The sequence below is a fragment of the Acomys russatus genome, chromosome 32 (assembly GCF_903995435.1).
Source record: "Acomys russatus chromosome 32, mAcoRus1.1, whole genome shotgun sequence".
NCBI classification, from domain to species: Eukaryota; Metazoa; Chordata; class Mammalia; order Rodentia; family Muridae; genus Acomys; species Acomys russatus.
In genome coordinates, this window is record NC_067168.1 from 8,217,203 (window position 1) to 8,490,367 (window position 273,165).

Below are 273,165 nucleotides of genomic sequence, written 5' to 3' on the forward strand. Positions count from 1 at the left end.
CATGGTATCTCTTCCCAGCAATAGAGCTTTGACTGAGACACCTCACTCAAGGAAAAAGCTGTAGCTCCAGAACCATGTGGAAGGGTGAAGGCATTGGAACAACTACATTTTATTCCAGCAATAAAACAAAAATGTGAATTGTCCTGAGACACGGCATAAGTGTGTTTTCAGTTTTGATTTTCTTTCTATGACACATGAGAGTTTTATGAGTGGGTGCTAACAGGAATATTGGAACAATCGATACAGTGATGGTTTTCTTCATTTGATAGACTGTAAGCTCAGGTCATTTACTTTTAAATTGGAAGCGGAAACAATCCTTTCATTTGTATACAACCCAAATTCTGGCATGGAAGGCCTAACCCTTAAGTCCCATAACTAGAGATCAGAGCCAAGGAGGCAATAGTTAAATGGGGTCATAAATATTGTGCTCTGCTCAGTATTGGTACAGAAGAGGGACACCCTCTAAACACCAGGATACAGAAGAGGGACACCCTCTGCACACCAGGATACAGAAGAGGGACACCCTCTACACACCAGGATGCAGAAGAGGGACACCCTCTGCACACCAGGATACAGAAGAGGGACACCCTCTGCACACCAGGGGAAAAGGTTCCAGGAGGCATGGCATGAGGGCTGCCTCTGAAAGCCAGAGACAGAGCTCCCATTAGGACCCAAATGCAGTACTGTAGGCTCAATTTTCTTAACCTATATATTTTATTAACAACTTCGTGACCAAGCATATGTCACTTATAACCCAACTAACCAGAACAATAGGAAATGAGGATTACTGGACACAATAACAAAACCTTAAGGATATCAGTTCAGAGGAACGATTCTCCTGGCGCAATCTGCAGGATTTCTTCTGCTAGAACCTAGAGTAACCAGAACCCGGAACCTCAGCAGAAGCCCAAGCCCTGAAGCCTTCCCTCGAGCGGCTCTCTGAGCGTCTTGATGCGCATCGATGAACAGCCAAAACTATCCCAAGTCTCCATAAAGCCCCGCCTGCAGTTTCTGGGCTCATTTATATATCTCCTCCCAGAGTCTGTTCACAGGATCTTTTCAGCTGGCAACAATTAAGCTCCTGCACGAGGTGGTTGCTCTTCTAGTGAATTAACCTCATCTGTTCTCTCATGAGACCGTTCCGATCCCGCACTTGGGATCCTAAAAAACAGATTTATCTCTCCTTCAAGATGCTATCTTGATATGGGACTATCTCACCTTTGGAATTGTGAGGAATAATTCCTGACACGTATACCACTCTGTGGATGGTATTCTGTGGCCAGTCTGGGCTTGACTAGCACAGGCTCTAAAGCTAGACAAACGAGTTATCATTAAACACATGTCTGTGATGCTGAAAAGACAGCTGTAGATAATGATGTGAGGTGACGAGCAGAACAATCCTAAAATATTTCTTGTGCTCACAGAAAACTAGAATGCTAGCAGTCTTCTCATTCCCTTAGTGCCCACTAACTCTATGATTGGATGTATCCTAAGCCAATCAGAAAACGTGTTGCTCCAGGCACACTTTACTTCACTACACTTTTTAGAGAACTGGGTATTTTTTACACAAACATAAAGCTTTGTGGCAACCCTGAAACAAGAAAGTCTGTTGTTGGCTCTGCTTCTTAACAATTAAACTTTATTATACAACCCAGCTAGCTTACACAAGAGGGGAAAAAGGTTAAAGGGAAAAAAGAGTGAACTTTCCGGTATCCGTTCCACAGGACCAGGATGGGTCCCTAGGTGTTTCTGGTCTGCGCTCTGGTCTGGCCTGTTCGCTGATCCTTTTCCCGATCCACATGCACTCAGGCCGGGCCTGAACCTGCTGCTCCTCTAGTCCTCTCTGCTTGTCTGTCTGTCAAGTGCAAGGGGCGGTCTCCCTCTCCCATTGAGGGTCAATTAGAAATACAATAGTCCAGGTGGAGTCCCCAGACCCGCTTCCTGAATTCCAGGCCCAGGATGGCTCTACCCAGTCTATCTCAAGGTTAATCTCAGGGAGTATCTGTGTTGTGTCCAAGGGCAAAGCCCGCCAAGACTGATTTTCACCTGTGACAAAGCTTACACTCCTTCCCACAGTCTGTCAGCACTGTGCTCATGTAAAGTATTTGTGGCCTGTTTTGGTAATTCTCACAGCATTTCAAACTTCTTTTTACTTTTAAGTTTGATGTAGTGACCTACGACTAGTGATCTTTTATGTTGCTATAGTAACTTGGGGCGGGGATGACTAATGAACCCAGCCCATCAGCCCATACAATATAGAAAGCTTAACCAGTAACAATGTTAAGTTGTAACTGTGCCACTACATGTCCATTCTACCATCTTTCTCGTTCTCTGGGGCGTCACTATTTTCTATGATCCAAGAATACTGAGATTATATCAGTAAGTAACTCGACCATAGCGTCATACGTATTTGGCAAGAGAAGCAGTCACAAGACTCTCATCTTAAATCAAAAGCTAGAAAGGGTTTGGTTTAGTGAGCAAGGTATGTCAACATTCCAGACAAGCCAACAGCCAGACTCCTTGACCAAGAATGTGGCTGCACTGTGAATACAAAGGAAATCTGAAGTACTATTCCAGTGAGCATATGAATGGTAGAGGCACAGTCTTAGTGCTGACATAAAGCTTCAGTGGCCAGGATGCCCTGCTCCATCACACCATCCTCACCATGATGGCCTGATGGCTGACAGTTCTGTAGAGACAAACAACAAAAACAAACAAAAGAGTTGGAAAGCAGCAGCTTGTCTTAAGAAAGCCACAGCACAGACATGCAAGGTGAGGATGCAAACACTGCTGCGTCATCCAGAGCAATCTGTCTAGATACTGTGGCTAAGGTAACTGAGGGCAGCCACACTGAACAAAAGATTTTCGGATGAAACAGATGCCATCAGGGGCTTCGGCACTAACAAGAAGTCAAGGCCTGGTTCACACATCCCAAGGGCAGGCTGACTTTGCTGGGATTAAAAGTACTTGTCACTGAAGGGCTATGGCAGAGAACTCGGTGGTCTGGGCTTGGGCTTCCTTGAGGGGGCACTTTTTGAGACAAAGTCTTGCTATGTAGGCCAGGTTAGCCTAGAATACACTGTGTAGACTAAGACGGCCGTGACTCTTACAGGTCGGCCTGGTTCTACCTCTGAGTTCTGGATTACAGGCATGCACCCCGACACTTGGATCATTTCTGTTTTCATGCCTGCTAGCACAGCATCCATTTGGCAAACATGTAGACTCAAGTGTTGTTCGGAGCCAGCCCGGGGTCATGCAAGGCTAAAAGAGTCTACTGGCTATGAAAAAATACTGATGCCCAGTTCCAAAGCTAACTTCCTCCTTTCAGCTTCTGCAGATGTTGTTTAGCAGGTTAGCTCGGGACTTCCCGAGAGATAGTTAGCTAAGATAGAAACTGCTCCCCTGACCTGATGGTATTCTCTGGAGACATTCTCCGGCCCCTCCTACTGCTTAGTTCCTGCCTCCACCCCATATAAGCTTTTGCTTTTGATTCAATAAACGGACCTTGATAGGACCGCTACTTGGTCTCGCCTCTTTCTTTCCCGTCTCATCATTTCAGGTATGGCTCCCCTCGCGACCCCGTAATTACTGGTCCTGCTGGACGGGACAAAGTGTTACTTTTACTATAAAGCCATCACTTGAATTTCAGCCCCCAAACCTCTTCTCTTTTCCCCCTCACTCCCAGTTTCCTTAACTCTTCTCACTTTCACGTCTTTAAAATACCAAATTCTGCATGTTAATGACAACATATTTCTTTCTAAATCTGACTTATTTAGCTTAATATGATTACCTTCAGTCCCATCCATTTTCTTGCAAATGACACAACTTTGTTCTTTTTTACTGAATAAAATACAATTATGTAAATACTATATTTCCTTATCCACCCATCTGTCTGTCATTCTAGCCACAGTAAACACAGAGCTTCGGACTAACACAGATCTAAGCATAAAGTCTATCGTAATGCTTCCTCCCTCTATTTCAGCTTCTGTTTTTTGCTAATGGTAGTAACAACTTCATGTGTTAGAGTATCCATGGCCATTTGTTCAGTTACAGAAACACTACTGTCATCAAGTAATATTGCATGATATTAAAAAGCCAGAAAAGATCATTGTAGGTAGGACGGCATGTGGGGGGGCGGGTGGGGAGTGGCCATTTGCTGGTAAGTCACTGGGGTTAGAGATAACAATTCTTTCTCAAACTCCTGTGTTCCAACACCACCTGTCTCTGTAATTCAACCATGAAAAGCAGGCTCCCTTCCCATGGATTCCTTTCTTTTAGCTGTCTTTTCCGCTATCAATTCAAATGTCAGTGTCACCTGTTTAAGAAACCTTTTTATGTTCTCCCTCACTACTTTACTCACCCTATGGACCTTAAGTTCTCACAAGAGGAAGTGATTGTGTTCATGAATCAACTTGCCTATCTCCACTAATTGGATAATAAAGTCCATAAAGCTTAGTGGTCCATTTCTGAGCCTAGAATAGTACCTTCTCAAAAGCAGATTTTCAGTAATCGGGGAGGCAGGAATGACAGATGGAAAAGGTTAAGTAAGGTCCAGGTTGTTAATGAAGACCTGCCTCCTCTGCTCATATCTGGCTATTTTTCACTTCTCAGCTAGCACCTGTTTCCATTACCTTTTGCAAGCTGCTGTAGTAAGCACCTGACGCTGAGCCTTATGGTTTATTTCAACAGCCATATAGGCTCATCTTCCCTAAAGCAGAGAGCCCTGTAATAGCTAGCTCCCTGTAATAGGCTGCAAGGCGCTCCATGGTAGGCATTTTATCTCTGTCACCAACAGCAATACCTATTCAGCTCCCTTTTCTTTGAACAGGGTCAGAAAGATCAGGGCATTTGCTCTGGGTGGTTCCTTTTTTAAAAATGCTTTCTCTTTATACCTGATCGGCTTCTGTGGTCCTTCATTAACCCCACACCAGTTCTTTCCCCTTTTATCTTTCTCCCTCCTAGAATGTCTAACAATTCCACACATTTTTCTTTTCTAAGGCATTCCCGGACACCAGTAAGCTTTTGAAAAGCCAGGAATGTAATCCTTGCATGGATTATCAGCTTTGACGTATGCATACATGTCCTGGTAGAGATTCACAGATCGTACTTTTCACAGCACAGAGAGAGGGATTCCTTAGCTAGATGCCTGCAAAACTGCCAGGAGAGATTCATGAACACTGAACCTACATACAGCAGTCTACCTCTTCCTAGATCCCTTGTTTTGCTAGATCCATTTGCATTCTGTATCCCCTAAGAAGCCCTGTGCCTAAACAAAGGAAACTGATTCTGCAAGTGGCCACTCGAGGTCTTCTGCTCTCAGTACACCAAACCTCAAGCTTGCTTTGGGCACTATGCCTAGCACCATCATTTCAGTTTGTTACTGTGAAAGAAATGAAAGCTCAAGTTTTTGTGGCTGGCTGGGAGCCAGTGTATCCACAGTGTGTTCCTTCGTGCTCCCTTATGGACACTGAAAGAGCCTAAGCTGAAGTGGCCATTTTATAAGGAAAGCAGAGCTGAAATATGAAAAGCTCCTGGTAATATGAAACTGTGCTACCAGTATGGTCCTAGGTGAATGACACGAACAGTGAACATAAAGAAAAAAGCTTAAGGTTCTTGGTTCTCAGAGCGAACAGCAGGGATATGAAATTTACTGTATATTTGGTGTAAGCCAAAAACCTTTCTTGTGCTTTCTATGCCTTAGAGTAAGTACATCCCACTTACACAGATAGCACAGGATACTTAGTAGCTACAGCGAGCCATGACCACCCACAGCTGGAAGCTAGCTGTGTTAATTACAAGGCTATAGCAGGCGCTGTTAACAATTCTAATCCTCAGTGAAAACTTGAAGAAAATGACAATCAGGACTTAATAGCTGAGGTTCCAGCACAATAAGGAAAGCTTTCACATGCCCGTGAGAAAATAACCATTAAGTCTCCTTCGTAAATGCCCTGACATCAGATTTCAAACAGAAGGTAGGAGAGACACAAGGCTGAATGATTAGGCAGATGTTAAACTAGAGATCAAAGTGAACGGAGCAATCTTCCTAGAAGCCTCCCTTGCACAGGGGAAGAAGTCTGTATGACATTGTTGCAAACAGCATAGCACTAGCAATGTAGCACAGTCAATGTATTTACTCAAACAACGACAAAGACAAATTTACTTCTTCAATCAAGGGAGACTGGACTTTATATTGCCATTTATTTCAGCTTTATAGAGTTGCAGGAAACCCAATTTCATCTACAAATCCAATTTAGCAGTAGCTTCACCTTGGGTATTTTTAGTACATTAAGTCTGGCCATGTTTCCAGGCCCGAAGCAGAATATTTTGGCATACCTTTTAAGGAAATTTTAGGTAGAATTGGGCCAAGTGTTTTAAACCTGAGATCCCAGTTACTTGAGAGGTTGAGACAGAAAATTCAGTTCCATGGCAGCCTGGGTAACACAACGAAACTGTCTCAGAGAACTTTTTCTTGTTTAACTGTTACTAGATTAAACCTGAGACTGCAAACCTATGGGGTATCCAGATGAGGGTTATAAAAAGCATCCAACCTGTTGTTCCTTACCTGACTTTCACATCATGTCATAAAAGCACTTTTAAGCTACTGATAAAATTAATACCCCTCCTCCCACTAAATGCAACCATTCTGTTCAAAATATTTTCAGTGGTTACTTTCACCATTGGGCACTTGCTTGGCCCAGATTCCAAACCACTGGGGACCTTTCTCAGCTTTCAGAGACCTCTAATGTTTACTTCCTTCTAAAAGCTAGCAAAATACAGACTTGGTGTGGTATAGCTCATTTGACTGCAAGATATATTTTACAGTCTAATGACCCTTTAAACTTCAGAATCTAAGAATAAAATAAATTGGTAACCCTTTGAGAGAAAAAAGTTATACCACAAACCATCATGTTTTCATAGCAAAGGCTAATTTGGTTATTTCAGATGGCTCAAATTTTCCAAATACATTTGTAAATTTTTTTTTTTTTTTTTTTGGTTTTTCGAGACAGGGTCTCTGTGTAGCCTTGGCCATCCTGGACTTACTTTGTAGACCAGGCTGGCCTCGAACTCAAAGCGATCCACCTGCCTCTTGCCTCCCGAGTGCTGGGATTAAAGGCATGCGGCACCACACCTGGCTCCATTTGTAAATTTTTGTCTAGAAATTGAAGCTTATAAAACTCTTACTCATAAATTTCCCTCAATTCTTATATAGGCAGTCTTAAAGATTACCAAGGCACACTTTTTAGAAGGAAAAAAAAGTTTGACTCCTTATAGTCTCCCATAACTTTTATTAATGTTTTAAGCTTATGCTAAGGATTAGAATAAAATTATTTTTAAAAACATTATGAACATTGAAAAAGTACTCAGTTGTCTTACAGCCTAGTAGACCATAATTCTAAGTCCGAACACAGCTAACATTTCAGCATAGAAAAAGGAGTAAGAGCAAACAGGACCCATCTCCACTTGAGCAGTGGCCAGCACTACACCCTGGAGGTCTTACGGAGGAGAGAGACAGCAAATCAATATCTTTCCAAGGGTCAAGCTCGAATTGCATTGAAGACCATCTACTGAATAATTCTTAGCTGCTAAAAGTAAAGTTTGCTTTATAAAAAAAAAAAGTGACAGTGCTTTAAATTTACAGGCAAAAGGACTTTGAAAACTTTTTATTATCTAAGATTTGCCAAGCGCTGACCCACAACTGTATTACCAGTAATTTATTTTCAAGTGAAAAGGAAGACAAAGCATGGTAAAGACTGCTTTATTGGTGGCAGTTAGTACATGTTAATAAATATTGATCCCCAAAGAAGAGCTCGGTTACTCATTAGATGCCTGGTCCACTGTGTGCTGAATGGAACTGAACCATGTGAAGGCTGGAATGATGACGTCAGTTCTGCTTCTTGGGAAATGCAGCCATAGCTAACTGATAGATGGCATAGACCGTTCCTGAGAGACACACAAAAAACTTATTAGGGACTCTGAAATTTCAGTACAGACACTTAGTTACTACTTCACCTCAAACATCAAAGGTGGAGTCACTCTTAAGACACGCTTAATGGCTGGGAATGCACCTCAAGAGGTAGGGTGCTTGCTTCTAGTGCCTAAGTTCGTGGGTTTGATTTCTAGTGAGAACACACATGCAACCTAAATTAAGCTAATCTAGTCTCATCATTACTTCATTTCTATTTTAAAAAGGTAACTATGGCTCAATAATATTCTTCAACATCATAGCTAATGCAAACTTCTTTTAAAGCCCCTATTACTGATATGTAAATGCTGGGGGGGGGGGTGGTTAAGAACCACTAGTGACACAAGCAGAAAGCTAACTCTGGCAGAAGGTTAACCACAAACCTGCCTGTCTTGGGTGGTATAGTGTAACTGCCCTCTTGACTGCTTATCTGCTGTGCAGTGAGAGGGCATGCAGACAGATTGCAATAAGCACTGCCACAATAAAACCAAGAAAGCTGCCATTGCTGCTCTTGTCCTGTAAACACTCAATGTCTTACCACCGACTGTCAGAGCCATTGTGAGTCTGTAGAGGAGGGCATCAGATGCCCCGCCCTTCAGATGTACTGGGATCCCATTATCCTCCTGTTTAAAACAACAACAACAAAAAAAAAGACATTGTTACATGTAACCTTTTTCCAGTTAAGTCAGAATTAATTACTATTAATTATTCATATAAAGTCAAGCTCCTGACATTCCCAGAATTTAAATTTACAATTTTTATTCTTTCTTAACTACTTTAAACTTACAAACTTGTAAAAGGTACCATCCTTTTCAAGCAAATTTAAGACCCAATGAGGTCTTTTTCAGGACTATGGATACTTAAGAGCAATAAAATATACTCCTTGAATTCAATAATATAAATATAAGATAATGGCCAGTAAATCAATCATTGGGAAAAAATTTTCCCCTTAGAAAAGGGGGCTAGAGGCTTTGATTTGTAACACTAACCCAGCATCTTTTATATCCACTTTAAGAACTGTATTTTTATGTAGCATACATAATACTTTTACTACTTATGAAAAAATTATACATGACCATAAAACAAAAAAATTCACAATCTAATTAGTTATAAAGGTTAACCTCTCTACTCCACTGGGCCGTTCTCCAAGATACCACCCTTTTAACAGCATGGTATACACCTCTATTTTTAATGCTTATATTTACCAACTCTTTTGAGTCATGTGTACTTAACATACAAAATGACATTATGCTATGTAATGATGTTATACACTATTTTGAAAAAATTTTAGTTCATTTAAATCTCTCTTCAGTGGCTACATAATATTCTACAGGTGAAAAACAATGCATTAGCCAATCCTCCAGTAATTTCTTGGTAGGTTCTTTATAATAATCTCTTCTCAATTTCCTTATATTTATCCATATATTCTAGAGAAGTGTCTGAGAGGGGGCTTCTTAAGTGATAGGGAGACTTACAATATTTCAAATACCAGCTAAACATCTACCCCTAATACCCCACTGCTTAGCTCCTAAGAACAACTGGGACTGGTGCTATCTTTCTCCCACACCTGGCAACATAATCCAGCTTAGGTCTCTCTACTTAGATTGCAAGAAGCAGCGTTGCCACTTATATGTCTGCTTTAAAAAGACTCTGTTCCGATAGCTGACAAAGAAGCTATGGTTTTTCAGTTCTAGGAATAGTTAAAGTCAGGGTAGCCTTAAACATATAAAACTGAAAAGACAATGGCAGAGTTCCAACCATTTCTTGGTCAAGCTGGTATATAATAAATCTGTGTCCAGGCAGGGCTGGAAGAAGCAGACTGGCAGCCTTCATGGTCATGAAGGCAGTACCACATGGCAGTGCTTCTGCTATCTGCTTCTGCAGCTAAGGGCCAGCAGGGGTCTTCCATCCAGGCCTCCAGAGAAATCAGGTTCTGGCTCCATGAAAAGGCAGATTCCAAACCTCTGCAGCTTCTCAAGCCACTAGCTGGATTGTGGTTGGGGCAGAGGACGCTGAATAGAAGGCTAACTAAGTCAGCCAGGACTGCAAAGCAGGCACACTCCACAGGGATCGTCACCTCTTGCTCCCCCTCACCCACACAGCTCTGGTGAGCTTAATTTGTATGTCTTACAGATCTGTAATTCTCTGAGTGCCAGTGATACCATCATACTTAAATTGCCCATCTGTTTCTTCTCTTTAGAGTATAAATCGCGTATTTTGTGGTCTTGATTTTTCTCCTCAGGTCTTTGAAGTTCCCTTAAAAACCTTCCCCACCTGAGATTATCCACTGTACTCTGTCTGTCCTGCAGGTGTGTAGATGTAACATCTACTCAATGTCTGCAATATTTATTTTTTGTTTCTAGGCCTCTTATGGTTTATTTTCCTAGTCCAATTATTCCCCCAAAGAACATCAATTTGTCATAAATTCCTCGCTCACACACAAATTCATTGACCTATGCATTTTCTCATCTCCTACAGCACCCTTGGACACTGCAAATACTCAAGAGTCATTTATGCGCAAGCTAATACAAGAAAGCCTCTATGAAGCAGACCTTCTGGATTCCCCCCACCTTCTGAGCTCTATTACAAGGAACGGTCACCTAAAAGACTTTAGTACCTGAAACAACTTCTGTTTCTCCGGAACCTTGTTTTCAAACTGCCTTCGTGAAGTGGTGCTGATGGTCCTCTGGGCAATCTGTCGAAGGGCCTGAAACAGAAAATCCTCAGTAAGACTTAGAGCCTAAAGAAGCCTTCAGAGGAAATTTCCAAATCTTCGCTCTGTGAAAGGAACCTGAGATTTAAACCGCAGCCAACTTGTTAGTAAGGAAGTCCAGAACCGGGACCTAGCCCTGCCAGATGCTGCCGGTCCTGCTCTGTGCTTCTTCATATTACATTCTGAAGTCCCCAGAAGCCATGAGCTACATAACCTGTGCCTGAAATCAACCAGTAGGATTTTACAGTCATTGAACCAAACATACTGCGATACAGAAAAATAGATAAATAAAACAGACCTTATAAGCACTAACATTTTCATTTAATATTTGCCTATGCTAAAAATCTATTACTGGCACGGTGGTGGTGGTGGTGGTGTACAGCTTTAATCCCTGGACAAGGGAGGCAGAGGCCAGCCTGGACAGAGGGTACAGAGCTAGTTGCAGGACAGCCACACTACATAAAGAAACCCTGTCTTGAAAAATAAAATCTACTATTCGTAATGAAAAATCATTTTGCAATGGAGGGCACATGCTACTACTAGCCGTAGAAGAAACTTTTAATGGGGTGTTAAGTCTTGTTTAAAGACTTGCAATACATAATTGAGTCAGATAAATATGCACTCCACTTTGTAAATGGTAATGACACATTATTAAAACTTTGTTTAAAATGTACAAAATAAAATCAAGCCACATCTTTTTTAATTTTGGAAAGATAAATTCACAAAGAGAGAATTTAGAGTCATCATAACATTTCAACCATTAATACCCAATACCAACCAAAATTGTGTAACTTAGTTCTGTAGCTTACTTCTGATGCAGGTGTCAATTAATCAAATGTATATCCTTTCATTATGATACAAAACAAAGTGACAACAAAATGTCACCTTTCCGCCAGGTGTCAAAAGTCCCTCCGCTGGAGCTTACATCAGACCTACAATCTTACCAATAATCACTAGCTAAAATCCAAATTCGGACATGCTCTTCCCTCAACAACTACCCATTAATAGCCAAGGGGGTCCGAAAGGTCAGGAAAAAAAGGACGTGGCCAAGGTGACTCTGCTGTCTTCTGCCCCACTTCCAGCATCGCTTTCTGTCGGGGTCCCTGAGCCTCCGCCCCGACACCTCAGCACCAACCAAACCCCTAAAGTTACTTACAAGCAGATTCCGCAACATCTTGGCTCAGTTGTTGCCCACCAACCGCGACTGGGAAACGCCAAAAAGCCAACACGCCAGGCCGGAAACGGAACTACCTCCGGCGCTGCGCATGCGTCAAAGAAGATCGCTCGTTCCGAGAGGAGGGGCTCACGCTCCCGACCATAGAGAGCGGAAGCGGAGCCAGAGCGACTGCTCGCGGCCGCCTCTCTAGCCTCCAGGCCTCCCGATCCATGCGTGTCACTTGTCTCGCCGCTGCGGGGCCAGCCGACTGGCCTGGAACTAGCTTTGAAACAATACAAATGCCTGCAGCCAGAAAGGCGTGATGTCGGCCGCCTTTCACTCTTCATAAGCTCTGGTGAGCAACCAGACTATCCAGAAATTAGTCTGTCTTTTGAGAAGGCTTTGAGCCATCGTTAAGGCCGAAAGAACAATGGATGTCAAAGCTCCGTCGTGCTAGTTTAAATGTACAAAAACTCCTCCGAACACGGATACAGTCCAGTTTTTGGGTTGGTTTTCCACAGATGAAAAGTGGGGGTAGGGGCCATTAGTCTTTGTGCTGAGAACATACTGGAAAGAACAGTGATGGTATCCCCAGGTATCTAGCACTTTCTCGTGCTAAACTTCCACGTGCTGGAAGCGCTTTCTGTGTCCCCAGACTGGAACTTGCTGGCTTCATTAAAAGTCTGGGAAAACGCTGAAAAGAGGGGAATACGTTTTTAAATTGAGGTTCAACACGAATATCGACTGCTCAGATCAACAGAGCACTACACTCGTTAACTGGAGTTGTCAGTTGCTTATTTTACAGATAGGTAGCGTTTTGCATCAGGCTTGCTCACTACAGCCTTTATACTCTCTGCTCACCCTAATGTATGTACAAAGTAAAAAACAATCTACTCCGCACACAACAAATGGCTTTCTACCCTTGTGCAAACTTTTAGAAACGATCTCATTGACATTTCAAGTAAAAAGCTAATGATACATGGGTTCAACAACGTGAGTGAATTAAAACTGGTAATGTTTAATTCCTTCAGATCCTGGGCTTGTTTTGTTTTGTTGTTTTTTTAGTTTTTTTTTTTTTTTTTTTTTTTTCCCTTCATGACCTACTCTTTATTTGCCCAAGTTACCTAACACAGTTTAAAATTTCTTCCTTGCAAAGTTTATAAATATCCATCAAGACCGACTTATTTTCTACCACCTCTGAATTATTCCATGTAACCAAATCTTGGAGCATAATTGTTTTGTTTTTACGTTTATTGTCTGTAATTGGAATTCGTGAAGTTTGTCTTTTCTCTGCTTCACCACAGGCTATAAATTTCTCCAGAATAAACTGAATACTTAGCATTCCCCTGGCACTATTAAAACTGGATTCACTAACCAACAGTGAATGCATACTGTTTGACAGACCTAGGAATGCTTACTGTCCAAAAAGAACCAAGAGTTCACATTAAAAGAACCTGTTGCCAATACAGATTCTTACAGCCCTGTCACTTAGGACAGTACAATTTTTCTCTTTACTAGATCATTCCATCTACACACACATATTCCATTTTAAAATGGAAAGTATACATACAAAACAATGTTTACTATTCCATTTTCTCGAGAATAAACACAGCCTTCTTTAAATTTCCATGCTCTTTCTTTTGTTTTTTTTTTGTTTGTTTTGTTTTGTTTTGTTTTTTTAAATTCCTTCTTAGGCAAGCTTCTGCATTACCCACAGTTGCTCATCACCTCAGAATACACTTTAATTTGGAAATAAACCACCAAGGATAACAGAGCAACATGAGTGTGAAACACGGGGCTCTTAGTGAGCTTTCCATGCACCTCTCCTAGCAGTCCTGTTTCACACTGGTCCTTTTTAGTTTTTGCTTGGCTCCTTCATCCTTTCAACACCAAAATTTGAAAGTATCCTATCTTTCTCCAAATGTGAACTGACATTTCCCTTGAACCCAAGACATCCTTTAGATGTCTAGGAAGATCCTAAACTAACTTACTCTTTCCTATCATCATCATCATCACCATCATCATCAAACCATCCCTGCAATTTTCCCCAAACTTTAACATTTACTTACCAAGCCTACAATTAAAAAAAAAAAAAAAAAAAAAAAAAAAAAAACCCTCCATTCTATCTGTGTAACTTCATAATCTGACCATTTATGATCTGCAACGCCACTGGCACAGGCCAAGGCAGCAACATTATTCTTGCTTGGGTTTCTGCAAAAGCCTTCATTTCTTTCCATCTTCCTCTTCTAGCACCATTTCCCAGCATTCAGGATGATGGAATGTGAAAAATGCTTATTTGCTTAGCAAACAGTACCCTGTCCACACTCCTAAGTATCCATTCAATATAAAAGCAAAAGAAGAACAACAGAACAAAACACATAACATTTGTTGGTCTTGTTCCACAGCTTTTGTCAGTCCCAGGGTTTTTCCATAGCTCCCCATTCCTGTATTCTTAACTTCCATTATTTGGATAGAAAAATGTGGCTAAGATTTGCCTTGGTCTACCAAACTTAACTGGTTCCTCCCAAATATAGTAAAATTTGCTACCAGGTCTTTGAATGTATCCAATTACCCATAAGTTAATTTTCAAAATGGGCTCCTTTACACAACATCAGTTCGGGGTTGTTCTGTTTGTTGATGTTTTGTTCTTGTCCTTTTATATTACAAGGTGGCTCTTTTGAGAAATGCAGACATGAGATTTAACTGTAAACTTCAAAATTTGAAGTTGCTGGTATTCATTTTATGAGTTCAAGTTTGATGAAGCGGCATGTCTGAGAAACTAGAATGTCTAGTGTCCTTACTTCCAGATTTCTATTTCCCTTTATTATGTATAACAGCTGGATTCATGATAGACCATTTCTTAATTTTTCTCACTCAGCAATCTTTCTGGTTGTGCATTCTCCATGATACTTCATTAGGTGTTACTGTTGAAAACAACATAACAAGAAAACTCTCTGCTGGTAGTATAGCATACACAGGCAGAGAGAAGGGAACAGATCGTGTGGTTTGACAAGCAGACAAAAGGAGGAAGTAGTTCAAAGCAGAAGGCTGGTTGTCATGGCTAAGTAGCATTTTGAAGGTGCCTTAAAGCCATTCAAAGCTTTAAGGAGTGCAGGCTTACAACACACATTCAACTTTAAGGTAATATTAATTGTGATTAAAAGCTGGAAAGAACCCAAGTTACTAGGGCCAGAGTCAGACAGTTTTGTAACCACCCAAGGGAGAAGGAAGGCTGAACTTAAGCAGCAGATGAAGGGATCTATATGAGTGGACACAGACAACAGCACATAAGAACAAGCACTGTGAAAAACCAACAGTTTGTGACTCATTTAAATCAGCTGAAAAGCCTCAGGTTTCTACATTAATGCATAATAGGATTGAGTTTAACAATCCATGCAGAGTAATGTAAGAGAAACTCCTTGGGAAAGGAGTGTGTGTAGGCCAGCAACCATTCCACCTCCAACAACAAAAAAGAAATCCAGGCTTGTACAAAATGATTACTTGCTCTGTTATTAAAATATTAATTCAGTATTAACCACTTGTTTTTCAAGTGAAAAAGTGAATTACCTATAGCTCAGGAAAGATGTCAGTGAATACATGTAAACATTCACTGTAAAAATGGTAGTGAAAATGGTAATTGATTACAAGGCAAGGTATAGTGGTGCACATCTTAATCCCAGCACTCAAGAGGCAGGGGCAGGTCGAGCTTTGAGGGCACAAGGGCACGATGTTGAGTTCAAGGCCATCCAGTGCTACATCGTTAGACAGTGTTTCCAAACAAACAAAGCGCTTCTTTTGTTTCAGAAGTATGTGTGAGAGTCCAGGACATAGATAATATGTACAAAGGAAACTAAGAAAGCTGAGTAGGAAGAAAATCAAGAGTCATTCACAAGCCAGATGCTAAAGATAAAAAGAATCAAGGTAAAGGTAAATTTGTTTGACTTGACAGACATGAATGTGAACAACTCACTGGGTACTTAGTGTCTTAGGGCCTCCATTGCTATGATGAAACACTATAACCACAACCAACGGCAACTTGGAAAGGGAAGGGTTTTGTTTATTCACACTTCCACATCACAGGTCTTCATCGAAGCGAGACAAGCCAGAAACTCAAGGCAGGAACTTGGAGGCAGGGGCTGATACAGAAAGCACAAAGGAGTGCTGCTTACTGCTCAGTTTTCTCTTATATATTACTCCCAGGACCACCTACTCAGGAGTGGCACCACTTGCAACATGTGAGTTAATCTCATACCAATCACTAACTTTAAAAATGTTCTACAAATTTACCCACGGGCCAATCTAATAAGAGCAACTGATGTTCTCTCTTCCCAAATGACTTTAGTGACTGTCACACTGACATAAAACTAGTCAGCACAATTGAGTCCTTGTCAGCTTGACACACAAATGCATCACCATTAGTCCATAACCATCCTTTTCTTGTTCATCTCCAAAATCTCACAGTAATATCAACATCACAATAGAAAACATTCCAATGTTTAAAAAGCCCCACAGTCGAACGCTCAAAAGTCCAAATTCTCTTTAAAATAATCAAAACTTTCTAAAACTCCACAGTCTCCTTAAAGTTCAAAGTCTCAACTGTGGACTCTTGTAAAAATTAAAAATAAAATGCTTTCTTATTCCATGAGGAAATAACCAGGGCATAGTCACAATCAAATCAAATCAAAACCAAAGTTGGACAGTGCAAACGTCAATATCAGAATTCTGGGATTCACTCATGATCTTCTGGCAGTGACATTTCTCTGGCTCTGTCATATATAGCACATAGATTGTCTCCTAGGAGGCTCAACCCGAGCAGCTCCACTTCATGGATGCTGCTGTCCTTGGTGGGCATCCCATCATCACATCTCCAAAATACTGGAGCCTCTACTGCAACTGGGTTTCACCTCTATGACTAGCTTCACCTAAGCTCTTTTCAGGGACTCTGACCTTGCTTCATGGTGCCACACCTAAACTTCTGTCCATGACCCTGTCCTGTCCTGGGGCTTCTATGTCAACTGAGGCTGCACATTCACCAATGGCTTCTCCCAGTGCCAGCCACAGCTGCTCTCCACACTCCCTTCCTGTCTTCATGGCCAGAATCACTTGGGAAACTCTTGCACATTACCAAGCTCAGCTGCCAGAATGAGATGTAGTCTTGGCCAGCTCTGCATCACAGGTCTTGCGCGCTGACCCCAAGAAATGCTGCTGCTGCTCCTTTTCTCTCTCTCTTCTCGTCTCCTTCCCCTCTGCAAGATCTGTGTTGTCCTGGAACTCACTCTGCAGACCAGGCTGGCCTGGAACTCAGAGAGATCCTCCTGCCTCTTCTTCCTTACAGTGGCTGGGTGCCACCAAGCCCAGAGACTGGACTCTTCTTAATCACCACTAATTTTCCAATCCCAGATAACCAGCATCAACTGTCCTAGTAAAGCAACAGTTTTTCTTTAGTGTTGGTCACTTGTTAGTCACAGCCAATTCTTCAGCTCCAGCTGATCCGACTTCACACATGTCTTCAAGAGACTCTCAAACTTCTGAAATTTCACAAGCCAAGCCTCCATTGTCTGCATCACTCTACTTCCAAACTGACACTGGGCAGTCCACTGAGCTCTGAGCACTCAACAGCTTTTCTAGCTCAAAGTTCCAAAGTCCTCGAACAATCCTTCCCCCAAACATGGTCAGGTCTATTATAGGAATGTACCCCTTACCTGGTACCAATTTGTGTCTTAGTTTCTCTATTGTTGTGACAAAACTCCATGACCAAAAGTAGCCTAGAGAGGAAGTTTATTTCAGCCTACATTTCCACATTACAGGCCATCACTGAAGGAGGCCAAGGCAGGAACTCAAACAGGACAGGAACCAGGAGGCAGGAGCCGGTTCAGAGGTCATAAAGGAGTGCTGCTTACTGGCTTGTTCTCATGACTTGTTCAGTTTTTACATACTCCCAAGACCACCTACCCAGGAATGGCACTACCCATATGGGCCTCCCCACATCAATCAGTAATTTTAAAAATGTCCCACAAACTAGTCTGGTAGAGGTATTTTCTCATTTGATGTTCTCTTACCAAATCTCTAGTTTGTGTCAAGTTGACATAAAACTTGGCAGCACACCTAATTTGGCATAATCTTTTCTACATGCTTTCATCTATCACTTCCTTTATTTCTCAAAAGAAAACTGTCAAGTAGGTACTGAAATCCCAATTGTATGAAGAATAGTTATATGGTCTAGGAGATAAAGCAATCTAAAGATGCAACCTATATATGCACAACTGCCTATGAATCCACTTCTACACTTTCTACAGAATCGTTCAGACAAGGGCCAGTGAACAGAATGCACTGCCATTTTGACATGAAAGGCTGAATTTAATTTGAAAATGAAAAAGCAAACTGTTTTACAAGCTTTGAGTGAAAAGGAAACACTCCGCAATTATAAGCACTAATTGGCAAAGTGGAGAGATAGAGAAGCTCAAATATAATTTGACATATATTTGCAAAACTGTACTTCTGCATTTCTGGGGCTTGAGACAAAGTGGCATGTTAGGTTTGGAAAATGTTAGAATGAATTCATTTTCTTCATTTCCACAGACGGCAAAGATGGTGTACCAACCTCAAGAGTGTCTCCCTGTTCCCTCCTACTGCAATAGAACAAGACTAAAGGAAAAGGGTATAAGAAAAACTGATCACCCTAGATCAATCACAAAATATCATAAATAAGATAGTTTCAAAAGATTGCATATGATATGGCACTAGAATGTTGCAGAAGACAAACTATATAGATACAGGACATATCTGTGGTTTGCAGGGGAAAGGATACAATGGAGAAATGGTTCACCAGAGTTTACTGGACATGGTGGACCTGTTTCTTATCCTATCGTGGTGTTAAAGCTCTCACACAGAAGTATACCAAGCAGGAACAAAGTAATGTTTACCATAAAATATTTTAAAAACAAAACCAAAAACATTCAAGCCCCAAATAGATATGACAATAAATTTGTGAAACGAGCCAGATGTACTGTAATTAAAGTGGACAGAGGATGTTGTAACTTAAAGAGGCTGGAGGATGGACTCAGTATGGAGCACGCCTGCTGGTCCTCATGCCCTCAGAAACTAGACGTGGAGCAGCCGTTACAGCAAAAGATAGACTCAGGGATGGGCCTGAAAATGGCAAGTTGAAAATGTACAAAAAAAAAAAAGGCCAGTTCTCCAAGAAGGTATTCTTCTTAGCCAAAATGATACGGTCAAAGCACGGCTGAGCAGTTCACAGACCCCAAAACTGACTTACTATTAGTGTTCTAAGGGACACAGAATCAAACTGTCCATTAAATTCCTGTTTCTATCCAAATATCAGTGTCATTAATCACAGGAGTTTCTTCACACCGTGGGTGGTGAATAACACAGAAACTCACAACTGACAGATGCAGAGAGTAAATGTCAATAGAATGTTCAGGCAAAAACTGGACATATACATTATGTTTGGCGACCATCATAAAAGTCATGGTGGAAATACTGGAAAAGTCAAGAGACTGGGGAAAACAGGAAAAAAAATGCACATGCGTGCACACACACAGGAAGTACTAACACATACACTACTCACTGAAAAACAGGCTGTTCCATCTATGAATATTCTAGAAACAATAAAAATGAAAGAAGTCTTAGAACTTAATTTTTCTAAATGTGTATTATTAGTTCAAGAGGAGAGAAGGAGGAACTGAAAGATGAAGCTGAATTCTGTGAAGGAGAAACAAATGCACCTACACAGTGAATAGACCAAGGACAAGTACGCAGCATCTAAGACAACATCCATCAAAGCAGGAGTGGAAAGAAAATTGCTTTTAACCTGAAATGCTATGTACAGTCAAGCTATTAGTGAAATATGAAGGTTGAAAGAAGATTTATATGTAATTTCTTTTAAATTAAAGAATACATTTATTTATTTTGTGTGTTTATGTGTGAGTCTCTAGAGATGAAAAGAAACTTGTGTTGAGAATTATTCTTTTTCATCATAATGGATTGAGAATGATGATACGACTATGAAGACTATATATATATGCACACATATGATACATATGTGCAAATAAGGTCACCATCGCCTCATTTGGTTTTAGACAACGTATTTATTTTAAAATTTCAAATGACATTAAGTAAAATGTGCTTTTCACATTTACTGACTATGGGCTAACGTGGGCTTCATCAAACTCTACAACAGGCTTTTATACACCAAACTTGTAACAGCAGCATTCTTACCTCCTTCACACTTAAAACCACCAGGTTTACAAAGAACAAAACTTTGCAACTTAAAGAGCATGTGAAATCTCAGGCAGTGTTTCCATAGAGACAGGGAGCAGCAGGCAGAGCGTGTTCCTGAGCCCCACCTCTCACCCACTCCTCCTTTATGTCAGGGTTTGCTTTTAGTGCCTGCTTGGCTTCATTGCTGTCACCGTCCATTCCCCTGGATATAATACCAACCTTAGTCAGTCTGCCTAGAACTGTGAGAGTCTCACCACTTCCTGGTAAAAACAGATGCTCCTAGGTAACATAAATAAGTCCCATGGTCATGTTGTCAGTGATTAATATATAAACATAATAATTTAACAGTTGATGCTATTTTACCGAATGCACATGTGGACAAGTTAAAGCTTGGACTCATTGTCTGCAGTAAAAGTGAATACTAAGCATTAGCAAAAACAAAGGAGCATTGTTATTTTAGTAAGACACTTGAACAGCGCGAGGAATTTTGTTCACTTTTATTAATACAAAACATCCTAGCAGAATATTAACTTTTAATATAAGTAAAGTTACAAATAAACTGTGTCATTATCCAATAAATAGCATTGCCTTGACTCTTAATTGGACTGCTCTCCATTAGAACTGTTAGTCTCTCCAGTTTATTTTAACTGCCTTATGATTTCAATAAAACATCTTAGTTTTGCTTACGGAATAATTTTTTCAGCTGGAAAGTTTCTCATGCCAACATACTTGCAAATTAACACATTTCTCTAAGCCTTCTACTTAGTCGTCTTAATAACATCAAATTTTCTTAAATATGAATGTCCCATTTTCTTCACATGTACAACAGGAGTTGATTTCAAACACCAGGAACCAGGGAAGAACACAGGACATCAGTGCTCTCTTAAAATAGGCCAAGCTTCAATTGTACTTTTAAACATTGTATCTTCTCCAAGATGTGAAAATGTGAGACCTCTTCAGTTTTCCTTCAGCTGCCCCTGTGGTCCCCAGTTAGAGAAAGAGATGCAGGCTAGTTGTCCTCTTTCACTAGCACTTACTCTGGAACAACTGGCAGAAACATCCCATGTCTTAGAGGAATCCCCCAAATTAACTGAACATATGCTTTTCAGAATAACAGCATTCTAAATGACTGACAAAAAAATAGTTTTAGAGAAAGAACTTTCATCCTGAAAATTTTTCATATATCCATAAAGCAAGTAACCTGTGCAAGTAGTATTTTTATAAGTTTATACGTTTATAAGCTCTTTAACAGAATTTCATGTCATACAAATCTTAAGTGTGGCACCTTTCTACTATGAACCATTGAATAATTTTGTTCTTTTAAGCACATATTAATCTAAACTGACACATTACCCAGACCGTTTGATTTAAAATATAACCAAAGGAAAACTTTACAAAGTCTGAAAACACAAGCATTCTTCTACATAAATATGAGTTACTTTAGTGTAAAAACAAGTAATTTCAGTGCAACAAAGTCAACTCTGATTAATACATACATTTTCATGCACGTGGAAAAATAATTTACATTCACTTTAGGAATAAGTTTCATAGCAAACAAATTACAGCACTTATTCAGTAAATGAATATTAAAATAATTCTAGTTAGAAAATAAAGTAACTTCAACCAGATATATTATAATCTTTTTTAATCATGTACATACTCCAAATGCCCCAGAATTTAAGTAGGAAATGTATAGAACATCTTTTTAAGGTATATCTTAGGAAAACTAGACAAAATATTACCTTCATTAAAGAGAATGTGTATACATATCCACATTTGACCTGTATGCAAAAATTTAATACAGAAAAAATTAAGACTTCAAATTTTTCTGGGATATAATATTAGTATTAAGCCAAAACACTTACCTGCTAAAAAGAACAGCTTGAGGTATTCCCAAGGCAGAAGCAATCATCTTAACCCTACACATCACAATAATGAAAGCAGTCTGCTTTGAACATTTACATCTGGGTTACAGCTGAGGCAGAGGATAAGGACTGACCAAGCAACTGCTCCACTTCACCTATAGTCTCTCTTCCCTTAGGAAGTGTAAGCTTCCAGGAAAATGATCACATACAAACATTTCAAGTAGTTTGGGACTCCAGAACGCAGTATTTTTGCCAAATGAAAAGGTTTATAATTCTATCCAAGACCTAACCAACCTCTTTAGTTATTAATTTCTATGATGGACAAGCTAAGATCTGAAATAGTCATTATCAAAGAATTGCAATAGAGAAACTGAACACACGAACCACCTCAACAAGGAGGGACTTTAAGCCTTTACACATGACACATGAAAATGATCAAGTGTTTTATTTATATTTAGTCTTTCTTCGATCTGAACTGTAACCAATTTTTGAAAGGTTAGCAAGCCATTTCACTCGTACATCTCATAATCTCTTTCTTCACACAGTAGGCACACACAAACAGCATCATGTCACTGTAACGTTATCAACACAGCATGAACAGTTTAAGCAGTAGACACGTTCACATGAAAGAGGCTCTCTGCATCACATGGCCTGTCCCAATAAAAAGCAGACGTTAGAATGCCATTTTAGCAGTTACAATATTGATATGATCAATAAAGCTAATTTGCATACCCATCATATATTTTCGTAAGTCATCCATATGTAAGAAGCAAGGAACAAAGAGTGTTTTTTTTTTTCTTTTTTAGGTTATGTGCCAACTTCAAAATGACATACTAACCAGACATTAGCATTCAAAACCTAGGTTGAACAGGACTGGCCTTGATGCACATGCAGTAGATTTGTTTTCAGAATATAAAATTAAATGGTGATGTCAGCAGTATTACTACTGTTTCTATATTTATGATTAATTACTAGCAGTACAACTCCCAGAAGGAAGGAGATGGATCCAATAGTGATGTAAGCAATTCCCAAAAATGGATTTTTTCCTCCCATCCATGAAATAGTGCTCAAGATCATCCGTTTTCTTCCATCGAAAGAAGATACAGGGTAATCTGACAAGGGTATAGGAATCCTTTTTGTTTGTGGTTACTTGATGTTTAATACACAAGTTTTAAAGTTAACATTTAATTTAATTACTTATAATTTATATAATTCTCATACATGGGTACCATGCTTGTATATTCTGAACCATAATAGGCAGGTAGATAGATAGATAGATAGATAGATAGATAGATCGATAGATCGATAGATAGATAGATACATACATACATACATACATACATACATACACAGAAAGATGAATAAATAAATATAGCTATGTTTTATTGTTTTTGAGACAGGGTCTCACTATGTAGTTCTAGATGTCCGGGGACTAACTATATAGACAAGGCTGGTCTTGAAGTCACAAAAGAACAGCCTGTTTCTGCCTCTCCAGTGTACTTCAAATAAAACTATCTTTAAAAACTAGTTTAGAAATTTTCTTTATGTAGTACTATACATTGAACCCAGGGCAAGGCATTCTATCCCTGATAAATATTTCCAGACCTGATCTAGTGAAATAATGTTACTAGTAAAAGCCAAAGTCCTACCAAAACACTAAAATTTAGTTGTACATAGTATCTTGGGTAGCTTTACTGTTGTTACCTAAGAAGGACTACAGCCCTCAAAGTAATGGAAATGGAAAATAAGTAGGATGGGCAGCAATGGTGGCCAACAGGATGTTGACAGACAAGAAACAGCAGAAGATAATCAGAAGTCTTAAGTTCAATGAGCATGAATAAGCATGTAGCTATGTTGGGATCAAACAAATGAGACTTACCCTAAATACTACCATTTTGCTCCATTTTAATCATAAGGTGAAAAGTTTATGGGAATCCTAAGTTCCCGGGCTCTAGGGGAGCTTTCCGGGTGGCTACCCAATTTCCTCCTTATTCTTCGTTTGTTCCCCAAAACATAATGATTGTTCCTAACCATGAAAGAACAAATGATTCTGACTGATGAAAAATTGTAACTCTAACTTGGCATAGGTGTTTGTGGTTTGGGAGTTTAAAAACTGCACCATTCTGGCTCAGGGTCACAGCTCAGCCCGAGGCTGTTCTTCAGCCCCTGATCAATCGGTAGCAGTCCAAGTACAATAAACATTTGTAATCTGCTTACACACTTAATAAGATGAACATTCAAAGATGCAGCCGCTCCTCAGTCTGTGCTGTTGTCCCTGACTGGTCAGTTTTTGCTGTCTTAATTAAGATCCTGCTTTGCAGGACTCTTATGACTACTTGGACTGTTTTGGATTTTTGGACCCCAACAGCTACAGGGACAGAGAGTACACTAGGTAGAGGGTCGCAGAGTATGAGGCCCAAGTTTAACTGGCTCATTTGGAGCAATCATGAAAGTCATGCTCTCAAAGAATTGATAGCAAAATTCAAAACTGCCTGGTAAGGAGATACAAGAGAGGAGGCAGCAGTGTTAGATGTTCTATTACATAGCCCACTCTAGGGTGCTGGCAAGAGTAGGAAAGGCAAAGCCTAAACTAAATTCTGAACTGAAACTCTTCAAAAGGGCCACAGTCTGGAGGTGTGGCAGGCTCTGCTCTAATTACTGAAATTATCTTAACCTGAGGAATCAGGGCTGCTTAATCCACCTCTCCAAGGAGCAGACACAGTATCAAACCAACTATGCTCCTCCTTTCTCCTCATCATGTACACACATAAAGCCACCATTCACCTCTGCTCCTCAGTTCCTTCTCATCCTGCATGTTCACAGCTAACGCCTGATTTATTTATTTATTTATTTATTTATTTATTTTGCAAGCCCCCAGGTTTCTGTACCGTTGCACTGTCAGTTTTTCAGATATCCTGAATTCTTCCTGAAAGTCCTTGGGACGCTGCTGCAGACTCCCTGCACCAGAACTGTCTGCCACCTACGAAGTCTCCACTGCTCCAGTTTCCTCTCCCACGCTCTACAGTAGGCTGCACACGGGCATGTACCACTACACTTTACTGGATCTCTTTGGATGCTAACTATGAACGCTGTTTTATGTTCTGGCTACCCTCTCAAAATAATGGGTCTTTACAGCAGCACCTAACGTAGGTCTACGTATCCAACTAAATGGGCATAGTTTCAAAGCTATTACTGCTTTCCGTCAGTCACTATTAGGCTACATTCAGTTGTATAACCAAAAGTCTGAGAACCAAAGGTAATCTTTATTTTGAAGATTAGGGGCTGAAGAGATGGCTCAGTGGTTAAGGGCGCCACTTGCTCTTCCAGAGGTCCTGAGTTCAATTCCCAGCAACCACATGGTGACTCACAACCATCTATAATGACATCTGGTGCCCACTTCTGCAGATAAAGCACATATATGCAATAAAAATAAATAAATAAAAAGATTTTTAACTATTTACTAATTTATTATACAACTCAAACTAGAAAAAAACAAACAACAACAAAAAACTTGGGCTAGGCAGGGTGATGCATACCTTTAAACCTAGCAGTGCTGAGGCAGCGACAGGAGAATCTCTGAGTCTGAGGCTAGCCTATTCAACAAAGATGTAGAGAGCTCCAGGCCATCCAGGGATACATAATGATACCTGGTCTCACACAAACAAACAAACAAACAAAACAATGTACTATAGCTTATTTAGATAATAAAAAGTGCAAAGATGCAACACACATTAAAGTGCTAATATTTGGGAATCTTTATGTTCACGGTGTATATATAAATGATGGGCAAAGCACTTAATAACATTGAACTTTGTGAAGGGATAAACGGAATTGCCTTGCATTTCCTTCTTGTAAAAGAGTGCTGCTAGGCCAGAGAGACGGCCTAGCAGGTAAAGGCACTTCCTGTGCAAGCCTAATGACCTGAGTGCAACTCTAGGAATCCATATAAAAAGGTGACAGGAGAAAAATCAACTTCACTACGTTGTCCTCTTACCACTATACATGTACCTTGGCACATGTGCATACATCATACACGAATATATAATAACAATAAAGATCTTTGAAATAAAACAAAGTAAGGCTTAATGTCTATGCAGAAATGGAAGTGTGAGACCCTGCATTCAATTCCCAGTACCACAAAATATATAGGTGACTCAAGAGCACAAAGTAACATGTTACATAACTGACAAAGGCAACGAAACTCTTTCCACACTCTATGTGTACACATAACCAAAACCAAAAGGATACTGTATGTGATGTTCAAATAGTACTGTCCAGCTGGTAATGTCGGGTGCAAAGCATCGCTCTGTTTTATGAGGCGATACAACTTACGAAAAGTAGGTAATGCTGCAGTACGCATCCAAACAATAAAGTCCTCGTTTATGAATCCATTATTATTTTCATCATCAGAGTCTAACAGATACACTGGTTTATGCCAGTTTACTGGCTTTGTTGTATCTTAATGATAAGTTGGGGAAGGAAAGAGATGAGAAAACAAAAATAATTCAATTTTATAAAGTTTCAATGAAAATTCACAGTACTAAAAAGAAATGAAAAAGCATAAAACACAATTTATATGTTTTCTTATTTTCAAAGGTATAAATATATCCACATCCTAAAGATATCTTTAAAATCTGAAGAGAAATCAATTCCATCCATAACAAAAACTAAAAAAAAAAAAAAAAAGATAATTGATGTCTCAAGAGAATACAGAAAGGATACTAAGAATAAAGGGTAGATTACTTAATGCAAAAATGAAGCATTAAACAATATATGAGCCAGTAAGATGGCTCAGCAGGTAATGGCACCAGAATTCAATCTCCAGGACCCACATGATAAAAGAAAAGAACAAATTCCCACAAGCTGTTCTCTGATTTCCACACATACACTATGGCACAATGCATATATACACACATATATTTGTACACATACATACAAAATAAACAAATATGCAAGTGCATAAAATATATAAAAAATAAAATTTAAGAAGAAATTCTGCACTATGAAACTAAGGCAATACAGAAACAAAAATATATGTGGATTATAAGCAAGTGCTTGTTAAAAGAAATTGTTGCAGTTTTTAAGGATTACAGCTAAAAACAGTAGAGAAATTCAAATCACAAAAATTTCTGTGATAATCTTCATACATCTGAATATTTATATAACTTCGTATAATGTTGAGAAAGAAAATGCTATTCTCAAAAAAAAAAAAAAAAAAAAAAATTAACACCCTAAAGACAAAATTTAATTACCTTACTAAAACTACCAGCTTTTAGATCAAGAGAATGTTGGTTACATTTTACCTTTAAATTTTTCTGCAAGGCTTTCTTTCCCAGGTGGATTTCTGAATTTCACATTTTTGTCTGTCCACCAAGCAATCCCTTTTTTTGTCAAAGCAATTCGTGTAGGTGTGGGGTCAGATTCATTGGCCACCAGGAACAATTCTAATGTATCTAAGCACAAGAAAAGGAGGCTATCACCAACAGCCACACATGATCCACAGCATCTGACTATGAGAAATGAGAACCTGGGATTTGCTCCAAAAGGAGCTGACAGAGAAGGCATAGGGTTGACAGGCACCCTTTACTCAGATGTGAATTAACTTTTGCAACTTTGGAATTCTAGATGGATAGATGTTGTCTTTATTTCCTGCACATCGAGGGGACTTTCCTGAATGACTAGCCAACATGTGAGAAGACCAAGAATCTCACTCTTAGTCCACATAAAACTGCAATGGCACCCTTCTTCCCGGTTTTCTTTGGCCTCTGCTGCATTCCTAACAGCTCCTGCCTTATCCATCTTTCCGCATTTGGTAATCACACATGGCATTCAGCTCTTGACACACAGCTGGTAGAATGAACAAGTCCTGTTGAATGTGTAATACACATCAGAAATCAGGGACTTAGTGTAAAAACACAGAAACTATTTCAGTAGTGCTTATAGGCTTAAATGATACTGTTTGGGCAGACTGGATTAAATAAATTACTCAAGCTAATTTTACTTGTTTCCTTTGAGGGCTTTTGATATAAGTACTAGAAAATTTGAGATAGTCTGTATTTATGGTTCAGTCTGCATTTCTATCAGACAGTGCATACCTAAGAAACCAGCTGTAACCCCCTTTAATGGTACACATCAGTGAAAAGTGGCTCTGTGATGTTTACTGTCTTCTAAGAAACTGGACCGTTATACTTCTTCTTAGAGATAGAACATGCAAAGGGAAGCCACAGACTACCAAGACCCCATTCATTATCTGAGTACTTATCTTGAAGGATAATTTCATAATTCCACTCATATTACTAGACCATTGCACAGTTTCCTAAGGATCCATCGTTGTGGATGTTTATAGCTAGCATACCATTAAACATGCTGTTGGCAATAGCTCCACATGGGGCAATTGGTTTGTCTTCATTTCTTCGATAAGGTTCACATTCCTTACTTGGATTCTAGTTTTCAGAAGGAAAAAAGAGAAATTATCATCTATCTGGACAAATGCTGAGCTACTCTTAATTACTAATTAAAAATTCCGGACTTGTATCTTCCCCACTCATAAAGCATATAAATCTGTAATGAAATGAAGCTCTAGACTAACACCACATTTAAATGCTCCAAATATTCCTTAATATTACAGTACTTTTTAAATAAAGCGTTTGTTCACCTGTACATAGCTATATATGACTTATCAAATTAATATTTTGATTTTCCATAACATAGAAATCACAACAACAAAGATTTCTGACTGATAAAAATTAAATAAGCTGTTATCAGTCCAGCTGTGATACACAATAAAGAGCATAGTGACTTGGGGATAGAGGCAGTCCAGCTTCTTAGACAACAGCCCCTTGACAAACTTGTCCTCACTTATAAAACGAATACATCTAACATTCCAAATTTTGTGATCTGGGGTTAAATCTCATGTTTAAAAAGGAGAGAGAGAGAGAGAGAGAGAGAGAGAGAGAGAGAGAGAGAGAGAGAGAGAGGAAGAAAAAGAAGAGGGAGGAGGAGGAGGAGGAGGGAGGAATAATCAACAGCAGACTATACAGACTATACCAGTCTTTAAATTGTACAGAATGCTGGCAAAGCAGAGCATGTGCCTGCCCTTCGGGATTGGTCTTGACTCATTACTTACTAAGGATCTCAAGGGTGGGGAACAGTTGAAGGATATATCTGAAATATATGCCTTAGAACTTCTAGAACATTCAAACAGACCACAATAATCTTTTTTTTTTTTAACATTTAACAAATCGAGGTAATCTCAATTTGAAACTTACTTTATATATATATAATATACATACACACCACGCACTGCAAAACACACACACACACACACACACACACACACACACACCCTAGTTAACCTCTTGGGCTGTTCTACTGACTTTGACTTGTATTTGTTTATACTGAGAGACTATGTGCTTCTCTCACAGAAAACAGGGGAAAAAACATGGTAGGAGTCTCATAATATCTCTTCAGTATTCTGAGTATTTTGAAGAAAACTGACTTCAGCAAAACGGTTGGGCATATCAGTCTGGGAATCACATCAGTGCCTCAACTCAACCATCATCAGAGAAGCTTCCTCCTAAAGTACATGGGAACTAACATAAAAATCCACAATGTGCTGAGAGTGAGAGAACTTGGAACTCCTTGTCTCCATGCTAGGGCTCAGGGAACTATGCTGAAGAGGAGATAAACCTAAGAGCCAGTGGTGATGGACGACACCAAAGAAACGGTGCCTTCAAGGCATACAGGACTGACAGACATATGAGCTCAGAGACTGAGGCAGTATATGCAGAGAGCATGCACAGGTCCAAGCCAGGTGGGGTCCCAGTGCTGAGAAGGGAAGTGGACCCAGCCCTATCCCTCACCCAGAAACTATCTCCAATTGTCAACTGCTCCCAAAGGAAAATTTAGTTTTCTCCAATGGAGCCTCACTGGGCATATAACCCACACTTAAGGGCAATCTCCATGCCGTACAATAGATAGTCACATAAAACAAACTCAGTGGTATTTGTGGAGATGTTTTTGTCCAATAATGGTTTGTTTGGGCATTTTTTAAAACCTTACTGATATTTTACTTGCAAATTATGGCTTCCATATTTGTGGTTTTGTGGTGTGTGTGCATGTTTATCTAAGTGTACATGTGTTTTTCACGCTTTTGTTTTGTTTTATTCTGGCTTGTTTTTTAGTTGTCTGCTTTTTCTGTTTTTTGTTTTTTAAAGACTTATTTACACAGTATTCTGCCTGCATGAGAACCAGCAGGCCAGAAGGGGGCACCAAATCTCATGTGGTTGCTAGGAATTGAACTAAGGACCTCTGGGAAAATAGCCGGTGCTCTTAACCTCTGAGCCATCTCTCCAGCTCCCCTGTTGGTTTTCTAAAGAGAGAGAAACTGGGAGGAGTGGAGTTGGCTGGGTAGGAAGGTATGGAGGACCCAGGAGGAGAGGAAAATATAATCAGAATACATTGTATGGCACTCTTTCACTCTAAGAGCCAGAGGGGATGGAGGAAACCAAAAAACAAGGCCTTCCAAATCAGCATGATCAAAGCTCATATGAACTTATAGAATCTTAGCACACATAGGTCTGCACCAGGTCTGTGCATATATTATAGCTTCCAGCTTAGCGTTTTTATTGGATTCCTGCGTGTGTAAATGAGTTGGTCTCTGATTCTTGTGCCTTCTTTTGTGCTTTTTTCCTTTTTTTTTTTTTTTACCAATTCCAATGTGTTAATTTTTTAGCTTTTTTTGTCCCATAGAAACCTATTTGTCTTCTTCTTCTCTCCCCCCCCTCCTTTTTTGTTGTTGTTGTTTTGTTTTGTTTGAAACAAGGTTTCTCTGTGTAGTCCTGGCTGTCCTGAAACAATGGGTAGACCAGGCTGGCCTCAAATTCAGAGATCCACCCACCTCTGCCTCTTGAGTGCTGAGATGAAAAGTATGCACTACCACTGCTGTTGGGTTGCTTGTTTGTCTTCTAATGAGAGACAGAGAGAGAGTGGATCTGGATGGGAGAGGTGGGGGAGGAACTGGGAGTAGAGGGAGGGGAAACCATAACCAAAACATATTATGAGAAAAAAATCTATTTTCAATAAAAGGAGGGAAAAAGAAAATAGCTCAGTCTTGAGCAGTGCCAAAAGAGAGGGGGGAGAATATATTGTATAGAAAAAAAATTGTTTTCAATAAAAACCATAAAACAGCTAATACTGTAAAGTCCTGTCATATTCTAACCATTGGCACCTTGGCTTAGTTACAGTTGGAGCAATCTTTTCTTTTTATGAAGCAAAAATCATCTTTCAATATACTACATCTTAAATTTAATGCAGTGTGATACCTGACAATTATGTACCAAAACTCTTCTAAGTGTTTCAAATAAATAAAAGCATTTATACCTCAAAAAAGATATATTAAATATAAAGAAACTCACACTCTAGCTCCTACATTCCTAGGTAAATTTTGAAAAAAAAAACATGAATCAGGTATTGCACTAAGCAGGCCTAGGTACACTGTACTAACTGGTTTAGGAAAGCTAAATACTTACCAAGTATTTAATATGCACTACAAACCATTCAAAGTGCCAGAATCAAACAATATAGAAGTTGATGGGGAGGGCATAATCCCAGTGTGTCCTTGGAAGATCATGTAAGTTAATTCCTAAAACAAGAGTAGTTACCAGTGGCCAGGCAGTGGCGGCACACACCTGTAATCCCAGCACTTGAAAAGCAGAGGCAGGCGGATCTCTGTGAATTTGAGGCCAGCCTGGTATACAGAGCTAGTTCCAGAATAGTCAGGGATACACAAGAAAAAAAAAACAAAAAACAAAAAAAAACAAAAAAAAAACAAAAACAAAAACAAAAAAAAAAAAAACCCTGTCTCAAAAACAAAACAAACAAAAACTAAAACTAAAACAAAACAAGAGCAGGTACCAGCGATGTGAAATGCAGGCAAAAAAGAGACAGCTCTCCTCACCTCTAGCTGCCTCTTCAGAAATGTGAAGTTCTTTCCAAACGGCTCTATGCTAAAATTCTTTTCTACACCCCCTGGCCTCTACCCCCAAGAGCTGTGATTACAGGCATGCAACACTCTTGTCTGGCTCTCTACAGTGTGTTGTAAGAGACTCCCAAGTTCTAAGAAATGTGAAACTACTGCAGTCTTCAAATGTTTGACTCAATGGCAAAATGACACAACACTTACGCACTAAGCACTGCTATAGAACACTAAACAGGAAGTTAAGATACCATCCATAGATTCCCAAATAAAGAAAGCCAAGCATTAGAAAAAGAGCTTATTACAAATAGCCTACAGTTCTTTCTAGCAAACACATACAACAGACTTACAAATTCTGGAAGCTTTGAATTTTTGCTGCTTAGTCTTCCCACAAGTTTAAAAATGAACAGTTATTCAATTTCAGAGCACAATCCCAGAAATTAAAAACAGTTCATCTGCATATCCCTGCCTAGCAAGAATAGTGAAGATTGGATAAATGGATTGAGCTAGAAATGATCATAATGAGTGAGTTAACCCAGAAGCAGAAAGAATCAAATGGTATATACTCACTTATATCTGCATACTAGCCCAAGGGGCATGTCCCACGAAAGCCTTCACTTACCAGGAAACTGGGACAGAGGGGAAGGCATCCTATTGGGACTCTAAATTGAGAGACGCATGGGAGAATAGCAAAATAAAAGGATACAGAGGGTCCTAGAAATCTACAAGTAGAACAATATGATAGGCAGATTTGGGCCCAGGGGTCCTGCTCAAACTAAGGCACCAGCCAAGGACAATACAGGAGGTAAACTTTAAACCCCTTCCCAGATCTAGCCAATGGTCAGAATATTCTCCACAGTTGAGTGGAGAGTGTGATATGACTTTCTCACGTACTATGGTGCCTCACATTTGACCATGTCCCCTGGAGGGGGAGACCTGGTGGCACTCAGAGGAAGGACAGCAGGTAGCCAAGAAGAGACTTGATACCCTATGAGAATATATAGGGGGACGTAATCCCCCTCAGGAACAGTCATAGGGGAGGGGAATAATGGGAAAATGGGGGGGGGGGGAGGAATGGGAGGATACAAGGGATGGGATAAACATTGAGATGTAACAAGAATAAATTAATAAAAAAAAATGGTAATGGCAATGAGAAAAATTAACCTACCAGTTCCAGTATATCAATAATATAATTGCTATGATAAAGAGTTGATTTGATTAAAAAAAAAAAAGAATAGTGAAGAGATCCAAAAAGAGCACACTTACACATCCAGAATGCTAGCCTCATCAAAAGTCCATCACATACAGAGAGATGAAGCCAAAACTCCCAATGACTACAAGGAACAAGCAGGAAGTAGCAGGACTGAGAAGTTATTTTGTGGGCATTCCAGGAAAAGCATTTTAACTAAAAACTTCCATTAAAATTAGAAATAACGAGAAATACTTTCATTTCCCATGAGATTATGAAGTACTTCAACATTTCTAAATGAGTATTTACTTATTTCACAGACGCCACATGTTACTTACAAGCAAAGCACTAGGGTCTCCATTTAACTGGCTATCATCTCGAGATTTCACATAACGACGATGGTTTTGATAGAAATTAGACAGTCCATAATACATAAACACATTGCCCTAGAGAGAACAGAAAAGGCAAACAACATAAAACTAATATTTATGTTTCAAATGTATATAAAATGTAAGCAATTTGCACCTTACTGGCTTACAATGTGTGGTAAACAGGTAGTGAAGTAGCAGCTAAAATTGTATAATTAAATATAAATACACTCATAGGTAGCAAGTACACTCCAGCTCCTCAATTCTTAGGTAAGCTTTCAAAGAAGGGGAAATATTACCACATACGAATCAGGTACTGAACTAAGCAGTCCTGTCTACACTGTGTTTGCTGGCTTAGCAAAGCTATTTACCAAGTACTTAAAAAGCATTGGCACTACAGCACAGGGATAGTGTTAACCTGGCATGGGCATGTATGAAGCCCTGAATTCAGTCCCAAACACACACACACACACACACACACACACACACACACACACACACACACAAAGCAAAGAAACAAAAACAAGTCATGCAATTGTAAATAAAAAACAATTTTTTTTTAAGCCACACAAGCAAACTTTTAAACTATCCTTCAAGTATTATGTGCAGTCTGGAGAGATAGCTCACTGGGTAAGTGAGCACCTACATCAAAGTCAGGCAAGAATCATCTATAACCCCAGAGATGGACGCTGGCGGGAGGAGACTGGCAGATCCCAGGAGCCTGCTGGCTAGTTGGGCCAGCCTAAATGACAAGCTCCAGGGTTAGGGAGAGACCAGTCTCATGAAATAAGGTGACAAAGGAAGACATGCATATCTCATACAGCACATCACATACATACATGTGCGTACAGACACAAAATATTATTCTCATTAAAAAATAATATTGAAAGAATATTAGTATGCTCTGAGCTACTTTTTAAAATATATTTTATTAATTTATTCTTATTACATCTCAATGGTTATCTCATCCCTTGTATCCTCCCATTCCTCCCTCCCTCCCATTTTCCCCTTACTGCCCTCCCCTATGACTGTGACTGAGAGGGACTTCCTCTCCCTGTATATTCTCATAGGGTATCAAGTCTCTTCTTGGTAGTCTGCTATCCTTCCTCTCTGAGCTACTTTTAATATAAAATGTTCTCTAATTCAGGTTGGTTTTTATCCAATTAGCATCTACCTTTCAGAAGAGTGATCAAACTTTTGATTTATTATCCAAATAAACTGTAAATGGAATGAGAATATACAATTTCAACAAGATGTTTTATATATACTATTTGTTCCTATTTATTAAAATTAGGTTAGTGTACCAAATATTTTTACACATATATGTCATTTTACTTTGCTCATATTCCTTCTCTTTATACTCCCTCCCACCTTGCACTGGTCCCCTTCTGCCTTCCAAATAGTCCCCCATGATGCTATAGACTGATAGCAATCAGTACATTAGTAGTTGCTAAGTATATGCAATTAGAATACTTTAAAATAATAAGAGTGTTATTCTAATGGGGGCAACTTCAAAATACCTTAGGGAAAAAAGAGTAATATACATATATTGAATAAACTACAAGGTGCTAAGAAAACATCAGACTAAAACTATTGCCAATTTAAAAAGTTATTATTTTCTGCTATTTGATTACAGACTCTATTTTTATTCATGTCTTCAGTTGAAAGGAATTCTGAGCTTAGAAGTGATTTATTTGACTTGCTACTTTCATAGCATATCATTTGAAGACTGAAGGCTGATGGGGTTTTGTGGCAGAAGCTTGTAATCGCAGCACTCAGGAGGCAGATAGCGGATCATTAATTCCAAGCCAGCCTGAGCTACACAGCACGCTTAAGGCCAACCTAGAATACATAAGATTGTGCATCAAAAAGTAAATAAATGGAAACATTGACTGTTAAATAGCTAATCATAAACTCTCCCACTATATATAAAAGATATTTAAGTGGAAATCTTTGAGAGAATGGTATCAAATTGTATGACAAAAACATAAAAACTATGTTTAGGAAAAAAAGAAAAGCATCTCAATTAAGAACCAATAATGGTAAATTTGACTTGTAAACTGAAAAGAGAGATCCTTTCAATCAATTCTGATATAAAATAAACTAACTTTTAAATTCCCTGAAATGGTTTGCATGCAAATTCTGTGAAGAAACAAACCTACAAAGAATAAACGGTCACTTTAAAAAGGAGTTTAAAAGTAAATGGGTTTTTTGTTTGAAGACAGAGTTTCTCTGTATAACAACCCTAGCTGTCCTGGAACTTGCTTTGTAGACAAGGTTAGCCCCAAACTCAGAGAGAACTACCTGCCTCTGTCTTACAAGTTCAAACAAATGTTTCTGAGTAAGGAGGAGAAAACGGGACTTCTAACTTGTTCAACTTTCATTTCTTCAATTCTACACAGACCCAAAACTTACTGCATATTAATAGTTTGCCCACCACACTGAAAACTGCATCAGTCTTCTCCCAATTCAGTTTTCACACCTTTGTCTCAAAGGCACTTTTACCTTGGTGTAAGAGCATCTATAACCACTTCCATCCACCAGAAACTACTAACGGTATCACTAGTAGGAGATCTGAATAAAGAAACTCAAACCTTGGCATGTATTGTGACAGCTTTGCTTCCTGAAGAATGTTGTTGGGTTTTTTGTTTGTTTGTCTTTGTTTTTTTTCCAACACAGGGTTTCACTGTATAACCTTGGCTGTCCTGGAACTCGCTCTATACCCACAGAGATCTACCTGCCTCTGCCTCCTGGAATTAAGGGTGAGCACCACTACCACCCAGCTCCTGAAGAATGTTTTAAAACTCAATCTTCAGGTAGAGGGCAGAACAAACTGGTCTCCATCCAGGCCAGTTCTGAGATTTTATGTCCTTTCCCATATGCTCAGTTACCAAAAATAGAGACCAGTATAAATACATCAGGAGCACAAGCGCAAGCCCGCGCACGCACGCGCACACACACACACACATACACACACACGTGCATGTAAGGGGGGGGTCCACGTATCAAACAATAAAATATCAATAAAGTTTTAAGTGTTTGATTTTGGGGGGTACTGTTTCACACGTCACAACACAAAATAATTCAATTAAGTAATGGGATTAAGCATCTGCAGTAAGACTTGTTTTATAATTAAAGTTATTTTTTAAATTGAAAATAATTTTAAAAGGCTAAGTGTTTATACCATCTAAAAAGAAATCAAAGTATCAAGAAAAAACTTTTAAAATATAAACACAAGAACTTATAAACTTGACAAAAATTGATTTCTGCCACTAAACATGGGGCTAATGAATTACAAAATGATGTCTTAAGTGTTGTCTATAAAATACTAAAAGGCAAAGAATTCAAATAAGCACATTTAATTAATTTAATTATGTAATAATCAAATATATAGAACATCTTCAAATGTCTATTGGTTCCAATAAACTAAGTTAATTTTTCAATATAAATTATCAGAAAAACCCGGAATTACTATTTTTTAAAGCATGCCTTTTCTAAGACATTAATTTGAAACACAGACCTCAAAGGACTGTTCCAGTGTGAAGTTAATGATACAAAAACACGGTGTGATAGTGGTATTCATGCATTTATTGCAGGGGCTGGAGGGTTCCATTCCAGTGTAATCAATCTGCAAGAGAAAAAAGATTAAAGCAAGCAGTTCCTTGGAGAAAAGAGAAACCCAAAACTTATATAACCTGCTATTTAAAAAAAAAAAAAATGAGTCCAACAAAGCAATCTGGGCAAAAACTGTTGTGTTCTTCAACAACATTAAATAGTAAAGAAGCTTCTCTTTGTTCAATATTCTTCAAAGTCCTCCTTTTCGTCCAAAGAAATATACCACTGAAATGTAATGCAAAATACTTTAACTGACCTTAAAAATCCTGCCTTTCTTTTGTTGGTTCATCTGCATATAAAATCATAGTAAGTACTGATCTTTTTATACTGTCCTTGTGGTTTTGTCTTTTCCAAATTTGGAGTCAAAATATAGGTACCCTTTCCACACTGACTTCTTTCACTTGATAACCTGCACTTGAAGTTTCCTCTACATCTCTTCAGAGTTTGATGTACAATAGTTCTGGTTTGGTTTTTTTGTTTTGTTTTGTTTTTGTTTTTTAATTTTATTTTTTACATATATATTTATATTATTACACATATATACAATAGATTACCTATAGCAAGAAGAACCATGACACAATCAGGAATTATATAAATGTTACATTCTTAGTACCATAGTTTATTTATTCACCTACTAGAAGACAGGGCCAAACTGGTCTTGAACTCACAAAGATCCTCTTGTCTCTGCTTCCACAGTGCTTGATTAAAGGCATGTGCTGCCATGCCCAGACACTGTCTGTCACTTATGTCACCAGGTCTACAGTGCTTGGTTCCAGTAGCCCCACAGTTGCTTACAGCCCTTTACATCTTCTCTGAGGAGATGTCTCATCAGGGCTTGTGCTTCCTTTTGCCAACCTGTTTCATTTTCATATTTTAACTCTTCTTTTAGCTAACAATTACCAGATACTTTTAAAAATTATTTTCTACCAGTCTATGAGTTATCTTCTAAATGTCTTGATAAATAAGAGTTTTATGATGAAGTCTGTCTTAGTTAGGGTTCTATTGCTGTGAAGAGACAGCATACCCACAGCAACTCTTTTTTTTTTGTTGTTTTGTTTTGTTTTGTTTTGTTTTGTTTTGTTTTTCGAGACAGGGTTTCTCTGTGTATCCTTGGCCATCCTGGACTCACTTTGTAGACCAGGCTGGCCTCGAACTCACAGCGATCCGCCTGCCTCTGCCTCCCGAGTGCTGGGATTAAAGGTGTGCGCCACCACACCCGGCTGACAGCAACTCTTATAAAGGACAACATTTAATTGGGGCTGCTTACTTTCATGGCGAGAAGCATGGTGGTGTGAAGGCAGACAAGATGCTGGAGAAGGAGCTGAGAGTTCTACATCTTGATCTGCAGGCGGCAGGGGAAAGAAAGTGCCACACTGGACATAGCTTGCTCATATAAGACCTCAAAACCCGCCTCCTCAGTGACATACTGCCTCCAACAGGCCACACCTACTCCAACAAGGCCATACTTCCTAATAGTGCCACTCCCTATGGCCAAGCATTCTATGGGGGCCGTTCCTTTTTAAAATTAAAATCTATACCTAGAAAATAGAGCCACCATCTAATTATAACAGGGAGATAATTTTTTTAAAAGTCATAATGGCTTAAGAAAACTTAGTTCTGTCAAGTTGTTACATAATGTTCTGTACAATTGTTTTTCATGGAAGCGTATTTGTTAACTAGCATAACGTTGGTTAATATTTTTAACTGCAAATATGACCAATAAGCAAGGAATGAACTAAAACAAGAAAACTAAATGAAGACAGGAAAGCACACATTAACTTCATTAGACCTATGTGCTACAACTCTGTACCAAAGCCTGTTTGTACACATCATCCCACTTACATACCAAATTCATCTCAGAATAAACCACAATGGAAACTGAATTTTTAATTTGATATTTTCCTCCTTTTAAGACTGATCTAAGAAATAAAAATAGAAGCCTCTCAAATCACCCTCTTTCATTTGATCACTTGTTATTAAACAAAGAGACAGAAGTTACTTAAAAATAATTTGATAGAACTGGAAATCAAATATACTTCATTATAATAAAATTCAGTGTTTTATTAGAATTACTAAATATCAAATATTACTTAAAATAGACATCTGAAACATATTCATCATGAACTACTGATTATAACTTTTAAAATGCATTAAAAGTTACAACTTTTAATTGAACTGGAAATCAAATATACTTCATTATAATAAAATTTAGTGTTTTATTAGAATTACTAAATATCAAATAATACTTAAAATAAACATCTGAAATATATTCATCATGAACTACTGATTATAACTTTTAAATTGCATTAAAAGTTACAACTTTTAATTAATTAATGGTGCATCCATGTTTTGAATATATGAATGTCTGTTGAGTGTGTCAGACCCCCTGGAGCTGGAGTTATAGACAGTTGTGAGCTGACATGTGGGTACTAGGAACTGAACTTGGTTGCTTTGGAAGAGCAGTCAGGCCTCGTAACTACTTAGCCTTCTCTCCAGCCCCAAAAGTTACATCTTTTAACTTCAGGAAACACAGAAAAATTTTGTTAAAAGTTATTATAATTAACTTTTAAACAAGGCACAGTTCAAAGTACAAGAGCCTGACAAAGTAATGATACAGTGTATCATCAATAGCTGACAGCTTTCCTTTATATACACATTTCATCTGATCATCACCAAAACCCTACTGCTTTCACTTCTATGACATACAAAGAATGTACTTAGAAACTTTCCTTAGTGCTAGTCTAGAATCCAAGGTCTCTAACTAAACCCAACACTCCTTCTACAAAACTACCTTTACCCAGAAACCTATCAGTCTACTCAACCATAGGGCAGACTTCATTATCAAAGGCAAAAATACAAAGAAAGATGTCAAACTGGATAGCAGAAAGACAACCATTATCAAAGAACCAGCACTTTCTAAAAGAAGTAAGAATCTGAACAAATCCAGAAAAAGAAGATAGAAAAAGAGGAACATTGGAAAAGAGACATTCAAAGACAATGAGAATAAACACTTTATATTATAAAGAATGTTTCATGATGAAAAGAAATAGGAAAAGCTAAGACGGTGAGTCCTAACAACACCATATTTTACTGACTGCTGTTCTGTCAGACATATATGCACTGATTTGTATAATCATCAAAAGAAGAGGGGTTGAAAAGATAGATGGCTCAGCAGTAAAGAGCTCTGGCAGAGGACTCAGCTTCAACTCCAGGCATCTCACAAGCACTTATAACTCCAGATCCAGGGATCCAAGGCTCACTTATGACCTTTATGGGCACTAGTCATGCATATGGTAAACAGAAATGCATGCAGGCAAAACACTCATACACATAATAATAATAAAAATAATCTTTTTAGAAATACAGCGGCCCTACAGTTTGTTATTATCTCCTTATTTTAAATTAGGACAGCACTTGGCTAAATCCCTAGTACAAAAAAACCCTAAGCACCAAACTGAACAAACACGAAACTAGCCTTTAATCAGCTGGATCTGATGCTATTTTGGACAGACAAGGTCTGATTTGACTTAAAGTATAAAGTGTGTACAGAAGCATATAGAGTAAGAACTGCTGAAGAATAGAAGGAGGTCCTCAGATATATAGTGTGAGAAATGCTTTCTCCCAATCACAAACACCCTACTACCACTCGTATGCCCCAGGCAATAATCTCCATGTTATACCAAGCTCAAGTCACTTTTAACAGTAAGCACTATTATGTCACTTTATAATAATGATCCCTGTTAAATGCCAAACCTTCCAGGTGCTGCTGCCAAAGAGCCTCACAGTCCTGTGCCCTCCACCCCAGTGTCTCTCTCCCTCACAGCTGCTGCAAAGCTGAAAGGCCTCACAGGTCTCACTAAAAAGAGTCCTTCACCCTCACAATCCCACAGTGTGGAGCTCAAGGTAGCTGGATCACAAGCATACGCTAACTCCTCACCTCCCCTTCTACAGACCCTTTAACATGCCACTCCTTGTCCAATTTGCTGTGAGACTGATAAATCTCTTACCTGAAGAACCACTGATACTCTAGACTCTCTCCAAATCCTACATGTAAGCTCTAAGGAGAAGGGAGTTATCAGACTATCACCTTGTTTCACTGGCAATATCAGTTTGAGAGCTGAAGCTGCTCCCAAAGAGTGTTCTTTTGTTGTAAGATGCAAAAGGCTTCCATCTATACCCATAAAAGAAATGGACCCAGGGACAAAGAATTCTGCCAAAAATAGAAGGGGTGGGGATTTTACATCCCACAAAAATAAAGATTCTTCTTCAAAAAATAGGAGATCATTAAGACTCCATTTTCCTCTATCCAGGACTTAACTAACTGTTTCTGTAGCTGAGAATCAATGGGAGCAATCTGATGCCTAGACTCTCTCATCCCTATTAAAAGACCTGTAAACTTATCTCACACCTCATTCGCACGTTCTAGGCTGTCAGTGGTTTTCTATGAACTGTAAGATAGCATAGTGGGGAGGTGTCAGATTTTTACTCCTCTCTCACTTAATCACACTTTAAACAACTTATGTTCCTTCATTGATTTCAGTTCATTGATATTTTTTACAGCGTCAGGTTTTTAGACCTATGTGCCGAACAATGACTTAGCTATGCCACGCTGTCTAATGGCTTCCCATTACAATGTCTGTGGTCCTAATACTGGCCCATGTACTGTGCACCCTAACACTGTACCACTTTAATCTGATCTGTAGTCTTCCCTTCTTCTCACTCTACCACTGTCACACTGGCTTCTTTTTTGTTCCTTTCTACTAAACACGCCCCTCCTTTTCTCTTCCTACTTCTGTATGGAATTGTCTTCCCTCCCATATCAACACAATACATTACTTAGGGCTCCCCAACACCTGCTATTTTGTGGCAAAGCATTACAATAAAAATCTCTCTTACATTCTAAGAGACTGAAACTCTAGTGGAACCTCACAACCAGAGTTAATAAATACGTAAGGTCACTCAGGACATCTCTCCTACTGTGTACTCAGCCTGTTTGTTTAACCTGATTTTAAGAGAACAAAGTATAGCAATCAACGTTACTTGCCTGAGATTTCCCATGTAATCAACTTTTACAGTCTAAGCTAATGGATAGCTGTAATCTCAAGGTATGCACTTTTCCATGGCCATGGCCTAGAACAATTCAAGTGTATAATTTACTGAAAGCAACAAACATAGAGGTTGAAAGCAATCTTCTAAAATGAGTATCTACTGTAAATACTAAACACATTTGGATATTGCTTGATAAACAATGCTATTTGTAGTACTATTTGTTGTCTGGGTTACTTGGGGTCTGTTGAAATCAGTGACTTAATTCTTTTGTATAATTCTTAGGAGATTTTTGTAATGTATCCCTCATTCCATCCCCATGTGAGACGGTTGGTGCTTTTCAAAAAAAAAAAAAATGTTAGGTATACACAAACTGACACACACACAGTCATACAACAGACAGACACACAGGGACAAACACAGAAACCAGCACAGGAATAGATTCACAGGGCAGCCTTCAGGTGGACACAGATTCAAAGGCATGCAACAGGAAAAGAGCAAAAGACACCACAACATAAACTCAAATCTGGACTTGCTCTTGTTTAACAAACTCAAAGAGAAGTTCTTTTATTTCTTTCCTTAATATGACACCAGTGCATTATTGGGGACTCAGGGTTCATCACTAGCGTGTTTTGCCCAAGCACTATTTAAAACTATAAGCCATCCTTCAACCCTTTCGTCTTCTTCTAAGCACTTTCTACCATCGGACACACTTCAGAAGCAGCAAGTTAACAGTTGATAGGAATGAACATGGGGAGATGGCTCAATGCTTAAGAGTACTTGCTCTTACAGTGGACCCTGACTTGATTCTCAGCACCCACATGGGTGTTCACAACCATCTGTAACTCCAATCCCAGGGGAATCCAATACCTCTTCTGCCATTAGACATCAGGCATGTAGGTAATGCAGACATATATAACATAGGGGCAAAACACCCATACATATTAAAATAACAAAACATCTAAAAAATGTTTAAAAGAATGGATGAGATTATCAACTAGTATATAAACCACTTCTTTGTAAATAAACTGAAAACAAATACAGACTACATCTAAAACTTAATTGCTCACATGAAAATAGTAAAATCACATAAAATTTACTAATTTTAGTATTAGTTTTGTTAGTAAACAGAATTAATGTTTTAAGAGAGAATGAAACAAATTTATATGCTGAACAGAGATTATTTTTTAAAAAGTATATTCAATATTCCTCCTATCCCTTCTAGGTTTTTTGAGTTTTGGGAGTTTTTGTTTTTGGTTTCGGTTTTGGTTTTGGTTTTTTACCATACATGTATCCTAACTTATTGGCAAAGCCACATACCTAATTTGCTCTTTATGTAAAAATTAACACAATCTCTTTTATGTTCAATTCAATACTAAAATTAATAAAACTGCAATTGCTATTTACTCAGTAGCTAAGCCACTGGACTATCACATCTATACCTAATCTCACTTAGTTAATGTACCATTTTACTAGGCAGTAAATACTCCTAAAACCCTACAATGCACAGATTGACTACTAACAAGCTCTCACCCCAATTTTTGTGTTACTTTTCCTATTAATAAAACTAAAATTTCCATCCTGCCTTGGAGCTAGTATGAATGACTATGCTACCAAGAGTAGCAGCTTCTAAGAGCCTTCCTTAAAAGGCTATTAGCCCTTTGCTCATCCTTCACTCTACACTGCTCGTGCCCAGAAGAGGTAGCCAGAAGTCTGGCCTCCAACCTGAACCTTCAGCTTGAGAACCTGTTACTAAGAATGTCAAGGCAGTAAGCTTCAACAGAGGATTCTGTAAAACAGAAACCCTTGTTATGTTCCTAAGGCATCTGATACGCAATCAAAGTCTTGACTTCCCACTGTTGGACCAAATGCTAACATATATGTCATTCATGCCCGCTGTTGAATGCTGGAAGCAGAACTTAATGAGTTGTTCTTGTGCATGCTTAGAAGGTAAGAATGCTGAGACAAACAGGACAATGGAGGCCCACACACAAGGTTTCAGAGGGACTCCATGAGGAACTGAGACAGGGGCTACAGGTGTGATACCTGGAGCAAGAATTTTCTTCTTTTTTTCCCCCTGCCCAGAGAAAGGTTTTCTACCTGAGAACCTAAACAAAGTTTAATTTAAAGATAATGAACTGATTTGTTTGGCAGAGGAAATTTCAACACAGGATGGCATTCAGACTGGTACTGGAGATACATCTGTGATATATACGGAGAAAGGCTGTAGAAAAGCCTCCTGTGCAGCACTGATACAGCTGTGGTCCAAGGACACTTGGGTGTATCTGAGGCTGGCAGGAAAAATCTGGCAATGTAAAAAGCATCTTCCATTTGATAATGGTTTTGAAGACATAAGAAAATTGATGCTATCATGAGGAGAAACTGAGACAGACAACGTATGTCAGAATCAGAGCCCCTTCAAAGAAACCCTGAGAAGCTACCACATCCAGCAAAAGCTTGTCTTTCTTTAACTACTAAGGCACATTCACCTAGCAATGTTTAACTTTCCTGCCTGTGATGTTTCTTTGCTTTGCTTTCCCTACCCTCAGTTTTATGCTTTGTTTTGCTTGGGTTGTTTGCTTGTTTTGGGGGGTGTTGGCTTGTATACAGGCCAGGTTGGGCTCAAATCTCTATGTGGCTAAGACTGGCCTTGAAATCCAGATCTCCCTGCCATCCACCTCTTTAGTGATAGGCCATAATACACCACCATGCCCAGCACATGGGTTTTTGTCTTCCACAGCTGAGGACTGAACTCGGGGCCTGAGACAGGTAGGGCAGTTCTCAGTCACTGAGTGACATCTGCATCTCCTCCTATGGTAAGTCACCTTATCTTCCCCCAGAGGAATGCCCCCTGTTGAGAAAAGGGAAAAAGGTCCTGTCCTCAAACTTTTTCAATAACTCCCTATGCCCCTTTGTATACAGAAAATGTCCAACATTGATTAAAAATCCTTGATAACTGGAACTCAATGTACGAGTTGTCACCATCAAATACCCACTACATCCTTTGTCCCCTGAAACTCCAGGGGAGCTTGACCTAATGTATCGGCCACCGGTAAGTAACATCCACTGCTTTCAAAAGACAAAGTTTACTCAGGAACAGTAACTCTAAACATCAAAGGAAAAGAGGCTGCCTCTTAGAAGAGGGAACACAAGTCCCCTATTTTGAAAATTAACATTTTTTAATGTCAAAAGTTTATCAGGCATAGTTCAGAATACAGCATAAAACCTTCCAACTACTTAAATCCTAATGACAAAGCACCACAGGTAGTGCAGGACAGATGTGGATAATGAGATTAGTTGAAATGTTATGGCATTTCTCATCTATGTTCCCAGACAACTTTGAATGTTCCCCTAAGTCAAGGTAACATTTCTTCCTAGTAATTCCAAAACCATAGCCTATTCCTCAGAAACAGACTGAGTTTAATCTGGTGAGAAGGAGGAATTTGAAGGACATGCATTTTGCACTGTATACAAATAGAGCTGGAAAACTTCCACTTTCTGAATGTAGATTTATCCAAAAGGAAATCAATATAAGACCTAAATAGGTCATATAACAAAATGCTGACTAATAAGATAAGTCACTTTAAGTACTAATCAGATTAAGTTAAAGGGAACATTTTAAGTACTTAAAGAATTTTCTGAAGCCCTTAGAATGAGTAATTCAACACAATTATTTGGTAGCAAATGCTAATTTTGCCTGTATATTTCTTTAAAACTTTAAATTGGGTAAGGGTGTTACTTCTATAAAAGGCTAGAAAATAAAAATTTTAGGCTGCACAGAGCAGGGAGGACGTTCTTGACTTTTTATCTTTTGAAACAAGTAAGGTTTGGACATTTCTTGGCAGATGAAATTCAATATATAATCACAATAGTTATACACAATTTCTTGATAGCAACACAATTCCACTTATGAAAAGAACTGAATTCTTTGAGGGAAACATCCCATACAATTGGTATTCAAGTAAGTGTTTCCTTTAACCAAATTGATTGCAAATATTCATCTGGAAAAACCAGTCTCCTGGCCCTCAAATTAAGAAAACACTCAGGGGGCACTTATAGGAAACAAAAGCCCTGTAATACCACACAGAGCTCTGAATTGCTGAACCTGCCCTGTTTAGTTACTACATTTGAGTATTAAAATCTTTAATGTTCTTAGCATAAAATGCCTAATCTTCAACAATCAAAAAAAACAAAAAACAAAAAACCTTATCCTTCCTTGATTCTACTTAAAGTTTAAGTAAAATCAGAGATTACTAAATACCGATAAAGATTTAATGTCCTTCAAGAACCTTACAATTTAAGGATTCAAATTAGAAAGGAGGAAAAATATAGACAGCAAATTTTCATCAGAAATGGAAACAGGAAGTAATCAGGACAAAATAACTAAGAGTAGAAAATTAAATAAAGTTTAAAAAAAAAAAAAAAAAAAAAAAAAAGAGGAAAGCTGGGAACTTAACAAAGTAGGCAAGAAGTCCACTAAGATTTCACCATTTTTAGCAATATTAATTTCACATATATGTCTAGGCTCTAGGTATCACTGTATTTACCTCAGTTAGACATTGCTTTAACTAACTTACCCATTTGACTCTAACCATTATAATTGGTTTTTGTGTTACTGTTTTTGGACACTAGGTCTGTAGCACCCAAGCTGGCACTGAATTACTGGATTCAAGCAATCTTCCTACCTCAAGCCTCCCCAGAATATGTGGGGCCATAGGGCAAGACACCTGACCCAGATCTCCAAGCATTAATTTACAATTATATCACTTCACACTGATAAATGCTCTCACAGAAGCTAGAGATATGGTGCTTTCAAGTTAGCTGTGTGTCTTGGCCAGATCAAAAGCTTTAGAGGAGCCATTCATTGCCTTGTGGGAGGAACATGCTTGACTCATAATGCAGCCAAACAAATACTCAGTCTTTGCTGCAAATAATAAAGATATTAAGCAAGTGTTCAATAAATATATTCATAATCAAAATATTTTATTGGTTAATAAAATTATCAATGGTACTTTTCTAAAAACCTCATTTTACTTAAGAATTCTAGAAACCAACTAAATAAGGTTCATAAACTTAACAAGAGAAGGTACTATGATACTAAATATGAGCATTGAAATATAAAAGCACCTTTTCTAAAAATTATTTTTTTCAGAGGAGTCCAGGGCATTATAAGAGTGATAATATTTTAGTGTAGTATTTCTGAGAGAATGTGAAAGGTCCATTAGCTTTACTTTAAATTTTTCAAGTTCTGAACAAAGCCAAGCATTGTGATTTGTAAGTTTCCTTTGCCCTAGTTAGTAACTTGAACTATGCTGCAAACTGAGTTTTCAAAAAAGAAAGTTAAAAGATATAAAAAGGAGAAGAGGAATCAGTTTGGAAAAGAACTGCCCACTTCCCATTCCCCGTTATATTATTACTATTATTATTATTACTATTATTGTTGTTTTGTTGTTATTATTATTATTATTATTTTGATACAGTCTCTCTCTATAGTCTTGTCTATCCTGGCAGTCACTATGTAGACCAGGCTCAGAGATCTACTCTGCTTCCCCTGTGTTGGGATTAAAGGCCTATACCACACCTGACTTTTTAAAACCATTGTATTACTTTATTTTTACATGGATGGGTCTTTTGCCTGCATGTCTTTGGACCATGTGGGTGTCTAATGCCTGCTGAGGCTGGAAGCGGACACAGGATCACCAGAAATTGTAGTTAAAGACAGTGTGAGCCACTACATGGGTGCTAGAAATCAAACCTGGCTACTCTGGCAAGAGGAATCAGTATTCTTGACTGCTGAGCCAGCTCTCCAGCTCCTGCTATTGACTTTGGATAAACCTCAGAGGCTTTTAGTCTAAGCTAGTAGCTAACAAAAGATAGAGGAGTCAGCAAGGTAGCTTAGTGGTACTGCACTTTCATGTGGCCCCGAGTTTAATGGCCAGCACACACGCAGAGCAGAGAATCAACACACCAACAAGTATGCCCCTTTTGGAAACGCTCTCCAGGTTTTTCTAATAACTTCAGACCCAATTTGAAATAATTTCACTACATATCCAACACAAATATTTTAATCATTCTATCTGCATATGTTGGTGTTAAAACAAAATTTTGAGTAACTTCTAATTTTCATTTCCTGTAATGTCAAATGTAGCATTTTGGACACAGTATTGTTTTACATCAAAATTAAGCTGTAAGTCACAGAATTTCAGAAGTGAATGGCATCTTAAGATCATCCAATCTAAATCTTTCCATGTGTCAAGTGCTGCCCACAAAAACTCAGATCCTATCACCAACCAGAGTGAGAGCTGGAACTCTGGCTCTACACTAACTCTTAACTCCACTGCCCTTCTGAATAAACTGCAATACCAGGGTCACGGTAAGCACTAGAAATCTCCATTCCACTAAGAACTAAGTGCACACAGAACCTAACTTTATTTCAGAACCCAAAGGTTTTAAAGAAAATTAAAGGCATTTTCATACTGTAGTAAACAGTACCAGAAGTTTTCTACCAATTTAGTAAATATTCATATACAATTCTAAATCATCATTGCTTTCATTTTAATGTCTTAAAGTTTAAAGAAGATGACTCAAATTTCTAATGTTTAGTTTGGAGGAATTCCGTTATATTTACTACCATCCCAGTAAGGATCTTAGTGTAGCGTGAAAGCTCAAAACTTGGATTCAGCATGATAATACTCTCAAGTAGTCCACTGTCACACCTCCACTGTCACACCTCCACTGTCACACTTCAAATTGGTCCTTAGCGCTCATCTCCTACTGAAGGGTCATAACCCACATCTATTCTGCTTCTACTTGTGAAATCTTAGGGGGAAAAAAAAGTCACTAATCTGTTTACTTTAGAGGTGAAGACACTGCAATGAAATTTAAGTAAATTACCTCCAAATCTGAGCTACTGTAAAAGTGGCAGAGCTCAGGGTTTGGGTATGACAGGACACAGATGGGAACAGAAGTGTTTCACATTTAAGAATTCTTTAAAAAACAAACAAACATTCTGTAATATCTGTATAATCTTCTCCACGTGTACATACCTAATCTGGAAGGCTGCAATCCAAAACACTCTAAAGTCAAAACTTTTCTAGTGCCCAGCCTGACCAGCCCAGAGCTTTACATTTTGGAGCATTTTGGGCTACATTTGATTACTATGACAAGGATAAAAACAGGAGATAAAAATATATACCTACAACATATGCTGTGAACTTGCTGTAGTCAACAGACTGAAAATAATTATTAAAAGATTTAAAAAGTCCACTCTAGAGGCTGTTCTTAGTGTTACAGGCACTGAAGCACTATGCAGCTTTAAAAAAAAAAAAAAAAGTGACCACCTTGTTTTAGCGCTAATATTGTAACTCAAACTGGAAAAAGGCACCAAAACTCCATAGCTAGAATGGCTGGGGAAGTCCAATTAAATCGCATACATGTAACATTTATTTTTAAAATGTATACCCAAAAATTTATGTACACGACAGAACAGAAGAAATCGAGGTTACTCAACTCTTGACAGTTACTCAACTCTTGACAGTTCAAACAGATCAAAATACCGTAATTTATGAAGGAGAAGTTGTAGATGTCTAATACGGTATGCCACACGGTACTTACACTCTGCTGTCAGTCTTCATCACTGCAGGATGGAAAAAGATGCAGTGATTGTTGCACTGGCAGAAATAAAATGTTTCCTCCAGTTGAGTGACTGTACTGTGTCTAAGTAAAATACTCCATAAAATCGATGCCAGGGAAATGTTTTTCCAGCTAGATCCCAACTTATTTCGTGTGGACTCACTGATGTGCACAGTTAAAAAAAAAAAAAAAATCTAGCACGGAGAACTGCGGCCGCTGTAGGGCATAATTAGAAATGAATACAGCCTAAAAGCAAACAAGAACTGAAGTTTCATGTTTTTAACTATATTAGAGCCAACAACTAAAAATAATCTAATCAGCTCAAAACTAAATTTACTATGTGTGCCCTGTAAAATATCATTTAATTTCTTCGCAGAAGAATCAATACCTCTATGACTCCAGGTCTTTCACCCAACAATGACCAATGTGTTCATCTAGAGGTCCCGGAATAATCCCCACGCAAGTAACAACAGTCTGACCCTGTGAGTTGCCTCAATCTAACTTTTTCTCCTTTTCTCTCCTCCTAGAAAAAAATATATACTCCTAGCCCTCGGAGAACCGCGCAAAACGCCCAGTAGATTAGTCTCGTCCACCTGACATTCTTGCTTTAGTCATTCCGTTCCCAGCCACGTAAATCGAGAGCAAAAGTAAGTTAGACTCAGAAAAGCCGCAAAAGAAGAAACGGAGAAGGCAGCACCGGAGGGCGGGGCCCGCCTGTCACCTTCTGGGAGCCGGGGGATCGCCGCCACGCCCCTCCCTCACCTCGATCTCACGGACGTTGTTAGAGGTGACGAAGATGCCGATGCCAATGGGGATGAAGATGAGGCCGATGATGAAGAAGGTAGGCAGCACCGTGCCGGCCGTGAGGATGGGCTGCCAGGCGGGCAGCCGTTGCTGTTTGAAGGCCGTGTTATCCGGCCTCCGGGTCTTGGCGGGGCCCCCAGGAGGGCACGGGGGCCCGCCGTCCACCTCATCCTTCGCGTTATAGTTCATCGCCATCGGCCCCCGGGCTTCGGCTCCGCCACGTCCAGCTGGGCCGCCCAGGGGACTTGCCTGCGGACCCTGACAGGAGACGCGCAGGCGCCGCTGCCGCTGCCGCTTACCGCCTCCGCCACCCGCGCCGCCACCGGGGAGGCGGAAGAGGCGGGACACGCTTCTGCAGACGGCCGCTGACCGGAAGCGGGAGTCTTTAGGAGACGCCCCAGGGAGGGAGGGAGAGAAGAAAGAGGGAGAAGACTGAGGGACGAGGGGTGGGGAGGGGGAGGAGGATGGAAGGGGGAGGGAAAAGGCGGACGCACCCTAATCATCTGCCCTGTGACGACAAAGTGAGGGGGTTTAGGCCGGGCCCGCAGCTATGTGAGCGCATGCGCGGCCCTGGGTGACGTCACGGCAACCGCGCGCAGGGAAGGTAGCGTCTTCGCTTCCCTAAAGGATGCTTCTGTTTGCGCACACTTCCTGTTGTGGTTATCATGGAGATTGCGGGTCGAGGAGTCAGGTCGGACTCGGTGACTTGGGCTACATGTAATTTTGGCACTGGGTTGACTTTTATTTTTTTACACCTCCTCTGAAGGGAATTGTAGCGTTCCAAAGTCAACACGTTTAAAAGGATGCGGATACAACTCCCCACGCAAGGTGCGACTGTGAAATTAAGTGAAGTGACATGTGACCCATTTGACCTAACAAAACAAAACAATAACGTGACCTAGTTTAGCCCAAATCCCTCGCTTTTGAGCTATTCCCACTTATTTTTCCTCTATCAATGATGTTCGTTCCCTGAACATTGATTGAGAAAGTTTATTGTAAAACATGGTAGCGATATTTTTAAACTTGATAACCAGAAACGACGTAATACCACTTGTTAAAAATGAGATATTACATACTTTTAATCTGCCAGGGACATACAAAAGTGTGATCCCAGCATTAGAAAGGTAATCGAAACTACAAGGCCGGCCTAAGCTCCACAGTGAGAGGCCGGTGGGAAATCCGTAAGGGAGATCTGTCTCAATAACTAATACTAGTAAGTAACGCAAACACAGCATAGCAGTACAGAGACCACAAAAGTGTAGAACCCAGCTACAGATCGTAAAATGCTAACTTCCACTGGTTGACTGAAGGCTGGGTTTTTGGTTTCTTTTTGCTTTTCCATGTTTTACAAATTCTCGCTTATAAGCATGAACATTTACTATTTGTAAATTTACAAAATCAATTATGTAGTATCTACGTTGTTAGATTGTGTTTGAAATGCAGACTGACAACAAGCACCTACTTGACTGCTGGGCTATAGTTTTGACACTTGGGTATGCTCTTCTGTGATCTCATAAATTCTATCTGTCTTTCCCCTTCTTTTCTCCTTTTTTGTTTGTTTGTTTTGTTTTGGTAGGTTGTTTGTTTATTTGTTTGTTTTTTCTAGACAGGATTTCTCTTTATAGCCCTGGCTAACCTGGAGCTTTCTGTGCAAACCAGCCTGGCCTCAAACTTGTATTACGCTTCCTGTCTCTGCCTCCAGAGTGCTGGGATTTAAAGGCATGTGCCTCATAGCCCGGGTGATCGCTCAAATTCTTAGGGCCACTAGAATACTTAGGTGTGTAACTTGCTTTGGCATCTTAAGTTTACCTTCAACATGGCTCAAATGGAAAACAGTCTGCCGTAGTTAGTAGAGAGGCATATGCTTTTATTTTAGTAAATTCTGTTGGTTAGTAAAACGTTCATCCCAGTATTGGGGGATAATCCTGAAGTCTTTTTCTCCCCTCCCGCTCTTGTTTAGAGCATCACACAGTTAAATGTGTCAGTTCCTTTAACTAGTTTTGCTACTCTCGCACCTTGTTTAAATAGCGCTCCAAGTGAACCTTCAACCTACAACTGGAAATATTCAGGGGAAAAAAGAAAAGTGCTTCTTTGCTAATAAACATGGCCACAGTCCCCCGTCATCATCCTTTAAAAGATTATCGACACTGGATTGGGTAGTGTAAACAGCGTCATCACGAGATGGCTTAAAGCATGCGGAAGGTGTACACAGGCCGTTTACAGGAGCTACAGTGTGTATTAAGAGATTTGAGCATCTGAGAATTCTATACACAAACTCCTGCCACCTCCCTCGATGCTGTGGGACATTTTATGTTGCTATAAAACGGCTGCTTTTGTTGTTATGGGAGTAGTGATCTGCTTGTTCCTGGTGCTTACCCGCTTCCTCTGTTCTTTGGTTTGCTCATAGGAGAGATTAACTCTTTGTCTCTCTCTTTTTTTTTTTTTTTTTTTTTTTAATTAAAAATTTCCCTGGAGGCTGGGATGGTTGCACACACCTTTAATCCCATCTCTTGGGAGGCAGAGGCAGGCAGATCTCTTTTTGAGTTCGAGGCCAGCCTGGTCTACATAGTGAATTCCAGGATAGCCAGAGCTATATAATGAGACCTTGTCACATTAAAAACAAAAACAAAAAGTGGGATTTGCGTGACATTTCTTAATGCTGCCAGATCAGCATAGTAAGTACAATGCATGTATGAGGACAAGTGTAAAAATAATTCTGAAATGACAAACTATATGAAAACCCAAGGAAAGGTGAAGATGGGTGACAGTTCTTATATCAGAGAAAGTTTTCAAACCCCCCCCTTCACCACCATCCCCCCGCCTCCACGCCCCACACACATAGTTTTTCTGTGTAGCTCTGGCTGTCCTGGAAATCCCTCTGTAGACCAGGCTCACCTCAAACTCAAGAGATCCACCTGCCTCTGCCACCAGAGTGCTAGGATTAAAAGTCGAGCACCACTATTAAGGGGCTCAGAGACAGTCCTTAATGACTAAGAAATAGTCTGAATGCTTTTCAGTATCTTTTTATTCCACTTCCATTCAGTTAACCATAGCTGCTTACGGACTTTAGTAGGAATCATTCATTTTTTAAGTATCCTTGATGATTTTTAGGAGGGTGATGTAGACTTTGTGTGGTACATTTAGTCTCCTTCCTGCATTTATTTTACTAGAGATTCATCCAACCTGAGTCATTAAAAGTTATTCTCTTCTTAGTCAGGCAGTGGTGACACATGCCTTTAATCCAAGTGTTTGGGAGGCAAAGGCAGGCAGCTCTCTTAATTCAAGGGCAGCCTGATCTACAGAATGAGTTTCAGGGCATCCTGAGCTACACAGAGAAACCTGGGGGGGGGGGTACTGGGGGTACACCTTTCTGTAGTTGGTTATGATTCACAGGCAATATCTCAGCACTTAGAGGTAGGGACAGGAAAATCCAGGCCAACCCTGACTATATAAGATCCTGTCTCAAAAATAAAAGCAACAACAACAAACTTTTTCTGATTTTTATGTCTTCTATTGACCTCTTAGAATTGGATGTTTAAGGAGGAACCTTTTGTTCGCAGACTGAGAGGTTGTCTGATTGGCCCGAAGTCACTGCTGTTGCAGGCTCTTGTGTAACCAGATAGCAATCAGAAATACTAGTCAAACAAGACACTTTGATCATGAGTCATTTAAAGAAGGGACAATGGCACCAAATATCAGAAATCTGAGTAGAAAACTAAGCCTACAAAGTTAGTTTTAAGCATAAGGTTTCCTTTCTCACTCTAAGTGTAAGCATATACCTCCAGTGAGGCCTCAGAATTCACCATTTCCATTGCTTAGGATCTCAGTTGACTACATCCCCAGCAGGTATCATCAATTATAGACAAAAGCTTATCTTTAAATATAGTGCCATCTCTGGGTTGACAGCCATCTGACATCTGTTACAGGTATAACAAATTAATTATTTAAAGGGGAGTGGGATGGAAAAGGAAAAAGACTTAGCTTATTCCACAAAAATAAAAGAAGTAGAAAAAAATACCTTTTAACAATGTTCTCTCATATGGGCAGACCATTTTTAGACTTAAACTTGCTTCCCCCCACATACCCGTATTGACAAGTTTTAAAATGTCAGCAGTCCCATCATTGGGAGGTACATTTCTTTCATTTGTTTCAAAGCATTGAGTTAGTGCTACCTATGAAGTTATTTACTGCTTTAAAATAACTCAAATTTGTCTGAACTCAGGGGGACTTCCATCTGCCTCCACCCCAGCATTTATCATCTAATACTGAAAGGCATCCTCTTATATCTGTCTTCCTAGATATTAGCTCAAGGCTGAGACTTTAGATTCCTTTCTCAGGGTCAAGTACTTGGCAAAAGGCCTAGGACATAAACCATAATAAATCTAGAGCTTACCTGGAAACTCAGTGAATTCACATTTCAGTGGAAGAGATCATTTGCCAACAAACAATAGAAACAGTGAGCTCTTTGCTCTATGAGTCTACAGGGGATTGTAGGAGCTCCTTTTATGATGTCAAACACTAAGCTGTAGGGAAGGGAGTCCCATTCAATAGAAATAGACTATTAACCAAAGAAGCCTTGTGCCTTATGCTTTGATAATACTCTATTACCCTGTCTGATCAAGTTGTTCTAAGCAAGGGTTTAGCAGGTTGCATCACCATGGGAACAGATATTTCCAGTGCTCTGAATTTGGAAGGAGATATCTGTTTTTGTTAAGGTGGTGGTTTGAGTGATAAGGACCTCCCAAGGGCTCATATATCCAAATGTTTGGTCATCAGGGAGTGGAACTGTTGAAAAATATTAGGAGGTGCATGCTGGCTACTCATGCCCACTCAAGCACAGGAAAAAGGTTTCCCTGCTGTGGACTCCCTTTGTAAATTTTTAAAACTTTATCAACTTTGTAAACCCTCAAAGCAGGAAAGTGGCCAAGCCCCTGCCTGAAGATCTCCAGCAGCCAGGCCCCTCCCCCAGGCCTCTCTGTCACAGAGGCATTTCCAGCCTCTAACTGTCACAAAGCCCCTCAGTAGGACCCTTCCCAGATTATGCTAATTTTAGGTGAAAAGTCTGAATAAAAAGCTACCAATCCCTGAACAAGAAAATCCACCAATCCCTGAGCTCTCCCAAGCTCAGGACTTGAAATTCTACCAATCCTGACCCTGGAAATCTCTGCCCAAGAAAACTCCACATCCTAAGAAATCCTATATGAAGGCTGTGTCTATTCAATTCCCTACTGTCCACTACTTGGACAGGGCCAGCCAACCCTGCATTCATCCCTCCACACCCTAAACCCTCCCAATAAATATCTTTTATGAGATTTACGGCCTGCTGTGACTCTCTCATTGGAAGAAGCAAGAAGCAGTGAAGAGAAGAAGAGGAGCAAGGCTGAGGCTCCTGAGCTCCTGAGCTCAGCTGGGCCTACCCTTCCCTGGGAGCTGAATGCTTCTGCCGAGGAGGCTTCCTCTCAGAGCTATGTGGTTCCTGGGCTCCCATGTCTCATGCTGCCCTTCCATTGGGATACCTTCTCCCTTCAGATCTGTGTGCTTCCTGGGGCTCCAGAGTCCCAGGCCACTCTTCCATCCAAGCAGGAAGGCCAGCAGTGTGGCCTTTTTCGAATAGCTGAGGGATTGTTAGCAGAGGTCTGTCACTGGGAGAGAGCTTTGTGGTTTCAAAAGCCCACAGCTTTTGTCCTTCTTATGGATCAGGGTGTAACTGTTAGCGACTTCTCCAGCACCATGCCCACCTTCATGCCACCATACAAATGTTTTCTTTTAGAAGAGTTGCCTTGGTCATGGTGTCTCTTCACAGCACTAGAACAGTAACTAAGCCATTAACTTACACAGTTCACTTGTCCCACTTGTCTCTGCTGGGACCAGTGTTCCATGTGGAAGCCAGTGTCTGGCCCCTTTGAAAAGTGAAGTGAACACCAATGAGCGTATGTGCCTTGCTAACGCAGTGTAGACTGTCTGGTAGCCTTCTGCGGGCCCCTGGTCCTTCCAGAGATCATATCTTCACTTAGAATCAGTGGTCTGGATCTAAAACTTTCTGTGGGCACAGAAGTTTCTAGGAAGTACTGGCCACCTGAATTCCTTGAAACAGAAGACACAGAACACATTGTCTACAGCACTGATCCTCAGAGAGCCATTTTGAGGGTCTGAAGCATGTCATTGGATGCCTACAAAGTATCTGAAACTTGAACTGACATAGCTCCCTGCAAAAGACATTAAAGCACTATGCATAAAGAGAGAAAAGGGGGAAGGGAAGTAAGCAAGATAGAGGAGGGAAAGAAAGAGAGTTAATGTGGCTATGGTCAGAGGAAAAGATCTGGAAGTTGGAGGGAAAATCAGGAACTTGAGAGAAGAGCATCAAGGCTTCATTCTAGCAGGGGCTGCTATTTCAAAACATCCAAAGAGTGGGGTGTAGCTCCCGGGTAGAACACATGTTAAATATGTGTGAGATCCAGGTTCAGTCTCTTACACACACACACACACACACACACACACAATGTACTCACTATCTCATACGAGCACCAGATGCTAACCAATGGGGCTGCTGGAGCTCTGTGCGAGCTTCTTGAATTAACTGTGGGAAGTATGCAAGCTTTTTACGAAGTGTATAAACTGGACACAGATTTGTACCGCAATTACCAGTTGCTATCACTTCAATCAGTAACGTCCCCCAAAGCCCAGCGTAATGAAGGCTAGACCCCACTGCATGGCGTTAGTGGGATGGGGATAGTAAAACCATAAAAGATGGAGTCTAAAGAGCAAGTTACAGCAATGGGGGTATCTTCGTAGTTCTAATGCTGTGATAAAACACCATGGCCAAGGTTGCATACAAATGGAAGAATTTAGTTGGGGGGTTGCTTACATTTTCAGAGGGTAACTCCATGATCATCAGATAGGCAGGGCCATGGCTCTGGAGCTATAGCTGAGAGCTTAGACCCGACCTGCAAGTTGCAAGTAGAGCAAGAGACTGGGCCTGGCATAGTCTTTGGTGACCTCAAAGCCCAGCACCAGTGACACACCTCCTCCAGGAAGGCCACGCCTCTTAATCTTTCCTAATAGTCCACCAACTGGAAACCAAGCATTCAAATATTTGAGCCTATGGGGCCATTCTTACTCCAACTATGTCAGGGGGGCATGTGCTTGAAGGGGTTACTGAGACTCTGTTTCCTTCCAGTCTTTCTTTCTGCTTCCTGGTTACCTTGAAGTGAAGAAGCCTCCTGTGCCACAGACTCCCACCATGACATGACATGCTGTGTGCAACAGAGCCAAGCACCAGGAACTGACTTCCAAAACTGTGAGCCAGTATAAACTTGATTTCTTGGGCATGTTATTACTGAAGCAAGGAACTGGTACACCCACGAACATAAGGGAGATTTTTAAAAATTGGGCCCTGAGGAGAAGGAAAAAAGGGTTTTATTCTCCTTAGAGACTATGATTCTCTCTGAAAGAAATGCTGCAACTATCCCAGGAAACCAAGGAATACCTGATTGTCTTTAAAAAGAAAGGGGGAAGGGGGGGAGGGCGAGGGGAAGGGAGGTCCGTGAGATTCCATTTTAGATTCTAGTACTTTCCCTGTGCATCAGGTTACTGTACCTGGAACCTAGAAGTTGCCCTGAGTAGTCTGCTTAGGGAGGATGACTCAGAATTTGTCATCTTTCATAGGTACCTTGACTAAGTTTTCAACTCAGAAGTAGACAATGCACTTTGTTGCCAAGCAGCCTGGGATGGAGAGATTGTTCTGGTTCCCTCCCCAAGGTCACTAGTCCAGAACTCCAAGGTTAACAAATTCATTTCAATGTAGTTTAGGCCCTGACACATTTTCTCTTGTAAAATTCAAATTAATAATGAATTTATCAGCCAGTGTTCTTAAACCATGGCACATCCAGCCTTTCTCTCTTTTATTCGTTTGGTTGCCAAAGTTCGCCCCTGCTAGTGCAGACACACTAGCACCTGCAACTTGTCTACAGGAAGTATTTTGGCTTAAAATACCCTTCCTGACTGCTTTTTTCGAAGGTTCTTTGTACATTTATTTAGTCTGTGTGTGTGTGTGTGTGTGTGTGTGTGTGTGTGTGTGTGTGTGTATTTGGAGATCAGTGAACAAATTCAAATTTGTGGGCTTCGGGGACTGAACTCAGGCTGTCAGTCTTGGTAGCAATAGCCTTTTCGAACTTTCTGGCCCTTTGCTTTTTTGATAGGTACATCTCTAACTAATAAACAAGAAAAGCTTACTCCTTATTCCAAGTAAAGCAAAGGTAAGTTAGGACGAGGCACCATTTCTGGGACAGAGCTGATAAAAATAAGAGGTTAAGCATAATTCACTTCACCTCCATCTCTCTTTACAGAAACCATTTCCAAATTGCCATCACCCCAGCGTGCCTGCGGGCAGAGCCTTGGGTATGTCTGTTCTACTGAAGATCTGCCTATGATTAGCAATAGACAGCAGTAGGATAGAACGTGAATACTGATACTGCTTGCGGTGGGGAAGGGGCAAGAGGGCCTTCCTAGCCAGTTAGCTCTTAGAAAGCTTACAGTTTTTAATTTTACTAAAAAATCAAGCTACAGTGTAACTGAGAAGAACAGCCTTAATTTTGACAGTCCTACTCTGCCACATCTACACAGCCATAAGAAAGACACGAAGAAAGTATGAAACGTACAGCTAAACAACTCTTTTAAGGATATAACTTTGAATAAAGGGAAGCTGTGGAGATGGAGTAACAGCTCAGTGGTTAAAAAGTGTACTTGCTGCTCTTGCAGAGGATCCAGGTTTGCTGCCTAGCATCCATGTCAGGTGGTTTAAAACTACCTGTAACTTCAATTCCAGGGGACCCAATGCCCTCCATGGCCTCCTGGAGTACCTGCACCTGCGCGCACACATACACTCACACACACACTCATTCACACACACATGCAAACACACACACACACACACACACACACACAATCACAGGCACATATACATTCACATATAAAATAATAAATTGTTTTAAAAAAAAGAAAAGTTGTAAATTTATTTTAAATTGTTTTAATTTTATGAATATGTGTTCTGATCTAAAAAGAAGATTAAACGATGCTTTTATATTTCATTGTCATTTTTTCATACTCCGGTGAGATTTCCATAAACTTTTTTGATTTTAAAAGTAACACATAAATGTTTGAGTTGTAATTTCAGTCACCTACGAAGAGCTGAAAACAGGGTATTACATTCATAAAATTACAAGTTCATAAAATCCCGTCACTTCTTCAGTGTAAAATTTATGTACTTAATATAGCTTCTGGAGACAAATTAAGAATGATAGGAAATAGAATGTATTTCTAAAAGTTTTTAAAAATAGACTCTTGCTTTTGAAAACTGTTAAAACTTGTTAAATCTTGAATTCTAAGATTGACTGATCACATTATATATTTACTATATTGGATAAATGAATACCTTATTTTCTTTTGTTTAAAAAAATAGATTAAAAATTCAAATTTGTACTGATAAGTAACAAAATCTGTTGAACGACGAAGTGAAATACCCCCAAATAACGTGAGCCACAGGAAAAAAATAAAAAGGCAGAAATGCCTCATTACACCATGGTATCCATAAACATACCTGTTCAAAATTTGTGAAATTATTGAACTTTCCATAAAGAACACAGTTATAGTTATGTAGTTATAACAAATACTGAAAATTTAAGGAACAAATACTAATGGCCATAAAACTTCTAATTTTTATAAGCCTCTGTCAGCTTTTAAAATTCTTTTCCTCTTTGCCTTCTAATTGGTCTTTTTAGGTTTGGCTTAGTAGTGGAGGTAAGAGGGCATGGGCCTCAGGTACCAACGATGAGTTTTAGGTTTCATTTTGCATTTCTGCTACTCTTAGATGTGTTGCTCAAACATACACTAACACACTCAACTTCTGCCATGCTTTTTCTGAATTTCCAGAAAAGTTGAGTTGTGGCATTGGATAAAAACATCACATGCCTAATAAACCACTTATTCCCACTTTGCCTCAGACTTTTTCAAGCTGCACTGTAGTGTCTGTATTGCTGTTAGTGCTTGAACCAGAAATTCCACAGCAAGGCCTCTTAGCAGTTGTCTTAAGACTCAATGAATTCATATTTTATGTACATTCTGGGCACTAGCATCCTGTACACTAGCCACTATTTTCACCAATCTCAGTACTTTATGAACACTTGAAGAAATACAGAAGATATCATGAAAACCAAAATCAAATAAGCCAAGACAGTTATAAAGGTTTAGTCAGCATTGTGACTCATGCTTACAGTCCTAACACTCAGGTGGCTGAGGCAGGAAGATCGTGAGTTCAAACCTATCCTTAGAGTGTGTCTGAGAACAGCCTGGGCCAAATAATGACACCCTGTCTCAGAAAGCAAGTGAAGGGCTGGAGAATTTCATTGCACACCTTTATTTCCAGCACAGGATCTCCGTGAGTTCCAAGGCTATAGAAAGAGACCCTGTCTTCAAAACAAAACAACAACAAATCAAGCACAGAACAATGGGTTAATTCAATCGTGCCTTGAACTAGAAATACTGGTTACACTTCAGAAAACATGTAAATCATTCCATCCAAAAGTTAGCCTCATTCATATTGATGGAGACGGATTTACAGTAAAAGTAATTGAAGTTTTGTGATGTAATCCAGGCTGGTGCCAGAATTGCTTGTGAAGGCAACTTTTACAATTAGACAACGTTGCTAAAATGTGATTGTTGTTTTGTTAATATTCTCTTCTCTTGATTCAAATTTAGCGTGTGCATTTTACTTATCTGTCACTCATGTTGAAGCAAATCCGTGGTGAGGTAGGCAAGAAAATCTCAGCATATACCCAGATGACTTAATTTAGAGCAAATTAAGCTTCAGTAACTGTTCCGCCTCAAAATTTTACTTCACTGTCAATATAAAAATACTAAATAAAACAAAAATTGTGACTGACAATGCCATTACATTTTAACATTTTTTAAAAAACAAAGCTTAACCACACTTTAAACATTTTCACACACACACACACACACACACACACACACACACACACACACACACAGTCTAGGCTTCTGTGTCAGTAGTAGAAACCACAGTAGTCAAAGCCACAATCATTCAAATTTGGGCAAGCCTAACATAATATTTTACTTTTTAAAACTGCAATAATATTTTTTAGAAAATGTAGTTATTTAATTTATAGTATATACTGAATATAATTTGTCAGTTGCACAGAATACTTTAAAACCTTCTAGGTTACATGAGGGAGAAAATTTAGCATTGTGTTTCCTATCCAGAGACACTTCCCTCTGTGGCTGGTGTGGGTACAGCTTGGGGACTACAGAGGTGAGCCTACAGTACATTACTTGGCTGATTTTACTTACCTCATGACACTCAGAAGGTGCATTGGCTCTTTAATCACACTGGCGTACATGATTAAAAAAAAAAAAAAAAAACTCTGTATTTAGAAACTGAAGTGTGAACTCTTCAAAGTTATGTTAATGATCTTATTAGAAATATACCCCCACCAGCAGGATTTTTTTGAATTTTACTAGAGTTTCAAGCATACCTCACATTTTCACACAAACCTAAATGCAACAGCACCTCTGACAGTGAGACTTGAGTAATAAATGGTAGGCTTTTAATTCTTTTAAAAATATATTCCTAGCTGGGTGTGATGCCTATGGTCCCAGCACTGGTGAGAGGCACAGACAGGCAGTTCAAGGTCTGTGAGTTCAAGGCCAGCCTAGTCTACACAGCCAGTTTTAGGCCAGCTCATGATACATAGGAAGAACCTGTGCAAAGAAGAGTACTAGGAGGAGTTGTTTTCCTACCTACAAATAGTTCTGAAAGTCTATAAAGTCAGAGGGAAATGACTATCTACCTTTGGGTCTCCTTATTTTTTGAAAAAAAAGAAAAAAAAGTTGACGTTATCTAGGTCAGTTTTTCTCTACAAGCTTTCCTGGGACAGGGGGTACTATGTAGGAGATAACTTGGCATCATAGTCCCCATTATGTTTTGTGCAGAGAATTAAATAATGTAGATACAGATAAAATTGAACAGCCAGCCGAAGCTGTTTGTTTCCCATATAGAACACCAGACAGAGACACTTACAAACTGTGTTAAGTACTTAAACTCCTAAGTCAGAACACAGTTTTTAGTACTGACCCACAGGCAGAACCAGAGCATCGCATGAGCAATAAAGCTCCTGGAATCCACTGTTTCTAGGCTTTACCTCCTAAAGTTGTCCAGGGAGATAGAGCACTACGCTATCGTTTCCTTAAAAATAACAAATTAATAAAAGGAAAATGATAGGTTAAGCTTTTTGAACACACAATATCAATACTTTGAAGACCTGACAGTGCAGTCTACAGACTATGAGAAAAGAAACACCCTAGGGGGAAAAAAAAATCACATTACAAAATGTATTATAAAAATAAATTATACAGCATGTGCCACAGACCTGAAAGCTTTGCAAAGAGAAGAAAACTTTCTTTGGGCACAAGGATTCAGTTGCTTTTTGCCACATATGTTCATATCATCCACAATATGGTTTTTTAGCTGTTAAGTTGTATCCTCCAAAAAAAAAAAAAAAAAAAGTTAATGCAAGTCCTAGGGCGTTTGCAGTCAACATCAGTAGCATGGTGGGCCTTAGTGACGACTGAGGGCTGCGCTTGGGGATCTCATCTGGAGCTCATTCGCAACTGGTGAATAATGATGCTTTCTATAAAGAGAAGAAAGAAACGCATTTTCAATTAAACTCAAGTCAGCAGTTTATGTGAAAATCAGCACCACACCATTTCAATCAAACACCGTAAGTGTTAAAAACAAAACAAAAGCAGGTACGCAAGGCCAGTAACGACAGCTCGGCACACTTCGCTGTTTGGGGTGACTTCTTTTTATTTGCACGTGTGTTTTATTTCCAAAATAATTAAAGCCCTTTAGAAACTATGGCCAATATTTTGATTAATATTAGGTTGATCTTACTCAATGAAAGAACTGAACACAAATACAGCAATTACTACACGTAAGTCGTATAACGAGAAAATACTTCCTTGCACACGCCCTCTGTTCTGAGCATTGTCCACACACTTGAACTGTTTTAACTTTGGCGCACGTAGATTGGACTGTTAATAAGGACATAGTCTCTTTTTGTTCCAAAGAAGTCAAGAAAGAATTTGCTTCTTGCATAACTAGTTCATAGTTTTATGTTTATTCTTTTTGGTTAATTACATGTATCTACTTGAATGGGTGTTTATTGGGTGTGCGTGCATGCACTGCGGCACACCTGTGGGCTTGGCCACCTCCCTTCACCATGTAAGTCCTGGGAACTAAATCCATGATGTCAGGCCTGGCAGCAGACCGCCCTCCTCGCTGAGCCACCTCGCTGCGCCCATAAATTCATTCATGGGTTTTTTTGTTTGTTTGTTTGGCTGGTTGTTGTTGTTGTTTGGTTTTTTTTCGAGACAGGGTTTCTCGGTGAAACAGCTCTGGCTGTCCTGGACTTGCTTTGTAGACCAGGGTGGCCTTGAACTCACATCAATCCGCCTACCTCTGCCTCCCAAGTTCTGTGATTAAGGCATGCACCACCATGCCCAGCTGTGGTTAAAAAAAACAAAAACAAAAACAAAACATTCTTTTGTACATTCATTTATTTCATATTTGTAAGTGGGCATACATGTGGCGGTCAGAGGACAACTTGTGGCACTGGTTCCCTCCTTACACTATGTGAGTCCCAGGGATGGGACTCAGGCTTGGCAACACACACTCTTCCCCACTCTGCCATCCCACCTGCCCCTAATTCACTCTTTAATAAATTTCAAAGCTGACTCGGTAGTTAAAGCAGTCCAGCCACAGTACAAATATTTAGCAGTATATTGTTTGATTGGGTTTCCTTTTATGTTAGTCTTTAGGCCCTCATAAACTTGTATCATCTTCACATTTTCCACCCAGTCATTTAGAAGCTACGTACTGAGGTGGTACACTGTAGTGGGCATGGAGCTAGCTTGGTGAGAAGACACAGTTCTGTAGTCACTGAGAAGATGCAAAGCAGCAGAAGGAAACATGTCAGGATTTGTAAGGATTTGCAAAAACGCAAAGAGCAGCTGTGGGGTAGCTCGGTCGCAACACGCTTGCATAGCACGTGAAAGGCTCTGAGCTCCTTCCTCAACACCCCCACCACCACCAAAAAGATAAGGTGTAGCATTTCTACATATTTTCACTTTAATTACAAATGCATACTACCTTAACTTTGTTTTACCTGGGTAGTTACTATTTAAGCAAACATTAACTAAATCTCCTCACACCACAGGCCTCTAGGTTTGCGCTAACTGCACGGTGGTTGAAGCTCTACAGAAAATGCTGAGTTTTGGTTTCACCTCCTGGAAACCACTAGGTGGAGATATTTTCATACCCTTTCCCAGCTTTTTGACTTGAGTATGGCTTTAAACAAAATAAACTTCAGATCAACAAAAATATCCTATGCTTAAGACTTTAACAATGAAGGCATTGTGGAGCTTAAATATTATACATATTACACACACACACACACACACACACACACACACACACACACACACACACACAATTTTCTGTAGACCGGAAACACTTCTTTCAAAATCTCAAAATGGATTCATTTTCAAGCAAGAAAAGTAAAAGTGCTTACTAGGTTATTATGTAAAAGTCATCATCTAAGATAAAACTGGTATTTCCTACTCACCTATTTTTTTTTTTTAATTAACAGTATATACCAAGGAATCTTCAAATGACCTACATAGCAAATCCTCCTTAAAGAACAAGCATCCCCCGTATCCTCCATTAAGGAATCATAGGAACAAATGTTAGAGAGGAATGCAGAGTCATTCTTAGCGTGCCATAACTCGTAATGCTTGTTCTTATCCTGGGTAAACAGTAAAGGTAGCAGAAGTTGCTCTAAGATCCCCGACAGGGCTAAAATTTTTGGCTTTTACAACACCTTTCCTGAGTGTGCAACCCTCGTCATTCCTGGAGTCACTTTCTTTTAATTCTAGTGTACAACCCACACAGCAGTAATCACATTAGAACTCATATTTGGTGAAGTGTGGGCAGAGTGTTTTCACAGAAGAAACAATATCATGGTCTTGCTATCTGGCTTCATTAGTATATTTAAATCAACAAAGTGGCAACCGATGTATAAATATGCATATCTATAACAGGCTGTCAGAAATACTTGGTACTTCCAAACATCGGGTTGCTGTATATAAATTTTACCTTCATAATAAAAGATGGCTAATATCTGTAACTGCTTATGATGTTTTCCCCAAATCTCAAATGAACTCAGGTATGATTCACTCATTGCTTACCAGAAATTGTGAGAAATAAATACTGTCCAGCATAAGGTTTTGAAATTGTTCATTAGTTTAAAAGAAATATTGAGAGGACAGAAATATTGCTCAGTGAGATGAATTGAGCTTATTGGCTTGAGTTTCATCCCCAAGATGCACATGGGAGAGAGAGAGTGGACTCTTATAAGTTGTCCTCTGACCAGCTTATGTGTTCTAAGGCACACGGACATATACACATGTGCACAGCCTTGCGTACACACATGCACACACAGAGGTGGGAGAGAAATAAATACAGAAATAATGTAATTTTAAAAACTTGTTTAAATTTTGTTGTTGTCGATGGTAACAAACTTAGCAAATATTTCCCCTCTCTCACTTGACTTTCCTTTTGTCCCAGAAAAGGACCCAAATATTGGTCACTTGGAGTCGCTAAGGAGAAGATATTAGAACCAGGTACAGTTCTGTAACACATTTCTCTTTCTATAAATACATCTTTGTGTCATTTGTAATTTGTCAAGTATTTAATAGACAATAAACACCAATAATCATGGTTAATTCCCACCTATCAGCAAACTCAAAATAGCAAAAACACTTAAAATTGGGACCTTCTGATACCCAGGCTCTATCAACATAATTTTCTGTTTTTTCTAATTGAAAGAAAAAAATTCTTTAAAATTTGAATATCATATACATATGGAAGACACTGGACTTTTCTATACTTTTAATAACAGTTTACCAAAATATAAATATTTTCTTTTTCTCTGATTTGTTATCTTTCTGTTTTCTTTCTTTAAAAAAAAAAAGATTTAAGCCGGGCGTGGTGGCGCATGCCTTTAATCCCAGCACTCGGAAGGCAGAGGCAGGCAGATCGCTGTGAGTTCGAGGCCAGCCTGGTCTACAAAGTGAGTCCAGGATGGCCAAGGCTACACAGAGAAACCCTGTCGTGAAAAACCAAAAAAAAAAAAAAAAAAAAAAAAATAAAAATAAAATAAAAAAAAAGATTTATTATTTATACAGTATTCTGTCAACATGTGTGTACTATTCCAGAAGATGGCACCAAATCTCATTATATATGGTTGTGAGACACCATGTGGTTGCTGGGAATTGAACTCAGGACCTTTGCAAGAATAGACAGTACTCTTAACTTCTGAGCCATCTCTCCAGCCCTAAAACACTTCTGGGGGGCTGGGGTTGTTTGAGACAGGGTTTCCCTGTGTAGCGTTGGCTGTCCTGGACTCACTTTGTAGACCAGGCTGGCCTCGAATTCACAGTGATCTGCCTGCCTCCCAGAGCACTGGGAATACAGGCATGGGCCACTGGACCAGGCTCTGTTTCCTTCTTAAGAAATTTTGGGCAACATAGTAAACACATTATTTGCTATTCTGACATTGTTCTAAGAAGGCACTAATTCATTCTTTTTTACACTAGCAGTTGGGTAAGTTCCATGCAAAGGAAATGAAACCTATCAGTTTGTAATTACACTTGATTTCTGACCTAACTAGACACCCATCCCCTTGTGAATGGCGTCACAAAAATTCTTGATAACCATGTGACGTGGGTTCAAAGCCATGTGAATGGCATAGAATTTGGGAAGAAATTAAGGGGAGCACCCTCTTCAGTGCTGGAGCGGAACAACCTAACAGCATATTGGAAGTCTGCTCCCTCCCCAGAGAGTACTTTGGCTACAAAGTGGGAACAATGTTCTCCCGCAAAAGGCATTAGCTCCTTCCCATGCAATGTGCGGAAATTTACTCTGCCAAACTATCTGCAAGGAACTCTTCTTCTTCTTCTTCTTCTTCTTCTTCTTCTTCTTCTTCTTCTTCTTCTTCTTCTTCTTCTCTTAAATTTTATTATCATTATTTTTTCTCAAGACAGGAGTTCTCTGTTTTAGCCATGACTGTCCTAGACTTGCTTTGTAAACCAGGTTGGTGTCAACATCACAGAGATCCATCTGCCTCTGCCTCCCAAGTGCTAGGATTTTAAAAGTCCACTCTAGCTAATCCCTCCAAAGCCATTCGATAGCTAACCACTACGTTCACACAGTGAAGACCAAGCACGGGTGGCACCTCACCCGCAGTAGTGTTTTGCATCTAGTCAGGAGGATGGCTTTGCTCATACAAATTTTACCTCAACTTAAAGAGACCATTTCTTTGTGGCCATTGCCCCACCTTGCTGCCCTCCAGCCTGCTCCTCCCCCCACCCCTTTCATGTCCTCCTCCCCTCTGGGGACCTTGTGAGGGACCCACACTAGCTTAGCTCCTCCCCTTCAGAAGCATCCAGACCTCGGTTTTGAGTTTGCTGCACGTGCAGAAATGCCCTACAAATACTGATGCCCTTTAGAAGGGAGAATGCCTAGCTATAGTTTGTTGGTTTTGTTTTGGTATTTCCAAGTTCCATAAACTACTCGGGCACACAATCCTATTATCACATTCAGAAATCCTGATAGAACATCTGTTTTAAATAGGAAGTTCAATAAACTTCCTCTGTTGGCTTGGACTTGTACTCTTTTTGGACTCAGCTCAGCTAATTAAAAATACTTCCGATAATCAGTTTTGTCATTTGTTCCAGAAAACTTTTGAACCAGATGATATAATCTCTCTTGGGATTTCATAACCACCGAACCCTTTATTTCCTTCCAAAACAGTTCTTCCTCCACTATCAGCCCAAATCAGCCCATCATCTCTCCAGGTTATAGGAGTCACCAATAATTAATATTAATAACTTACTCTTCAGACAAACCAACCCAAGAGTAAGCAAATTTGAGCTACTTCTCTCAAATATAACATTATCTATAATATAATCTAAATGATGGGAAAGTATGTAAATTTTGAGCTCATGATGCCCAGGTTCTAGTCTTTTAGACCCATAGGCTAAATGTTTAAACCAATCTTTAAATTTAGAGCTGTTGGGGTTAGGGGTGCTGGAGAGATGGCTCAGCTGTTAAGGGTACTTTCTGCTCTTATAGAAGACTTGAGTTTAATTCCCAGCACCCACACAGTGGCTCTTAACCACCTGTTGTTACTCTTGTTCTAGGGTAGTGGTTCTCAACCTGTGAGATAAGACCCCTTGGGGCATTGAATGACCCTGTCACAGGAGTTGGCTATCAGATATCCTGCACATCAGATATTTATATTACAACTAATAACAGTAGCAAAATTATGGTTATGAAGTAGCAGCAAAAATTATGTTGTGTTTGGGGATCACCACAACATTAGGAGCTGTATTAAGGGGTCACAGCATTAGAGAGGCTGAGAACCACTTCTAGGGAATCTGTGGTTCTAGGGAACCACTTCTTCTGACCTCTGCAGGTGCCTCCATGCACACAGTACACATCAATACAATCCCAAAATAAAGTTAGGACTTGGGGCTGGGGAGACAGCTCAGTCCATGAAGTGCTTGCTAGACAAGCCTGAGGACCTGAGTTTGTCCGTGCCAATGTCAGGTGCGATGATATGCTTGGAGTGCCAGCACTAGAGAGGTAGAGATGGGTAGCTTGATCTTAGATGTTCAGTGGCTAGCCATTCTAGCCTCATCAGGGAGCACCAGGTTCCACTGAGCTAACCTGTCTCAAAAAAAAAAACAATGTGCAGGCCTGGCTATGGTTCTGTAGCACTGGCTGCTCTTCCAGAGGGCCTGAGTTCATTTCCTAGCAACCACATGGTGGCTCTTAATCACAGGTAACTTCAGTTCCATGGGAATCCGATGCCCTCTTTGGCCTCCGTGGGCTCTAGGTATTAGGGCGCACAGCCACACATGCAGACAAAACACTCATACACACACACACACACAAAAATACATGTCAAAATTATTTTAGAGACAATTGTCATCTTTATCTGACTCTGCCCTTACTACTGCTGTGACTCTGCAGCTCTGCCCTTCATATATTCAGAATGCAACAAAGTAAACAGAGTCCAAGTAAGTAAATAGTCACTCATTTTCAGGGGGTAGAGCGGGTCCCTGTAAGCAGCTTGTTACGTACAATGAAGTAGGTCATATTACTGCTGCTACACAAGGGTTCCAGAATCATGTAGCTAGCCACTAAACTGCAAGCTGTGCTAAGGTGAGTTGCCAAAGGACACACAGCCTTTGCAGCCTCCTCGGCGTCCTGTCCACTGTTCCTCAGCCTTCCCTTTCCACAGAGTTTCATTAATATCTATCCTAAATCTGAACCCTGGTTTTGGTTTATAAACTAAGGAGTGTCCTTCATGAGTCTGAAGAGCATGCCTACCCTCTGAAGCTTCCCCTGGGGGAGAGGAAAAGGAAAAGGCATTTGTAAATCCTGAAAATATCCTTTTGCTTCCCATACAGGCACCTGCATTTCCTCCAAGTCCACCAACTCCACCCCATGTTCTCACTTGTGACTTGTTAACTTCTCCAGAAATGTTCTCATGGGTTTGCAACATGAACCAAGGAAAGAATGGTGAATACCTTATTAGGCCCACTTCCTGTCAGTTCAGGGCCTCAGTTCACTTCTTTACCCACAGTGCCAAGCTTTTACAGTGATGGGCAAGCCTTTCAAAGCCTTAGCTAGACCCTAAGATTATACCTCATCTTCCTAGAGACCATGTTTGTGTAAGAAACTTAGAACATGGAAGGACACGACTGCCAAAAAAAAGTAGAGGCGAGGGCAATACAGGAAGGAGAAGCAAGTTGGGCAATTCCATGAGCCCAGATCGTAACATGGCTCCAAATAAGGGAAAGGCGCTCAGGTCAGACATCTCCAGAGTCCGGCCGCAGAAATGCCACGGTATCCCGTTGGTGCTGAGAAAAAGCTTTAGGAGGTATAATTAGAGGAAGGTTATGAGCATACACATCCCAAGGCACAGCATAAATGAATAGGAGTATGAGAGGTGATGAGCTTGAGAGCAATGCTAATGAGAAGTAACCAAAGTCTCAGTTTAGGCATTGATGATGAAAATGGAAATGGGGGAATAGGATGCTACAGAAGTGAGGACGTTACCCTCACTACATACCCTCACTACACAGGTGACCAAGTTCCTGGCTCTGGTGACTGGAAGGCTCATTTAAACACTGCTGAGCTAGAAAATAATGGAAAAGTCTTGGAAGAAAGTCGGAGAGATGAGGAGAATGGGTTTGAGACAAGTAGACTTTGTAGAGAAACAGTATAAAGCTGGATACACTGTTGGAATAGAGGTTTGGGAGTCATCAACTTGTGGGTGGCAACTGAAGCCAAGAAAGTGTCTAAGGCAGCCAGAGCAAGCCTGGGGGATGGCACAGGAGCTCTGAATGGATGAGTGTGACAAATGTCAATGTTAACAAGCATGTGTCTAAAATAGGGAGCAAGGCAGTCTGATATTTTGATGATGGGGGAAGAACAATATAGTCTAAAACTATTATCATCAAAAGCCAAGAGTTTATCTTCAGGGGGTAAACGGTGATGTAAGACTTCCTGGTCGGAGGTACAACGATGGACAGCACAGTGTGAATGAGGTCATGGAAAGTTCGCACATGGGAACAGTGAGGTGCAAAGCTGTCTCCCTGATTAAGATCTAGAAGCATGAAACAGGGTTCAGAGAGGTCAGGACAGGTGTTCTTTCTATAGAAACTCTGGGAAAGTGCATTTTTGAAACACAGAGCATGGGTTTATTGATACACAGTCATGAAAGATACAAAATAAAGAAAAATGGGGTCCAGGGACTGGGCAATAAGAGCAAGTAAAAACACTTGAAGCACAGCCTGATGACCAGAGTTAGCCCCCTGGAACCACGGTAGAAAGAGAGAACCAACTCCTGAAAGTTGTATGCTGACATCTTCGGGTGGGGGAAGAGGGGAGGGGAAGGGTGAGAAGGGGAGGGGAAGGGAGGAAAAGGGAAGAAAGGCAAGGCTGAATTCAGTTCAGGCAAAAGGACAACAGCTGGGCAGCAGTCTTGGAGGACAACCAGTCCAGCTTGAGGGGAGCAGAGGGCTGCACTAGGAAAGCCTCGGGGAGGAAATAGAAAACTGCTGTGTTTAAGTGTCGGAAATATTACTGATCGGTGTTTGGCAGATCAAATGAGTAATTGAGGAAACTAAAATAGATACATAGAAACCCAAGCAGATGAAAGATTAAAGCAATTATTCCTTGGAAGAAACACCGAGAGGAAGAGAAGACACTCCTAGGGTACAATTTGGTTCATCAGGAAACCATATTCAAATATGTACACATATTATAAACACTTATACATATAACTGCTATATTTAAAAAAAATGTGATGTGCTCATGTTGAGAGGATGGCTACAAGGGAAAAGTTAGGAGCCTAAACATAATAGAAGGAAGACATAATATATCTGAAATCTAGAGATAAGAGGCTCAAGTACAAGGACATTGTATGGAGACAAATGCTTGAAGAAACAGGTATGAGCTGGAAAGGGTGTCCCCACAAAAAAACCTTGGGTCAGGGGAAAGAAGTAAAGAATGACTATTTTTATTACTTTCTACCATGGACCGATATTTTAACAACAATCACAATATGCTTGAATTATTTTTTTAAAAAAGAAAATGCTGAGGCTGGAGGGATGGCTTAGCAGTTAAGAGCATGCACTGCGCTTGCAGAGCACTTGGAGGTCAGTACACAGCATACAAGCTGGAAGCTCCCAACGGCTGTCAACTTCATCTGGGAGAGATCCAACACCCCTGGCCTATGAAGGGCACCTGCACTCAAGTGCACTTACCCACGCACATGCACATGATTAATAACTATGTCTTAAAAATAAAAATAAAGTATTAAGAAGAAATGCACAGTGTGAGAGCAGAGGTAGGAGATGTTGACTGTCCCGTCAATTGCTTAGGTGGGCATGGATGGCAGCGACAGTAGGAGCTGCAAACGCCTGTATAGATGAAGGGAAAGGTTTCCCCGACTGAAAGATGCTGGGGTGTATTTATAGCCTGTGTAGAAATGACAGGTAAAAGGGAGAACCTGGGGCTGGGGGTGTAGCAGAGTAGAAAACACTTATGAAAAGGGGAGGGGAGAGAGAGAGGGAGATAACAGAAAACGGGGTCGGGAGGGTTGGACATGAGGAGGAGAGCTGAGAGAGAAGAAGATGGAGAGAAAGAGAGAACAGAGTTGAAGAGCTAGCCAATGGTGAGACCCTGGAAGATGTGGAGGGGAATACTACATTAGGGGAGACTTTTAAATCTCTCCTATGCCCATCTTTGTTACAGTCATATCCTCCTATTCTCCTCCTCCTCCTCATGCTCTCCTCCTCCTCCTTCTTCTTCTCTCTCTCTCTCTCCCTCCCTCCCTCTCTCTCTCTCCCTCCCTCTCTCCCTCCCTCCCTCTCTCTCTCTCTTTCTCTCCCCTTCTCTTTTCTTCAGCCTCTGACACAAATCTCTGCCTCTTTTTTTTATTGCTTCGTATCAAAACCAGGGCGTTACAATGTTAGACAACTGCCCACCACAGAATCACCTCAGCAGCCCCGCATGTGCTCTCCTCAACTATATTCCTATGGTTTTGCTCATCATGGAAGTCTCACTCTTCCCTCAGTATTCTGAACTTAGAAGGAAATGAGAAATCCACATCTTCATTACATCTTGCCCTCCTGGGCATGTCGCATCACGGAAGCAATGCTCTCCTTAAGCTACACCTCAATGCGGGGTCTTGCTTTCATACTTGAAAAGAATCAAGTAAGGGATCTGCCAGCACCCTTGATGAATATACTAACGTCACAAGCGAGACCCCAGTGCTACCCAGTAACCTGTCCTCCTGAAAATACGATCAAAGCTGGTGACTCCCGCTTAAGCAAGTGACCTAGATATGAAGCTCACCGCTTTGATGTGATACATATGCTGCTGCAGCAGCCCATATCATGGCATGCATGGGACCACGTGCGGCAGGTAGTTGCCATCATGGTGTTCTGAAACAGTCAATATATTCAGCTGATTCACAGGTGTGGAAGACCGGGCTCTCCTCTACAGCTGTATGGATTGTAGGGGCACATCCCTAGAGAGCGTTTTTGGAGTGAGCTCTGCGGAAGTGACACATCTATCAATACCTCTTTAGAGTTTCTCACTGCAGGATCCAAACAGCAGTTATGCACGTCAGCCATTGTGAGACTGCTTTTATTTTAGCATATACAATAGGAATAACAGCAGAGAAAAGAGTCAACTTTTTTTTTTTTTAGCCCATTCACTCCTACAAAAGCACATTAATTAGCATCTTAAAAACATTTATCAATGGGATGGTAGAGTCAGGCTGTATTTAATCCACCACTTCCTATCCCTTGTGTATTCCCGTTCTAATGTGTACTTAGAAACGAAGCTATCCGACAAATGTACAGTTGCTTCTAAAATTACAAAGAAAAACGTCCCTGGTGGTTACTTTTTTTTTTGGCCATTTCTGAAGTGGCTATGGATCATTCGGCCAGCTTCTCTTCACAGTTGTACTTTGTCCATGGCTCTATGCCAGATCTGCACACATAAACATCCTGTCCACTCACTGTTAAACCCTTCTGAGTGCTCTCCCAGGGGTGATATGAACTTCCAGGAGGAAGTGTTGTAGCCGTGGTGTGGAAAGGAGCAGCGCACTTGGCACTGCCATTGCTCCAACTGTTGTGGAACAGTAACACTGAACACCTACCTGACAAACACAAGCCAGGCACGAGGGAAACAGTGAGCGCCCTTGGCTTTGAAAGGGTCGCGTGTCCATTGATCAACGTGGACCAAAATCCCTTAAGAAGCACATCAGTGTTCTAACCGGCAGCGTGTCTTATTTAAAATTGTCCAGAGATCATACATACATACATCTTCTCTGACCTCTATTTCTTCTTTACCTCCCAGACCCAACGTTCTGGATTGTTGTTAACATGGTCGCTAAATATATTTTAATTTAAATGCTGAGAACCAATGAGCAGCAGGTGACAGATCTGCCTAAAGTGGGTGTGGATAATGAGAGGCAGTGACACTGCCATCGCACATACAATCCAATCCATGTTTGCAGGGTAGAAGGCGTCTGGTACAGACAGGAATGCAGAGAGCTGCTGCTTCGCCCCTGGGCCACAGTCTGAAAACTAAGCCCCCATCTTTTTCCAATTGGCCTTTCTCAAACACCAAAGGTGTGTGCTATCCCACGTGATTTTTGGAAATTTAAGAATTCAGAAATGGAGCCAGGCATGGTGGCACACCCCTTTAATTCCAGCACTCAGGAGGCTGAGGCAGGTGGATCTCTGTGAATTCGAGACCAGCCTGGTCTACAAAGCAAGTCCAGGACAGCCAAGACTACAATAGAAACCCTGTCTCAGAAAAAAAAACAAAAACAAAAACAAAAACAAAAAAAACAAAACAAACAAAACAAAACAAAACAAAAAACAAAAATAATTCAGAAACAGAAATGTACAAATCTGTAACACTGTAGTTACTTGTAATTTTATAAAGTTCACCTATGCAACTCAGAAACTTTGGCAAAGATACGGCCTGCATGAGATGGTGGTATGCTAAGCTGTCTGTTACTGTCCTTGAACTCAGTTTAGGTTATATGGCCATGAAACCCAAAATCCACTTTTTCAAGGTTAGTCTCACAGACACGTGGCGTTCTGCATTTACACTCTGTTCCATGCTTAGCTTATTAGAACATGCATAAAAATTAATGAAAATTATTCAAACATGAGTAAAACTGACAGTAATAATAAAGTACTTCCCCACACATAATGACAAGCACACACACGCACCCCAAATTATGATCTGTTCTACATCTGCAAATAGAATCCACACTTAACTAAGGAAAATATTCAATTCAATTACATTACAGATGATGTCACTTTTTCCTTGGCATTAACGTGTCTAAATTTGCTTTCTGCTGTTTTTTATTCATCACTATTCCTGTTGAGCTTTTAAACGGCCATTTGGCAGCTCTATTCTACTGATCTACAATTTCAACTAGATGCATACTTGAGGAGAAATAGTGATTTAAAAAAAAAAAAAACCCTCAGGTCCTAATAGTTCAAAGTCACTGTCTACGAAATACTGGGAGTGGTTTGAGGTGGCCATAACTTCTAGAATACACACAGACACACACACACAAATAAATCAAACTCTCTTTTTTTAGATTCCACAGTTCATTTCCATTTTATTTCATGTTCAAAATGTTTCCTGACATCATATTAGGGGCTTTTGTTTTTCCAAAATGTTAGAGGCCCTGTGATAGCTGTGAAAAATTTTTACTACCATCACGTATATCAAACTCAAGACTCGATGGTGCATAATGACAATTGTTAAATTCTGTCTTGTTTGAAAATAGTTTGTTTTTTTAAAACTAAGTCTATTAAACTTGGCTTACAACTAGAAAAATTGGGAGCCAGTCTTTGGGAGCATGTAATGTGGTCCCCAAATCTCACTAGTGAGGATACTGAGGACTTCTTCATTTGATGAGCTAACCGGGATGGGGCCACATGGTAGAAGTGAAACTGAACTGGAGGCCAGACCCTCTCTCAGGACCAGCATCTTTGACAAAACATTCAGCAAATGGGCAACTTTGCTAATCAGTTCTATGCCTCTGCATTGAAACAAATGCACAGAATAGGAAAAACGCATGGCTCTTAGATGGTTATTTTATAAACAAGATATTTAAAACTTAAATTAGTAGTACATGGAAAGGGTTGGCACAAACAGAGGAAAGTTTGTTTCCACAGCAGCAGTAGCATCCTTACAACATACCCCCTTAGCCACTGCCCTCAGCCCTTCCCCCCTCCAAGAGAGGTAGTGCTGCTGGCCGCAGATTTCTTCAGCTCTATTTTCATAGACTGAGTCTCAGCTCGAGGCTGGAATTTGGTCAGATTTCCTGCTCCAGGGGCTGCAACTACTGGCTTTCCAGCTTTCATACCTTTAGACATAGGAATGCGGGTGGGTGTAGGCCGCTGAGATGACCCATCTTGTGCTGACTGGAAGAGAAAACACAGACAAAAGGGATATGGCGGTGAGTTTCCCCAGTTTTGCCTTCAGTCTGGGCATTAGCATACTTCCTGGCACAAAGTAGTCCCCACAACAACCCATCCCAGGGAAAAGGACGAAGAAAGCTGGAGTTGGCATCTAACGCGCTCTTTCTCCCTTTCCTTTCTTGAACCGTCTGTGTTGAACTTCCCTCTAAAGCCTTGGGTCACCTTCTCTAGCTACAGATGATGCCCTCAGTGCCTAGGCATGCCACTGTCCTTCCTTTCTGCCATTTCAGAGGAAGTGGCTCTTTTCACCTATTAATGACCTCAGACGTTTCTATTTGAATTGGCGCTGACCACGCCCATCTTATGATGTTCCTCACAGTGCATTGCTTTGGTGTCTATGAGTTTCACCAATGCTTCCACGCTCTAGTGACCACTTTCTGCTCTTGATGGCTCATTGCCTGCCTCCTACATGTGTCACCATGCCCTGGTCTCAGCCCTTTTATTTAAGTTTCCATTTTTACCCTTGAGTACCCTTTTTACCCTAGAGTCTCTAGCTGCCAGTCCCTTCTGAAGTGCAGATCTGATCTCCAGCCACTCACTGGACATAGAGAGCACGTTGCAGGCATCTCAAAAGTGCCGCACTGCTCACTGCCATGCCAAGCAAATCATCATCTTCTTGACAGAAATCGTTTATTTGGTCTGTTGTTGGAGTCCTATCTGGGTGAAATACACGTGTGTTCAGGTCTCCCCAGAAAAAGTGTATACAACCATTGTTCATCACTATTCACATGTGTGTGTGTATGTTATGATCCTTCGTGTTCTAGGACTACAGGATTAGCCTGGGCTACATCATGACACCATGATTCGTATATGTTATGATCTTTTGTGTTCTAGGACTACAGGACTAGCCTGGGCTACATCATGACACCATGATTCTAAACCAAAAGGATACCCCTTATTAATACACTGGAAGTCCGTGAGGCAGCACGGATGGCGTCATGCTATATGTGGATTTCTGAGGCAAATTGTAGAAATAAACGGGAGTATTGTGTATTCTTGTCTCTGTAAATACTTGTTCTGGTAGCAGAAGATAAATGAAACTGACAAGCACGGAGAGGAAGCTGGGAACAAATGGTAGGCCAGGTCCAAAGAAAGCCTCTGTGTCCCACATCCAAGTTGGGTGGGTCTTCAGCCTTTTTTTTTTTTTTTATCAGTGTTGGGCATGAAGTTTAGGGCCTCGTCCAGCAAATCTTCGCACATTCTCACCCTAGTTACACAGCAAAGACAGGAAACCCTGAGCCACCGTCTGCATGAACTCTGTGGTGAACTTCTTAAAAACTCTTTTTCCCCCTCTTCCTATTGAGACATATTCTTACGGTGCAGTCCCTGCAGCCCTCTTGCCTGTTTCCGGAGTGCCAGAAACCCTAGTATACACTGCCATACCTGGTGCTCACTCCTAGGTTCACTACGTGCCTGGTTACATTGCCACTACCACAGTTTAACCCCTTACCATCTCTACCCTAGGGAAATGGAACGGCACTTATCTTTAGCCTGTGTTCCCTCCTTTGTCCTTTCAGATGTTTTCTAGAAATAGCTTTCAAAAACAATGTAAAACCTTTGCAGGATCACGTGTTACTCTGTCCTTGGTTCTGTTCATCTATTCAGAGAAATGTAATGCCAGTGGCGTAACCCAGTGCCCAGGCCTTGTGTGTGCCTGTATTTTCTCCCCACGCCCAGCACCACCGCACACAGCAGGCCCCTTCCTGTGGTCACGCCTTCACACATTCTGCTTGTCTCTACACCCCTTCCCATGCCTTCTGACCTATGACCCCTCCTCTGGTAGTTCCTTTGTGCGTACCTTTATCGCAGCATGATTACATCCTCCCTGTCCTGCCTCACTGGCCTGGGCACCTCCACAGATCTCTGCATTCTCAACACTATGGTGGAAGTGCGGCTGATGCTCAGTGAAAGGGGAATGAGTACATACCCACATGAACTAGCTTCACCGCTCTCAGTCTAGGAGGGGTCTCTTAGACCTTTGGTTCTCCTAAATTTTATTTTTTTGAGTTTACCAAAATACATAGGCCATCATCAGTGGGGCCTGAGAACGCATACATAATTGTTTTTAAATCTTATTTGTGTACATGGCATAAGTGGTAGCCAGAGGGTAAGACTAGCAATCTGAACTTGGAAATGGGGAGAAGATGCAGCAGCAGCAGAATCTGCTGAGATACAATGATTTACACACACACACACACACACACACACACACACACTACACATGCACACACAATGCATACATACACACTACGCATACACACAAACACACACACTATGCATACACACATACACACCACACACCACACACACACTACGCGTGCGCGCGCGCGCGCACACACACACACTATCTGTTTACAAAATGTGGCGATGCAAGACTTTACTCAACGGAGCCAGTGCTCTGTCTTGTGGAGAAGCAGTTCAGCATCTTTTGAGAAGGCTAACGACGCTGAATGCTGTTTGGCTCCAGTGGAGCCAGTAACTCAAGGCTTTACAGCCAAAACAGCGGGGGATACACACTTTAAAGCCTGAGCATATGGGAAGACAACCATAGCTTAGGTAATTAAGTAATGAGCTTGCTTGTAAGAGATTCCAGCGTAAGCTATAGACTGTGTTCTGTAGCTAAGAACCACAGTGTCTAATGGGTTAGTTTGAGTTAATATTTGAGAGGTACGTGTTGTTGTCTAAGAAATGTGTCCCCAGTAAATAAAGACAGTTGTTGGAAGTATTTGAAAAATACAATTTCCACTTCAGCTGTGCCTCAGATATTTTAAAACGTATCATCCCTTCTGGTCATCAAATAAATATTTATGAAAAATTCATGCTTTTTGCAAGATGTTCCTAAATGAAATACAGATTTCAGGCATATAGAGTCACTTCTTTTTCATTTAAAAGATTTTAATAGAAAATATTTCAGTCTTAATTTTGGAATAAATTACACCTGTGGCCATACATAATCACCCACTGAACATCCACACCATAGAAACAAACCTAGGAACACACTTAACTCTTCTTGTATATGGATTGCTTGCTTTTAAAAGTATTTTGAATAAAAAAAAAAAAACCCACACATTTTAAACTTTAGGGTTATTCTATAGCACCATTTCAAAGCGATTGTCTTTGCAAGTATGTTTACGGAGTCTCCATAAATTTATATGAATAAATCAAATGTTCTCCTTAAAACTTGCTCAATTTACCAAAATGTGAATTTTCACTTCTAGGTGAGATCTCTTTTATTTCTGTATAGGCCGCCTTCTGGGGAGCATCTGGATGCAGGCAGAGGTAGGGGGTTCCTTCCTAGCCCCCCTCCCTGCTTGCGGCTGTGCTCTGCCACCTCTTCTACTCACCACCGATTGGGTTCCTCGTGTGGATGACGTTGTGGCCGGGGTTATGGTTATGGTGCTGGTCACTTTGCTAGCACAGGGTCGTGAAGAGAGGTGGTTCCTGGGAGAGCGGAGGACCGTGCCTGTAGAAACTTCCTTCTCCGCTGTCACGTTGACAGGCCTGACGGTGATGACTGGACTCACGCCTTCAGCTGCAGGCCCAGGGGTTCGTTTAAATTGAGAACCCAGGTGAATGTGAATTTTGTTGTCTTCCGTGGTGATGATGTTGGCGTTGGAGTTGTACTTCCGCACGGGGGTTGGAACAGTTTGTTTTTCCGGGGTGACTTTGAGAATAGTCCTTCCCATAGGCACTTCCTGGGATTCAGGAGAGACAGCGATTTCAGGAGGCGCTGCAGACGTTGACACCGTCATGATCTGGATGGGGGACGCGGGCCTGTCTGCAAACGCGCCCCTTCCAACTTCTGGGCTCTTCTCTCTGGAAATAGTAGTAATCGTGACGGGGGACATGGCTCGCTCTGGGCCGAGAGTAGGCTCTGCACTTTTGGGCTTTTGCGACATGACATTGGGTGATGGAATAATGGTTATCCTTGGTTTCTGGTTGCCTAAGGTAGGAATGACGGTGGTACTAGAGAAAAACTCTTCGGATGTGGGGCTTGTGATCTCAAGGGTGGCAGTGCTGTTCTCGTGGTCGGGCGTCACTCGGATGTGCAGGGGCTGGCCCTGCTTCGGTGCTAGGACCAGCTCCCCAGGGTGCCCTGTTCCTGGGTTTGGCCTGGGCCCTTTGTCCTGCGGAGTGGAGGGGCCGTTTTCTCTTTTTCTCATCCAAGGAATCCAAGACTTCCTCATGGCGAGCTCATTCGCTGCTGGGGGATACCTGTCGAGGACCGAGGATCGTTCAATGGGCTTCTTCAGGCCCACCTGACGAAGATTACTCATGATGTGATTTTCCTCCTGGAAGGATTTGCGAATGAATACAGCAGGGGTCTCCTCCTCTGCAGCGTCCCCACACACCGCCTCAGTCTGTACCCCCGTGGAGGCCACCGGCACGTCCACCATCCTCCTGCCGTTCCCACTGGGCCTGAGAGCTCGGCTGTAGCGCTTGGAAAGCTCCAGCTCTTTGGTCAGGTTGAGAACCTCCTGCCCCATGCTTTTGTTCTTGTTTTCTTCTTCCATAAATCTCTGCTGAAGGACAGAATAGTCGACTTGGAGCTGAGCCAGCTGATCCTCTTTGTTCATCAGCTCATGGATCTTCTCCTTGAGAGCCTGCACCTCGGCCTGCAGGTCGCGGCTTTTCGCCTCCTCCAGCCGAACCCTGTGCCGCAGCTCGGCTTCCTGGCTCACAGCCTCCCCTTTCTCTATGGCTTTGTTCTTGGCCATTTGGTGTTTGATTTCCTCCAGCTGCCGAGAGAGGAAGTTCGCCTTATCCTGCTCCGTCCTGAACTTCTGCTCTAACTGGTCGTACTCGTCCTCGGTCTTCATCAAGTCCCCCTCCACCACCTCCAACTGCTGAAGGCGCTTCTTCAGCCTCTCGATTTCCAGCGTCAGTTCCCGGATCTTGTTGTCTTCTGGGCAGGTGAACTCGGCGGGCCCCTTGCACGATCTACCTCGGCTCATTTCCCGTCCCACCTCCTCTATGCCGTCAAGTCTCTTCTTTAGTAAGTCCACGCTGCAGCTTAACTCACAGGACCTCTCTTCTTCGGTCCTCAGTCGACCCATCAACTCATCCCTCTCCTTTGTCAAGCTGTACACCTTCTCCTCCATTTCAGACTTGAGTTTCAAAAGCTTCTTGCTTTCCTCGATGAGCTTTTCCGTTACATCCATAACCTTTCCCTGTTCCACCTTAAAGTTTTTATTCAACCCATCCACCTTTCTCTCTTCTTGCTTTATTTTTTCCATCATACTCTTCCTCTCGTCCACCAGCATCACGGTGAAGGACTTCAGCTTCGTCAGGTCATCTTTGAGGCTTAACTCAGCCTTCTCCAGTCTACTTTCCGAGCATTCGAGGTCTTTCACTCGGCCCTTGACCACCTCCAGCTCGTTGAGCAGGTCTTTGGTTACGTTCTTCTCTTTCTCCAGGTTCAAATGGAGCTGGGTGCATTCCGACTTACTCCGGCTGAAGGCTTCCTCCAGCCTCTCCAGTTCAGACATGCGCTTCTGCAGCTTCTCCACCTCTAACCTAAGCTCCTTACTGTGGTGCTCTTCTTCTTGGAGCTTCTTCTTCAGCTCCCGGCACTGGGCCTCAGTCTTGCTGATCTCTTCGTCCTTGCCCTCCATCTCAAGCACGCGCTTGCGCAGACTTTCCACTTCCGCCATGAGGCTAGAGTTGCCACATTCCCCTTTGGCGATTTTACCCCTCAGCTCCTGAAGCTCTTCCTCCGCCTTCTGAAGATTTTTATTGGTCTCTTCCAGCTCCTCAATCCTCTGAGACAAGCCGACCAGTTTGAGTCGAAGTTGTCTGTTGTGAGACTCTTGGTTTGCCAGTTTGGCGTTCATCTCTTCGTGCTCCTGGGAAAACCTCGAGGCCTTGTGTTCAAAGTCCACTTCCAGCTTGAGCAGTTTCTGGCGGTCTTCTTTGGATTTGCAAGTGACGGCTTTGAGCTTTTCTTCCTCCTCCCTCAGTTTCTGAGTGAGGTCCTGGACTTTCTGACTCTGCAGGCCCAGCTGCTCGATGTGCATCTGCCTCTCGTCCACCAGCATGAGAGCAAAGGACTTAAGTTTCACAAGCTCGCCCCGAAGCTTAGTGAGCCGCTTAGCATTTTCTTTTTCTTTGCGGGCTTGGTAAGCCTTTTCTTGTTCAAGGAGCTTTTTCAACCTAAACAAAACAAACAAACAAAAATAAATATAAGCTCTGTGTTAAGATAGCCAGCAAGTAAAGTCTTACGTAGAAACACAAAATGCTGCATCTGATCCCATTTTATTTCAGAATAGTATGGCTTGCCAATGGCTATCAGCAAAACTAATGACAAGTCAGGACAGCAGTTCCCCTTGAAGAGGGGCAGTGACTACTAAGGGACATTGAAAGGACCTAGAGACCCTAGATCCTGTTTTATGATTTGCTTGCTGGATTGTCTAATTTATGGTATTCATCAGATGAGCATGTGACATGACTACCTTAAGTTGTACACCAATAATCACAGTGTATAGTTCTTTCTGTATTCCAGGAGCTAGTATATATTTTATCCTAACAGCAAGCCTACAAGTATAGGCTACATCACCGCCATGTGGTGGGTGGGATGTGAGAGCACATGTGACCAGCCACATACATGCAAAGTGCCTGGGTTCAACTCAGCCAGCAGACCTCCAGAATCCTCACTGATCACGTCCACACCATCCAACTTCAAGGAAGAAATCCAGTTAAATAAAGGAGAGACCAGAACATGAACAGAAATTGTAGGTCTTCTTCTTTTAAACCTTTGAAAGAAACTATGCAAGTCAGGTGTGGTGGCACACATCTTTAATTCCAGCCCTTGGGAGGTAGAGGCAGGCGGCCAGCTTAGTGGACAGGGTAAGTTTCAGGACAACTAGAGCTACACAGAAAAACAAAGAAACTACACAACTATCACCTAATAGAGAAAAGGCAAAGTATGCTTTCAGATGCACAAGCTGCTTTACTCAAGCATTTCCATTGACACCAGAATTGGCAAAGATTTGATCAGTTTTGTGATTTAAGCATTTCTTTTAACTGATGATTAAGTAGAGAAAAAATCTAAATGATGACCAAAGCAAAAGATGTGGCAGCCACAGGAATAATATTTTGTAGGTGTGAAATATGCTTTCTCCATGCTGTTTGTATATGACTTTAAAAAGCAAGAGATATTTATCATTCTTATGTTGGTTAACATAGCAATTCTTAAAGATGTATGTGCCTGCATGTGTGTGTGCCTGCATGCCTGTGTGCATGCATGTATAAACAGTTCACAGCGGCATCAGACTCCTTGGAGCTGTAGTTACAGACATTCGTTAGGCACACAGCTTGTTGTATGGGTGCTGGGATCTGAACATCCATCCTCATGGCTGCACAAAAAGTGCTGTAAACCACTGAACCATCATCTCTCCGGGCCTTCACATATTATTAATGGTTATCTCTGATTACCCATAAAAAGAGCTAACATTTCCAAGTGTGGCTGGGGAGCGGTGCTGACAAGAACACTTCTTCTAGGAAGTAAGGTTTGAGGTTCTAGACAACTTCTAAGTCTCAACACACTTCATGAAGTCGACTATTGCCCATGGCAACCTTTACCTTTGCCAGTAGTTAATTAACTCAATATAGAAAGACGATGGATGAATGCATGGGTGGATAGATGATGGCTAGAAGATAGATGATAGACAGACAGACAGTTCATCTGGTAAAAGTGCTTGCTGCCAATCCTGATTATCTTTCAATCTCCAGAATGTACAAGGTAGAAGAAACCAAAATCAAAACAACAACAAAAATCTCCTAACCGTTGTCCTTTGATTTCTACATGCATGCTGCAGCACACAAGCATGTTTGAGCACATATACATACACATAAAGAGTGCAATAAGAATGTGAAAGATAGAAGATATATAGTTAAATGTTACAGAGTATGGATAGAGCACAGAAAGAGGTTTCTTACGCAATGCTTTATTATTTCATTCGAGTTTCATTTTCAACATGACCATACCATTTGTATAAATGAAAGACATTATTGAACTTAAATTAAAGGCATAATCAGGAAGGACAGGATGAGATTTGAACCAGATTTGTTTGAGCAAACATTGCATTTTAATAGCAATACTGTTCCTTAAATAGGTACTGCCTGGGCAGATCAAATTTTCAACACTTTGTTTAGATTAATTTTACCTGAATGGTTCAGTCTATCCTGTCATTGTCAAGAACCCTTTTGGATTGTTTTCTTCACCCAGTACTTCAGCTTATGCTTTGCATTGTGTCAATGAAAAAGAAAAATGACCCCAATCATTAATAGAAAGTCAGGTCAATGCACATGGCTTGCCGAATGCTCTCAGGACCTCCCTCCTGCTGCCGCCCACTCATTCACTAGCATGGACACTCTCATTCAGTCAGCTGCTGTATCCACTGAACTGTTCACTCTTTGTCTCCTCGGAGCTCACAATCTTCCTCTATAAAATATTCCTCATGTCAGTCTCTTCATATATTTGGCCCCAAGTTTAAAGGCAGCTTTTTTATTCTTCTCTTTGCCTTATATCCCCCACATTTGTTTTCTTGGTAAGTCTTATCTTCTCCATCTTCAAAATATGCCCCAAAGCCAACTACTTCCTATCTCTGCCTTTCCTTTCCCCCTCAGCCAAGCCATCATTAGCTCTTTGATGGATTGTTGCAAAGCCCACTGGTCAGACTCAGAGCTCCCACTCTTGCCTACCCTCGGTCTCTTCTATTTCCAGAAACCTGGGTGATGTAAAGGGAAGGAGAGAGAGAGAGAGAGAGAGAGAGAGAGAGAGAGAGAGACAGACAGACAGACAGACAGACAGACAGACAGAGACAGACAGACAGACAGAGAATCAGTTTTTTAATGTTTGACATAGATATAGATGATATTAGATATAGGAGATACAGATCTGTACATATTTGTGTGTGAGAGAGCACTTAAGTCTCCTTATTTAAAGTTTTTGTTTTCCTTCATAGCAATAGTCTATTTGATAAAAGAATCAATGATAGTATGCCAATAAATAGTTACATGACACACATTTTAAATTCTCCTTTGGGTTTTTAACTACTCCCTGTTTCCTCAAGTCTCTGCTCCATTCATCTCTGGTATTTTAACCGTCCTTATTGCATCACGGTATTCCGTTGTCTGTGGTTATGACGCTCCCATTCTTCCCCATGTTTACAAAACAAAATTTGTTACCTATTTTTTAAATTGTTATTTGATAGTCTCTATCTTGTGCTTCTTTAAAGAATATTTTTTCTGTTTTCATCCACATGTATTTTGTGAATTTATTTTTCTTTTCACAAAGGACATACTCTCACAAAGAATAATGGAGAGCTGAGGGCCAAGTTTTGGCAAACACCAGTTTTCAAGCCGTGTCGAGTCTGTGTTGCTTCTCATGTAGGGGCCTGTACACAGTCTCCCTTTTCCTTGAAAACATGTGATGTAAGATTTCATGGGTCTTTCCCCTCAACTTTTTAGGTACTTTCATTTTGCAGCCATTTTCCCTAGCAGCAATTGTCTCCTTGCATTGGGTGACTGTTCAGGCAGTAAACTGGCTCAGCCATTTCTTCATTTTGGAAGCTGCTAACCTGCACTCCCGGTTCCCTCAGGCATTTCAGTTTTATTCCTTCTCAAGTCTCTGATGGGGTTGAAGACCAGATAGTTTAGTCTGACAATTAAGCTTAGTTGGTTAGGGGTTAAGATGTTTTTAGATCAAGATAGACGTTTCAAGTTAATAGAGATGAGATGTGATAGATATTGATTTTCATTCAGAAATTTAGACCCAGCAAGATAGGAAAGATGTTTACTTCAAATTTGCCAAATACAAATAGCCAAATCACTATGAGTGGAACATTTATATAATTCCTGATTGTCTTGTGGTTTTTCCTACTGTATGTAGCTTACTTTATGCATGTATAATACTATAAATGTATACCTTAAAAAAAGAAACATAATTTTTTAAAATCTGAAAAAAAAAAAAAAAAAAAAGATGCTGTCTCTCACCAGCATGCCCACTGGGAACTGCTGATGTCACCCTGAGCTTGTTCCTGGCCACAGCCTGCTGATTCCTGCTCTTCTCGGTGCACTATTTTTTGCTCCCTCTCCCTCCCCCCTCTTATGTCTGTCTCTTCTAGAGAGAGGGCAGGTTCAAACTAGCAAGGGCATGATAGTGATTAAAGATGAGTGAACCTCAAAAGAGTCAAGCTTGCGTGCAATTTGAAGTCTTTAATCACAGCATTCCCCCCCCCCCCCCAACTACAGAATAGTCCAGAGCTAAGCAGCTTGTTCACATGATAGGGCATGCCTTTCTCAGATGACTGAGGAAGAAGAGCCTTCTTTTAATAAATCACCCTAGTGCTTCAAGTCAGTGACGATTATAACTCTCCAGAAATAACCTAGGAACCTCAGAGCAGAGGCCCAGGAGTGGACGAGGCATGCCTACTCAGAGTCGAATTCCAACTTCATTTGCAACGTTAAAATTTTCTTCATAGTAGATTTGTGTTACTAAAATATAGTATATCTTGATGATAGATGTTCTGGCCACCTCTTAAATTTTACACTAATGCGAGACTCTCGTCTGCCTCACCCTAGACCCTAGATCTGACAGCTGGGAGCTAGAGAGCCATTTTGAATATATAAAGAAATGGTGGCTTAGATCAAAAACTCACGCGACACCACGTGCTGGCGAGGATGTGGGGAGAGAGGAGTGCTCCTCCATTGCTGGTGGAGAGAGGAACACTCCTCCATTGCTGGTGGGAGTGCAGTCTAGTGCAGCCACTTTGGAAAGCTATCTGGCGCTACCTCAGAAAAAATAGGAGCCGGGCGTGGTGGCGCACACCTTTAATCCCAGCACTCGGGAGGCAGAGGCAGGCGGATCGCTGTGAGTTCAAGGCCAGCCTGGTCTACAAAGTGAGTCCAGGATGGCCAAGGCTACACAGAGAAACCCTGTCTCGAAAAACCAAAAAAAAAAAAAAAGAAAGAAAGAAAAAATGGGAATAGGGCTTCCTCAAGACCCAGCTATTCTACTCCTTGGAATAAACCCAGAAGATGCTGCAGCATACAACAGGGACATATGCTCAACCGTGTTCATAGCAGCCATATTCATAATAGCCAGAACATGGAAACAGCCTAAGTGTCCCTCAGTAAAAGAATGGATAGAGAAACTGTGGTACATTTACACTATGGAATACTACTCAGCTATTAAAAACAAGGAATTCCCGAAATTTGTGGACAAATGGATTGAACTAGAAATGATCATAATGAGTGAGTTAACCCAGAAGCAGAAAGACTCAAATAATATATATTCATTTATATCTGGACACTAGGCCAAGGGGCATGTCTCATGAAAGTCTTCACTTACCAGGAAAATGGGATAGTGGTGAGGACATCCTAGGGTGGGAGAAATACAGGAGATAGGGAAATAGATGGATCTACAGGGTCCTAGAAACCTACAAGAAGAACACTATGATGGGCAGATCTGGGCCCAGGGGTTCTGCTCGATCTATGGCACCAACTAAAGACAATATGTGCAGTCATCATCAAACCCCTACCCAGACCTAGCCAAGGGACAGAATATTCTCTACACTTAAGTAGAGACTAGGGACTGACTTTCACACGAACTCTGGTGCCCCTTATTTGGCTATGTCCCCTTGATGGGGAGGCCCGATGGCACTCAGAGGAAGGATAGCAGACTACCAAGAAGAAACTTGATACCCCAGCATCATATTCAAGGGAGGAGGTCCCCATCAGTCACAGTCATAGGGAAGGGGAATGGGGTGAAAGTGGGAGGGAGGGAGGAATGGGAGGATGCACAGGATGGGATAGCAATTGAGATGTAATATGAATGATTTTATTTTTCAATAAAAAAAAAAAAAAGAAATGGTGGGTCTTTCAGAATAGGACACAAGCTTTGGATCTTTATGAGTCTATTAAAATTATTTTTTCATTTATTGTCTATGTATGTGTATGTGGGAGGTATGGTACACATATGGCATGAAATGGAGGTCAGAAGACAAGATGGGGGGTGGTTCTCTTTTGCCACCATGCAGGTCACAAGGATTGAACTCAAGTCATCAGACTTGGCAGCAGGTGCCCTCACCAGCCGATCCAGTCACACCAGCACTTTCCCTTTGTCTTTTTTTTTTTTTTTTTTTTTGTCTTTCCTTAGTGGTGAGGATATATTTATAACACCACTATGTACTCTTCCTTCTTCCCTTCTTGTGACAACCACTACAATTTTAAACCATTGTCTCTAAATCTTTCATCCTAGCCCATTATAAAGAGCCAGAGAATTTAGTCAAATTGAGGTCAACTTGTTGCTAGCAGCTTTCTTGAGTTCCTCTCACTTCATTATGGACAACCTGTCAGCACAGCCATGGTTTTTTTTTTTACTGTAATTTACAGGCTCTAAACTGGAAAATATGAGCAATGTTATTACATATAGTTTGGTGGCATAACCCAACTAATTTAAATAACACAGATCACAGGCAGAGCACCTTGAAATTCTACTCCGTAAGATTTTGAGGAGTTATGTGTAATTCTGCTCTAAAATAGACATATAAACAATGTATCATAAGGTCTAGTTAATGAAAATAAAAAAAGAACGATGCAATTGTCTTGATTGCCAACTTGCCTACATCTGGAATTACCTAAAACCCAAAAGTGGAGGAACATACCAGTCAGGGACTTATGCTTAATTTGAAATGGAAAGATCCACTTCTAATCCAGATTTTGAGCAGGAAGACATAACTTTAATCCAGATCATTTGAACCAGGAAAACCAACCTCTAATCTGGGTCACACCTTCTGCGGGAAGTCTACATAAGGACACAGAAAAAGGAAGCGTTTGCTCTTAGCCTGAGTGTTCTTGCCTTGCTAGAAAGTGCATTCCTTGACTGGTATCGGAGCCTACTTCTTCAGAAATCCAGAATGTACTGAAGACCAGCTGAGACATCCAGCCTCATGAGCAAGCACTGGATTCTTGGACTTGCCAATGGCCAGCCATTGTTGGATTAGCTGGACCACAGCCTGAAGGACATTCTAATAAATCTTTCTATACACACACACACACACACACACACACACACGCATGTATACACACAAACTCACACACACACTCCTACACATTTAGTAAATTATCCTCATGAAGTGTATAGGGTTTCTTACTTGCTTAAAGAACATTGTGTGTATTTATACACTGTGGGGCGCTGCTGGAGAGGTTGAGTCTGGCCTATCTGGAAAGCCAACCAAGCTTGGTCTATTACAACAGGCTCCCTTTCTCAGCTGGACTCTCTTCCCCTCATCTGGGGGCCCCTAGATCTTCTAAGGAGCATCCACATAGGCCTCAGGGAGATTACAGACCAACCCATTACTGGTAAAACCTGTTCAGCAAGCACCTGGGAATTCCTATAAATACCCAACCCTATGCTAAGGAGATCCTAGCTTTCAGCAAATGACCTTTAATTGTACCTGGAAGTTCTTCCCCACCCATAGGGTAATTAAGTGCTGTGTTTTCTTTCTTGCATGTAAATGAGGTACTGTGCATTTAGATTACGTATCCTGGCACCCCAGCCCCAACAAATCAGACACATTCACCCTCAAACTCCTGCACACTGTCCAAGGCTTATAAACAAAGGTTGGCTGGCTTGCTCTCGTGCTTACGCCATTCCTCCACCATGACCATCCTAGACTCTATTTATTCTGAGGAAGAATTGCCACTGTACCCCTGGGGCTCGACTGCCAGTCAAGGCAGTCAAGGCAGTGATGGCAAAGCTGCCTTAGCAGCCGTTAAATTCCACTTTATTGCCGTGGCTAGCCCGGTGCTGACAGCTGGCGAATCACCCGCTTGGCCTGCCTTCTGGCAGGGTTTCTGGTGTCCTCCTGCATCCTCTGCCTGAAGAGTCCAGCCTGATGTAAGGATGGCCAGCTTGTGTTTAAATTTGCACTACCTCAGGAATGTGCTTACCCCTCCTAGTTGAGAAAGTCCCCAACTATTGTTAGCTCACTCAGAAAACCGCGCCTTTTCCTCCCGCCTATGCCCTTTCTCCCGCCTGCGCCATTACTTAGCCAATCGTTTTAAAGGTCAACTAACCAATCGTGTTTGTACTAGTCATCCCCTGCTAGTCCTGCTTCTGTGAGGGTATAAAAAGCCCTTGCTTCGGCTCTTTCGGGTCTTCCAACTCTTTTGAGCTTAGTGGACCCCGGCGTGTTGGCTCAATAAAATTCCTTTGCTTTCGCCGGGCGTGGTGGCACACGCCTTTAATCCCAGCACTTGGGAGGCAGAGGCAGGCGGATCGCTGTGAGTTCGAGGCCAGCCTGGTCTACAAAGCGAGTCCAGGGCAGCCAAGGCTACACAGAGAGACCCTGTCTCAAACCCCCCCCCCAAAAAAAAATCCTTTGATTTTTGCATCAACTCTGACTTCCAGGAATAGACTCAGGCGATGGGAGTCACAGAACACTTAAGCGGTTTCCTTAGAGATGCCAGCAATAGAAAAAACCATGCAGATGCATGTAGTTGTCTAGTGTCTGATGTCACATGGGACAATATCTTTCCTTGTGTTAATGTGGGCCCTCGCTCCCAAGGGATTTGCTTATGGTCACACAGATCACGAGGGAGATTTCCTAGGAACATTCAGACAAATGATGGCAACTCTCAAAGCTTCATTTTGCAGGGCAATGCATACATAGATTAAAGCACAAAAATCAGGTTTTTAACTTACTCATTTGGGGAGTTCCAAAAATAAAGGTATTGTAAAGCTTTTCACTAAGGTATATTAATCAAATTTGCTGTGGGCAAATTCATTTTCATAAGATTTGTTCAAAATAAAACAGACAATCTAAGTAGAAAATTTAGTAATTGCATAAGATCATTCATGTCCATGCATGTATTAACTCAGAAAAGCAACCTTCCCCCTTTTCAGAATGTATTGCTATTATATTTAAAGGCCTTTTTAAAAGCTCTTAAATATATGTTAATTTAAAGGTTTATTAAATATCTTTATAATTATGTTAAGACTTATCTAATTATTTTAGCCAATCTTGGCACAACTTTAAAGCTAATGAGAAAGAGAAAAAATAAAAAGTCAAAATGATAAAACTCTAAAACATTTTACATTGATTTCTGACTATTGTTAACCCAGACAAGAAAGAAAGCCGAACCCATTTCTGCTGTAGAAAGGGTAGTCAGTTTTATAAGTCACTGGGCAGGAATTGAAAATCCAGGCAGGTCAATGGTGAACCTATGGTTTCCATCACCACCTAACTTGAGATTTCTGTCACTTTTAGCACAGAGACAACATATTACAATAGAGTTGCACAAACTAAATCTGACAGTGCAGACCATGTGAAAACTAGATTCTTTTCTGACCAGCACCACTGATCACTAACTGTAAACTGTTTATTTTGATTCGCTTTGCAGAACTCAGTGTTCCTCAACATTTTGAAAAAAACCGCTAAAGCTGACTTTCTTTCCACCCTGTTTAACAGAGTCCGAACTTTACTGCCATACCCACTTTGAAATCAACCCTATTTGCCTAAGCATCTGTTATCACTGCTGCACTCAAGCGTTTCAGAACAAACAAGGCTTTCTTCAGGGCCCTGCACTGTAGTCCCGGCCAACTTTCACAAGACTGCCCCTGCAGAGGGAAAGGTCTGCAGCACATGCACAGAACCAGAACAACAGAAACAATGAAAGCAACATTTAGCCTTAAATTAGCGCTTCTCGCTTTGGTTTTGCGTACCAGGAATTATAAATGAGAAACTATGGTCACAGCTTGTAGAAAGGCTTCCTGCTAAAAAGCATCCCAGAGCACATCAGCTGAACTGATGGTAAAAGAAAAGAAAAACTTTCAATTTTGACACAAATTCCCCACGGTCTCTACAGAATGAGATATCCCCCTCCATCAGAAAATCAGTGCTCGGTCATACCACCACCTGCATCCTGGCTGGTTTCACTCAAAAGTTCTGAAGCATCGGGGGACAGTCACAATAAACATGACTTTGGAGGGTTGTCCCAAGCCATGGTCAGTAAAACCTGTAGCTGTGAGCTGAAAGCCTGCTGCTCTTCCTACAGTCCGTGTCAGTTAGTCAGGACTCTACAAAGGTCCAGACCCTGCAGTAACTCTGAAGGAAAAGAGTTCACTGCCAAGGAAGCCTCGCAACAAATGGAAAATGTGCACAGAAGGACCAGTGCTTAAATCACAGCAGATCTTGACTTCCTTACCTTCATACTAGAAAGTGTGTAGCTTTTTTTTTTCCCCCCCCCAAAGAAGGTACTGAAGTTTGCTCAACCGCTGCAGCCCCTTACATCCAGGGAATTAACATTCCAGCCTTGTCACCAGAACAAAGCAAGGTGGATGCTGTGTGCAGCGGCTTGGGACCACTAAGTGATGACGTCATTCTTCCCTTACGGGGCTCATTATTGTGCAGATTTACTCTGGGGCTGTGAGAAGAAAGGGTGGAGCCCTGGCCCCTCTTAGGAAGCTAACAGGAATCCTGCTCCATCCAGCCAAGGGGAGGAAGCTGAAATTGGAGAGGAAGAATGAGATAAAGAAGAGATATGTATAAAAAGTCCTCATTTTTTTCCCAAAGGGCTACACCATACAGTTCTACTCAATACAGGGTGGAATTAAAATGTAATCCCACCAGAACCTCATTTATGATTTCTCCAAGAGTAGAGAACTCAACCAAGCTGCCTGGCATTTGTATGTATGTGCCTATCTATTTGCATGTTTGGATGTGTGGGTACAGATGCATGAGGTATGTGCACATGTATGCACACGCATGTGAACACCCAAAGTTGACTTAAAGTGGCTTCTATAATTGTTCTCCACCTAATATATTGAGGCAGGGCCTTTACTGAATGTGGAGCAGCCATCTTGCTCTGGGATCCCCTGCCTCCACCTCCTATGAACAGGCTGGCCACTGTACCCACCTGGCTTTCGATGTGGGGTCTGGAGATCCCATCTCTGGTCCTTGTTAGGTCTCAAACCTGGACAAATGGCTAACTGAGGTGCCCATTAACCTATCTAAGTGGATACTGGCCACCACATTCCTACCTGCTACAGGTCATCCTGGCTGGCATACCCTGCCCCTTACCCTGAATTCTCCAGCCAGGGGACTGGGCTGGGTGCCCTTCCTCTAGCTATTCTTCCCTATATAATCACACCATTTTGGCTACGTGGCCTCTTTTGGCCTGGTGCCTTCCTGGCTTTTTGGCTCTTGTTTCCTTTTTCTACCCTCCCCCAACCGAGGCCCCTGCAACATGGCCTGTCCATTCCAGTCTGCTGGCCATGCCCACTTTAGACTCTCCCAGATATCCCTGCCTCTACCTGTATACTCTCCCTTGTATCTATAATAAGACCCCCAACCCCTTAGAAGCAATTGTGCCATTTATTTCTTTTTTTCTTTTTTCTTTTTTTTTCATTCAGTCCGTACAGTTGCTGTGCAAACAATTTACCTGCTGAGTCATCTCCCTAGCTCTGTCTCTAAAGTTTTTTTAACCTGATTTTCCCCCTTGAAAGTAATTTTAAGTGAAATAAAACAAAACACACAAACAGAAGTGAATCCAGCCAGCCAAATTCAGAGTGCCCATGATATCATTCCCAGAAAATGCTGAAGTCTACCCTACAATACATGTCTTCTATCTCCCCTGCCACCTTCAAAGAGGAAAGGTTTTAATATCTCTGGGAAATCTATTTTGTGTGGGTGTGTGTTTTACCTACATGTACACCATGTGTGTGCAGTACCTTTGGAGGACAGTAGGGAGTATCTGATTCCATGGGACCAAGTTATAGACAGTTGTGGGTGTTGGGAATCAAACCCTGGTCCTCTGGAAAAGCGGCCGTTGCTCCAGTCCTTTGTTTCTCTTCTTCCTTCTTTCTTTCCTTCCTTCCTTCCCTCCTTCCGTTCCTAGTGTGTTCTTCCCTCCCTTACTTTCTGAGTGATGAGTTCAAATACTGCAGTGTACCCTTTTTTTAAGCACAAACCCAAGGATTATATTATGCATTGCACTTGTGCTATGAAATTACAAAGAAAAATATAACACCAGGCAATTTAGTTAGATTAACCTTAAAGTGAATAGAATTAAATGGAATTAAATGGAAAGTAGGCTAAAGATTTCAGATGCACCTCATGTTACATTAATGTAAGCCACTGTGCTACAGCATAAAAGGAAATACGAGGAAAAAGTTTAGGATCCCACTTCCCCCTACTCCTCATGTCTACTCACACCTTTGCTTTCAGAATATGTCTAATTTCTTCGTAGTGTAGATTGAGTATAATCCTTACTGCATGTTTTAAGGCTACAGTACTAAGTAAATAGAGTGCTCCAGTTACAGAATTACTTTGGTTGAAGTTACATAAAACAACATTCACTGTTAAAGTAAAACAGCAGATATTTAGTTATCAATGTTAATATAAATGGGGAAATGAAAAAGGAAAGGAATGAAGGTCACTGCCTATGGTTGTTCTGCTGGGTGGGGGGGCTTCTTGATTGACAACTGAATCTGGACTTGGCAATACTTGGTAGATGGCTAATGATATGCTTTCTGACACCTCTGGCTTTAGTGTGCTGCAATGCATCATGAGGAAACAGGTTTTAACCTGCCAGGGTGGTGTGAAAATTACAGAAACTGGGAAACTTGAGATCTGGAAACCTGACCCACGGTGGGCCAACAATACATAAATAATAATATGCTTGTGCATAGCTTATTTATTTTAATAATAATTCCTTAGTAAAAATATAAGTAAGTGATCTGATTTTGACACAGACACCATAATAAACCTCTGTGCTAAAGAGGAACCAAGGAGTCAGAACTGGTTTCTCCTTGGTGGCATCCTGCACTCACTAAGTTTCTGAATATTCAAACATGAGTTAACGGTCCCAGGGAGATACTGATCATGCTCAAAACCTTAATAAAATCAAGAGTTAGAAACAAGTGATAACAGCCAGAGGAAATATCTTAATATCTCTGGGCAATCTTTTTTAAAATACCATGACTTCCAATCATGGATATGTTTTATTTTCTTTAACACCACTAAGTGACAGCATTCAAGATTAATTTAGACCCCATTGCTGACTCATTAAAATGAATTTTTATGATTATTAATTAATAGCTTCTCAATAGATGATAACAGTTATTAGGAGGCTCTTGGAGCTACAGTAAATGTTTAACTCTCCTTAGAGTGACAGTGTCTAGAAATGTCCCCTTATCAGGTCCTGAAAAGCAGGGATTGTGTGGGAAGGATTGTAAGCTTTGCACAGGTGAAAGCAGTCTTGGTGGGCTTTGCCCTTGGACACACAACGGATACTCCCTGAGATTAACCTTGAGATAGACTGGGTGGAGCCATCCTGGGCCTGGAATTCAGGAAGTGGAGCTGGGGACTCCACCTGGACTACTGTGTTTCTAATGGACCCTCAATGGGAGAGGGAGACTGCCCCTTGCACGTGAAAGACAGGCAGGCTGAGAGGAGAGAGGAGCAACAGGTTCAGACCCGGCTTGAGTGCGTGGATCGGGAAAAGGATCAGCAAACAGGCCAGAGACACCTAGGGACTCGTCCCACGGAACAGATACTGGAAGGTTCACTCTTTTTTCCCTTTAACCTTTCTTCCCTCTTGTGTAAGATAGTTGACTTGTATAATAAAGTTTAATTGTTAAGAAACAGAGCCAACAGGATTGCGTCTCTCTGAGCGGTTCTACTTTGAGAAAGTATATTATATGCACTTTCACAATAAACACTTAATCAGCAGGAGCAGAGCAGGCGTTGTGCTGGACACTGGGAACACACAGTGGACAAGGTAGGCAAAGTCCTTCTCTTGGGAGAGCCACACTCTAATGCTAAGTGCCTGGAGGAAGAGGGAAGAGAGTTGTTCAAATGATGTAATCACGGTGCTCACTCAGTAAAAGCCTCGCCTAAGGAGTGGCATTTGAGGTTGAAGAATTACAGGAAACTGGCCATGCAAAGGGCAGAGATCAGGGACTCCAGTCAAATTACAGCAACAGAAAAGAGTGAGGTTGGCAGGACCCAGTTTGCTCTCCAGTCATAAAGACTAGGACTTTAGTTTGATAGCTCTGTTATACAAACTATACATAAAAAGTTTACTGGAGAGTAAAGAGGATATGGGTTAAGCAATCCATCTAAAAATTGCCTCCCAAGTCAGCACTGCATTGGTGCGTAGACAGGAGTTCACTTTGGGATAGGGCAGTGGCAGTGGTTCTGGAAGAAAAAGACCAAATTCCAAATTTTAGTTTGGAGTCAGAATCAATGCAACACCTTGGTATCTGCATTTGGGAGGCTAAGAGATAACGAAAAATCAGGATGAGGTTCTAACAGAAAAAGCCACTCCAGGAGGAATGGAGTTTAGGAACTAGCCAAGAGCTCTGCTTAGAACACATTGAGTTTGAGAAGCATAGTTAGTATTCAAAAGGGCAGGCAATATGGACAGTATAGATGTTTATTCAATTGTCACTTACTTAATTAAATATTGTTTCATTTAAAGACTAGCTTTTCCCCTCCTAAATAATAGCCTTTCTTAAACTTTTGAGTGCAAATTAACCAAAATGTATACTTCAGTGTTCTATAATGTACTTGGTAAGTATTTGTGGGATTTTGATTCCCCATGCTGAGTCTTTTTTTTTTTTTTTTTTTTTTTTTTTCCCCACGCTGAGTCTGAAGTGGGCCAAGAATGGTCAAGTTTTTCAGAGTGCTGAATTTGAATACAGAGCATCTTCTGGCTGGCCATCAGATTCACTACTGAATAGTTGGCTCAAAGCTGAGTCTTCTCAGGATTACTCCTGATTCAAACTGGTCACAAAAGCAGGTGATAAAAAGGGCAGGGTACCTGAGCACTTGTGAGAAAGACTGAGCTTAGCTTATGGCAAGCAGGAAGTCTGTGTGTCACTTGCCCCCACAATGAGCATGCACCTCAGGTTCTGCTCTGTATTGTGAGGAGTGGGCGCAGGGAGGAGCAAGGTAGAGAGAGCAGACAAGAACAAGACCACAGGATGAAAGCCTGGAGCTTGAGCTCTACAGTTGAGGTAGAGATGGCTTCTTCTGGGATCTCCTCCTAGAGGCATAGAGATGCATTACGTTTATATGTAAGCGTAGCACCACACATAACTATGCCTCTTTCTTTGAGACAAATGTAACCCCAGGTCCCCATGAATGACAAATATCAGCAGATGTCAACCAAACCTGAAAGCAGTGGGGAGCTGAGCAAATCAGAAAGTACTGGAGCGGGGAGAGAGGGAAGGAGGGAGGGAGGCGGGCATAGTTCAGGGTGTGGAGTGAGGATGCTTGCATGATTAGAATACAGCATTTGATGAAGGCTAAGAAGGCCAAAATACTGTCCCCTTCTACTCACATACTGGATGGAGGAGAGCCATAGCCCATCACTTCCAGCTTCCTTTATAGTTCAGATCAGATTCATGTGTTTTCTTAATCATTTAAGGAAAAGCTAAAGCTGAGCACGGTACACACCTGTCATCCCTGCGCTTGGAAGGTGGGGGTGACAGGTGACAGGAAGGACGGGAGACGGGCACCTTATCCTATTTGGTCTAGAGCACATTGGACTTCATGCTGTAGCAAGGAATCTGCAGGCCGCACGGTTAACCCTTTGTTCTTAGTTATCCTTTAAGGGAGATGTGAAGCTCTGCAGCTTTGGGAATGTGTCACCCAACTGCACAGAGAAGAGGGGAATGAGGGGAAAGTGCAGGCAACAACATGCTGAGGAGCAGCAACATCAAAAGCGCAGACAGTGTTGATTGATGGGCCAGGGAGACAAGGCTGAACTGTGTGGAACAGTTAACTGCCTTTGTTTGTGGTGTAGCTAGAGATTTAGCCTTGCCAGATTGCCAGCTCTCCAGGTAGAGCATAGCTTTATTCAATTCAATTCCTGTCTCTGGTTTTTGGAGTCTGTGGTGCCAGGCAAGACAAGCTCCAGTAATCCAGTTATTGAGGCAAAATAAACAGGAGTTTGGGGTCATCCTTGGCTACATATTGAGTTCAACGCCAGCTTGGGCTACAGGAGACTCTGTCACACAAATCAGAAAAATAGTCTAATTAGGCACGGCGGAGCATGCTTGCAATCCTAGCACTTGGGAGGTAGAAGCAAGAAGAGCATCAGAAGTTCAAGGCCACCCTCAGGCACATAACAAGTTTGAGACCAGGCTGGACTATGTGAGACCTTATCTCAAAATAATCAACCAAGTAAACAACAAACAAACAAAAGCAACCATTTAGTAAGCACTTTCTCTTCAGGAGCTACACAGAAATAGGAATAAAATCTTTATGGCACAGTATTTCTGAACTTGAGAGGAACCAGTTGACCACTAGTTTAGCTCAAATTCAGTCCCTGAATATTATTTAGCTAGTTTCCTGGCTAAGAGCTTACATCCAAGAACTAAATATGTTAAGTGTTGAGCATGAAAGACCCAACCTTTGATTAATCTTTCCTGTTCAAACATTTCACCATCAGGAAGCACTTTCAAAACACAAGAATTCTTGGAAAAGAGACTGCACACTTGGTTAAGGAGCCAGAGGAGAGCAAACTGCAAACACTGGAAACACCACCACCCAAGTTCCAGCTCCCTCTCAGAGTCCAGGACATGGAATGCTAATGCAAGGACCTTCTACCCTGGACAATAGAAACCTCTGTGGTCACTCCCTACAGTGCTAAGACACAGCACGTATTCCCAGGACTTTCCATAGCTCTTTCTTGGTGTGTGGACAGTAAAAACACTGACCTGATGTTTTAATGGTGACAGCTGGCTACCAATTTAGAACAGCACTATAGAGTTTGTCATTCAACAGAGTGATCTAACCTACCACGCTCTCAAGATCTGATTTTATCCACAGTGCCGAGAAGCGACATTCACGCAAAATGCAACATAAAAGGAATAAAGTCTGTGGTCAGGTGCTGTAGCTTGCCACTTTTATATTGGTTGTTTTTGCAACTTAAATCCACCCCCTTTTTTTTCTGTCTGGAACTTATAAATCTTGTTAATGCTTCAGTTAATATTTTTTTTTAATTGAAAACTGGTTTTGCATGTTCTGACATAAAGCTTGGCAGTCAGAGAGATCATAACACCCAACTTGACAACTGTCTGGAATGTGAACAATAGAATCAATGCATCGGTAGATCAGAGCAATGTAAGCAAATCAGGAGAAACTGATATTGTTTGTTGGAATTCTATACCATAAATAGCAATAATTTTAGATGAAATATAAACTATAATACTAAAAAAGAGTGCCAGCTACTATCAGTCCATAGTACCTTTATGACAGAACATAGGCAAATATTACTATCAAAACTAATATGATGAGCATTGTTAGAACTCACATACTCCAAAGCGAAGGAGCACAGGAAACAGCAGATAGGCACAGGCTGGATGCCCAGAGCATCCTAAGCGTTGTGGCGTTGTTCTTGACTCCTAGGCTCCCCGTGCTCCAGTAGGAGGCTAATGTTTGATTTTTCTTTGTTTTCCCTTCTTGGGTTTTGTTGCTTACTGCTCTTTCCTTTTATAATGCTTCAAGGGACAGTCACAGTGGGTTAGGTAGTTACTATCCAACACAGTACACAACTTAGTGGGGTTCTCATGCCAGGGCACTGCAGAGACCCTAGTTTTTCTTGTGTCTAGGCCAGTGGCTCTCAACCTTTGTAATGCTGCCACCCTTTAATCCAGTTCTTCATGTTGTGGTGACCCTACACCATAAAGTTGTTTTCATTGCTACTTTATAACTGTAATTTTGCTACTGTTATTAATCATAATGTAAACACCTTGTTTTTAGGTAGTCTTAGTTGACCCCAGTGGAAGTATCACTCAACCCCACAAAGGACTTGCCACCCCCAGGTTGAAACCCACTGGTTTAAGCCATCAATGATTTCAAACTAGATGCTTTAGAGAAACATCTGAGTCAATGTTGAAATATGAGGGTATATTATTAAGGTCAGGGTTTTGTCCTTTGAAGGCATAAGGTTATTGTGTAATTCAAATGCTGATTTCTGTACCCTCCCCCCATATCTGGTTGCAATCCTTGTTCTGAGACTCTCCTGTCTCAATGTTGTATAAACACTGCTCCCCAATTGTCCCCTGATATGTCAATAAAGCAACTTACAGCCAATCCCTGAGCAGGGGAGAGAGTAGGGATGGACTTCCTGCTAACTAAGGCAGAAGGAGTTAGAAGAGGAAGTAGGGGATTCAGCCATGGAGAGATCCATAAGACATCAGGAGAGAGCTGGAACAGGGAAAGTTACAAAGTACAAGTATCTCTGGGAGGAAGCCCAATTAGCTTAGAGGGTTAAGAATAGAGTAATAACTGCTCAGTTATTGTGCTGTGGAGCTCATTAGTAAACAAATATAAAAGAGTCTTGATTATTTGTGTGATAGCCAGGTTTAGAGAGAAATCCAGAAACAAACACAGTGTTACAGAAATAAAACTAGCAGTCCTGAGCTGGGCGTGGTGGCGCACGCCTTTAATCCCAGCACTCAGGGAGGCAGAGGTAGGCAGATCGCTGTGAGTTTGAGGCCAGCCTGGTCTACAAAGTGAGTCCAAGATGGCCAAGGCTACACAGAGAAACCCTGTCTCGAAAAACCAAAAAAAAAAACCAAAAAACAAAAAAAACCTAGCAGTTCTTTGCCAGAAGGAAAGAAAGAAGGGTGAGAGAAGGAAGGGAGGGAGAGTGTGAAGAAGGGAAGAAGGGAGAGAGAGAAGGAGAGTGGACATCAGTCTGGCCCATACTCTAAAATGGAGTTCATCAGCCTGAGGTGAACTTCAACTTTCCATGGAAGTCAAAGCTTGTTCTTTGCAGCCAGCAGTCCCTACCCATGGATGTCATGTGCTGAAGCACAGACAGGGTTCTGCTTCATTCTATTATGGTCTGGCTCAGGAAGTACTCGAGTCGGACACTTGTGTGACTTTTATCTAGATAACTGTCCACTTATCCATCTGTCTGGTGGTAACCAGGGTTTACTAGGTCAAAATAAAATAACATCCTCATGAAAGGTACAACTTCTAAATGCTTCATCAGAGGTCTTTTTGAGCCAGGTGTCATGGCATACACCTATAATCCCAGCACTTGGGAGGCAGAGACAGGCAGATCGCTGTGAGTTCGAGGCCAGCCTGGTCTACAAAGCAAGTCCAGGACAGCCAAGGCTACATAGAGAAACCCTGTCTCCCATGTCTTGAAAAAAATAAAAACAAAAATCAAACAAACAAACAAAAAAAAAACAGAGGCCTTTTTGGTGAAAGAACAAAAAAAAAAAAAAAAAAAAAAAAAAAAAGTGTTTTCGGAGCTTTCTAGGAAGGGGGTGGAGTGGAGAAGAGCACCAGGAGAGGGAGGACGAGGATCTGGGAGAGGAATGAGGAAGAGTAAGGAGAGAGTGGCTAGGAAACCCAGAGAGGCAGGGCTACCACATGGGCAAGCCAATGTGCTGCCAGCTCCTAGAACATAGAGCACAGATCCTCACGTCAAAGCAAAGGAGAACTGACCCAGAGCATTTTCGAGGCATAGTTTCCAGACTCCTCAAGTCTCCACTGCCAAAGAGTCAGGCATGCTTCAAATGTGGAAGGAAGCCAGAGTGCCAGCCTGAGTTATCAGGAGCCTACAGGGCTATTTAATAAGGTCCACAGGTGCTGTGGTTCAGTCAGGAAAGCTCCATGGTTACTGTTCTTCCAGAGGGCCTGGGTTCAATTCCCAGCACCCACATGGCAGCTAATAACTGTAACTTCAGTTCCAGGGCATCTGAAACCTTCACACTGACATGCATGCAGGTAAAAACCCTGGTGCACATAAAGTAAATAAACAACAACAACAAAGAAAATAAAGCAGTATATAGACAAAGATGAACTAAAAACCCCATTGAATTCTTCCCTAACATGTCAGCTGGGTGACATGCCCCAGTGACGCTAGCCCATGACAGTATGGAAGGCTTGTTAAGTAGATTTCTAAAATTACCCGACTCTAGACTGTATACATAGTACCTTGTTCAGGAAAGGTGACCCTTCATTAAACAGCCCAGAAAGACAGGGAGGGTAAGAATTGTCCCTTTGGGGTTGACACACATGCCATGGTTGCATAAACAAGTCTGAGACTGTAGACTGCACACGAAAGGCTCTCCATGGTGCATTAGTTTTCTTTCCACTCTAGCTACACACAGAGAGTGACCAAGCTCAGAAGAAACTCAGAGGCACTCCTTCCATCCGTGCAGCCAAGTTAGACTAAATGAACCAGCACCACTTCCGGCAAGTCAGCTTCAACAGAGAAATCGCAGGAAGGACGGACAGACAGCTGGTTCTAAACAGTCTAGAAAGCATTCCAAAATAACTCATTGCCAGTACCTTAAATTAATTTGAATTCACGATTCATTTCATTTCACTTTTTTTTTTCTCTTTTTTGTTTTCTTTTTCTTTTTTGTTTTTTTGAGACAGGGTTTCTCTGTGTAGCCTTGGCTGTCCTGGAACTCACTTTGATGGCCAGGCTGGCCTCAAACTCAGAGATCCACCTACCTTTGCCTCCCGAATGCTGGGAATAAAGGTATGCACCAACACCACCTGGCTTTAGTTCACATATTTTTATGTTATATATTTCTGTGGTGTTGTGGATCACACCCTGGCTTTTTTATTTTGTTAAAAGCCAGGGTTCTCCTACAGAGGCCCCCACCTACCCGCTACCTCCCACCCACTACCTCTATTGTTATATCATATATAAAAAAGCTCATCACTTTCAGCTATTTCAAGAAGTTAGCAGTAAATACATTGCTGTTTTTCCTGAAAGTTTTACAACAGAAAGATGACTATTGTAGGTACATGAATGTATAATGTGTTTAAAACCTGGCTTGTGATACCTGTTGGATCCAGATTTTTTCAATGAGGTATGTGTGTTTTGTCTGCATGTATGTATGTACATCTGTGTTCAGTACCTGTGGAAGCCAGAAGAGGGCACAGGAAGCCCTGGGAATACAGTGGCAGCTGGTTGTGAGCCACCATATAGGTTCTTGGAACCAAACTAGGGTCCCCTGAAAAAATAGTAAGTGTTTTTAAGCTTTGAACCATCTCTCCAGTGCTTGGGTTTTTAAAGATAGTATCTAAGGTAGCCCAGGGTGTCCTCTAATTCACTATGTAGCCAAGGCTAGCCTTACATTCTGATTCTCCTGCCTCTAATTCCCAAATGCTGGGAGGCCAGAGAGCTGGGACAGGGAGGTCTGGCTGCCCTAGCAGGCCTTCCCGTCATGCTCTGGATGCAGGACACAGCAAGCTTTGTTTGCTGGATCTATACGTTAAGACTGCAGAGTCCTCAGACTGAGGGTGGGGGCTTTTTCTCCCTGGTTACCCAGAAATGCCAAACCAGCTCATCTGTTCAAACACAAAGCCAGTAAGCCTTGGCTTACTGCACTTTAAAAGAAACACAAAGAAACTGTAAATTAGGAATGTAAGACATAAAACTTCATTGCTTTCTTTCATTTCTCCCTCTCTTCAGGGGAAGTTTTAAACCCAGTAAGAGGTAACATTACCAATTACATAAGCTTTGTAAATTCAACCTGTTCTGTATTGTGCACTGGGTTTTGTTTGGTTTTGGAGACAAGGCTTCATTTAACACAGCCTGACCTTGAACTTGTTATGTTGCATAGTCTGGCCCTGATTCTTTTGCCTCCACCTCCCAAGGGCTGGGGTTCCAGGCAGCTCAGTATCAGTGGTTTCAAACACAATAGAAGTCAACGAAGTAACAATTTGGCTGAAGGACAAAAATAATTATTTAAAAGAATGAGACCAGCAGCTACATAGAAAGGTCTCTGCTTCCTGCTGACAGTCTGGTTTGAGGAAACCCGGTGCCACCAGATTGGGTGTGTAGGTGGACACTAGGGATCAGAGGAAGCCCTGGATGAGAGAAGTCTTCAGTGACTGTATTGTTGACATGTAGATAGCCACGTCTAGGACTCTAATGTCTCAGTCCCAGAGGAGTGTCAAAACCTTTTCCAGGTGAGGCTCAGAGGGATGGCAAAACCTTCCTCCTGGGAAGGGCAAACCAGTTTGCACAAAAACTAGCAACTGCAGCTTCCTCCCACAGGATGTTTACAGTGTAAGACGAATAACCCACAGAAACCTCCTAGAGAGACTAGCCAACCCCCCTGCCCCACACCAGCCGCCCTGTGCTGAACATAGTGAACACACTAAAGCTCTGGGTTGCAGCCGTAGCAGGTGCCATTCCATAGGCGTGCACACACCACACCTGAGCACAGTTTTTCTGTATGTGTGTCTGTCATGTCTTCACTTCCTTACCTCCCCTAGTCAGGGCCCCGAGACCCAAGTCTGGTGGATCATGACAGAACATAGCGTTTGTTTGGTTCCTTAAAGTTTTAAACGGTGCTACCCAGGGCTGGAGAGTGGGCTCAGCAGTTAAGAGCACTTGTTGCTCCTGTGGAGGATGTGGGCTTGCTTCCCAGCGCCAACAGTGCAGCCCACAATCATCTGCACCTCCAGTTCCAGGGGATCTGAGGCCCTTTTCTGACATCCTCTGGTACCAGGTAAGCATGTGGTACACACCCACGTAGGCAAAACACTCATACCCATATAATTTTTTTTTAAAGCATGTAACCTTTTAAAATTAAAAAGGGACAAATTTATATCCAACCAATATTACAATGTTCTATTCTGGTATTAACGCAGAAGTTCACTTATGAGCAAGCTTAAGAATTTTTTTTTAAGTAGATTTCAACACCAAAGAGAAAAATTACATTATTTCAAATCATAGGCAGTGAGTTAAGAAGGCTTTCAAATGTAGGGTCTTTATTGATCAAATCCATAGACAAACCGCCTAGGTTTCTTCCCAGCCTTATGATTTTCAGGCTCTACACAGCTTGGTGAGAGCCAGGCAGCTTACTTATGTGCACATCTAAGACAGCCATGTGATAATCTCAGATAAAAGTCTTCCCCAACCCCACTACAAAGCATCAGAGACCAGAATAAGACCCCGGACACCTGTCCATGGTGTCACATGATCATCTTGAAAGCCTTTGACAAAATCCAGTTTGTCATCATGATAAAAGTCGTAGAGAATGAAAAACCAGAGCGAATAGACTTCAACATAACAAAACCTATATGTGAAAACTGCACAGCCAATGCCGTCATAAATGGAGAAACACTTGAGCTAATCCTACTGAAGTCAGAGAGAAGACAAAGCTGTCCACTCCTTTTCAATATGTGGGTCTGACTTCTTTTCCTAGGTGCATCCATCCTTTTCATTTCACTCTCTTGCTTTTTTTTTTGGAGGCAGGGTTTCTCTGTGTAGCCTTGATTGACCTGGACTCACTTTGTAGACCAGGCTGGCCTCGAACTCACAGCAACCCGCCTGCCTCTGCCTCTGCGTCCCGAATGCTGGGATTAAAGGCGTGCGCCACCACACTGGGCTCACTCTCTTGCCTTATTGCTTGAGCGAGGGAGTGCCTTGAGCCTGGTCTCTGTTGTGGGTCATCTAGGAAACGGGGAGGCAGGGGTGATGTGTGCCCGCGTGCAGGTTACCTCTCTCGCTCCTGCTCCAGCAGGTTGGTGAAATCGTCGCTTTTGTTCATGTAGTCAGTGTGCCTGTGCTTCTCGTTCTCCAGCTCGTACACGGTGCGCCGGTGGCACTTCTCGGCCAGCAGCAGCTGCTCCAGCATGCGGCGGTATGTCTCCTTCTGCTTTTCCTCCAGTCTGTCCAGCTGAGAGAGCGCAAAGCCGGGAAAGAGTTTACTAAGTGACGTCATCTACAGCGACTGTAAACTGTTAGACAGGTCTAGGGGCCGATGACCAGATGGATGAAGAACACTGGGAGGGAAACTGCATGCTATCACCTTCTGGTATTTTCTTGATGCCAATTGGCTGTATAAACTAGCCATAATACCTGGCCTTGTAGCACGCGCCTTTAATCCCAGCACTCTTCCTTAGCTGGGAGAGATGAAGATACAGGTAGACCTGTTCTTCGAATACTTTACGAGATTTGTCAAAAAGCACAGACGTTTAAGTGCCAAACTGTAGTTAGTGTAGGTCTTTCATGCAGACATCATAAATATCTACTCCAAAGCAAAGAGAAGAAAAGAGGGTGAAGCCACCTCCCTTTGATTTTGGGTCCCACAAGTGAGTGATCCATTCGGGATGAATAGTTCTTACATCTGTAAAGATAACGGTACAGCCTTCCTGAACCGGTAGGGCAAACACAGCAAACAGCTCTCCCCAGGAGGCTTGAAGAGTTGTTACCGGGATTGAGAGTGGATTTTAGTATGTCTGTTCCGATTGGAATAGTGTGTGTGTGTGTGTGTGTGTGTGTGTGTGTGTGTGTGTGTGTTCACATGAAGGTGACCATACCAAGGCACTAATGTGGAGGACAATTTGCACAAATCAGTCCTTTTACGACGTGGCTCTCGGGAATTGAACTTAACTTTTCTACTTCGGTGGCAAGCACCTTTACCCGCTGAGCCATTTTGCTAGTCCCCAGAAGTGGGCAAACTTGAGAAATGGAGCAGTTTCAGTATGTTTTATGTCAAATGATCATAGCTTAGGAAATGGTTTTAGCTGGAGGAAGAGGAGGAAGAGGAGGAGGAAGAGGAGCAGGAGGAAGAAGAAGAGGAGGAGGAGGAAGAAGAGGAGGAGGAGAAGCAGCAGCAGCAGTACTTGGGCTTAATTAAAAGCACAGAGAAAAGAAAAGCAATAAGACACAAAAATTTGTGGCGCACACCTTTAATCCCAGCACTCGGAAGGCAGAGGCAGGCGGATCGCTGTGAGTTCGAGGCCAGCCTGGTCTACAAAGTGAGTCCAGGATGGCCAAGGCTACACAGAGAAACCCTGTCTCGAAAAACAAAACAAAACAAAACAAAACAAAAAGACACAAAAATTTTAAGATAGCCGTGAAAAAGGAGGAAGCCACTTGAAGAAACGAAATGAAATACTAAAAACAAAGAAAAATAACTCAGCTGCACTTTCCAAAGCAGGGAAAAAAAAAAAAAAAAAAAAAGCAGAAGGTATTTATTGATTGGCTGGGACAAATTGCCCTATTAGTAGCTGATGTGTGAGAAAAAAAATTAGCTATAAGGATGACTGGTACCCAGTAGGCTCAAGTCACACAGGCCTCAGAAGGCATGGAGGCCATAGGAGCTGGGGAAAGGGTGAGGGCTGGTCTGTAGCTCAGGAACAGAGCTGGGCACAGGTGTGGCATGAGCCAGGCCACAAGTTTGAGTCTCTGCAATGTAAAACAAATAAATATCCCTACACACTAGGTCTCACTGAGCTACCCAGTAGGGACTCACTGAAGATCAAGCAGTGAGCCGGACAGGATGGGCTGCTTTCCCTTGGCGAGGCATTAAATAGCAAAGACTAAATCCTCAGGAATCTCCCATCAATAATTCCAGAATATCAAAACTCAAAATTCTTACGCAGAACTCCAAGAAAACATGAAGGTTTGGTTTCTTTCCTTTTAGTTCCTTACTCTGCCCAGCCTCGGCGGAAGGATCACAACTGATTATCCTGTGATGGCTCAGCGAAATGACCTGGCTGTACTGTATTAGCATTTTCAGTCTTACTAATACATCCTACAATCTAAATGTTCTATTTTTTTTAACAACTTCAAGGGTTTATTAGGATATACACAATTATCATAATACCAATTTATTTCATACTTACACACTTAAAGACTGTCTTTAGGGCCTGGAGAGATGGCATAGAGGCTAAGAGCACTGAGAAGCTGGTGTCTGCTCCCAGGACCCCTGCTGGGCACACTGCTTGTTACTCCAGTTCCAGGGGAGACCAAGAGAGTCAAACATCTCTGGTCTTTCCAAGTACCTATACACAAGTACACACACACACACATACACACACTCTCACTCTCTCTCTCTCTCTCTCCCTCTCCCTCTCCCTCTCTCTCTCTCTCTCTCTCTCTCTCTCTCTCTCTCTCTCTCTCTCACTTTAAAAGTCCTAGTTCTGTTTTTGTTTGTTTTCGTGGTAGTGGGAATTGAACCTGTAAGAAGAGTTGGAGTCAGGGACCAAAAGGTACAATGGTGGCAGAAAACTTGTTCTCTTTTCATCATTCCATTGCAGGATTTCATTTGATGCTGTGGGGAAAAGCAGATTCCCTCTGCCTGTCTCTCCCTCCATCTTTGGGTCTCTGTCTCTCTTCTCTCTCTCTCTCTCTCTCTCTCTCTCTCTCTCTCTCTCTCTCTCTCTCTCTCTCTCTCCCATCTCTGTCTCTTGTTTCTCCCCTATGGAGAGCACTGAGAAGAGAAAAAAACAGAAAAGCAGGCCTAGCACCACCAATCCCAGGACAGCTCGCAGCTGCTCATTCCCCACTCCCCCCACCCCCCCACCCCTGCGGCCTTTCTCTCCGTAGGTGGTAGGTGGGACCCTCTGGCTGGGCACCCCTCCTGATGGTCATCCGAAGCCCCTCTCTGTGTACCATTTTCAGAGTTCCATGACTTAGGGGTAGTGATTCTGGTTAAACTGTCTGCTCTGATGGCTCACCTCTCCCTTGGGTTAGCAGAGTCACCTCAAGCCCTAACCTTGGGAGAAAAGAATTAGGAAGCTTAAACTGAGTTTTGTAATGCCACTTGTCACTGCCATCACCGTCATCACTGTAACACTGATGTTTTTACTTCTACACATATGTCTTTTATTCCTCAACTGCACCCACATGTGGAAGAACTTGAGGCTATGAATTACCATGCCCAGATTCACACCAACACTAATGGCTAGTAGTGCCTGAGTGTCTAGACCGTGTCAGATGCAATGCTAAAAGCTAAGCAGGCACTGGTCGTTTGGTCCTCACCTCACCACTGTGATGTGTATGCTGTGGATACTCTCCAACCCCACAGGGTTTAAGGAGCTGAAGTGGGCTCTCAAAACCGTACACACACTGCTGGGTCTCAAACGTGAACGTGGATCCAGCCTGTTATCTGAACACTGCCCCACAAACAACTGTTTTGCATTGTAGGGAAAGCAGAGAAAAGGGATCTGTATCAATTAGAAAATTATGGAGCTGTTACTCTGTTTTGAATACGATCTAAATCAGATTTTGCCAGTGAGCTAAGTTAAAGCTTAAATTTAAAATTGGTTTCTTCAAACTTTTAATTTCTAATTTTTAAATTTGTCCTACTAATGGCAAAGCTATGAATCACTTACCTAAATTTTGAAGAATAGCGTGGCTATATCAATTAAATCAGTACCCTAATTTGACACTGAACTTCCACTATAATGTGGGAGAATTATTAAAATGCTGTGCCATACATAATTCCTAATATAACTGTGCATAAAATGAGTCAATATAGCCCATCTAAGAAATTACCCTAAATATTTTACTGGCATTTTTTACTTCATCACTGGAATTCACATAAGACCTTTTAAATTATGACATTTTAAGATATTTCCAAGGCAATGGCATTAAACCATAACTATCAATAATGTATTCAGCCTAATGCTAGGCTATTATTTTTATTTTATTCTGAAAATTCAGTGTGAGAGCTAGAGAGCTAGTAAGCACTCCGACTGTTTAAATATGCCTTTTTTTTTTTTTTTTTTTTGTTTTTTGTTTTTTGTTTTATTTTTGGGTTTTGGGTTTTCCAAACAGGGTTTCTCTGTGTAGCCTTGGCTGTCCTGAACTCGCTTAGTTGACCAGGCTGGCCTCGAACTCAGAGATCTGCCTGCTTCTGCCTCCCTGAGTGCTGTGATTATAAGCATATGCCACCATGCCCAGCTCTAAACATGCAATTTCTTAGAGGCATAAAACGATACTGTACTTCAAGGCCATGCAATTTTTACTAATCGTATGGGAAAATATATCTCAAACCTGAAGCGTATTTAAATTTGAAATTCCTATCAGAACATAATCTTATATAGCCCACGAATTACTTAACCATATTTAATTCTACACGGGGACATCATAACAATTTTACATTTGGAAGAAAGCATCAAAGCATATAAAAGGACGAGGGGTGGCCTCCCTCTGGAGTCTCTTTCTAGGGAGGCTTGCTGACTTTACCTCTGAGATGGGTTTCTCATAGACATCCTCTCCTATGGACTTCTCCTGAGCAAGGATGGCATCTCGGTGCAGCACGCGAAGCACTTTCTCTGGTTCTGCAGACCCGTAATGCGCCTCCAGAACCTCGGGCTTGGTTTTCTCTGTCTTCAGCATGTGGATCACATCTTCCCTAGCCTGTGGCCAGAAGTAGAGCAAGGTCAGGTGGCTGACACCGCAGAGCGCACATCAAACTCACGAAATCACCGCGGAGCTTACTGGATGCATTCCTACTGCTACAGGTCTAATGCAGATTCACCGGGGATGCTGTTCTTTTTTTTTTTTTTTTTTTTTTTAAACCAACTGTAGATTGGCAAGCAGATAACTCTGCTTCGGTTGCTAGGAAGCAGGAGAGCAGAAAAGGAATTTGTGCTAATATTAAATACATAAAAATTGCTTTACTTTAGTGGCACTAATATGAGAGAGGAGGCAACACAGGGCTAGTCCTGAAAAACCTGTTTCAGAGTACATGAGGCCAGCAACGATCAAAACCCTCTAGTTTTCTATCCATGCTCTCAGTAGAGTATTCAAATGTATTTAAAAGGGGAAATCCCACTTCCTTTACTCTAGAGCCATGCTTGCTGTAGTTACAACTCCATGGGCAGCTAATGAACAGCCGTTCTTACTATTCTACTTCTCCTAAGTGATTTGCTTTGCACAGAAGCAGGTGGTCAGAGCTCACACTGCGCCGTGCTAGGCTTCTCAGCTACCTAATTCGCATCACATTCTATCTTTTCAACACCCAGACGGTCACCAGGTGAGTCAGGTTGGTAGGTCACAGTCAGTCGTTTGGTGGTTTAGCTCAACATCTTATTGAAGCGCTCAGGAAAGCCACAGCTGTAGGTCTATGTGGCATCGTCTGTGGCGGCATCACACCAACACACACACCTCTGGGTGCCTTTTCTACTGATACACCGTGATGCAGCTGGCAGTAGCCACCATCACTCCCCTGTAGGCGTGGAGCTGCCTAGCAGGGTGATAGGTAAACCAGCATGGCTTTATTGCACGCATTTCAGACCCTAACAGCAAAATAGTTTTCTCCTGCACCAGTGCTGGCTCTGAGTTTAAAATTAGAAGTCTGGTCGTTACAATGTATATTTTAGCAGCGTTATGGTGAAAAGTGAGTATTAAATTCACAATCTGACCATTTCTTAAGGCGCCTCATTTTGTTGCTTTTTTTCTTTCTTTTTTCAGTCTCCAAACTAATCTCATCCAAATGGATTAAGACTCGTGAGCCAGCAGTGAACTAGAATTTCCATATTGTCAGTGTTGTTGATGCATACATACATACTCATAATAAAATGTAAAATATTAATATTGAAGACCTTAATAATTAGGAATATTAATGAGCATGTTAAGGCTGGAAACAGGCTAATGAAAAAGCTGTTCGTCATCACATGAGGAAAATACGCACAAAGTACAGTGCCATGTCATGCTAACAGGGAGCCATGTCTGAAAATCAGGGGCAGTGGCCTGGGGCTAGTGAGATGGCTTGTTTGGGATTACACTTGCCATGCAAGAGTGAGGGCCGAGTATGGAGCTCCAAAAGCCATACGAAGAGCAGACACAGTATTACATGTCTATAGTCCCACCAAGAGAGAAGCAAAATGGTAGCTTTTTTAAGAAATGGAGATTTCCAGGGAGCCTCTATTGGAGGTTGGTCCGATGTATTTTGATGCTAATACTGCTTGCTGTCCCTGTGCTCCACCTGTACCTTGCCTAAGAGCCTAACCTGTTTGACCAATAAAAGGCCATCACACCTGGGCAGGGCAAATGAGAAGGGTGTAGCTAAGGTTCCAGGGCTTGGGGAGACAAAGAGAATCTTGGGAGAGGAGGGGACAGGATGAGGGGAGAGGAAGAAGGGGGCTGTGTCATGGGTTAGGTGGAGGAGACATACATGGCTGGTGTGGATGGAGGATTTGGCAGAAACGAACATTAGCAAGTAATTTTGGATTGTGGGTGGGAGGTAGCTTGGTAGAAATTATTAGAACCGGATGGCATAGAATTGGGACAGGTATCCCATACCTGCCCCACTATGCAGATTAATATCTGCCTTGCCCAAGGTTAACTAAGGCTATTTTAAAATATAATAGCTGTCTTTGTCTTGAGTGATTGCTAGCGGGTTGGAAAATACTGCCATAATAATAATTAAAGGCCTAATAATAAACATTATTAGGCCATACTGGTAAAATAACTGCAACAAGCCATCGTCACCACCTTTTCATTTTCACACGTGATTCCAAATCTGCCTTCCTTGGCCACAATCACAGTTTCTTCTTCAAAACAACATTTTCATCTTTAGTCAAAGCAAAAGTTGACCCCAGATATGAGTGACTAAAGGAAAAAGATAGTAACAACAGTCACTTGCTATTTTAGTTGGCTTATGGAGGATAGCTGGCCAAACTGGATTGTTGGGCCAGGAGTTGATAACCTGTCTTCCTCAATTACTCTGTACCTTAAATGTTCAGAGACATCTCATTAAACTCAACAAAAACTATAAAACAACACCACCAACACCATCCGAAGGAAAAACACATTATTTATGCTTCATATAATAGACTCGCAAAGGCAAATAGAATAAAATTAGAATTTCTAAACTAGAAATTTCCCCTTTTTCTATCTAGAAGCTTGGTCCCAAGGAAGCTGCCTTCATTCTGGTTACACAGGACCCTATCTATCTATGCATAATGTCCCTGGGATCTAAAACAAAGACATAAACCCAGGGTCCTAAAGATTGTGCCACGCCCACTTGTTGGCACTGTCAGGATTCATTTTAGGTTATCCAAAGGCAGCCGGGAGCCTGAGGACAGAACAGGCCCTGAGGTAGGGAGTGGTGGGAGGTGCAGGAGGAGCACAGGCTCCTGTCATGCTTGTTCTTCTTCAGTCACATTCCTTCCTCTGTGACAGGAACCACAACAGAGCTCTCCACACACTGCCGTCATAACCCATGGTCTGAAGAAGACTCGTTTCTCACTGTGGATAAAAGTGTTCAGACAATTGGCTATCGAACATAAACTGAAGTAAACACTCTCGGCACCATGGGTTGTGCTATTCACACTAGTACATGTGGCCTAAGCATAAAGGAAATTAAATACATCCTAAGGCAATAAGACAAACAAGAACTTACAACATGGAATATAATCCGAATTGTGGTACAGTGGGATGAGCTCAGCTTTTTAAGAGTCCCAGAATTGTTTTCTGGTCCTAGGAATAAAAAAAAACTCTGGTCCTGGGTGATCTATGAATGTTGCCCAGAATTAATTTTATCATTTATGGCATAAAACCGTAATAACTTCACCATATGAATACTGCCAAGATGGAATTAGATATGCATTCATGGAGTGGCCAGTGTTGAAACTGGCACAGAGCAGGCCCTAAGTCAGGGGAGACATTTACTATAATTTTTGCTAGATGGCCTTTTTAGCCGGGCGTGGTGGCACACGCCTTTGATCCCAGCACTCGGGAGGCAGAGGCAGGCGGATCGCTGTGAGTTCGAGGCCAGCCTGGTCTACAAAGTGAGTCCAGGATGGCCAAGGCTACACAGAGAAACCCTGTCTCGAAAAACCAAAAAAAAAAAAAAAAAAAAAGAAAAAGAAAATAGATGGCCTTTTCTTGAGGAGAAAAGGAATTTTTTAATATAAAACTTTTACAGGAGTATGCGTACATAGCGATGGGTGTCATAAATGTCTTTGTACAATTATATCTTGTACTTTGACCATATTCATTGCTCCATCCCTTCTTCTTTACTCCCCTTCCTGTTATTTGCGTCCCTCCAGTCTCACAGCTACTGTCGTGTGCATGGTTTATGCATCTGTACAAAATCTAGAATTCACAGATGAGAGAGCATGCAATATTTACCTACCCAAGTCTGATTTATCTAGCCTAATATGATGGTCCCCATTTGACTCCATTTTCCTTGTCAACTACATGTTTTTGTTCAGCTTTATGATGGACTAGAACTCCATTGTGGATGCATCATTCATCTTTCTAGCCTGAGTCATAACTTGGCTTTTGTGAATTGTGCTTCCATAAACATAAAAGTGCACGTATCAGGGCTGGAGAGATGGCTCAGTGTCTAAGAGCATGTGCTGCTTTGGCACAGGACCTGGTTCCCAGCATCCGGGTCAGGAAGCTCAGAACTGCCTGTAACTGCAGTTCCAGAGGATCTGACACCTTTGGCCTCTGCAGGCCCCTGCATGCACATGGTGCACATCAACTTATACAGATAAACACACATAAATTTAAATAAGAAAATAAATCTTTACTGTGAAAAAGTACAAGTCTCTCTGTGCTTTGAGTATATGCTGAAGAGTGGTATAGTAGGATCATAGGTTATATAAATGTTTAAGTTATTTCTATGATGACTTCCGTAGTAGTTGGACTACTTTATAGTTTCACCAACAGTGTCTCAACCCTCCCTCCTGAGTCTTTGCCATCTTGTTGTTTTCTTTATGATAGCCATTCTGACTGGGGCGAAATGGAATCTCAATATTGTTTTATCTGACTTTCACATGAACTCTGGTGCCCCACATTTAACCACGTCCCCTGGATGGGGAGGCCTGGTGGCACTCAGAGGAAGGATAGCAGGCTACCAAGAAGAGACTTGATACCCTATGAGCATATACAGGGGGAAGAGGTCCCCCTCAGTCACAGTCATAGGGGAGGGGGGTAAGGGGAAAATGAGGAAGGGAGGAATGGGAGGATACAAGGGAGGGGATAACCATTGAGATGTAATATGAATAAATTAATAAAATATATTTTAAAATACTGTTTTAATTTCCATTTTCCTGATGGATGATGTTGAACTCTTTTTTTCACATATTAATTCCCCATTCATCTTCTGAGAGCTGTCTGTCTGTTGCATTAGCCCATTTACTAGTTTGTAACTTTGATGTTTAGGGTTTTTTTTTGTTTTCTGGTTTTTGTTTACTTTTTAAAAATACATTCTAGATACTAAGCCTCTCTCAGATGTGTGGCTAGCAAAGATTTTCATCTTCTGTAGGCTCCTTGTTCACCTACTTCTTTTATTGGATTTCATGAAATCCCATTTGTCAATTCTTGATTTTATTCCCGAGCTACCAGAATCCTTCTCAGATAGTCTTTGCCTATTCCTACACCTCTGTCTTGAAGTGTTTTAGCTTCAGGGTTGGGAGTCACATATTAAGGTCTTTGTTCTAAGTTGAATTGATGTTTGTGCAGCAAGGCAAAGCAGTTCCATCCTACTACGTGTGGAGATCCAGTTTTCCCGGTGTCGTTTGCTGAGAAGCTGCCTTTTCTCCAATGTGTGTATTTGACACTTTGTCAAGTACCAGGTTGTTATAGCTATGTGTGTTTATTTATGTGTCTTCTGGTCAACTGATCTATGTATCTGCATTTATGCCAGTACTGTGCTGTTTTTGTTACTATGGCTCTAGAGTATATATTAAAGTTGGGTATGGTGATACTTCTAGCATTGTTTATTTTTATTGTTGTTCAATAATCTTTTGGCTGTTCATTTTTTTCATATGAATAAAGGAAATATTTCTTTTACTAAAAAGACACTTATTCTTGAATTTAGTCATAATGATACCATGTCGTCTTAGTTTAATTATCCTAGATACTAATTAACAAATAGAAGAGGTACAGTGTATCATACACCTAGAAGTGTCTTTTCATCATAAAATTACTAGGGGGTCTTTGTAATTGTAACCCCAGAAATATTGCCAATGCTGTTTCTATGATATTTCTACTTAAACTAAATTTTTTTATCACACTCATTTTACTTACTTTCTACCATGACTCTTCCAATGATCAGAGACAGGTCATAAGGCTTGGCCTCAGTGAGCCATCTTACCTGCCCTTCTGATCTCTGATATCTCTCTCTCTCTCTCTCTCTCTCTCTCTCTCTCTCTCTCTCTCTCTCTCTCTCTCTCTCTCTCAACAGGGACTCTCTATTAGTCCTGGTCAGGCTGAAACTTACTATGTAGACCAGGCTGGTGTCAGACTCACAGAATCCACCTGTCTCCGCCTCCAGAATGCTGCAAATTAAAGTTGTGTACTACCACATGCCCAGCCTGTGTGATATCTTTTGAATAAGTAGATTAGTCATGATGACTATGTTCCCAATACATTTGTTCACTACTTCAAATACACAATTCAATGTAAAAAAAAAAAAAAAAAATCCTGTACCTAGGGATAAAAACTACTTTACAGCTAGCTCCACTTTTAGAAACGTGTTCTCATGAAAATAGAATAAAATTGCAAACGTCAGAAAACTTCTGCCTCTGACCTGAACACTATTTTCACAGAGAAGTTGAACCAGAAACAAGTAGCTAAGGTCCCAGGATGCTAGGGAGCCCCTTAATAGATCTTATGTCTCTCCGCATAAATGGACCAGTGGGAAGAACGATTTGAAGAGGGGTCTCAAAATGAGCTGCCATCTTCTGCTTGAGGGGAGGAAACAATCGGAGAAGAAAGAGACTGCACAACATTCAATTTAGTTCCTAACAAGAAACAAATATGATGTATTTCCTAATGAAACAAATATGAGGTACCGGCACAGAAAGAAGCGCAGGAGCCTGGTGCCTCTGCTATCAAACCTACCTCCTCTTTGTGCCCATGGTCCTACAAGGGAACAAGCGGTGTGGTCTCAGTTGGCTGCAGAGGGAGTAGACTCAAAACAGGTGGGGGCAGCAAAGAGCCACTCCATGTTGCCCCGGGGCCACAGGTTAGCATGTGAATCGTGGAGCCAAGGGAGGACATTTGGGCTTTGCCAGCCAACCAGAGTCAGAGGCACAAGAATGAAACGTGTTCAAAAACAGCCCTGAATCAGTCATTCATTACAAAAGCACAGGAACATTCACGTTGTACAATGCATTGCATTGGGTATTACAGAAAGAATTGCATCCTGTCAGTCTGAAGGGATACTGGCAATAGAAAATGATTTATGATATGGTACAGTAAGCATGTGCTAGAGGAAACACAGGGAGAAATGATGTCTATCTGGAGTGCTAACAGACTAGGTTTTCAGGAGGATGTGCTCAGAAATCTCACAGTGAATAAAAACAGAGAAGGGTTTAGTTAGGTTAGAATGTTCCAGGCTCAAGGCTGTAAAAGATGGGGCTGGAGAGAGGGCTCACTAGTTAAGAGTGCTTATTCCTGCAGAGAGGGCTCAGGGCTCAAGTCCCGGCACCCACATGTTGGCTAACAACAATCTATCGCTCCAGTTCCAGGTGAGCTGATGTCAGCTTCTCAGAGGGCATCCGGAACGTATGTGGTTAATACACACACAGGCAGGCAAAACACTGATACTTCATTTTTTTTTTTTTTAATTAAAAATCTTACATAGAAAGAAAAGAAACGGCCATGAAAAGGCCAAATAGATGATGCAGCACCATAGTAATGGTGTCCTCACATAAAGGAAGCCCTGTGAGTCACACACTGAGTCATGTAGCTGCGAAAGCTTTTTAATCCACAGGACAGTGACATAGCCAGATATGTAAATTAGAAAGACCCTGTAGGGGACTGTGAAAAATGGCTCAGTGGGCAAGCCTCAGCACCTGAGTTTGAAGAGAGAACCATACAAAGTTGTTCTCTGAATTCCCCTCTTCTCCTCTCCTTCCCCTCCCCCTCACTCCCCTCCCAGCCTCACCCCTCCTTCCTACCTCACCTCACCCCTCCCTGCCCACCACCTCCCCAGCTATAGGGAGTTCTGCTTACCTTTTCTCACCCCTAATAAAATGCCTTTCTGAACCTCACTCTTCCATTGTCTGAGAAAGTCATTCTTTGAGTTCACCCACCGGACAAAATGCCTGGAAGCCACTGGCCCTGGGGGGATTTGATGACACTGATTATCTGACCCCAGGTCTGTGAGTCGTGCTCACCTCAGGCAAGAAAGGTTCCATTGTACCACTGCTTTCTCTGCAAGCAAGTCTGCAACACAGCTACATTTGGATGCCACTGCTCTCGGACAGACACATGACAACTCAGCACCAAAGAGAGACCGCTGTGTGTTAGGTCTGGAGCCTCCCCTCCCGCCTCGCCCCCAGCTACTGTTCATAAGTCAAATGATCTGTTCACGCTCGTTCTGCAGTGCTCTCTCACTCCTCTCTGCCCTGCTCTTTCCCACTGTCTCGGCTGAGCTGTCTTGGGTTCTTGGGATGCTCTGTATTTTTTGCTACCCTGCTATTCTCTCCCACTCTACTGCTTCCTTATAGCCCTGGCCATGTCTAGTTTGCTTTCTTTTCTTTCTGCTGGACTCTTCTAGATGCCTCTGGATCTTTTCTCTTTTACAATAAAAAGCTTCTCTCCCAGTAGAATGATCGTGTTGTCCCTCTACACACACACACTGTGCCCTCTCACACACGGTGCCCTCTCTCACATACTGTGCCCTCTCTTACACATCCACTGTGCCCTCTCACACACAGTGCCCTCTCTTACACACACACTGTGCCTTCTCACACATACTGTGCCCTCTCTCTCACACTGTGACCTCTGTCTCACACTGTGATGTTAGCCGAAGTGGGACTTGCTGGCCTACAAGATTTCCATGATCTGCTGGAGTCATCAGTCCCACTGACTTTTCTTCACCAAAGGATCATGGTCCCTTCAGACCAAAGGGTCCCGGGAAACTGAAATGTCTTTATCAGTTCTAGACAAATAAGGCTCACCAACTGTGCCAGTCTGCTTGGAAGTAAGCCTTAGTTACTAAGGGAACAGAACCCTAGAAAGTTGGTCTGTGAAAAACCAGGCCAGATCCAGGCAACTGGGTACAAGTCTCCACACTACAGAAGACACCACTGAGGAGACTGGATATTCCACAATATCCTGTATGTAGCAGAGCAGTCTACCTGACCTGACAGTGCGCAGAAGCTGAACCTCAAAATAGCTTCCTTTAAAGGCAAACTGCTGATATTGATTATTATGCCTGGAATTAATTTTGACTGTTTAAACTTGATAGATTATGAAGAGACGGGAAAAAGAGGAACAGTTTTACCAGGACAATTGTACAGAGACAGGTTGCAGAGAGAGAGAACAAGCTGGACACAGGTGAAGACAGAACAAGCTAGAGAAGGATCCAGAAGGTTAGAGCATAGTGCCAAAGTCAGTATGTGGTCCAGCACAGCAATTCAATCAGAAGAGGAGAGAACCCAGTTTGAATCAGTCAGCTTGGAGATGAGTTTGAGCCAGAACAGCTGAGTTTAACCAGCCAGCCAGAGTTCAGAAAGAACTAGAAAGGGTGAGCTTAGTCAGCAATAAGTCTCTGAGAATGAAAACATTCTAGGTCTAGATTAGATTGTATGGAGGCTAGAAGCTTCTGGGACTAGATTTAGTGTAGCAGACAGAGGCAATAGGCCTCCCAGACAACAGTTACATCAGGTGAATAAAAGTTACTTTTACACATGTCACCTTGGGAGCACAAGGGGAATGACGGGGGAATGTGTCACCTCTGCCCCTCACATAAACAGTGCAGTCTCCTGTGTCAGCAAGTTCACAGGAAGACTTCAGGTGGTAGTTTATAACTTTTTCACAATGTTAGCATAATTTATTTTATTTGACACATAGAAAGTGTACACACTTATGAGGAACCATTTAGCATTTCCTTGTGGTAGAGACATTCCAAGTCCTCTCAGGTACTTTATTCCTGCATGTGAGCTGCAGAACAGGAGACTTGTTCGTTATTCCTGCCTCACTATGACTTAGAAGCGACTGACAGAATAGTAACAACATTTTCATATTTACTTGAGTGTTTATGATAAAACACAGACTTCAAAAAACACTCACCTAAGGTAGGCATCTCGCTGCAGACTCTTGGGTGATGGTGCCTGCCCCCCCCCCCAGCCCCTGGCTGAGAGGACACATAGCCTACCCCAGATGATGGTCTAGTGGGCTTTATTCCTGCCAAGAGCTGCCAACTTTCAACAAAGGATATATTTGAGAGAAAAATAGATCTGTCTTTACTAATGGAAGACCCAGAATGATGTAATTCCCAAACACTACCACTCCTTTGTATGACTTAGTTACCTGCTTAAATACAGCCTTGCCACTGCAGCGGGAAGGTTGGGGCATGGCCAATCTGTGAGTGCTCCCCCGTTCTGGGAACTTGAGTGTTCTGTATCTATTTACATAAGGTAATTTATTAGTTTACTTGTCTATTTCCTTCTGGGGCGGTGAGCCACTGTGAGGACAGAGGCTGTGTCTACTTTCCTTCACAGAGTGCCTGCCACATGATAGGCACTCAGTAAATATTTGATGAAATCAAGAAGAGTAAATTTAAGTTATGTGAAGTGAGAAGGTCTCAGGACAATCTTGACTACTTCTCCTTGTTCAAAAGATCCAAACAGTTACATTTTGTCAACTTCCTTAGCCTTTCATCTGACAGTTTTGTCTCTAATTCAGGAGTCACTTTGTTCCTTAAAGTTTATTCCAAACGAAAATATGTAAACGGAATAAGGAAAAAGCAGTACATTCCACCAGAATGTTGCAACAGGAAATTGTTATCTTTAAATCTCATACAAATTAAATTACATGTTTATCTAACTTAGGTAAATACTAATGTTATAAGTGGATTAAAAGCAAAAAAAAAAAAAAGATGTAATTTATAATGTTATTATTTTTTATTATAGAAATTAAAGCCAGTTTTTCCAGGATTTTAAAAAGCGAAGCTAATGTGATACATACCAAGAGAGCATTTGGACACGGTTACTTTAGACTTAAAATGTTGCCTTTCGATTCTCTGAAATAATTCTCCTCCACAGCTGTATGGTCTAGAGCAGCCTAAAGTTCTCTCCAGAGCTTACCCGTGGAAGAGAAGCATTCATATCCCAAGCCAAGAGGAATCTTTCATCAAAATATTGGGAAGAGATATAATTTATCATGTTAAGATTTGCCTTCATATTCAAGTTAGTGGTTTGATGCCTTAAAATAAAATATTTAAAATTGAAATGACTTTTTTGTAGAAACAGAAAAAGTCATGTTACTATTCATAAGAAATCTTAAGAGCCCTGTAATAACCAATGCAGTTTTGCAAAAGAACAAAGTGAGAGGTCACACACTTCTTGTTTTCAAAACTAATTACAATACTACACTCATCAAAATGGTGTGGCACTGCCATAAAGCCAGAGATGTAGGTTAACAGAGTGGAAAAGCCTGTAAATAAAGCCAGTCAAAAGATTTCTCACAAAGATGCCAAGATCATTCAGTCGGGGAAGGAGAGAGTTTTCACTAGCATTGGGAAACCTGGGTATCCACATGTTTAGTAAGGTTTAACCCTTATCTTTGAGTAGTTAGTAAAATTAGCTCAAAATCAATCAAAATATAAAATACACACACACACACACAAAAAAAAACCACAAGAAAAGTACTTTGTGATAATGCATTTGCAGCTGTTTCTTGAGTACACCAACAGCACAAGCCATGAAAGGAAAAATGTAGATTAGCTGGACTATGTCAAACTTAGAATCTTCCAAGCATCGAAGAATAGCAACTCATTGAAGGGAAGAAAGTGCATGTGATGGACCGAATTAATATGTAGAATATTAAAAACTTCTATAAGTCCAAAAACTTTTCCTGAGCAAAGGGCTTATACAGACATTTCTTCAGAGAGGAAAAAATACAATCAGAGAAAAGGCACATGAAAAAATGGCCAATATTACTAACCATTAGAGAAATACTAATCAAAGCTACAATTAAATGATAGATATTTGCACCATTAGAATGGGTGCTACCAAAACCAAACAGAAAATGTTAAGTGGCAGCAAGGTTGCCAAACGTGAGAACTTTTAAGGTACCCGTGGTGAGTAATACGATGCAGCCAAGTGAAGAAGATGACAGGAATCCCTCAAAAGTTTGAAAACACTTTGCTATATGATCTAGCAATTCCACACCTGGGTGTGCACTCAAAGGAACTGGGAACAGGGTTTTTAATAAAGGTTTTAAAAAATTATTTTATTTTTGTATGTATACATTTATATTATTACACATATATACAATAGATTATCTATGGCACGAAGAACCGTGACACAATCATGAATTATATAGATGTTACATTCTCAGTGTTTTGGCTGTTTGTGTTTGGCAGCCTTGAAGAAGACATCTTTCCTATCTTGGTGCATCTAAATTTCTGAATGTAAATCAATCTCCATCGCATATTGCCATTATTGACTTAGGACACCTATGTAAACCTGAAAACATCTTAGCTCCTAAACAATTAAGCTTCATTGTACAACTAAGCTACCTGGTCTTCAACTCCCTTAGAGACTTGAGAAGGAGTAAACTGGATTATTTAATAGACATCTGTACACACTCTTCATAGCAGCATTGCTTCGTGTCAAACTGGGAGGGCTGAGTGCCCATCCCCCGATGAGAGATAAGCTAAATGCAGTAGAGCCATGCAATGGAATCCTGCTCAGCTTTGCCAGGAGGGACATTCTGACACCTACTGCAATATCAGCCCAACCTAAAGCTGTTGCGCTCAGGGTTATATAAGTCAGTTATGGACCTGCAAATGTTCTGTGATTCACTTATATGAGGTACATAATGTCATCCAATACATAAAGACAAAGCAGACAGTGGTTGCCAGGGATACGGGAGCTAAGAGGAAAGCAATTACTATGTAATAGGTGTAGAGTTTCCAGTATAAATACACACACACACACACACACACACACACACACACACACACACACATATACACACACATACATATATATACACATATATTTGCAATATATATTTCTTGAGCTCCTTGGTGGTAATAGTTCAATGGGTCAATATATTTAATGCTACTGAATTATACAGCTAGAAATAGTCACAACATCTGGGGTGTGGTGGCACATACCGTTAATACAAGTATTCAGGAGTCAGAGATGGGCAGACCTCTGTGCGTTTGAGGTTAGCCTGGTCTATAAGAGTTCCAGGCCAGCCAGTGCTACACAGAGAGCCCTTGTCTCAGAAAGAAAGAAAGAAAGAAAGAAAGAAAGAAAGAAAGAAAGAAAGAAAGAAAGAAAGAAAGAAAGAAAGAAAGAAAGAAAGAAAGAAAGGGAAGGAAAGAAACAGATTATAACAGTGAATTTCTTTTGAATCATCTATTTCAGAAAATTTAAAAAATTCACATAAGGAAAATGAAAATCATTTCCAATTTACTACCTAGAGACTACCAGCTTTTAAGAAAAACTAAAGTTCTGTGCAATACATTTTAAAGAGCACTGTCAGCTTACATTACAGGTAGACATACAAATATCGACATCACCCACGGATTTAAATACATTTTTTTTAAATACTTGGGTGGTTTTCTTTTCTTTTTTGCACACACTGGGATATTAATAGTACGGCAGCTGCTAGGTCACAGGTTCCCTCTTGCAGTGCTACGGTAATTCCTTAAATTCCAAAAGACTTTGGGGCCTGCCCTTAAGCTGCCCACCTCTTTGCGTAACCAGTAGCTATCTCTCTGTGACTTCGGTGAGAAGCTGATTTCTCTGAAACATGAAAAGCACACACAGATATTCTATAGTTGTTTCTCTAGCTCAGTAAGTGCTGTGCTGCCAACGTAAGCAAGCTGGACTCGACTCAGAGCAGACGACGCGTCTCTGCCACCATTCTGTTCACCAGGTGCAAGTCACGTTTTACATTTCCCCACAGTTGCCTCCCATCCAGTTGGCATGGCAGCCATCAGGTTAGCCCTGGTGAAATGCACTGCCGCAGTTTGCTCTGGGGAACTGACTGACAGGCTGGTCTTGCCACAGAGCTTGTTTCCGTGATCAAAGCTTTTCATGGGAAAGAACGCATTTCAAGGGAAGAAAGGTGCCATGTTGGTTGTAGAACAACGGAGCAGGTCAGAGGGGAAGGGTGAGTCAGAGTGCAGCCCAGAGCCTGCCACTCAAACCTCTGTCCAGCCCTCCCGCCTCCTATTCCTCCCTGAGATCCATAGTCAGGGATGGGTAACAAAAGCCCTAAATAAAAACTAGAAGAATTGGTAAATTAGAATTCAAGGCACTGCAGGTTCACCAAGAGGTGGGGGTTGGGATGGAGAAGAGAGGCTTGGCTTGCTATCCCAAGTGGAGCTCAGAGGCGCACCGTCCAAGTAGAAACCTGCTGAAACCTACAGAGGCGCAACATCAGCTGGCTATAGCTCAGCAAGACCCAGACCGGGCATCCACAGGATCACTGTGGGTCAAGGATAGAAAAAAAAAACGGCAAAGGCTGATAGTAGTGTGCGTGCGCGCGCGTGCGCTTTTCTCTGGAGCCCTCTAAGACTCCCTGGAGAGGTTAAAAAGAATTTGTCATTCCTATTAAGTGGGAGGGGGAGCAGAGGCAGGATAAGGGAACAGTAAACTATAAAAGTCTCCTATCTTACTTTTATACTTTTGTGGATTAGGGCTGAGAAATAAGGACACTGGATTTTCAAAAGAGAAAGTATTAAAATTTTTAAAAAACCAAGACAAAACTAGATTGTCTAGATATAATTTATGCATGAGATTTATTTGACTCATACAGCCTGAGTGCCCCTGGGAATCTATGCTAGAAACACGCACAACAGCGTGTGACCCTGAGTGAAAGAGTCGGCCTGTGAACTCAGGCTCTTCATCTGTAAAATAGCCGCCACAACAGCGGCTTCCCAGATCGCGTTTGAATAAAGTATTCGGGGTACCTGGTAAACGAATGACACTCCCCCCCTACCCCCCATTCTTTGGGATCACTCACTGTAGCTGTGTGACTCAGGTTGGCTGACTCTGAGATGAAATGCATGTGAGGTCACTAGCATAGTCCCTGGCATATAATGGGTGTCCGGTGAAAGCAATTTCCTCCTTTCATTTCTTCACCACAGTGAGTTGGCTGCTACAGAACAGCGGGATCAATTGGGCAACATTACAGAAAACCTTTCCACAAACTAAGTCAATAGGGCAAAGTTGTGGTCTTTTTTTCTTCTTATTCTCAATATCCTATAACTGTCAAAGCACTCAAAACCATACCTTCAATTCCTATGCCATGAGCCTAGCAGATTAATGGCAGCTCGGGCCAGTGTTGCCACCTTCTCTGAGCCTCTTGAACTATTTTTTTTAATGCGCTTTATGTGTATGAATGTTTTGCCTTCATATATGTGTGTGTGTGTGTGTGTGTGTGTGTGTGTGTGTGTGTGTGTGTGTAATATTTGTGCCTGGTGCTCAAGGAGGTTCAAAGAGGACATTGGTTCCCCTGGAACTAGAGTTAAAGGCACATATGCTGTCTGAGTGCTGGAACCTGAACCTGGTATTTTGCAAGAGGAACAAGTGCTCTTAACTCCCAAGCCAAGTTTTGTTTTGTTTTGTTTTGTTCATTTGTTGTTGTTTTCTGAGTCAGAGTTTCTCTGTGTAGCCTTGGCTGTCCTGGACTTGCTTTGTAAGGCAGGCTGGTCTCGAACTCACAGATAACTGCCTGCCTCTGTCTCCTGAGTGCTGGGATTAGAAGCCTGCGCCACTGCACCTGGCTTTGAGTATTAAAAATGTCATTCAAACTTAGACTACACTGTCAGAACCTGCAGTTCATTCCCTGTCAAAAGAACACATCACAGCAAAAGCAGTATTACTTTTCTAACCTTTCTTAGCACTGTTTAAAGTGACATCAGTAAAAAGGCTGGTCAGGAGCACACTTTGTACTGGCACTCACACAAACAGCAGGCCAGCTTCAGATGAAGGATACTACCAAAGCCAAGTGCGTTGGCATAGGAAAAGAAAAATATAACAAATATGTACAAAAATTGTTAATTTTCAACCTTAAAAAAATGAACAATGTACTTGTATCATTCCTATTTGATTTAGAATGTCTTCTTTAAATGAAGGTAATTCCTTATGGAACTATGGACTTGTATCCAGTTTATGACGAGCTGTTTTTCACAGATAAGCAACCTATATGCATGTAATAAATTTTATTTCCCTTTATTTTTTATTTTACCCTCCCCCATCCACCCCCTTCTCCCATTGAAACCCCTCTTCCTCCTAACAAGTGCCTTCCTGTTTTCATGGCTGTGTGACCCGCAGTTCAACTAAGAGTGAGTGTCCGGTCCCCACCCCCCACCCCGCCATGGTCACACCACTGAAGGAAGAGGTCAGCTTCCATCTGGGGCATGTAAAACAACATCAACAACAAAAACAAAATAAAATAAAAGTCAAGAACGTACCTAGCAGTCTTTTGTTGCTGTTCTGTTTTATGTACTAGGGGGCTTTTAAGGGCCATAAACCATATCTGAAATGTCTTCATATCTCTTTTCCAAGGTCCAATTTTCACTCTCTGGGGAGCAACAACATTCTCATTGAAAATGCACCTTCTAAATAATATAAATATGACTGGCTTTACTTAGGCAATATATTTAAAATTTTTGTTTTGTTTTTTCAAGACAAGGTTTCTCTGTGTAGCCTTGGTTGTCCTGAACTGCTTTGTAGACCAGGCTGGCCTCAAACTCACAGAGATCTTCCTGCCTCTGCCTCCCTGAGAGCTGGGAATACAGAATACAGAAGTGTACCACTGTGCCCGGATATATATATATATAACATTTTAAAGAAAGTTTTGGAACAGTTTCAGATTAAGGGAATATATATGTCTCTGATAGTCGGATATGTAGCACCTGAAAATTTAAAGCTGATTTTCTATTAATATGCTTTAAACTGGTGATGTAAAAAAAATATTTCAGCCAAGAAAAGCCTAGCTCTAGGCACCTAACATTTGAAACGACCATACTTTGCAGGGAAGGACAGAGTTGAATTTAACAATAACCCATAGTTCACGGCACCCGAGCATGGACAAAAGTCATAATAGGGACGTTAATGTGTTTCTCTTAACTCCACTGTACGCAAGAAAGACTAAAGCTTGGAAAGATTTCTCTGAACTATGTGCTCTTGTCGGTCCACAATGCAGTGTGCGTCGGCGACAGTCGGTGTGGGAGTGCGTGTGCTGTGAGCACAAATCAAAGGGAAGTCTGAGGGAGAGGCTTCCTGGACTGACCTCATCTGCAGCTGAAGCGGCCGCATCTGGGGCGATTTCCTCACACCACATCCCTCGCATCTCGCCAAAGCTGTTGAGCTTTGTCATCTTTTTAGTATCTTCCCTAAGAACAGCACACTCGGGTCTGCTCACAGCGTGTGGGTCTGGGAGCTCAGCCCTAAGTACCGCCCCCCCCCCCCCCCCCCCCCCCCCCCCCCCCCCGGCTGCCCAGAGGCCCCTCGCCAAGCCGTGGCTGCTGGGAGGGAGCCCCACAGAATGACTTCTCACAGTGCGCTTTGAAGTAGATCAAATACGCACTGGTGGACATTCGCCTGTTAGTTCCTGAGCTCAAAGCTTTGTTCTTCTTTATTGCCAGAGGATTCTATGGGTGATGTCACTTTTCTCTGAAGGGAACAGATCATCAGAGCTTTTTCCTGACAAAATTAATTATCTGGAACTTGATTCTGGGCCAGAAAATTCTCAAGGCACAGCCCCCGAAGAATTAACTCTGCGGTGCCCCTTATCCTTCAACTTTTTATCGAGATGGGGTACCATGCCTTTTTCCTTCTCAGACAACTGATAATGGTATTTTTGTTTGGTGATATCAAGTAACAGAGAGTGAACTGGGTCGCTATTCTATGATTTCGCAAGGAAGACCCTCCGCTCACTGCGCAACAAAGTCCAAAGGTCATTACAGATCAAGAACACAAAGCCCAGCTTTTAGGCGCCCCCCCCCCCCCCCCAGTCTCCAGTGCTAAGGAATGCATCTCCACTGCTGAATAGATTCCGGGGTGGGTTGAGGGAGGGGATCATGAATCCACAGCCAGAAGAATGAGACGCAGACCAAAGCTGATGAATTTAATCATCCATAAGGTGGAAAGGTTGGTTCATCTGCCACAAAAGCATAAAGCATTCGCACATTTAAACCTTATGAAAGGTAAGAAAACGCCAGCACAATGAGGGCATGTTGTTATGAGAGAGTTCTCATGCATGCGTTTACGTAGGTCTAAATTACGAATGAGCCAGGTCACCAGAAGATGGCTCCCCTTTGCTCTGCTGCTGGGCTTTGAAGACTGTGTAAGTGAGCTGTCACTCTTTTCTACAAAGGGGGCTCTGTGGGAAGCAGAGGCCACTGTAGGTGCAGAGAGTAGGTGGGCAGGGCTCTGATGGAATCAGGGTATGTGGGTCCAATTCTAGCACTCTCTTCATGGATAGGAGATAGGAGTCTCAGCTTTCTCAACTCCTACGGAAGTAATGATAGCAAGGTTCTGTGCAGCTCAAAGGGTTGACTCGGACAGTGGCTTTTGGAACTACATGAAAATATTGTTCCCCCACCAAAAGAAATTAGCATTAATTAGTTTTAATTGTGCTTTAGATATTTAGGTGTATGACTAACATTTTTAAGGATTTAAAATCATGATGTAATATGTAACCAAAATCAACATTATAGATGTGCTTAAAGAAAAAGTGGAAGATGTATAAAATGCGTCCTCCAAATCCACTCAAGGGAAAATTCTATTAACAGCTTGAGGTGGATGATTCCAGAAACTGTTTCTGTAGATGCATAATGAAGGCAGTAGCATACATATTTTCTCTGCACCACTTCCTGATACTATATGCCAGGAAGTGTGCACAGGGTTTTGCAAATGTGACCTCTACTTAAGCCGCAGAACAATCACATCAGCTAAGTACCACTCTGGTCATCACTATGTAAATGATGGGTGTGAGACTGGTACAGAAAAGGTTGATAATTTGCCCAACGTCACGCAACTGGTAAGTGATGGCTTCAGGATACAAACCTAGCCAATCTAAAGTCACAGTAGCCACTCTTAATATCAAACCTTATGAGTTCTCTATATGTATGTATCCTTTAGAACCTCTCAAATATCTATCATCTACCTATCTATCTATCTATCTATCATCTATCTATCTATCTATCTATCTATCTATCATCTACCTATCATCTACCTACTTACCTATCTATCTACCTTACTGGGATTGGACTTAGAGCTTCAAGCCTGTTAGCCGAGTACACTACCACTAAACTATTGCCCAAGATCTACCATTTACTTTAAAGATTTATAATTAGTATTTGTGTGTGTGTGTGTGTGTATGTGTGTGTGTGTGTGTGTGTGTGTCTAACAGAGTCCAACCCCTGACCCTGGAGTTGTATGTGGTTTGAGCTAGGTAAGTGCTAGGAACTAAAGTCTGGTCCTCTGTAAGAGCAGAAAGCGCTCTTAATGCCAGGAACATCTCTTCAGCGCCTCATTTTATTTTATTTTTTTATTCAAATTAGATGTAGGGGGCCAATCAACATTGAAATTCCATCAACATTAATAGTCATTTTGCCAAACTGATTTCTTTTTTACCCTTATATTTTTACACACCTCTTCCTCAAATGGGCCTCTTCCATTTTCTCAATTTACTTGAATCTATCAATCAAAATTTAGATCAAATTCTAATACACTTTTTCCCCAAGAGAAGAATAAGATATGCAGTTAGGTTGGTCTTGAGTTCCACATAGTAGATGTGTTTGAAATACAGATCTTCATAGTAATTTGAGTATAGTAATTAAATCTTTTCCAACGTTTCTGTAATTTATAATTTCCTTTCTGGATAAAAGTTGGGGGACTGGCCAGCCATGGTGGCACAGACATTTAGTCCCAGCACTTGGGAGGCAGAGGTAGGCAGATCTCTGTGAGTTTGAGGCCAATTTGGTCTGCAAAGCAAATCCAGGACATCCAAGACTACACAGAGAAACCCTATGTCAAAAAACAAAAAAACAAAAAGCAAACAAACAAAAAAAAAAATCAAAAGGAATTTAAAAAGTAAAATGATCAATTTTTGTGAAATCAATATTTTATGCATTAAAATGCTATTGCATACACCAGAAAAACACTGTATACAGGCCAATGGCAATCTATGACTATGAAGTCAACACCATCAAAAAAAGTTTGCTGACATTTCACTAAAATGTCACAATGTATCCAAATACATTATGTGCCTATTAGCAATAAGAACATAGTTAAAGGGCTTAAACATTTAATTTAATTAATCATTTTTGCTTTAATTTACAGGCGAGTGCTTACGTAAAGTATTGTTTATAGCATGCTTTCTCCCCGAGTGCACTTCCCATAGTCAACCAAGAACTAGCTAGTAATTTGATGGTCTTCCTGAGGGAAGACGTTGGGAAACTTGTTTTTTGTTGTTATTGTTGTTTTGTTTTGTTTTGTTTGTTGTGGTTCAAGTCACCCAACATCCAAAATAAGAGCAGTCGGGTTAGGCATGATTTCATGTCTTCTAGTCCTTTAGGGTATTTTCCATGATAAATTAAACTTAAGCTGCATGGGGCAGTGTGGCATTGGTTCTGATGCTGGAAATATTGGTCACACTAGCTGCTCTAATATTACCAATGTATCCTCCCTTTTCAAAATAATCAACCAAGAACCACTTGCCAAAATTTATATTAAAAGCTAAAAATATGCAGGAAAAGAACTTTCTAAGGTATGATAGAATTGACAGAATCGTCCAACAACCCTTTGGTTTAGTTCAAGCTCCCCTACTGTGAATCTGCACTCACTGAGCTGCCAGACATTAGTGCCTCAGACAATGGACACGCACTGACCTCTGCTGAGATTTGTGGTCAGGAGCCTTATCTGAGCTGTCACCATAACACTTTGTCATCCATAAATGAATGGTCAGATCAAAGTTCGGTAACGATGACTAAATAGAAGAGGCAGGTGGGTGAGGTCAGCCAGCACTGCCAGATTCCTCAACACTGAACTCATCACCTCGTGCTTAACAGTAGCCAGCCAGGTTAGTAACAGCATGAGAACGTCCCCATATGCCTTTCACATTTCTCCCTGACCTTAAAGACTAACAAGTCTCTAGTATGAATACCCTCTTTCTGCTGACCCTCTTTCCACATGCTTAATTCTAAGAGCTAATCTGGCAAAAGGAGCCAAAACAAGACGGACACATGTCCTAGTAGCATGATGTCACATGTTCACGGGGATCAGTTCTGAATGCTCCAAAATGGCTAGACCACAGAAAACCATTTGAAGGCTTCTCTTCACTGGGTATCTGGCATGCTCTTCTGGCTGTATCTCCAAAGAGCTCACCAAAGCCATGAGTGAAAGACACACTCCCGTCCTCCTGATACTGCAGCTGCCAAAGAGGATAGGTTCTTGGTAACTGGGGCACTACTAATAAAACAGAACACTCACTCCCACCTCCAAACTCAAGTCGGCACATGCCTGTCCCTGCCACCATCACCTCTGCTCCTGCGTCTTTCCTAGCGTCATAAACTTTTCAATAGTGTTCTCGGAAATTCAGTCAACTGCAAGCAAGTTCTCACGTATTTATCAACTCTTCAGAGCATGTCCCTGTCGTTTCATTAGCCTAAGGTAGTGATTCAAATTTAGCAACACCAATCTTTAAAAGTACACACACACACACACACACACACACACACACACACACACACACACACACGCATACACACAGGGGCACACACACCGGGGCACACAGGCTCACACAGTGCACACACACAGAGGCACACACATGTGCACACACACAGAGGTGCACACACAGAGGTGCACACACACAGGTGCACCACACACATGCACAAGTACACACATACACACAGGAGCACACACACAGTGCATACATACACAGGCACACACAGGGGCACACATACATGGGCACACACACAGGCACACCACACACATGCACAAGTACACACATACACACAGGGGCACACACACAGTGCATACATACACGGGCACACACAGGGGCACACATACATGGGCACACACACAGGCACACCACACACATGCACAGGTACACACATACACACAGGGGCACACACACAGGCCCACACACATGGGTGCACACACACACAGAGACTCACACACACAAGTGCACCCACACAGGCGTACCACACCCATGCACAGGTGCACACACACACAGAGACTCACACACACAAGTGCACACACACAGGCATACCACACCCATGCACAGGTACACACAGGCTCACACACACAGTGCACACATACACAGGCACACAGACAGGCACACATACACAGGAGCACACACACAGGGGCACACGCGCGCGCGCGCCGCGCGCGCACACACACACACACACACATGCATGCAGATGCCTGGCTATCGCTTCCAGAAGCTTTTAACTGCTAGCATGAGGACCACTGCTCAATAGTCCAGAAGTGAGTGGTTTCTCTCTACTCTCCTTGTTCCAAAGGGCTTGAATGTGGTAGAGACTTTAGCTCCTTGCTCTTGATCACTGCCCCAAATCATTCTCTCAGACCTGAAGTCGCCCATCACTGATTCTCACGTCATCCAACAAGAGTAGGTACTCTCCTCTCGCCTTGCTGCAGTTATCCCCGCTTGGCTAGTCACTCTCCTTCCTCTGTCCTCACTGTCACGTTTCTGGACGACTCTGTAATCCCTGTGGTGATCACGCTGATGCTCTCACTGCCAGCGCCGTTCGGGTCAGAGCCTGTGCTCTGGCTGCTCTATCAAGCCAAGATCCATCACCCATTCTTAATAAACCAATTAAAAGAGCCAAAGAGAGGCAGGAAAAGCAGCTTTATTCTTTGTGGCCACACTGGACAAAAGGATGAAGACGTTCAGGGGCACCCCTCCCCTCAAGTCCATCTGCAGGGTCCTGGAATGAAGTCGAGGGCCTGAGTAGCACATAGCTGACAAATGCGACCAACCTGTGCTCCCGCCTTTCACCTTCCCAGCGTTGTTTAGGTCCTGATCTCTTCTGCAAGGTGGTCTGACAAGTAATCCTTCTCTTTTTAGCTCTGGACTTAACCCTTTTCTTCTCCCAAAATGAGATTCCATGGAAACAGCGATTTCTTTGGGTGCACTATCCAAAAGGAGAGGCACGGTGTCTACTGGAACCTTCATTTTCACGGGGCCAGCCAGCAACACTCTGACTTCCATGGTCCCTGAACCTTCTGTTCTAATGAGCCATCTTTACAGCACCTCAGTCAGTAAGTACCTCTGTAGTCACAATCTAGTTCTCTGTTATTATAACTGTCCCCGCTGATGATTTCAAGTCTGCATCCCCGTCTCAGCTATTTGCCACTGGTTCTCTTAGGCCCTTAAATCTAACAGTCTTTAATGATTGAGGAATCTCTACGCTATAATCTTTCACTGGCTGCCAGGCTCCCTTTTCCACCCGAGATACTCACTTTCCTTCGTATCTCACCTGTTTCCACTGCAGACGTCTTTGTTTACCTGCTCCTTCCCTCACACGATTGTACTGTTTAGGTCAAACTAGACACAGCCTTGTTTTAATTGAAGGCCTCATGCCTAATGTTCAAATCTATTCCTACACCTTGTACCACCTGATCTCGTTTTATATTCGTGCTCAGTAGCCTTGACTGACCAGCTGTTGCTACCAACCAATCATTACTGTAGCTCTCTGCCCACGCTCACGTACGTTGCCATCCTAACTTCTCCCTCATCACAGCATTCGCGCTTATTTCCCCTCACTGCCCAGCTTGCCAAGAAAGTCAAAATAAATGGGAATAAACTTCCACAGTCTCCTACCACCTCACATGCTACTGTGTCTCGGAGCTAACGCTCACGTCCTATGTGCGGAACTGAAGCGGGGGAGGTGGGGGGCAGCTTCTCGCGTGTCCATTGGAGCCTGTCCTCTCACACCTATGCCGCCCATCGCCGGCATCAGCGCGCCTCCTGTCCTAGCTCATCCTCATCAACTTGGGTGTGCGTCAGCTTTCCCTCCCTGTAACAGGGCACATGAAAATGTAAGGATAAAGGACGAGAGCTTTGTTTTGGCTCAGGGTTTCAGAAGCTCATGGTCTTGGGCCGATAGCCTGTGGTGAGGCTGTATGCATTGGCAGCAGTACGTGACAGCCAAGAAATAAAGGATAGTCTAGGTCCCGTTGTCCCCTTCGAGGGCTGCATCTCTTAGAAATCTACTTTCTTCAAATAGGCTCCACCTCTTAAAGTTTCCACCATTTTCCAACAGCATCACCAACTGAGAATTAAAACATGTTTGTTTTAAATGTATTTAATTGAAATAGAATTATATCACTTCTCACCATGTGCTCTTTTCCAACTCCTCCCATTTTGTCTGCACTCTCAAGTTGATAGCCTCTTTTTTTCTTTGCTTGTCTTGTGTGTGTGTGTGTGTGTGTGTGTGTGTGTATACAGACATATAAATACAACATATATATATATATATAATGAGTCTGTTTCTGTTGTTTGTGTGTGTGTGTGTGTGTGTGTGTGTGTGTGTGTGTGTGTGTGTGTGTGTTTTCAGGGATGACCACTCTGCCAATAAGCGACTCATCCGTGGAAGATGCTAACTCTCCTTTCCCAGCAGTCATCAGTTCCCTGTTGCTCTTTGTCTTCTTTGTCTAGAGATGGGGCCATGTGAAATTATCCCCCATCCACTTGGAATGCCCACTGGTGTTGCCATTGTTTCACTGTTTATACAGTCATTTCCAGGAGAGATGTTCACAGCAATCTTCGCAGTGTTCTGGGCCTGAACAATCTTTCTGGCCTCTCTTCTGTGACGGTCTCCTTCCCTAAGCCACAGATCTGGGAGCTGCAATAGAAATATACACACTGGGGCTGCGCTCCCCAAGATCCACTAATCTCTACACTGTGTCCAATTGTGGCTTTCTGTGATGCTCTCCATTTGCTCTGAGAGGCTTCTTTCAAGGGCTAGATCTTTACCATGTGGGTCTTTGAACCGTAGAAGCATACAATCATGTAGCTGTTTTCCCTCTTCTGACTCGACTTCTCCCACAGGCCTCGCTTCCTCTTTCTCGTTTTCTCAGTGACTCACTCAAAGAGCAGCTCGTACTTGCTCCAGCAACACTCCTCATGACAAGTGAGATGTGTTTGAAATTCTTATCACTTTTGCGCTCCAGCGGCTCCCCTGAAGGCAAGCTGGGATGTCCCTGTTGGTGTCTGCAATGGTCAGTTCTCACCCTCCATTTTCCTTGCAGCAGGATGACACTTTTGTTTGTTTGTTTTGTTTTGTTTTTAGGATGACACTTTTGACGCTTCTCTCCACAGTGGAGTCTGGGGCATGGGCTAATTTTCTCCTGGCTTCTTGAACTAGTCTTTCTGGGTCTCCTCTCCTGACTCTACCTCATCTCTTCATCACCTTTTTCCAGACTCCTCTTCTTAACTCCTCTCTGTATCCAAATATGCTTTCTTGATTATTACACCCAGCTTCTCCTAAACCCACAAGCTTCAGTGTGGTTCCCTCAGCATTTTATTTTTTTACTCTCAGCCGTCTAACATCTGTGACTGAATGCCTTTACTAACGCCCTTCTATTTCAGGATATAGTGGGCTTTCAGTTCCCCTGACAAACCCCCAGCTGCTACCAGCCATGGACAAAAGAGAAAAGTAATGCGTTTTGACCTAAGATGAGTCCTAGATGGATTAAATAACAAACAAAATAAAAACTACCCAGACTCACTGCCTTTCTCATAAAGAACTAACTGCTATATAAAGAACACTTATTAATGTCTGATGTCAAAATTCCAAATGAACAAAGAGAATGACCAGCGGAGACAATTAAATGAAAAGACAGGGTCTCTAAGAACACGTAAAAAGATGCTCAACTTCATTCAGAAGATAAGTGTAAATTAAAATGATGAGAAGACTCTAATTCCATCTACCAAACTGGCAAAGGAAATAAAACATCTAAGCGATAAAAGTAACAGGCAGCAGCATTGTTGGCAAAAGTGTGAAAAAATAGAACTGTTTAAGGCAAATGAGCAAAAGACTACAAACTCACATACTTTGGAGCCATCAGCTCCATGTTTGAGGATTTAGCCATCAGAGAGTGATTTGCACATACGACAAGATAAACATATAAGAGTCCGGCATGGTAATCCACATCTATAATCCTAGCACTCAGGAGGCAGTGGCAAGGGGATCACTGTGAGTTTGAGGCCAGCCTGGTCTACAAAGTGAGTCTAGGACACCCAGGACTACAAGAGAAGCCCTGTCTCCAAAAACTAAAAAATTTTAAAAAATTAAAAATAAACATATAATGTATTTTTGCATCATTAATATGGCGACCAAACTCAAGTTTACACACACAGAATAATACATTTTTAGATAATCCCCACAGGACTGTGAACTCCCAAAAGTGCTCAGTGCTCTTCAATTGCTGATTCTGAGGTGTGGGGGGTAGGGGTGGGAGTAGAGATGGGGGTGTGGGGTGGCCTGGGACAGCAGGGTCTGCTTTAATTGATTCACATTGTTTTCCTTCCTTTCAGGCCCCTGACCAGGAAGTGTTTAAAATCAGAACAAGTATTTCTAGAAGTTAACAACTGCTATTTGGAAAAGGATGGTTGAGATCCTGTCCTGCCCTGAGAAGACAAACAGAGGCATTGTTGGTGTTTAAGGCTCGTCTACAGATAGAATTACACGTGAGCTGAAAAGCAGGACAAGTCGACAGACAGAATTACATGTGAGCTGGAAGAAAAACTGGGGGAGTGTTTTTATATGTATGTGCCCATGTATACCATGTATATACGCAGGTCCCCAAGGAGGTCAGCAGAGAGTGTTGGATTCCCCCAAACTGCAGTTACTGGTGTATGTGAGCCACCTGATGTACGTACGTGCTGGGAATCACACCTGTGTCCTCTGTGAGTGCAGCAGCAAGCCCCCTTGACTTCTGAGCATTTCTCTAGCCCCACAATAGTCCTCTTAGCTCAGACTTTGTGCCCTTCCTTTTCATTATGCACGGATATATTGCTGAAATTATTTCAACAGTTCTCAGTGCCCTGCTTTTCCTCTTAAACATTCACAAGTTGAATAAAAATATTTCCTGCCCACAGCCACTGCCCGAGTCACTTCGTCTCGTTCACAGCCTCAAGGTTGCTCTGTTGCTGGTTGATAGGGAGCTTGTGAAGTTCCGTTTTAATCCTCGTTGGACCTGTCAGGTCTGTGAAGACAAAAGGTTAATACTGTACACACCTGTCTTCCCTCACCTTAGCACCTGAGAGGTCTCCTGCAGAACTGAAAAGAAGGAGAAAGCACAAAGGAACAAACAGTCCTTTATCTGCTGTCTTCATCCAGTGGTTTCCAACAAAAGAGAAAAGAGTGAAAGACAGCCAAGGCTAGTGCAGATCTCCACATAGATTGTCCAGGTTTTACACACAGGTGGTGCCAATGCAATGCTACCATCAATTAAAGTTTACTACACTCTGGATATTGTGGCCTGCATTTTATTTGGTTTTATTTATTTGCTTGGTTTTTTTGTTTTTTTGTCTTGTTTTGTTTTTTTATTGTGCCTGGTCTACCACTGAGCTATATTCCTAATTTATGCATTCTGTTCTGTTTTTAAATTTTCATTTAAAAAAACGTATTATAATGAAGAGACTACAGAATACTTAGCCCTACAGGGAGCATGTATACTACAACCTGCTCCCAAGACTCAGGGATCATTGTGGAAGAAGAGGCAAAAATAGTCCAAGTGCCAGAGACCACAAGCAACCATTGTCTTCCAGACACAGCAGAGCAGCTGTGCGTGTGGATTCCCAGCCATGTGACAGCATGTGTGCAAGCCAACACAGGTGAAATTCCCTTAGGCTGAGGGGAGCGAGGCACACAGTCCCATCGTAAGCCATGAAGCCATTGGCAATTAGTAGCTTCTGGGAGAGGGAGAGACAGTTCCTGTAAGAGTGAAGCCCTTGGTAAGTCAACCACTATCCAGAGAGTGAACACAGGTCTAAGAATATCTGGGCAGCACAAAGTGATCTTGAAGGATTAATACACAGACACACAGACACACACACACACACACACACACACACACAATTGAGGAAGTAGGGAAGCTGTGTGAATTAGGGAAGAGTTGGGGAGACTGAGTACGAGTAAAGCATATTGTGTGAAACTCTCAAAGAACACATTTTTTTGAAAGAAAAAAATTTCATTACATTAGTTTTCGTGTGTGTGTACCATGTGGATCTTGGGACTCAAACTCAAGCCATCAGGTTTGGCAGCAAAGCCTTTCTCTGAGTCATCTGCAAGCCCAACACAATTCATTTTTCATATTAAGTATTAACACATAGCAGTCATATAAGCTAATGGATCTGACCACACCTGTCTTCTGCTGTCTCCCCCCTAGAAACATTTTATATGACACGATGATACAAACTAGAAAAATGCACCTGACAGGATGCACCTCTTTCCTTTGATGTTTTAAACCATCCACTACAAATCAGTACTGGTGCATTGATTCAGGTGATTAAAAGTCCTGTTGATAAGAAGCAGGGGGGGGGGGGGGGAAGCAAGATGGAGGAAACTATAGCCTCAGTTCAAAATATGGATTAGAAGCCAAAAGTATCAGCCTGGGTTTGAAATCCAACAAATGAAAAAAAGATTGTTTCAGATGGAAAAATTCCTGTTAGTAGATACCTCTTGCCCTATCTGTGGAATAGGGTTCTTTTCCCAGTGTTTGCTTTTCAACTTGGACTGCTAACAGAACAGTGGTACATTGATTTCTTTGGCATGCATTTTGGTGATTCGGTGGATTTTAAAGTTATTAGCAGTCGGTGCTTAGCACAAAGTAGAATTTTTTTAAAAACTATTTATTGGTTCTTTGTGACTTTCACATCATGCACCCTAATCCCACCCATCTTGCCCCTCTCTGCACACTGCCCTAACCCTCACAGCACCCCAATCCCACCCATCTTGCCCCTCTCTGCACACTGCCCTTCACCCTCACAGCACCCCAATCCCACCCATCTTGCCCCTCTCTGCACACTGCCCTTCACCCTCACAGCACCCCAATCCCACCCATCTTGCCCCTCTCTGCATACTACCCTTCACCCTCACAGCACCCCATCCCACCATCTTGCCCCTCTCTGCACACTGCCCTTCAACCCTCACAGCACCCTAATCCCACCCATCTTGCCCCTCTCTGCACACTGCCCTTCACCCTCACAGCACCCCAATCCCACCCATCTTGCCCCTCTCTGCACACTGCCCTAACCCTCACAGCACCCCAATCCCACCCATCTTGCCCCTCTCTGCACACTGCCCTTCACCCTCACAGCACCCCAATCCCACCCATCTTGCCCCTCTCTGCACACTGCCCTTCACCCTCACAGCACCCCAATCCCACCCATCTTGCCCCTCTCTGCATACTACCCTTCACCCTCACAGCACCCCAATCCCACCCATCTTGCCCCTCTCTGCACACTGCCCTTCACCCTCACAGCACCCCAATCCCACCCATCTTGCCCCTCTCTGCACACTGCCCTAACCCTCACAGCACCCCAATCCCACCCATCTTGCCCCTCTCTGCACACTGCCCTAACCCTCACAGCACCCCAATCCCACCCATCTTGCCCCTCTCTGCATACTACCCTTCACCCTCACAGCACCCCAATCCCACCCATCTTGCCCCTCTCTGCACACTGCCCTTCACCCTCACAGCACCCCAATCCCACCCATCTTGCCCCTCTCTGCACACTGCCCTTCACCCTCACAGCACCCCAATCCCACCCATCTTGCCCCTCTCTGCACACTGCCCTTCACCCTCACAGCACCCCAATCCCACCCATCTTGCCCCTCTCTGCACACTGCCCTTCACCCTCACAGCACCCCAATCCCACCCATCTTGCCCCTCTCTGCACACTACCCTTCACCCTCACAGCACCCCCTCCCGAGAGAAGGGGGAAAATCTCTTTATGGAAGCTGTAATGTGTCACACACAGTGTGTCCCATGGTACATCCTTTTCTCCGCACGTTTTTGCTTGCAAATGCTCATCGCAATGAGTCGTCAGTCTGGTGCGAGGCCTCTGGCTTCTACTACTACTATATCAATAGTGGACTTTTTCTTGGACAACCTGTTGTTGCTGTGTGTCATGGAGAGTCTGTAGTTTTGGATCCGTAGGACTGGCCGATTGCATGTTCTTTTGCAGGGGTCCCTGTAGGAGCTTAATGATAAAGACATGGAGATAGCTGTATAGCATAAGGCTCTGCCTGTTTGAGGGCAGTCCCTCAGCTGTTCATCTGGACTCCGCCCAACTCTCCTGCCTTGCTCTTGTTCTGCTTTCGTCCCTCTGCACCAGCTGCAGCTGCCAGCTCCTTATTTATCAAAAGCTACACTTCTTTCTCATTATATATATGTATATATAATGATTATATATATAATATATTATATATATTAGCATAGCAGGAGAGGTTCCAACAGTTTACCCACTCTGAACCAGTCCGCAGCAGGACTATGCCCCATCCATCTCTTGTCTTGCCTTTTGGTCAGATTGAGGGCCGTGTGACCTCCCCAACAGCAGCTTGCTTTTAACACGATAATCTCTTTTTGGGTAGGTGAGGAAGCAACAAATATTTACATATGGAAGGCAGGTATAGAAACAATGAGATGCCTTACATGCTGCTTCCAGCACTTGGCACTACCGGAGCAGCAACTAACAATTGAGAACACAGGGATACAACTTCATAGCCTGTTGATACAATATGTGTAGAGGTAGGTTACCCCAACATCAACCCCTTCATGCACTTCAGCAGTTCATCAATGGGGTAGATGTTGGGGTAGGCTGATTCTAAGCCCGGCACCTGGGCCAGAGAGGAATCCGAGCTGGTCAGCCGGCCTGCTCTCCTGTGCTCATATTACTAACCACTGGGGAGAGCTCTCTTGCCTTGCCCTGGCTGGCCAATCCAATGTCACTGCCAGCAAGGGTCAGAGCCAGCTCTCTCCAGCTCATGCCCTGAGAGCTGGCTCATCAGCTCCCACAACATCAGGGCCAGCTCTCCTGTGCTGCCCAGGTGAGTTGCAGGGACGGTTCTCCCACTCTTATGACCCAGCGGCCAGCTCTCTCACCTGCTATAGTTGGCAAGAAATTTGGGAGGGGAAGACAGCATCTTTCCTGGTGGTGCCACTGCACGGCATTCAAGAGTCAGGGTAAGCTCTCCCGCACTCACACCCTTTGGGCCGGCTCACCCACAACCCCCTGTAACCAGGGCTACTGTACTGTGGTTCCTGGTGATGTACGGGCTAGCTCTTCAGAGTACTCCAACTGGCTAGAGGCAGGGTCAGCTCTCCTGACCTCATGCCACCAGGGACAGCTCTACCACAATGCCCAGGCAAGGGGTGGGGCCAATCCTGCACAGCCCTCAGACACCGACATGTCCCAGGACAGCAGCCCAGGTCAGGGATGTCCACCTGGATGTCCATCTGGTGCTGCAGGACCACCGACCCAGACATGGCCCCTGGTGGCAGCACAAGCCAGGACCCCTAGCACGGTCTTAGGTGGCATCACCAGCTACGCACATCAGGCTGTTCCTCACTACCCTTGAGTCTCCAGTTCTGCCTCTCCTCATTACGCCCACATCCTTCTGTTTCTCTTTCTTTTCCACTTCTCCACCACTTAACTCATTCCTCTTAGTAGCACTCGGGGTCTCTGAATGTCTGAGGTTGTCTCAAAAAGATGTTTCAGGAGTGCCACACCCTGCCTGTGCATTATGGGGCAGGGCAGGGCTCATCTCAGGCCCGTTTTCAGTTCATTTTTTTGTTTGAGGCAGGGTCTCAGTGTCTGTGCCTGACTGTCCCAGAACTCACATAGACCAGGCTGGTCTTGAACTCTCATTGATCCTCTTGTCCTCTGCCTCCCAAGTGCTGAGGTTAAAGGCCCATGGCACCACACCCAGCTTTTTCAGGATAATTTTTAACCACAGCAACTGGGAAGAAAACAGAGACATATCTTTAGTTCTGAAGTAGCACTGGGATTTGTGAATGTCTTCTGAGGTTCGTCCCTTCCTCAAATCCATGACACATCACTTCCTGCTCTGTACCCAGTACTCCATTTCCTCTCTAGCCAAAATTTTCCCCTTCATCACTATAGTCTAGGCCTGGCAGGCATGTATGCCTTGGCACTAGTCCTGTGCTCCTCAGGCATGGCTGTGCACAGATTTCAACACAGTGGTCACTTACAAGTCAAATTAATTAGCAACAGGAGCTACAGAGATGACTCAGAGTCTTGGAAGCACACCCTGTTCTTCCAGAGGACCTGAGTTCAATTCCCACACTCACCCTGGGCCCCTTAGGAACACCTACAACTCTAGCTCTAGGGCCTTCTTCTGGCCTCCATAGGCACTGCACTCATGTGCACAGCCCCTACACAGACACATGTGCATTCACACAGTTTAAAAAAATAAGACAACACCTTTTTAACTAGCATTAAACAAAAGTAAAATACGACTTTTCAGCCTAATTAGCCACATTTCCAGTAACTACAGCCATATGTGGTCAGTGACCACCATATAAGTATGGGCAGGTATCAAAACATCCCTTTCTTCAACTGAAGTTCCAACGAGTAGCACAGGTCTAGTTCTTGTTTAAGCTGCAGTATAACAGGGGCCAGGTCTTAGCAAACTGAATCTACGATGGAAGAAGCACCATTTAGGCTGTAAGACTTGGTACGTAGACAACACCACCCGCTAAGACAAAGACCTAATTTATCAAAGTCTATGGTGCTGGGAAAGCCTCTACATATACTGGGCTTGCTTTTCGGCTTCTGTAGCTCCGCTTCTGGATAACTGTTCTTGGTAACTCAAGTCTATCAACTGTGATGTGGCTTTTCTGCTTAAAAGCTTACCCTGAGAAAGGCTCTGGGGCTATAATGAGACCCCAAACACCCAATGTAGTCCCGGGGTGGCTAATAAAGACTTTCTATTGGCCAGTCTTCTCCAGTGGATCCCCACAACAGCACACCTCAGGGTGCAGATGCACGCTTGATGTCTCCCCTGGAAGACATTGTAAAATCAGGAGTCTGTTATGCTCTAAATCTACCTAATATGTTCGTTCCAACAACCTGCACACACTCTGATTTTCCTTAAAATTGGCTGCATACAACAAATATGCATATACAACAAATTATTAGGGGATGTTTACATAGATAATTGGAATATTTGGGTAGCCTTTGCTCACTGGGATGACTGAGATCTTTTTCACAGATAGAAAGGCAGGTCACAGAAGAAAGGAGGTGGTGCCATCTTTAACTGAGTCTCCTTATAGAGCATTTTCTTCTGTCCCAATCCCACCAAACAACAAAACTGCTTTGTGGGAGATTTTCTTTATTAATATGCTTCCCCCCCCCCCAACACACACACTTCACAATAAAGCCGAAGTTCCAGCCTGTCTTCCCAGTGACTACATTATCCTCACTGTACTCTGATTCAGGCAGGGATGCCAAACATAGTCTGCCTCAGACAGTGAAAAATCAGGCAGTAGAGCTCTTTGTCAAAATGCAGACAATAGTGCCAGGAGATTCTGAGGCTTTGTAGGCAACCAAAGGTCAGATCTGGTCTTGATTTTAATCAGAAAGCAGCCTGCCGTTCTGCTGCCCGACCTCAGCAGTGGCACACCATTCCCAGCACACTGATCATGCCAATCACGTTGGTGGTGTGAGATTTCACTGGGTGCCTTGCTCAAGGTCACCTCAGCCTGAGAGTCTAAAGATGAAGCAGATGAAGAGGAGGTGAGTCATCGAGTTAAAAAGCCAGGAAGGGTAACTGAAATCCAGCCCTTCAGAAGCACGGAGAGCCCATAGGAGGCCGTGCCTTCTGACAAATGGAACTCCTCATTTAGGAGAAGAAAAGCTATCACCAAGGAGGAAGGTGACGTACCGCACTCCTTCAAGATGAGCCTAGTGTGTCTGGTTGCGCTAAGTGATTCCATTTGAGTTGATTATTCTCGCCTCCACTGGAGTATGACAGGTCTTTTTAAAGATGGCAAAAAGGGGCGCTGAAGAGATGGATCAGCAGTCAATAGTGCATATTGCTGCAAAGGACCTGGATTAACTTCTCAGCATCTTCATGGCACCAAGTCGCTCACAATGGCGTGAAACCCCAGCTCCACAGACCTAAGGCCTCAGGCCCCTGCACGCACTCATATGCTTGCACACAAACACATACATGTAGTTAAAGACTACTTCTCCCGCTCCCAGAAAAAGACGATCAAAACCAACAACAAGACAACCAATCAAGCAAACAAACAAAACAGCCCCACCAGAATTGGAATTATAGCATATGTGGTAGAGTTATCATTGCAGATATTTATGACCATGACCAGTGATGGAATAATAATAATAATATGATTTTGTATATGATGTTTATACTTTATACAACTCAAAAAAATTTTTTTTTGGTTTTTCAAGACAGGGTTTCTCTGTGTAAACTTGGTGGTCTTGGACTCACTTTGTAGACCAGGCTGGCCTCGACTCACAGCGATCCACCTGCCTCTGCCTCCCCAGGGCTGGGATTAAAGGCGTGCGCCACCATACCCAGCTAATTCAAGTGTTTTTGAAGGCATTAAAACATTAGTCCTAGGCTGCAGAAAACAGCTCCATTGGTAACGTTCTTCCGTGAGCATGAATACGCACACATGTGTACATATACCACACAGACATTTATCCATGCACACACATGAACATGTACGTACAAACACACTAAAACTGATCTTATGAATGCTTCACGGGCTGTATAAATATTAGAACACTTTGAGATTCTCAATCACTAATAGACTAACAATGATAATATAAGCCCAGCCCCTTTCTAGAACCTCCTGTAAAGCTTTTAGGTTTTTTGTTTGTTTGTTTGTTTGGTTGGTTGGTTTGGAGTTGTTGCTGTTGTTGTTTTGGGGGGGGAGTTGGCCACACAATGTAAGTCTATAAGACACATGAAGAATGTATATAGATGGGTTGCTATAATTCACATGTTAGCAAAACCATGTAGGATTTCAGAGCAGAACAAAGGCAAGAGTTAGAAAGTAAAGACTTAACAAAGGAAGTAAGTCTTTGGTTGTCTTTAAAGACACATAACTGTTTTTTTTTTAATGTAGGATAATATATTACAATTTTCCAAAAGACCAAGTTTTGTCTCGCAAGTATTCTTAGACTAAGAGAAATAGGAGAGCAGTTCCCTTTGGAATGGTGATAGTGTTTGAGTTTGTACTTATGAGTGTGGGTCAGAGCTGTGGAAGAGAGTACAGTCTGACCACTTGGATAGGAATGGTTTCTCAAGAGTGACTTTTCATAGCTAAGAAGTAAATAGTTAACAGGTAGTTCCAACGAGCCCGAGCGGTTTCAATCTAATAAAGTCTAAGGCTGTCATACAAGTTGTTAGGCAACAGAATGACACAATCAAGAGGAACATGTTGGCAAACGTTGTCTGAACAGTCATCTGCTGACCTCCTGTTCCTCGGCTCTCATATTTGACCAATGATACAGACATGTTCTGCATTCCAAATCTGCCTTCATCCTGGCTTTCAACATTCAATGCGAGGCTTAGTTAACATCATGACTCACCGTTCCTTCACATCGTTAACTCCAGCTACCTTCGCTGCTGCTTCTAGGGCCACACTCAGTGCTCTCTGCTAGCCACGTCAGTGCCACATCAACGCCTGTGTGCACAGACGCTGCTCTCTGGTCTTTGTGGCCCTTTCTTGATCACTCTCTGTTGGCCCATTGATTCAAACCAACAGCTCTTCCTTCCTGGATGCTCTGCACCAGCTGGGCTCTGCCTTCTTGCTCTTCTGTCTTTTCACTGCAGCCACTCAGACAACTTTAACCCTAAATTCAACACCATAAACTGTGTCTCCTTTTTGAAAGACCGGTTACGACTACAAGCGCAGTCTCGCTTCCTGTGCAGCTCTAAATTGTACTCAAACGTGGCCACATTATCAATGACAATCTTCCTCTAACACTGTGGTTCTCAACCTCCCTAATGCTGTGACCCTTTAATGTAGATCCTCATGTTGTGGTGACCCCCAACCATAAAATTATTTCATTGCTACTTCACAACTGTCATTATGCTACTGTTATGAATTGTATTGTAAATATCTGATATGCAGGATATCTGATATGCAACCCCTGTGAAAGGGTTGTTTGACACCCTCCGCCAAAGGGGTCGTGGCCCACAGGTTGAGAATCGTGGTCTATGTAACACCTCAACTCGACCTGGGACATGATTCACTATGTAGCAGATCTTCCTCAGGACCACTGATTAGGCCACATCACCTCTCAGTGGTACGGCCATCACTTTACTTGAATGAGAAAGGCAAGCCTGTCAGGGAGCCCAGCCCTCCCCCAAGATACAAATCATTCTCTTGATACACAGAAGATAGAGGACTTTCCTCCATTTCAAGATCAAGGTCCAGGTCAGCTCCCAACTCATGACTTTGATTTCCTTTCTTCTGTCTTCTCTAAGATTCTGTCATCAACAATCCTTTCTCTGCCTGTGCCCTTGGCACTGCTCTCTCTGGCCCTGTGCCCTCTTAAGCTATCAATAAAGTCCTTTAATCATTGAAAACCTCCCGATATGTTTTCCCTTTAGCTACTATTCTTCCATTGCTCTCCCCATTCAAACTTGTCCAAGTAACTTTATTAGCCACTTCTAGTAATGACAATCACACTGGAAGGTAGCAAACCCCCCTTCATATACTAGGGAATGAACAGAGGCCTAGAGTCAACATTCAAGGGCCGAGAAGAAAACCTTTGAAATTCTACTGAATTTCTCTGTGCAGTTTAGCATTCAAGTCACATTGCTTATGTCTCTTTAAAAAAGCTCACCAGGCATGGTGGTGCATGCCTTTAATCCCAGCACTTGGGAGGCAGAGGCAGGCAGATCACTGTGAGTTCAATGCCAGCCTGGTCTACAAAGTGAATCTAGGACAGCCAAGGCTACAAAGAGAAACCTTGTCTCAAAAAAAATAAATAAATAAGCAAACAAAAGATAATTAAAAATAATAATAAATTAAAAATCTCAGTGTAGAAAAAGTAACTTGGTGATTTCAATAAAGAGGTTGGCATGTGTATTCTAAAGCCCTTTGATGTGTGAAACATATTTTACTGCTTAGCTAGAAAGGAAAGTGCAGCCCCCCCCCAACACATCCCCCCCCCACACCATGTGAAGTGTGTGTTTCAGATTGAAATAACTCAACCATTTTTCCTAAATTCCTAAATTTCTGAGAGACACCGTTCTGTTTCTTTAACTTCCCTTCCTGCCTCTCCTCGCTGACAACAGGCTTGGAACTGCTAGGATCATTCTGGAAATCCCAGCCACCTCAGGCACAGCTCTCCACCTGTTTGACTGAAAGAACTCTCGTCTGATGCCCCAGGCTGAGATGAGCAGGGCCTTAAGTTTGGAACATCCTGGGCATTTGCGCCTCTCCCAAGACAATGTTCCTCAGACACTGTAAGTCAACCACTGCCACTTAAGTGACTGTTAACTGAAGTTCGAAGGGTGAATGACCTTCCCCGGGGAGGAAAAAGTGCAGAGAACAGGAGATGGAGAAGTGGAGATGAGCTAGTGAAAGACATTAAAGAAAATGGCTCAACATTCCAAAATGGCGGAGTGGAGTGAGCAAAAGTCCTCCTGCACATTTCACTGTTGTTGCATAAACCGTGCTTGAGATACACCGCCTCCTGTGGGTTGCCTAAGGCTGGAGATTGATTTCTCAGTGTGTCAGTGACTGTGTGACTTAGATGGCACACCACCAAAGCCAACAGAATTCTGATGTATTATCTGGCTGTGTTATCTAGTTTATATATGCAGGGGGAAAAGAACAAAGCATAACAACAAAGGGAGAAATGATGAGATGCAATATGGGGATTTCCCCCCTATAATGTATTGAAACGCATTTGCCAGGGGAACTTACAATATAAAATGCCTTTTTGAGAGAAGAAAAATAATTTATTCATGCCTTCATTTTTACTTACTTTATAAGAATATACTTTTGCCAAGTCTTTTGTTCTATAGTTTTTATGATGAGAGCACTCCTTCCTTTGAAGCCTTGTTGGTTTTCAACAGCCAAATTGACTGGATTCTTTAAAGTGCTATTTTTTTACTAAATAGGAGGAGAAATGAATCGTGGTGCCCAAACAATGGTCTGGGTGTACAGTTTCATTAGTTTCAGTTCGGTCTGGGAAATATGTAACTAGTTTTTCTCCCAGAGAGTAAAAATGTTCCAATTTATTAGAAAGCGGGTGTTACAGTCAAGTACAGACTGTAGGAACAGGAAGCGGCCAAACGACAGTGACCCAGCAACACTGGCCAGTCCTGGTACCAGGGAGACAAGCTTACAGCCGCTGGGGTGTGGTGGTGAAACATCCGCACGGTGCTCTTCTCTAACAGGCTTCATCTTTGCCTGTCCCCATTTTTCTGTTTATCACCTCACTTCCTTTGACCTATTGATGTGGTTTCCACCCTCACCCCCAAGGTTTCCTAGTTGTACCATTTCGTTGAACACCAGCCATTAAGCATCGAAAAAAGCAAAACAAAACAACAAAAACAAATACCAAAAAAAAAAAAAAAAAAAAAAAAACTGCATAGTGCCCAGCAATTGGCATCTCTAGTGATCTCATTTTTAATATTTTCAACACACCAAACTTTGGGCTCTAATCTCACTATTTCCCTCTGATGAAAAGGAATCCTTCTATTTTTCTTGCTTAAAAAGTATCTCTTCACACAATGTCTTTGTTTTGTGGGTTTACATATGGATGTACATGGAGGACACGCTGGAGCCCGAGGGTAAATATAAAGATGCCCAAATCCAAACGCGAACATTACCAGAATGCAAGTGATAAGACGGGCAGGATGTTGGAATATACGTAAGAGAAAGAGTTTAGACCTATAGCAAACATGACTAGAGGGTTGAGCCTCCTTCAGCCAGGGCCATAACTGTTTATGATATAAAGGAGATGGAGTAGCTTGCACTACAGCCCCATATTATACAGAACCTTGGGAGGTCATCTGTAGAGTAAGGGCATCGGCGTCACGTAGACAAACTGGTGGCCAAAAGAGGTATGACAAACAACACACTAATTGCTCCATGAATGTTGAGCCATCCCTACAGTCCTGGGCTGACAGTAACTTACTTCCCAAAGCCCACTCCCACATTTTCTCCCAGCACCAGCCTTCTAGACATAATTCTTTCTGTTCTCCTGTCCGGTCCAGTAAGCCTAGTGAACTGCCAGCCCATTTTCATCAGCCTACTCACTAGAAGCTGCTAGTGTGACCAGCTTCCCAGCATTAGCCACAATATCCCCCTCAATGGCATGGTGCTAGGAGAGGGCAAATAGCTACTACAAATACGTCTCTACAACTCCAAGTACAAGACCATGCTCCTCTTAAACAAGTGGAGCCTTGCAAGATGTCCATTTACAAATGTGTACGTAGGTGCCTTTGCATGAGTGTGTCTGATCTTTTGCTTTGCGACTTAAATCACCACAGAACTCTTTGAAGTACTGGGCCCTTAGTTTCTCTTTCCCTTCCCTCCTCTTCCTAATAAACGATACTCATCACTTTTTAGAAACAACTGCCCAGGAATACGTGTAAGGGAAGCATCCTGTATTCAAAGAGATGAATGGAAACACCTGTCTTCACGACATCAGTCTACTTTCTTCAGGATCCGTGGAATGTGAGCTTATCTGTACAGCAATCTAGAATGAGGGGCCACATGTCCCCAAAAGCCACATGAGCGGCCTTAGAGAGTCCACCACAATAGCCTTCTACTGAAAAAGGAGTGTGCAGGAGACACCCATCCACAATACCCAACATGGCGGAAGTGAGGCGAGAATATGGTGTTTCTTTAGAAGGTCCACAATGCACTAGACATCAGCTATCACCAGGGCACAGCTTAGAAGGCGGGAGTCGTCATTCAAGTCTACCTGGTAGACTCTAATAGACAAAAGAATGACCACATTTTCAGGGCTGGGGACGTTATTTTTAGTGACAGTTGTACGCTGCAAAGTTTTCCTTTTGCTGTGAAGTTTAAATGTGATTTTGTTCAGTTGGATTTGTTTGGGTTTGTCACACTTTCATTCTCTGTGATTTTTATTTCTCTTTACCCCAGAGACGTCCATATCTGAACATACGTACACACACAGATGGGAACAGGGACATAGTAGCCGCACTGGCTTAGAGTAGGCTGCAGATTCCCTCTCTGCTACCTGTAACGCAACAAAGGTTTCGCTCCATGCAGTCGCTAGTACTTTACTGGAGCTCCTGCAAGCTAACAAACACTAAGAGATGGGAAAACAGTAACTCTATTCTGAAGTCATCCTATCCTTGAAAAAAGTTACTATTCCTTTACTGCCAGAAATACAATTGTCTTAAGCTCAGAAATTAAAAAAAAAAAAAAAAAAAAAAATTCAAACTGTTTCCCGAATCCTTCAAACACAGTCTTACTGGGAGGGTTCCGGCTCATGGCAGCTAGAAGAAGTTGGTATGGGTGGGCAGAAAGGTCACTGGACCAAGAGCCAGACGGCTTGAGATGAGATCTAAACAAACCAATTCACGGCTCATAACCTGAGCTTCTTCATTTATAAAACATGTATAACGACACCTCCATTTTACCAAGATCAAATGAAATAACAGACGTGAAAACTCTTGGGGAACCATTTGAGTTCTTACAATGGGATGCTGTGTCTCGACTCCTAGGACATGGTAGAACACTGAGGCTGAGAGTTACAGAGAAACCGGACGACGACGAGACAAAGCAGAAAGGCTGATTTCCGCAAAGCTCTAGCTCTGTCCCCACCCCCGCCCCGCCCCTCCCTCCCAGAGGAACCGCATAGCAACACCTCATTTTCCTATTCCTGACTTTCCTGCGCCCTTCAGTCGGGCCCCTGTCCAAATTAGAGAGCCTCTTTCTAGAATCTGTATTAAATTCTTGCTGAATTATATCAAGACAAAACTTTATGCTACCCGAGAAGCTGGGAGAGGGGATTGGTACCTGGTCACTTGTCATTCTTTAAACAAATATTTACTCACTGAAAACCTGCGCCAACATTAGGATTTGTTTTCCCAAAGATGCTCAGAGTCCAGCGAGGGACGGGTGGCTAGTCCCTTACTCTCTAGGCCGGGAACTAGAAGCGCGCGAGCTGAACAGGACTGACTGTACCTGCAGCTCCCCTTCCATTATACTCAGGAGCTGGATGAGGTCCTCCTTGGATAACTCCAGCGTCTTCTTAGCCTTCCTTTCACTTTCTCCAGATGGTCTGAGGTGCCGTTTGACCGTTCCCGAAGCCATGATGTCCTCCTCCTTCCGATTTGCCTTGTTCTTCTTTGCATCTTCTGCGGGGCTTGTGTCGCCAGCACTGCCGATGATGGAGGACTTGGGGCAGGAGACGTGCCCGTTAGATGAACCTTCGCCACCTTGGTTTCGTGATCTCATTCCCACCTGCAACATAGGAAAAGAGACGTTCTTTCGTCACCACTGAAAAGATTCTTTTCAGCTTTACAACTTCACCAATAGAGAAAGAACAGCGCCCCCTCCCCCTTCCCCTTTCCCCCCTCCCCCCGTAGCTCCCTGGTAGCCTCAGCTTCCAGGAAAATGCTTGGTTGGTCTTCAAGTAAAACCGAAAAACATCTCATGCCAAGATTATGAGTGGTATCAACTGCTCTCAGTCACACTGATTCCAGAGTGGAATCCTGGAGTGCGAGGCACAGCAGAAAGAACGGAGGGCGTCTGAGGGAAGCGCAGATGCTAGTCATCAGCAACACATCCTGGCTGGCTAGAACTGCAGTGGTGGTTCCACACTTACTAAGATATCAGCTGTGGAGGAAATGGTGTGGGTTATTCACGAACTTTGTACATCTTTGAAATAATGATGAGAATCTACCCAAAACCATTTATTAGAAGATTCAAACTGGAAGCATCACCAGGAGTGAACTGAATATCACAATAGCAGGAAAATCCTAGACAGGACAGTGCACAGGAGAGGGAATTTTATTTCTCCATTGCTTCTTTCCCCAAGGTGGGCTTTCTGTGTCAGTCACTAACAGTGATGAGAGTAAAAAAAAAAAAAAGAGGATAAAATTATCAGTTTCAAAATAAAACAATTAGACAGTATTTTCTAGAGAAAAAGGGGCCCCAGCCAAGATATAAACACACTCCACAGGGGGAGCATTCCAGTCATTATGTGACAAATGTTTGGAGGTTGCCCCACGTAATAAAAGAGAACAGGACCAACAGAGAGGCTGCAAAGCAACACACTGAGCTCTGAGGCTACAACTTAAGTATGTGGATGGCAGAGAGCACTAGCACTCTGGGACTGTGCTACAAAACTTGTTTACGACACGAAATTCAGTAGCAAAGCAGGTGGTCTATGGTGGTGTGAGTGAGAATGGCTCCCATAGGTTCATATGCCTGAATGTCTGAGCCTCAGCTGGTGAACTGTTTGGGAAGGATTAGGAGGTGTGGCCTTGTTGGAGAAGGTGTGGCCTTGTTGGAGGAGGTGTGTCACTGGGAGTGGACTTCAGACATCTATGCCATTCCCAGTTGGCTCTTTCTGCTTTGTGCTTGAGGATTAAGTTGTGACTCCGAGCTACCGCTACAGTGCGCTTCCGAGCTACTGCTACAGTGCCTACAGTGCCGCGGCTGCCTGCCCACTGCCATGCTCCTCCCCCAGGATGTACGCAAGCCTTCTGACACTGTGAGCCACAAATACATTTTTTCTTCTACAAATGGCCTCCTTAACGGTGTCTGAGCACAGCAGTAGAAAGTCACTAAGATGTGGCCTTATTTAAAATTCACAGTATAAACAGCCTTTCCCCTGAAACAACTAAACAATGATATTTTCATTATTCATTCCAAACAGAATGACTTCATTATTGAAACATAAATTCTCTTTATGAATCCAATCATGTTTTAGGAACTAAGAAAAAATATTTAAAACAGATTTTACAACAGATAAATAAATAAACACAGTGTGATATCTCCTTCCAAATGGTGACTATTCATGTCTTCAAATGAATATTGAAATCAATATTTCATGTCTTTTTATTAAAGGAAGTCTTTCAATGAAATGGACCCTTTTATAGATGAGGACTCTCTATAACAGCAAACAGTATAAACTGAGAAAGATTCCTTGACATTGTCACACTGTTTTCTGATTACTTGTCAATTTTATAGCCTTTTTTGTGCTTCTATGGCAAACAAAAATTTGATGGTATTTTATAATGGAAACCAGGGCTCTTTGGGGCATATCCGCTATACATTATCACAGCTTATGTGTGAGCTAAGCCAGGCTTCAAGCAGGTAGACCTGGAGAGATGGCTCAGTAGTTGCTACTCTTGCAAGAGGACCATGGTTCTATTCCCAGCACCCACATAGGAGCAAATAACCATCTGTAACTCCAATTTCAGGGGATCTGACGCCCTATTCTCCACAGGCAACAGGTATACATATACCACACAGACATATACAGACTAAACATTCATATACATAAATTTTAATTTGAAAATGAAAAATAAACAAAGAGCTTAAAAATAAAAATAGAAGGAAGAGGGAGAAGAAAAGAAAGGAGGAAAAGAGACAAATAGATGGTGAATAGAGTTTCAGATTAAGGTCACCACCTGTCACATGCCACGCTCAGCCAACGTGGGCTTCCCAAACCGAGTCTCGGCATCTCTACACACACACACACACACACACACGTTGCTTCTATCTGAGGTAACAAGTCTTAAGGCCATTTGAGATGACGGGTCAGATGTTAACTTAATAACTTTCATTTAGAACATGAATTAACAGGATTTATTAGATAATAGTTGCTTATTTAAGCTGCCACAGTCCTGTAATCAAAACACATTATTTGTTCCTGACCCTCTTATGTTTCTGTGTTTATCTATGTTGTGTGTATGTGCCAATCACAGTAGTATTTGCAAAACTACAGAAAGTAGAGTCAGCTTATTATTAAGTGTCTTTATATTTGGTTCCTTCTAAAAATTTCCACCTGAAGTTAATATTCCCAGATAAGTTTTTTCATCGTCCTATATAAGTGAATTTTGTGAAACAGATAAATGAAATTTAAAAGCCAACATGAGGGGCTGGAGAGATGACGCAGAGGTTAAGAGCACTGTCTGCTCTTCCAGAGGTCCTGAGTTCAGTTCCCAGACCACATGGTGGCTCACAACTATCTGTAATATGATCTGACGCCCTCTTCTGGCCTGCAGGTGTACATGCAGACAGAACGTTCTACACATACATAATAAATAAATAAATCTTTAAAAAAATAAATAAAAGCCAACATGAATTTTAGAAGTCGATTATCATCTTAGTTTGAAAGCTTAAATTCTGCCTCCTGTCCATGTGGATTCACTTAGGCAAATGTTTCTCTTGGTGTCACTGAACTCTCACATCGGTTACTTTCCTCTTGACATGGGCACATACATAGACTCTAGTCCTTTTGTGATAAGCCAGATGCCGTCTTTTGGGCTTATTTCCATAACAGCATCACTGACCCGCACCTGTTCTATCTCCAGAGCATGAAAGTCATCAGCTATAATGCACTAGTGGAGACAGCTCAGGAAGAAATTAGACAGGACCTTTGCGGGGAGAAAATAATTTTTCAATGGCACAACCAAGTGCACTAACTATGAAGAATTACTTTAAGCCAGTTTATTGTGTCTTATAGGGATAATGTGTCAGAAAGGTGCCTCCTGCCACCTCACCGAGAGAGACCCATGCCTGTCTTATTTCTAACAGTTCTCATCGCCTCCTATGTATAAAGCCTGAAGCGCTTTATGCACAGGATAACACCTGACATTGACACTACATCCAAGAGCAGGGGCTACCATTCTGAGGCCTGCAGATGAGGCCAGTGGCATTCAGATACATAAGCTACCGTTCCCTTGCTCACACAGCTAGGAACGCCAGGGTCTGAGGCCATGTCCGATGGTAGAAATAATATGGCAAAGGAAACATCTGAATGCGCACGAGATACTATTTTCTTGGTGTGCACAGTGGAATCAGAGAAGTGCGAGCATATGTTTTCCTCCGCGGGCACGTGCAAAATCCCTATAGGAGCTGAAGTTAGGTTTCTCGGGAAAAAGCAAAAAGGTCTATTTCCAAACCAATGAACTGCAAAAGTTGTTTTTGTTTGTTTGCTTGTTTGTCTTGAGACAAGGTCTCTTTGTGTTAGCCTTGACTGCCCTGGATTTGCTTTGTAGACCAGGCTGGCCTCAAACTCACAGCGATCCGCCTGCCTCTGCCTCCCAAGTGCTGGGATTAAAGGCGTGCGCCACCAGAACTTGTAAAATGATGAAATTCCCAAGACGCTTCCTGAGAAACAATGTGATCAGTTCTAAAGGGTACATGTTATGGAAAGAGGACTCAACAGCTGAACAGGAATGATAGTTACATACACAACACACGTGCGCGCTCGCGCACACACACACACACATGTACATAATACAGTATTAAAAAGTCCCAGAGCCAAACAATAACAAATATTTTATACAAAAATCCAGTCCATTGTGCTTACAAGGAGAATAGGCAGGTGGCAGGGCTTGCAGGTGGAGCCCCACAGGCCTTCAATACCCCACTGCAAGGCTGCAAGTTTAGAAACTGTAGGTAAATTCCCTGGGGGAAAAAAACAACTCAGACAACTTTGCAACCCTCTGTGGCATATCCTTAAAGAAGGTTTTCTCCAGAAAACAAGTAGATTACACTGAAGATTGGCATCAGGTTTTGCAGCCTTTTTTGAAGATTGGTATTATTTGGGCATAGATTATTTTATTTCATAAGCAGCCATACTAACATGGTTCACTAAATACTCTTCCTTTCATAGCGACCTGTCAGCAACACGATGCATGGAATTTGCTGAGTAGACTACAAAGACAGGAAAGGCTGAGCGCCGATCTGAAACTCCTTTTGTTATCTCTGGTCCTCCCTCTCCCCCACTCCTGCTGCCTCCTACACGGAGCAGTACCACGGTGTTCTGCCAGCTGAGCGATAGTGCATGAACCACAAGCTATAAATACAAATATGTGGAGCCGTTTATGCTGAAATAACCAGCATTTCCACAGCATTTGAAGAGAAGGCTGGAGAGGTAGTGTTGACTCTTGCAGAGCACAGGTGGGTTCCTAGTACCTGTGTCCTGCAGCTCACAACTGCCTACAACTCCAGCTACGCCCTCTTATGGCTTCTGCAGTCACCCTCCCCATGTGTGTGCATGCACACTCACACACAAACACACACATAAACACACACACACACACACACACACACACACACACACACACGTGCGCAATCCTCTTTAAACATAAAGAAGAGAAGAAAAGGGATAAGTGTCTAACAGTTAAAAATGCATTCTAGTGCCAGGTTTCCTTGGCCCTCCTGGTCCCTAGCCTTGAATCTGCCCTGGCACGATCACTCTTGCCCTTGGTCCAGATCAGAAACTCCTTTTCCTGTTGTGAGTCAACACTGCTCAAAATATAGCTGGTCTGCATCATCAACAAAAACTTTTCTGCCCATGTTTGGTTCTTTCCTATGCTCACTAACTTCTCAAAGCATCTGATCCTTGTCTCTTTCTGTTTTTTGTTGTTGTTGTTGTGGTGGTGGTGGTGGTGGTAGTTGTGGTTTTTAATCTCTCTCTCTCTCTCTCTCTCTCTCTCTCTGTCTCTCCATAGTTTCAAGAGCCTACCTGGTACATAAGACAGGAAATCACAGTATCATATGGATGCATACATTTGTATTTTTAAGATACTTCAGGGAACTATAAGAAAACAGCCTAGCACATAGGAAAAGGTAAGCCCACCACCATACAGCCCTCATTCTTTCAGATAGAGCCTGCCGGGTTGGCTCCTCTGTGCATCTCGACTGCCCCCTTAAATCTCATTATAAATATCCCAGACCATGAAATGCCTGGACACCACAGAGAGTTCCATCCTATCAGCCTCGTGCATCAGAAGCGTCCCTGGGTTTAGCCTAAGGGTTAGAATTTTATCTCAGGTTCACCCTAAATAATACCCCCTTTTCCTTTTTCCTTCACACTCCGTGCCACAAAGCCTGTAAAGTGAATTTTTCACCCTTCCTTGTCCACATTCTTTAAACCTTGGAAATGACCAGATTTTTACATTTTTTAATGTTTTCCTTCTGCTGGGCCAGACCTTGCCTGACAAGTTGAATATTCTATTTCATAGTCTCATGGAGCGGTGGAATTCGGGGAAGAGGGTTCTCTCAGGGCCCCTGCAGCCATGTTGTAATCAAAGGGCCAAAGAAAACACCAAATGTGGCAAAATAGACAAATAGTATTCTACCCTAGCCTAAAACTGTACTGAAATGTTTCATTAAGTTCTGTCTAATACGTCTCAAGAATGATAGCAACAGACCTATACAAGTTTTCTGGGTGGGGGCAGGGGAGGCGGGAAGGCTAAAAACTAACAAAAGCCTGAGTCAGAAAGGTGCCGTAGAGTGAACTGGCATATGGAAGTGGGTGAACGCACACCGTGAGTTGTACTGAGTGATAATGCAGGTGACCTTTCTCAGATATTTTAATTAAAGTCCCCAAACTGATTTATTCTTCAGCATAGTGTCTTCTGTGCTACCCTCTGCCCTCCTTTCTACCAGCATTGCACAGTATCCAAGATCCTCCATCAGAAAAACTGGACTTCCAGTCTGGTCTCCCATACGTTTCCTATGCTTATCCATTTGTACATAGATTTGTATCTATCTATAAGTCACGTCAGGTACATTTTAGTTGTTCACGGGGCTAGAGGGAGGCTCGGCAGTTAAGAACATGGGCCACTCTCCACAGGACCAGACATTGATTGCCAGCACTCACAAGGCCGCTCCCATCTGTAACTCCAGCTCCAGGGAAATCTGACGCCCTCTTCTGGCTTCTAAGGGTACCGCACACACAGAGTACACAGACAACTATGCAGGCAAAATACCCATACACACAAATTAACTTTTAAGCATTTAAAAGTATGCTTGCTAATGAATTCTTTCATAAAATAATTTAGTCGAACAGCAGGAGAAAGAAACAAATAAAGGAGAGTATGAGGAGGAATATGTGCAACATAAAATACATACTTTTAAAAAAAGTTTAAAAATTAGACAGGTATATAAGAAATTACTGATTTGCAATATTATTTTTAAGTAAAAGTTGGAAAATGAAAAAAGACTACTTTAAGCTTATATTTTAAATTATTTTATTGATATGTGTATGTGTGTATACACATATGTGTAATGCATGTACATACATGTGTAAGGCTGCACTAGTGCTATAGTGAGGGTGTGGAAGTGCGGACAACTTTGAGAGTTCCAGGGAATATAAGTTGGGTCATCAGGCTGAGTGTCAAGTATCTTTGCCCAGTGAACAATTTCACAGGCTTTACTTGTACTTTTTAAATCCCATCTGACTTCAGCAACAAGCAACACTTCCCCCTCATTAATTGTGTGTGTGTGTGTCTGTGTGTGTGTTGTATATACTTATTCATGTGGGGGGCTGTGGTAGATAACAAGCATGTGTGCATGCGTGTGGAGGTCAGATGTCAACATCACGTGTCTTCTTCATTCTCCACCTGACTTTTTGAGCTAGATTCTCTTACCGTAACTCTGTGATTCAGCTATATCGGGTGACCAGTGAGCTTCATGGATCTGTCTGTCTGCATGCACCCTCAGCCCCCAGTTTGAGGTTTACAGTTTTAGGGCTACAGACGTACGCACCGTTGTGCTGGGGAACTAAACTCCCATGGCATGGTCCTCCCATGGCCAAGCTTATGCTGTGGGCACTGCGTATATAATGCCATTATCCCAGCAATCCTGTACACTTGCTCTGCATATTACTCAGAAAACATCTAAACTTGAGGATTAATAAGATTTCTTCATATCACCAAAATACCTATTTGTAGACGTTGCCCTTTAAATTTAAAACGCCTCAGATAATACAGTACAAGGTTATGGAACTTGTGGCTTCCAATAGTTGGAAATCTAATTAGAACCAAGAATGTTCAGACCAGCAATTGCCAAAAGCAATTAATAATATTTGGAGAATTTCCTATCATGAGAAGGGTAAAATCTCATTAAACTTAACACAATCATTCTCTGAGAACCATGGAGCATTAAATACTCACACTTGTTTCCAGTCTCACCAGCAACACTAAAATAACAATAAGGAAAAGAGGGAAGACAGTGAAGAACGTAAAATAACTATAAAATAACTGCCGATGAGAGAAGCCAATGATCTCAGAGAACAGAGGGTAGGTACACTCACGGGTACGGATTTGGACACCAAAATCCTGGGAGCACAGGAAGCCAGCAAGATGCAAATGGTTCTCCTTCCCCCAGTCCCTCTGAAGCTAGCAGGAGGAGCTCCCTTGAGTAAGAAGGTAACCAAGATGCCCCAGATCTCAGGGTACAAGTGGCCACGGCAACAGACAAGGCAGACTCTCCAACGGGAAGCTGGAGCTTTAAGCGCTATATTCCACAGCATGTCAACAGCGGTCAGCGTCCTTCTCGATACCGCCAGTCATTGCGGCTAGCCGGCTGCCTCGTCTTTGTGCCGCCCTTTCCTTAGTCACAGACTGTTCAGTTGGATTGTTGAAGAGTTTCTGGTGCTAGTCTTATGGATCCATACAAATAGTTTCTGGTTTGCATCCTTAAACCAACTTATACATTAGGCCCCTCTCCCTCTCCCTCTTTAACACCTAGGACACTGAGGCAGGTTGCGGGTAAATGTAGACATTGGGACCCAAGTCTCCTCAGGTGTCTATTTCCTATGCACAAATGTGACACCTGCAGCCTGGCTATCACATTTTGCCTTTTAGTCATTTACAGCGATTTAGGAGGTTGCTTTCTCTTCCTTAACATAAACAATGTTATTGTTGATATATAAAAGAGAAAAGCACTCATCCATTAATTATAGACTGCTACGCACAATAACGATGACAAAATGACATCTCTGACATGTTTCGCGTATATTTCCAACATCAACTATTGGTCCTTAAATGCATTTTAAAATGTTTTTATTACATATGTATGAATGCCTTCGTGGGTTCTTTGTTTGTTTGTTTGTTTGTTTGAAACAGGCCCTCACCAAGCCCATCTGGCTGGCTTAGAGTTCACTATGTATATAGTCCAGCAGAGCTTCAAACACCACACAATCCTCCTGGTGTCACTTCTTGAGTGCTAGGATTATAATCATGCACAGTATGCCAGCTTATGATGTCACATTATTGCAAATCTGGTCACTGTTACATTAGGTATAGTATTTAATCAAAGGGCAAGGCTCTCAAATGTATATGATTATGATCCCTTTAGTTTTCTGGTGACTTTTATTTGTCCTACTTGAAAAAAAATGAAGATAGGCAAAATGAGGTGTGGTTCTTTGCACATATAATATGCTCAGTAGCTGAGAAAGCCTTCTCTAGACTTCAGAGCAAGCTGGATTCTCCAGGTGCAAAGTCTGAACAGCAGCTTTTATCTCTAAGTCAGAAACACCGACACAAAGGGATTCACAGCCATCCTCCCAAGGGCTGAATATAACTGCAGGATATACTTGCCCCCACAGACCAACATAAACCCCCACAATCTGAGACACGTTCTCTAATTTTAACTCATGTGATAATTTTGTTCTTTTGTTTGTTTGTTTTTCGAGACAGGGCTTCTCTGTGTAGCCCTGGCTGTCCTGGACTCACTTTGTAGCCCTGGCTGTCCTGGACTCACTTTGTAGACCAGGCTGGCCTCGAACTCCCATCAATCCACCTGCCTCTGCCTTCCGAGTGCTGGGATTAAAGGCTTGCACCACCACACTCAGCAATAATTTTGTTCTTATAAGACCATATTCTCTTCCGGCTCTTCTCCCAGACTGCCTTTGTATTCCAGAGTGCATGAGTTCCTCCCAACCCTGGGCTTTCTGAGGTTAAAGATGGCAGACAGACAACAACAAAGATGCGAGGAAGACCTTCCTCAATCACTCTCTACAGTGACTCAGCTGGAGTGGTTGGTCAGTGAACCTCAGGGATCAGCCTGTCTCTGCCCACCTCCTTCCCTCCCCTCCCCCCCCCCTCCCCCACCCCACCCTACCCCACCCCACAGGGATGGCAGGCTCATTCTGCCAAGCCTGGACTTTAATATGTGTGCTGCGGGAGGCTGAGCTCAGGTTCTCTTGCTCGCACAACAAGGGCTTTGCTGAGTGAACTCTCTCTCCAGACCCCTGCGTGAGACTTTCCTTTTCAATGAACCCAAAGAGCAACTTTGTCCTCAGAGTCCAAACATTTAGCTTTTTAAATTGTAAAAATCACTGGCCCGCCAAAGACATAAATGTTCTGACAACTGAACATGACTTGGACGAATCTTTCAGTTAGCAAAAGGAAGGGGGGAAAAAATCTAATTTCTAGATGAGCTAATTATTTTATTAAAATAACTGCAAATGTTCACATTATAAAAATGTTTCTCTTATATGGAAAACATTCTTAAATAATTTTATTATATTTTCGAGAAACATGAGGCAAATCCCATCTGATAGCTAGCAATAGCCTTGCTGAGTGAAAGGAACGATGATGTCATTGTTTCACGCTGACAGGGAGAAAAATGGAAAACTGTACTGACTGCCCCATGTGTGTGCTGACAAGGATTCCATGTGTTCTAACTGCCTGCCACACAGCAGGTGCATTCACTGTCCTTAAAGGTGTCTCGTCTTTCAAATCCTTAGATTCTTTCTTAAGATGAAAGGGTAACTTCAAATCATTTGTAATTGAAGGAGTAGGGTATGTCTATTTTAAACTCTCAGGCTCTGTTTTTGTCTAATTGTCCTCCAATTGTCCTTATTATAGAATAAATAAAGCCTGAGTTATCCAAGTTTAAACCCAAACAGAGCTTACTTACAAACCAAGGAAAGAGAAAAGTTAAAAAAAAAAAAAAAATCACTCCCGTTAACATGTGTGCTGCGAGGTTAACCATCACCACATCATTGTTTGTGATATCGACAATGTTTACCACTCTGGCCCTAGAACAAAGCGATTGGCTTCTGCATCAATCAACCAATCATCATAAACTTATTTGGTAGGAGAAGGCAAATGCTGGTCAGAAAGTTGGAGAATTCTGTCATAAACTAATCGAGGTGCTTAAGGGGTTAATGTGTTTAAAATACCACGTCACAAGACAGAAATTTCAGATCCAGCATGTGTCATGTGCCCAGGGACTATGTCTATGCCACACATTTGCAACAGTTTTGTCAAAGACATTGTGGCCCTTGGATACCACTCTTCCCGGCCTTGCAGCCACCCCACCTCAGCTCACCAACCAGCCCCGCAACCTGATGCATCGATAGCCTTGGAGCTTCTGTTCCTAACCGCCCTAAACCCTCTTTGCCATTAACTGTGCAGCCACGAGGGCACTGGTCACCTCTCCAAGCCACTATTTCCTTGTCTGTAAAATGGGGATAAGAAAGTCCAGACACACCCACTGGGTGGTGTGAAGCCACAAGCTTGTTGTATGCGAAGGCCCTTCCCAACAGATTAGCTGTTGAGGTTTCAGGTACCTCTGATGCTGCCTTATAATTAAGGACTAGGCCCTGAGCCACTGTACATTCTGCGAGCATCTAGGCCTGGGGTTGGCAAGCTGTGTGTGTCGACAGTAAATAGTTTACACGTCGCGGGGCTTCTGGTCTGTATGGCTTCTGGTACTTGTACTCGGCGCTGCTACACGCGGAGAGGCGATCACAGACAGCACAGATGATCAGAGGTGGCCCTGTGTGACCTTTGCCCTTTGGTCTGCGAGCCCTGATCTAAGCTGTGACAAACTTGATTGATGTGTGCACTGAAGCTGGAGCAGTGCAGCTTCCACCTGTCCCCATTCTGTCCCCAGGGTGAGGTCACCTGAAAATAAGAACGGAAATGAGAGAAAAGAAGGGCAGCGACAACGTTCTCTGCCCCTCCCGCCTCCTCTTTCAGAGACACTGCTGAAGGCATGAACATAAAAGGAAAGGAATTCCCCATGAAGTTTTATGGCTAAAACTCAAGAGGATTCCCACTGGCACTAGCCAGTATCCTGAGATAGGCAAATGTATAATCTGGATTTAGCAGCGTGTGCCTCTAGCGCTACTAGGTTCTTGGGAGAGACAGAAGTGGCCGAGTGCCCAGTAAAGCTGGGCAGAAGAATGGTGAGGCAGCTCAGGGGCTAACACATGAGTCTTCAGTGCAGGGGACTTTCAAGGTAGACCAGCAAAATCGGGTTGGACTCGGAAGGTGCAGGGCGTCTGTGGCCCTGGTGTAAATTAGGACAGAGTTCCAGAGATGTTCTAGAGAGGCAGAAGTATTTCAGCAGAGTAGTGGGGTCATTTTATCAGGAGTCAAACTGGGCAACGACAGCAGCAAACACAGGTATAGTGGGGTTCACCACTGTGTGAGCCGAGCAGCCATACAGGTCACCTGCTTCCTCAGTGCTTTCTTGGAACTGGTAATTACTCATTCCCTTTGGTTTTCTTCTCTCTCTCTCTCTCTCTCTCTCTCTCTCTCTCTCTCTCTCTCTCTCTCTCTCTCACTTTGTTTTCATTTTTTGGTCTGTATCACATGGCCTCATAGTCATACAGCCAAAGACCTCTGAACTCCTGATCCTCTTCACACAAGGCCCAAGACTGCAAGTCTATACTACTTGCCAGCTTGACATTCTTAATTATCCTTGGACACCTACCCCCCCCCATTTTCATTTTCCACCAGGCCTTTTAATTATATGGTCAGTCCTGACAGTGGACAGGAGTCACTCTACCCCAGACAAAAGCCAGACCCGCCCCCAGCCCCGGCTACTTCCAGTGGAGCTCTCTTCCTTACCACCAGTGTGCAGGGCTCGGTTACACCACAAAATCTGAAGGGGAGTTTGAGCAAGGAGACAGGAAGACCAAAATAGAATTCTAATTGCACCTAGGACTAAGTTGAGCTGACAGTAGTGAACTTAGCCAGGAAATATTCAAATTAGCTTCTCTGCCTAAGGAGACATTTGAGGAAGGGAGTCCAAAAGAGCTAAAGAGCAAAGTCATGAAGAAAGCAAGTGGGCCCAAACAATGGATCAGTGGACAAAGGTGATTCCCGGGACCTGATGATCTGAGCTCTCTATCTCTGGAACCCAAGGGAGAAGAAGAGAACTGACTCCTCACCGTTGTCATCTGATTCCTACACATGTGCTATGGTGTGTGTATGTGTACATACATACACATATACAGTCATACACATCATGCACACACACACATCATGTGTACACATATCACACATAATAACATTGATAATAATTATAATTTAAAAAAAAAACAAAGAAAGAATCAAGTTGTAGAATTGTGCTCCAAGCATTTGGGGGGAGGGGTTAACTTTGAAATATAAAACTGGCTGTGGCTTTGCAAACTGAAGGATGTTGAGAGCACGAATGTAAAGTCTTTCTTTAAATACTGTCGTGCTCAGGAAGGCTGGGGCAGAACTGTTCCAGCTTCAAGGCTGGAGGAGTTGTGCACACAGACTGCCGTCTTTAGTAAACTCATTATAAACAAATGCAAGAGGAGCTCGCACCTCAATGCCTCTCCTGCAACCACTCACCTAACAGAAATTTAAGTCTATTCTTGTTTTTAAGTAAAGGAAGTTTGGGGAACACTTTAGTACTTGTCTCTCTTATACCCAGGGATTTAGCACATTTGACACAGAATCACTCCTGACAAAATAAGAAATCAGAAATATGCAAAGACAGAAAGCTGCAGATCAGGGCAAAAGTCAAGCTTTGGAAAATGACATCCGTGCTTTGTTGCTGTTGCTTGGTTTTTAAGCAGGGTCCCACATACCCAGGCTGATCTTGAACTCAGTATGTGGCTTTTGCATTGGCAAGCACTGTGTCGGTGTATGTAGCTGCTACAGCCTATCCCAGGACACTTTGGTGTGTCGGTGTCCAGCTGATCCCTGGGGCGGGAGTAAGCTCCGTCTAGCTGAAGCAAAGGAAGACAGGTGCCTGAGGAAGAGCTATGAAGGGAATGTCCAACTGGAGAGAACAAGCCCAGAGGAATCACAAACTGTGACAGAAGCACAGGGGTTTAACAAGTTGCACATTGTAAGACCACACTTTGAGTTTGCGTTTCAGGCTTTCCATGGTCCTGCCACCCTGTTATGTCAAGGGAAAAAAATAGCTTTGTTAGGAGCCATGGTAACTAAATACTGGGATGGAGGGCAGAGGAAGGTCAAGGAATGTTCTATAGTTACACATCAAGAAAGTACAAAACACAGGTTATTTTTAAATTTGGCTTCATGCCAGCAGTTTTAATGTCTAAATATTAAGATGTACATAAATAGTGAGAGGTCTGTTTCTCATGTAGCCATGAGAAAAAATACTTTCCCAGTAACTCAATACTACCTTATTTTCATCAGCTGCCATTCAAGCCAACAAAAATGCCCAAAGTGAGTGTTTTCCAAATTTGTCACCAGGGAGGGCATCCTTCCTTTCTTGCCTCACTTTCTGCCACCTCTGCTTTTGGTCCACAGGCGTGACTCACCAGCCACAGGGTGCAAAGGGGGCTGCTCGTCTAGGACTGCAGAGCTGTTTGCCTTCAGGACCCACTTTCTCTCCCTTAGTGGCACTTGTGGCCACCGATGAAGATTTACCTGACAGCCGTCAACCAGAACGAAGGTGTGGCATGCTTGCACACAGAGTCTCTCCCACCACACAGCCAACCATCCTAGGCAGACAAATCAGCCTACAGGTTGGGGCTCATAGGCCAACTGAGGTAATGACCAAAACACCTCTTTGTCCTTTCTGGTGCTACAGGAATGTGTCCAAAGATTGACAGGAATATGTACAAGAAAACATAGATAAAACAAGCCCCCCCCCCCCAATCAAGACCTGAGAAGAGGAATTCTCCATGAAAAAAAAAAAAAAACCTCTTAAATTATTCTAAATGAAAGATTGCAACAAACAGGAACCGTGTAGAAAAGAGAGATTTGAAATACTATAGATAGACTTTTGTTTGAGCTAAAGTCCTAGCCAGGACTAAGAATCTGGATTTTCCATTTATTGACAGACTTTACCTAAAATATAAATGCATTACACATTGTGCTTAGTAGCGTGTTTAGTCTTGCCCATGTACTCACACTGCTCCTCTTTAGTTCTGTATGTCTTTATATGTGAAAACACCAAAACCCTATGCATGCATGTATTGCTAAAAAAGGGAAAACTTAGAAGAGCTCTTTTTGCCACTTTAAAACTCATTACTCAAAACCAAGTTTAAGGACGGAATGGAGGGCAGTCGCACAGATACCATCCATCACATGTGTGAACAAACCTCAGAGCCCTCTTTCTCTGTTGACTGGGTGATCTGAGAGTGCCAGGAACTTGGTAGCAAAAAATAAGCACGGGTTGTTACTGTCATCAGGGGCTTCCCAGTCTAGTGAAACTGCTTCAGATGAGAAGGAAAGTCATGGGCTGAGCTGGAAAAACAGGAGATTTTCTGCCTCTGCTAGCTCATTGGCTAAATGAGTTATTTCAAGGTCAACTCTTATTTTAGTTCATTATTAAGAAGGGAGTTTATATTACTACTGCAAGCCAGTTCGTAAAAAAAAAATTACAGAGAGCCTCCCCTGTACTGAGTACTATAATTTCCCCTCAGGGATTAATTTTTAATGTAATCAATTAAAAGTTGAAAATGTACTCGGTGCTCTAGCCATTGGTTGGTCAAGAAACAAACTAGAATCCTAACGCAGTGGCAACTCCGAAGACCCTGAAGAAAGCTGTGTCCACTTGTCCTCAGATGAAGAGTCTCTTTCACTTCCATCTCGGAACATGAGTGAATGTGTGAATTATTGTTGGGGCTTAATTAGTAAAGACACGATTGCTAGGCATGGTGGCCCACACCTGCAAGGCCAGTACTCCGCAGGCTGAGGCAGGAGGATCACAAGTCTCCAGACAGCTTAGGCTACATAATGCATTCTAAGCTAGCCTGAGCTACCTAGTGATACCCTAATTTAATTTTTTTCAAGTAAATCATGTCTGATTCAACACAAATTCCATAGTTTTTACCCCTTAGTTTTACAGAATAAGAATTAAAACTAGATCTTTGAATTATAGTAACCTAGGTATAAGATTTTAACCTCTCATGTGCCACTTCCACTTAGAACTAGGGACTTCTAGGTTTTACTCAAATACCCTCCTAGGACATTTCTAGAACTCTCCAGGATGAAAATGAAAATCTGTGTTCCTAATGCTGTCCTAACACCTAGAGAGACATGTTTTCATTTCCTGGTCTATGTTTCTACCACAGGGCCTTCTTATCATTGAGGTGGCTAAGATTCTATCAATGGAACCAGGCAGTAGTGGCACACACCTGTAGTCCCAGCATTTGGGAGAGGAAACAGGCAGGTCTCTGAGAGCTCAAAGCCATCCTGCTCTACAGAGTGAGTTCCAGAACATCCTGGCCTACACAGAGAAACCTTTTCTTAAAAAACAAAACAAAACAAGATACTTCCAGGAGTATCAAGGAACAGCAAAGCTCAGAAGCCTCAGGGTTTAATGCCAATGCACCAAACTTCCTGTATGCCAAGAGCAATGGTAGAGCCAGAATCTCACCACTCAGGTTCATGGAAACCATAATAATTAGAGTCGACACAGTTTGCCCTAGAGTCTCAGAGATGGGAACAGAGGCCACTTCTTAAGCTTCTTAGGGAGACATGAAATCCAGCTGTAGAAAGTGCCTCTTTTTTTTTTTTTTTCACACATTGGACTCTATTTAGTGGCACTGTAAAGGATTGCTCATGGACATTATGAAACAGAGACATTTCCTGTCCCTAAGCTACCGTTTAGGGATGACACAGAGGATCTTCTTAACACATTATGAGATGTCATTTTGTGCTGATGACTTGTGAGAAATTTGGTGAAGCTTAACTGGACACATACTTCATGTATAGGTTAGGAAGGAATAAGACAAAGAAAGGAAAGGAGAGGAGAATGGAGGGAGGGAGGGAGGGAGGGAGGGAGAGAGGGAGGGAAAGAGAAAGACTAGCACCCCCTCAACCACTCAACATTGACTGGCAGCATTTGTGGATCCGCATGGTGTAAAAACTCCATCACAGCCCATTCCTAGCTACCATCGTGCAGAGATGGGACAGATAAACCCACTAAGCCTGAGGCTGTGGCCCGCTGCCTATAGCCCTCCACTGAGCAAAGGCTCAGTGGCTCTCACCCTCAACTCCCTGTGCTTCCTTCTCTCTGTAAAGCCCAAGTCCTAATGCAGAGGTGTTCCCACATCACTAAGTAAGGCCTTAGGAAGGCAGCAGCACTAAAAAGACGGACAAAGCTTGGCGCGCTGCTTCCCGCTTCCTTCACTTTACCCTCCAGCTGGGATAAGCAAAGCTCAACCCGGCCAGCCAAGCATCCAAATATAATCCAAAGTATTAGAGTTATTTAAAGTCATATTTCTGCTCCAAAACAATAGAGAAGCACAGAGAGGGAGGGCAGATCAGAAGGCGATCACTGTTCTTTTAAAAGTATGTGACAATAAGCTGAGAAGAAAAAGGTTTGATTGTGCATGGACAAACTCAAAACAAATGGCCTCTGTGAAGAAAACAAGCTGGAATTTGGGTTGAAGTCAAAGTTTTGTTCGTGTTTTCTTTCTTTTATTAGAAATAAAGCTCAGATACTGGCTTGCTCGTCTTCCTCACACCCTGCATTTCAGCAACCCTCTTGGCCAGAGACTCCTCATGTGAGAGCCTGGGCCTGTGATATTTCTGTAACAGTTACTGGTATGTTGGTGTCATCAGGGATCGCTCTGTGCTCACTATGAGGTAACGGCCTCAAGTACAGTCCAAAGAGATGATGTCAAAGATATGGTGGCCTTGAAACTTCCAGCACATCTAGCAGAGCTGCCTGAGTTCACTGGCTGGGGTTCTTCTTGACTTGTGAAGAACACATTTGAGCTGGCATGGCAGCGGGGGGTAGGGTGTCACTGTTGTTAAGACCAGGAATTAGTCATCAGTAATGTTGGCTGAGGGACCACACAAGCATTCCAAAGAAATTAATTGCTAACTGAACATCTCAAAGAAATTAACTGCTTGTTTCTTCCCTCGATTTCTACACAAAACCACGGATTTGTCTTTTTTTTCCATGGGGCTAACCAATGAGATCTGTGAACAAATTTACTGAAAGCAAAGATTTAGAGAGGTGTCCCTCCGCATCACAACTGCCTTAACCATGTGTGTTGTAACAATTCCTGTACTGTTAGGCTCTGTGAGTGTGACACAGTGACGACTGAAAGACAGCCAGTATTACTGTCAAGAAACACAGAATATTCATTTTCAGCTAAGTTTAGTCGTGTGCCTTGTAGGGGATCTTTCTGCGCAGGAGATAGTTGTCAAAGATGGTTAGTGCTTCATCAGAGTGTATGGACAACCACGAAGTTAAAAGAACATAGTGCTGTGACTGCATCCCCCAGCCAGCGGTGCTGTGGACTCAGCATGTGCCCTGTGTAGTTTGCAACACACCTACTCACTAGCAACGCAGCAGTGTCTTCAGCTGTGGGTTTTGCTTTTACCCTCTTTGTCCTCCATTATTCTACAGCACAGTGATTCGAAAGCGTAAGATAAATTTAGGCGAAGTGTAAAAATGGAAACAGAAATTATACTAATTTTGTGTGACAGCTTTGCAGCACTTACTAGTTCTTTCACACAACAAGATCAGAAAATGCTTGCAGGCAAAAGCTGTCTGAGACACTTTTGTGATGACTGCACAGTTAGCACGGGACTTAGAACGCAGAAGTGCTGTGTCTTTGTGTACTTGAATTAGGTGAGGGAAAACAGAAGTCAGGGTATGGAAAGGCACAGCAAACATAGTCACACACACCCTTGCAAATTACTCAGACTCCTACAAAAGTGTCTCTTTTCCAAGATTAAATAATAACTGAGTGTGAAAATGTGATACAGTCTCTCAAAAGTCCTTAGAATCATAGGGCTCCTATGAGAATGAGAAGCTATGGAATTTTCATTAAGATGAAGGAAAAAAGGAGAAAGGCCATGGTAAATGGTGGGTAATTGCACTTACCCAGCCACTATGGAAGCCTGGCTGTTGGAGTTCAAACCCTAGAACCAACACAGAGGTGGAAAGAGAGAACCAGCTCCAAAGAGTTGCCCTCTGAACCTTCACACACACGCTATGACACAGCCACCTGCTGCAACACAAACACACACACACACACACACACAGAGAGAGAGAGAGAGAGAGAGAGAGAGAGAGAGAGAGAGAGAGAGAAATTATAGAAAAATCAAGAAAACCAAAAGGTGATGGGAAGGTTAATAACAAACCAGACAAATTCTGAATGACTTCACTGGGAAAGCTGAAGCTGACCCACCTTAGGTTGTGAGCAGGCAGCTGACCAACCCGAGGGGCCACTCTTACTTTCTAGTGAAAGCCTCCAGCCCTCTGAGTTCTCCCCCAAAGCATGGGTACTGGGGGGCCTATGTGATAATGATCTTTGCAGTCTGTGGAAAAGGGAAAACCTGAGATACTAAATACTCTGAGAAAAGACTAAATGGACAATAAGCAAATGTGACCAGGACAGGAGTAGGCAAATCCACGCTCTCTGTCTCTGAAAAGTACAAACCACTGCAGGGGATTCAACACCCCCATGCAGGCAAAACACCAACACGTGTAAAGTAAAAATAAATACATATTTTTTAAAGGCATGGTGGTGCACACCTGTAATCCCAGTACTCTGAGAGGCAGAGGCAGGTGAGCCTCTGTGAGTTCGAGGCCAGCCTGGTCTACAAAACAAGTCCAGAATGGGCAGGGCTACACAGAGGGACCCTGTCTCGAAAACAAACAAAAAGTACAGAACAACAGTTATGATATGTGACTATGAGGAGTTCTGAGAGTAAGAAGAGAACAGGCACTGGACAGTGAAAAGCAAGCCATCTTTTTCTTTTTTTTTAAGGGAGGAGTTTTTACTGCATTTATTGATTGATGTGAGAGTGCGCATGTGCACATGTGTAGGCAGGCATGTGTGTGTGTATACGGGAACATGGGGAGGTCAGAGAACAGGTTTGGAAGTTGTTTCTTTCCTTTTACCATGTGGGTTCCATGGTAATTCAGGTCACCTGTGTGGCAAGTGCCACCAGCTCCAAAGTAAGTTACTCTTGACATATGGAATAAATGGAATATATTCGAACTTCGGGAAGAGTCAAGAATCTTGGGCTTGAAGGATTTAAGCATCCCACACTGCATATGTGTGATGCCCTGTGTTCAATCCCTAGAACCCCACTTTAAAACACTCAGTTACAGACTTCTAGTAAAGAAAATAATTCTATCAGCTAGACATTTCAACAGTGTGGTGTATTCTTCCCAATATCGAAATAGAAATTAAGCCACTACCAAGAAACATCTCCCCAAAGTACTTTAAGTGGGCGGGTGGTGTTGTTCTCAGGGGACACAGGTTATTATATGAAAATAACAGTGCCAGGTGCAGGGTACCACCCTCTGATTCATGTTCAGGGAAATCACAGGGGCCACAAAATGATGCAAGCTGCAGCCCCTGCTCCTGGTTGCCCAGCAGAATTAGATGGTAGCGCCCTTTGGACGAGCCCACACAATTGTGTTGCAGGACATTGAGAAGTCAGGCTAGAACTAGCCTGGAAACTTTCTCCCTGACAGCTAGATCTGTCGTGCTAGAAGGTTCTGTGAAAGGCTGCCGGGGGGGGGGGGGGGCAGAAAGGCTATCCTCAGCCTTACCCGCCCGGGAATGCTGTGAGCTACAATCCATCTATTGCATTGACTCTTATGGTGGGTCACTGGCCACTTTCTGGTTGGACTTGAGGTCTCCTCCTTGGAAGGGAATTCATGCCTGGTTCTGTAAACCCAACCAAAAGCTCATGACTCGGGAGCTCAGAGACCCCAGCAGGGAAGCTTTTATTCTTGATTTGCTAAACGCACATAATATCAAACTGTTTCCTGACTATTTACATATTGCCTATAGGTTAGTGCTGCTCTGGGCCTTAGAGAAGCCTCTTTTTGCAGTGAGCAATGGTCACTTCAGAGACTCACAACCAAGAACAAGTGACTGTTAAATGCCCAGCCCTAAATAGGACATCTATGTCCACCCTGCACCCCTACCCCCACCCCCAACTCCAATGCTTTGGGAATATTGGGGAAGAAGGGGCAGAAAGAATGTAAGAGCTAAAAAACGGTGAGGAGTGTTTTGGAGAGCTGTTCTCTGCACTCTGATCACACAGCAGCAATAGTTACCTGCACGAGACTGGGCCCATCATGGATAGCAATGGTGGAAGAACTCATGAGGTCCCTACCCTTCCCTGAGGAGTGACAGGCAAGCTAATGTTTCCTGGGTGGGGTCATATTCCTTGTGGTGCATTCCCAGGGAAACTGTCCTTCCTCATAATCCCCCATGCATATTCATGCATGCAGTCCGAGTTAATGCAGTGAGGTGGGGTGCACATGCACACACACCAGAGTTGGGGAGACACCAGCACAGCCTTTGGCCTTGGCTGTGGCAGTGGTGGCCATGAAAATGGTGAGCATGGAGGCTGGTTTCTGTGGTTCATCTGATAGTTGACTGCTTCCAGCAGTTACACTTGGAGATCAAGAGGCAATAGAAAGCACATACAGCGTTTGTCCTGTGCCACCTCTCAGACTACACAGCCTACCTGGTGAGGCAGCTGCAGCCTGGAATAACTATTGTCCCTTTCCATGGCCTGGGCCAACCGCCTCTTCCTGAGTCACAGTTTTAATGTCATCTTCTAGGCCAGTTGATGGGAATGGCTGGTGGGATTGGAATGACCTTCCAGTTTTCTACCAGAAGGGAATTAATGAAAAGTCATCAGTATCTCTCACACTTCTACCTGTGACGGGAGGTTAAGGGTAAAAGGTCTGACATCCCTGACAAAAGGGATGTCTTGACATCCCTAATGTTGCCAACACAGAAGCAGCTAGACTGAAAAGGGATCCTGCAACATGGGTTTTGTAAATACCTTCACTTCTCCAGTAGCTATTACTGTAAAAGTATACATAAGTATTTACATATTTATGAATCATGAACCCTTACGATGATTTATTTCATCAGCATTATCCAAAAAGCAAACTTTGTTTGAAAGGTCTTTTGTGTAGCTCTGTCAAACAGGTGACACATTTTATAGTTCAGCTTTTTCTTTTTCACTTTTTAAAAAAGTTTTATTTATTATGCATACAGTGTTCTGCCTGCAGGCCAGAAGAGGGCACCAGATCTCATTAAAGATGGTTATGAGCCACCATGTGGTTGGTGGGAATTGAACTCAGGACCATTGGAAGAGCAGCCAGTGCTCTTAACCTCTGAGCCATCTCTCCTGCCCCAAGTTCAGCTTTTTCAACAGTGCTTTTAAATGTGATTCTAGTTCCCCATTATTCCAACCCCCTTTTTTTCCTGCAAGGCAAAACTTTATATCCTTATTTCTGTCTGAAATTATTCTATACTTATGCCTCAGTGCTGGCAATCAAACAAGAAAAGTGTGCTAACTGGCTACGCCACTGGAGGGCCCCACTGCTGGGCATATTTACTATTTTGTAGGAAATGAGAATTGTGTTATATACCTAAGATACCTATGAGCTAGTTCATAGAGAGGAGAAGCTTAAAAAAAAAAAAAAGCATCTGGCCTTATTTTAAGATGCAGGTAGGACCAGGGAGTTAGTGCAGTAATAGAGCACTGGCTTAGCATAATTAGGGTCCTGCATTTGATTCCTAGGACTGCAGAGAGAGAAAACAAAAACTGAGATAGTTGGCTAAAACTAATTGGGGAGGAGATTATATTGCTTTGTCCAGCTGATTTCTAGACTCCCTAGCACACCTGGGCTGCTGAGAAAAGGCTGCACTCTCTGTTTCTAGAGGGCATCTGAACTGGGGACTTTCAGACTAGAAGACCTGCCTTGCAGGTGCCCTCTAGAAACACTTGCGGTGAGGTCCTGCTTTGGTCGGTGATGGTGGGCTGATAGAGTTCCCTGCTGATCATGTATCTGCTCTGGACCCGCTTTCTGCACCTTCTGTTTTGTCTCACCATTAGTGAAGCACCAGAACATCTCAACACCATGAGACTCATCAGTGGCAGGCTCATTACAGCCAATAGGATGGCAGAGCCTGCCTCCTTAGCTTTATATACTGAATACAGGAATCTGAACAAGCAGACGCTGGGGCCTGTGGTGCCTGAGGACAGATTAGAGGGAGAGTGGTTTTGCTTGTAGCTCCAGGCAAAAAACACACTTTGGTCAGCTTCTAGCTCTGCTCTCCAGTAACCAGGAAGACAGGCCAAGTCAAGGTTTCTGATTTGGGCAAGCCCCTTCTCTGAGAAATAAACATCACACTGTCTATTGCAGAAGGCTATAGTGAGGTAGTGAGCATTAGAAACCAAACCACTGTACACACTGAGACTTAATCTTGTCTTTGCCTCAGATCCAGCCTAGCTTCTTCCATTCTGATCATTTGTGCAAGTTTGTGAGACTTAAAACATGAAACGAAAATTCCAATTATTCACTTTAAAATATACTTTCCAGGGACTGGCGGGGGCAGGAGAGTCACATGGAGCTCTCAGGGAGGGAGAAATAGAATAGATTTCATGGGTGGACTAGAGCCAGGGGGAAGGAGAGTTGGAACAGAAGGATACTGTGGGAAGGGAGAGGGAGATGTGATTGTGGGAGGGAGGGAAGGAGGGGAGAGACAGCCAGAACTGAAGGGCATTTGAGGGGTGGTGTGGAAACCTAGTGCAGTGAAACTTGCTATAATATACAAAGGTGGTCCTAGTGAACCATGCAAATAAGGAAGAAGATGTCACCCCAACTGGCCATCTCTTGTCACAAACAGAGCTTCCAGTGCCAGGACTGGGTTTCATACACTTGAGTTGTTGGCTGAAAGGGTCCAGTGAAAATCCCCAAACAACCTAGGCTGTTGCCAAGACAATAGGTTGTTTTCCATAAACTGACAGCAAGTCCCATAGCTGAAGGCAACTCACCCACACAGTTCATTCAACATGGAGAGGTCGAGCTGGTGCCTACATGGAACATTCGCCCTCTTGTTCTAGTGTCTTGGCATGGAAAGCTACTCTGTAGGCTACCAAAAAGAACAATATAAACACCAACCCAACCACAAAACCTTAGGTCTACAATTTGTTCTGCCTGCAAAATATGCTAGAGCAATAGCGGCACAGACCTTGTGGGTGTAACCAACCAAAACCCTAATTTGACTTAAGGCCCACTTCATGAGCTGGAACCCTTACCTGATACTGCTCGGGTGACCAAGAACCAGAGACTAGATAACCCAGAGACCAAGGGTAAAACCAAAAACTACTGGCCTAAAATAAATAAATAAATAACACACTTTCTATTGATTTTCTTGGAGAGGTAATGGATTTTATTTTCTGTATATACTCCCCAAAAAATTATTGAGGGTTTTTGTTGTTGTGGTGGTGGTGGTGGTGGTGGTTGTGGCTGTTGTTGTTTTAAGAAAAAAAAAAAGATATGAAAAAATAAAGAAAAAAGAAAAATGATATGAAAGTCTAAGGGGGACTTCTTGGGGAGACAAAAGGGTTTGGTAGGAGGGAACATGAAAGGGTTATGGGCTGGGGAAACCTAATCAATGTAAATTTTTATATGCATGAAATTGTAAAATAATAAATTAACGAAAAAGAAGAAAACAATAAATCCTAATTAAAAACGGAAGGCACATTAGAAATCTTTTCTATTGTAGTCAAGAGACCAGTTCACAAATATTTTATTCCTAACACTTAACATGGTGCTTGGCACACTCTATCTGCTAGCCGAACAGAACTGCTGGGCTCCTGAGCCCCACACATTTGCAAATTCTATTCCACCACATACTAAGACTCTTCTTATCACCCTACAGTTAACGAATGATGTATTTTTCACCCGTCATTCTGTTCAAAACATCTGCTTTCTTCACTTATTCCTTTGAATCACTCTGTATTTTGTATCTACCAACAACAAGAAACAAATCTGATGCCGGCAAGTCCATGAGATCATTGCTTCACTGACTTCTACAAATTGGAACCATCTCAAATATTACAGCGCATTTGTTGTAATGGTCAGTGGGTGATCATACGACAATGTAATTTAAGTACTCACTTCTAAATGTGTAAAACTTAGACTTCAAACCACAACACAAGACTTAAACTAAGAGATGTATATTCATAATTAAGCATTTTTTTTTTTTTAAATCACAAGACTTTCAATTTCTAAAGTGACTGACGCAGCTGGATTCTTAAGAGACTAAGTCTGCCGTTTGTTCCATTCAAATACTTCTCTTCACAGTTAGGGCGTCTCTGCTAACCACGACGAGAGGTAATGTCTGCAGCTCCCGTCATTATGAAATATGACAACCTTTTATATTAAACGAAGCAAAGCCCAAATTCTCCACAGTGGTCTGACTGTGCTTCTTATGAACTGAATGCTGCGGATGTAACCGCTGCCCGGCTGAAGAAAGTCTCCCTCTTGCATGCCTAGTCCGGAATGCCAAGGACCTAACCTGAATTGCAGCCATTCACAGAGACAGCGCTGTCTTTAAGGGCAAGGCCCTGGTAGTTCGCGATGTGCCTCGGTGGTTTCAAACCCACGATGGCTTCTTCAGCGGCAAACATTTCATTTACCTGGGCTCCCACCCCTTGCCTTTTACTTGGACAGAGCTGGCAGCTCAGTAAGTCAGAACTGCCAACTCTTGCCTGGTTTCTTCCCAAACCATCAATGCCTCTGGCAATAGAAGGAGACCAAACCTTGCTTTGCCCCATGTCACCCTCGAAGATGATGAATCTTTCATTGCGCCGTGGCCAAGGATGACGTTCCCCAGCAAATGTAAACCCAGTGGCAGCTTCCCGCCAGCTGTAGCTTGGAGAGTCACATTTACACCCAGTGTGGCACATTTCCTCCACTGGCTACTTAAGCCAGTAGCTTCTAAACGTCTGATGCCAAGAGCCTGTCCAGTCAGTAAAAAAAAAACAAAAACAAAAATAAAAACAAAAAAACCCCGCCTTTTCTCTTTGGTTTTCCAGCACTCGCTCTTCCTTTCCGTGTCAGCACTGGTACCATATCAATAAAGTCATCACGCCTCAGGGAGGAAGAGACAGCTTGCCTCCCAAAGAGCAGCATGTTTTTCTAAGGAGATGTTCAGTCATAACCAAAGAAGAAATCATAAAAACCTAGGTGGTGTGAACAAGCCAATAAACGTGAGTGGTTCTAAGAGCTGTGTATACTTCGAGCTAAAAGGAAGCCAGACAGGAGTTGAGATTAAGAACATAACTGCATGTGTTTAAGTCTTCTTTTAAAGAGGTTTTTTTTGGTTTTGTTTTTGTTTTTTTTTTTTTCAGTAGGGTGATGGTGGCATGTGCCTTTAATCCCAGCACTTGGGAGGCAGAGGCAGAGGCAGAGGCAGAGGTAGGCAGATCTTGATGCCAGCTTGGTCTACAGACTGATTCCAGGGAGCCAGGGCTACACATAGAGAAATCCTGTCTCGAAAAACAAACAAACAAACAAAAAAAGAGTTGCTTTTTGTTTATTTAAGAAACTGTTCACTTTAAGAAACACTAGTAATAAAATGTTTATTTTCTTGATTCTTAACCAGCAGAAAATATTTTCAATGAACACAGTATCTCACCATCTATAAAAACTAATTTTTAAAGATAATTAGCTGGGGTCAGAGGCAGGCAGATTACTGTGAGTTTGAGGCCAACCTGGTCTACAAAGCAAGTCTAGGACACCCAAGGCTACACAGAGAAACCCTGCCTCGAAAAACAAAACAAAAAAAAAATAGTTCTAATTATGATTAGTTACTAGTTATAACTAATTATTATTATTAGCTAATAATTCTAATAGGAAAACTATTTTTTCTCACCTCAGAATTTTAGATAAAGTCAAAGTCACCTAAACTGCATAGGAGGACCTGGTCTCTAATGGCTGACCACTGGTGAGGAGAGACAGCACTATCCACCAGTGTACTTATACAGATGAGATTTACTTCCAAGCTGAGATGGTTTTAAATGCTACTGGACATGATGAAAGACAGCAGCTAATTGTCCAAGCAAGAATGAAGACTGGCTTTCGAAGATGAGTGGTGAGGACAAGAAGAGCTACGGTTCTGTTCTGTCTCTATCTCAGGTACCAGTTTGATCTGGGAAACTAAACAGGCATTTCCTCTTCAGCTCAGCATCTCCAGGGCTGACCCTCACCAGAAAGCCCGACTGGGGCACCATCTGAAAAGACAGCCCTTAAACCTATAAATACATCAGACCTCCTCTCCTATTCTTTGAAGACTAAGCCCTTGAAAAAACAAACCAAGTGTCAATAGGAGAAAAATGGAACTCCCTCAGGACTTCAGGACTCCTCAGGGCATTTTTCAAACAGAAGTGAACAGAGGGGTGATGGCAAACCATTGCTGCAGAGAGCCATTCTCTGCAGTGAGAGAAAACACCTGTGCGATTTTACTTCGAAGACAACAGGCCGGGCACTGAGTCACTTTGCAATATCTATTGTAACTCAACGTTCAGAGAACTTAAATTTCCGTTAACCTGGATGGTGAGTGTGCAGTCTGGAGTTTATCTCCTCCCAGCTTTGGTCAGCTGCTTTCATCAGCTGTTAAGTCCTGTTCATCCTCAGAGCCCTTCCCCAAACCACCCCAACCACCTCTACTAACTGATCAGTTTCTGCCTGCTATCCATTCTTTTACCATGAGGCCAATTATGGGTTTGTACAGTATAAATGAGAAAATAAATAGAGCCCTTTAAACTAAACGCTGGGAGCCACCAAGATGCCTTTGCATGTAAGGGCACTCGTCACCAAGCCTGACAACCTACTTTGATTCCAGGATCCACATGGTAGAAAGAGAGAACCAACTCCTGAAAGTTGTCCCTGACCCTCACATGGGCCCCTACCACAATACATAAACAGATACAAATTAATAATTTAAATAAATGCTGGGTCTGGGGTACAGCTCAGGATAGCACGAGTACAAGGCTCTGGGTTCTTTTCCTAGAGGATGGAAAGGTTAACAATGTTACAGTGTGTGGTTAGCCTACAAATGACCCTGGGTTCAATTCCCAGCATAAGAGTACACTGATCAACTAAGTATCTATGTAAGCCTGGATAAATATAGTTGATTAAACTCAAAGTGGGTAGGATAGGGTGCCAACAAAATTCTAAAAACAGTAATTATTTTGCTGTGGTAGAAATTCTGAGACTTACTCCCAGGTTTAACTTAAATGCTAAAGTCATTAGCATTTAGGGCTCCCTATAAATATCAGTGGAATATAGAATTTCCTTCACAATGGCATGATAACAAGTTAGAAACTGTTACTTCAAGTTAAAATATATACATTTCTGTGAATTAAAAAAAATAGCGTCCAACCCAATTTGGTCCAGGTTTTCAGTCCAACACAGGACTCTAATTAAGCCTGGAATTTCTCAACATTTAGAAACTGGACCACAAATGCTATTCCTAGCTTGTGTAACCATTTCCCCAATTTTATTTTGGCCCCTACAAAGGTATTATTTGTCCCAAATCAGCTGGAAAACCTAAGAGAATGATGCCCCACTTCCTTTAAGAGGAGTCGAATAGGTTTTTGGTTGCTTTCTTGGGCTACAAAGGGTTATTTTTAATGGGAGTTGGTTATAAGTTATTATTGGTCTTATTTAGAGAGAAAATAAGATTGGACTCAGGGATGTCTTTCTTTTCCTTTATCTTCCATTCTTAGGTTTGGAGAGAGTGGTTGAAAAGAAAGAAGGGGGAATATAGAAATATATAGGGAATATAGAACAAAAAGTAGATTAGTGAATCTACTCCTCAAATTAATGCCTTAATTGTCACTCACAGTGTTATTTTTAATCCACTGGTATGGAGTTTTGTATATAGGTGTAAAATAAGTTTAATTTTAGATACAATGGTATAGAATTCAAATGTAAGATTATTCTTCACACACATTATATATATTTCTACTCTAATGTGAGGTATTGTAGCCATATAACTCAATTATAATACAAGGTTTGCTTCCAATACTTTAAAAGTGCTATTGCAGGCTGTTTAAGATAAATAAGTTATACAAGTTAATGATTAGTTGATCAAATCATGGTCATGTCGATTACTAGTCTATTTTTATCACAAGAATATACATACACCTTAGGCGCAACAGATAGATATGATTCTATAGAAAAATAAGGGAAAATAGTTAGATAAAGTCTTCAAAAAACCTCAGAGACATACAGAATACGGCATTTTAAAATGTTTTCATTATTTTAAAGATTCATTGACAATGAGACAGGTTAACTCCTGGCAACACTCAGCCTACCTCAAACAAGATGATAAGCATCAAAGAATCTCCTTATAGAGATGGCTTCAAATGTGACAAACAAGCCACTGGGCAAAATGTTCTCGTTTCTGCCACAGACAGAATTCTGCTTAGAAAAGGGCAACCTTGGACGAAGGCAGAGTCGATGGCCAAACTCTGCCAAGACAGAGTAAGCAAGTCCTCAAAAGTTCCTGCCTCAAAAATATGTCTGTCAGAGATATTGGGCCAGTAGACTGAAGATGACACTCCAACATTTTAGAGAGTTTTGGGTGACTGCTCAAGAAGCAAACTGTTTCTGTCATCTTCTCATTTGGGAAGCTGCTAAACTGTACCCCCTGTATACTCAGGTAATTAATTTTATTCCTTCTCAAGTCTTTGATGGGGTTGAAGACCAGATAGTTTAGCTTTAGGGGTTAAGATGGTCTTAAGTGAAATTGATGATGACAAGATGTGATAGATATTGATTTACATTCAGAAATTTAGATGCACCAAGATAGGAAAGATGTTTTCTTCAAGGCTGCCAAATATAAATAGCCAAAATACTAAGAATGTAACATTTAAGCCAGGCATGGTGACACATGCCTTTAACCCCAACACTCAAGAGGCAGAGGCAGGTGGATTACTGTGAGTTCAAGGCCAGCCTGGTCTACAAAGTGAGCCTAGGACAGCCAAGTCTACACAGAGAAACCCTGTCTCAAAACAAAACAAACAAGCAAAAAGAATGTAACATTTATATAATTTCTGATTGTTTCATGGTTCTTCCTGCTGTAGGTAGTTTATTGTATATATGTGTAATAATATAAATGTATATGTAAAAAAATAAAATATTTAATAATAAAAAATATAATTCATTCTGCATTAAAAAAAAAAAACAGAAAAAAAAAAAAAAACCGAAAACAGACTTCACAGGGTGTAGAACCACAGGCCTTTAATCCCAGTACTTGGGAACAGAGATGCATGGCTGTCTGTGAATTCAAGCCCAGCCTGGTCTACATAGAGACTTTAAGAACATTTAGTTATTCCTTCTACTTTTTTTTTCTTTGATGAACTAATTTACACTCATCTTTTTCTTAACATAAGTCAGACACTGAAAAACCCCAAAAGGAAGAGACATTGGTTTGAGGGGGAAGGAGAGTATTTGCACATTACCTCAAAACGCCCCCAAATATGCAACTTCTTCACAGGACAGCTCAGACTCCTCAGTGAACAGAAACAGCACCTGGGAGGTGGGCACATCAGAAAAAGCCACCCGGCCTTTCCAGCGTGGAAAGAACAGTGTGGTCAAAGACTGAGCCTGGAGACACCAATAGACTGTGATGAGATTGTAGAGGGGACAATGCCAAGCTGAAATGACAGCCAGCTCTCTCGGTGTTTGTATAGTCCCACATTCATCTGAGGAGGTGAAAGAAACCCTTCCAAGCTGGATCCCAGACAGAAGGGAGCTCAGTTAACACGCCCCTCTCTGCCAAGGACAGAAGGCTCTTCTTTGCCTATAAATCAAACGGCTGTCAGGCCCACTGATGACATCAAACCTTGATGAGTTAAAAAAAAAAAAAATCAAATTCTAGAAGGTTTTGTCTTGTTTGTTTCATAGTAGGAAATGTATTCAAAGCTCATCTTACAGCAATGTCTAAAAATGAGTGCTATTTTTGAAGAAAAATAACTAAAGAAAAATGTTATGTAATTGATAATGAACTTAGGGCAATCAAATTGCTTCACAATTTACAAAGCACCTCTGCCTCCATTTTTGACAAATTTGCCTTTCAAATCATATCAACTATCAGTTATTGAGATGCCACAAAGGTGAAGACAGTACTGTCAGGATTGGTTACAACAGAGGTCTGTTCTAAGAACTATACAGTTGGGTGACTCCTCATTGTCCTAACAGCACGTACAGTGGGCTTATCTGAAGCTGGCCTCTTGATTCAGACACAGAAAACAAGACATACAGAGGATTGCTGCCATAAAAGATATAGCAACTTAAACATATCTCTCTCTCTCTCTCTCTCTTTCTCTCTCTCTCATCTTCATCATCATCATCATGCATGGACCATCATTGTAATGTGATTCACAGTTGCCTAAGATATGATGGAGCACGTGACTCCAGTGCAAAACCGTAAAATAAGTCTGACTCTTAAGAAATGTCACAATCCTATTTCTCAACTGGACCCTAAACTTAGCCACTGCTTTTCTGCCTCAGCATCCTTTTTTCACTCCACTTCCCTCACCTGACACCTTCCACCATCATCACTTTCTTCATCTTTAGAAATTTTACTCACCTTCCCACAACTTGTTCAAATACTTTCTCTCCCTCTTTCCCTACTATTCCCTAGCTGTGCTGTGCTGTGCTGTGCTGTGTTGTGTTGTGTTGCATAGCATCACACATTGCATTGCATTGTATTGAATTGCATCACAGCACATTGTGTTTTTGCAGTGTTGGAGATGACATCCTGGGCCTTGTCCGTGAACAAATGCCACTGATGTACCCACTGACCCTTTCTAAAGAGCTCTCCCCACATACTACTCACCCTGCGCTTCTCACCTAGAGACATTTTCCTTTCCAATTCCTGCCTTTGATGTCTAGAGACTTTTGACTTTAACAAAGAAAACAATGCTTGTGATGCTCACTATTAATTGTAACAGGACAGAATCAAAAAGCCTCTAGGCATGCGTACGGGGTGGCTGTCTTCATTACATTAATTGATGTGGGACTGCCGACCTTAACTGTGAGTGGAACCATTCTCTAGGCTGGCATCCTGGACTGCGTAAACAGAGAAAAAGAACTAAATGGCAGCTTTCATTCTTCCTCTCTGTTTCCTGATTGCGTATTCGATGTGACCAGGTGTTTCAACCGCCTGCTGCCTGGACGTCCTAGCATGGTACACTGATCCTTCCTCCCTTAAGTTGTCTTTGTCACAGTGTTTCATTACAGAAACAAGAAAACAAAGCACAAAAGTCCTATTGGCATATATCAATAAAAACCAGAGACCTTGGGGCTGGAGAGCTGGCTCAGAGCTTAAGAGCACTTGTTCTTACAAAGGACCTGGGTTTGATTCCCTAGTACCCACATGGAGGCTCACTGCTTCCTTAGGCACCATGCATGCATGTGGAACACAGACATAATGCAGGCAAAGCACTCATACACACAAATTAAAATAAATCTAAGAAAGAAAGAAAACCCAGAGATGTTGCTAAGCTCTACAATACACAACCCATCACAACAAGAAATTATCCAGGCCAGAGTGTGTGTGTGTGTGTGTGTGTGTGTGTGTGTGTGTGTGTGTGTATGTGTGGTGTGTGCCTCTGTGTCTATGTGTGTGTGTGCCTGTGGTGTGTATGTGTGTGTGTGTGCCTGTGTGTGTATGTGTGTGTGCCTGTGGTGTGTGTGTGTGTGTGTGTGCCTGTGTGTGTATGTGTATGTGGTGGTGGTGGTGTTTGTGTATATACATGTATGTATGTACATATGTATGTATGTGGTATGGTATGCCTATGTATATGTATGTATGTGTGTGGTGTGTGATGTGTATACGTGCCTGTGTATGTGTAGTGTGTGATGTGTATGGGGTGTGGGTAGGTGTGTGCCTGTGTTGTGTATGATGTGTGTGTGTATGTATGTATGTGGTGTGTTGTGTCAGTGTGTCTGTATGTATATGTGTGGTGTGTGATGGGTATGTATGTGCCTGTGTATGTACAGTGTGTCATGTGTGTGGTGTGCGTGTGCCTGTGTATGTGTTGTGTGTGATGTGTGTGTGTGTGTGTGTGTGTGTGTGTGTGTGTGTGTGTACTGGACACTGAACTGTGTCTTAAGCATGCTAAGCACAGACTCTACTACTGACAGCCAGCAAAACAGAAAGCATGCAGCCTAATACGTCAACAATGCTCAGACTGAGACTTTTTGTACAAGAAACAGGATGTCCTCAGAACTCCTGGAACACCAAACATGCGAGTTCCTTCAGCGTATAGTTATTTGCTATCTTTACAAAATAAACACACTAGATGCTCAATTACATCAGAATTTCCAATGGAGGCCAAATAAAACTTTACTATAAATATGTCTCTATCAACATTTAAGAAATTCTTATTTTTTAAATATTCGTTGCCTATCTGACATTTTCTTTCCCATTTTCACTTTGCCCGACTGTGTTCTTTCTCTAAAAAGATTTGGAACCTTGAAAACGGCAGATGCAATTTTAAGCTGTTCAGCCTACAGTAAGAAACAAACCAAAAAAAAAAAAATCCTTTTACTGATGGCCACGATAAAGAATTTTTCTGTTTGTAGTGCACGTGCACTCCACGCTTGCCTTCACGCTTGCCTTCTAAGTTCCAACACCCTTAGGGTCCTCTCACCCAGGCTGTCTTCAAACTCCCGGCTGTTGTGAAGATGGGGAAATCTCAGTGAAAAACTGCCAGATTATAGGTAAAATGAGGTGAACTCACTTTTTTTTTTTTTTTAAGTTTGGCATAATACTAGACATAAGGTAAATCACCTTCATTTAATCATCCGTTTCCTAAACACGCCTACTTGCTTCTTTGAGGCAGGAATCTAACTATGCAGCTCAGGTTGGCCTGAAATTTGCAACCCTCCTCCTCCAGCCTTCCGAGGGCTAAGATTACAGGTATACATGAACGACCACACACACACCAAATACACACGCGCATGCGCGCATCTTTAAAATCTCCTCTCTTGGAATACAAAACCCGACCTGAAACCAAAACGGCTGAGCCGTGCGTCCGCAAGACCAGGAGAGCAGAACGCCGCACTGCACAAGGCAGAGGAATAGCTCAGAATGGGTCTCTACGGGGAGGCATCCAAGATCCCGTGTGCAGACTCAAGCTGACGAAGGAACAGTGGTTCTTTCAGCGCATGCAGGACCCGAGCAGGAGTGTGCGTGGGTGCTGACCCTTGATTTTTGTTTTATTTCCCCCAAGGGGTAACCTGTAGGTCTGTCCAGCCATGACCTCAATAAATAGCAGAGCATGACCTTAAACTCCTGACCATGCCACCTGCACCCGCAGCGTGCTGTGGTTACTACACTGTGCCTCTAGCGTGATATTTATTTAAAAATCATACTGTGCAGCGGGCGGGGGAGGGGTCTTAGGGTGTTTTTTTGTTTTGTTTTAATTTATGGGTTTGGGGATGTCGTTTTATTTTGAGACTTTCATGTCTTGCCATTTCCTGATGTTAGCATTATTTTTTACTATTAGTGCTTTGCAAATGAGCTGTTTGAGTTTTCGGATCAATGGACAATTTATTGATAATAAAATGAAATTAGTGATTATCAATTGCTCATCCCACATCAAGTGCTCATCCCTGAAAACACGCATACAGGTAACATTATTCAGGCTGAGCAGGTTATATTTAGGAGTGTGTGTGTGTGTGTGTGTGTGTGTGTGTGTGTGTGTGTGTGTGTGCAATTAATAATTTTTGAAAGGCCATGAATTTGAAAGAGAACAAAGAAGGTTATATGGGAGCATTTGATAGGGGACAGGAGAAATGGTATAATTATATTAACTTCAAAAATAAAAGACTTAATTTAAAAAATAAAATTAGTAATTAAAAAAATTTTATATGTAACTTCTTGAGAGCTCAGAGAAAAAGACTCAACTCGTGACTAATTAGCAGTGGTCCCTGCACTTTCTTAAACACCGGTAGAAGTAAAAACTCCTAGACTCAGGAGAGCAGTAAAAGCACTTTGGGTCCCAGCACCCCCTGAGCTCTAGCTCCAGAGAATCCAACAGCCGCTTCTGTACTCCTGAGCACCGACACTCACAAGTGTATGTGATACCCCTAAACACAGAGAGAGAGAGAGAGAGAGACAGACAGACAGACAGAGACAGAGACAAAGAGACAGAGAATTAAATGGAGAGAAAGAGACAGACAGACAGAGAGACAGAAAGACAGAGACAAAGAGACAAGAATTAAATATAAATCTAAAGAAATCCAAAACAACAACAAAACTTTAAAAAAAATAAACAAACACAAAATGCCTAGAAAAGATTATCCATACTGTGCTCCCATTTGCCATCACAATTATTTTAACTTCTTCCATAGTATTTCAATATATATATGCAAAATTGAGAAATCCTGATCTCGGATGACTTTTGAGAACATCTAATCTCTAGTCCATTTTTGTGAGAAAGGATGCTGGCTGTTGACCCCAAGTCATCACACATGCTAAGCACATGTCCTGCTGCTAAGCCTGGGGGAATTAGTGGCTAGCCTTGCAGCTAAAGACTTGCAAAGTTGGTCATCTTGGAAGCAAAACCAGAAAGCTGCTCCCATTTCTGTGTGGCCCGGAAGTCTTACCACTGAAGGAGATCCACTTCAGCTACCCAAGAGTAGATGCCTTGAGAGGTCTCCATGAGAGAGTCAGTCAAGCCTCTGGGTGGCCTCTGACTAGGAAAAAAAGAGCCATTATAGGGCCTGGGATACATTTCTCTGTCATATATTTTTCTAAACCCTTTTCCCCACTTCTAATTTTATTTGAAGGACAGAAGGGGATGGAGAAAGCACTGGCTTACCATGAGCACTGATCATCTCTACCTGCTACCGTCACTTCTCTTTTGACCTACAAAGACTCCTTGTTTTAGTCTTTGGGAAAGATTAACTTTTCTTTTTCAAGGATTTTGCTGCTCCTAGTTGTGGAGAAGTTACCTAAATAGAAACCACCCTAAGAAGTTGGTAAGTATTACAAAAGGAAAATGAAGGCATTGATGGAACCTACTAGAGTCTGTTCTGGGGCCAGGCCAAATGTCAGAGGCCTATGAAATAACACAAAGTGGTGTACTGAAAATGTATTCATACGTCAATTCTTGCCACATACGGTTTGCTTGGAGGCCCCAAAGCAAGCAGCATGGCTCATCTAAGTAAAGAGCCAGCCAAGATAATCGAATGACCTAAGATCTAACGACACTCCATGCTGTCTCTGATCCGGCTTGGGTTTTATATTAACAGACTGAATTTTATTGCTTCTCTTCTGCAAGTGTCTGTGATGATTCCTTGCCCCTGCTTTCAAAAATATTTTTTAACTTAGGAGCTCAATTTCTTAAATATGGTTCTTAAGTTTTACGTCTGGTGTGTTAGTTACTACTATTATTTTTATGAGTCAGGGCTGAACTTAGGGGAATCATTGCTTGAACCACATTATTTAAGTATGAGAAGAAATTTTACACGAGACATAAAAATGAATTTTAGGACATACTCTATCGGGGAGATGTTGAGAAGTTCTCCTTGCCTCCTCAGACTCCTTGGCTTTATCGTTCAGATGCTGTGTACATTTTGAAAGAAGTAAGACGTTGCCCTAATTGTTGCGCTCAGCCTCGTCTCTGACCCGATGGTTTTAAACATGTCCATGTAAGACCCACCCTGCCCTCATCCTTCACAATAATGTCCACGCTCCCTCTTGGGCATATCACTTTGTTGTTGCTTAGCTTTTTTGGTCCACTGATTGAACAGAGATGTATTTCACTTGCAGCCTTCCCAACTGTCAAACCGTTTCTGTTTCCACATTCAGTTTACCCACACACTTTGCATTCGTAAGAGAATTGCAAGACAATTTTCAGAATTTCAAACCGCTACATGTTTCCTGGGAGTCAGCTTTCCCAAATATTTACATTAGTCCCTGCAAGAAAGTTAAGTGATTGTAAGTAATTCAAGGCAATGTTATTTTGAGAAAGGATCTGCTACTGGCTCCTGGCTTGTTTCAAAAGTACTTAGAGCCTGCCACAGCCAACAGCCAGCAATGATCCCATTGACTGGCAGGCCCCAGAACCGTGCAGTCATTAGCTTTTTCCCAGAAGACAACAGAAGACATCCCAGCAGGTAAGTCGCAGCACGTCTCATAGGACGCTCCCATTGAAACTCCATTAAGAATTTGGCATGGATTGCTCATCTGCAGCCTTCAGGAAATGGTAGGCCTTGCCACGCTGACAGGAAGCAGAGAGCCATTTTTGCTAAGCTCCAGCAAATGTGTGAAACCCAAGGAAGGATAAAGACACTCTTCCAGGAATGCAGCGGCGTCCTCCTCAGGGGAAGTCATCTGTCTGTTGCTTGTTCTAAGGGCTGTCACATCTTTCCCAGGGCAGGGCGACTTATGTATGTTAACAGTTTTTAACGGAATCTAACTACTGTATTGGTGGAAACTGATCACATTCTGAAGGAGTTTAATTTTCTATTGGAATAAGTAATGTTAGGTGTTGGTTTATTTTTGCAGGTGCGAAGCTAGGACCAAGAAGTTATCCTGTGGGCTGAGGAGGAAGCTCACTTGATAGATGTTGGCCCAGCATGCTCAGAACCCTGGGTTTGATGCCCAATACTGATGAAACAAACAAAGCTGACCTGATGGCACATGCCTACTGTCCTAGACCTTGGGAGGTCGAGGAAAGGGAGACAGGTTCAACGTCATCCTCAGGAAAAACAAGTTTGAGGCCATCTTGGGAAACAGGAGATGCGGTCTCAAAAAAATACAAGCTAAATACCTTGGAATTTCAGCTACCTGGAACCAATTGCCAGATTTGCTGTCTGAATATTATTTTTCCCCCTGAATCCAGGTTAAACGCTCATGCTGGGACATGGAACTTCATCCTCAGGGTGAGGCTTATGCTGGGATGATGAAGGAAACGTGGCCAAAGAAACTAGAACAGACTGGGCTTTTCTGAGTGTTACAGAAAAAGAAAAAGTTCACTTAAATAGACAGCTTGCTAGCTCCGCCCTTAGGTACAATGGACATGATTCATTTATAAGAGAGATAAAACACCATAGTCATGAAAATAGCACTAACCCAAACAAGCTGACTTATGACAAACTATTTAATATTTTCAAAGCTTTCTATGGACAAATATGTTGGCATATAACTCATATAGAGTTCACTATAATACCAAAGGCCTTGCTTTGTATTCGACCTTGAGCCTGAAAAACCTGCATTGAGTCTTCAGAGCGTGCACACGCGCGCACGCATACACACACACACACACACACACACACACACACACACACACACACACTCACCAGTACTGATAATTTGAAAAGAAATTAAATCTCTCTTTAAATCTAGATTATAGAGAACCTAACTGTAGACTTCACCTTTTCCAAACCTACTTTATTTGGGGTTCTTTAAATGCTTATACCTCCCTTCCAATCCACCTACCCTAGATAGGAGAGAAACGGGATCTAGGGGAACAGGAGAAGTAGACCTGGTAAATCCTGAAGCTCAGAGATAGTAACAATAATAGTAAGTTGGCGAGGTATAGTAGCACAGGCCTTCAATCCCAGCATCTGGGAGGCCAATGCAGGGGGATCTCTATGAGTCTGAGGCCAGCCTGTTCTACTTAGGGAGTTCCAGGCCAGCCAAGAGCTACATAGTGAGACCTCATATCAAAGAAGGAGGAGGAGGAGGAGGAGGAGGAGGAGGAGGAGATCTTATAAAAATTCTTAAAACCAAGTCACATCTAAGCTCATCAGTGTGCATGTGCAGAGAGAAGGGGAAGGAACACGCTCTGCACAATGGCTGCTCAAAGAAAACCTTTCTCCCTGACTCTAGACTCTAACAGCATTCTCTTTCAAATTCAAACCAAGCCTCTTATGCAGTCTGTGCTGTTACCCCATGGCTGCGAACACACACGGATGGGTCCTTCTAGCCAGCTGCCTCAATTTCTTTACTCATACTGAGAAGTCATTTTTCTAGCATCTCCTACCATTCCTACTGGGACAAGAGGAGCCCAAGGACACTGGAAGTGGGAGAGTCAGAAGTGAAGAATACTGAGGGGCCCAAGGGTGTGCAAAGTCGATGACGTCATTAGTACTTGAGAACTTTGCAGTTACAGTGGAATTAAAAAATAAAAAATAAAACCAAGCACATTGGCATATTCCTTAAAACCCAGCACTTATGAGGCAGAGGCAGGTGAATCTATGTGAGTTTGGGGACTAGCCTGGTCTACATAATGACTTCCAGGCCTGCCAGGACTACATTGTAAGGCTACAGTGTCTCAAAACAAAGAACACATACACACACACAAAACAGAACAACAACTGAAACAAAATCAAATGTATGTGAAAAATGTGAAGCTGAAATACTTATCTTTTAGCACAGAACAGACAAACTGTATTGATGAAAAATAGACATGTCTGTGACCAAAGCTCTTTGAGGCCAGCGATGGGATGTGGTTTGTGCACTCATCACCTCATCCCAGGACACTGCTGCTCCTAGTGTGCCTCTCAGGTTCACCCCTGTCTCCCGCATCATCTAAACTATAATGCCACGAAGAAACGAATGACCATATTCCTTCCTAGATAACTTCTTGGCACTTAGCAGCCAGTACACAGAAAAAGCAACAAAATCATCTCCAAGGGAAAGAAGAGATGGTCTACAGAAGGTAAAAAGTTTACAAACTATGTATTTGACAGAGAATTAATATCTATCCTCTAAATTCTGGAGTGCCCCAAAGTTAAGCACACACACACACACACACACACACACACACACACACACACACAATCTTCAGGACTAGAGAGATGGCTCAGCAGTTAAGAGCACTGGCTGTTCACCCAGGCTCACTTTATGGCACCCACATGATGGCTCACAACCATGTATAACTTCAGTTCTATGGGATCTGATACTATCCTCTGGTCTCAAAAATCAACAAGCAAACACGTGGTACATACATGCAGGCAAACATCCATATCCATAAAAAATTTAAAAAACCCATCCAGTCAATAAATAGGCAAAGGAATTAGCACACATTTCTTAAAAGAAGAAATACAGATTGGCCAGTACATACGTGAAAAACTGGCCATCATCCTCAGCCATAGGGGAAATGCTAAATGAAAACTGCTTTGAGATTCTCTATCACCCCAGGTAGAATAGCTGTCATCGAAAAAAATGACAAATGCTACTGAGAATACAGGGAAAGAGGAACCCCTTTTCACTGCTAACGAAACTATAAACTGGAACAGCACCTTATAGGTCTCTGGGGTTCCTCCAAAACATAAAAATGGAATTATTATATGACCCACGTACAGCACTCCTGAGTGTGTAATCAAAGAAATCTAAGTCAGCCTACCAAGAAGATGCTTGTGTTTCTGTTTTTTTCTGCAGTATTACTTACAATAGCCAAGGTACAGAATCCACTACCTGCTCACCAACAAATGAATGAGTACAGGCACAATGGAGTCTTATTCAACTCTAAAGAACAAGGAAATTATATATTATTATTAGCAAAAAAAAACTATTTTCTTTGATATGCACATCATTTGGGACACCAAGAAATTGAATAAGAAGTCCCTGAAATCATTGGTCTATGCTGGTCTGTCATAACTAAATTAGCTACGAAACGCACCTAATCCAAGGGAGGGCAGAGCATAAGTACATAGTTCGCTACAGTTTGGGATTGCTCAGTTAAGACTGCGAACAGCTGAAAATAGGTAGGGCAAGTGAGTTTTCAGTGTCAACCCATGTGATTTCTCCGAACCCCTTTCCTGGGAACCACAAGATAACACGAGCCACCACAATACATTTGACCCAGAAAGTACCCTGTCTTAACCAGAGGACATGTGTGAATGAATTATGAACATGAGGTATTGGCTATGTTTTATCTTAGTATACCTATATAATTTTTTCATATTCATAGCTCTTACTCCTAAGCTGGACTAGTGTTTTGATTTCACCTTATTTTCTTATTCAGAAATACGTGTAGGGCTGGAGAGATGGCTGTCGTTAAAGGCTAGGCTCACAACCAAAAATATAAGAAATACATGTAAATGTTTATATTTCTGAAAGAAAGTAATGATTGAAATGTTCACATTATGTGTTAACTGGGAGTTAAAAAAAAATCAACTTAGAGAAAGGAGGAGATCGCTAAAAGAAAACAAAGAGGAAAAAAAAACTGCTATGCTCCTGTGGCTTTGAAAAAACAACAAACATATTTTATGAATTAAAAGCATGGAAAACTATCATGATGACTAAATATTTAAATGGAAATAGTACGGTTTATAGAGGCCATTCTGGCAGAGATGTTGGCCTGTTCCATGTCTGGTCTTAAGAACCCAAGACATCAGACCTTGATGTCATCCTTTGGATCCCAAAGCTCCACACCTGCTTAACTTGTTTCATGAGACACAGGCCTGATGCTGCAAAGCTTACAGTTTATGAGTTATTCTTTCAAACAGAATTCCTTCCCAATGCAACACTGATATTAACAAAAGAGACCAAAGCACTTGCTGTGAAAATTCGACAATCCCACACACTAAGCATCCATGCCTTTAGGAAGTACTGCTTTTTCTAATGTCAGAATTAACACCTGGCTATTTTGTGATGATTTGTGAAGCTAAATTTATGAACGGTTCTCCTAGTTCCTGCTAAGAACAAACTGGTATTTTTATCCCACCTTACAGCCAGCCAAATCACACCTTCAGATGTACAAAAACTTGCAGTTCATTAACAGGGAATGTATTTGCTCACCTGTCAATAACACTGTTCCCACCCGAGATGCTTCTCACCCATCTGTACTAGCACAATTGACGTCTCTGATTCTGTGTTTAAGTAGACATTGCAAGTGCAACATGTGCAAATGCAACCCCTGGTCTTACTCCGGCAACTGTCCCTTCCAGGTTTCTATGAGAAACTCAGATTTCTTCCTTTATCTCACACTCATATCCTCCGATCCCAGAACCCTATTTATGCGCTGCTTCTTGCTTCCATGACCCAGCCTTGAACTCACAGAGATCTGCCTACCTGCTCCTCCCAAGTGCTGGGATTACAGGCCTGTACCACCACGCTGGCTAAGACCATCGGTCCAGGGGTGGCAGCATCCGCAGCGGCCTGGGCCCTCCTGCACCAGTCGCTAATCAAATGAACTAGTAAAGGCTGTTGCTGTGTCAGCCTGACAACCTGAGTTGGATCCTCAGAACCCATACAGAAGGAGAGAACCGACTCCCTAAAAGGTGTCTTATGTGCTATGGCATCATACGTCCACGCTCGTATACCACGCACACAGAAATAATAATACATAAAATCAGTATGTAAACAAATAAATATCTTAAAGACTTAACTTTCCCCCAATGATAAGAAATTATTAAAAAGAAAATTCAGGTAAATATGCGTTAGATTAGAGTTGGGAAAGCTGTGTGAAATGAAATCTAAACATCAAAAGCCATTTAAAACTGCAGAATGACAGAAGTACCAGGAAGGTGCAGCAAGCGTAGCGCACTTGTGGTATGCGCACTTGTGCTGGAGCGCTTGCTCTCCAGTGCTGCTGAAGGAAGCTAGAAAACTTTTAGTGAGTGAAGCCTTGCTGGAGGAAGTACAGCCCCGGGGGGCAGGCTTTGAGGTTTTAGAGCCTGGCCCCACTTCCTGTTTTCACTCTGCTTCGGCACTGCCCATGCACTGTGGCAGCCAGCTTCTGGCTCTCCTGGTCACAGTGAACTATATGCGCCCCGCCCCGCCCCGCCCTTCCTTCTCCCCGCCCCGCCCTTCCTTCTCCCCGCCCCGCCCTCCCTTCTCCCTCTTCTCCTCTAAGTGGCTTTTGTCAGGAAAGGAAACTAACCCAAGGGATAGGTAGGATAAGGCACTCTAACCTGTGTAACAATAAAAGGTCAGAATCGGGTCGTTTTAAGGAGAGAAAAAACTCAACTGAAAAAGGAGGCAAGAATATAAACCAGCAGCTCACAGAAGAACTTTTCAAAACAGTCAAGATTTAAGTCAACAGGTGCTCAACCTCATCTTGATGGAGAAAGTTCAGATCCACTAAGCTTCTTCGCACACAACCAGAGGGAGCAGAGGTGGGAGAAAACCCACTGGGAGATTGAGCTGTGGCTCTGACCACCTTGAAATTCTGTTCATCTCCACTCCAGCCACTTAACCGTGCACCCAAAGAGGGAAGTGCCTGAATCTTTATTTAAGTGATTTCTGTGAGTGAAAAATTAGACACGGCCTACGTATTTATAAAAACAGGAATAGCTAAATAAATAATTGTGCATTCCTTCTATGTAAGAAATGGTTGCAATTGTCTAAACTTGGTAAACCTACTCGTACTGACTGGGAGAGCTGCATAATCATACTGTTAAGTGCAGCAATGCATACATTATTTTGTTTTATTGCTTTCAATTTTGTTGTCACTGTTGTTGTGAGACAGGTTCTCACATTTCCCAGTCTTGCTTGAAACTCTTTGTAACTGAGGATGACCTTGAACTTCTGATCCTCCTCCGAGTACCTCCCAAGTACTAGGATTCTAAGCATGGGCAGCCATACCTATTTTTATGACGTTCCTAGGCAGGCATTCTAGCACACACACACACACACAGCTCTTTTCTTATGAGTAACTATGGAAAAGTCTAGAAGTGTATACATTAAATTGATAGTGGTGAATAACATTAAATGGATAGTGGTGAATAATTGTAGAGAGATGACCAAGAAAGTGAGCATCAGACAGAGATATTCAAAAGGTATCCGGTGTAATCTATAAAATTATATTCTCTAATTTGAAGAATCTATTACAGCGGTAATTTAAGTGTAATAAACAACTCATTTTATGCCACCAATGTGAAACAAAAGAAAATGAAGTCATACTAAAATGTAGTATACTAGTTACCTTCCCCATTGCTGTGAACAGAAACAACTAAAAGGAGGAAAGATATATTTTAGTTCACAACTTGAGGTGGTGCTCGGGCAGAATGCCATATTACCATGACATCAGGCTATGAACCCACAAGAGAACAATGCATGATTAGGTCAGCGTCCTCATGACTCAGTTGTCTGTGTAAGCACTGTCGCAGACACACCTGGAGGTGTGTGACTCTAAGTCCCGGGGTGCTTCTTAATCTAGTCAAGAGACAACAAAAATTAAGCGCCACACTAGATAAAAGAAGCAGTTTTAAACTTTTAAAGTTACTGAAACAACACTTTGTAAAAAAAAAAAAAAAAATCTAAGCTTTCATTCTTGCTTTCACTCATTGTACTGAGGAATCCCAAGAGGCTACAGTGGCATATGGCTCTATCATCTTGTGCTCTCAGTTGCATTCTAAAGATGTTGGGTGTCTTGAGTGGTCTGCTCTAGTGCCTGTTTTTCAGGTGAAGTTTGGATTAGCTGCCCAGCCTGCCATGATACATGTTCTTTCATTTTTGATAGGACTATTTTGGAAAGAGAATTTGTCCTCTTAGGTTGAGTATATTAACATGTTAATCAAAAGAAAAGCCTTGCTTAAGTCTTAGTACCATAGTCATTGGCAGAATAAACTTAAAATCTAAAAATTATCCCTTTTTCAGAATTTTAATTTGCACATTCAGTATTTTCTGTTACCAGGCTAATTGAATCTGCCCTCACTGTGAGACTAAAGGCCAAACATACAAACATTTGTTCTTGATAACCACAAATGGCCTATGTTTAAGATAGAACCTGATAATTTAAGGGAAATTAACTTGTATGAAGTGAGAACAGAGACTAATTCACGAATGGAGTAATTTTTCTTTCTCATTGCCCATTGGTCGTTAGCCGTGACATGTTCAGACCAGTGGGAAAACATTAGCTACGGTTAATGGACTGAATAGATTTATTTAAGAGGAAATACTTAAGGCCCTGAAAGCACCAGCTTATATTCATGTTTACTGGTCACAGAGATGTGATATCCAGTGTGCAGCAAAGTCTACTTCTTCCTAAAACTCCATCGGGAGTCCATGGAGAGTGGAAGAAATAACAGCAAAGAGACATTTTAATCTTTTGGCAATGTTTTTACTTTTTTTCTCATTGCTTATTTCAGTATTTTCCTGTGTTCCTAATTAAGATCTCTGTCCTCTAGAAAGAAGCCTGGGAGGTGGTGGGCACATACCTTCTCAGGCTGTTGGGTCTGGATATGAAATCAAGTCTGACTACTTTCAAACTCACTAACTGAAGAAGGCCCTGTGCTGTTTTCTGACATTTCCTAGCTAAGCTATAAGACGAAATCATGCCATCAACATCCTCAAAGTGCATACTTATGACACGAGAACACTGTTGAGCCCTCGGAATATATGTCAAATAAATATTATTTACTAAGCATTCCACAGACTTTTAGGGAAAAGTCAATAATGAGAAACAAATAAAAAGTTGAATTTAAAATGTTTAAATGGAAGAACTGGGTGCATGACGGTGTGTTGAACGAAACAGAACAGCCTCTTTTAAAGCTACTTTCTAGGAGAGAAAAATCATATGGCAGGTGTCAGAATGGAATCTTAGGGGCTTTCCCTGCCTCATATAAGTTTTCAAAAAAATTCTGTCACACCAAGACTCTTTACGTGTTAAAGTGGTAATGGTGGAGAGATCTCAGGAAGTACAAGAAAAGATTTGAAGAAGTTTCACTCTCTTTTTGAGTTAAAAATCTAAGAATCATAGGGGTTCTGAGACAGCAGGGTGGGCAGAACACCAGAATTTCTCCCAGAGGCTCTCTGACCTCCTTGACTTGTCTTATTGGCCCCACAGGTGTCATTCAAGATGCTCCCACCTGCTAGCTTGGAGGCAAGCTTGGTATCAATCTGACCTACGGTAAAATATTTAGGTCCCACTCGCATCACAAGCAGCTGAATTGAGCCCCACTGAATTGAGCTCACTGAATGTGCACTTTTGACACTTTACCCATCTGCCATGCTCGTAGGGAACAGAGAAAAGGCACAAGCATCTCTTTCTTTCTTGAAGACCTTCCAACTCAGTAGGAATACAGAACAGTGAGGTCAAAGTGACAACTGTACGAAAAAGTACAAAATCAAGTGTAAGGACAGAATGTGAAACCAAACAAGTATTCTTAAAGGCATGAAAAGAATGATGGAATTAGAAATGGTTATATAATAGAGAAAAGTGGGAACTGTCTGCTTGGGGGTTTTGTTTTTTAATAAATTCTGAACGATTAACAGCATTGAAAATGGTTCTGCCTGTGGTGATACTCACTGGGAAATGGACACTGAAATTTAAGCCAGGCACATTCCTTACCGAGAAAGCGAGCAGTGTTTAGCATCTGAAGATGTTGATGGTAATGTGGCAAACTGTTCTGTCTACAGCTAAACGGGAATGGAACCAAAGTAGAAAAATGTTTATCTCAACCATTTAGTCTCTTTCGGTTTCATAAAAGACTTGAGGGTCAGCAGGGTTCAAGGCAGAGGATCAAGTGAGCTGTGCATCAGGCAACGCCTAAAGACATTGAGGGTTGGTACTAGTCGGGGTGAACGGACTTGTGCCTAGTGGGTATAAGTCAAAGATGCTGATGGACATCCCACGGTGCTCAGGGCAGGCCCCTACAGCATACAGCCGTGCAGTCCAAAGGTCAGTCATTGAGATCACAAAGCCGTGTGGGACACCATCAGAGCAGCATGGCTCTGTACCACGGTTTATGCCTCATAACATGCTGAGTCAAGATCTAAAAACAGTGTTAGCATTACAAAGGATGGAGTAAATCTAAACAGCGTACACGGTGTTCTTGTGCCAATACCATTATTGGCTGAAATAAGTTAGAGAGATGCAACTCAACACAGGATTCTGATATAGGTCCTCAGGATGTAGAAGATACAACAACTAGAACACAGGAGACTTACATAGCAGAGACATCACTGTTAGGTTGCCCTGTGGCAAATGAAAAGCACACCAGTGTTGGCATGCAATCCATCCTGAAGAACTGATGAGACATCTAGACAGAAGCTTATTCATACCAGCATTCAGGAAAAAAGTGTACTTGTAATTTTTTTATGAATTTGGTTTTTTTTAATTTTTAAAAAAATAAAATAAACACAGTCTTGTGAAAGTAACGATGTCTGGAACCTATATTAATGTGGAAGAAGAGAAGCGATTCCTCAAATTGTTCTTTGACCTTCATGTGCACTCACACCCACCACACACACACACACACACACACATACAACCCCCACACATACACACACATACACCCCGCTCCCCCACAGACACACTTTGCCTATGAAGATGAGTTCTATATGAATTACTAAAAGCAACAAAAAATTCCACCTTTGTTCAGTTAGCAGTTTCCTCCTATTAAACATCTATACTTTTTTGTCTGTACTTTTTTGCTGTAACAAAAAAGGGCCAAGTGTGGGAGGAGATAAGTAGCCATATGTTAGATACAACAACTTTATGCTTTCTATAATAACTCGTCAATCATAGACGCTGCAATAGAGTAGAAGATCCAGGGACAATTCACACAATTTCACCTAAAAAAAAATGCTCTGAGGAAAACCCAGCTCCTTCATCCAATGATACTGAGAAAAGCGGTACTCACAAATAAAAATATGAAACTAGACTCATACCTCTTATGCTGAATCCAAATCAACTCAAAATAGGTCAAAGGCCTTAATGAAAGATCGAAAACTCTGTAACCACCAAGGGCAAATCACTTCAAAACATAAGCATATCTGAAAAAAAAAAAAAAACTCCGGAACCTTGGGAAATAATTACAACAATCAGTAATGAAATCCAAAGGCTTCTGCAAAGAGGAAAACAACATCAAGAGCGTGAAGAGAGGCATCCAGAGTGGGAGCGCCCTGGTCATTAAACACGTGACGGGGAGATACAAATGTAGTCCACAAAGAAATCCAAACATCTAAAACTGTGCCACCTGTAAATGAGCAAAGGCACTGAACAGTTGGATCTCAAAGGTAGGAATGGCTGACAAATATTTGAAAAAGTGTCTAGCATTCTCAGCCATCAGGGAAAGGCACAGTAAAACTTCACTTGAGAATTTGTCTCGTTCGAGTCTGAAGGGCTGTCATCAAGAAAACAAATGACAGAAATGCTGGTGAGGATGTGGGGAAAGAGGAAGCCGTATTGACTGCTGATTGGAATCCATGCTTCTGCGATGCCATAGCAGAGCTGTCATAGAGTTCATCTACATGCCTCCTGGGTACACAGCTGAAGGAATATAAGTCAGCTTAGCACAGACATACCTGAACGTCAGTGTTTATTCAAGCACTAGTCATAAAAAAAAAAAAAAAAGACACAGAATCAGCCTAGATGCCCATCAAAAGAAGAATAAAGAGAAATATGTATTTATATATATTTATATTTATTTATATATATGTTTATATATATTTTTTAGTCAACCACAGAGAATGATGAAATTATGTCACTTATAGAAAATAAGATGCAAGTGGAGACCCTGCTAAGTGTAATCAGTAAGGCTCATGAAGACAGACACCAGATGTCCCATGCAGAAGGCAGGTGCAAATATTTAAATGTACAGAAAATGAAAGTAAAGAGGAGCCGGCGCTGACAGGAGTAGGAAGGGCTAAAGGGAGCAGCAGGACGGTAGAGGTGAGGAGAAGGAAGAATGACAAAGCATTGCATGTGTCTCTCACATGTAGAGTCTGGACTTACCACAGCACATACACGTACATACACATATGTATGACATGAAAGGAGGAGGAGAAATATTTGGGTGGAGGAAAGGAATCAGCAAGAGAATGGAGAGATGGGAGGGTAGTGGGGGCAAATATAAGCAAAGCATAATGATAAATATGTATTAAGCATCAACAAGAAACAAGTTCTTCTGTACGCTAGCTTCTTGTTGTTGTTGTTGTTAAAATAGTCAATGAACTCAGATAGAAGTAAAAAAAAAAAAAAAAAAATTAAAACATCTCTGTAACTCATGGGCCCTGGGACCTACTTTTCCTCCAGGCAGCTTTTGCTCTAGAGGCATGCCCCATGGCTGAACTGTGGCCCCAGCCGTGTACATTTTACAGACCTATTTATAAATCTCCTTTCAGAGGTAAGCCATTGCTCTGATCTGTTTAGTTTTGCTTATTTCCTTTATTATGCCAGAGGATGAATTCAGGGCCTCGGGCAGGCAAGGCGAGTGCAACCTCCTACACAACAAATTTATGAATTTTCTAGGACTGGGGTGAAGGTCTCGTGTAACCAGGAGTCTGATTTTTTTTTTTTTTTTTTTAGTGTAATCACTATCCCTGGAGCATGCTGACTCTGTTTCTTAGTATAGTAGACACTATTCTAAACTGGAGAAACAAGTCTTAGAACCCAAGGAAGTCAGTTCACATCATCCTCCTGCTCCCAGGCTTCTGGTCGGGCCCTCCCCTTCTTCGTGCTCTGATGTGCAAGAACGCAGAGGAGACTGCAGGCCCCTCTTCTGATGCTTCACAGAGACGCGCCAGGAGTCACAGTTATAACTGGAAATCTACAGCAAACCTTGACATTCCAAGGTTAATTGATGCTAGAAACATCATTTGTGAATAAAAATTCTCTCCCTGTGGCTAAAGAGATGGCTCAGCCGCTGAGCACGTGCTGCTTTTGAGAGGAGCACGGTTTGTTTCCCAGCAGCCACCTGGCCTCTCACAACAGCTTGTAACTCCAGTGTAACATAGACACCCTCTTCTGGCCTCTGCAGGCAACAGCAGTCATGTGCACATACCCCTCAAAACACACACACACACACACACACAAACACACACACACACTTTAAAAATTAAAAATTAATCTTTAGAAAATCGCCCATGCACTAACAAATGCATCCTGATTTGCGCAGCTTTTGCATACAATAGTGGTAAAGGGTGTTCCGAGGGTAACTGAAGAAGAAACAGGAGACATGGACTTGGGAAGGAGGGAATAACGCACAAACGCAGGGTGGAATGGAAGGTGTCGTAAATAGCCTGACGGAGCTACACACGGAGCTGGGTGTGACGCACCCATTAGGACAGCACAGCAGAGGATGACCATGGATGTGGGTGGCTCTCTGGCTATCTAGTGAGTACAGGGATACACCAAAGAAAAAACAATTTCCACATATCACATGTGGTTATATAAACAAGAAAACAGGAGATACTACAAAATACAGAGACTGTTATAGATAAGCTATTTAGAGGGAAGAGACCAAAAATAAGTAAATAAATAAGATCACTGAATAACACTTTGCCAGCTAAATTTAAGCAACCCCTGTAGACGGAAGGAACAGGTTATAACTCCAACAGTATAGTTGAAACTGTTGATCTTTTACAAACCCTACACTCCCTGCCTGTCCTTTGCATGCTTATGATGAAGCTTACTTTGTAAACTACATACCATCAAGAGTTAATATCAAGATGGAATAAGTATGGCAATATATTTTAATAAAAGTCATAACAATTTGTTCTCTCTCTCTCTCTCTCTCTCTCTGTGTGTGTGTGTGTGTGTATGTGTGTCTGTCTGTCTGTCTGTCTGTCTGTCTGTCTGTCTCTGTCTCTCTCTTTGGAAGCACTTTGTGGCGTATCTCTGTCCTTCACTACTCATGTGCTTTGGACGCACTGCTAAGAAAATAACAATTACTTGAACAGAACACCATGTACCAGACAGTTGATACATAGCAGAGAGGGCTACTGATGATGGTCTGGCCGGAAGTGTAGACAGCCTGGATGAGCCACATCCCAGACAGGACACTAATGGGAGGGGTGCAGGATGTGACACCACTCAGAACAGTACTGCACATTTAAAACTTAGGAACTGTTTGTTTCTGAAACTCTCTGGTTACTGTTTTCAGGTAACATTGTGTGAGACCCCGAGTGTCTCACACCCCCGAGTGAAAGCAGAGAAAACAAAATGGTACAACCGCACTTCGCCTAGCCAGGTAGAAGGTGGCAGCAAAACGCAGCTGTTAGCACTGTTCAGACTCTCGTTGTACTTAACAGAATTCTATGTGATGCTGAGCCTCAGTCCTCACGTGTGTGTATGAGAAAGGAAAAAAGATCTCAAGATGGCAAGAAGGCTTAGCAAGTAGAAGTGCTTGCCATTCATGCATGGCTACTCAAGTTCAGTTTCTGGAATCAACATAACGATGGACGGAGCGAACCAGTTCCACAAAGTTTTCCTCTGGTCTCTGCATGTGACATGCGCACGCCCAGGCACACCAGGCACGCATACATAATAATAAATATAAGCTCATCACTACAGTAAGTATATGAAAAAGCACATTCGGAAGGACAAAGCAAGCACAGGTCGCTATTCATCTCAGCTGCAGGATCTAGCAGCAAATGGCGGGCTTGTCTTCATGAAGTCTAGCTGCGGGAGAGGCCCGACTCAAAGCAGGACTCCCCCAGCGGAAAGTGGAATGTGAGCACAGTTCTCAAGGGAGATTCAACATGCATCCCTGCTCGTAACAGTCTACTAAATGTCGAGTGTCTGGGAATCGCGCACCTCTCTTGTGCGACTGCTCTTGTGCAGCACATCTCTCCTATAGGACCCTCTATAATGTGGGCTATCCCTTTATGTTTAGACAATAACATCACTCAGAAAACAAAAGGCCACCAACATGCCCTTGATACTTCAGTGATATGTAGAATGGGCTGTTCAGCCTGCTTCAAAATTCCAGTCCAGCAAGCCTCCCTCCTAGGAAATCTACTGAACAACTGAGAGAGAAGCATGCTGGCGTTTTAAAAAATAATAGTCTTTAGGTCTGCCAAATTTTTAGGAGTCGACGCAATATTTGAGAACAATAGTAGGAAAAGAAAACAATGTGCTCTCAGAAGCATCACATGTGTGTGGACTCTCCTATTTTTCAGAATGGAAATGTGCTTATTTTTCTTCTGATTATAAGCATATTGTCGCATATTGTTGAATTGCTTTTCAGGAAGCCAGTCCCAGTTGAGTTTCCCACCGGCAATATATAGTGCCCATTTCCTATTGCCCTTGCTACGCTAATGTAGGAATTTTTTAGTCCTTTGTTCATGTGCTGGCTGAAAATATATTAAATTCTTTTAATTTGAAGCTTTAATTCCCAGTAAGGTTAAACAGATTTCCACAAGTTTATTAGAATTATTTATGTCATTTATCCGTTTCTCTATTACAATGTTTGCTTTGTTTACTTAAAGGAGCCCCTTATTTTAAAGATAACGATCTTCATTACTTAATCACGAATTGCTACTTAAAATTTAACTTTGTTCATGAAGGTTTTTGGTATTTTGGGTTTGTTTGTTTTGCATGAGACAGAGCTGCAAGTAGCTTACGCTAGCTTTGAACTCATTAAGTGGCCTTGATCCTCCTGCCACTCTCTCCCAAAGTGTTGGGCTTACAGGCATCTGCATCCATGCCCTGCTCTGCTCTTGGCATTTTTGGTGTTTGTTTTTATTTTTCTGTTTAAGAGTTTTCTCCAATTTCTACCAAGTCAAATTTATCTGACTATTTCGTTTCACTGTTTTTTTGTTTTGTTTTGTTCTGTATGTTTTACATTTACTTATGTGGGGAGAGTTGGAGTGTGCATGCATGCCACAGAGTGCACTGGAGGAGTTGGCTGTTTCCCTCCACCATGAGTGGGTCCAACCCATTTCGTCAGGACTGCCAACAATCTCCTTTGCCCATTGAGCCACGTCGCTGGCCCAACTTCCTGGAGTGTTTGTTTGTATGTCTTAAAACCTTGATTGGAATGGTCTCCTACACCCATCTATCTATTTCTATGTGCATACTTGAGGAATTTTTAATTGTTCTATTTTTTTTTAACTTAAATTTCTTGTCTATCTAGTATGTGTTTCAGTTTGACATAGAAGTGCAATTTCACTTCTCCAGAGTCATTTCAAATCTGTTGGCTAAATGACAATGCCACTTCAGGTCTGATATGTCTCTGCTCTCCATACTAAATTTTTATATGGCAAGGTTTTGGTTGTTTTGTTTTGATTATACTTTCTATCATCACCCCCCCCCCCCCCCTTTAATCTCCTCACCTGATGTAAACTGATTTTGATTCCACTATAAATGTCTTTTAGCTTACATAGTTTCAATTTACTTAAGATTTATTTTATTGTTTATTTATGCATATATCTGTGTGTGCACATGCATGCAGGAGCTCACAGAGGCCAGAAGAGGGTGTGCATATCCCCGAGAGCTGGAGTTACAGGCAGTTAGTTGTAAGCCACACAGAGCAGAGCATTCTGGAAGCTGAGCTAGGGTCCTCTGCAAGAGTAAGAAGCGTCTTTACTGAGCCATCTTTCCAGCTCAAGTTTTATTTTAATTTGTGGTAAGGCAACACTTTTGACTCATGATTCAAAACTTTTCTGGCTGCTACTAGGGTTTTTTTCACCTCAACAGCAAGTTGGGTACTTGGAGACTTCAATATATGTAAGTATTTTGTTAAAGTGCACAAACTTATAAAAGGCCAAAAGCAAACACTTTTGTAGGACACCTTTAGCATACTTTCTCAAACACAGTGAGAGTGTTCACTGTTCTGAAGGAATACTAGCAGTGTGAGTGGTACGGATGAGGAATTTTCCAGTCCACAAATGCATATTTTCTGGGCTCATTAAATCTACTACAGCCTACAGTGTGATGAAATGTGTGTGTATAGTAGAGTCTTTTCGTGGTATTTTTAAGACATTAAAATGATCATGCAATGGAAAGAGGTCCGCTTCCCGGCTCCCCAGTTATGGAGCTATATGGACCTGTCTCGGCATCTCTGACCCAACATCTCGGTCGTGTTTATCCCTACGTTACCTTCCATCTTGTTTGGCCACTTCTACTTCCCTTTCCACTTCAGCATTCCTGACTTACCACTGACACCATCAAACCTGTAAGTGGTCTTCTTTCCGAGATTCCCACAACACTGTGTGACTACTGGCCACACGCTACTGAAGTTGTGCTGTTTCCGCCTGTATCCCTGTGAGAGCGTATAGACAATGCAATATTAACACATTCAAAGCCTCAGTGCCTGTTGTGCTCTGGATAGGAAATGCCCCCATAGGCTCATGTGCTTGAACAAGTGGTTGTCATCTGATAGTGCTGTTCGGAAAGGTTGCGGAACACTTGGGTGGTGGATCCGCACTGAAGAGGTCACAGGGGCAGACTTTTAACCCCACTTCCTCTGCCACTCGGCTTCACGAATGCAGATGTGAGTGAACAGCCAGGCTCCTGCTCCTACCACCAGTGATGGACTTTATCTCCTAAAAATGGAGGCCAAAATAAACCCTTTCTCCCTGAAGTCACCATTGTCAGGGTCTTTTATTACGTCAATGAGAAAGTAACCAAGACGGTAGCTAACACACATGAGCCTTAACAAATATGGCTTAATGACTGAGTGATGTGTAAAAGGAATCCCTTGTGTATTGTATAGATGCCACATCTGTCAATTAAAAAACAACAACAACTTATGGCCTATGGGTGAGGCAGGAAATAGGTGGGACATCCGGCAATCAGCAGGGATTCTGGGATAGAGACAGGCACTGGAGATTCCAGCCTGCAACGTGTAAATGGAACAGACACATGGTGCCTGAGCTCAAGTAATCAGCCATGTGGCAGAATGTGGATTAGTGTAATGGGTTAATTTATGAGCTAGTCAGAGAAGAAGGTAGCTATATGGCCTGGGTATTTGTGTAGAATTTAATGAGTCTCATAAGTCATTATTCTGGAAGCGCGTGGGCTTACTACAGCAGTGATGCCTACTGAATGCGAAACAAGACACATGCAGACCTCCAGTTCTGTATGCGGATCTGGTATCACCTAGTTGGTTTGACACTGTACTGAGGTTATGGCACTATTTCCAGGGTTGCCCCTCCTCCACCTGCATCCCACCTCCAAAACCTCCTTTCTGGTCCTTCTGATGCACTTTCCCACAAGGTATAAGGACGCAGGTGTCCTCCGCCTGTAAGCACATGTCAGGCCTGCAGAGGCTACCTGAGACCACCATGTGCCACCCAGCGGCATGCAGTCATCATCAGCTGGAAATGACAGCAAGGACGTTCATAAAACATCCTGTGTGCTATTGGTCATTATCCGAGTCCAGCATCGGTCAAGCCTCCTTTCTGGCTATTGGAAGCTGACTGGGCCCCAGGACAAGCTCTTCAACAGGAGCAGATGGACAGACCTCCCTCTAGAGTCACTTGCTTCCTCATAGCCCAGATCCTTTTAAAACCCACACAGTAATAGAGACAGCACCGTGGAAATCCAACTCTTGTGAACTGTGTAGAAAGAGAAATTGAAATGAAAATATAACCCAGCCAAGCATGCAGCCGTAGAATCCTAGTCTTTCTTTAGCACTACGTGGTAAACAAGAGCTCTGTCTTTTGTCTAATTTGTTTCTCAAATGGACAACATTCCTCACTTTTTGCAGCACCACAAGACACCCGCATCTGCCTGCTCCCCACCCTTGTCCTCTCTCTCTTCTCTTTGAGCTCAGAGTTCCTCCTGCTCATCTTGGTAAGAGTCCATCACAGTGCATCACCAGGAACACATGTGTGCTGGGACTTCATTCCATGGGGGCCAGGAATGCTGATGCGCATTACGGCATCGCTAAAATCTGGAGGAAGTGATGCAAGAAGGGGAGGGGGGAAGCAGTGATAAAGAAGGCGAAATCAAGGAAGCCCACTAACCATTTCCTCTAGCAGCGGCAGAGGGAGCACACACATGGGTGGGGAAGTCAGCGGTCTTCATCAGCTGGAAATGTCAGCAGGGACATTCATTAAACGGCAGCTGTTGCTTTGCCACTTGCAGGGGAGTGGAGCAATCCTAACTCCAAAATAGATTTCTGAGGATGAGAGCCTTTCCAGCTAATGACTGCAGGAGAAGCCTGGCTGTGGCTTTTTTCCCCCTCCCATGAGCTTGTGTGAAAGGATGAGAAGGAAACAGTTGCCAGTTAAGCCTGTGTGGATGGTACTATGGTATGCAGGTATGCCAAACGGCATTCTAGCTTCTTACTGGAAACACATCTGGACCTCCGTAGTTGGAGTGACAGTCTGCCCCAACTTACCTGGCAACATCAGCTGCTCCAGAGTGTCCGTTGAGTTTAATTTACTGTTTAGAAAAAGCAATGTTCTGATCACTAGAGGTGGGAAGCAGAAGAAAGACCCTAGCCTCTCTCTCCCTCCCTCCCTCCCTCCCTCTCTCTCTCTCTCTCTCTCTCTCTCTCTCTCTCTCTCTCTCTCTCTCTCTCCCCCCTCCCTCTCCCTCTCTCTATTATTTCCTGTTGGGTGTAAAATAAGGATGCAGAGCCTCTTAATAATAAAAGCTGCTCAGAAATATTTACTTCATCAAGTTCATAATATTTAATGAGCTCAACAAACACTTGTTCAGCACTCACAGCTGATCCTAAATCCAGCCTCAAGCCATAATTGAACCTATTTCATCCCAGTGTCTTAGTTTGCATTTATTTGTTACAGCATAATCACAGTAATCTCTCGCTTCCTGTTTGGTATCTATTGTTTAGAGAAATTTATGGTAAAATGTGTGTCGTTGATATTTACCTTAAGAAAGGCTCAGTTAGCCGAGCAATGTTTGTAAATTTTCCTGTGGAACTTAAAACTTACAGAATCCATCACAAATTAGTTCCACGTGTACTACCTGGAAAATGTAGATTTTAAAAGATCTTCAGACTACACTGGCCCACTGACCTGTCAATCTCACATGACAGAACAGCTTGCTTCCAAGGCACCTGTTGCTGCAGAATGGAACTGATTAATCCCCTCCTGTTGTTGTGGGCCTTGTGTGAGAAGCTGGGGTGTGGTGCGAAAGTACAGGCAGAATGAAAGGCACAAGACGGACTTACAGGGCAAGGAGATGTCAAGGGGTCTAGCCAGGAGTTGAATTTGTGGTTAGAATGACTGGAAAAGTAGAGAGCACACACTCCCACTGGAAAGGCATAAAGTATTATACAGACCACAAGCGAAGGAAAGGCTGGGCCGAGTAAGCAAAGTCATTTGTAAGAAGTCTTGAAGGTAATGGGGTTCCTCAAACCAGATTACTCATTGGGAAAAGAGAAGGCAAGCCACAGGCCTAGTCCCTAGGCAAGCAGAAACCCAGGAATGAGCACCAAAGCCAGCCGCCACAAGACCCTGATGCAGAAATGGAGCAGCTGCGCTTCAACACCTTATCCTCCCAGAGCAAGCTCCAAAATAGCGGAGTGATTAAGAGTGGATGAGCACAGGCTGGGGTGGGGGTGGGGGGAGGGTGGGGGGTGGGGAGCCTGGACTCATTTCAGACCTGCCACCTGCTTGCTGTGGGGAGGGAGGCAACCACAATTCTCTCAGCACCCTCCCCCAATCTGTCAAACCAGAGTATATGGGTACCTATTTCACACACCTAACTTCACAGAAAATGTCAGTAATTGGCCAGCCACTATAATGCTTATTAGAGCTGTGTGGTAGAGGTGAATACACTCAGGGGGCTTAACTTCCGGTCCTTGCTCTGAACCTAGCTGATCTATGTGCCACTTCTGTAGAACTGAAATGCAACCACAAAAACGGAACAGGAAGCAGTTACTGATGCTGAGTCCAGACCCTAAACGCTAAGTCAAGATTTGATCCTGGGGTCGGTTCAGCTAAGACAGAAAATGTAGCTGCTAGTAGGAGATGGAAGTGCCCACCACCAAACACCAGACAAGCTCCGCTCCCAACCCAATGCTACCTTCAGAGGAAAACTTCTGCCAAGTGACTTCCCTTTCAAAGGGCCTAGATAATTAATTATAAATGGTAAACACAAGTTATAGTGGCATTAAGGCCCCCACCCAGGCCACCTTGAATTTGAACCTCTGGGGCCACGGGCATTAACAGCTTTAAAGTATTCCCAAGAGACTTAGCTTTATAGGGTATTGTTACCATTGGGACGTAAAATGTCCCACATGGGCTCATGTCTTTGAACACCTGGTCTCTGGGTGGTAGTGCTGTCTTGGGAGACTGGAACCTTTGGGCCTGTGGCCTCACTGGCAGAAGTGGGGTTGCTGGGACTAGACCCCAAAGGTGCTTTCTACTTTTGGTTTCCGGATTGAGTGCTTGGCTGCCTGGCAGATCTTGCTCATAGTTCTCACTGCCACAAACCAAGCTTCCATGGCTGCCCTGACTTTCCGGCCATGCTGGGTTGTTCCTTCAGAAACTGTGAGCCGAAGAGAGCCCTCTCCTCTCTTCTGCTGCTTCTGCAGGTGTTTCATCATAGAGATAGAAAGATAACTAACCCACGGATAACTAACCAACTAGATGGTGTGATGGTTCCCACTTGGAGTGAGCCTAAAGGCATCAATGCTTTTCTGTATTCTGGGAGACAGGGCCCCAGAACAAAATCTACAAAATCAGCAGCAGCCTACCTCAGAGCCCTATTCCTGCTTGCTATCAGATCAGGCACAGAAGTGCGGAGAGAAGTAGAAAAGCTTACAGAATTCTCATAACTCTAAAGTGAGCACAATGAATTGTTAATACTTTCCACTCAAGAGGCTTCACTAAAGGCCAGTGTGGAAATTATCAGTGAGTTCGGTTGCCAAGAGAAATTTAGGATAATTGAATGAAGTGGGGAGAAGTTTCCGGAAGCCAACCAGTCAAGCCCTTCATCTCCCAAGGATAGAACACGGACTATTTTCCTCCTTTGACAATGTTATGTCTTTGAACTTAAAGGCAGGAGAGGACAAAGGGAGAGTTGTGAATTTTGCTATAAGGGGATCTACAAATGAAGCAAAAAGCCTTGATGAAAAAAAATCACATCTCTGCCTTTAACTTTTCCATTGCTTTGTATTAAACAGGCCTATGCCACCCTTCAGGAAGATGTTCAGCCTGTAAGCTATGGTGCAAGTCCAGTGCATCAGCTAACAGCATAACACTAAGTGGGTGTGCTGGGAGAAGCCACCAGGCTTTGCTAACAGTTGCCAATACACTGATTTCCACTTACAGAATTTCTCGGAAGGCAGAAATTAGTTCTATTATGCATCTTCATTCTATGTGAAACATTCTCTTTAGGGGAATTATTTGATTCACTGGAAAATAAAGTACTTGCAGACTCCAGCATAAGAAAAAGCAAAGCACTATATACGATCCATCAAATTTCTATTAGCAACAAGGAGAGAGGTTCAGTGGTTAAGAGCCCTAGCTGCTCTTGCAGAGGACCTGACCCGGTTCCCAGCATGCATATTGGGCTGCTCACAACTGCCTGTAACTCCAGCTCTAGGGATTGCAACACCTTTGGCTTCCATGGTCACCCGTAGTCACATGAACATACCTACACACAGGGGTGTGTGTGTGTGTGTGTGTGTGTGTGTGTGTGTGTGTGTGTGTGTGTGTCTTACACTTTCATAAAAACTATACTCCCTCCCCATTTTTTTCCAAACTGTTCTTTTACTTCAGACAATCCAATAGTTAAATGCCAACAGGTGAACAGAAACTAAAAGTTTCCCAGTTATTTCTGAACAATCAGATGTTTAGCATCGTGTAACTCTTGTATTAAAAAGACATAAGACAGGGAAACCTACCCAGCAACATGTCTTGGCAGTGTTGCACAGTAGCCAAACACCAGCTGTGACGTGTTAGGCAGCTGGGTACGGCAGTTGCACTTTTAATCCCAGCACTCAGGAAGCTGAGGCAGGATCATCACTAGCCAGCCTGGGATATGTCCTGAGACTGTGTCTCAAAAATGCAAACATTTTGAAAACTGCCAGGCAATTGTTCTTAAACTATTGCACGCTCTCTGTTTCGTTCTGCTTTGTTCTGTCTTTTGCTTACATTTGACGGGACAACTTGTGGCCAGTTGACGTCCTTTACCCAAACTGTCTTGAGAGAGAATGAGGAACTAAGACTTGCTTTTGTGCTCTGTGCTGTAGGTTTTCTACCTCTTCTGGGTTATCAAACTCCGCAGGCCACTGACGCTTCTTGCTCTGCTTTAGGAACCCTGGAAAAGGGCCCATCAGACCGTTTATCCTTTGCCCTTGGGGAGCCTTCTTCTGCATCTACAGGGGCAGCAAAGCCCATTAGTGCTGAACTCTGTGCTCTCCTTAAAACAGGGCTCAGCCAGTGGGGGGTGCGGTTGGTCCTTGAGCAACTTCCTGCGTTTCAAAAAGACAATTGAAAACAAGGCATAAAAAACGGTCAAGTCGCCTGAGTTTGAATTTTATATCTACCACTGGCCAAGCTACTTAGCATGTATAAACCTCATTTTCCTAATCTATGAGCTAGGGCTAAAAGTGATCGATCATTTGTCAAGCATATTTGAGGCCCTGAGTTCAAACTCCAACACTTAAAAAAAAAAAATGAGGGTGGAGTCATAGAGTTGCTCTGAGAAGCAAATAAAATGATTCACATGATATGCTTGGCATGATGCCTAGCACAAAGTGCTCTTGAGTGTCTAGCTAGCCGTTATCATCATTTGCATATATTACATACGGTTTACACGTAGATGGTGACACATATAGTTCCTGTTGTCATTATATTAGGTACCTTATCAATCTGTAAGACTTGGGGCCTAAGTGTCCCAGTTATTGGTAAGACACCTGGTATCTTGGGGAATGGTCTGTCGAATGGGCAGTGTTCTCAAGGTAGGAGTGTCTTACCAAGGTTGGGAGGTGGGGGCTGCAAAGTGAACACCACCAACTACAGCTAACTTGCTTAAAATCAGAACCAGCAGCAGGCTGTAAGTAAAGCATTTGGTTTGGTGGTGCCCAAACCAGCAGATGATGTCTAAAAAGACAACATGTGAAAACCAAGCTTCCAGGATCCAAATACCAGGCTGTCCTTCAAGCATGTGTCTCTTACCAACCAGATAATAAAGCACAGAAAGAGCTTCATTGAATACCTCCAGCGTCACTTCTCAAGACATATAGGATAATTAGGAAAGCTCTGAGCTGGCAGCACTTGCTGGCTCTCCCCAGTGAGCAGACCATCTTTGTTTTCATTTCAGTGTGTGTTGTCGTCACAGTAACTGCAGGCTCCAGACACTGGCCTGGCGTGTCATTTCCTCATGCGCTTCTACTGCCACACTGAAATAGCGTTATGAACTCAGCAATGCCTCTCTTCCTTTCCTGTTGTTGTGTAGCACTCCAGGCCAAGCAGAAAGCTCTAAAATGAGTTACTCGAGACATAAGTATATTAAAGAAAAAGAAAGTTAATTTGTCCCTATTACTGCATTGCCTATGACTCATGTGTGTCTGTGGGGGGAATTGTTTTTTTTTGCAAAAATCTTACAGATAAACAAGACAAGTTGGCAGTAACTTGATTGTCTTGGTGATGTCAGCAGTCTACTGTTTTCAATCAAATCATCTTCTGGGCTCAGATCTTTAGTGAATTATTTTTAAGGAACATATTTGGCCAACCTGCTTATTTCCTGGCATATATATATAATGTTTTGGTTTTTATAAAAGTAAGAAGTAGATAATTCACTCATTTGAAGTACCTGGGAGGACTGCAGTTGCATTAATGACAAAAGACAAAAGAGCTATTTCTAAGTGCAGACATTTAAGGTCCTTGGCCACAAAGCAACAAGCATTGTTTTCCTCACCTTTAAGATAAAGCAATAGGTAAACAGCATTGAAGCAAGAAATTTCAAACCAGAAAAATCCTTCAGCCTTAAGTGTTCCACTTAAGTCAAATTACCTGAGATAAATTCTGTCCTAGCTTTTAAATATCCTTTGGCTTGTCTTTCACAGGCCCCAGAAACATATAAATCACCCAGTATTACACACTGACACCATTTCCCAAAAAGGAGAAGCAACCCTAACCTACTCCATGCCTCAGGGTCACTGTGGCTTACACAAGCTCACAGGGTGGGGAAACATAAAGGCTGCGTGTAGTCTTAGTACTTCATTTCTCTGTCCAGAGGTTCTCAAGTTGTTGCTCAGATGTGTAACAGCAAAACTACTCAATTCAGGTTTCACTGTCCTCCTGAATTCTGCCACTACAGGATGCCTGGCCTTTGAAATTACACTGCTCCAGCTACTACCAGAGAAAGTTGTATTCTGCCAACTGCCTTTCCCCTTTCTCATTAGAGAAAGAGTGAGATTGACCATTTAAGGACAAATAATATATGCTTTCTAGAAGTTCCTATATTTTGGGTCTTAGAACCTCTGCAGTGTATCTGCAAAACCAAGAAAAGGGCTTGCAACACCCCCCATCTCTCTCTCTCCGTGTGTGTGTGTGTGTGTGTGTGTGTGTGTGTGTGTGTGTGTGTGTGTGTGTGTGTATACATATATATACATATATGTGTATGTATGTATGTATGTATGTATGTATGTATATATGTTTCCCTCCCCGCTTCATTCCTTTTTCACAACCAGGTTTTCATTGGAGAACAATAATTGTCAAACTCAGCTTGCCACATCTTCATTACAAACTTCCTGTCAACTAGGAAAATGGGATAGAATCAACAGGTCTAAACCATAGTCATCCCACACAAGTTTTACTGATACTCTATCTACTTAGAAACTCCCCCTGATGAGGATGCTTTGTCTATTTTTGTTAAGTTATGTGGACACAACACACGGCATATGCACAAACATCTTGGTAACATAACATCACTTTTGTTTGTCTCGCGGTGGACTTTCTTGTCGTTTTTAAACTGCCTAGAACTAAGAGCAATGACTAGCAAGAATTCGTTTCTACATGGTAAGGTTGAAGTTAGCCTGACCTGAGGTTTTTTTGGGTCTTTTCCGTTTATCTGTTACTAGGTTAGTGAAACAAAACAAAACATCTAAGGGAAGACACAAAAATAATAAATGAAATGCCGTCCTGTCCAGGGAAGTCTTCATTGCTATGCATTACCCAGCGTAGCTGGCTGGGGAAGAGACAGCCAAGCCCTAAGTATAAAGACATTTTATCTCCAAGTGCAAATATAGAAATGAGAACCGTCTACCCTGTGGGTGATTTCTTAACCTTTTTAGTAATGCTTCTAGAAGACACAGGACTGCTGAGTGATAACGGTGGGGGCAGGGGGAGGGGGGGGAGAGTTGCAGCATAAATTCCATCTGGGATCATTGGCTGCCATTCAAACTATGTCTGCTTAGGGCGCCCTGCAGCAGCGTCTGTCCCAACCCAGATTCCAATGTGAAGAGTGAGCTCTCCTGCCTTTCTTACCCTGATAAGCATCATTTTACAAACTATCCGAGAACTTTGTGTGCAAATAGGATTAAAATAAACAATCACACTTAAAATGTGGCAATAAAGGTGAGACTAAATTTATTGGACAGCCTATCAAACACATACCTTTATCATTAGCTGTTCAATCTGCAAACAACACTTTGAGGACAGACACTGTAACCCTGAGGTAAGCAAACTGAAGCCCAGGGCGTCTGCCCAAGGCCAAAGTGAGCTGAAACCGGAGTCCAGGTCACCTGTCTTGCCTGTGACCTGCTGTTCCTGACTCCTCCTCCACGGCTATATCCTGACTATTAGACAGTCAATAAAATGAAATGTTGTTTCATTAGCTTATCTTTTATTATGTTGACATGTATTAAAATACTACATACGTTAATTTATAATGTAGACTTTATATCATTCTCTGCATTTTTGTTAAAGCAGATATTAACCTAAGCTTGCCCGCCAAAGCTATAGTTTTCTATTTGAATATATAAGATTAGGTAAGTGAGTAAACTGTGAATTAAACTCTATACTACACTAACTCTGAGGCTCCTATTACACCTAATGTTATTTTTTTTTTTTCAATGCTAATCTGGAGGCTGAAAAGAAGGCCCTATGGTAAAGAGTCCTTCCTGCTTTGCAGAGTTCAGTTCTCAGCACCCAACAGCTCAGCACTCCAGGGAATCCAGGGCCCTCTTCTGGATTCCTTGAGCATTATCATGCACATGACATACATTCACACAGATACAGACACATAAACACAAGCAAAAGTAAGTCTAGCTTCATATACAAGAAGTAGGTAGAAAGATGTCCTTTTGTTCTGTGTGAGGCATGCAATATCATCTTCATAGTCAGATGTGTAAACATGGTTAAAATTGGAAAAACTATGAAGATTTTCACTGAGAAAAATCATAGGCAAAACACTGTTAGCCATACTTCTATTTGGTTTTCTTGATTTTATACTTTCTCACGTACTCATCATTAGAAATCTAGAACCTAGGAAGTTAGCAGATTGTCCACAGTGTGCATGGGGCCAAGAAGTTTCAGTGCTATCCAAAAGATTTCCCAAATCAGTCCCGGCTTTAATGAGCCCAAGCCTACCATGAGGCCAAACCTACCATGAAGAGCCCTAACTTAAACAGCATCTGACTGTCCAAACTATGGAGCAACTTCCAAAGTAGCTGTGAGGATGGGAGGTGATGGTCTAAGCCTGAAAGGATAAACAAGGTCTCTCCAGCAGCAGAATAAGTGGGTCCAGGCAAGGCGAATGGCATGAGGAAGGGCAAAGTCTTCAAATGCTCACTGTGCCTGTGTTTGAAGGATGGTCCATAACCTGAAGTGCCTGAAGCCAAGGGATCTTGTCCCTGAGTAGCAAGAATGAAACTGGAAATGTTAAGTAGGTGTAACATGATGGAAGGTTTTCAAAGGGTGTTTGGCAGCAACAAAGAGTGCCACTGGATAACCAAAGCGTAGACAAACAAGTTAGTCCCCTAGTCGCCTGCAGCCTGGTTTGGATGGTAATAAGGCTGAAAGTGGGCCTCAATAGCATATCGCGACATGAGCTAGAGAGCGTAGTAATGGAGTTCAACAGCTCTTATAGGGTAAGGAAAGAGGACACGCTCCAAAACAGCACACAAACATGAATCAGAGGATGGGTCTGTGTTCTCATGGAGTAAGATATTTTGTTCAGACAGTGGGGGAAACCATGTGGTTTGACCTCAGCAGCTCTTCATTCTCAAGAGGAAACTTACAAGCAAGAAAACAGTTAATAATACTCAAAACTCCACTTCAGCAGACATGGCTTTCACTCAGGGCCAAACACCATGCTCTTATCTGAAAGCTGTCTCACTGACTCCAGAGAAAATTGAATGCCTCAAACCAATGGTAGATGCTGGCCTTCCACAGGCGTGTAGATGCCAGCAGTGTGACCCTTCCTAGGACTAAGATGAGAAAAATGCCCAAGAAGAGACTTGATACCCTATGAGCATATACAGGGGGAGGAAGTCCCCCTCAGGAACAGTCATAGGGGAGGGGAGTAAGGGGAAAATGGGAGGGAGGGAAGAATGGGAGGATACAAGGGATGGGATAACCATTGAGATGTAACAAGAATAAATTAATAAAAAATTAAAAAAAATAAAATGCAAAAAAAAAAAAAAGATGAGAAAAATGCAGAGCATCAGCTTTGGACATTTCACAAGCCCTTCAAGACAAAGATATTTCATCTCCAGCTAAGGACGGTGAGTTTCCTCTCCAACCCAGAGGCCAGCATGCACTCTCACTGTTATTTGCATATGTTGATTACATAGGATTAGCTTCATTTATTTTGCAAACTAATCATATGTAATCAGAACTGTGTAGCATGATATACATTGAAATGACAGCATTATTTCTTTTTCCTAAACACACACTGTATTTAGGAATAGTCACCAACCAACTATTCTTAGAACAGGAACATTTGCCAAAAAGCCTTACATAGTCTCATTTGCCAAAGAAAAAAGTTATTTTCCAAACTGGTCAATGGAAATCCCTTTTTTTTTTTTCTTTTGCATTGACAAAATAGACACAAACAAGCTTTTTGTTTTGTTTTGTCTTGTCTTGTCTTTAAAGGTGGGGTCTTCCTCTATAGCCCAGGCTGTACTAAAATTTACTATGTAGCTACTATGTCACTCAGGTTAGCTTTGAACCCACAGCAACCTTCCTGCTTCAGTCTCTCTATTGCCAGATCACAAGCATGAGCTTCCAAGTCCAGTGTTCAAATAATTTATTTTTTTAAAATGTTCTTCAGTGTTTTCCTTGATATTATTGTTATATTTATTTATCTAAATTCTCTGGGTTATTTGAAGAAATAATCTATTCTCTTATGCAAATCTGGCCACAACTACAGAACACCAGGAATCAATACTGACTATATCAGCCGTGTGCAGCCGCGAGCTGTGAGACTGAACATGAAATTGTTCCCTTGTAAGCAATTCTGATTAAAGTACATGTCACCTCATGGAGGGGGCGACAGTACACCCTCAAAGGATATGAGGATATGAAAACTTGCTTCACACAACTAGAAACACACTCCTTTTTTTTTTTTTTTTTCTAAAAAATTTGGTCTATTTCTTAAAGCAGAATCTATTGTATCTGCACAAAAGCGATCACTTCATTTAATTAGTTTAGTTACCACAACACTCTCCTGAAGCAGCGAATCAGCAGCAGGCACATTTTGTGCGAGGCAGATGCGTTTTGGGCAACTGCAGGCAAATGAGGTCAGAGCCAGCACAAGGTGTCCCGGTGCAATCAGAGAATCCGGCAAAGCGAGCCGGCTGAGAAGCCGCTCAACAGTACAGCAATACAGACACCATACAGGACTTTCTTCGGTCACCACACTAGCTGCTTAGCTAGTTTTAGTAAATAAAAGCTATTTTGTCCCTGGGGAAATGTCCCCTCCATGGCTTAGCTACCCTGGTTGTGAAGGAGCCGTACTTTCATCTTATTTCTAGTACCTGCAGGAACATGAATAACTCAGCAAGGCTGGCTTGATGTTCTTAAGACATCACAAAACGTTTCTTTAAAAGGAAATCGGCATGACTGAGAGAAAGAGAAGTTTCTGGGTTGCTTTTTTAAAAATACTTACACAGCCTCTAATAATTCTCACACGTGCAGGAGGAGTCCAAGCAAGGAACAAAGCAGAATTAGAGCAAACTGTCTTCTTGTGGAAGCAGATTTCTTAACAAAGTAGCTACTGGCTGGTGGCGGGGAGGGGGTGTCTTACCTGCTGGCGACTTGTTTAACTTTCTCGGCTGGTTTATTTCTTGAAGAACCCAGTGGCTTGTCCCACAGCCCAAGACCGAGTCCTGGAAAACTAGCCAGCCCAAAAGAAGACTGAGGAAAGCTCTTTTTCCCACTCAGCTGGGACTAGCCAGTAACTGAAGTCATACAGGAAACGGCACAGAGTAGCTGCAGCTTCTCCTTCAGATGGGACCGGCAGGAATTGGAAGTCGCCTATCTCCCACCCCGACTTTTGTTTCAAAGTTTTTTCAACTGTTGCTAGGTGTTGTTGGGTTCTGAGATTAAGTTTCTCCTCTGCTGCTCCCCGCACACTGTCAGCGCAGTGACTTTGTTGGGGCTCTGAGCTGCGCGTGCTATATTTAACCAGTGTTCTCAGCGAGGCCAGCCTGTCAACAGCTGAGAAGTTTGCAGCCGGCCCTGCTCAATTCCTAGGCAACTGGGTTATCAGCCCCGAATCCCGCTCACCCCCGGAAAGATCCTGGAAGCCTGCAGACCCTTTTAAGGACCTCTGCTCATTTCACAGAGGTAATTACTGTTTGCAGACTGCGAAGTGGGACTTGAGTTTTTAAATCTGAAAAGAAACAGAGCGGCAGTTGTCTTGGGCAGAGCAATTTCCCAAGGCAATATTCTCAATTAGACTCTTGGAATAATAAGTGTTGGGATATTTTTAATGCATTTAATAGTGTGCTGTGAGGGTTAAGAAAATTCACAGTGAGAGATCATTTCCAAGCAGCTTTCATCATTGGAGAGTCACATTTATAGCTTGATCACTTAATCACGCTTAGAAGACGTGCCCTGCCATGTGTATGAGTGTTTTTCACATAAGGCTACCGTAAAGGAATGTTGACAACACTAGGATCTGAAAGAAGTAACGGCAGGAAGGGAAGTCTTACTATCCCCCACTCAAGTCATTCATTCACAGCAGCACATGGCAAACACCCCAGAAACACCACACGGGGGACTTGAGACTTGCTAGTGGCTGACAGCTTGAGTCACCATTAACCCTCAGTTCTCCAAAACCTGTGAGGAAAGAAAGGGAAAAAAAAACCTCCTCCTTAAACTTCAGGTCTCAAGATTTTTTCCCCCCTACTTCTTTCTGGATCATAGAAAAATATGAATCTGCCAGGTTTAAGACTCATAAAAATGTGTGTTGAGCGCTCTCAATTACTGAGCTCACACGGGAAATTAATGGTGATTGGGGCTCCCAGAGAGCCTTCCTAGAACACTGTCCTGAAAAAACTCTCAACCCTGTCCCTTTAAATGGCGACTCTGTTCCCAATATCTACTCATTTTAATGGTAACCTTTCTTTTAAATTGGGTTCAGGGAAGCATGCCTATGCTCCTAGTCTCAGGGAGATAAAGTTGGAGGATCTGGAATTTGAGACAGCCTGGGCCATATAGCAACATTCTGTCTCAATAGAACAAAATAAAAATAAGTAGAGGTGGAGGCAGGAGGATCAGATGCTCTACGTCTTTGCTGCACAGTGAGAAGTAGTCTGGGATATGGAAGACCCTTTTTTAACACAGCACAAAATAAAAACAAGATAAAAAGGTGTCTTCTTTTTGACATGACAACGAAAAGTGGACTGAGAAGATACAGAAAGCAGAGGCACCACATTTTAATAGTTGTGTGTGTGCAGTACATATGTCTATGCTAATCAACCCTACTGTTCATGTAGGATTACTTACCACTTTACATAGCAGAATGTGAATATGGCATGTATGTGTCCTCATTCTTAAAGACACATCACCTCTAAAATTAATGATGCCTATGTCTCAACCCATGATAAAACAGCCCCGTTCTCTCTAACCTAACAAGCGTACAGAGAACATGTCTCTTCTTCTTTATTTATTTAGTACTAAGCATATGTCAAATTTCATTTGTTCAGGCTTAGTTTTTCAAGGTCTGAGCTAACTTTCATTAAAGGGGACTGAGAAGAAAAGAGGGAGTGGGAGAGGGAGGGAGAGCACACAGGTGAGATGGCTCCACAGATTAAAGCATGATGGCCTGATGACATGAAACCCACAAAAAGATGGCAGAACACACAAAGCTGCCCTCTGACCTCTACACATGTGCCCTGGCACATTGCTACATATCATATACAAACATTAATGGTAAATAACTAAAATGTTTAAAGGGAGAAATTGCTATAGGCTTTTATGTGAAATTAGCTGTGTCTTATAGAACAACAATGGATATTTATTCACAGCCCCTACAATGGATTGCCTATTCACAGTCCCTAATAGTGGCTTCTGATGTAGGTGGAAAGTGTGAGAGCAGGGTATGGATGATTCAGAACCATCAGGAGAGCATTAGTCAGTCCATCTAGCTATCATCTATCTATTATCTATCTATGTATTTTATTTATCTATCATCTATCTATCTATCATCTATTTATCTATCTATCATCTATCTATCTACTACTACAAAGGCAGAGATAGCTCCAAAAAACACACACACTCCTGACAACCATACCACACACAACTGTTGCCAGGTGAAACGCACCAAAGAGAACTCTGGGAATGTATCCCTTCACCTCTACAGAGTTTGTTTATGGATGGCTCCAATTCCCAAGGCAGCAAACAAGAGTGGAAACAACTCAGTGCACCTTCAAGAGCCTAGATTCATTTACACAAGAGAATAATGGGGCTAGTTCTTCCTCAAATATCCAGAAAGAGGTTTTGGATCTCTTTTGTTTTGCATTATGGAAAGTGAATCCCCTGATGTTGTTTATTTTAGCTTTGGGTTAGCTGTCCACTATTGCTATTATTTAAAAAAAAATGTGGTGATAAGCAAAAGTGTACAGGATACGGATTGTAATCAGATACTATTGCTACCTTCAAACTATGCTTTGCTTTCTTTCTCCTGACATATGGTCTTTGCAGTCCTGGCTCTTCTAGATGCATATAGAAGAGTAGGCTGGTCTCTCAGTCACAGAGCTCTGCCTGCCTCTGCCTCCTGAACGCCCGTGTGCTTCAAGGAAAGATAGGAGCCACCACGCCCAGCTGACTAAACTGTTCTTAGTTATACTAGGCACACAGGCATAACTGATTAATATTCTACATACAGCTAAGACTCACAGTCTGTCTCTCTCTGTCTCTGTCTCTCTGTCTCTTTCTCTCTCCTCTCTTCTCTCTCTCTCTCTCTCTCTCTCTCTCTCTCTCTCTCTCTCTCTCTCTCTCTCTGTGTGTGTGTGTGTGTGTGTGTAAAACATGAATTTATTTTGAAGGTTTTTCCCTCAGGAACAATTATTCTGACTAAAGCATTTCCCACACAGCCCTCAGAGGAAGCATGCTGTTAAGGAGCATTAGAAATTTGTGATTTGTCCACAGTCAATGAGGAACTGATTTTCAGCACATATGTTTGTATCTGACTGCTCAGCTGCATCCTTTCCCACAGTCTTAAGTTTGAGCACTGGAAACCCCTAGAAGAGTAAGCTCAATTTCCCAACTCCAAGGATGAGTCATGAGGAAGGTCACAGATCTCTGTCATTTGAAGAGAAGGCAAGTGAGTGAAATAGCTACCAACAGTCGATCTCCAAACCCATTTCTAAGACCAAATCTCCCCCTTGTTTATTTTAAAACCCATCATGACTTAGTGACTTTCAAATCTGAAAAGTCAATACATTCTCCAAGCTGGTATGAGGTTTACAGGGCAGCGGTCAGAAGTGAAGAGGTATCAAGAACAAGTTTCAAAGCAAACAAACAAGTTTCCATACAGATAAGCTCTGCTGATGTTTAGTGCCTGGCTCTGAGACTGAGTATAAGCCTGTGAGTAGCAGAAAATATTTTGTTGTTGTTGTTCCTTCCTGAATATCCAAACACCATACTCAATAGCAGTCAATCGATAAGAGTGACTTAATGAGCAAATCAACCTATCAGGATTTTTCAAAGGAAAAGGAAACTTTGGAGCATACAAAAAGCATGTCCAGGCTCTGTGCATACAACCAGGTCATCACTAGGGACACACGAACATGATGGAATGAAAGTCAAGTGTTATGGCACATGACTGTCATCCCTAGCTCAGAAGGCTAAGGCAGTAGATTCAGGATTTTAAGACCAACCTTAGCTATATACTGAGTTCAAGGCCAACCACAGCTACCTGAGACTTGTCTCAAAACAATAACAATGACAACACCGTTATACTTATACTAATAAAAATAATAACAGTAATAAATGATAAGAAGCAACTATCAGATAGTGAATTAAACACTTTGAATTTTGTTCAAATTTCCCACAAAGACAATAGACTTCAGGACATAAACAAAAATATCATAGTCAGCATGGTGGTTATTTTTAATTGTCATCATGGCAGTGTAGAGTCACCTGGAAAGAGGATCTCAATGGAGGACTGTGTAGATAAAGTTGCCCTGGATGCATGTCTATGGAAGACTGTCTTGATGATGTGAAGTCATGTGGGAAGATGCAGCCCACTGAGGAAGGTGCCATTCCTGGAATGGTGGTCCCAGCTTGGTTTTGATTTTTAAGCAAGTCAGTAAGCAGCCTCCATGATCTCTGTTTTAGTTCTTGCCTTCAGGTTCCCGCCTTGAGTTCCTGTGCTGACTTCATGGTAGACTATAAGCTAAAACCGGAAATAAACCCTTTCCTCCTCAAGTTACTTTTGGTCATGGTATTTTTATCACAGCAATAGAAAGTAAATTAAGCCGAGCATGGTGACACACACCAGTAATCCCAGCACTCGGGGAGGCAGGGTCCTCTGTGAGTTCGAGGCCAATTTGGTCTACAAAGTGAGCCCAGGACAACCAAGTCTACACAAAGAAACCCTGTCTCAGGAAAGGGAGAAAAAAAGCAAATGAAGACAGTTACATATACTACCCCTTCGAAGTCCCGAGAAATATTTCCTCAGGTGGGGCAGGGAGTGCATAAGAGCTGAAGGACCAATGAAGGGCTGTGAAGCTCCACTCCATAGTCTGGCTACAACCACTGTAATCATTAGCTCCCATCAGCTGTAGCCACCTACACTGGGCCCCATTAGTAGCCAGGTAAGGAGGGGAAAGGGCTGGTGGGGCCTTTCCCTTTACCTCTGAACCATAGCGTCTCTATAAACTCCGGGAGAAGAAGACCCATAGCCAGTAGTTGCCCTCTTCTGCTGAGCCCACCAGGTTCCGATAAATAGCTCCAAAACCCTGGTCACACAGACAGACAGACAGACATGTACTTGAGAGGGGAAGAACAATTTGTGTGGATGGAAGGATGTATGGGGTGGTGGGTGGGGAAGTAGAAAGTGAGAGTGGTCAGAATGCAAAGTGTACCTCTGTGAAATTCTAAAAATATGTGTGTACTAAAGTGTGTGTGTGTGTGTGTGTGTGTGTGTGTGTGTGTGTGTGTGTGTGTCCTGGAGTTAGGCATGATGACATACAACTTTAATCCCAGCATTTGGAAAGTAGCAGAGGCAGGCAGGTTTCTGCGAGTTTGAGTCCAGCCTTGTCTAAGCAGTTATATCTAGGACAGCCAGGGCTACCCAGTGAATCCCTATCTCAAACAAACAAAAACATTGGCTGAAGAGGTGGTAGCAGGTCAAGGTGCTCACCACCAACACTGATGGTCTGAGTTAGATTCCTGTAACCCACATGGAGAACCACAGGAGGGAACGGATGCTCCAATGGCTTCTACCCCTGCTCTGTGGCATAAACACACACACACACACACACACACACACACACACACACACACACACAGAGAGAGAGAGAGAGAGGAGAGAGAGAGAGAGAGAGAGAGAGAGAGAGAGAGAGAGAGAGAGAGAGAGAGAGAGAGAGAGAGAATATGAATATGATCAGGGTTTTGTTTTTCAGAGGACTAGAGTTCAGTTCCTAGTGCCAGGCATCTTGCTGCCACCTGGAGCTCTGGCTCCAAAAGATTGAACTCCTTCTTCAAACCTCCAAGGGCACCTTCATATATGTGTGCACACGCGCACACACACACACACACACACACACACACACACACACACACACACACACACACAAAACATCAAAAGAGAGAATGTTTTATTTCTGGTTTTTTGTTCTTTGTTTTTAGTTTTTTGTAGTTTGTTTGTTTTCGTTTTTTAGTTTTGTGAGACAGGGTTTCTCTGTGTAGCCTTGGCCGTCCTGAACTCACTTTGTAAACCAGGCTAGCCTTGAACTCACAGTGACCCACCTGCCTCTGCCTCCCGAGTGCTGGGATTAAAGGAGTGCACCACCATGCCCAGCACATTTTATTTCTAAAAGCAAAAGAGAAAGAAGAAAATATCATCTATGGGTACTTGCTATGAGCTGAGCGGAGCTCTGTGCACTTGACATGTATTGACTCGCTTAATTCTTACAGCAGCCCTACAATGCAGGGATGATTACCCACATTTGGTAGGCAAGGAAACGTAGGTGCATGGTCACAAAACAAGTGAGCGAGGGTCACAAACTCCTTATTAAATTGTAGAACCCGTACTTAACTCAGAGAATATGGTTCTGAAATGTGTGGTTTGAACCACTTAACTCCCTCCTGTATTCAGTAACTATAGTAAATACAGTAATTACTTACATGATCTCTGACAGCTAAACCATATGGACTTTACTATCTCTGAATGCATATACTTTTGACCAGAAAAAAAAAAAAAAGAATGTTTTGTTTTGTGGTACCTGGCTTGAACTTAGCACCATAAGTGTTAAGTAAGTGTTCCATCTTGAGCTATATCGCAAGCCTTAAAGATATACATTCAAAATGCCACAGCTTCGAAGACAAGAAACGAGGTAATTTCGTTATAAGTATAGTAAAAATAAAGCCTCATTGCAACTACAATCCTGCTGACTACGAAAGAAAACGGACTGAAAAGATATGATTGCTTTAGTTTTTCTTTTTTTTTTTTTAGTCTATTTTTAAACAATGTGTACATATGAGCTGCTTAGCATTTTCTCTGAAAAGAACCATTCACAATGGCTTCAGGATTCACAATGGCTTACTGCTCAGTGAACTAAAACTGTCTTAAAAATACACTTTGCGTCTGTAGTTTTATAAGAACTGAAAACTGTTCATGAGCTACATGTTTTTTAAAAAAAATCACAAATATATAAACAACAACAAGAAGAAAAGCATTGGAGAGAAATTCATATTTGGTTACTCGGTGTCAGAACGCTGCTGTTTCCCCTCCCCCCCCCACCCCCCAGATTTCCATTTTCTGTTAATCTGGTCATAGATCTATTAAGACTTTACAGAACTTGAAGCTGGAGTGATGGCTCAGAGGTTATGAGCTCTGGCTGCTCTTCCAGAGGACTCAGGTTTTATGGTCACTAACAACCACCTGTAACTCCAGTTACAGGGGATGTGACTCCCTCTTCTGACTTCTATGGGTACCAGGAACACATGCTGAATCACATGCATGCATGCAACCAAAGCACTCATACACATTTAAAAAAATAATAAAACAATTTTTAAAAGAGGATGCAGAGCTTTAGGGTCAGAGAGATAGCTCAGAGGCAAAGATACTTGACATCAAGCCTAACTGAGTTTGAGTCCCTGGCATACCAGAAATACCCCGAACTGGCCTCAAAATCTTTTCTTTTCTCTTGCCTTGGTCTCCCAAGTTTAAAGGGGGGAAGAGGGACAAGAATACAAGCAGGCATGAAAGCAGGGTTGGAGAGACAGCTCAACAGCCAGAAACACTGGCTGCTTTTGCGGAGGTCTCAGGTTCAGTTCCCAGTGCCACTTGGTGGCTCATGACTGTTCTAAACTCCAATTCCAAGGTGCCTGATGCCCTTTTCTATCCTCTGTAGCACATGCCATGCATGCACACAGTACACGTCCATACATTCAGACAAACACTCATATACATGAAATAAAAAGTCAATCACTGTTAAAAGAAAACAAAGGAGCACGTGAGCAAACAAGAAAGAGGACAGCTGTGGCCATGAATGTTATGACAGGATGATCTTCTGCAGTCATAGATACCAGCATCCACTTTCAGGGGGCTCAGGTAACATTCTCCAGCATGGCATAAGCCATGCCACTGTCTTATGCAACACGGACCCTTGACTGTAACAGACGGCTTTTAGCTGTTTGTGGTTGCTATTGCTTCTGATGTGTTGAGGCAAGGTCTCACTATGTATCTGCAGCAGGCCTCTGTCTATCCTCCTGCCTCTGCCCCTGAGTGCAGGTGCACTCTACTCCACCGTGTTCAATGTGTTTTGAAAGGGAGTGGGACCCTCTAAGAAACAGACCAAAAAACCCTGAAAACTGAGATTTGGGTACTCAACTCCACACAGTGACCATATTTTTTTCCTCCACAAAACACATAGGTTTATATCAGAATGCTGTATAGATAACTAAATAAATCCAAACAAATAAACACAATCGGTTTTAGCTTGAGTGAAGGTAGAGCCATCAATATTTCTGATTCTGGAGTCAGGCAAAGCTAGCTTGAATGCTCAAACTCTAATATTTATGGGCTGCATGGATTTAGAAAATGATTTTCTCCTAAGCTTCATTTGCATATTCTATTAGATGAATAAAGGAAGTTAAGGCCATGTGCTAGGATGCTATCAGAAAGAGATGAGTCACGACAGTTGTCCAATTGCATATCCTAGAGCTTTAGAAATGATATTTATCATTATTGACCAGTATAATGGCCACCGAGATTTAAAAAAATATACCTCAAACAAGATGTTGTGAAAGGAGCCAGACTCAAACAGTGAACTGTGTGCCTGTGTCCACATCAAGCTCACAGCCGGAGATGAGAACCTGCAGTATGAGAGCAAGGATGCATGGGGCCCTCGGGGAGGTAGGGTGGGGCTGGAACTGGCCACAGAAAAGGCTCCTGGGGCACTGCCAGTGCACTTCTTCCACGTCACCCCAGAAAAAGCAACAGCTAAGATGTATCATGCATGGTTCATGTATTTTTCTGTTTATAGGCTTTAATTCAGTGAAAAACCAAGACACGTGAACTCTATACTACCTGAGGGCACTTGCCTTTTGAAAATGCACAGATGAAATAAGACTTTGTCTGAGACTTGCTTCTAAGCATTCTAGTGCGGGAAGGCTGTGTTTGGGATCTACAAAGAAATTTTGCATGGTGCAGGGAAGAGATATTTTCTCCTTGGGGGTTTACATGAGGAGAGTGTAGTCAGTCTGCTGTAGTTGACCTTAAGAGGACAGAAAATCTCTCTTTCCTTTTCCTACCAAGAACTAGAACATGACATCACTCTCTGAGTATGTCACATGGTTACAAAGAGCTTTGGGAAGAGGAGACCATCTGAATCCACAAGTGGGGTGTTATCTCCCAAGTTGTCGAGGATATGATAGAGTTTTATCTCCACAGCTCTGTTCCCTCCGCCACCGCCTCTGCTCCTAGTCATGTTCTTGTGGGTGACCAGGCACCAGAGCCCTGGGCTGAAGAAAACAGCGGGAGCTACAGGCTCAATGTGGCCAATTTCCATTACCTAAAATGTGTTATTTGTTATAAGCTTTGTTTTAACATAAACATCTTTCTTTGCAAAACATATTTTATTGCTTAGGTTTTTATACATAACTCTAAACTGTTGACACTGTCAAATATGTGAACATAAGAAAGCACAAATGGTTCTTTTTTAAAAATATTGCTGACTTGGCCAAGTGGTGGTGGCAGACACCTTAACCACCAGTAGAGGCTGGCAGATCTCTGTGAGTTCAAGGCCAGCCTGGTCTACAGAGTAAGTTCCAGGACAGGCAAGACTACACAGAGAAATTCTGTCTCAAAAAACTAAAACAAAACAAAACCTGTCTGACAATTATCTGTAGCTTTGCTAAAGGAGAAAACAGTGTTACAGTTTCAGGAACAAATTTGTCTTATTTTTTGCTCCCCCACCCCACCCCAAAAGGGAGCTGACACTGAGTGGCGACAGAGACATAGCTCATCTCAGTGTTAGTCCAGACCTGCTGACAGGACTAGCCCAACACCAGACCAGTTTCCCCTAAACAAGGTAAACCCCGCAGTGTCTTTTTGTGGGATTCAATTAAAATCTGCTTTAAAAATTATGTCATAAATAGATACAAAAACTAACTTAATGCAAGGCTCTCAAATGCAATGCTTCTTAATTGAGAAAAAACTTCACCATCCCGCAGATATCTGGCAATACCAAGAGGCATTTTTCAGTTTCACATGGAGGGTTGGGCTGGCATCCTAAACAGGACTGCCCCAGAGAGGAAGTCTACTGCCACAAATACCAGTAGTGCTGAAGTGGGTGACCTCTGCACTGGAGGACAAAGTCCTAACAATAACCAGACAAAACGACCAGCAAGAGCTTAGAGTCTGACACCAATAATGAGACAGAGACATTTATTTTAAAAAGGTAAAAACACAGGAATCACAAGAAATACAACATATGGGGTTGTGGTTAGAACTCGATGAGAGAGGTCTTACCTGGCATGGGTGAAACCCCAGGTTTGACCACTAGTAGCACCACCAAGGAGCAAGAAGTTAAGCCATATAGAGCTTTAGAAATTACTTTTAGGGCTGGAGAGATGGCTCAGAAGTTAAGAGAGAGCACTGGCTAATCTTCCAAAGGTCTTGAGTTCAAGATGGTTTATAACCATCTAGAATAAGATCTGGTTCCCTCTTCTGGCCTGCAGACATACATGCAGGCAGAACACTGTAAACATGATAAATAAATAAATCTATTTTTAAAATTACTTTTAGCTTTGAGGTCCAGAAATTTTTAAGGAAAAAAAAAAAACTTAATATCTATCTTAATAGGGTTTAAGTAAACGTAGGTGTCAATGGGAGAAGGTATTGGGGAGTTTTTGTTGTTGGTGGTTTCAATGGTGGGCTTGTTTGTTTAAGGCAGGGTCTCCCTATATAGCTCTGGCTGGCCTGGAACTTGTGATATAGACCAGACTGGTCTCCACTCATGGATCTGTCTGCTTCTGCCTCTCCAGAGTCAGGATTAAAGTCAAGCACCAATCACACTGGGCACAGTTGTTTGTTTGTTTGTTGAGTTTCGTTGCTTATCCCAGGATGGTCTGGAACTCACTATGTAGCCCAAGCTCACCTCAAATTTGCAGTGATCCTCCTGCCTCTGCCCCAAGTACGGGGGCAAAGGAACAGTACTGGCCAAAGGAGCTGGTGATGTGTGTAGTTCTTTTTAATATAAATAGGTAAATAAGTGCAAAAACATTTGCTCTGTTCCACAATGGAAGGCTATGCATGTAGCAGAGAGACAGAAGAATTCCGGCAGAGGCAGTAATCCATCTGCCCATGGGGTGCACAGTGGGAGAGCAAAGAACCTCCAAGAAACGTGAAGAAGACGACAGAGGCTCAAGGATGGAGAAGTGTGGAAATCTTGACCCCAGCAGTGCAGAACATAGTCTGTCTTAGACCTTGGTCTGGTCCACAGCCCTTTGTGTTTCCTGAAGTTTCTCGGTTTTGGTTGAATTGTAACAACTCCCAAAACTACATTAAGTGGGTTTGCATAACTAAAGTGGCTTGTTTATCTGCATTGTTGCCCTCCCCAGGCTCATAGCTGATTCAGAGCCCCCCACCCCACCACTCATCATTCACAGGGCGTGAAATGTGCCCCCTTCCTCATTATATCCTTTCTTGTCTTTCTCCCCCCGCCCCCCTTTTGTTTTGTTTTGTTTTGTTTTTTGTTTTTTGAGACAGGGTTTCTCTGTCCTGGACTCACTTTGTAGACCAGGCTGATCTCTCAAACACATCTGCCTCTGCCTCTCTAGTGCTGGGATTAAAGGCCTATGCCACCACGCCCTGCATGACAAATATCTCATCCCAAAAGAAAATCTACCTCCATTTCCCCCATTGAATTCCAAATTCCAATTCTTCCACAGAACAAGTTTATTATTGCACAGTAGAGTAACGGGGCAAACCAAAACAGTCTCCAGTGGGAACAGAGGGCAGGCCCACTAGTCTGAACTACCAACTGCTAGCTTGCAAGTTTTCCCTCCTGAGGCTCTGAGGTTGCCTGCTTCCTGTTTAAGATGCAGTGATAAGGACACGTCCAACCAAGAAAGTCAATCCTTGAGAACACCTCCTGGTCACACCGCATAGTCTAGCGCGCTTTGTTATGAATGAGGCCTCAGTTGTTTGGGGTCACCCAAGAGGCAGTATCTTTCTCATACAGAATCGATATGGCTTTCCACACAGCTACTTTATATACCTCTTGTTGGTCAGGCCAAGGCCCAGAGAGGACAATATCTAGACGCCAGAGGAGAAGCAGTGTCCCTCTTCTCTAGGGGACAACTCCAAGCAAGTTCCCCAGACTTTCTTTCCCTTTGACAAAGAACAGAGGTGGGAACAACTCTCAAATCCCCTGAGCTGGGCTTTCAACCTTGCTGCCTTGTTAAAGAGAGCCATGGCCTTCTTTCCCATTCTTGGACCTCTATAACCTTCAGGATTCAGTGCAGGAGTCTGTTGTGGAAGATGGTACCCAGGCCTGTAATCCTGGCACTCTAGGCAGGAGGGCTGCTGAAAGCTGAAGGCACCTTATAAGGAGTCTACGAGTGAGAAATAATTTAAGGAAGGAGGTAGAAACAAAAAGCATGTTTAAATATTTGAGAAATAAAATCTGTTAACATATTAGATGCCATCATCTTTCCTCATGCTCTGTCCACAGTAAAATGAGATTCTTGCCAGAGTCTTTTTTGTTGTTTGCTTGTTTGTTTTGAGATGGTCTCTCACTCTGTATCCCAGGCTGGCTTGGAACTTTAACTTTGGGATAACCTCAAACTCACAGCAATCCTCCCAAGTGTTGAGACTATGGGTATTTTCCACCATGCCCAGCTTGTACGGGATGTTTTTTAAACACAGGATTGTTTTTATGATTTTTAAGTATGCATATCTGTGTGTGGGTATATGCACAGAGTGCAGGTGTCTCCAGATGTCAAAGGCTGGGAGTCTTCCTGGAGCTGGAGTTACAGGTGGTTCTGAACTTCCAATGCAAGGGGTGGAATCCAACCAAACTTGTCTCCTGCCCTTGTGTGGCCTTGCAAGCTTGTTTTCATTAGGGCGAAGTAGCAAGAGATGTTTGATAGAACTAATTGTAGTCCCATGCAGTTTCTTTCTGCTAAGTGCCATCGAATCTGGGTGTGTAATAGAAGCTGTGTTTCTGGGAATATGCAATTGTGTAACACAAATTCCCAGGAAGTTATCTCAGAAACTCCGGGACTTGCAGTTGGACTTTCAGCAGCTTAATGAATGAAGAGATTTTTATTTTTATTTTTATTTTTTTTTCTCTGTGTAGCTTTGGCTGTCCTGGTGCTTTGTAGGCCAGGCTGGCCTCGAACTCATAGCAATCCACCTGCCTCTGCCTCTGCCTCCTGAGTGCTGGGATTAAAGGTGTGCGCCACCATGCCCAGCCCGTGAATAGAAATTTTTTGTAGCATGCTGAACTCAGCCTTTTATTCCTTGCTGAATACCATGTGTACATGTGTGAAGGCGGTAATGAGACCTCCGTCTCTGATATGATCCTGGCTAGAGATGCTTGCTGGTCTTTGGAAGGTGGTTGTCCTCCAATAGTTCGTTATTAACACTTCAGAGAAGCTTCTGACATTTGAATTCATCTTATTAATCATAAAAGAGAAATGAAACTCCACCTGGCTTCTTGGTATCTGCACCACCAGAGCTCTCAGCATTTGTACACTTGTTCACTTCTGTTTGAAAACGGCACCTTGCTGTGTGCAAGTTCTGGTTAGCCCCATTCAAAAGCAGCCGAAGTAACAGTATGCATGTTGTTGCTACTGTCTGGCACCACTAAATGTAATAAATGCAAAGATGAGCCCATTAAAGTGCCCTTGTGAAGCAGCATCGCACAAGCCTGAGACACCCTCCTCGCTATTGCAAAAGCATCTCATCCACTCTAAAACATTAAGACTCACAGTTCTTTTTGAGGCACTCTAAAGAGCAAGCAAAGCCCTAAGTGGAAATGTGATATATAATAGTTTTGGGCCTTTCAGGGATAAGAAAAATTTCACAGAACCATACAACATTAAGAACAAGACTTTAGAATGATGGAAGCTGACCTTCAACTTCCGAAGTCGAATGATTCCGACTGTCTTATAAAGGGCAGCTATCTGCTTGGTTTGCCAAGGACATGCAGCCAGATACAGGAGATCAGAAGTTCAAAGTCACCCTTGGCTAGATAAAGAGTTTTATAAAGGCCAACCTGAGCTACATGAAACCTTATATTAAAAGCTTCATAAGTAAGAGAGTAAATCCTTACTATCATACTGTGCTTGAGTACCAACATGAACAAGGCCTGTTCTTAGGAATGAAAAACATTATAATGCTGTCTCTCACTTCTGCAAATATCATCTAGTGGATGTAGCAAACACATAATCAGGATTTATACAAAGTGTAATTAGAACAAAATAAAATAATTAATACTGAAGAATCAGAAGTGCTTGTCTGCAGTATGGGAGCTTATAAACAAGAGAATCATTCTCTGGAAGAAGCTGGATAAATCAGAGATGCAGACAAAGAATATATGACATACACAAAATGGAAACTAGCCAATTCTCTATTATCTATTATTATAAGGACAGAAATTATATAAGTGATTAAAATTCATCTAAAATACTCACACACACACACATACACATTAAAATTCCAAACATCCAAATCACTTATATATCATACGTCAACCAAAGACAAAGGACCCAAATTAAAATCTTATAAGTCACTTGACTAAAAATCATTTGGGCACTCACGTGGTGGCGCCATGTGTAAGCTGTTGTCTAGACAAGAGGGTCTGGCCTTCATCAGAACAGCAGGTGACCTACTCATGCCCCTATGTCTGTAGCCTCCGAGCTCACCGCTAGTATCCCACAGCTGACAAAAGTCGCAATCCTGAAGTAAAAGTCTATAGAAAACTAGAATCAATTACCGACAATAAGTTAGATAGATAGATGACATACAGATGGATTCTTGGGAAAGGAATGAAGACACGGTTGTGTAGATTGGTTCACGTGATTATGGAAGCAGAGACATCTCCGATCTGTTGGCTGAGGTGGAGAACTGGGAAAGGTGGTGGTTTAATTCAGTCCCAGTTCTAAGAGTTAAAGGGTGGGAAAGAAATACTGCAAGCCTTGTCCAAGACCAAGTTCTGAGAGCCAGGAGTCTTTTCTGGAAGGAAAAAAATGGAAGCTCTAGTGGGGGTGGAGGCTTCCCCTGAGCTTTGTCTCTGCAGGGGCGTTCACCCACACTGGTTGAAGAAGACCTCCTTTACATATTTTACTGGTTCAAATGCTACTCTTTTCCAGAAATAGCCTCACAAGCACACTGAAAAAATAATGTTTTCCAGTTGAATATCTTTTAGCCTATACAGTTCACATGAGCTGTCATCCTCAAGCAAACACAAGACCCTATCACACCTGTAGCCTTATATTGAAGGCCCAGATTCTTGAAGAGCCTTGTTTACCACACAGTTTAATTAAATATGGAGCAGAGGGGAAAGCAGTATTTGATAAAATTTGATTTATAGGTATCATATTACAGCTTGTATCTCCAAAAAATAGACTATATGCATATATTGACGATCTCCCAACATTGTCTTTATTGCTTTTGTGTTCGAAGCTGGCTTCTGACTCCTGATCCTCCTCAGTTTACCTGTCAGGTTAGACACTGTTCTTATAACTGTTATTGTGTGTAGAAGCATGGGACTTCCTGGGGTGGCTATTGTTCGCTCTCATTTTCACATCTCTTCTCTAAATGAAACAACAGAAGTTACTCAGTAGAAGACAGAGGAGGGGAAAATTAGGCAAGCCTCAATCTGATACCTATTACAAAAATAAAAGCATTAAGATAAACAAATATACAAAAATATGGAGTAATGCATTTCTTGGCAAGAATGTGGTTGGGTAAGGATGAAAGATGAGTAAAATTTAGAATGTCCATTGGCTTATAAATAGCTCTGAGACTTAGCTGGGCGGGGGGGGGGGGGGGGGGGGTGGCACCTGTAGTTCCAGCACTCGGGAGGCAGAGGCAGGCAGATCTCTGTGAGTTCCAGGCCAGCCTGGTCTACAAAGCGAGTCCAGGACAGCCAGGGCTACACAGAGAAACACTGTCTTGGGGGAAAAAAATAGCTTTGGGACTTGATTCGAGTAGGAAGACGCCAGGAAAGGTGACAGCTTTGTCCTGTCCCTTCTGAGGTTAAGATTTATAAGAACCTGAATGAAGCCTAAAACAGATGGTACAGTATAAAGATGTGGTTCAGAGTGATCGCCGTCCACCAAGGCCCACTTCAGTTCTGTTAGGCACTCAGTTACCTAGCTAGCTAATGTGTGTCAGACTCACTGCAATCATGCATTGCTCTGCAGTTAAGGCCCCTCTATCTGAGAAGAAGTTTCGTGTGCCATTTGGTATCTAGGGCTGAGATAACGGGGACACATTCCCCCCTGTTCTTTTCTGCTTCCCATGGACTGAATCTTAACTATGGGACATTGTGTTTTTCCCAGTCATGCACAAGCATTGTCCTGGTAGATCAGGAAGCGACAAGGGCGCTGAATCACCGTGTGGAGTAGCTCTGCCTTGCTGATCTTGTTGTTTCCAGATCTTTTTTCATTCTTTCACCGCTGCATACACACTGCCAGCTACAGCAGCTTGGCCTTCCAGTGACTAATTGAAACGAAAATATGTTATGAAGGAAAAGGTATCTTTAATGACCATGTCTTGATTGAGTATCCCTTGTCTGAATGCTCTGTGACCAAAAGATTTCCAGGGTTTGTTGGTTTGTTTCTTTGTTTGTCCTTTTTTGGAATATTCACATATATATATATATATAAAATGAGATATCTGAGGGACAGGACCCAAGCCTACATATGAAATTCATTTATGTTTTACATAAATCTTGCACACCTTAGCCTGCAGGCAATCTTATTGAGTTCAGTGGTTTTGTTTTATTTTGTTTGTTTGCAGTTGTTGCTGTTTGCCCGCTCTAATGGCTTCCCTCTGACTCCTGTATTCAGATGCAGTGTGGTCAGCAAGCCGGTGACTCTTGCCTTCACACCTTCTCTCCCTGTTTCTGGGAGGGGCTCTGTCTTCCTGGAAGTGTAAGCCAAAATATGCCTTCTCCCCTAACCTGCCTTTGTGAGGGTAGTTTATTATCACAGCAGGAAGGAAGCTAGAGAGCGTTCTCCTTGCCACGCTCCAAACCCCCCCAATAGTCCACTTCCCTTCAGATCTGGGCATCGAAGGCAGTCCCTGGAAAACCACAAACCTTAATATTCTTCAGATACTTTATATTCACCATCTCAGCCTAAATCAAGTGTCAATATAGCCGCCATTGTGGATAATACTAGCCACAACTATGTAAGGACAAAGTTCATGTCTAAGGTGAATTTACTTGACAAGGCTGGTGTCAGAGTGAGGAACAGTACTAGTGCCTACCTCAGAATCAGCTACACCTTCCAACACAAGTAGGCTTTCCACCAAAAGTAGTTTTTCATTTTCTACAAAGGTGACTGTCAGTGGCGCTGCTGACGTTTACATGGGAGCTTCGACAAAGCTCACCTGCATTAGCCTGGGTACATTGCACTTTTCTGATCACACTTTTTGTTCAGCAGAACCTTTTTTTAAGCCCACAAGTAGGAAAGAGGCACGTTTAGTCCTGTTGCTAACATAAATTTACTTTACATTTTTTAGTCAATTAACTCTTGACCACAGCTAGCTCTGTTGAACAAGCCTACTTGTAGGGATCTGCATCCATTCCTCCTGATAGGATCCTGGCTCTATACATGGAGATGTAAGTAATTCATAGCAAGGTATAAAGGGCACAGTAGCATGTGTATTTGAACAAATAGTTAAGACTGGATCTACGGAACTCATAGAATTTTAATTTTAGAATTTCAGTGATTAGTCAGCAAATAAAATTTAAAGATTCTTAAAGAGACAATGTCACTTACCTTGTACTTTTTAGTTTTATATTTTAAAAAACATGCATGCTGAGAGGACAGTAAAAAATCTATATCCTTACTACAGTAATGGTTTACCTTGTACAGTGTTTTATGTTTTAAGGTAGTAACCTGGCTGGGGAAACCTTGTAAAACTATCACACAGGGGAAACAGTCCCTGTTAAAATAATGATCAAGGAGCCAGAGAGATGGCTCAGTGCTTAGTAGTTCCTATTGTCCTTCCAGAGGACCCCAGTTCTGTTCCCAGCACCCACACAGTGGCTCAAAACCACATGTACTCCAGCTCCAGAGAATCCAATACCCTCTTCTGACCTCTGTGGGTACTAGCAACTCATGTGATATACATACATGTATTCATGCAAAATACTCTGACACATTAAAAGATGATTTTATAAAACACATGAAAGCAGGTTAAGATCTTACCAGGGGTGAGAGACAGCTTTCTGTTTACTCTTTAGCATCTTTCGATGGAATTTAAAGGTCATAGTCCTAAGAAGATACTCAGTGTCACTCGCATTCAGCCCCAGAAATTGCATTCCATGTAATTGCATGCCATGTAATACGATCTTAAGCTCTGGCTATTTTGGGTAAAGGAACCCCATGGTCATGCATGCTTCAGCTGAGTCTCATGTCAACAGGGATGGGCATGGGGGAGAATTATGCCCGATTATCTTTAGCAGTGTCATGCGTCAGTTCGCACCCTTACTGATGTCAGAGTTTTGTAAGGGATGTTGCATCACATTAAGTCTGAACAAGGATGTCAGAGTCACAGAAGCTGGGCATCCCAGTGTCTTATATCATAAGTAGCTGTTTGGCTAATGTGTGGTTACAGTCCTTATTGAGACAGAACGGTAATAAAACACAGTGTGCAGGTGAGATCCACACACTCACCCAACTTACAAGCTGAAATGACTACACTGGAAACACACTTACTAACTTAAAGTAGCACACAAATTGCATATACACATGTGAATAAAAGGACCTAGTCAATCTCCAGAAACACATGATTTATATGTCCAATGTCTTATACATGATATATAAAGATATTAAAAGTTTAAATATATAATGAATATAGAGACACTAAACAGCTTTCACCGTTTAAAATCTGCTACTTAACTCCCTGTTAAAACTTCTACAGCATATTCTTATTTTAAAATTTCAATATGAAATATTTCTTGAGGATGCCACCTGCTTAGCTGAGCCCTCACGGGGATGATACTGTGATTCCATTAGGGAGGGGAGGGCTAACATTCTCCATTTGCTACCCAGACCTGAGTACTTAAAAGCAAATGATAGGGCCTACTGGATTTTCTTTATTAAGAAGAAAAGAAGAAAAAGAGGAGGAGGAGGAGAAATCTCCAAATACGTTTGGAAAATTAAGGCTATGGATCATAGATGGATGATGCTTTCATCAAAGATGAATGATGCTCAGGTTCTCCCTCTTCCTTAGTGTGACTGTAGGGTACCCTACAACAGAAATATAGTTAAAATAAATAAGGATGATATAACTTTATGTTTTAAAATTATCATCTTAGATATTTTGTGATATTATTAATTCAACATAAATCTAAAAGGTTTTAACTGCCTAGTGAAATTGCAATTTTTTCCTCCAATATATGAAAAGGCTATCTTAAAGTATTTCTTAAAGATTGGGGCCAGCAAGATAGCTTACTGGGTAAAGGCACTTGCTGTGCAAACTTGGTGACCTGAGTTTGATTCACAGAATCTATATAAAGTGGAAGGAGAGATGGGCTCCACAGAGTTGTCCTGTCTCTCTCCCCACAAGTATTCTGTCTCTCTCACACACACCATTGTAATAGGTAAAAATATAATTTTTAAAGAAAATTAGTATGCTTTCATGTTCAGAATTCTCCATACTTTGTGAGGCTGCTGGCTTCTTTGTTGTTTATCTTGAAGTTTTGTTTTTTGTTTTGCTCGAGGCAAGGTTTTAGTATGGCTGCCCTGTGTGGTCTGGGATTCCTCCGGCTTCTACCTCCTCAGTGCTGGGATTAGAGTGAGCATTACCACGCCAGGCTAAAATGGATACTTTTTAATTATTCTCTTACAATTATTGCCATTCTAAGGAGAGAAGGTTTTTCCTTCCTCCTCTTTCTCTTTCTTTTTCTTTTCTTCATTTAAAACACACACACACACACACACACATACACACACACACAAGATCAGTTCAAACTCTCCTAAAATCTCCAACCCTCCTGCCTCAGGCTCTCAAGTACTGAGATTACAGGTAGGTATGTAACACCTCGCCTGGCCTTTTTTTTTTTTTTTTTTTTTTTTTTTGAGCACCACTATGGACTCTTTGCTTGTGTCTGATGTGCTATGGTTCTTTAGCATTGGGAGGTTTTGTTCTCTTTTTTTTTTTTTAAAGAGATAGGGTCTTTCTGTATAGCACTGGTGAATCTAGAACTCGGGGTGTGGACAAGGCTGGCCACAGATTTGTGGTGATCCTCCTGCCTCTGCCTTCAGAGGCTGGAACTACAGGCATGAGTCACCAGCCTAATTTTTCATACTTTGGAAGAAACTTTTAAGTTAGCCAGCCCCTGGGGAGGAGGAGGTCTCCAGGGACACATGCTGGGGAGACACATCCCAGCAGCATAGCACCTCTGTCCTCAGTTGCTCTTTGCATGGGGGAAGTTCTAACAACTACTGACAGCAAGTCTTAGGCATGGCTGTTGTGTTTTCAAGTGTTTGGTCTAACATTGCATAATCTTCTTGTCTTAGTTGGAGTTTTACTGCTGTAAAGAGACATCATGACCACAGCAACTCTCATAAAGGACAACATTTATTTGGGGCTGGCTTACTATTTCAGAGGCTTAATCCATTATCATCATGTTGGGAAGCATGGAAGCATCCAGACATGGTGCTGGAGAAGGAGCCAAGAGTTCTGCATCTTGATCCACAAGAAGAAGAAGGGGACTATATTCCACATTGGGTGGAGCTTGACCATAGGAGACCTCAAAGCACATTGATGCACTTCCTCCAACAAGGCCACCACACCTGCTCCAGTGATGCTATACCTCCTAATGCTGCCACTCCCCATGGACCAAACATTCAAACACATGAGTCTATGGGGCCATGCCTAATTCAAACCACCACAACTCTCTTTCTCCCTTTTTGATTTTCTGCATATAGGAGGAAACAAAGCATGACAGAAAACTGATGAAATTTTATTTTGATTTAGATGAATTTTAATAACGCATTTTGTTTCTATACTAGAGTTCTTCTACATATGAAGTAAAAGTTAAGTACCTTTTCAACAAAATAGATTTTTTTTACACCAATGTACACTAGTGCGCTAACCTGAATACATTTGCTGCTTGTGCGTCAGTGGATGGTGTTTGAGAGCCATCTGGTGGCTCTTTCGCTCTCTTCAGCATGGGTCTTATCTGCTATAACACGGCAGATACGGCCAGAACACCTGCTCAGCAGCTATAGATCCCAAAGATCACAACATGACTGCATGCAAAACACATGCTTTAAAATATGCACATGATTCTTTTCTGCTGTGCTCAAGGACTCTTGGATAATTAAAAAGCTGAAAGTTAAAAGGCTTTTAAAAATCCAAAATTGTGGCTGTAGTTCAGTTGGTAAAACGCTTGCTTAAGATGCAGGAAATTCTGGGTTTCAGTACCCAGCGATATCTAAAATGGGGCACAGTAATCAGTAATCCCAGTGCTTAAAATTATAAAGATTAGAAAGTCGAGGTTATGTTAGCTGCATAATGAGTTTGAGGCTGCCCTATGAAACATGAGACCTGTCTCAAAAACAAACAAAACGAAAATCCAGTAACGCTTTTTAATTTTTTAAAAGTTAAAATGAAACAATTTATTCATAGCATTTTCATAGAGCTTTTCTTATTTGTGTCCCAGGGCTCTTCCCCACCCCCTTGCTTTCCTCTGCTAATCTCTCTCCCTTGCCCACAGCCTCATTTATGCTTTCATGCATCATGTATTTCATTCCTCTCTCTTTTATCCTCTCCATCCTTCCTTAAGATCCCATCTTCCGGGGGTGAGAGGTGGTTTAGTGGCCAAGAGCATTGTTTGTCCTTCAGAGGACCCCAGCACCCACACGGCAGCTCACACTTGTCTGTAACTCCAGGATCTGAAACTGACTGACAGAAATTAAAAATAAATTAACTGTAAAAAATCCCATCTTCCAGTCAGAGGGAGGCTGGCCAGCAGGGTCCTGAGCAGAGGTGTGGCCGGTGCAGGGACAGCAGGCTTCTGCTCATGTGGCTGCTAGGCAGAGGCCATGGAGGACTGCAAGCAGCCTGCCCTGGCTGCGGCTCCCAGGGTCCCCGAGCTTATTGCCCCAGCATGACACGGACCTCAGCTAGCCCTTGTGGGATCCTTCCCAGGACCAACCAAGGATGGTGCATGACCTTCTGCCCCGAGAGGTCTGCGGCCTCCTGAACCCAGCAGCCATCAACACCAACATTGAAATCAGCCCGAGTGACTCTGAAATCTATGGCTTTGTCTATTATTACACACTAGCTCAATAGATGGATGCACTGCACCCTGAGCTCTTCAGTGCCACACAGAACATCCCGATAGAGTGCCACAAGTATCCTGAGGGGATTCAGAAGTATGACAACAACCCCAGCTTTGCCATCAGTGCCCTCCACTGTGACATTCAGAAGAGCTCTCTGATGAAAACTGATGCTCTTTATTATGTACAACTGCGAACACCCAACAGGGCTCCTCAGATGTCGCAGATGACAAAATGGCCTACCTACATGGTGGCCCCCAGCACATGCCACTGATACCAGATGAGCGGTTTCTATGGCAACTGCCCTTTTATCAAGCAGTTCATGGACATCTCACTGGCAGACACCACTGTGTGACAACTACTTTCTGGGCAACGGCCTAGAGTTTGAGCAAGTCCATATCTACAAGAATGTGATGGGTTCCACCCGGATACGCACGTGAAGGGCCTCAAGTACTAGGGGACTGAGCCAGACAAGAAAAGGTACATCTTGGGAGGGAAGGAAGCATTTGCAGTCCGGAGCCACCTGGTGTCCATTTAAAATAGCTGCTCCTCATCACCAAGAGTCCTTTCAGTGTTGAGGACAAAGGCTCGCAGCACACACTCAGTCTGATTGGTGCTGACTCTTCTATGCAGTCAGCATCCAGACAGACAAGGCCAACTTTTTCACCGACCAGAAGCTTGCCTCAAAAAGAAAACTGCCTCTAATATAAGTGACTAAAGAAAATAATTAGTAATACATATAAGCACTTGGTTAGGTCTGGTGGCTCCTGCCTGTTAACCTAGCACTTGGGAAGCCAATGCGGGATAATGGGGATTTTGAGGCAAGCCTAGAGGACACAGTTCAAGTCCAGTCTGAGCTACATGTTGACACTAGGTTATAACTCAATGGTAGGGGCTGGAGAGATGGCTCCGAAGTTAAGAAAACTGACAGCTCCTCCAAAGGTCCTGAGTTCAATTCCCAGCAACCACATGGTGGCTCATAACCATCTATAATGAGATCTGGTGCCCTCTTCTGGCCTGCAGGTATATGTGCAGGCAGAGCACTATATACATAATAAGTGAGTAACTCTATGGTAGAGTACTTTGTCTAGCATATGCAAAGCCCTGGGTACAATTACCATCAGAAAGAAGGGGTATGGGGAAAATTGATAGTACTATGTTAACATAGTTTTAAAGAAAGAAAAAACCCTGCCCCATGAAATGCTTACCAATCCACAGAGGAAGAAAAACTAGCAGGAAAAAAAAAAAAAAAAAAAAAAAACCCTCAAAAGAAAACCTTCTGTTGCATGACCTTGCCCAAAGAAGCACACTACATCACCAGTTACTGAAAACGGCCTTCCCCTGCTTCCTGGGGAAGTGCAATGAGCACACATCACTACAAATCAGCCTTGAAGAAATGTTACCTAAATCTAATCAGAAGGAAACCATACGACAAAGTCAGATATGCAGCAGCCTAAATAACAAGAATTAGAGTTGGGCGATTTCCATCCCCGGCGTTTCTTTATAAGCTTTGATTATGAGAAAGAAAACTATCTATGAGGACCTAATCAGCTATCGAACACATACATTTTATTTATACATATTTATAGAGACAAACAGCCAAGAAAGGTAGAAATATCCACCCTTCACCTGACCCCACTGACCTGTGGTGTCCTTTTCAAACATCCAGCGCCTAACTCCCAATGACCCATGGCATTTTACCCAGATGACTGTTCTCAAGAAAGACAACTGCTACTATAAAATGTACTACTTTATGAGATACTGAGAGCCCACTTCCACTCTAGCTATGAACCCCACACAAACAGGCACATAAGATAGACCAGATACATGCTCTTAATTGTTACAAGACTCCCAGTCCCTCACTAGTTGTGTCTCTGAATTGCCACGTGTTTCCTTTGTTAAAGCATTTTATGTGTGTTCTGGCTTAGTAAATATGTTTGCCCCTGTGGTTTGACACTGTCATCCCTGACACAGTAACGTTTATAATGTGTCACAAGGGCAGTTTAGAGATAGACAGGAGTTCTTTGTACTCATCTTTCAAGTATCTGTAGATAAAAAAAAAAGTTTGCAAAATGTCATGCTATGGAACAATAGTACTAACTGGAGCGATGGCTCAGTGGTTGGGAGCACATGATGCTTTGCCTGAGGAGCAGAGTTAGAGCCCTAGAGCCCACACCAGGTGACTCCCAACTGCCTGTCTCCAGCCCTAGGAATACAGCACCCTCTTCTGGCCTGTGTAGGTACCACACTCAGGTATACAAACCCACATAGAGACACATACATATACATATAATTTTAAAATAGTAACAACAACAACAATAATAATAACAACAACAACAATAATAATAAATGATATCTTATTTGGTAAGAATGTTATAAAGCAGAAAGATTATATAGGCAAAAAAAGCAAAGCACACAAAAAATGCATCTTTCCTGTGGTAATTAAATTTTCATGTTGGTATTGCTTTTTTCTTTTTTCTTTTCTTGGTTTTTTGTTTGGTTGGTTGGTTGGTTTTGGTTTTGGTTTTGTTTTGTTTTGTTTTTCGTTGTTCTGTTTTTGGTTTGGTTTGGTTTTTGTTTTTTTGAGACAGGTTTTCTCTGTGTAGCCTTGGCTGTCCTGGACTCACTTTGTAGACCAGGCTGGCCTTGAGCTAACAGTGATCTATCTACCTGCCTCTGTCTCCCTGAGTGCTGGGATTACAGGCGTGCACCACTATGCTCAGCATGGAAACTACATTTTAAAATGTAAAAGAAGCCCAGCCAGAGAGCAGCATTAAGGAGCAAAAGGAAGTGGGATTGCTACAAGTTTGAGGCCATCGGGAGCTACACTGTCTCAAAAAAAAACAAAAAACAAAAAACAAAAACAAAAACACCCCTGAAAACATAAAGTAAATACAATGAAAGGGCATTGAAATCCTCTAACTCAGTGCTCTCATTTTCTACATAAAAAACTGACTCTGAGAGGGTAAGTGTCCAATCCAAAGTCAACAAACACAGAATCCAGTATTATTTTGTCATTGATCTATCTATTTAATTACATTTGAAGCAGACCAACGAGACACTGAATAAGACAATGTATGTAGAACTCAGTCTTTACGAATCTCAAATAAGAACTATGTGTTTTGTAATGCTAGGAGTAGAGGCCCAGGAAGGATGCTTTGCTCATTGTGAGAGTGAAAAGAGCACGCGCTCAAGGCTGGGAATGCCACCAGATGAAGTCAGTAGGAAACTTCATTCCTTACCGCAAGAAACTGGATTCTGCCATCCATCCAAAGGAGGGGGTAAATGGATCTTCCCACAGCCTCTGGAGAGGCACCTGGCCTGCTGATGCCTGGTCTCAGCCCACTGAGACACATATTGCCCATCTGATTATGAAACCGTAAGATAATGTTTGTGTCATTTTATCATTTAACAAATTGTATTACATGTATTTATGTGGGGGGGGAGGCAAACACATCATATGGTGTGTGTGCAGAAGTCAAGAGACACTTTTCAACAATTTCTTTTTTTAAAAATAATCTCCTTTATTTACCTTTATTTCATGTGCATTGGTGTTTTGTCTGCATGTATGTCTATGTAAAACCATCAGGTCTTGGACTTAGAGACAGTTGTGAGCTGCCATGTGGGTGCTGGGACTTGAACTGGGTCCTCTGGAAGAGCAATCAGTGCCCTTAAGCACTGAGCCATCTCTCTAGCCCTAAGCAACAACTTAAAGAATTGGTTCTCTCCTTCAACTATGTGGGTCCCAGGGGGTTGATCTCAGGTACTTGGGCTTTATGACAAGCACCTTTACCCCCTGAGTCATCTCACTGGCCCCATTTTTTAAAAATGATTTATTATGTATACAGTGCTTTCTGCCTGCATGTATACCTGAAAGCCAGAAGAGGGCACCAGATCTCATTATAGATGGTTATGAGCCACCATGTGGTTGCTGGGAATTGAACTCAGGACCTCTGGAAGAGTGGGTGGTGCTCTTAACCACTGAGCCATCTCTCCAACTCCATTTTTACCAATTTAAACAACAAATCCACTAAGCAAAAAAGTAGAAGTCAAAGATTTATTGACTCATATAACTGAGAAGACCCAGGGTAGAAAATCAGGTAGGTCTCCCTGACATCAATAAGACAGAACTCAAAGCATGTTTATTATTTCTCCTCAAATTGTGCCTCTATTTCTCACTGCATGTGGACCTCTGTGGTTTTCCACAGAATGATCTCCTCCATATTACAGAAGATGGAAATGACCATGGAAAATTCCAGAGCTATAGTTTTCCATTCAGCAGCCTCAAAAAAACAGAAGACCTACTTCCCTCTTTGGTGTTTATCTGGAAGCCCCATGGAATGTTACCCACTAAGTAAATTAGATCATATAAACCCTTCCCAACTTAGAGGATACCATACTTGACCGGGACGTGCTCACTAGAGGCCTCAGAGCCTGGATGGTAAGAATAGTACTTAGTTAACAGCCTTGCTGCTGTTCCCACAGGCCCAGGCCAGGCCACATGGGATGAGGGCGGGGCAGATCCCCTGCAAGGGGAGACATGGAAGGATGGACAGACAAGAACATTAGGTGACCACAATTACAATGATTACACTAGGTACAAACTGTAAAGGGAAGTGCTATCCAACTCAGAGGTGACCCACCTGAATTTCTCCCCTGCCCTGATGACAGGACATCTATAGCCAGAAATCCCATGTGAGGTATGTTAGCTGAAACCTGCTGGATCTAAGATGGCTGCCAGAGAGATCCACCTCTGCTGTCATTATAAAGTGTCTGTGTGCTTAGTGATCCATGTCCAGCTGCCATGACAGTTGACATTGCCATGATTACAACTAACAAGAACTACAAGAGGAGTAAAAAGAGGTAATGCTCCCAATTTCTAGAAATTTCCTCATTTCCAGAAAAGAATGACTATTTCACCCTATCTCCCCCATTTATTTCATTCATTTATTATGTTTTTAATAAGGTCTCCTCATACAACCCTGGCAGGGTTTGAACTCACTGTGCAACCTAGCAAGCTTTTGAATTCCTGATATTCTTGCTTCAGTCTGCTTAGTGCTGGGATTGTCGGTGTGTTCCACTGAGCCTGACTCTTACCCGAAATCTGTCACTTCCAAACACCCCGTAGGGATCAGGAGGCTGACTCACAAGCTCGTCTCCTATTTCTGCCACTTTTGACAGAGTTACTGTCTTTGCACCTCGGTTGGTCTTGTTACTGTTTCCATAGTTCCAAGAAGGAAAAGGTGGCTGGAGTCCAAAATTGCTAACACAAACTACTGAAAGAGGTATAAAGGGTCCATTTGAGTAAGGCGCTCAATTGTGAGTTTTGACCCTTTGGGGGGCTGTCAAACAATCCTCTCACAGGGGTCACGTAAGACCATTGGGAAACACAAATATCTACATTATGATTCACAACAGTAGCAAAATGAGAGTTATGAAGCAGCAACAAAAATTATTTTATGGTTGGGCTCACCACAACATAAGGAACTGTACAAAAAGATAGAAACATTAGGAAGGTTGAGAACCACTGCTCTAGGCAGTACTAAGACAAAGGGTGCTAGCTCGATGCAGTGGTGCACGCCTGTAATCCCAGCACTCAGCGAGGCAGAGGCACGCAGATCTCTATGAGTTCGAGGCCAGCCTGGTCTACAAAGTGAGTCCAGGACAGCCAAGGGCTACACAGAGAAACCCTGTCTCAGAACAAAAGGAAAGAAAGAAGAAGGGAGAGAGGGAAGGAGACAGAAAGAGGGAGGGAGAGAGAGAGAGAACAGATAAATGAAGATGCTTGAGGTCTTATGGGGGTGAGTGAAATGACTAGCCACAGACAGCGACATTAGGCCCGAAGTTAAGGCCATTGTCTTTCTTTTTTGAACATTAGTGTAGTGTGACCTGGAAGGAAAGAGGATTATCAGCTATTGGTGTGCAATGTGATTTTCAAATGTTGTCCTTGGGCCACCAATGTCAGGAAACACCTGGATACTTTGCTTAAAATGCAAATTTCTGGGTCCCACCCGAACCTAACAAATAAGTTCTTATTGTGGGTTATAGATGTCTAGGTTGTGACTATGCATTACAGGTGGTATTTCCACATTATAAGAAACTAAAGGAGAGATGGCTCAGTGGTTAAAAGCACTTCTGCTCTTCCAGAGGTCCTGAGTTCAGTTCCCAGAAATCACATGGTGGCTCACAACATCTAATAATGGGATCTGATGCCTTCTTCTGGCTTGCAGGTATACATGCAGATAGTTCACTCATAACAATAAATAAATAAATAAATAATCTTTTTTTAAAAGAAACTAAGAACAAATGCAGTAAATTTTAACAGTAACTTAATAGTAAGTGTAATAGTAATTTAAATAGTCCTTAACAGAAAACACAGAATACATCTTCAATGTATTTTCACCGAGAACTTTATGCTTAATTGTCATGCATCTTGCCCACCACTGTGTGATCCTGCAATACTTTTTCTGCTCTTACTGTGAAAGAGAAAAACTGAGGTTGGGTGGTGGTGGCGCACACCTTTAGTCCCAGCATTTAAGAGGCAGAAGCAGGTGGATCTCTATGAGTTCAAGTCCAGCCTGGTCTACACAATGAGTTCTAGGCCAGCCAGGGATACAAGTAAGACCCTGTGTCTAATTTTTTTTTTTAAGTAAAAGTGAAATAGCTTAAAGTTTAAAGCCTTGCCAAACACTATAACATCATGATGTTTTGCTTGGTCTGGTCTGGTTTTGTGTCAAGGTCACACTCTGTAGTCTAGCCTGCTCTGGAGCTTGGTATGTATCTAAGGCTGGCATCCACCTTCCTCCTGCCTTAGCCTGCTTGGTGCCAGCATTACAGGTGTGAGCCATGACACCTGCCTGAAATCACACAGCTCTTAAAACAGTCTACATTAGTACTGAGTAAAGTTTTAATTCAGAATTTGAGCAAAGTAGACTGATGTATATGATGAGCATATCAAAATGAAACCTATTATTTTGTCTGCTAACTCTAAAATTGATTTTTCAGAAGTCAAATGACTTAGTAGAGCAGGGCATGGCTTCCCGAGTCCTGCACAGTACAAAGAGCTGGCTCCTGACCACACCCTGGGAACACTGTGTCTCAGGAGAGTATTGTACACTTCAGGCATCTGGACCAGACTGTAGTTTGGCTTTTGGAAGGCTGACGACCCTAATAAAACTCTTGGCTTCTAAAGCCTGAGAGTGCATCCTTGCTTTGCAAGGAAGGGCACATGTCCCACTCTTTGCTAGGGAAAACCAGCATGTCTCCAACCTCAGAGGAGGTGGCTCCATCACGTTTGTGCCAGGTTTCTACTGGACTTTAGCTCCATACCTTCTCCTATTGCTGGTTTTATCGTCATACTAAGCCATAACCCTGTCTTAAGCCACTTTGCTGAGTTCTGTGAATCCAGTGTGTCATTGAGCCCAGGAATAGTGTTGAGACCTTGATACAACAGAATTCCGATATTATCATATTTAAAACAGGATTTCCTGCTAGGCTTAAAATTGTAGTTAAAATGTTAACTACAATATTATGGGTTTTGTTTTGTTTGTTTTTTGTTTTTCGTTTTTCAGCTCTTGATGCAAATTGTATAGAAATAGAGCCTAAAAAAATCACAATTATAACAGAAAATTTCAAACATTATAGGAATGGGTTAATGAGTTAGCTACCATAGGTCTACAAGTGGGATAGCATGTAATATAAATATGTTTAAGTAAAAACACAGAACTGAGTGTAGTGACTTCCAACTGTAATCTCAGCACTAAGGGGTTCAGAGACAAGAGGACCATCACAAGTTCAAGACCAGCCTGGTCTATAAAGCAAGTTCCAGGCCAGGTAGGGCAGGGAGTAAAAACCTAACACAAATTATCAATACATATAGACAAAAACTAAAAGAGGACATGTCTGAAAGAAGAGGTTGATTTGTAGTGGTGTTCAGGTGGCTTTCAAATGTTAAGATGAAATTGTTCAACAGGTAATGAGACAGAGTCTCAGCCAGGGATTCATTATGGAGCTGAGATCTTGACTTCCTTTTTGTTTTGGTTTGGTTTGGTTTTTGTCTTGTTTTTGTTTTTGTTTTTTGAGTCAGGGTTTCTCTGTGTACTCTTGGCTGTCCTGGACTAGCCTTGCAGACCAGGCTGGCCTTGAACTCACAGTGATCTGCCTGACTCTGCCTCCCGAGTGCTGGGATTAAAGGGGTGCACCACTACACCTGGCTCCTGATCTTGACTTCTTATCCTCCTGCCTCCGGCTCACAAGCACTGGGGTTAGAAGTGTACACCACCACGCCTGGCTCTGGGTTGAGCATTAGCTTTACCTGGTGCCAGCTGTGAGGTTTTCATCACTTTCCTTGACTTCACATAGGCTGTTCCCCTCAATGGCACAATGAGGAGAATAATAGCAGCTGCTTTAAATGGCTGGTGCAGCAAGTGCACAGAGCATCTGACACAGTGCCTAGCGCTGAAGAACAGCTGAGTATGTATGTAGGATGCCAGATGTTAGAGGCGACAGTTTTAAACTGTTTCTGCCTTGCTAGCTCTAATTTTAGCCACATGTTCAGTAGGAAACGATGTGATTTTATGTCACAATCATGACCTGAGAGATCTGAAGTACAATCTCAATTCTGAGGTAAACAGTTCGGGGAATGACAAATGTACATGCTACAGCTGTTCTTTTTCATTCAACCAAGTCATAAATCTAACCACAAAACCAAAGAATCTAATTCAAACCTCTGCTATCAATTTTCACACCCAAAATCCAAGCTGCACATTTAACAGGGGCCATAATGAACCGACAGCAACAACAAATTAGAGAAATAATGTAATATTAATAATGAGTGGAAACTCTTACCACAGCCACTGTCACTGCCTTCCAGAAGCTTCTGGGCATTGTAGTTTGCTAAAGACTTCAAAGATGGAAATTTGTGAACGTTGTTTCTCTATTATTCAGGTCTGTGGCAGGAAAACGTTTTCAAATGTCTTTCTTTAGGTTAGCTCAAAAGCAAAATAAAAAACAACAGTGCACAGCCATCTCCCTGTCATCTGCACTGTTTCGTTATACATTTAACTTATCTCAAAACGCAGCTCTAATTATACATTTGTGAGAGAAGTATTGTCTTCCACCAACACATGCTCTTTATTTGGTCAGACAGGAGATTCAGAAAAGAAAAAAAATAACTAGAAGGACAATTTTTGTTTTCCTAGTAGTGGGAGTCGAGTACGCACTGAGGAAATATTTGTCGTGCTTGCCACATTTTTGTCATATCCTTGTCTAAGAACACCAGTGGACAGCCTAGAGGGAAGAATGGCTTCTGTGTGTGGTACCAGAGGAGCTCCCCCTGCTGCCTGACTCTCCTCCTCCGACTGCCAGGACAATCTTTGTAAACACAGCGTTGCAATTCTGAGTTACACTTTTGACATTTCAAGCCTTAGGGCTGAAGGTGAAATCGGTGGTAGAGTGCTTGACTAATAAGTTCATGCCCCTGGTTCAACCCTTAAGTGCTAAGAGACAAAAAATATGGCTCAATTAGCAATGTCTTTTTATGATACATCTCTTCCAGTTGTTAGAGACAGCAACCATTGTACCATAGGAACAAAAATTATGAATACAAGCTGTTGTACATTGTTTTACTATTTGCAACTCATCACTCCTTCCCTTTGGCAAATATATTATCAAATCCCCATCGACTTTGGTCTTGAATATATTACTTTGATCATAGAATATTCACTATGTATCACTTCTACACAGAAGCTGTTAGACACATCCCAAGATTCCCAGGTCCCTTAGTTCCTGTAGCCTCTGCCCTAAGAAAAATACATGAAGGGCCAAGACTATAGCTCAGTTGCAGAATATGTACCTAGCATGTGCAAGTTCCTAGACTTGCTCTTCAATACTAGAGGGGGAAGGAGAAGAGGAGGAGGAAACCGAGAGGTGAGCCCTGAGATAAAGTGTGTTCGATGGGCCTGGACGATGGCTCAGGCTGCAAAGCACATGCACTGCTCTTGCCAAGGACCTGAGTTCAGGTTTCAGCACCCATGTCAGGCAGTTCACAACCGCCTGTAATTCCAGCTACAGACCATCTGAAGCCTTTTTCTACCAGCAGGTGTCTGCAACCACAGGTATTCTTACACACACGCGTGCACGCACAAACACACACACACACACACACACACACACACACACACACACACACACACAGAGGAATAGAATAAATCTTAAAGAAGCCTGAGTGAAGTGGTGAGACAGAATAAGAAAAGCCAATGGGATAATCAGGTTCCAAATTAGAAAACAGGTTCAACTGTACCAAGATTATCTTCTGAAAAAAGCCTCTGACAACTAAGTAAGGTCTTACTAGGCCTAACCCTTTCTCAAATAGGAAGTTTTGCCTAAAAATGGCAAGCTTGGATGCAGGCAGAGTCGATGGCCAAACTCTGCCAAGACAGGGTCAGAAAGTCCTCAATAGTTCCTGCCTCGCAGTATGTCTATCAGAGATATATAGGGCCAGAAGGCTGAAGATGATGCTCCAACAGGATAGACAGTTTTGGGTGACTGTTCAGGCAGTGAATTTTTTCATTTTGGAAGCTGCTAACATGCACTTCTGGTTCACTCAGGCAATTAAGTTTTATTCCTTCTTAAGTCTCTGGTGGGGCTGAAGAGCAGATAACTTTGTCTTACAATTAAGCTTAGTTGGTTAGGGGTTAAGATGTTTTTACATCTAGATAGATGTTTTAAGTTAATGGAGATGAGATATGATAGATATTTGTTTTCATTCAGAATTTTAGACTCAACAAGATAGGAAAGATGTTTACTTCAAGCCTGCCAAATATAAATAGCCAAAACACTATGAATGTAACATATATATATATATAATATATATTATATATATATATAATTCCTGATTATTTCATGGTTCTTGCTGCTGTATATATTTTTTATTTATGTGTAATAATATAAATGTATATGTCTAAAAAAGAAATTTAAAAGAGAAGAAAGTGTAGATCTCCCTTGTTCCTGGAGTTGTTGGCCACTGTTCCTCAGGAACAAGGATGCAGAGGCAACAAACTGGGGGTTGGTGGCCTGTGAGCACAGATGGAAATAACCTTCCAGGACCAGCTACAGGGAGGCAGGCCAGTTTTATTCCAGGTGAAGGAGGGTTATATAGAACTTTGGGGGCAGGTGAGGAAATCTAGGGTGGGTGAATGTCACTGGCTGAAGGGCTAAGGTACTGAGCTACCTCACTAGCGTGGGGAGGCATTGCAGGAATCCCAGGTGCTTGCTGAGCAGGTTCTATGGGAGAAAGGGAGTTGAACCTGTAACTTCCCTAAGGACTAGTAACATTGCTTAGGTAGAGGGTGCATAGTGTCTGGGATCTCCCAAGGAGAGAAGAGGAAGCCTCACTGACAAAGGGAGTCCACTTTCTTTTTTCCCACTGAATTCATGGATATCTGTTGATGTTGATCTTTGATCTTAGTAGTAGGGTTTCCTGACAAGAAGTTGTGTGTCTTACAAGCTCTAAGACACAACAATAAAAAATGTAAGCAAGTAAAAGCAATGAGCTGAAGTCACTACAAGGTGAACATAAAACATACATATTCTAGAGAGTCTAAATCTAAAGACCAGAAGAAGCTGAGCTTCTCACAGCTCCAGGTTTTAGTCTGAAGGCAAATTGCAAGCAGCCCCATACCATTTGACTGAAACTAACAGAACACCATTTTCCTACCTGAGCAAATAGAGAATGGCGTTCAGAACAGCTACAGATGCTAGAAAGTGCCCAAAGAGTCAGAGGAACCCAGGAAGGAAGTGCCTGGACTGTGTTTATCCGTCTACCCAAGTCATTGTTCTATACTGGAGAAAGCCAACTAGAATATCTCAGCTAAGGACCGAAAGAGAGAGTGGACATCTGAGCTGTGGCCATAGAGAGTTTACCTTGATAATGTTAACTTTGCGCCTTTAAAAATAAGCAATCTGGGGCTAGAGAGATGGCTCAGTGGTTAAGAGTGTTCTTCCAAAGGTCCTGAGTTCAATTTCCAGCACACACATGGCAGCTCACAACTGTCTGATGCCCTCTTCCGGGTTCAGATGTACATACAGACAAAGTATCCATATACATAAAATATATAATTAAATAAATCATTTTTAAAAGATGAGCAATCTTTGGAGAAATAGAATCTAGACTTTTAGCTGTATAACATTTAACAGCACCCAGGATATGACCACAATTGTTCAACTAAAAACCCAGAAAATATGGCAATTTTCAAGAGATAAGACCAGTAACCAAGATCAATTCCAAAATAAAGCAAATGAAGAAATTAGTAGATATGAATCAATCTATCTATCTATCTATCTACCAACATTTTCTGGAGTATAAGATGACTTTTTAACCCCCAAAAATCCACACCAAAATCGGTGAGTCATCTTATAGCTTGCTTCCCCTTGCTTCGTATGCCCGGCACATATAGTGGGGGGTGCTACAGCCAATTCCCCTGTCTGTACGGGGGAGGGGGGAGGAGTATGAAGCAGGAAGAAGTAAGCTGCACACATCTTCCTGAACCTGAAGGAAAAGAATGTGAGTATGGATTGGCTCTCCACCAGAACTCGCCCACTTAACTCGGAAGGCTGTGCCATCTTTGGGTTGAGTATGGAGTGTGCCTTAAAGGGCAGTGTAGGCTGGCACTGACTGACTGCTGGCATTCAATAAAGTGCCTGGCTGCCTGTGCCTTGCCTGCGAATAGACATATGCCTAAGTCTGCTGCATAGGGTGTGCATTGGAAGAAGGGTAATATTACACAGCAAGTATATTCCAAACTCTATATTTTAACTAGAAAAGTTGGAGAGTCATCTTATATGCCCAGTCATCTTATATGCTGGACAATATGGTACCTATATATCCACAGTATATAAGGATCCACCCAGGGCTTTGCACATACTAAACAAATGCTCTATCATTGAGCCATATACTCAGCAGACATAAGTTTTCAAAATCTGTTCATTGAAATAAAGGAAAATGTGTTTCTATTAATGAAAACATAAAAGAATTTTCATAAAATAAGAAACCATAGAAGAAAATCAAAAGAAAGTTTTTGTGCTGTTTTGAGGTAGAGTCTCACTTTTGTAAACAGGGCATTTTGACCAGGGCTGGTCTCCCACACACAACACTTATGCCATAATTGCCTAAGTGCTGGGACCACAAGTGTGAACTGCCGCGCTTAGTTCAAAAAGAAATTGCTGGACAATTATAAAAAAGAAAATTTAAAAATAAAACAACTTGTGACTTATCAGCAAATTAGTATTATTTAAAAGAACTCACGAGTTTAATTAGCAATCTAAATAAAATGAAAAGACAAACAGAAGGAATCAGTAGAAATTATCTGATCTGGTAGACAAGTTGGTTTTTTAAGGTTTTTGAAACATCATTAAATTGGTGGGATAATATCAGAGGATGTTAACATACATGTAATTAGAAAAGGAAATAGGGGCAAAGATATTTAAGATATGATAGCAAAAATTTTTGAAATTTAGTTGGATGTAACATACAGATAAATTCAAGATGTTTCAAGATATATGCAAAGGAAGTTACACTTAGATACAAAACATTTCAGCTGAGAAAAGTAAGCTCTTGAAAGCAGCCAGAGAAAATTATGCATGATATGTCCATTAGAATATACACAGATTCCTCGTCTGAAACTATGGCCATCAGAAGCTAATGAATTATCTAGGATGCACCAGAGAGATGGCTCAGCACTTAGGAGCCCTTACTGCTTTTACAGAGGAGCTGTATTTGGTTCCCAGCATCCAAACATGTGGAACTTCAGTCCCAGACAATCTCACACCTTCTTCTGGCCTCTTCAGGCTCCTGAACACACACGGGAACATTTAAGACCACTTTAGTACATGCTCACATACATATAAAAAGTTAAAAAGTTAAGAAATACATAATTACTGTAAGGAAAAAGAAATTTATCGCTATAGTTCTTGGGAGAAATAAAATCTGACAACTCAGAATGCTACACTAAAAGAAAAGATTCCTTCATAAGCCTGGTGCTGTAGTTCATGCCTGAATTCCAGCACTTAGAAGATAGAACCAGGAGGATTAGGAGTTTAAAGTTATCCTTGGCTATGTAGTAAGTTTAAGGCCAGTCTGGGCTGCATCAAACCCCATCTCAAAACAAACAAACAAACAATTATAGTCAAGCTTGCAACAAGGATATGAAAACCAAACTCTAAGTGTCAATCAAATGATCTCACCCTATGGGTGCAGTGAAATAAAGTCTGCAGGTAGACGAGAAAAGACCTTCCATCTCAGCAGACCATGGCTCGTTTGTCATTCACAAAGGTATTCAGGTCCCAAAACCTCTGAGAAAGAGAGAGAGTTTTAAAGAGAAAGAGAGAGGGGGGAGGGAGGGAGGGAGGAAGAGAGAGAGAGAGTCATTGCCTGGGGGCCCTGTTCAAGTGAAAGAGATTCTGTGTTCTAATGTGGTTTTTTGGTTTGGGTTGGGTTTTGTTTGTTTGTTTGTTTGTTTGTTTTTCTTTTATAACAATAGAAAGATGGATTTCAGGTCAGAGGGGGCTAGGGATATGTGTTCAGCAGGTAGGCTGGTGTACGTACCTGAATCTTGGCTGGGTTTGTGTCAATACAACCTCCCTCCATCTTTCAGCAACTTTCTATTGCTGTCAATCATAAAGATCCTTTCCAAGGCAAAGCATGTACAACCTTATGTCTTTAATTGTTTCTTTTTCAGAAAATAGGAAAGCTTTTCTCTCCTCTTCTCCCTCCTCCCCCTCCTCTTCTCCCTCCTCCCCCTCCTCCTCCTCCTCTTCTCCTCCCCCTTCTCCTCCTCCTTCTCCTCCTCTTCCTTCTCTTCTTTTAAATATTTGAACAGAAGTACTAGGCATGATTTCACTCAGAGCAAGTGAAATGGTGTGTCCACTGCTAAGCCAATTACTTAGGAAATCTAATATTCTGATTTTCCAGTTAAATCATATTCTCATCCTGGAACACAAAGTGAAATCAATATCATTTAGCTCCAGAAACAGACTCTGGTCCTCTGTTCTGCAGCCCTCATGTCCCCTCTGGCCAGCTCCTGCTGCTGCAGGATAGTCTGTGTATGCTCAGCCCACCCCACTCAGCCACTGTGGGAATGTTGCTTCACCAGTAGCTAACTTCAGAGTACTCAGCAACACTCCAAACTCCCATCTCTCTAAAGGTTCATACTCTTTCCATTTAAGTAACTTCCTCTGCAAGGAAATAATTGCATTTAAAAGGGGTTAGTCTTCCTTTTTTTTTTTTTTTAACAACAGAATAACCATCTGTTCCCTGTTTACATGTTTTATATATTAGCCATATATTCTGGATGGTAGCTAGTCTGTCATGTGCAGATGTATATGCACAGAACGATGTGACCATCCTAGCCAGGTACTAAGTCAACTCAAACTGTCCCCTCAAAAATACTTGAACTGCTGACTTTAAAAAGCATCCAAAAGGGGCTGCAGAGATGGTTCTATAGTTTTTGAACTTTTTCAGTGCTACTTCATTTGGGCTTCTTTAATGCTTCCTTCCAACCTCCCTTCCAACCCACCTATCCTAGATAGGAGAGAAAAGAGATTAATAGGAACAGGAGTAGAGACCTTCCTAGACTCAGTTCCAGGGAGCAATTCCACTGGTGCATTGGCAGGATTCCAGCAGACCCATTGAACAGCAAAGCAGCAATCCAACAAAGGTGGCTGCAACTGCAATAGCCTGAACCTGGAGCAGTAGCCGGAACCTGGAACCCCAAAGCATTCTCTGGAGTGGTTCTCTCTAGGAGCATCAGGAAGTGGAGTGATGAACAGTCAAACAATGGAAAATGATGCCCAGACCAAAATATACACCAAAACCAGTATCAGATTAACAAGCTTCCATAACTTCTGCCAATTCTTCAAATAACAGAACAAGTTCCTTTTCTAGGTTTACTGTTAACCCTGTGTTGGCACTGTTGCTGTGTGTGAAGTTTACCACTGGCAGAAATAATTAGACTAGGCCACTGGTAGGAGTTAAGTTAATAGATACTTATTCTATTTATTAGTTATTTATGGAGCCTTAAGTGTCCTTGAGCTTGCTATGTTACTAAAGATAGATTTGAACTCCTAATCCTTCTGCCTCCACTTCCCAAGTACTGAGATTAGAGCTATCAACCTTTGGCCATGCTTTAAATTTACAGAATTTTAAGTAGGATATCTTGGTCTTCTTTCTGGGCAAAAGAAGATAAGAGACCAAGTATTACTGGCCACTTTAACAAATGCTCTTCTCCATCTCACACAGCAATGGCATGGAGGCCTTCAGCACTCAGATTAGCTTGAGTTCATCCACTGTGATGAACCCCTTTTTCTCACATCAGCAGTCTCCATACCTGGGTTTCTTAGCTGCTCAACAACGTGTTTTGTTGCAACTTCTATGCCAACTCCTCTTCAGGTATGATTCCATGATTGCCGAGAGTTTGCACTCCACAAAGCATTTGGCATGCCTTCTACCACTGATGATCCCGAACTTCTGGAAGGAGTGTGTATGTGTGTGTTGCGGGGGTGGGGGGATGAGGGGGTAGGGGGTGGAGGGGTGGGGGGGTGGAGGGGTAGGGGGTGGGGGGGTGGACCTGCAAAAACTGCAAGTGACCAAATCTAATTATTTCTGAAAACTTTAATTAGTATGGCTTAGAGAACAAACCTTGTGACTTTATCTGGAAACTTTCAAGAACAGTTTATAGCATCAGAGACCTTAGTAATTTGTTTTATTTTTCTGTGTGATACATGTGTGCACATGGACACACACACATGTGACTGTAGGTGCATGAGTGCCATGGTGTTCAGAGGGTGGGGTCTCTTTATTCTCCTACAGCAAGAAAGTCCAAGCTGGCATGCCTGTGCGCTTCCAGGGAGACCCCTGTTCCTATTCGCCATGTCATCATACGAATACAGAGTCAGGCCATTGTGCCTGGCTTTACATGGGCCTAGGAATTTAAGCTCCTGTCCTAACGCTCACTCAGCAAGCATTTTACCCACTATGCCATCTACTTAGCCTGATAATTTTGTTTTCTTTTTATTTAGGATAGAAATTTAGAAAGGTAAAAATCAATAGATGTCAGAAGTTTAGGCCCTTGATTAAGACTGAAGCACAGCAGAGCAGGGAGCACGAGAAGCTGCAAATCAATGACAACGAAGTATTTTAAAATAGATACAAAATAACCTGACAATACAGAGTCTTTGCCCTTCAGTAAATGAAGAATGTGGTTTTTCTATTTTTAAAAGGACATAAAAAATCAATATAAATTACAGAAAAATAAAAAAAGATTGTGTGAAAACTTAGAAGCTGGGCATGGTGGCCCTCACAGATGGAAGGAAAATCAGTTCAAGGTCACCTTCTGGTGCATAGTGAGCCCAAATCAGAATAGGCCTCCAGGGCCCATCCGGGTGATCTGACGTTTTAAGTCTGTCCCCAGGTCACTCCTCTCCCTCTCAACCTACTCTGGACATCCATGAGGGGCACCTTTGCCCTGCCACACCAAGCAGGCAAGCTTTGTTCTACTGTCATCATTGTAAGAACATATACAGTCAGTACAAAGCACAGAAGGTTATTCTGGTAAAACTGAGAGGGCCTAAAATAAAGGTAACATGGGAAAGTCTTCTATCCAGGCAGATTTCACGGAAGTTAAGGATAAATGACTTTACTTTCCAGTGCTCTGGGCTGTTCCCCAGGGCCCTGCACACACTACCACACAAGCTAGGCAAGCACATGTGCCCTTTCTTTTCTTGTTGTTGTTGCTATAGACAAATAGGGTCTTGCTCAGGCTAGCCTTGAACTAAAAAGAGATAGGTCAGGTCTGTCTTACTGTTGATTCTCTTGTCCCAGCCTCCTACAGTTGGGGCTCTAGGCACAGGCCTGGATGTAGCACGGCAGATCATCGGTAAAGGCAGCAATCAGCAAAGCAAGGCCGCAAGACCATCAAAGCTGAGCAGAACCGTAGCATGGATTCTTTAAAGACTGATGTGTCAGAGGCCGGGCGTGGTGGTGCACGCCTTTAATCCCAGCACTCAGGAGGCAGAGGCAGGTGGATCGCTGTGAGTTCAAGACCAGCCTGGTCTACAAAGTGAGTCCAGGACAGCCAAGGCTACACAGAGAAACCGTTCAAGACCAGCCTGGTCTACAAAGTGAGTCCAGGACAGCCAAGGCTACAAAGAGAAACCCTGTCTCAAAAACAAAAACAAAAACTGATGTGTCAGAACCAAATTCACATCCAAAGTTTCATATCCTAGCAAAAACACTCAGAACTGATTGTCTTTTATACTCCTGCCCTTTATAAATGTATAATAAAAATTTCAAGCTCTACATGGTATATAATATTGCATATTAGATTTAGACAGTAATTTGACACTAAAGCTTTTTTTTCTAAAGGGTTTTGTTTTGGTTTTTCAAGACAGCGTTTCTCTGTGTAGCCTTCGCTGTCCTGGACTCGCTTTGTAGACCAGGCTGGCCTCAAACTCATAGAGATAACCCAGCCTCTGCCTCCGGAGTGCTAGGATTATAGGCTCAGGCCATCTTGCCTGAAGAAAAAAAAAAGATTGATTTTTATCTTACATATATTTTAATTAAAGATTTGTTTCATTTTATGAGTTATGAGTGTTCCCGTCTGTATGTATGTGTGTGCCACCTGTGTGTCCAGTGCCTGTGGTGATCAGAAGAAGGGACTGGGTCCCTTGGAACTGGAGTTTTAGACGATTGTGAGCCACCATGTGGGTGCTAGGAAACCAGCCTAGGCCCTTTAACTGCTGAACCACCTCTCCAGCCCTTTGCCACAACTTTTTAAAAAGGATGCATTGTGTCTCATAGGCACCAAGATGATCCATTTCTGTGCAGAGTGTCTGGCTGGGTCTCTGCTTCTTCTTTTTTCTGTTCTGTTAGGGTTTGGGTTGTAAGCGTTCCCCGTAGGACTATGCTTTGTATGTTTGGTTCGCTGATGGTGGTGGTACTAGGGAACGCTGTAGAAACCTTTTTTTAAAAAGATTCATTTGTTTTAATTTATGTGTATGTGTGTATTGCCTATGTGTATGTAAGTGCACTGTGTGTGTGCCTGGTACACAAGGGGTCTGAAGGGGACATTGGATCTCCTGGAACTGAACAATTGTATGGCCCCAGGTGGGTGCTGGAAATTTAACCTCTGTCCTCAGCAAGAGCAGCAAGTGCACTTAAGCCCTGAACCTACAGGGTGTGGAAACTTTTACTGAAGCAAGTAAGTCACTGGGGGCAGGTCCCTGGATAGACCCATACCCAGCCACTTCCTTTCCTGCTTTCCACCTGCTGGTTGGCCACAGAGTGACCAGCTCTACTGTGAGGGAGGTCCTCATCAGCTTGGTGTCTGCCCAGGCACCTGGGACCAAGCAACCACGGGCAGAATTTCCTGAGACCGGGAATAAAATAAATCCTTCCTCCTTTCATAGTTGTGGCAGATTTTTGGTCACAGTAACTAAGAGCTGACTGAATTCACCTTCCAGGCTGCTGGTAAATGCAGTTAAACTAAACATCTCTTCTCACTGATTTCACAAAGAACACAGTCATGGTCCCAAAAGCATTTAAATGGAAAACAAAATCCTTCAAATTCACAGTAAATCCTACAAGATTTGCTAAATTAACTAAGGTATTCAAACAGCACAACCCTGACACCAAGTGGTCAAAACAGACATAAGCACATAAGACATAAGTGGGGCCAGATTATTAGAGGGTGTTTGACAGATAGTCACAGCCTCGGTCCCTATATCTTATCTTTAAAACACATTGCCAAAGCCATCTCTCATTTTATATGATTTTTTTAAATGTACATTAGTCAAGGTGGCAGAGCATGTCTTTACTCCCAGCCTTCAGAAGGCAGAGGAACTAACTCCTCAAATTCAAGGACAGCCTAGATTATAGAGCAGGTTCCAGACCAGCCAGGGCTACATAGTAAGACCCTGCCTCAAGATGAATAAATGATTTTTAAAAAATAAAATAAACTACACTAGCAATGATCCATACACATAGCTATTTTAATAATTCAATAAATTAAAAGAAATATTTATGCTCTTGATAGCCCCTACTGCTGAAGACACCATGCACTAGAACTGACCTGAAAGCCTCCTCCCAGAAGATGCCATGCAAGCTTCCAAAAGAGGGAAGCAACCAATAGTCCTACCCAGCCACGACACCTACACACCACACGACAACCAGCATGGCAGGTAACCCTCGTACAGGAGTGGCAAGCATACAATGGCGGTGACTAGTACCTATCTAGCTGGATTAAAGTCTGTTCAGCATGAAGGAACTCACACTAAAAGAAAACAGAAAATGCAGGCAGAGCTTCTATAAAGGAGAAGCAGGATCCCAAAATGGAGTGCCACCAAGCTCAGCCCAGAGACTTTATAGACAAGGAGTTGAGGGTAGGGGCACAGGGTTGGGCATAGAGACAGGTCAGTAAGTACAGAGGAGTACTGTAAAAGTTCTCTGTCATCCTCATGTTCAGAAGTTATGCAATTCAACTCTGAGCTCAGTCTTCACCTATCAGTTGGCAAAAGTAGAAAACTGATCAGCTTTGTCTTAGCAAGCAGGACACACCTAGGGTGCAGTTTGGTACAACCTCTGTAGAAGATAACTCAGCAACTTAGTGTGAACGGTCCAGCAGTTTGACTAGTAGAATTTATCTTTCAGTAAGTAAGGATCCATTGGTTTTCAAACTAACAGCTACCCAAGATCAACATCAGTAGTACCTCTGTAATAGCAACAGTTTTGTTGGTTTTGTTTCCATTTTGAGACAGGGTTTGAAGTACCTCAGCTTGGCCTCAAACTCTGTGTAGTGGAGGATGACCTTGAACTCCTAAGCCTTGAGCTTCTCATGCTGGGAGTACAGTTGAACATCACCATACTTGGCTTACTACCAGATTTGTTTGGGTTTCTGTTCGTTTGTTCATTTTTGTTTTTGTTTGAAGCAAGGTTTCTCTGTGCAGCCTTGGCTGTCCTACACTCACTTTGTAGACCAGGCTGGCCTTGAACTTGCAGTGATCCGCCTCTGCCTCCCAAGTGCTGGGAATAAAGGCATGCACCACCATGCCCGGCTATTGGGTCGTTGGTTGGTTGGGTTTTGGTTTTTCAAGACAGTGTTTCTCTTGTAGTCCTGGCTGTCCTGGACTACCAAATGCCTGCCAGTAAGAATGGTTAATAAACTATGGTGCATCCACATAATGTAAGGTGAGGCAGCTGGAAAATGGTAAGCCCCGCCCCATGGACAGCAGCGCCTCTCACCTCACATATAATGTCTGAGAGGAAGGAAGGACAAAAGGCAGGGAGAGAGAAAGGGAGGAGAATTCGTTCTGTGTCCTCACTAAGACAAACACTGTTAAGTGGAGAAGATACAGAACCCTAATCCACTATGCTGCTTAAAGATGAGCACAGTATAATTTTTTGTTCCACAAGTGACCTCTAGAAGGTCATGTAAGAACTGATAACAGTTTCTTTATCCATTGTTTGACTGAGGGACATCTAGGTTGTTTCCAGATTCTGGCTATTATGAATAAGGCTGCTATGACCATGGTTGAGAAGTCCCTTTCTGTCACAGACTAGGGGAGGGCATAGGGGGAAGGAGGGGGAACAGGAAGATATAAGTGAGGGTATAACAACTTAGATGTAATAAAAATAAATTATTTAAATTTTAAAAAAGCTGATAACAGTGACTACCTGAAGGAGGAAACTTAGGAACCCAGGCATTGGAATAAAAGAAAAACTGTTTTCATCTTAAATTTTTTAACTATAAACACATACATTACCAAAGTAACAAAATCAAAATTGTCAAACACATAATTGTTTTTATGGCCAGTGAGATGCCTCACAGGGTAAAGACTTAAAACCATGCCAGGCATGGTGGCCAATGCCTATAATCCTAACATTGACGAGGCTGAGCAAGTGGATTGCTCCAAGCTCAATGCCAGTATGAACTACCAAGGGAGTTTCCGCCTAGCATGGACTAAAGAGTAAGGTACTGTCTTTTAAAGGAAAATGAAAATAAAACCTGAAGAGAATTTTCCTCCACCTAATCTATATTACATGACCTGTTAGAGCTGGGCATGGTGTTACAGTGTACAATTCCAGCACTTGGGAAATGAAGACAGGACGATCAAGAGTTCAAGGCCAGCCTTGTTTGAGGTCAGCCTGAGCTGCAAGAGACCCTGTTCAGAGGGGGAGGGGAAACATACACAGAGAGAGAGAGAGAGAGTTTGTGTGTATGTTACAATTTTTGTCCTCAACAAGCTCAAGATCCTCCTATCTTGGTATTTCAAATGCTGAGATTACAAGAAAATTCTTCAGGATGAGAAAAATATACCAAATAGAAACTCATATATGTGTGTGTGTGTGTGTGTGTATGTGTGTGTGTGTGTGTGTATGGAAAAATGAAAGTCACTTACAACAGTAAATTCATTGGCATGTAGCAAATGCTTCCAAGATCTAACTCTCTCTTTATCAGCAGTGAAAGAACAATTTTATCTGAGCTGAAAACAAACCCACAGAAGGCAATCTGTAGTTCAAAACAGAATTACAATTGCATTTGAAATATTTACATTACATAATGTCCCTTGCAGCTATGAAGTCCATGCAGCCTTTGAGCGGTGGAGGCCCTATCTTTGCATTTACAACATTGAGCAGTATTTAGAAGAGAGGAACCAAACAGCTGTAATATCTTACCCACAACCAAGAAATATTACTATACTAAATTTTAAAGTTGAATAGAAGAGCTAGAAGGTAGAGGAAATTAGCCATAGCATAGAAAGATATCTAAGGGCTGTGTGTTATCTAGTGCTGTGTAATAATTTCCTGTGACACTTCCCATTTTATTTTTTACTTTTTGCCATTTTGTTTTGTTATGGGGTCTTTTAAAAAAATCTTATTGTTTGATAATTCCATGCATGCATATTTTTAAGTGAAATTCACCCTTATTTCTTCCCCTCCAGTTCCTCCCATCACATAGTTGTAGCCTCTTATTCTGTTACCCGAGCTAGCTTTGGAATTCATGACCCACAAACCCATGATTATCTGTGGGTGGGGATACAGCTCAGCTGGTAGAGTGCTTATCTAATTTGCACAAGGCCCTGGAATGCTGTGGCATGCCTGTAATCCCAGCACTCCAGAAGCAGAAGCAGGTGTGTGAGGAGTGCAAAACCATTCTCTCCTACACAGTAAAGCGGGGCTGCCTCACAAAAGGGGGGCTAAGCATCCTGTCTCATCATTCCAAGTCAGTAGGAAGTATCTATTTAAGATTAAAGTCAAAAAAAGAAAGAAGGAAGGAGAGAGAGAGAGGAAAGAAGGAAGGAAGGAAGGAAGGAGGAAGAAAGGAGGAAAGAAAAAAAGAAAGAAAGGAAGGAAGGAAGGAAGGAAGGAAGGAAGTGTATGTAGAATATTTATATATATAGAAGCATATGTCAGTTGAAAACCTCAAAGATTTGAAGGTGGTGAATTGAGAAAGGGAATCTTGTCGGGGGGCGGAAAGGTGGTCAAAGAGTAGACTGATGATTTTACTTTACTGAACTATTTTGTTAGCTACTACGTATACTGGTGATTTAGTTTATTTAAAAGATTTGTTTACATTTGTTTCACATCCATGAGTGTGTTGCCTGCATGTTCGTCTGTGTACATACGGTTGCACACGGTTGCTAGCTGCCATGTTCATGCTCAACCTCTGCAAGAAGATCAGCATTCATTCTTAACCTCTGAGACATCTTTCTAGCCTCTATGATTTAGGCCCTCAAGATAAATTTATTTTTAATTATTAAACACTATTTTAAATCCAATTCAATTTTACATTCACCATTACTTTAAGTAGATCTTTACTTAAAAGTATCTACTTTAAGTAGGTAATTTTGTTGACTGCAGAGAGTATAGATTTTTTTTTCCTCTTTCCATTCCTTTGTCTCATCCTCACTTTCTTCCTTTCTTTAGACAGAGTCTCATGTATCCCAGGCTGGCTTCAAAGTCACGATAACTAAAAAGGCCTTTAATTAAATACAATGAAAATATGGTATCAAATGGAAAATTAGCTTTTCCCCCTTTAAAAAAAAAAATAGAATCTTGGGCTGGAGAGATGGCTCAGAGGTTAAGAGCACTGACTACTCTTCAAGAGGTCCTGAGTTCAATTCCCAGCAACCACATGGTAGCTCACAACCATCTACAATGTGATATGGTGCCCTCTTCTGGCATGCAGGTGTATATGCAGACAGAGGACTGTATTACATAATAATAAATAAATCTTCTAAAAAACTTTAAAAAAAAAAAAAAAAGAATCTCACTATGTCATCCTGGTTGGGCTAGTACTTGCTAGTGTAGACCAGGCTGGCCTCATACTTACTAAGATCTGCCTGTCCTTGCCTCTGAGGTGCTAAGATTAAAGGTGAACAGCGCCATGGGAGTCTGATCTGCTCACGGATGGGGAGGCTGTGATGACCCTACCTTGCATGCCAATACTCATGGCTTATTTAAGGGGGAAGGGTGGGCCTTATGGTCTAGGTCAATTGCCCCTTCTAAAGTCTAGTTCAGTTCTGTTCTTATTGTTTTACCTCGTCATCAATTATTTTAGTCTTTGCTTGTACTTTGCTTTTGTGTGTTTAAGACCATGTGAGCAGATGGAAAAACATTATGGAATGGTGTGGCTCTGACTAGCAAACCGTCGCATATACACATATATTATCTTTAAAAACGATTATTTTGAGTGACAGGATAGACAGCTCAGAGGTTAAGAGTACTTCTTGCTCTTCAGAGGTCACAAGTTCAGTTCCCTGGCATCCAAAATAGGGCCTCACCATTGCATGTAACTCCAGCACCAAGGAACCTGACAGCTTTTTCTGGCCTCCAGTGGCAACTGCACCCATGTTCACTCACATACACATACATACACCTTTAAGTTTTTGCTTTAAACCCTTAAAAGTTTTAACAACACAATCACAGTTGATTCAGAAGATTCACTCTTATTAGAATACAAGCAAAGCTTTAAACTCTTCCCTAATTGAATGCTCACTGAGGAAAAAAAGCATCTGCTATTTTTCCTCTGGGCTTATCTGTTTGGTGTGGTGTTCAGTGTGTCTGTTTCTTTTCGGCTGCCCGGCTGCCAAAGCTGGGGGCAGGGTGTGACTCAGCAGCTCAGCCAGGGTGATGACAATGTATAGATGTAGCTTCTTCAGGAAGCTTAGACGATCACATTAGCTCCTTTTCCCTGATCTTGTGTTTGATGTCCTTTCCCTTGTTTGTGAACAGGAAATACTCATCTTCCTCAGCTTTTTCCAGGCCTGATGACAAGGTGCACAGACCGGGTACTGCCCAGCACTTCCAGAAATATGCTTCTGGGGAACCAGTGATCAGCGCTGAGAACAGAAAAGACTCTTGGTGCTTTTCGTCCTTTTACTCAGCCTGGAGTACAGTGACAGGTTTGATTGAACAACAGCCTTCTTCCCTTTCTAATAATAGGTCAAAGTTTGTTTCTGACACTTTGAAATAGTTGCACTTTTTGCTCATCTTCTTGGATGCAGGATGTGAGGGGGACCTGGCTACAGTACCTGTCACCGCATTGATCACCAGGGTTTATTTAGATGATGTAACTGGCTAAGCAAGTGACCCCTTCCTCCCTCACATGCTCTAGGACAAAGAGGGCAATGTGCTAATATAGAGGAAGGTCTTCAGTATGCACACAAGTAGCTGGGCTTCCCTGCTAGAACTTTCACACCAGCTCTCATCTCCTTGAATGTAACAAAATCTTCTATTTCTTTTATGTAACAGTTTATATAAGAAATGTACCTTGTGGGCTCACACACTAGAAAACTTGGTGGCCTGTAGCTCATGGCACTGTTTGTGAAAAGTTGTGGAATCTTTTAAGCGATGGAGCCTTGCTGAGGAAAGTATGTTGTGAGGGCCAGGAAGCAGGTTTTGAAAGTTCATAACTTTGACCTAATTCTAGTTCACACTCTGCTGTGTGTCTGCTGTTGAAGCAAGGATCACCCAGCTTCCTGCTCCAGCAGTGTGCAGCCATGCTGCCCTGCCACTATGAACTCTCCTTTTGGAACCATAGGCAAAAATCTCTCTTTTCACAAGTTGTTCCTGGTCATGGTATTTTATCACAGTAACCAAAAATTAGCAAATACATTCGGACATGTCTTAGTTACCATGATATTGCTTTGAGAAGACACCATGAAAAAAGCAACATTTAGCCGGGCATGGTGGCACACACTTTTAATCCCAGCACTTGGGAGGCAGAGGCAGGTAGATCGCTGTGAGTTCAAGGCCTTCAGCCTGGCCTACAAGGTAAATCCAGGACAGCTAAGGCTACACACAAACAAAACAAACAAAACAAAAGCAACATTTAGAAGAAAGCATTTAACTGGAGGACAGTTTACAGTTTCAGAGGATTAGTCTATGGCCCTCATAGCAGGGAGCACAGTGGCAGGCAGCCAGGCACAGTGCTTGAGAGCTCACTACTGGTCTGCAAGTTGAAGGCAGAGAGAGGCAGAAGGGGAGGGGAAGGAGAGATTGGAGAGATTGGAGAGACAGAGAGACAGAGAGACAGAGAGAGAGCGCAGGAGTGGGAAGAGAGTAGGAGGGAGCATATTTCAGAGACTAATGCTTGCGTGTAGGTCAGTGCATTCCCACACATAGTTGACAAAGCCTCTCTTACAGCCTGCTTTAATCAAGTCTCTATAAGTCAGAATTCAAACAGAAACCACCAACAGGAATAAAAATTGTGTATCATCTCCAAATGCAGCACTGGGATAATAGGACACAGTCATGCAGGACATTAGATTTTAGAGGCTAAGCTGCTAGGGCTGGGGTTTGGAGTCCTCTCGGGGGGCCCTGTTTAATATCAAATCGCTCTGCCTACTGGTTTTTACAAATTCAAAGGAAGACCTAGAGTGCTTTTGTCCTCCCCTCCTTGCCTTCCTTCCTGGCTGACACCAAGGATGTGGAAGGATTGGCTAGGGTATCTGAAGAGACCAGCTCTGGGAGGGAGCTTGAGGAGGAAGGCCAGGGAAAGTTCATCTGTGAGGACCTGCTCTTGAGTGGAAGGAGTATTGACCTATAAGGTGATGAGATTGGGGGTTGCCAGGGTGACAAAATGAGCCAATGGGCTGAAGCAATGAGGAGTTCAGTAGAAACTAGTGAGAAGCAGATGGCTCACTGCTGGAGAAGACATTCCCACATACTGAAGGGGGAAAGCCTTGATGCTCTGTCTGAGTGGGAGGTCAGCACAGTGGCACTGGTTAGGATTTCCTTGGAAAGGGCTGTCCTCACACTGCGCTTCTCAGGCAGACATTTGATAGTTAGGGCAATGTCTACAAATAACCCACAGTACAAGAGGGGTAACCCCCTTTTCTCTTAAAGACTACAAAAGAGAATATGACATTTAAAGAAGGGACTTTAAGTGAAAAACTTTAAGAAGAAAAAAAATCCAAAATGATCACAATTTATTCAATGCATATATACTCACATGTAGTAATTTTATGTCTGTGCAATGTGTAATCATGTCTCAGTTTTTCTCTTAGGCTATGGCAAATGTCATCCAAAATAGCCTGATTAATGCAGGGGGGAAAACACTCAGTGGAAGTTGAAAGCAATATTCTGGCTGGAAGTAAAATTGCACAGCTGGCACCATTTGGAGAATAGAAGGGAAAAATATTTTTAAAGCCTAGTGATATTTTTAGAAGGCTTTAAAAATAAAAGCCAGTTTCTTTAAAATGATTTTGTTAGATTGAATAATTTTGATTTTCTGAGGTGACTTTTACTTTAAACTTAAATAAATAATATGCTAAAATTCTATAGTATATGCATATAAGAATTAGGGGAAGAAACTGCCAATGAATCAAATATGTTATTAAAAAACTATACTCTGGAGCTGGAAAGATGGCTCAGCAGTTAAGAGCACTGGCTGCCGTTGCAGAGGACCTGGGTTCCATATGGCAGCTGACAATAATCGGTAAATGAATGAATCTTCAAAACAAACAAACAAACAAACATAATAATCTTAAAAGTATAGCGGTAAAGCCGGGAGGTGGTGGCGCACACCCTTAATCCCAGCACTCAGGAGGCAGAGGCAGGTGGATTGCTGTGAGTTCAAGGCCAGCCTGGTCTACAAAGTGAGTCCAGGACAGCCAAGGCTACACAGAGAAACCTTGTCTCGAAAAACAAAACAAACAAACAAAAAAAAGTATAGTGATAACTAGAAATAAAAGGCCATTGATAGAATAAAATGTGGAGAGTAACAATCAATCTTGTGTGATTTAATATAATATAAAGGAAGAGTCAGAAGTCAGTGAGAAAGAAAAAATTATTAAATAAATAATGACAACTAGCTTGGCATGCCACTCAGTGAGGAGAGTGTTTGCCTGGCATGCACAGTACCCTGGGTTTGATGTAGCAGTTTGAATGACAATGGCCACACAGGTTCATATATTTGGATGATTGGTTCCCAGTTGGTAGAACTGTTTGGAACGGACTGGAAGGCATGGCCTTGTTGGAGGAGGTGTGTCACTGAAGCCCGCCCTACTTCCAGTGAGCTTTCTCTCTCTCTCCTACTTTCAGATCAAGAGGTAAGCTATCAATCCCTGTTCCAGCACTCTGCTTGGCAGCCTGATGCCATGCTCCCTGCCGTGATGACCATGGACTCTAACCCTCTAGAGTCATGCGACTCAGTAAAATCTTTTATAAATTGCCTTGGTCATGGCGTCTCCTCACATCAATAGAAAAGTAGCAGAGACACCTTACATGGCGGTGGTGGTTTAAGAATGCTGTCCACCCTCTTATAGGCTCTTATTTGAATACTTAGTCACCAAGGAGTAGAACTTTTTGATAGGCTTAGAAGAATTAGGAAGTGTGGCCTTGTTGGAGGAAGTGTGTCACTGGAGTTGGCTTGGAGGTTTCAAAAGCTCTTATGAGTGCCCACCTCTCACCCCCACCCCACCCTGCCCCCAACCCCACTCCACGCCACCCCGCCCCCAACCCCACCCCACCCCACCCCTCTTGTGGATAGGGATGCCAGAGCTCTGAACTCTAGACCATGATACCTGCTGGCATGTTCTCTGCCACCATGCTTCCTGCTATGATGATAATGGGCTAAGCCTCAGAAGCAAGTGTCCAATTAAATGCTTTCTTTTATAAGAGTTGCTGTGGTGATGGTGTCTCTTCACAGCAAAGAACAGTGACTAAGACAGTGACATAAACCAGGGATGGTGGCTCATACCTATAATCCCAGCCTAAACTCAGTGCCTCAAAGGGAGGCAGATGGCGTTGGAGCTCACACCCTCCTCCCCTCCCCCCCCCAATCCCCCACACACACACTGGCAGTTCCAGAATTTTGAAAACAAGTCAATTTAAATGTTAAATGTTCATCTCACTGTATAATTTAAAATTGTGATGGCAATTCTTGGTTGTCTGTAAAAGTAACTTTTATTCTCCTTGCTCAATTGTTTGGCAGGCTAACTGCCACCTTCTGCTAACTTAGGCCCAGTCCTGGAAGCTTCTGGCCTCTGAACAATCTAATTAAGGCTTAGAATGTTTTAGCCTCTGAGATTTACTGCTTAATATGCCCACCCTTACTTGTTCTTCCTGAGCTCTGGGCTGGCTGGTTCAACTCAGATGTTCCTGCTCAAATTTTTCTCCCAGCTGACTTAGTTAATCTGGCTTCTCTCTCAGCCCAGAATTGCTCTGCTTGGTATCAAAATAACTCAGCAATCTGCTCTAGTCTTCTGGCTTCTTCTCATTTTCTGGCCTGTTCTGTCTTCACCTGATTTTTCTCTCTGCACCCCATCTCTCTATTACTGTCCAGGTAAAACTGGCTGCCTCTCTGTCAAACTGTCTCTTAGGTAGCTTCCTTTCCTCATTCCTCCTGAGAGTTGGGCGCATCCTATTCTGTCAAATCTTCTCCGATTTGTCACCTTTTCTGCCACTCAATTAGCACTTTTAAATAGGGGTGCTTTCTTCTACAAACTAATTTTACCTTTGTTTGGGATTAAAGGCGAGCATCACCACACCTGGAAGGAGGTCCTCCCAAGTTCATATGCATTCAGGCTTTATGTCTGGCTTAATCATACTTTAACTTTTTCATTTAAAAATATTTTCATATAAAAGAAGTATTTCCTCTAGATTGGCAACATTTGTGGTAATTTTAGTGGAATTCTTGACTCTCAGCAGGTCAGAGGCCCCACCAGTTGCCGCAGTGAGGGCCCCTTTCTCCTTCCCACATCCCCAGGAGTTTTATCTTTCTAATTTCCCGCAAATCTACTAACACAAATCCTGATGCCAGAGAAGCCCTGTCTGGAAAAACCAAAATAAATAAATAAATAAAACGAAACCACTGAGAGCTGGGCTTGGTGGCGCACGCCTTTAATCCCAGCACTTGGGGGACAGAGACAGGTGGATCTCTATGAGTTCGAGGCCAGCCTGGTCTACAGAGTGAGTCCAGAACAGCCAAGGCTACACAGAGAAACCCTGTGTCAAAATAAACAAACACACAAATCTTTTGAAAGAAGAAGAAAGAAAGAGAAAGAGATATCTGTGAGGCTTATTTCTTTCTTCTTGTTTCTTCTTTGAGCACGACTACTAACAAACCGCAACCAATCCCCCTGAACCACCACCAAATACCAACCCTACCTATAAGGCTTTAAGGAGCATTTATATACCCTCTGAAAAATTCCCAGAATTCCAACAGCCGCACGATCGCGGAAACTATCTGCAGCTGGCAAAAACACGCCTCTGCTAAAGCACAAGGTAGTCAACTGCTGCAGAGCAACCCCATTCACGCACACCTGGCATTAAAGGAAAAACGTATTCTTATAATATTTCTGTGTTTTAAAAAAAAAGAACCCGAAATTCCAGACTTCTCACTACAGGTATTGATATAGAATTCAGAGGACTGGGGCTGGAGAGGGGGCGAAGCAGTTAGATGTGCTGCGCTTGCAGAGGACCTGCATCTGAACACCACATGGTGGAGCACAATCATCTCTAATTACAGTTCCTGGGGAGCACATACATACATGCAGACAGAACAGCTATACACTTACAACAAAATCGATTTAAAAATATACAGTATCTTTAAATACATTTTAAGGAATTTGAATAAATTTTAGCTATAGTAGTATGCACTTATCCACGAAGGAGATATTCCACCGCCCGAGGACACTGGATGCCTGAAACCACAGGTTGTACTGTACACTATTGTTTTTAATATTATCAATACAGCCTAGTAATTGTTTATTATCAGGCCTATAATTATCATTACTTCAGTAAAACCCACTGGCAATCAATCAAGACACAGATACCTGTTATATTTTGAAATAGCCTTAGTTAACCTGGGGCAGGGCAGATATCAATCCTCTAAACTACCTCCCATAGTGGGGCAGGCATGGGATCCCTGTCTCAATCCCATGCCATCTGCTTCTAATAACTTCCATCAAGTTACCTCTCATCCATAATCCCAAATACTTGCTCATGTTCTTCATCTGGGCCAGATTCTCCATCCATGCCAGCCATGTGCTTCTCCTCCAGCTAACCCATGGCGGCCTCCTCGGCTCGCTCTCTTCTTCTTCCCAGGATTCTCTCTGTCTCCTTGGGTCTTTTTTCTTCAGACCTGATAATATAGGTAATATTAAAAACAACAAGTGGCATTCAACGTGGGGCAGGTATCCACACTCTTAAAAATCTTATTTTGTCATAGTCTGAAAGGGGAATAGCTCCCAGAGAGCGTCCATGGGCCAGAGCAAAGATGGTTATATGCACATGGCTGGTTGGAGAGGTGGAATTAGGAGGTTAGCAGTCTTATAAACTGGCCTAGAGAATGGAGTTAACTGCCTAAAATAATAATAAAATAAAAAATGCTATTGGTCCCTTTTGAAGGCGCCATGGCAGAAAGCTCCTGGATCTTTTTTTACTTTGTTTTGGTGTTTATGGATTTGTTTTCAATATGCTTTCATAGTCACACTTCTCCTTAACCTCCCTTAAAAAAGTCAGGGAGAAAGGCAGAGAGCAGAGAAATGTGAGACTAAGTTACTAGCAGCTAGAAAAAGGAGAAGCAACTGAACTCTCCTCCATAGAGTTTATAACAGCTGGGATTCAAAGCTCCTTAGCTGCAAGGTGTTTATCAGGACTTTCTGGAAAAGGTCCACCAGAAAGAGAGAGTGGACAGGGTTTCACTAACTGAAGCCTAAATTATCACAACTGACCCAAGGCTTAGACTTCTCTTGTTTCCTTGCTTGATTTTTGCTAAGAGTTCTAAAGATGTTGACTAAATTGAGACGAAATAGTTAAATAGGGGGGTGGCAGCACCAGCCCTTCATCCCAACACAATGAAGACAAAGTCTGACTGAACTCCTGAGTTCCAA

At 42.2% G+C, this 273,165-nt stretch overlaps 3 protein-coding genes across 7 annotated transcripts; all 3 read right to left on the bottom strand.

The window, feature by feature from the left end:
• Positions 1 to 7,646: 7,646 nt before the first annotated feature.
• Positions 7,647 to 11,997, bottom strand: LOC127184299 (cytochrome c oxidase subunit 7A2, mitochondrial). The gene is made up of 4 exons (XM_051140598.1): positions 11,833 to 11,997; positions 10,581 to 10,670; positions 8,502 to 8,586; positions 7,647 to 7,941 (listed from the first exon to the last, which is right to left on the bottom strand). Exons 1-4 carry the CDS (start codon positions 11,848 to 11,850, stop codon positions 7,883 to 7,885), a joined length of 252 nt encoding a protein of 83 aa, XP_050996555.1. The 5' UTR covers positions 11,851 to 11,997; the 3' UTR covers positions 7,647 to 7,882.
• A 10,484-nt stretch (positions 11,998 to 22,481) lies between these two features.
• On the bottom strand, positions 22,482 to 50,903 carry Tmem30a (transmembrane protein 30A). Its single transcript, XM_051140798.1, has 7 exons — positions 50,527 to 50,903; positions 36,992 to 37,099; positions 33,442 to 33,549; positions 28,294 to 28,381; positions 27,242 to 27,391; positions 26,187 to 26,396; positions 22,482 to 23,050 (listed from the first exon to the last, which is right to left on the bottom strand). Exons 1-7 carry the CDS (start codon positions 50,761 to 50,763, stop codon positions 22,857 to 22,859), a joined length of 1,095 nt encoding a protein of 364 aa, XP_050996755.1. The 5' UTR covers positions 50,764 to 50,903; the 3' UTR covers positions 22,482 to 22,856.
• Positions 50,904 to 63,133: 12,230 nt separating this feature from the next.
• Positions 63,134 to 218,942, bottom strand: Filip1 (filamin A interacting protein 1). Of its 5 annotated transcripts, none has more exons than XM_051140684.1 (7): positions 218,366 to 218,942; positions 151,710 to 151,988; positions 110,788 to 110,961; positions 106,308 to 106,486; positions 80,145 to 82,953; positions 76,520 to 76,743; positions 63,134 to 63,272 (listed from the first exon to the last, which is right to left on the bottom strand). In XM_051140684.1, the coding sequence occupies exons 2-6, from the start codon at positions 151,980 to 151,982 to the stop codon at positions 76,537 to 76,539; spliced, it is 3,642 nt and encodes a 1,213-aa protein (XP_050996641.1). In that variant the 5' UTR covers positions 151,983 to 151,988; positions 218,366 to 218,942; the 3' UTR covers positions 63,134 to 63,272; positions 76,520 to 76,536. The 5 variants fall into 5 exon arrangements, with proteins under 5 accessions (XP_050996641.1, XP_050996644.1, XP_050996640.1 ...); XM_051140687.1 differs by having other exon boundaries at positions 76,686 to 76,743; positions 218,366 to 218,941; XM_051140683.1 differs by lacking the exon at positions 63,134 to 63,272 and having other exon boundaries at positions 76,048 to 76,743; positions 218,366 to 218,941.
• Between the last annotated feature and the right edge of the window lie 54,223 nt (positions 218,943 to 273,165).

Excerpts from the sequence above, each read along its gene's own strand:
- LOC127184299 (XM_051140598.1), bottom strand. Across the intron at positions 8,587-10,580 it reads AGAAACAGAAGTTGTTTCAG|GAGGATAATGGGATCCCAGT; the intron begins GTACTAAAGTCT and ends TGTTTTAAACAG. Across the intron at positions 7,942-8,501 it reads AATGGCTCTGACAGTCGGTG|GAACGGTCTATGCCATCTAT; the intron begins GTAAGACATTGA and ends TGTGTCTCTCAG.
- Tmem30a (XM_051140798.1), bottom strand. The coding sequence starts at position 50,763 with ATGGCGATGAACTATAACGCGAAGGATGAGGTGGACGGCGGGCCCCCG. Across the intron at positions 37,100-50,526 it reads ACAACGTCCGTGAGATCGAG|ATTGATTACACTGGAATGGA; the intron begins GTGAGGGAGGGG and ends TTTCTCTTGCAG. Across the intron at positions 23,051-26,186 it reads CTATTTGAACATCACATACA|ATTACCCTGTATCTTCTTTC; the intron begins GTATCCTTTTGG and ends TACCCTTGTCAG.
- Filip1 (XM_051140684.1), bottom strand. The coding sequence starts at position 151,982 with ATGAGATCACGAAACCAAGGTGGCGAAGGTTCATCTAACGGGCACGTC. Across the intron at positions 110,962-151,709 it reads TAATGGAAGGGGAGCTGCAG|GCTAGGGAAGATGTGATCCA; the intron begins GTACAGTCAGTC and ends TTCTGGCCACAG. Across the intron at positions 82,954-106,307 it reads CTGGAGCAGGAGCGAGAGAG|GTTGAAAAAGCTCCTTGAAC; the intron begins GTAACCTGCACG and ends TGTTTTGTTTAG.